At 42.1% G+C, this 219,771-nt stretch overlaps 2 protein-coding genes, 2 long non-coding RNA genes and 2 other non-coding genes across 9 annotated transcripts; 2 read left to right on the top strand and 4 right to left on the bottom strand.

The window, feature by feature from the left end:
* The first annotated feature begins 3,815 nt into the window (after positions 1 to 3,815).
* On the top strand, positions 3,816 to 39,586 carry GALNT3 (polypeptide N-acetylgalactosaminyltransferase 3). The gene is given in 19 exon segments (XM_029072087.1): positions 3,816 to 3,848; positions 18,664 to 18,812; positions 18,815 to 18,857; positions 18,860 to 18,963; positions 18,965 to 19,000; positions 19,002 to 19,106; positions 19,108 to 19,155; positions 19,158 to 19,197; positions 19,200 to 19,286; positions 20,878 to 20,881; positions 25,871 to 26,043; positions 26,970 to 27,119; positions 28,033 to 28,267; positions 28,716 to 28,833; positions 31,501 to 31,701; positions 33,922 to 34,053; positions 34,285 to 34,386; positions 36,951 to 37,103; positions 38,473 to 39,586. Coding segments are annotated over 18 exon segments (1,965 nt in total). The 5' UTR covers positions 3,816 to 3,848; positions 18,664 to 18,701; the 3' UTR covers positions 38,596 to 39,586.
* LOC120638603 lies at positions 38,735 to 48,564 on the bottom strand. The gene is made up of 3 exons (XR_005660337.1): positions 45,411 to 48,564; positions 44,429 to 44,530; positions 38,735 to 41,881 (listed from the first exon to the last, which is right to left on the bottom strand). It is a non-coding gene; the product is annotated as an uncharacterized LOC120638603 (long non-coding RNA).
* Positions 48,565 to 54,577: 6,013 nt separating this feature from the next.
* On the bottom strand, positions 54,578 to 181,007 carry CSRNP3 (cysteine and serine rich nuclear protein 3). Of its 4 annotated transcripts, none has more exons than XM_039913105.1 (7): positions 180,901 to 181,007; positions 168,487 to 168,657; positions 151,678 to 151,767; positions 94,753 to 94,926; positions 66,294 to 66,553; positions 57,437 to 57,733; positions 54,578 to 56,839 (listed from the first exon to the last, which is right to left on the bottom strand). In XM_039913105.1, exons 4-7 carry the CDS (start codon positions 94,901 to 94,903, stop codon positions 55,793 to 55,795), a joined length of 1,755 nt encoding a protein of 584 aa, XP_039769039.1. In that variant the 5' UTR covers positions 94,904 to 94,926; positions 151,678 to 151,767; positions 168,487 to 168,657; positions 180,901 to 181,007; the 3' UTR covers positions 54,578 to 55,792. The 4 variants fall into 4 exon arrangements, with proteins under 4 accessions (XP_039769039.1, XP_039769040.1, XP_039769041.1 ...); XM_039913106.1 differs by lacking the exon at positions 180,901 to 181,007 and adding an exon at positions 178,883 to 178,963; XM_039913107.1 differs by lacking the exon at positions 180,901 to 181,007 and adding an exon at positions 178,348 to 178,555.
* On the bottom strand, positions 60,055 to 60,192 carry LOC114814466. Its single transcript, XR_003762259.1, has one exon. It is a non-coding gene; the product is annotated as a small nucleolar RNA SNORA7 (small nucleolar RNA).
* LOC120638616 lies at positions 134,093 to 134,800 on the top strand. Its single transcript, XR_005660367.1, has 2 exons — positions 134,093 to 134,263; positions 134,426 to 134,800. It is a non-coding gene; the product is annotated as an uncharacterized LOC120638616 (long non-coding RNA).
* An 8,096-nt stretch (positions 181,008 to 189,103) lies between the features above and the next one.
* On the bottom strand, positions 189,104 to 189,241 carry LOC114814398. The gene has a single exon (XR_003762196.1). It is a non-coding gene; the product is annotated as a small nucleolar RNA SNORA7 (small nucleolar RNA).
* Positions 189,242 to 219,771: the final 30,530 nt, after the last annotated feature.

Here is a 219,771-nt window from a genome sequence, read left to right as displayed (position 1 = left end):
CGGGGGGAGATACAGGGTCATCAGGCTGTCCCAGGTGAGGCTCGCAGTCTTCATCTCCATTTTAACGGATGAGGGAACTGAGGCCCAGAGAAGTGAAGTGACTTGCCCACCGTCACCCAGCTAAGTGGCAGAGGCGGATTCGAACCCATGACCTCTGCCTCCCCAGCCTGGGCTCCTTCCACTGAGCCACGCTGGGATGAGAATCAAAGGCAATTGGGTGAGCTCCGCCGGGGCCCGACGGGCCGGATCTTTGCTTAGTGGGAAGCACCCGGGTTTGGGAGTCCGAGGTCGTGGGTGCGAATCCCGCCTCCGCCACCTGTCGGCTGCGGGCGACTTTGGGCAAGCCACTTCGCTTCTCTGGGCCTCAGTTTCCTCATCTGTCAGATGGGGATAAAGACGGTGAGCCCCTACTTGGGGCAACCCGATTACCTTGTATCTATCCCCGCGTTTAGAACAGTGCTTGGCACATAGTAAGCGCTTAACAAACACCAACTTTCTTCTTCTTCTTCTTCTTCTCTGGGCCTCAGTGATCTCATCTGTCAAATGGGGCTGAAGACGGTGAGCCCTACTTGGGACAACCTGATGACCTTGTTATCTCCCCCAGCGCTTAGAACAGTGCTTGGCACATAGCGCTTAACAAATACCAACATTATTATTATTTATTATGATTATTCTCTGGGCCTCAGTGACCTCACCTGTCAAATGCGGATAAAGATGGGGAGCCCTACTTGGGACAACCTGATTCCCTTATTATCTACCCCCGCGCTTAGAACAGTGCTTGGCCCAAAGTAAGCGCTTAACAAATACCAACTTTCTTCTTCTTCTTCTTCTCTGGGCCTCAGTGACCTCACCTGTCAAATGGGGATGAAGAAGTGGAGCCCTACTTGGGACAAGCCGATTCCCTTGTTATCTACCTTCGCGCTTAGAACAGTGCTTGGCGCATAGCGCTTAACAAATACCGAAATTATTATTATTATGATTATTCTCTGGGCCTCAGTGACCTCACCTGTCAAATGGGGCTGAAGACGCTGAGCCCTACTTGGGACAACCTGATTCGCTTGTTATCTACCCTTGCGCTTGGAACAGTGCTTGGCACATAGCGCTTAACAAATACTGACATTACATTCCAAGCGCTTAGTACAGTGCTCTGCACATAGTAAGCGCTCAATAAATACTATTGCATGATTATTATAATTCTTCTTCTTCTTCTTCTCTGGGCCCCGGTGACCTCACCTGTCAAATGGGGATGAAGAAGCGGAGTCCTACTTGGGACAACCTGATTCCCTTGTTATCTACCCTCGCGCTTAGAACAGTGCTTGGCACATAGTGCTTACCAAATACCGACATTATTATTATATTATTATTATTATTATTATGATTAGTCTCTGGGCCTCAGTGACCTCACCTGTCAAATGGGGATGAAGAAGCAGAGTCCTACTTGGGACAACTTCATTCCCTTGTTATCTACTCTCGTGCCTAGAACAGTGCTCGGCACATAGCGCTTAATAAAGACCGACCTTATTATTATTATTATATTATTATTATTATAATGATTATTCTCTGGGCCTCAGTGACCTCACCTGTCAAATGGGGCTGAAGAGAGGTACATCACCCTGATTCTATTTATTTGCCATTGTTTTTATGAGATGTTCTTCCCCTCGACTCTATTTATTGCCATTGTTCTTGTCTGCCCGTCTCCCCCGATTAGACCGTCTCTATCTGTTGCCGATTTGTCCATTCCAAGCGTTTAGTATAGTGTTCTGCACATAGTAAGCGCTCAATAAATACTATCGCATGAATGAATGACGCTGAGCCCCACCTGGGACAACCCTGTGTCAGCTGTGTCAAGGACTGCCTGTATTTAATTGCTGTATTTTTTTCTATCATTTGTAACTATTCCTTCACTTTTGTCAATTGTAAATTTGGTAGTTTTCATCAGCTTGTCTTCCCCATTACACTGTCAGCTTCCTGAGGGTCAGGATGGCACCTTTTACTTCTATTATGTAGTCCATTTTATGTTCACCTAATGTCTAGTAGAGCACTCCAAGCTACCCAGGATGTGCATGGGGAAGAGCAGGAGGTTGGGAGTCAGAGGTCGTGGGTTCTAATCCCGGCTCCGCCACTTATCAGGTGTGTGACTGTGGGCAAGTCACTTCACTTCTCTGGGCCTCAGTGACCTCATCTGTAAAATGGGGATGAAGACTGGGAGCCCCACGTGGGACAACCTGATTCCCCTGTGTCCACCCCGGCGCTTAGCACAGTGCTCTGCACATAGTAAGCGCTTAACAAATCCCAACATTATTATTATTAACCTTGCATCTCCCCCCAGCAGGTGGTGGTGCCCAACTGTCCCTCCCCAGCGCTTAGTGCAGCGCTCCACCCCTAGAAAGCGCTCAGCACATAGCGCTGACCTCCCGAACGGGGGGGAGGCGCGGAATGAAGCAGCGTGGCTCAGTGGCGAGAGCCCGGGTTTGGGAGTCAGAGGTCACGAGTTCGAATCCCACCTCTGCCCCTTGTCAGCTGGGTGACTGGGGGCCAGTCACTTCACTTCTCTGGGCCTCAGTTCCCTCCTCTGGAAAAGGGGGATGAAGACTGGGAGCCCCACGGGGGGGGGGGGGGGGGCCACCTGATTCCCCTGTGTCTAGAGAAGCAGCGTGGCTCAGTGGAAAGAGCCCGGGCTTTGGAGCCCGAGGTCATGGGTTCGAATCCCGGCTCCGCCACTTGTCAGCTGGGTGACTGTGGGCAAGTCACTTCACTTCTCTGGGCCTCAGTGACCTCATCTGTCAAATGGGGATGAAGACTGTGAGCCCCACGGGGGACGACCTGATTCCCCTGTGTCTCCCCCAGCGCTTAGAACAGTGCTCGGCACATAGTAAGCGTTTAACAAATACCAACATTATTATCATTAAGCAGCTCTGGCTCAGTGGAAAGAGCCCGGGCTTTGGAGCCCGAGGTCATGGGTTCGAATCCCGGCTCCGCCACTTGTCAGCTGGGTGACTGTGGGCAAGTCACTTCACTTCTCTGGGCCTCAGTGACCTCATCTGTCAAATGGGGATGAAGACTGGGAGCCCCACGGGGGACGACCTGATTCCCCCGTGTCTCCCCCAGCGCTTAGAACAGTGCTCGGCACATAGTAAGCGTTTAACAAATACCAACATTATTATCATTAAGCAGCTCTGGCTCAGTGGAAAGAGCCCGGGCTTTGGAGCCAGAGGTCAGGGGTTCGAATCCCACTCCGCCCCTGGTCAGCTGGGTGACTGTGGGCAAGTCACTTCACTTCTCTGGGCCTCAGTGACCTCATCTGTCAAATGGGGATGAAGACTGGGAGCCCCACGGGGGACGACCTGATTCCCCCGTGTCTCCCCCAGCGCTTAGAACAGTGCTCGGCACGGAGTAAGCGCTTAACAAATACCAACATTATTATTATTATCCCCATTTTCCAGAGGAGGGAACTGAGGCCCCGAGAAGTGAAGTGACAGTCACCCAGCTGACCAGGGGCAGCGGCGGGATTCGAACCCCTGATCTCCGACTCCCCAGGCCGGGCTCTGGTGGGGTACCGCGAGTGTCCTGAAGGGGGAGCTGTGGGGCGGCGGGGGGGGGGCGGCGGTTTCACCTGGGGCGCCCAGGTGGGGGGGGGGCGGGGGCGGGACCGGGCGCGGCGCGCAGGCGCAGAAGCGGGCGGGCGCCCCTGCCGACGTTGCAGGCGGGGCCCGGCCTCACCTGGGCCGGGGGGAGCAGCCCGGCCCCCGCCCCCCCCCCCCCCCCCCCCCCCGAGGCCGGCAGGGGCCGGGGCAGAAGGAGGAGCCGCCGCCGCCGCCGCCCGGCCCGGCCCGCGGGGAGCTGCCCAGGTAAGCCGCCCGCGCTGGGGCTTCCCAGCTCGGGTCGCCCCGGCTCCTGCCCCCCGACCCTCCGGGCCGGCATCTCGCCCTCCCGGCGGGGAAGAGAGCGTTGCTCCGCCTGCTCCCCCAGCTCTGCGCCTGCCCCCCCCGGCTCTGCACGTGCCCCCTTGCCCTCCGCCTGCCCCTTAGCTCTCGCCCGCCTCCCAGCCCTGCGCCTGCCCCCCACCCCTCCGCCTGTCCCCTTGGCCCTGCGCGTGCCCCCCTTCCTCTGCGCGTGCCCCCCCACTTCTGCACGTGTGCGCCCCCCCTTGGCCCTGCACGCGCTCCCCCAGCCCTGCGCGTGCCCCTCCCACCTCTGCGCATGCCCCCCCAGCCCTGCGCGTGCTCCCCCACCTCTGCGCGTGCTCCCCCACCTCTGCACGTGCCCCCCAGCCCTGCGCGTGCTCCCCCAACTCTGCGCGTGCCCCCCAGCCCTACGCGTGCCCCTCCCACCTCTGCGCGTGCTCCCCCAGCCCTGCGCGTGCTCCCCCACCTCTGCGCGTGCTCCCCCACCTCTGCGCGTGCCCCCCCAGCCCTGCGCGTGCTCCCCCACCTCTGCGCGTGCCCCCCAGCCCTACGCGTGCCCCTCCCACCTCTGCACGTGCTCCCCCAGCCCTGCGCGTGCTCCCCCACCTCTGCGCGTGCTCCCCCACCTCTGCGCGTGCCCCCCCCGCCCTGCGCGTGCTCCCCCACCTCTGCGCGTGCCCCCCAGCCCTACGCGTGCCCCTCCCACCTCTGCGCATGCCCCCCCAGCCCTGCGCGTGCTCCCCCACCTCTGCGCGTGCTCCCCCACCTCTGCACGTGCCCCCCCAGCCCTGCGCGTGCTCCCCCAACTCTGCGCGTGCCCCCCAGCCCTACGCGTGCCCCTCCCACCTCTGCGCGTGCCCCCCAGCCCTGCGCGTGCTCCCCCACCTCTGCGCGTGCTCCCCCACCTCTGCACGTGCCCCCCCAGCCCTGCGCGCGCCCCCCCACTTCTGCGCGTGCCCCCCTTCCTCTGCGCGTGCCCATCCTCCAGGCAGCCCGGAGGACGTGGGTTCGAATCCCCGCGCCGCCCCTGGCAAGTCCCCTCCCCCTCTCCGGGCCCCAGCCGCCCAACGGGACCGACCGGGAGCCCCAGGTGGAGCAACCCCACTCACCCCCTGCCTGGCCCCAGCGCTTAGAGCGGTGCTTGGCACACAGTCAGCGCTGAACAAATACCGTCATTTTTTTTTTTTTTCTTTCTTTCTGACGCTAAGGGACCTCATCTGGAAAATGGGCATCACTCACTTAGTCGTATGTATCGAGCGCTCTCCGTGTGCAGGGCATTTCATGCGATCGTACTTACTGAGCGCTTACCGTGTGCAGAGCACTGTACTAAGCGCTTGGAAAGTGTCAGCGGTGTGACTGGGCAAGGCACTTCACTTCTCGGGGCCTCAGTTCCCTCATCTGTAAAATGGGGATTAACCGTGAGCCTCACATGGGGCGACCTGACGACCCTGTATCTCCCCCAGCGCTTAGCACAGTGCTCTGCACATAGTAAGCGCTTAACAAATCCCAACATTATTATTATTATTATTACTTAACTTCTCTGGGCCTCAGTGACCTCATCTGTAAAATGGGGATTAACCGTGAGCCTCACATGGGATGACCTGACTAACCTGTATCTCCCCCAGTGCTTAGCACAGTGCTCTGCACATAGTAAGCGCTTAACAAATACCAACATTATTATTATTACTTCTCTGGGCCTCAGTGACCTCATCTGTATAATGGAGATTAATCGTGAGCCTCACATGGGACGACCTGACTACCCTGTATCTCCCCCAGCGCTTAGCACAGTGCTCTGCACATAGTAAGCGCTTAACAAATACCAACATGATTATTACAATGCAACGAGAGAGAGTTCCCACCCACTGGGGGATTAAGGTTTAGTAGCAAGAGCCCCGCCTAGGGAGTCAAAGGACGTGGGTTCTAATCTCGGCTCCGCCACTGGGCTGCCGTGTGGTCTCGGGCAAGTCACTTAACTTCTCTGTGCCTCAGTGACCTCATCTGTCAAGTGGGGATTAGGACTGGGAGCCCCATGTGGGACAACCTGTATCTACCCCAGCGCTTAGAACAGTGCTTGACCCATAGTAAGCGCTTAATACATACTGTAAGTATTATTATTACCATTAAGGCTGTGAGCCCCGCGTTGGACAACCTGATTACTTTGTATCTACTTCAGGGCTTAGAACAGTACTTGACACATAAGTGCTTAAATATTATAATATAATATCTTTTTGCGGGAACCCCCTCTGTCTGACCCGGGGCCTTGCCCCAACTGAGCCACCTTGACTGCCTTGGAGAAGCAGCGTGGCTCTGGGGAAAGAGCCCGGGCTTTGGAGTCAGAGGTCATGGGTTCGCATGCCGGTTCTGCCACTTGTCAGCTGTGTGACTGTGGGCAAGTCACTTCACTTCTCTGGGCCTCAGTTGCCCCATCTGTAAAATGGGGATGAAGACTGGCAGCCCCACGTGGGACAACCTGATTCCCCTCTGTCTACCCCAGAGCTTAGAAGAGTGCTCTGCACATAGTAAGCGTTTAACAAATACCAACATTATTATTATTATTGTATCTAACCCAGTGCTTAGGACAGTGTCTGGCACTAGTAAGCGCATAACAAATACTGTCATCATCATCATCATCATTAATTATAATTTGTGGGAACCCCCTCCTTCTGGCCCGGCCCTGCCCTCCTTAAAAAGGACCTGTTGGGGAAGGCAGCGCCCGTGGCGAGCCGGTTGGACTGCAGGTGGCCACTCCGGGACTCTGGCATCCACAGGTCTTCCTCCCTGAAATAGCCCCCAAAGACAGGGTGGCTACCCCTCCGACCTCCCTTTCCACCCAAAGTCTCCGTGGCCAGCACCGAGGACGGGGTGAGTTGCCCACAGGTGTGCAGTTTCATCCCGACAGACAATGCTTTGAATTTTCAAACCGAAGTATAGCCTAGTGTGCGGTGAAAAAGTGCCCCACTCCTTTACCCTTAACGTACTTTTAGAAAGAAAGCTGGTTGTGATTTTGTTACTCTAACAATTTTCCATTCTTGTGTTTTTCTAAACAGCAAGGGTTGTCTTATTTTTAACACTGCATGCAAATTTTTTTTTTGCTTCCGTTCTTAGGTAAACTTTTGGGTTGCTTGAAATAACTCTTTTTGGGGGGGAGGGCTTTTTTGCTTGAATTTCTCATTGTCTTTTAGTTCCTTTTTTATGTCTTATGTTGCCTTTGCAACAGTAAGAAATATTTATTTAAAAATCACCTCCTCCAAGAGGCGTTCCCAGACTGAGCTCCTCTTCCCCCTCTACTCCCTCTGCCATCCCCCCTTTACCTCTCCGCAGCTAAAGCCTCATTTTCCCCTTTTCCCTCTGCTCCTCCACCTCTCCCTTCCCATCCCCACAGCACTGTACTCGTCCGCTCAACTGTATATATTTTCGTTACCCTATTTATTTTGTTAATGAATTGTACATCGCCTCGATTCTATTTAGTTGCCATTGTTTTTACAAGATGTTCTTCCCCTTGACGCTGTTTAGTGCCATTGTTCTTGTCTGTCCGTCTCCCCGATTAGACCGTAAGCCCGTCAAACGGCAGGGACTGTCTCTATCTGTTGCCGACTTGTTCATCCCAAGCGCTTAGTACAGTGCTCTGCACATAGTAAGCGCTCAATAAATACTATTGAATGAATGAATGAATGAATTTATTGTTTTTACTTGAAACGGCACAACTTATGCCTTGGAGGCCCAAGTACAGTTAAAAAAAAAAGTGCAATAAAACAATTCAAAAACTAACCACAACACCATTATGGAAGCATTAAGTGTCATAATTACATTCCCACAGCTTTTCCTTCATTCCCCAAATCTGCCAGTCTTTGTTGTTGTTATTGTATTTAAGCCCTTACTATGTGTCAAGCACTGATGCCCCCTGTGTCTTTTGCCTTTTAGGTCTTTTTTTTTTTGGCCTTAATGAATTTAATTTATTGAGCATATGGAAGGTGAGATTAGAATCAAAATAATACCACCATTATGAAATGGATGTGTAGTAATTTGCTGGGTTAGTCATTAGAAAGAACTATAATGAAAGGCTTTTATTAGTTAGAAAATGGATATAGTAGGAAGCATTAACTTCTGTGTGTCTGTTTCTTCATCTGCATTTACTTCTCCCGAAAGAGTACAATGTGATGCTTCCTGAGGCTTATCAATAAATACCAACAGACTGTTGATAATGGTGCTTTTAAGAAGCTCTCCTCAGTCACCTTTTTTTTTTTTTTGACTTGTAGAGATTATTTCCAAAAGTACCAAAATACGTACAGCAGTTAGAATGTTCTATAATGGTAATGGCATTTATCAAGTTCTTATCACTGGCCTAATGCTGGAATAGATTCTAGATAATACAGTCATAGTCCCAGGTCCACAGAGCCTTCACTAAGAGGGAGGAAGAAAAGGTATCGTATCCCTGTCTTACAGGCTCCGAGAGGTTGAGAGTTGCCCAAGGTAACACAACAGGCAAGTGGCGGAGCCTGGACTAGAACCCAAGTCTCCTTATTTCAGTCCCACGCCCTTTCAACTGTAAAAAAGAAAAAAAAATCACGTTGCAAGATTGCTGTACATGCTGTATAACTAGCTTCCAGATAACGCTGAACTTTAGCTTTGTTCCAGGTCTTTTCCTAGTTAGGCAGAGCGCCCTTTTGATTTTACTAGTCTCGGATTTGTTTATTTGTCCTGTACGCTTTTGCTTTAAGCTCGGCATTCATTCCGAAATATTCTAGTCGTGATTTCACTTACTGCAAGGTGTGTATGTATAATAGCTTTGTCCTCTGAAAAATTAATGGGCCAGTATTGCGCATAATTCAGTAAATCCCTTTTTATCCACCTCTGGTTTAACCTAGTTCTCCCTTGTCCAAACGAAATGCCTGATTCCGGAGAGCCTGGGACACAGTGCTACTCGCCCTCCTATTTGGACCGCACCTTTATTTTAAACGTCTCTTTTTGATAAATGAGATCATGCTTTAGTCCTTCTGAAATTGCCCTGCTTTAGTTCGTTTTGCTGAATCAGCACAATTTAGTCTTCTAATCTTTTCATTACGCTGGCTTAAATACACTCCCTAAAGTCTCCTTTGATTCACCACCCATGTCAAATGTGCATACATTCACTCTCTGCCTTCTCGTCACTCCCATGACAATTACATTCTCTAAGGTTTTTGTCACCTTTCGAGAGGTCCATGTGACGCAAACTGGTGTGGATCTCCGCGTTTCCTCTGTATAAGACTTTGAGGACTTGTGATAGGGTAGTTGCAACTTAACCAGCAGTCAGTCTGCTGGAAATCTCAATGAATTAGCTTCATTTTAAACAGGGTGCCAAGCTTATTCAGTAACTCTGGGACATGTGCCATAGAACCCTTTAAAAACGGAACTGAACTTCTAGTAGAAAACCTAGTAATAGGGGTGTCAGAATCTGAGAACGCAGTGGATGGGGCAGAGTTGGAACCGGGTCCGAACCTCGGTTTCATAGTCTGACCGAGACCCTGCCTGGCCCTCTGGGCTGAACCTTAGAAGTGTGACCCCCTGACCGACCTCAGTCTCACAATAGAAATGAGCACATCCAAGGCTAGAGTAAGATGAATAGAGCCGAGATGAGATAGGGTCTCCAGGGAGCGAAGCTTTGGCGCTGAGAGGCCGGAGAGAGAACGAGTGGTGAGCCGACAAGCGAGTGACTGAGAGAGAGAGGAGTGAGGGTGAGAGAGTAGAGGGGCAGAAACGAGGGTGAAGAGAGGATCTTCAAGAGAAGGGTCTTGCCTTTTCCGCTCCCGAGGCCGTCGTCATCGTCTACCGTCGCTGACCGGCCTCAGCAGCTGGTGTCGGACTACGCTTCCTAGCACTGCCTTCACCTGAGCCAGGCAGTGGCCCCAGGCTGGTGGCAACTGTATCCGCCCAGCTGGCCCTTCTGGGATGTAGATGACAGTTTCTGTCACAGCTGGATGTGTGGTACAGCTCGGGAAACTCCCACAGACGGTCCAGAAGGGCCAGCTTAATTGAAGGGGTGCGGGCAGCTGCTGCCGAAGAAGGACAAGAATAGTAATGGTCTAACAGCATTTATCGATCCCCCACTTGATGTGATACACTGTACTAGGCGCTTGTAGAGGATGAAAGAAGAGACGTGCACTGTCTCTAAGGAGCTTACGCTCCAACAGGTGAGACAGATGTGAAAAATTTACTACAGAAGTCTAAACATTGAGTACATAGTCAATGAGTGTACAAAAATGTTCATAAGTGCTCAAATTGGCTAAAGGGATGAAATATGGCTCAGGGTGCTGGAAAATTAATCGGGGGCCTGGGAAGAGGTGGAATTTTTGGAGGTCTTTTGAAAAGCCGGGAGAGCTATGGTTTGTCTGTGGCCTGTGGTGTGGAGGGAATTCCCAAGCCAGGGGACAGAGTGAGGAGAGTCAACAATAAGGTACAGGTAAAAAATTGACCCGAGAGGAAAGAAAACTGAATTGGGGAATAAGCAGGGGAAGAGTGCAGATGAGTGAGATGGTAAGATGAGAAGCAGTGTGGCCTAATGTACAGGCCTGGGAGTCGGAGGACTGCTGTGTGACCTTTGGCAAGTCATTTAAACTCTGTGCCTCAGGTGGTTCATCTCTAAAATAGGTATTAAATCCTATTCTCTACTACTATGTAGACTGTGAGCCCCACGTGGGACAGAGACTCTGTTCATCCTCATTAACTTGTATCTACCCCATTGCTTGGCACCTAAGTTCCTGACAGGTACCATAATCAATGATTATTATTGTTATGTGTTCAGATCGAGCCTTGAAACCAAGGCGTTTTCCTTTGATGTAGAGAGAGAGAGCCAGGGGAGCGTTTTGAGGGCCGAGCGACGCTTCAGGAAGATGATCCGTGCATCAGGGTGCGACAGAGATTTGAGTGGAGAGGATGGAGGCTGGGAAATCCGTGGAGAGGAGAAGGTAGTTGCCTGACTCTGATAAGACGAAAAGGCCTTGTACCAGAGTAGTAGCAGTTTGGGTGGAGGGGAAGGAGTAGATTGGAATGATGTCCAAGAAAGCCTGGCAGGATTTGGCAGAAGGCCGAATGCAAGCGTTGAACAACGCTAAACTCAAGGATGACACCAAGATTGAGGGTGTGTGGGTCAGAGATGATGGTGTTTTTGACTGAGATAGGAAAGCGAGAGGGAAAGACGAGGTCTTTTTTGGACATCTCAACAGTCATCGTTACAACTCAGTGTTTTCCCCCTTTTCTCCTAATGGAGCCTGCCTTGGGTCACTTGTGACAGAACCCCAAAATAATCCAAACTCTGTCACGTCTGCTATGTGACCTTGGGCAAGTTACTTACCTTCTCTGTGCCTGTTACCTCATCTGTAAAATCGGGACCGAGATCGTGAGCCCCACGAGGGACAAGGACTGTGTCCGGTCTGATTACCTTGCATCTGCCGCAGCGCTTGGGATAATGCTTGGCACATAGTAAGTGCTAACAAATACCACAATTATTATTACTCCCAAGTGCTTAGAACAGTGCTCTGCACAGAGTAAGTGCTCAGTAAACACCAATGATTAATTGATCAACCAAAGAAAATGTACCATTGTTCGGATGTTTGATGTGGTAGCAAACATTTCAGATACACCCATTCCAGGAAACTTTTTTGAAAGTATCCGGCACCACACCTTTGTCATGTTCTGGAGTTTTCAAGGTCAGTAGTAATTACAAAGCTCTTTATCCGGATGACAGATTCCATGAAATATATAATCTTTGCCGGGAAGAAAGAGTTCTCATTTTCATTCTAGATGTAAACCTTTATACTTTCTTGATTTTTTTTTTTGTGGTATTTGTTAAGCTTTTACACTGTGCCAGGCATTGTTCTAACCTGGGGTAGTTGCAAGCTAATTGGGTTGGCCACAGTCCCTATTCCACATAGGTTTGCAGTTTTAATCCCCATTTTACAGATGAGGTAACAGGCAGAGAGAAGTGAAGCGACTTGCCCGAGGTCACACAGCAGATGTGTCAGAGTTCGGATTAGAACCCAGGTCCTTTGACTCCCAGGCCCAAGCTCTCTCCACTAAGCCTCACTGCTTCTTTTGCTTATCCCCCACCCCCCACTTGTAATTTATTTTAGTGTCTCTCTCTCCTGCTATCTTGTAAACTACCTGAGAGCAGGGATTGTGTCTAACTCTTTCGAACTCTCGCAAATGCAGTGTTCTGTATACAATAAGATTTCAGTAAATAACTATTAACTGATTTTGATATTTTTAATGAAATGCACCACATCTAACTTCAGTGATCGTAACTTAATCTGTATCCCGACGATGGCAATAATTAAGTCAGTGTAATGCCAACGTGGCAAGAGTTCAGAAGGTTTAGTAAATAGCAAGGCTGTAACCAGTGGAACCACAGACTGTGTCGTTAATTATTATTGACAAAAGGATCTTACCTCATTACTGAATCAGTCTTTGAGTTTGACCTATGTAGTATGACTTTAGTTTATGCTTCAGAAAACTGAAGGAAGTAATCCCTCTTCCCTCTTACCCTTGCAGTCTCACCTTACAAGTGATGCAACTGATTCTTTCTGGATTTGGGGTTTTATTTTGGTTTTTTTTTCCCGGACAAACTGCATAATTTTTACAGAGAGGTATCCTAGTGAGACCATCATTCTATGTCTGATCTTAATACCATATTTGTTACTTGAGATATTCGACCATTTAAGATTCCCTTTTTACCTTGCCTTTTGTGGTTAAATCACAATCAGCAATTTTCTCTGTCCCCTAATCATTGCTTCATTGTTCAGCTAGAAGAAGTGGCAAGAGGAAGGGATGTTATCACCAAGAACCTCTAGACCATACCCCTGCCTCGAGATAAGACCAAATGGAATAAGTAATATAAAACATAGGAACTCAAAAGAAGGAACTTTAGGAACTTTTTTCCTTATGATCAGGAAATTGTTACCTGGAGGAAATAGTTATTGCTTCTATGAGCTAATCTCTTGGGGCAATATGGTATCCTGAATATAAACAGCTAGCTGTGACACACACACAGTTAAGTAGGAAAAACAAAATCCATTTTCTGAAAATTCAGCCCCAGGAGCACCAAAGAAAATCATGAAATTAGCATAAACAGCACTATTAATGTAACCCAATAATGAAACAAGACACGTTTACATCCGTTCTCAAAGAAACTACAAAACTGCTCCATTGACAATAAACCAAGAGAGTCAATTTCTTTGTTATGGATTTAATTTTATGCTTCTTGACTTCCACTGAACCAAAGTTGCTGCTTTTTACCTTTTAACAATTCTCTGTCAGTATTTTCCTCTGCTCGTTAACTCTTCACACTTAGCGTGGGTCAACTCACCCCCATCGACGGCCATGTTGCTTTTCTTTTGAAATTTGCTTTGGGTATCATCTTTCACAAAAGTATGAACTTGTATTGCAAGTAAGGAATTTTATAATTTCCAAGTGCTAAATAATGATCGTTCTAGTACCCTCAATCTCACTAGTTTCTACCTGTGGAATGTATGGCTTAATGGTATTGTCTCAGTTCTGATAATGCTTAGACCTGGGTGGGCAGCACCCACCAGTTGGTTGGAGCTGTGGAGGAGCGGAGGAATTCTTCCCTGTGAAGAGTGAAGGTTGAGGCATCCACCACTGGGCTTCCATCTGTAATCCCCTCCGTGTCTGCTGTGGAAGTGGCCGGCCTCTGGGTCTGCGGGCTGGGGTCGGGGGCTGCGGACCGCGTTAGGGACCATAGCAGCCAAAGATAGAGCTGCTTCTGCTAATCGGCCGGAGGTCCTGATCCAGCAGGGGGGCCAGAGGGATTCACCTGGTGGGCTGGGTCCAGCCAGTGTGCTAAATTTGATTGCTTACTCCGAGTGCTGGGAAAGATTTTTCTGACTTTCCCACCACTGTAGACAGTAACCCCCATCCTCTCTGTCTCACAACTCTGTAGCTTTGGCATTATCCTCAACTCATCTCTCTCATTTAGTCTGCATGTTTAGTCTGTCACCACATCCTGTTGGTTCTACTTCACAATGCCTCCAAAATCTGCCCTTTCCTCTCCATCCTGACTGCTACCATGTCGATTCAGGCTCTTATCTTATCACATGGCAGTGCTAGGTTCCACCGGAGTCCGTATAGCCAAAATGACTGCTGTTGGACTCTTGCACTACTCCATGAGCAAAGTGGGGCCTCTGGTTCTTGGCTTTAGCTGCGGTTGTAGATCCTGCCAGCCTTTGCATTTCTGTCTCTGCCTCACAGGTTGGCAGTGTGCTTTATGTAGAAAGTACCCCTTCTGCAGCTTGCCGGTTTTTCTGCATTCCTCAGATATGCAGTATTGCTGGATGTGGTGCTTCTCTGTGCCCATACAATAGTTCTTCTATCCATTCTGCCTGAAGTCTCTCTTCTTTTCAGCTCACCATTCTCAAGCTGGTTGGGTGTCCCGCTATTGTCTCTCCTCTGCACAGGTCTTCCCAACTGAAGGTTGTGATCTGATCCGAACACAGATTCAATTGAGATCTAGTGAACTCCGTTGGTGACCCAACCAGAAACTATTCCTCTCCAATTATCACAAACAGAAACCACTTCTTGTACCTCCCAAAAGCCTTTCAGAAGATTAGGAGGATTTTTTAATACTCCCTAACGTTTCTGCCCACTTGGGTGAAGCCGTAAGGGTTTATTAGCAGGGCAAGACTTTTAAGTTCAATTAGGAAATCCTGATGACTACTCCTGTTGAGGCTTGGCAGTGATCCATTGGAGAGTTTTCCACACTAGCCTAATTTTCTTAACGAACATTCCAGTTTTCATCTGTAATTGACAACTACTTGCCTAGTTTGGCAGCCCTTGCTAGGGTTGGCCCCAAAAGTAAGGTGGTTGGTGAGGTAGTTATTGTAAACTAGGATGTCATCTTTGTAACAGGGTTTAAAATGGAGCTTCTCCCTCCAGTCAGTCATATTTATGGCATGCTTACTTTGCGCAGAGCACCGTACAGCGTTGATAGACACGTTCCCTGCCCACAAGGAGCCATCTTCCAGGCTACTGATTGTGAATTTAGATTGAGGCTCAAATGCTCTGAGAAGACATTAGGATTAAAAAATACTCCATTCTTGATGGCCTTCTGTTAAATTGGCAGTGGTACAAGTGAAGATGGAGAGTGCTGTTTTTCAACTATTTTAGAAAATTGCCCGAGGGAGTATCCCTGGGTAACGCTTGGGACTTACACATATCTCTTGGCAGACAAGCCTGCTTCTGCAGTTTGCCTCACTCCTACCGAGGTCTGCTCTGACCATCTCTTCTGTGATTGGAGAAAAATGTCCTATTTATGTTGCCCTGTGAGTCTGGAGTCCCAGACTTCATCTAATTTGGGTTTTCCAAGTTTGGATAGTTCATTTCTCTGGGAAAAGATGCTTTCTTACCTCATGCACTTTCTGATGTTTATGGTAAACTTTGCGAGCCTCATTCTTGCAAGATACTACACAATAATAATTATAACATTTATTAAGTGATTACTCTGTGCCAAACTCTGTAGTAAGCACTGAGGTAGATTCAAAATACAAGGCTGGACGCAGTTCCAGCCCACATGAGGCTCATAGTAAAAATAGGAGGGAGAAGGGTTTAATCCCTATTATACAAATGAGGGCACTGAGGCACTGAGAAGTTAAGTGACTTGCCCAAGATAATAATGATAATGGTGGTATTTTTAAGCACTTACTATGTGCCGGACCCTGTACTAAGCGTGGGGTGGATACAAGTAAATCGGGTTGGACTCGGTCCCTGTCCCACTTGGGGCTTACAGTCTCGATCCCCATTTTATAGATGAGGTAACTGAGACACAGAGAAGTTGATTGGCCAAGATCTCACAGCAGACAAGTGGCAGATCTGGGATCAGAACCCAGGTCTTCTGACGGCCAAATCCCCGCTCTTTCTACTAATCCCCATCTTACAGACAAGGAACCTGAGGCACATCGAAGTTCAGTGACTTGTCCGAGGTCATACAGGAGGCAAGAGGCAGCATTGGAATTGGAACTCAGGCCCTCTGATACCCAGGCCCGTGCTCTTCTTTTCTATAAATTGAGCAGGGCTTGGGATGTCCAATCCTGCTGAATGGAGTGACTCTTACAGGCCCAGCCCCACTGCCTCCTGAGAGCGAATCGAAACTCCTGACCGTGGGCTTCAGAGACCTCCATCATCTTAGTCGATCCTGTCCTTCTGTTCACCGAAGCCAGTGTCTCTACATTCCCACTCGTGTCCCTTGCCTGAGAGGTCCTTCCTTTACACGTGACCAAACCTCGTCATTTCCATCTTCAGAGCTCTGTGACAAATCTCTGCCAAGGAAGTCATAACAGATGATCACAAGCCACTTTTTTAAGTCAGCAGGCCACTATGGACTGACAGTCTGAAAAGGCTGAGCTGGCATGCCAGCCTACCCCGCCAAGGATCTGGAGATCTGGCCCAGAGCTGACCCTCATCACTCAGGGCTGTACGCTCTCCAATGATACCAAGACACTGGGAAAGCAAAACGGTCTCTTCTGTGTCTGCCAACTCTGTTTTATTGTTATATTGTACTTTCCCAAGCGCTCAAAGTATGTGCTTTCTGCCCAAATAAGCGCTCAATAAATATGCTTGATTGATAGTGTGGCGCTAACATGGTACCGAACTGAAGGTTGACAGAGCGGTTGTAGTGTTCTTTATTACTTTACTGCTCTAAAACCTACCCCGTCAGACTAGTTCCATCAGAGCTCCCCAAATGCTAGACTTATCAGATGGTAAAAAGAACAGCAAACAGTGAGATCCTGGACTGTTGTCCAGCTGCTTCGAAACAATCCTTATCATGTCATATCATCACAGAGTGGAGCAATTAAATGAAGGTATTGAGGAAATTAGATAGTTTTTTTTCCCCCCTCCAGTTATTTTCCTCTCATGCACGTATCTGAAATAAAGTTATTTCTGAGGAGGAGAGAAAAGATTTATTTTGCTTCCATGTCAGTCTTCTGAACCTTGGAGGAGAGGAGGAATCAATCTGCTTGATTTTCCTGCCCAGTTGTCAGTGTTACAAGTTGCCATTGACTTTTTTTTAAACTCTGTCCTTTTCTAGTTCCCTCCCTTTGGTGTAGGTTTGACTGCTGCTTACCCTTACTGTTATTTCCGTTAGAACACCCATGTACATATCTTGAAAATCTGTTACTCCAAGCCTTTATTTTAGTATCTGTCATTCCCCCTAGCTTGTAAATTCCATGAAGGCATGGGCCATTTCAGTTTAGTCTATTTTTGAAGAACGTCTACCAAGTCAGTTGTATTTATACACGCACAAGTGCTTAGCACAGTAAGCGCTCAATAAATAGCATTGATTGATACACTCTCTAGTACAGTCCTTGACAGAGAAAGTGCTGAAAAAATACTATTTTTTTAATGTTTTGGTTATAACATTAGGGGATATGACTTAGGGATTGCTCTTCCCACAACACAGTTCTGTTGTGGGTGTAATGCATTCCCCAAGTTTGGCGCAAGTAGTAGGAAAAAAAAATGTTGTGTGCATGTACATTGATGTGAATGCTACCATACTCTTCTTGTCTTACTAACAATACTCTGTGTATCTTTTTTTTTGTGACTTTACAATTTTTAATACAGTAAAATGAGAAATCAGGATACAAAGCACCCTGCTAATGATGTACATAGCAATAATAATAGGCATTAGTGTAGAAAAATGTCAGATATCAACAACTTGTGTCCCCTCAAACCATTAATTCCCAGTGAATCAATAATTTCTATTAAAGTTTCTACAGTAACAAAATTATTGCAGTATAGCAGAAATGACTGTATGGCTAAGCCAATTCAGCTTTATAACTACTGTAATAGTTCACAGTATTCAATAATAGCAGTTATTTTCTGTACAGAAGGATTCTATGAGTGATTCAAATGGTGTTCTCTTTTTTAGAACTTCATCACTGTCTTAGTTGCTGTTAAAATCCAGACTCTGTGTTGGAATATAACCATTGTATTACAAAGACCCACACCCTCTCCACACCTTCCCCCTTATTTTTCTTGTGTCTCCAGATTCTGTCAAGCGTTATAATGGTCAAAAAGGCCATTCTTCATCTTCAGAAGTAGGGTTAGTTTAGCCATTTTATTGTTAAACCAAAAATACATTACATTTAGTCTTTCCTTCTAGAGCAGTTTAACATTAGCATGACAACTGAAAACAAATTTGAGAAGTTAATTTAAAAATATATTTTCCATTATATTTGGAATCAGGAGCTTTGTCACCAAAACACATATCTGTTTTTTCAGTGTATGTTGTATTCTTCCGTAAATCTTCATTGTATCTTTTGAGAAGCAGCGTGGCTCTGTGGAAAGAGCATGGGCTTTGGAGTCAGAGGTCATGAGTTCGAATCCCAGCTCTGCCACTTGTCAGCTGTGTGACTGTGGGCAAGTCACTTCACTTCTCTGTGCCTGTTACCTCATCTGTAAAATGGGGATTAAGACTGTGAGCCCCACGTGGGACATCCTGATTCCCCTGTGTCTACCCCAGCGCTTAGAACGGTGCTCGGCACATAGTAAGCGCTTAACAAATACCAACATTATTATTATTATTAATTTTGGTTTCTTACCAAGTATGCTGTTTAAAATTTAAATGTAAAATTATTAATGTTTATGTAGTTTTAGCATTTCAGAAATGGTTAGTGTATTGAAAAAAAATTAACTTGCAGAGTTTATAAGGTTTTACATAGACTGCCCTGGAGATTGAATATATATTAATAATATCCAATATTTATCTTTCAAGGTGCTACCGTTCCAAGAGATCCTTTGGCAAGCAAATCTATGATAAAGAACAGGAGTAGAAGAGTTCATAGCTGTTGCTTCTCAAGTGACAAACTCTTTAATGTCAGAATGGCTCACATAAGACTAATACTACAGCTACTCTTAAAAAGCTCTTTTACCACAAAAAGCTCTGGAAGCTTAGTGCAGTCATTTTTTTCTTATAGTAGTTTTGATTTTACTACAAAGAGAAGTAAGCATCCAAGATTCCAGAGAAGCATCAGGGATCGAAAGGACCATGAGAAATAAAAATAAGATGTTTGATTCTCATGCTGGAAGCTGTGAACAATATTAAAGAAGCAATTGCCAAAAATGCAGATAAAAGCACCGGACAGGCAAAACGACGTTGCCGGCCACAGGCCCTGTTTGCAAGGACACTATACAGCTGCAGAGCTGAAACCTTTCCTGGGATCGTCCAGCCCAGGACTCCAATGCTCCCGGAGCCTCCGGAAAAAGCCTTACAAGACTGTCGATTTAAGTCCTGACGAGCAAAAGGAAAAGACCGCGGTGAAGCGAAACATGTTTTAATGGCCTTTGCAAGCGACCGAATTTCTTTGCATCGTGACCTCGGGCCTGACACCCGTCCTCGCTGAGTATGTGGTTTTTACTGTTTCACTTTGGGGATTAGCCCCTCTAGTGTGCGGCTCAGGAAGTGGCTGCTACTGCAACTAGGATATTTCAACAAAAAGCCATTAACTAAGTCAGTCAATACTGTTTGCCATTAACTATTGCAGGTGGCCAGGCAGTCTACGAGTATTCATCGAGGCAAGCTAGCCTACAAGGCGACTAGTCCTATATTATGTGCTCGGGAGAAATGTGAAGGTAAAGGTTTAGACTTTGCCATTCAGAAGATTACAGTCTCAAATCCACATAAATATGAGTAGGTAGAAACTATTCCAAGAGTGAGTCGAGTGGGTGGTTTCTGCTGCGAGATGGAGAATGGGTGGGGTTAATTTGGGAAAACTTCCTGGGAGAGGTGGGCTTTGATGAAGTAGCTGGTGTGGACAAGTTGGTAGGAGGTGCAGCATTGACTACGGGAAAATTAGCTGACCTGGAAATCAGGATCTGGATTAGGGCCCTACTTCTACCAAACACACTTGAGGAATTCATTTAAACCTTCTGGAAAAGGAGGAGAGTTACTGGTAGTCAATCAGTGGTGTTTATTGAGGCCTTGCTGTGTGCAGAGTTCTGTCCTAAGCACTTGGAAGAGAACCATGTAATAGTTGGTAGACATTTTCCCAGCACTTAGAACGGCATTTAAAACGTAGCAAATGCTTAGCAAATACCATAATTATTAAGGATCTGAGTCTAGAGGGGGAAACAGACTAACATAAATTCTGAGTGTGTTGTGGGATGAATATCAAGTCTGAAAGGCTACCCTCACAAGTTATTCTCCCCTCCTTTCCTCTCTCTCTGCCTCCCCACCCCGCCACTTGTCAGTAGAGGTGAGGATGCTTGGTCTTTGAAGACTGCACCAATACCAAAATAATAATAATATGAGATAGTATGAGAACCAAACCTATGTTGTTCTTTGAAATGCCCAATGTTCTGAAGTGATTTGCTTCTATTCATTTCCCTCTACCCTGTTCCTTCCTTATAGTAATAACTGTGGTGTTTAAGCGCTTACTATGTGTCAAGCACTGTGCTAAGCACTGGGGCAGGTACAAGATAATCGGGTCAGAGGTGAGGGGAGAAATATTGAATTCCCATTTTACAGTTGAGGGAACTGAGGCACAGAGAAGTCAAGTGACTTGCCTAAGATCACACAGCAGACAAATGGTGGAGCTAGGATTAGAACGCAGGTGCTCCGACTCCCAGGTCCGTGCTCTTTCCACTGGGCCATGCTGCTTTTGGTTGGAGAAGAGAGGATGATGGAATCTCCCTGTCAGAAATGTGATGGGTGAGTCTCAGGACAGCGGAATAGAAAGCCAACTCAATGCGAATACATGTTGAAATACTGTTTGCAAGCATAGCTCTTTTACTGTGGTATGACAGTAAATGAAGCTTCATTTTCCTAGCTTTATAAAAGTACAGGAATCCCCATTTTAAGCCTGCTTAGCAACAGTGCTGTGCAATTTGAATGACAGTATCTCTTTCATGGCAAAGTTTACTTTGGCTTGAGGACCTCGCTTCCTCTTCTTCTGAAGTATTTTGGCTGACTCTAATAGAGTGATTAAAGCCCAGTTCAGTTTGCATTAGACATTGTAAGATGTAGTTGGCATAGAAAAAAGCAGATCTCTAGCATGTTATTAGCCCAGGGTTCTTTTTTGCTGAATAGCATGTGTGAGATAAAAGTGCTGCAGCAGGAACTCATATCTAGGATAGGGAAAGGCTTTGGAATGGCTGTTCTGAGTATGAAGACTGTTGCCTGTTGGCAGTGTCCGTGCCAGTCCCCACCCCTGCTTTCTTTTTCTGGCTAGCAGCTAGAACGGCTTTGTCGGTCACCCGGTATCTGCTACTGCCTCCACCCTGCCTCCCGGGAGCCTTGTTTCCAGGGTGAGAGGCAACGGTGGCTCTCTCACCTTCTCCCTCTCCCCCCACTCTGCCATACCTTCCTCCTTCCTGCCTCCATCCCGGCTTTCCTTGGCAAGCTCGGGGCTGGAGCCAGGGGTCAGCGGGCCGGGTTGTCTGGCACGACCTGAACTGCGGGGCCGAGTTCCCACCGTGGTGGTCGTGGCGAGGCTGAAAAGGATAATCACCCTTTTCTGGGGGTCTCTGTACCCCGCTACTCTACAAGTAGCATCTGGGCGGGGAGAACTGGGGTGTCCAACCAACGACATCATCATGGTATGCTGCGGGCTGGGCATAATTTACGTGACGTCGTGAGCATTCCATTTGGAAATGATTTTTAGTGACAGTTCTCAAGATAATGCTTCGAAAATCAAACCTTTACATAAATGCACAAAAAAGTATCTAATTTGAAGTATTGGTATATATTTGCACTTGATCAAGAATGGTAACTAGATTTTTAGTCCTGTTTTTAATTATATTTATATTGGTTTTTGTTCGGTCTTTTTTTGATCGTGGGACCCTCTGGGAAGATTTGTGCACTCTGAAAATGTTTATTTGTATAGAACTGATTGAGTGCTAGCTAGGGAATAGCTGTCCTTAGTGCCTAAATCTTGGTGTAAAGGGGCAAGAGTAACTCTTTTTTCTGAGCCGAGGAGTTCAGAATTTGTTTGAATATCAGCACTTAAACGTTCGCCATTTTTCTCTGATGTTGACAGCTGTAGCCTAAGCAACAGATCTAGCCTAAATTTAAGCTAAGTCTTGCCAAAATGCCTGTATAAATGAGATTTAATGAAAAGCCCTGTTTAAATCTAATTAAGAATCTTTCTGCTGATTAGTCAGATTAGTAAAGGCTGTCTATAGATTATCTATGCCAATTCTTGGCTGGAACAAAGGGGAAGGTGGCCATTAAAAAAAAAAAAAAGAATAAGGCCCAGAAGGCAGCTTGGCCTAATGGAAAGAGCACAAGGCTAGGAATCAGGAGACCTGGGTTCTAGTCCTGCTCTCCATTTGTCTCCTGGGACCTTGGGCCTTTTGTGCTTCAGTTTCCTACTCTATAAAATGGGAATAGAATATCTATTCTCCCTTTAAACTGTGAGGGATAGAGACAGTTCCCGACTATCTCGTGCCTACTCTAGAGCTTACGACGGTGCTTGGCACATAGTGAGCACTTAGTGAGTACTGTGATTTTTCCAGCAGCAAGAGCCTTCAGTAATCCCAGAGTAGTCTCGTTGGCAGATTCATTCCTGAAACTGCCAACTCCGGGAGATGACCCCAGCCCAGACCTGGAGGGGAGTACTGCCCTGGGTCAGCAGGGAGGTTGGTACTGGTGCTGACCTGGCACCGGACTCGACCCCGTCCAGAGCATTGGGGACACTGCAAGATGAAGCTCCTGGAGGGCAGGGTATGCCTCTACCCACTCTGTTATTTCATACTCTCCCAAGTGCTTAATACAGATCTCTGCACACAGTAACTGCTCAGTAAATACCATTGGTTCGTTGATAATGAAACGTCGTCACTGGCTTTAAGCCCCCAGAGATTCTGCATGGATTTTTATAGATTTTTGCCCTTAACTAGATGCATTTTGAGGCAGAAAGAAATAGCCCTTGAACTGTCCATTCTTGAGCTTGCGTTAATATTTTCTGCTACATTAAATAGGTTCTTTTTTGATTTCAAAAAAAGTGGCAATCAGGGCACACTTGATTATTAGAGTCTACTGACTATTCATAGTTTTGGATAGACTCCTTTTTTTTGGAAAACCATTTAGGTGTAACATACTTGTAATTCGGATTAGGGTATGTTGGTTTCCTTTTTCTGAAAAAAGGAATAAATTGACTCACTTTTGGTGTACTATATGATTTGAAATCCCTTCTATCCCTTTTGGGCCAGCTGAATATTTCCTCAGAGTCCAAGGGGATGCCACTGAGATTTCTTCTCCCATCTGTCACCCCTTCAGCCCCACAGCACTTAGGTACATTCCCATGTGTTATTTATATTAATGCCTGTCTCCCCCTCTAGACTGGCAACTCCTTGGGGATAGAGAAGATGTCTACAATTCTGTTGTTCTTTCCCAGGCATTTAGTACAGTGCTCTGCACACAGTAAGTCCATAAAATGCCACTGATCGAATGATTGATCCCTCCTCCCCATTCTTGCCTCCACGGTGTTGCCTGATCTGTCTGATAGCTCTGGCCAATCTGGGAGGGGAAGGGATGGTGTAGAGCTAGAGGAAGATGTATTCTCCAGGCAGTGAAGGAACATCGGTCTGGGCCTAGGGCCCATCCGAAGATTCATTTGGCTCTGTCTCAAGCAGTTGTGCTCTGAAGCTAATGTGCTCTTCGGGGGCAGGGCGTGCATTTATGCTTTACTATAGTAAATTAGCTCTTCCAGTGTACTAAGTAGCATCTCGATTGCCTGGAAATTAATGCAGTACCAAAAGGGAACCATTTATTTCTTCCTTGGCAGAATGAAGTCCACTCTCTTTTGTTGTTCACATAGTGTACTCATGCTTTTTGTTTTGGTCCTGCAAAGAGATTTTGATCTAAATCCCTGGTAATCAGTCTTTTAATCTGAGATCTAATTTGTCTGGGATTTTAAGTGCCAAAGTATTAGCTACTTGAGGGACTTTAAAACTAAGCTCCGAATTTCCTTTCTTCTGTACTTTTGTCTCTTTTTGCCAGCAACGAGCAAATGTCTTGTTTTACACCGCGATTGAGGGATGACAGATTTTTTTTTTATTAGTAGCAAATGGTTATCTGAAACCTCCCTCTCAATTGGGAGGATTTTGCCATATGGGTTTACTGCACTGGAATTTTGTTAACGCTTTTCCACGGAAGCAGAAAACTGAATAAGGTTTCAGGAAAAAAAACTGGAACGCATGCAATAAAAGCATCTTCTTGATAAAGGAAATATTGACGGTCAGATTGGAGGGGAGCATCTGGTATTTGAGAAGAAAAGTGGAGGCTGTGTTATCCTATTTCAAATGAAAAATGAGTGCTCTGTGCCAGCCTGAGAACCAAAAACCACACAATGAGTATCATGCTTTCCCAGTAGGCTGGGAGTATAAATAGGCAGAAAAGCATGACACAAACAAGGGCCAGGATGAGAGTGCTCTCCAGGGAGAGGTGGGTGATGATTGGGAGGGGAAGCCACTAAAGCTTTAGTCATCCATCATCTGCTGCCACTGGGTGTCTTTAGGGTGTGCTCTGGCGGTTCTGGGACGGCTTTCTTGTGAGTAATGCTTGTGGTGGTAGAGGAAAAATACTAATTGGACCGGAGTAATTTTTTTAAACCCAGTTTTGTCAGAATTTTTTCTTTGACGTGTTTGAAATCTCAGGCATACTAAACTGCTGCTACACTTGAAACACCTAGGTAACTTTTTGTAACTGTGTCATAATAGCAGTGGCAATATTTGAGGGTTCACTGGTTTCAATTCACTCTCCTAAAGTATGGATTACTGGTAAAATCATCCGCCTGGAGGTCCAGGGACCTGGGTTCTAACTTCAGCTGTGCCACTTGTCTGCTTGTGTGACCTTAGGCAAGACACGTAACTTCTTTGTGCTGCAGTTCCCTCATCTGTAAAATGAGGATTAAGACCCTGAGCCCTATTTGGGACATGGACTGTATCCAACCTGATTATTTTGTATCTACCCTGTGCCTCATATGGTGCCTGGCACATTGTAAGCACTTAACAAATACCATTTGAAAAACAAACCAACCATCAAAAAACAGGGAAGTGTCCCATGGCTGGCCCACAAAAATTTTAGGCTCAAGGAGACAAACAGAATACTATTTGCAAAGAAAGATATTGAATGCATAGTTGGAAATATTCACAGAAGTGCTCCAGGTGAAGCATGCCAAAGTGTTGGGGATTGCTGGTGTGTTTCTAAAACTTGGGGTGCCGGAGCCTAATTGGGGAAAGCTTGTTGTAGCAGGCACGAGGGAATCGAATGTGGGGTGGTGGGTTGTGACTGGTCTGTTGGATTTGCAGGGGGGGGGGAGTTCCAGGCTGGGAGAGAATGGGGAAGGGGCAAGAATGAGATACAGTACAGGTTGTTTAAGAGAAATCAAAAATGGAGTTTTGGCTTCCTCGCGACTTAGTACAATAGCCAAGCTGCAGCCACAGTCACAGTCTTTCCAACATGGAAAGCAGTGTGGCCTAACGGAAAGAGCCCAGGCCTAGTAGTTAGTCAGAGGACCTGGATTCTAATCCCAGCTGGGTCTTCTCTGTGACCTTGAACAAGTCACTTAACTTCTCTGTGCCTCAGTTACCTGATCTGTAAAACGGGGATTAAAACTGAGCCCAAGTGGGCCACAGACTGGGTCCACCTGATAAGCTCATGTGTACCCCAGCAAATACCATTTAAAAAAAAAAAAAAGGCACTCCAAAGGTTGAGAAGGTCTCTCGCTGCTGCCACTTCTCTTCCATGCCGAAATGGAACAGAAAAGGCTGATGGGAAGTTCTGGTGACGTTGAGGCAGCTCCACTTCTGTCCCAGGCAATAGCAGTCTTTGTTGCAGCCCTTTCTTCCGTCTGGGGTGGAACAGAGCAGGGCTTCTGGCTGCTGGGTCCTGTTGCCTCTGGGGCAAGCGCATAGAGTAAGCACTCATAGTTGATTGAAAGTGAAATATGGTTATGACTACTGAAACTTTTGTTAATTTCTAGATGTATTGAACAAAAGTTCAAGCGATGTCCCCCCTTGCCTACCACGAGCGTTGTAATTGTTTTCCATAACGAAGCATGGTCTACTCTGCTCAGAACTGTCTACAGTGTGCTATACTCTTCACCAGCCATCCTGCTAAAGGAAATCATTTTAGTCGATGATGCCAGTGTAGATGGTAAGAGAAAGCTGCTTTTATTTATTTTTTTCTTTTTTGAGGTGTGGGACGATTGATTTACTCAAGTGGTTCTCGTCCTTTTCCGTCTGCGCTCTGTGAGAGTCTCAAATTTCTCACCCTCATTACCCTTTCATCCCACCCTCCTCCCCCTAGAGGGGAAAAAACCCCAAACAGTCCACAATTCTGTCCTACTTTGGCAGTGCAGCAAATCTAAAAGATTAGGAGGGAAAGCATGTGGCGAGAGCCTCAGGTGGTAATGTAGGCTGATGCAGACTTCCCGAACTAAGGGAGTCCAAAGTGTCAGCCTCCACCCTCAGCACAACATCTTTTGGAGTTCCGTGGTTTGGCTGTCTAGGGCCCCGTTGGAATTTCTTCTTGACGCCTCAGTGGATTTAGGTCCCAATTACCAGCCCAGTCAATAGAACCCATTTTTATAACATTGATGAATTGAGGGCCCTGCCCTTTTGGGAAAAAAAAATCTTTAACTTCCAACATTTTTGTGATTACAATTTTCTAATATATGTTGTAAAATAGTTCTTAAAAGTCTACTCCTAAGCTTCTAAGTATCTCCTATCGCTGGCTCTGCTATTTCCATCCATTATCCACTTAACGCCCCTCACTGCTTTTATCCAATTCAATCATGTTGCTGTATCTCGACTAAAAGAAAAAACATGGGCTGTTAATGAACTAGTGGTATTGCTCAGCACTTGAGAAGTTTACACTTTCATCTACTGAAAAGAGTGTAAAGTGGAGATAAGACAATGTTACTTAGGATTTTTGCACTTCATATTCTACCGGAAAGGATATAATCATAGCTTCATCTCTGTTCCCACAGATGATTTTTATCCTCACATGCAATGCTGGTTAGCTTATCGACTGTGTGAAAATTAGAAACAGCTAATTCTAAAATGTTTTGTGGTTTTCAGACTACTTACATGATAAACTGGATGAATATGTAAAACAATTTCAAATAGTGAAAGTTGTCCGTCAAAAAGAAAGGAAAGGCCTGATTACCGCCAGGTTGTTAGGTGCTTCGGTGGCAACTGGAGAAACGCTCACGTTTTTAGATGCCCACTGTAAGTATATTCTAACTGCTCCCCGACAGCCCCTATGCTGAAGGATTCTGCTGTTGTATTCTGCCCTACTTGCCAAAAATGATGTTTCATTTTTCTTAATTTGAGGCCCAGTTGCTCTCCATATGTCTTCCTGTGCTTGACCCTTTTCCTTTCTGGTGGCTTTTCATAATAACTCTGCCCGCCTTTATTCAGGGCTCTGCCCTCTGTTCTCCGGTGACTTAATCAATGGAAACTGTGGTCTAGTGAAAAGAGCAAGGGCTGGGAGTCAGAAGTTAATCCTGGCATCACCTGTTGTCTGCTGTGGGACCTGGGGCAAGTTACTTCTCTCAACCTCAGTTTCCTCATCTGTAAAATGGGGAATCAGTGTGCCCAACTTGATTCTTGTTTCTACCCCAACGCTTAGTACAATGCCTGGAATATAATCGGGTAACAAATACCATAAAAAATCATTGTAATTTATTGAGCACTAACTAAGGTATATATACATTTAAAGTTAATATAGAAAAATGTACCTTTTATGTGGATTTCTTTTTCATGAAGTCACTGTTGTTCCCATCACCTTCTCTTGTATCCTTTTCTATCTTTCTAGTTATTTTCCTAAATGATCACTTGGGCTTCTTGCTTTCATGCATAATTGCATTTACTGCTCTTGTTTATCCTGTGGACCCTCTTCTTTCTTGCTCTCTGAAACCTTTTTTCTTAGTTCTCATCACTAACATTTGATGGATATTCCTTTTTTTATTTTTTTTTTACATCTAGCCTTCCCCCACACTCAATTCTTTCTTACTGCAATGTTTTGGGTACTGCAGACTTGAGTTTGAATGGGTTCATAGTATTTTTCTTGTTCCAATTTCACATTTAGAGGACATTTTTCAAAAGTTCGATTAATTAATTAAACTACTTTTTCTAATAGGTGAATGCTTTTATGGTTGGCTAGAGCCTCTGTTGGCAAGAATAGCTGAAAACTACACTGCTGTTGTAAGCCCAGATATTGCATCAATAGATCTTAATACATTTGAATTCAGCAAACCATCTCCTTATGGAAATAATCACAACCGTGGAAACTTTGACTGGAGTTTGTCATTTGGTTGGGAATCTCTTCCGGAACATGAAAAGCAAAGACGAAAAGATGAAACTTATCCAATTCGGTGACTGATTATATTATTTTTCTCTTTAAACCATTTCTTAAATTGCCCTGGCTTGTTTCTGGTATTGAGGTTATGTCATATTTTTTTAAAAGCAATTGAGGATATATCAAATACTGGGAAATCAAAAACTTCTTGCTCTACCTCCTATTTTTCCTTACAATTTATGTCACTGAGTAGGAAGTGGGGTTATTGATTTTTATTCTCCTTGATGGATACTCTGTCTTTCTTTGTTGCTGGAGACCCTAGCTGGATGTTGTTAACTGTGGCTACAGCCAGATACTCGTTCTCTCCAAAAATAAAATTTGTCTATCAATTTGAAGAGCGTGACCGTACATTTTAACGATACGCTTTAAAAACTGACAGTCTATCTCTAATCTTTATTAACTTTGGTTCTTTGGTCCTGTGAAAAGTCAGATTTTGTTTTAACAATCATTTCTGTTTTTTTCAGAACACCCACTTTTGCTGGAGGTCTCTTTTCCATATCAAAAGAATATTTTGAATATATTGGAACCTATGATGAAGAAATGGAAATCTGGGGAGGAGAAAATATAGAAATGTCGTTCAGAGTAAGTTTAGGGTGAAAAGTAGAGCATTTTTAGCATTTGGACATTATTGTACAAAACAGCGAATTGATTTTATTACTGTTATTCTCATGCAGTATTTCATTTGAATACTTTCTGAAATTCTGGAGCTGGAAAATTTGAAACAAAAGAAAATCCTTTCTCTGGTACATAATTTGGTCTATTCACTGCTCTGAGAATGCACAGTTAAAATACCATGGGAGGTAAAACCAATTAATGCAATTCTAGTTTTTGAATGCCAGGGAAAGTAAATATAATCAAATGTTATGCTTCAGGAAATAGGCTGATTGGTAAGAAATCAGGAAGGAACATTTACATATATATTTCAGGTGTGTGGCCTGTATAGTTAACTCTTTAGGCCAACTGAGATATGTTTGTATTATATCTTGGAATTACACCTATTCTGCAGACTTTTTTGCTAAACAACTAAAAAAGTCTTAGTTTGTACAGCTAGCCATATATGCTGCTATCACATGTCTCGACTGTTCTATTTACATATCATGTTAGAAGTTTTAGGGAACATTCTTCCTACCACGTGAATCTGCTCTCAGTATAGCTCGATGCACATATAGACGCTGAAGGAGAAACAGCTGTTCTCATACACAAAGAATGATGCTTTTTGCTTCCCACCCTCTGCCTCATCCTTATTGAATCAGACTATACAGTACTCTGACTCTATTTGGGTTTTTGCAACTTTCCAGCATTCAATCAATCCATCATTTATTGAGTGCTTGTTATATGCAGAGCTAAGTATTAAGGGCCTTGTAGATTATAATGCAGTGCAGTTGGCCAACATGATCCCTGCCCTCAAAGATTTACACTCTAGTAAAATAACAAGTGGCCAGGGTATAAAGCTTTCTGCTTGTAGTGGATACAACTATTACCCCTAGTTTTCCTAAAACATGGGATTTTTGTTCTGGTAAACTCTAACTTAGGGAAAACTCATATTCCAGTACTCACGCTATCCACTGAATGCATGCGAACAAACGGTTTCTAACACCATTGCAGTACCCTGTATCCAAACAGGTTCACGTTGCCTGAAGATCGTTCCCTAATTCCCCAATAACTCTTCAGCCAAAATGCACAGGTTCTGGTGGAACTGAGTATATAGAAAAATGCTTGCCATGGGGCTATCTTCAAATCACACAAATAACTCTCCAGCCAAAATGCAGAGTAAAAGTACATGTTCCGGTGGAACTGAGTGTATAGAAAAATGTTTTTCATGGGGGTATCTTCAAATCACCAGCTCCCTGATCCATTAATCTCCATTGCATCAATGGTTAATAAAATGCTATTTTCATATTTTCCCTATGGCATCTTCTTTAAATACCTTTGCATATTTCCCCATAAAGCAAGGGTCTTCAAAAACACAACTGCTGTGTGGTAGCAGAACTGATGGTAAAGAAAAGTGTAACACTTATTTCTAGATACTAGCCATATTCAATAATTTCTTTGATTTTTGCTTTAACACAAAGGGCCATCTCATTTTTCATTTTCACTGTGGCCCTAAAGGTTTGATCATGTATCCTTTAAGAGAAATCCATGTTTAGTTGGAAAATTAAAGTAAAATTATTCTGAACTACCTTTTATGAAGACTTGTGACTATGAGGAATGCACGTAGGTGCTAAGTACAGTGCTTTGCACACATCAAGTGCTCAATCAATGCAATCAAATGAATGAAAGCCACCTTTGCAGATAGTTTCAAAATATGATCAGAATTAACTTTTTATTAGCCATGGTCACAGTATGGTGACTGGGCTTTTGTAATCTAAGGAAGAGTTAGATCAGGTTGCATATCTTACTACCTTGAACCCTGATTTTCTTTAGAGCTAGCCTAATTGCTCTTAGCCTAATTTCTCCCAGCCTAAGGAGCCAGGTTAATTTGCATAGCTAGATCGAGTGATCTAACGGCAGTAACTCATAACATTTCATAAAAATCATGCACTGTGTTGTGCAATTAACCCTGCTGCAGTTGTATTTTTGATGGCGGGTTTTTTTTAATTAAATGGTATTTGTTACGTGCTTTACTATGTCCTGAGCATTATACCTGTGCTGGGTTAGATAAAAAATAATCAGGAGGCTCGCTATCTTAATCCCCATTTTACAGATGATCCATGGTTCTTCCCACAATTGGTTACAGTTCCGCTTCCCAGCTGGAAGGAACTTTAGTTATAGGGTACCTACTGTTCAGGAGCTTGGTGTGTCATAGGGCCGCACTGGCCGTGTCACATGGTTGGAGCAGTGTGGATTGAATAATGTAGAATTGATCATTTTTCTAAAGTGCTTATTCAATTGTATACAAAAATGAATCCATCATAGAATATCAAGATGTTTCAGAAATTAAATTTCACAAAATCAGCATTGTAAAATAAAGTGTACGTGGATAGCATTAGAAGCTATCCTATTTCTGTATTGTAAATATAACATAATCTGAATCAAGGAACATGTTACTGTTGTAGTCACTAGCTGGTGGTTTTTTAAACCACCAGACTTTATTGGCAAAGTTGAAGCGTTAATGTTTTTCTGAAAGGTGGCTGGTTTCTTAGGGTGCTTAGAGATAAACTTGCAATTGGCACTTTGATTTTTTTTTTTTTTGCCTTTTAAAGTCTTCCAAATGCTGTGAATTTATACAAAAATATCATTAATTATCAGGTTTGGCAATGTGGTGGGCAGTTGGAGATTATGCCTTGCTCTGTTGTTGGACATGTTTTTCGCAGCAAAAGCCCTCATTCCTTTCCAAAAGGCACTCAGGTGATTGCTCGTAATCAAGTCCGCCTTGCAGAGGTCTGGATGGATGAGTTCAAAGAAATATTTTATAGGAGAAACACAGAGGCAGCAAAAATTGTGAAACAGGTAAGTGAGTGACATATCAAATGTGTTAAGTCTTTCTAGGAATGTAAGGAAATGTACTTCAGCATGCTAAATAACTTTTTTTAAATATTCTGTAGTTCATGCCTGAATTGAGTAAATGCCAGTACCTAGTATAACCATTTTCAGTTCTTCTAATTGGACCTGCTGAGCCCAGAAGAAAAATGTTCTTTCAGTATAGAACATTGTTCTTTTTGGGACTCATGGAACGTAGTTCATCTGTCAGAAAATAGAAGTTAATTTATTTTATTTTTGATACTTCAGAGTTTTCTGTGTTTCTAGTTCTAGAATAAGAGAGTCTTATTTTTTATTTTAATGGCATTTAAGTGCTTACTTTGTGCTAGGCACTGTACTAAGCCCTGGGGTAGATACAAGATAATCAGGTTGGAAACAGTCCCTGTCCCATATGGGATAATAGTCTTAATCCCCATTATACACGTCAGTTAACTGAGGCACAGAGAAGGTGAGTGATTTGCCCAAAGTCACACAGCAGACAAGTGACAGGGATTATAATCTGGGATATAATTAATTTATATATATTAAAACCAGAGATAGTTTAAAATGTTTTACTAAAGACTTAGGGGAAATGGTATTTTTTTTTTACAACCACTTTGAGGCAGAAACTTGTTGGGGTTTAAATAGGTTGAAAGTGTCCCTTGAGGTCTTACTTGTGATCCTTTTTTCAATGGACAGGAAGCTGACATGGGGAAGAAAAAATCTGACAACTTTATCTGGTTATTTTCCTTTCCCACCACCTAACTCTTTGGCGACTTAGTCACTGCATGCCTTAAGACAGCATATAATCACCCAGTTATTCAAGTAGAATAGCCAGGACAAGTCTTTACTTGAAGGCACATCTGGTCAATTGCACATAGTACAGGTAGCCACTTGCTCACAGGAAAACTTCAGCATGACACACTTTCTTAAAAACCCAAATAGTTACTAAGACTAATATGCTCTGAAGACAGTACTTTTTCCACAGAATATGTAAAATCCCTTAACCACGGTGCCAGACTTAAGCACTACATTGGAAAAAAAAAAGATTGATTTATGGCAGTTACAAAATATTTCTCAGAAATAGGGGTAGAGAATTCAGTCAGTAGTGTTTAAGTGCTTACTGTGTGCACGGCACTGTACTGAGCTCTCAGGAGACTATAGTAGAGTTGGTAGACATAAATCAGCCCTTGGGGGGCTAATGGTCTAGTGGAAGGGATCGATATCAAAATAGATTAAATATAAGGGAAGCAACACAATATAAGGATATGTTCATAGGTGCTGTGGGAGGATCATAGTGTTTAGGGGCATAGGTGACACAGAAGGGAGGGAGATGAAAAGTTAATCAGGGGAGGCTTCCAGCAGGAGATATGATTTTAGTAGGACTGTGAAGATTGGGAGAGTGACAATCTGTCAGTTATGAAGGGGGAGGAGTTCCAGGGAGGAGGAAGGATGTGAACAAGGAGTTGATGGCAAGAGAGATGAGATCAAGGCACAGGAAGTAGGTTGTTATTAAAGGAGCAAAGTGTGTGGGTTGGGTTGTAATGGGGGAAGGGTGAAGATAGGAGTGAGAGGGCTTTAATAAATTTGGATCTCTCGGGGACAAAACCTTTGTATATAGTTTCTCCCCAATATGTTAAATTCCAAAATATTGGGGTGGGTTGAAGATTTTCTTGGGATTTAGGACATTTAGGGCCTTAAAATGAATAGTAAGGACCATGGTCTGAAGGTTGGGACTGATTGGCTTCTACAGCAGGTGTTTAATTTCATGAGCAGTGATTTTGATATCGTTACTCATTATATTCTCCATATTTACTGGACACTCCAATCATTTGTTGAAAATTATAAGATATAGAAGGATTGATCATATGTTTGTTGAGGAAGTGTGTTGCCACCTTATTGCATTATCTAACTTTATGTTAGGAAGATTTGGATGGCTGTCCTTCCCTAAAAGCGCAAAATAATTTCATAGGAATAGGGATAAATTTGGTAAATACAGCAGTGGATTTATTCAGAATGTGTACAGATTTGCCTTGAAATGAAGAGTCCTTTCATTTGAGAAATTTTGGGGAGTCTTTATGGATTGTAGGATATAGGATAACTGCATCAAGAATATGCAGCACTTTAAGAAATTTGATGTATTATCATGGTAAGTGCTTAATAACATCGTTATTGTTTAAAACATTTTGCGTCATTCTATTTTTCTTTCAGAAAGCATTTGGAGATCTTTCCAAAAGGCTTGAATTAAGGGACCGTCTTCAGTGTAAAAATTTTACTTGGTATCTAAATACTATTTATCCAGAAGTGTATGTGCCTGACCTTAATCCTGTGCTATCTGGATATGTAAGTAATTTATCTTTAAACTGAAACTATAATTTGCTGCTAAATTTCCCACAATTTTAAAATTATTTTAAATGCCAGGGGTAGGTCATTTGTTTGCTTAGCACATAGGATTTATTAATAACTTTTATTAGTCCTTATTTTCAATCGTATTGGAATCACATATGTAAAATCATTTGTTTTGGATCTGCAGTGCCAAAATTGAATGTAATGTTAAATAATTATTTCCTCTAGATAAAAAGCGTAGGCAGACACGTATGTCTGGATGTTGGAGAAAATAATCAGGGAACCAAACCACTAATTATGTATACATGCCATGGACTTGGAGGAAACCAGGTAAATGTTTCAGTAATGTTTCCTTTTAACAGTGCTTGGATTAACATGGTAGCAGTGTGGATGGAGAGGAAAGGATGGATTTTAGCAATGTTGTGAAGGTTGAACCAACAGGATTTAGTGGTAGATTGAATACTTGGGTTGAATGAGAGGAGTCAAGGATAATGCCAAAGTTCTGGGCATGTAAAATAGGAAGGATGGTGGTGCTGTCCACAGTGCTGGGAAAGTAAGGGAGAGGACAGGGCTTGGGTGGGAAGATAAGGAATTCTATTATAGACATATTAAATGTGAGGTGAGGGCAGGACATCCAAGTAGAGATGTCTTGAAGGCAGGAGGAAATGCGAGACTGCATTGAAGCCACAAGAGCAAATGAGTTCTCCAAGGGAGTTGGTGTGGATGGAGAAAGAAGAGAACCCAGAACTGAACCGTGAGGGCCTCCCCACAGTTAAAAAGTGGGATGCAGAGGAGGAACCCACCAAAGAGACTGAGGATGAGTGGTCAGAGAGAGATAGTGTCATTGAAGCTGAGGTTGGATATTTCTAATGATAAAACAGTGGTAAAATAAGCCGTTTCATAGGTTAACTTTATTCCTCCTCGGCTTGCTTTTCTGTAAGCCATGTTGATGTCTAATGTTATCCCCTTGGTTACTACTTTCTCCCTGAAGTTTCTCGCATCAGAGGGCAGCTAGTGGGGCAGAAAGGGCATTGCTTACAGGTGTATGTGTCCCCTGTTCCGGGGGAGAGTAGACTGCACTGTTTTGGTGAAAGCAGCACTGTTTTCCCCTATCTACAAAATCTGGATTATTTAATGTCTCAGAGAAGATCTTTGCTAATTTTTATGGAGTTTCTTCAAGCAGCACATTTATTAGAATGCCTGACACGTTAGAACCTCTTAAGCGTTTAATGATTTGATGACAAGGCACTGACTCTCTCCGAAGTTCTTCATATAATGATTTGACCAGATACCAATCTTTTGAATTTTTTTGCAACTAAAGCCTTATTTTACTGTTAAATAACTATAACTACTGACAGATTAATGCTCTGTGTTCCCAACTAAATTGACCACTGAACTCCTGGCAGGTTTTCCTGTTTTCAAACCCTCCTTTCCCTTGGCACAAAGGAATCTAATCTCGGACAGTTACCGAACCTGACAACTCCCCAAGGTTTCCAAAGCCTTAATCTTCCCGATTGCTCTGGTTGTCCTTTTCTGTGGCCAAGAATTTTAGGAGCAGGATTACAGGATGGGGAGGAAAGGGATTTCAAGAGTGACACCGTGCCTTGTTTCACTGAGGACACCAGTTAAGAATCTCTTCCACTGTTGGCGCGGCTGAACTAGTTCTTCGTTTGAGAACTAAAAGTATGTCTTATTGCAGAGCCAGTTAGGGTAGTGTAAGGCCCGCAGGGACCCTTTGAGTCCTAAGGTAACCCTCTGTTGTGGTGGGAAGCCCAGGGGTCAGTTATTGGAGCAGCATCTAATCTAGAGGAAGAGGATCCACTGTCTTAGGCCCGTGAAGACTGCTCCTTGAAGACTCAAATTGCCCACCGCCTTCATCCCAAGGCAGTGCTTCATCACACTGCTTGCCACCCCGCCAGCCCCAAACTCCCACTGTGGGAACTCCAGGCCCTCTCTGGGCAGGAATGAGGGCAGCACAGGGCCGATGTGATGGCACTTCTCTAGAATACGACCATTCTTTCCTCAGCCACCACAGGGCTCAGGGTGATTGATTCGCCCACAATCTCACAAATTCCAGCTCTGCCAAACTTGGATTTTTCCTCATCTAACCCTCTTAGCACCTTCATGAAACTTCAAACATGTAGACAGAGCTTTAACAATAAAAAAGCATCCAGAGGATGAAGACATAAATTGGCTTCCTGGAAGAGTCGGTCCCTCCTCAGTCTTGGGGCCTGGCCCAGGCCTGACAGAAGACTGCATGCTCAGTGGGCTTCTTGCCAGACATTGCTGCAGGAGCCAGCACTCCCAGAAGTGACCTAGGAGATATTACATCAGAGGCTGTGCATGGTTCCAGGGCTGAAATTGCTCCCCACTGGCCCGTCTCCAAAATCACGTTATCGGGTTGTACTCGCTTTTTTTCTGTGTAGCCTTGAGCAAGTCACTTCACTCGTCTGTGCCTCAGTTACCTTATCTATAAAATGGGGATTGAGACTGAGCCTCATGTGAGACAGTGTCCAACCCAATTTGCTTGTATCCACCCCAGCACTTAGTTAAGTGTCTGGCACATAGTATGCGTTTAAGAGATGCCACAACTATTATTATCATGCTACTGGGGCCTGTGATTAAGAGACTTAGTCCTGCAAACAATGGCAAAACCTTATCCCAGAGTAGCCAAAGTCCCTTGTCATGAAATATGAAGGTAAATTCTGTTTTAGCTTCTAATTGTATATTTATTACACAGTACCCAATTCAAGTGGGAAGAGAGCATTACTCTGTAGGCAGAGCATGAGTTGATAATGAAAACGAATTGCGCATATGCTCATTTCACTGTGTTTCTTCGTTGACAATTGTGCTTGTGCAACCATTTTGTCTGAAATAGAATTCCTTTTTCACAGTATTTTGAGTACTCGGAACAGCATGAAATCCGACATAACATTCAGAAGGAGTTATGTCTTCACGCATCGCATGGCCCCGTTCAACTGAAGGCGTGTACTTACAAAGGTCACAAAACAGTTACTATTGGAGAACAAAAGTGGGAGCTTCGAAAGGTATTAAATTCAGCTAGTTCATGTCTTGGTGGGATTAGTTTTGTTCAATCTAAACAGTAAATGCTTCCAAATTTAGCAAATAGTATACAACTGAATAATTCGCGTACTATAACTAGCAGATGTTCTCTGCCTTAACTGTGCTGAAGTATCTGATTTCACTTGCTGTTTGTGAAAGTTCACTTCCATTACACAAGGTAAATTCAACTTACTGTAATGTACATCAACAGTTTGAGAATTAAGGAAACAAAATAATTCACCACTGAAACTTTTTTTCAAAACATGTTATACAAAAACAGCAAAGCGGTTTGTAGACCCTTGAAAAGATAGCTACTTTTCAGGAATAAAACCTGAAGCATAACTTCAGAGCTAAAATTTCATCGAACTTTTATTAACAATGCACTGATTCTATTACTTCCTATGTTACGTCAATTTAAACGTCCATCTGCATGAAAAAACTTTTTATCTAGATTGCCATTGAATTGTTCTTAAATTATTCTATGGTAGAGAGAGAAGATATCCATTTAATCTTTTCACACTTACTTGAAATGATTCACTGTCGTACTCTTACCTCCACCACTTTGACACTTTCTGGTGAGCTTGGAATTGAGAACTAGTGTCATGTGATTTCTCTCTTTCTACACTGGAATATATTGTATTCTAGAACATAATATAAGCTTGTTTGAGTATTTACAGTCATTTATAAATTAGATTGAGCAAACTACCTACCAAATGTGTGTTTGGAAATAAGGGGCTAAAATTTAGCAAAGGAATTTTTGTGGTTTTTTGCTATTTCACCTTTACCTAAAGCTTTGCCTACACATAGGAACTGTGATCCATGTCTTTGAATGCTACTATCTTTTTTTTCCCAGTTAATTCAATGAAAAACCACTTGAGTAAATTGATCCAGGCCATGTAATAATAATAATAATAATGTTGGTATTTGTTAAGCGCTTACTATGTGCCGAGCACTGTTCTAAGCGCTGGGGTAAACACAGGGGAATCAGGTTGTCCCACGTGGGGCTCACACTTAATCCCCATTTTACAGATGAGGGAACTGAGGCACAGAGAAGTTAAGTGACTTGCCCACAGTCACACAGCTGACAAGTGGCAGAGCTGGGATTCGAACTCATGAGCCCTGACTCCAAAGCCCGTGCTCTTTCCACTGCGCCACGCTGCTCAGACACAATAATCTTTGAACTGAACTCGAGTCATTCAGCACACATGGCAGCATCTCTCTATTGTAATGTTGAAATGATATCAAGTCCCCTTTGGCTTCTGTGCCCCTAAGGCAGCTAGTAATGAAATATCTGCTCAGTATTATGAATGCTTATTAAGCGTGAAACTTACTGCTGCTTTCCCTCTTTTCTAGGATCAACTACTGTATAACCCAGGATTAAACATGTGCCTTTCAGGAAATGGGGAGCATCCAAGCCTGGTGTCTTGCAACCCATCGGATCTCTTCCAACAGTGGATCTTTGGCCAAAATAATTAAGTGTTATTTGAAATTCGGGAATCAGAAAAGGAGATGAGCTGTCTCTTAAAACTGTGACTTCAAGTACACTGTAGCTCTTGAAAAGGATCCAAAAGCAGCTAATTGTAACTTATTCCAAGTGATATTTTTCTTATTTATAGATATGTATGAATGTGCAGACAGCACTGTGACCGACATTCCTTAAGGTTCTGTTTCAAAGCACAATGACTAGTCATACCAAAGAATTTGAGGTGTCCGGGTTTAGGGGAAGAAATGTTTACAGTACGCTGAAAGGTAATTTCCAGAATAAGGCGGTGTTTGCGTAGCCTTAGGCAGCGAGATGTAGATATGCACACATATTCTTACAGATATTATATTTTCCCCTAGTCTGGGGAGGGGTAGAATAGATTTGATACACTGTATTTTTTTAATGATTTAGAAGATTTTTTTGATCAGTGACGGTCAGCTCGTGCTTTATGTATGTGGTGGGCAAACCAGGAAGACTTAAGGTCTAGGATTTCTATTTTTTAATACAAATCCAAGTGGTTCTCTCTGTTGTATTCCGCCAAGTTTTTCTTCAACCTCAAAGGGAGGAGGAAACCATTTAAGGAACATTCTTATTTCAGAATACTGTAAAACTTTAGAATTAAATGGCATTTTTCAGCTCAAATTCCATTCTATTTCAAGCACTTAGGTCTTCCTTAATTTACTTGGTATTCACTTAGTGTTTTCCTTCAGCAACATTTTGTAAATTTTCAAAAACATTTTCCAGACAGGTGGTTTCCAATGGTAAGGGCATCTTTTTTTTTTTTTTTAACTAAAATTCATGAACCTTGTTAAAAGTTAAAGGAGGTTAAAGTCAAATACAAAACATGGAGCTAAATTTCATCCGTCACTGGTTCTTAAATTATGAATGTTCTGAAACTTGTTTGCCCATTGCTGCCCCAAAACTTTATCTTTCTCTACCTGATGGGAGAACTTGGAAAATAAAGAACTCTTATTTGCAAGATTATCCTTTTTTTTCCCTTCAGATTTAAAGCATCTCAGCATTTAACATTTCTGTTTTGATATTGACCTTCTCTTGCAGAATTAATTTCTCCTTTTAGGAATCCAGAATTGTACACTATGGTATATTTACACTTATTGTTCTAACTCACACAGAGTTTGGAGGTGGGAAGAAGTGGATTTTGCTTGGAACTGTAGGAGACCAAGTCTTTTGTACCGAATTTCCTTTAACTGTGAAAATGTCCCCTTCCTCAATTGCAGTGATCTATTTTTTTTCCTCTTTGACCATTTCATTAGAAAAAGGGACAATCTAGAGGTGCGTACGTTTTAGACAGTCATATTTCATTGGAATTGTACTCGGCGATGGATGGTAGATTACGGTCTAATGGTGGAGGAGGCTAAGGGACAGCCACTTGGATAATGTGGCAGTTGATTTGTCACTGAGCCTTACTTTAAGGAAGACTTATGCTGGAGGGTCTCTTTGGGTCTGCTGACAGTCTCATGCAAAGCTACCCACCCCCCCCCCCAACAAGCCTAGCCAAATTAAGGGTCCCGCCTCTCTGTTTTAATAGGCACGTAACCATCTTAGCAGTGAGGAATTACCTTGAAAATTATTGATCGGTAAAGGACTTGGTAGTTTGGTGTTCTTAAATTGTATATAATTTTTCAAATCGAGGACCTATGGGCAATATAGAGACCACCCAGTGCAATTCAGTAACTGCTAATTTTATGGTGTTTGAAGGAGGGAATTTTCTACAGTAGTTCTGCTCTGAATCTTTGCCCTTAAGAAGTAAAAACTGGGTTTTTCAAAAGATACTTCTTTAAAATGGTGTAGTTCTTTTTTCCCCTCATATCTATTCTTTGTGAGATTTCTACTATTGTAGTCTACATCAATTAGTGAGGACAGACTTTGTGCAGTTAGGTGTCTGTTGCACCCCCAGTGCACTCCTAAGCTGAGGGTGGACATTCTAAAAAACAGAAAAGGAAAACATGGGCTTGGATGAGGGGTAGAGGAAGATTATGACTAGCGAGCAGAGCAAGATGATACATTTCACTGGGTCTTTTGGGGGATGAGCAAACCATGTGTCTGGAGGTTCCCTGGGAGCTTCTGTTGGTCAGGGAATCCCACTGAAGCAGCTACCTAAACATTTTAACATTAATTTCCAAAAGCATTTTCATATCGACTGTGGTTTTGGGCCTCAAAATATCCTATTTAGCATTTTCTTTAATTTACAGTTGGAGAAACTGAGGCAGAGAACTGGTAAGTACCTTGCGGTGAATCACTTAGCGGGCTAGAAGTCCCCATCTCCTGTAACCCGTGCTGTCTCCCAGTTTGGGAACAGGAGTGCTATTTGCTGTCAACTACATTTAGCTGTGTTAAAGCTTGACCAAGAAAACATGCAAACGAATGCTAATCTACTTAATTCTGTAGAATCGTCTCTATTTTAGGACAAGCACTGTTACCTAGAGAAGATTCCTATTCCAGTATTTTAGCTAGGGTAAACTTGGTCTAATTTGCATAGCAAAACTGCAGCCTAGAGTATTGATGTGAACATTTCATTTCTCTGCCCCAGTCATCTCCTGTAGCTGTGCAAAGGGTCCAGGGGGAAGGGGTTTCAGTCCTCTTTGTTGAGCGCTTACGATGTGCAAAGCACGGTTACTAAGCAGCCAGACACATTCCCTGCTCACATGGAGCTTGACAGCATTCCTTCCCCACTTAAGAGCCCAACTAACCAGTTATGGGACTGTACCCCATACACCCAGCAGGTCTCTGAAACAAGAGAGCTACCGGGTGATTTCTCACATTTCGCTGGCACACTCACTCAAGCAGTTTGGGCGTAACGAGCCACAGTGTGCTTTGGATTAATTAGAAACCAGCCCACTGGGCCCTGATCTTATGTACCTTTTTAACACCATGCTTGGTACAGACCATGTACCATAAATATTTCATAGGGGATTTTTGATTAAATTAGTTCAGCAGCTAAAATTGGGGAAGACCAGTACTGCTGGGTTGTGGAGAGGAAGTGGAAGACGGTGGTGAAGGCACATGGAGGGTAGAGGCCAGCAACTGTGGTCGGAGCAGGATTAGGTACATCCTCAAGAGAAGACCTTCCCCTCAGCTGAGCAAAACCCACAGGAGCTTCTGAAAGGGAGTCCAATTTTCATCCAAGGGCCTGTGGATAAGGGAGGTATTTGGACTTCATATACATACTCAGATATAACTGCAGTTGAGCAAACCCTGAGCGCTGTTTTGTGACTGCAATTCTGCTCATCACAGGAAAGTCGTCTGCAGGATTTGAGCCTGAAAGGGAAAAAGTTGGGGTGCGTTATGTAGGCTTTGTCAGTCTACTTAAGTGTTTTACTACTTTTCTGCTCAGGCAGCTGCTTCCGTATAATATGCGACAGCCCGCCACCTTGCCTGCCAGCCAGAAAGTCATTTGGAACTTCCCGAGGTAAAACTGGAAAGTCAGCCTGCTGCATCACCCGCCCACAAGGCCAAGAGCCTGGAACTTTCCATAAGCCAGTCGGCCAATCTTTGATTCCTCTATCAGGGAGAATGGAAACTGGTGAGTAAGCTAAGCTGTGGGAGCAGCGGCTTGCTGGTCGAACTGCCCCCACCCTCCAAACCAATACGAGGGAACTGTTAAACCTCAAGGCAGAGGGAGCTTCCCTGAGTGAAGGCTGACTCGATCCACTAAACACCTTGAGGCAGCTTGGGTGCCTTCTCGACCTTGGAGAAATGCTCTCCGCTTCTGATTTCCTCTTTCGAAAAGTGGTATCGGGGGCCCCAAACAGAGCAGGGGCCTGGGAGTTGGAGGGACCGGGGTTCTAATTCCGGCTCCACTACTTGTCTGCTGCGTGACCTTGCGGTTCCCTTCTCTGAGCCTCAGTTCCCTCATCTGTAAAGTGAGGGTTAAGAGTGTGACAGGGACTGTGTCCAACCAGATGACTCTGTATCTACCCCGGCACTTAGAACAGTGAATACGTATATTATTATTGTCATCATTATTCTAGACTGAACAGAAGGGCCAAACCTTTGCACTCTGCAGCTAAGTGGGTAGTCCCTGGCATTCCTGAGAGGCTTCAGGCTACGTCAGTCCAAGGTCTCTGTCTGTATGCCCAGTCAAGGGATCGGGAATGCCGGAAGCCTCAAGTCCTGCTCGTCTTCCCCTGCCCCTTCCCTGTCCCTGGGTTCACCTACCTACACCAAGAGTAAAAGAGGCACTGGTTTTGGGCCTCAGGTCTTGGATCATGCCCGCTAAAGATGTCCCGATTTGGACAAGGCCGACTCCAAAGTCTGAGCTCTGCCCCACCTTCTACTTTAGGTGCCCTAGGATGCATTCACATCCCAGGAAACTTAATAGAAATGGTCAGTTGAGATATATGTGCCCACATTGGCCCAGCAGGAGGCAGACTGTCTGCCATTGTTAAATCATACTCTCTCAAGTGCTTAATACAGTGTTGTGCACATAGCGCTCAGTACATACAACTGAATGAAGTTGTATGTACTGAATAGAATTTTCTATAATAGTTGTATTGAATGAAGTTGTATGTAGTGAATAGAATTTTCTGCCAGCCATGTAAGCAACCTAGTTAATGCCACAGGATATCTGGAACTTGGGTAGGATACAGGAGGTTTTTTCCCTTCATTGGTTTGCCGAAATCAAATCAAAATCCTTTGCCAGCCTTATCATTTCTATATCTGTTCCTGCTTCCAGGGGAACCATTATTTGGAATGTGGCTCGTCAAGACCCTGTTTTCCTCTTGCTCATGCACAGTTTCAGCTGTCCCGCTTTACTTTGAAATAGGAGGATCACTTTAATACAGGCCAGGTAATCATAGATGCTAGCTTAGATTTTACAGGGATACACACGCACACTCGCGTGCTCTCCTTCCTCTCTCAAATGGAGGGATGTACGAAATATAAGCCCTCGTGGCCATCTGAGGCTCTGTCAAGGTGGTACACTTGCTGGATCCTGGTGTGGAGGAAGGGCATCACCGTCAGAGGAGATAAAGGGGAAAGAGCATGGCCCAGAGGAAAGAAGATGAGCCTGGAAGCCAGAGGACCAGGGTTCTAATTCCAGCTCTAACACTTGCCTGCTTTGACTTTAGGTAAATCACTTTTTTTTTTAAATGGCATTTATGTAGCACTTACCATTTGCCAGACACTGTGCTAAATGCTGGGGTTGATACAAGATCAGCACATTATTCACAGTCTTAATCCCCATTTTACAGATGAGGTAACTGAGGCACAGAAGTGAAATGACTTGCCCAAGGTCACACAGACAAATGGCAGAATGAGGATTTGAACCCAGGTGCTTCTGACTCCCAGGCCTGGCTCTAGGCCACACTAGTTCTCTGTGCCTTAGTCTCCTCCACTGTAAAATGGGTATTAGATACCCGTTCATCCTTCCCCTTAATAATAATAAAAATAATGATGGTATTTGTGAAGTGCTTACTGTGTGCTAAGCGCTAGAGTAGACACAGTGTTATCAGGTTGTTCCACCTGGGGTTCACAGTCTTAATCCCCATTTTACAGATGAGGTAACTGAGGCACGGAGAAGTTAAGTGACTTGTCCAAAGTCACACAGCTGACAAGTGGCAGAGTTTGGGATTTGAACCCATGACCTCTGACTCCCAAGCCCATGCTTTTTCCACTAAGCCACAGGGACTGTGTCCAATGTGATTATTTTATATCCACCCAGTGCCTGGCCCATAATAAGCACTTAACAAATCCCACAGATAGTTGTTGTGCTACTAGGAATGGGCAACTAAGGGTCAGTGGGTGAAATGATTAGTGCTGATAGTATCACAGCCGGACCCAGGATCTTTAGGTTGCCATTCTTACCAAGCGTGTTTGATGTCCTTTCTCACCTCTTCCGTCCTGTCCCAGTGAGGGCTCTGCTTCTTTTCCCCAACTGAAAGGGCCGGGGGGTTCCTCCGTTTGGAGCTGGAGAACAGTTAAAGTGCAAACAAATCTTGACTTCTGTTCCAGTGGTATTTTAGACTCAAGAATCAGACTTGAATCTCATCAGGATGAATTGTTTCGTATTACTGTTTGATGTAGCATGTCCTAGAAGGCCTGTTTATTGATGGCCCTGCCGGGAACTCTAATCTGGTTCTAGGTGATAAACGGGTTTCTTGCACAAGATATTTTATAAGGAAATTGTACTGGACCGTAGAAAGCTTCTCCAAACTCAGACCCAATATTAAATGTTAAAACCAAAAAGCTTGCAAGTGAATAATACCAAACCATATAACCAGGGCGGATCCCCTATTCTATTGAGAATAAACAGGAAAAGAATCATTATTCTCAAACGGTTCAGAGTGCTGCTCTAGGTCTGAATGAGCTTAAAAAAAGAACCCTGTCACTGTTAGATGCTTGTAATTTATGGTCTTGAAAATCAGCACCTTCGTTATCGTGACAGATTAAAATATTTTGTAACTGACCAGCAGATGGAGGCATTGCAGAGTTGGTGCCGCTAAAATTCTCTTTAGCATGTGGACAAATCCTGTCAAAATCGTTATATATTCCATGAAGCTGAACCCAAACTGCAAGATTTCCAACACTCCCGGTGACACAGATCTGTCACTTCGATCTGTGACATCAAATCTCTTTCAATTCTTGGGCAGAGTGCACTAATCTCGGAGCCTGACTCTAGCTATTTCACATTTCCTCCCTGACGTCTCTCTGGGCCTTTTGTAGCCTTCTTCCCTCTATTCAAGACCCTCCTTTTCTAAGGGTGGGGAGACATCTCATGGATGATCTTGGGCTGCCCCAGAGAACTTGCCTGACTCACTTTCCACAAGCAATAAACATACTACGTTACCTTGTGCCAGAGGTGAGCCGTCGAGGCATCCTTGATGTCCTTCAGGTCTCCATCTACTTTCAGCTTGGCCATCACAGGTACCGAAAACCATTTTTAACTGTCTGGATTGTCAGGTCTTCTCAGGCAAGTGAAACCTAGAAGCTGAGCAAAGATCTGGATCGCCCGGAGTAAAAGACCCATTTGGGTTACAATTCTCTAAGTGATTCGCGTGGAGGAAAATGTTTTTTCACGTGAGTGGAAAATCTTTGATCAGTGCCTGGCTTCTCTGCTTCACTCGGCCAGTGGAGGCCTGAGCCCAAAACAAACATTCAGCGTCTGCCAGGGGCAGGTAGCGAGCCTGGCACGAGTGGGGTACAGTGGTGCTCTCAGGGCCAAATAAGACCCAGACCATCAAGAGGAACAGTCTTTGTGGGAAAGCCAAAGGGGTTGAGCACATAAGGCAGCCTTTACAATACAGGGGGAAAGCATTACAAGGATGGGTGCTGTGAACAGAACCACAGTCTTCCGCCCTGAACAAATCAGAGTACTTTTAAAAGGGAGAAAGATCCCCTTCTACCCAGAAATCGAGCGCCACCTGAAACACCAGCCAGTATAAACCATCAGAGAAGAGTTTAAACACTAAGTATTATAAACTGGTCCAAAGGATGCACAGTGCAAAATGCCATAGCTGTTATAACGTAGAAACCTGTTTTACTTGGCTGCAAACAAATGGACAATCGTGTACAATATAGAATAAAAAGTACAGCATAATACGAGTGCCACTAACAAAAGAAACATAAAATTAAGACTTAAAAATGCTCATTTATAGTATATACACTGCAATAATAAAGCCACAATAGATACATCAATTTCCATTTCATTCATAATAAATACTGAAAATATAAATACAGAAGACTACGGCTAATATGAATAAATTATTACAACATAAGGTCCAGGTTAAGTTCTGTTGAATATCATTGTAGCTTATTTTATTTACCCTTTGGCATCTTTGATGTCACAATTTATACACAAGAGAAATCAATCTAGGAAATGAGTAACGTAATGAGGTCTAGTATAAAATACCTGTCCTGTAGATGATTTTTCATTTTAGGATCAATGATCTTCCCTTTCACCTATTGTAAGCAAGCAGCTTTTGGGCACAGCATTCATCAAACTGCCCCAAGACTGTGCAAACTACAGAAGTAAGAAAATCAAGTGAAGACTGTACCCAATTATATTGGGAAACACTTTTTTTTTTCAAGTACACAGTATTTTTCCCCAAGAAATGGCATCATGTACTAATCATGGTTGTCGTCATCTGCATATAGCTGAGAAGACAAAACATCCCCAGTGGGAGATCATGGCTAAAACACGAATGGTTTAGATTAGGCTGAAGGACAACTTTACAAGAGTTTAGGATTTTTTTTGAGAACATTACATTTAGCTCAAAAAATTCCATCAACACTTGCAAATGAACCAAATTGCAACAGCTCAACCACAACCATCATCTTGATTCTTAACAGAAAAGTATTACTTGGGAGGATAATTTAAGGGATTTTTGACTAAGCACTATATGTTTTTCTATTGAGGAAATCTATACTTTTGATCTGTTGATTTTTTGTTTTTTTTTAATCTTTCCTACCAAATTGATATACCCTGTGATGTTGAGTGGAACACACCGAAATAACAAAGTGCCATGTTCTGAATTAACAGGTATTAACCAGCACATATGTATTAATAATTTTATCTCGAGGCTATTTCACCAGAAATGTCAAATAAAAAAAAACAGATCAACTTTACTAAGACACAAAGGCTGAGGCTCTTAGGAACAGAGTTGTAATCTACAGCTTTTTGACTATTCTGCACTGTAAATGGCTAGAGCTTATTTTACATCAAACACTTTTGGAACATGTTTCACAAACTACACTTCAGACATTTCCAAAGAAGTGCCTACAGTCAATTAAAACAAGGGCCAAATTATTCAGCATTCTTTACGTGAGCATTTTCTGGTTTTCTGTTTAGAGCAAGTATGGTGGTGTTCATTCATTTCATCGCATTGACATCCTAAAACCCTGCACGGGGGTTCTGCTCTTCACACAAGAGGATCAGGGTGCTTGGGAGAAAAGAAGCTGAACTCACATTTTCCCCCAAACAGGCAGAGAGACCAAATGTCAGGTTAGTTTTCTCTTTCTTGTAGCCTGACTTAGAGCTAGCTCCTGGTTGGAGCTCTTCTGCTAGACTCGAAACTTCTTGAGGGTAGGGATGGTGTTTACCACCACTACTGTATACTCTGAAGCATTTAGGACAGTGCTTTGCACACAGTAAGTGCTCAAAAACCACTGATGGATTGATTGATTTCAGCTGTCCCATCACTCTCCATAGGGTTCTGGCTTTCTTTGCCTCTTTCCCTTTCGAGACCTTATCTTGACACATTTCCCTTCTACAAAGACAGGCCCTTGTTATTTCCAAACACATGGTCAGAGGGAATCAAATGAAACCATTTTTGAGTGATAACATGAGTGCCTCTATCCCAAAACACTGAAGATAAACTTTCCCACAGAGAGACAACAGCCACAACAACCAAAATACATGGTCAATAATCTTTTAAGTAGGAAGTTAGGGAAGCTTCCAATCTATCAATCAATGGTGTTTACCGAGTGCCTACAGTGGGCAAAGCATTTTACTAAACACTTGGGAGAGAATTAGTCGACGTGAACCCTGCCCTCGGGGACCTAAAGACTACAGGAGCTAGCCAGACCCACAGAGCATTTACTTGGTTGGTTGAGTACAGCATGAAAAGTTGTAGAGCCTGGAATATTCAGAAGGTTCTTTTCTCGCTTAGGAAAATATAGATCTGGGTCATTCTCGGTTTTTCCAAATATATTTAACCAGAAAAAAAGGGCTGGAATGGAAGCTGTTGGCAGATACTTTACCTGATAAGCAGGATATAGCTGAGGCCTGGAAAAGGGATGGGAGGTAAGAGGCTGAGGAGAGGCCTTCAGCTGGAATGGAGGGAAAAAAAAGACACAACAACAAACCACCCCCCCTCACCAAATCCCAAACCCAAACAGGTGAATGGAGGCAGTATGGCAGAAATTGCAGAAAAGCAGCGTGGCCAAGTAGATAAAGGCACGGTCCTGGGAGTCAGAAGGACCGGGGTTCTAATCCAGCTCTGTACTTGTCTGCTATGTGACACTGGGCAAGTCACTTAACTTGTCTGAACCTCAGTTACATCATCTGTAAATTAGGGATTGAGACTGTGAACCCCATGATTTGCCTGTATCCATTCCAGCACTTAGTACAGTGTCTGCCACACGATAAGCGCTAAACAGATGCCACAGTTATTATTATTATTGGTTGCCTCTAGCGAGACCTGGCCCCTGCCCAGCACCAACAAAATCACTTTCTAGAGATAGAGACATCAGCCACATCCTAATCATGCCATTAGCTCTCTCTGACGCATGGTGTAAAGGCCTACCACCCTTAAAATAATGAGGCTCTAGAGGAACTAAGCAGTAGGCTGTAAGCTTGCTGTGGACAGAGACTGTCTCTGTTTATTGTTGTACTGTACTCTCCAAAGTGTTTAGTGCAGCGCTCTGCAGACAGTAAGCACTCAAAAATTACAACTGAATGAATAATGATCATAAACTGCATAACAGAAGGCCAATTTCTGGGCACACGGTCAAGGCTAAATAATTCTCCTGCATTCCTTAGGGGAGGTGTGAAAAGCAAAGAAAGTAAAAACAAGTCCCAAAAGACTAATTAAACCAGTCACAGGCAAGGCTAAGTTCCAAGTTACCAGGAACCCATTTTCCTGGGTTTCATTTTGCCACTCCCACCGTTTAAATATTTAAAGGTCTCACATGACTCCTTAAAAGTTTGAAAAGTCTTACTGAAGCGGCACATCACCCCAGTCTCGGAAATGACTTACGGAGTTAATGGTTCCAGGGCCAGTATCCATTTAATCACTCTCCATTTGAGAATTCACTTTGGTCAATGTTAGGCACTGCTTTACCTGACACGGGATTAATAAAAATGACCCTGTAAATAAGCAGGAAGGAATGAAGGCAAGAACAAGGATCAAATAAAAAACCATTATGCTATAATAGTGACAAAATTCCAGGAGAGACAGTTTCCCAATTGAGCATTCCTTTAAAGGTGGTAAGAGACTGTGTAAAGCAGTAGCCTGGGTGTTTTCCTGAATCTTAAAATATGCCTAAGAAGGAAGACACAACTGGCCTGCACTTCAGGCCATACATGAACCCTGCCATTAATCTCCTCCTAGGTGAAAGCTGCTGACCCAAAAGGAAAAGGCAGATTGGCAGAAGGAACCTAGGCCCATCCTATGGATATTGCACTTGGGAAACACAATCGGTACTGGGCAGAAATGGCCGCTATATGCACCCTAGGATTTCCTGAATCTCTGTTGTGCGAGACCAGGGCGATCTCCAAATGATCCTGATTCTCCCAGGCTCCTAAACTTGACTAACTGGGTCCTCTGGGAATGCGGTAGCTATTTGGAGCCATAAACACACTGGTTCCTTGCAGAACGAGTGCCCAGTACTGATGATAAGGAACAAAGTCGCCCTCTGGTGATTCCAAAAGAGCCCCCGCTCCTCCCATACTGCTTAACTTACTATTCGAGAATAACTTGGGTCCTCGAAGAAATGGGATCAATCCCCTTACACAGTCTTGGCCTTTTTCTGAAAGAAGACACCGCTTCAGATATACTTCGGATATACTTGGAAACTACCAGTGAGAATAGTCAAATCGGAATCGGGATGGCATTTTAAGGGACAGAGTTTCCCAGGGGCTCAGGAGATAGTAAGAAAAAAGGCTAATAATTACAGTGGTATTGGTTAAGCACTTACTATGTATCAAGCACTGGGTAGACACAAGGTAATCAGGTCAGCCACAGTCACAGTGTCCTCCATCTCCTCCACCTTGCGTTCCTAGCAGGAGTCATCCATTGTAATTTCTTAAAAGTTAGAGGTTTTTCTTTAAAATTAACCTACCTGAATTACTTTAACACGAAAAGGCTATAAACAAGAGATAAAGGTTCAGAAGCAAATGTATTTGAGCGTTGAACTCTGGCTTCTAGACAGAGCTCACAGGTCTTCAGGATTGTAACATCCTTAAGGTGCAAGTCCTAGAGGTTCTAATCCTGGCTCTGCCACCTGTCTGCTGTGTGATTTTGGACAAATCACTCAACTTCTCTGGGCCTCAGTTCCCTCATCTGCAAAATGGGGATCCAATACCTCTTCTCCCTCCTACTCAGACTCTAAGCCCCATGTGGGACCTAATGATCTTATTCTACTCCCAGCACTTAGTACAGTGCTTGGCACTTTGTAACCATTTAAACACCACAAATATTACTGTATCTACCCCACTGCTTAATAGAGGACTTGGCACATAAGCATTTAACAAATACATTATTGCTATTATTAGCATTAGCATTATGACAAACTAAAAATTGAATTGGGACTTCCAGAAAGCATCTGACCAGGAGGTTGAATCTTTTTTGAACTTTGCTTTGAAGCGCTACTACAATCAAAGAATTTTCTCCTCCTGTTTCCTTTTCACTAAAGACCACTAGAGATTTGTCTACAAAAATGAATTTTCTCTTGCTCATTGGTCAAGGAAATGACAGCCTGCTCAACAAGCTGACAGTAACTGCAGTGGAAGCAGCACAGCCTGGTGGAAAGAACACAGGCCTGAAAGTCAGAGGACCCGGTTCTAATTCCGGCTGTCTGCTGTGATCTTGGGCAAGTTGCTTAACTTCTCTGTGCCTGTTACCTCATCTGTAAAATGGGGATTAAGACTGTGAGCCCCACGTGGAACCTGGACTTTGTTCAACCTGATTATAACTTGTATCTACCCCAGTCAACGCTTAGCAAATACCGTTTAAAAAGAATAAAATAAAAAAGTACTAGAGTCAAATCCCAGGGTCAAATTGAACCCTGCACGGGTGTAGAAGCATATGCCCTGATCGGGGCTTGTATTTTTCTGAATTGGACTGCGACACTAGATTCCAATCTCTGCTGATTAGATAGTTTTGCCTGAGTGTGCTTCCTGAGACAAGTAAAGACGCGCCAGCCCTGTAAGATTAAAGTTCTGTTCAGTGTCTACAAACATTTCAGCGGTTAAGTAAAACAGGAGTATTTTAGATTAGCAGTGGCACGATGCCATCTTTTGAGAGGCACGGACAACTGTCTTTCCTAGAATTAGCTCTGAAAGGTAAAATTCTGCTGGCACAGATTAAATTACAGTATCTGCGGCTGGGGCTTGTGCCATCTTGTACTGTCTCGTTCGGTGGGTTTTGTGACAAGACAAAAGTGGGGAGATGGATTCCGCTTTTACCCACTGGTGGAATCCATGCAGAGAAGCCCTTGGGACTGGAGCCTTGGAATCAAATCTGTATTTTAGAAGCAGCTACTTGATCAACAGTGGGCTTTACATCAGAGCAATGGGACTCAAGCTACTCTTTCAGACTGCTGCTGGAAAGCTGCTGAAGGTTTCCAGCAAGAGTCAGAGCTCCTCAGACCTTGGAAGAGGTGTGCCTAAGTTTATATAGTGGTACTTTGGGTTTCAAGATGACTCTGATGATGCAGAGGTCCTCCCCATGCCAGCCAAGTTGCTGGAAGAAAAACTTTTGATCAGATGACACTGTTCTATATCAAGAAAGAGCCTCATGTCAAGCAGATGTATTTCCCTCCCCCAGTGCTTATAGCTGATTTTTAATCTGCCTCAGTCTCCCCCTCTAATTCTGGTCTCACACATGCAGAACTTTTTAAAAGCAATTCCACATAAAGCATCTGATCTTTTAGGATGTCGTTCTAACCCTATGCTCCCACCCAAACCAGATTAGAATGATCAGAGAAGCAATAGCGAGCTTCAGTACATCTGCATCCTTGCACTGCCTTTTGTTCGATGAGCCTTGGATTGGCCTCTGTGCAAAAAGAAGTGAAATGGATTCCAAAGAGAATGGTTCTATCTGACTCTAATTAGCATTCATTTCTATACGACGATGTACACTTTTAATGGGAAAACAGATTTTGCTTACTGTTCTTCCCGATTCTGACAAAGTCCAACTAAATTGCAATTTTATCCTTTCGCTAATCAGTGTGAAATCTAGACCACCATGACGATAAACTCAGTATGTCCTCTTAGCCCTCCTGACCAATATGATCATCATCATATGACAATCAAATATGCGTCAGCCTACTTTCCAATAAACTTGAATTTCTCCAAAGAGTCATAAATGACTGAGGGGAGGATTTAATAAAACAAGCCACGATCCCTTCAGCGCCTGGAAATACTATTAACGAGGGCTTACTTGGTCAGTGAAAGGCAGCGGAGCCTCAGCCAAGGGGGAAGATGGGCTATTTTAGGCCATCTAAAGATACTTGATCTTCCAAACTTTCTAAGGCTGAAATTCTCAGAGACTACGTTTGCCTTCTAAGCATAGCCGAGCTCGTCTTCTCCTTGAGACTATCGACTCTTGTGCTGGTCAGCTGATCAGGATGAGGGTGTGTTTTTTTTCCTTCAATCTTCCTATTAGGTGGTCAAGAGATGAAAAAATTCCCACGAGCTTTGGCCACTGACCTTTTTCTCCCAAAGAAACTCAAAGGAGGAAGAAGCAGCTTCTGCTGTTCCCTGTGAATGAAACTGTCCCTCATTTGGCTGAGAAGCAGGCAGCTATGAAGACTAGAGTTGTTCGAGACACAAAATGGTCTAGAACAAGCCACTTGCCTTGACAATGAGCAGCCAAATCTCATGGTGTTCTTGTGGCATCTAAAATTTGGTCAGGTCCCAGAGCAGGTCAATGTTGGCAAGAAGAATGTGTCAGATTGTCATATTTCTACATTAAGGGCACATGCCACTCTTTCTACAGCTGCTTCCAGTTGGCCCCATTTTGCAAGTAGGACTAACTTCCCTTGTTGGAGAGCTGTAGGATGTACCTAATGGGCTCTCGCTGTTGATTAGGAGGGTTACTCATGAAAGCAAATTAAGTTAGTAAACTGTGAGCCCCACGTGGGACAACCTGATTACCTTATATCTACCCCAGCTCTTACAACAGTGCTCGGCATATAGTAAGCGCTTAACAAATACCAAAATTATTATTAAGTTAGTGGATGTTTTGAGTTCCTCCAACCCTTCTGGAAAGGAAGTGAAGTGAGAAAACTCCTCACAACAGTAACCCATATGCCTTTTGTTATCTTCTCTTCAAGCTTGTTCCCGTCCAAAGAAAGAGAGGTGATTGATCGCTAAGGGGAACAGTCAGGATATGATACAGATACTCATACAGAGGTGCAAAGAGGGGGGCCCTTGATGGGCTAGAGTCACTGTGACAACTGTAAACCACAGAACGCATCTGTAGCCTTGCATTTGGAAAAATTAAAACCCTAATCTGACTCAACTATAGTGAAAAAAATCTTCATTTTGATCCAGTGGCTTTAAAATATTATAATTAACAAATCAGGTTAAGCTTGGAAGCAATGTCAAGTTAATTCTGCCCCTACCCCAACATGCGCCCTTTTTAGGATGGGGCTTCTACTGGCATCCGGGACATCATTCAAGTATACTCAAGAGCTAGTGAATGAAAGAATCGCTTTTCAGAATTGAAATCTACAAAATGCTTACTTCAGAACCTTAAACGCCCAACCAAGTCTGACAGACATAAAAATTAAGAAGCAATGCGGTATATGAACAGCAACAAGAATCTACATCTCATACGGACACGGAATATGTGATTCTTCACCTACCTAGAAGGTCAAAATACTGAAACAGATTAAGAAGTGTCATATTGCATTTAAAGAAAAGTAGCACACACTATTTCATCGATCAATTTAGGCAAAGTTGGGATTCCAGAAGTCCTTCTCCAGCAAACAAACGGCAACCCCCCAGAAGTAGGAGTGTGTGGTCTATTTCTATGAGCCCTTCGAATAAAGTTAAGGAGACACGAGGTAATGGGATATGCATAGAATGCATTCTGGATTTTCCTGCAAATTGTCACAGGCAAGAGATATTAAAATGCTTCAGGAATGTAAGGCCCTAGCTTAATATTTGGGCAATGGCCCCCAGTCAGTCTGATTACAAAACTGAAGTTATTTGTTCATTTATTTCTCACCCCATCTAGACTGCAAGCTCCTTGTGGGCAGGGATCATATTTACCAACTCTACTGTACCGTAGTCCACCAAGCATTTAGTACCACGCTCCGCTGACAGTAAGCATTCAGTAAATAACCACTGATGGACTGATTACTTCAAAAAGGTCGGTAAGTTCCAGGATAAATTTGGTTGTGGAGTGTACATTGGTTTCACACTTCCTCTGAACAGTGTGGCTTGGTTCCTACTGAGCACTGATACAAGTCCCCACCTGGATGAGCAAAGGCTTGACTGCCCCTTCACAGTTTTTTTTTAAGACTCCTGTGACACAATATGAACACCACCACAGTTCCAGCTCTCCTTCCTCTCCCTCAACAGTTCAATCACTCCACCTCGTAAGGCTCTGCAAAGGGGCACTAAAGTGCATGTGGACGCCAGGCATGGGGCCAAAGGTGCTGAACGGGCTAAGAGTCCAGATGCTGTTTTAAAAAGTGGCAATTCCTTCTACTTTCTGGGGCACTAACCAGGGGAAGGCACAGCTCCGACCCTTCGAGCCCGTCGTCCTTCCTCCCTCCCTTAGACAAAAAGCGTATGGGTCGGCACATAGAGATTCCTTTACTTGTACAAAGTGGTAAAATCGGGCCTAGTTCAACCAAGGGAAGTGTCTGAAGGTCAGGTTAAGAGAAAGAGAGAGCCAAAAAGGCATATGGAGGTCCAGGTGTGATTAGCGTGGACATGCTCTATGGCTCGAACGATAGATCCGCAGCATCAATGAACATGCTGTCCATTTTCACCAAAACATGATTCCTAAACTACCATAAATAAAATACATACGGAACAATTAAACCTTTTTCTTACAATAATTACTTTTACATTTAAAAAGTTACCATAATCTTCAAATATGTTGAAAATTATGATTCAAAAACCATAGCATTTCCAAGTATCAGGTAACAATGTTGCACGAGCCCGACAATCAAAGACTTGGAACTCCGATCTACACCGCGTGGCAGTTTTCACATGGTTTGACAGGTAGGCGGCTGTGAAAGATGTTTTTTTTTTTAAATTTAGCGCTTTTTTTATCAAAACAGTTCGATTTGTTTTAAAATCGTAACATGGACTGTCTTTGTGCAATGCCACATTTGTGTAGCTAGAAAGGAAAACCAAAATTGTCTTGAACTTTGCCCGCAGTCTACGTTTTCTCAGTTCCCGGCTTAAACGATGATGAGTCTACGATCTGACGGAGGAGATATGGAGCACTGGAGTTGGGGAGCTTGCTTCTACGATAACTCGGCCCGCTACACGGGGACCGTCTCCACCACTGGAGATTTGATGCACTCCTCGTGCAGTCTGCTCTTTTCGGGAAGGCTTAAAGGACCCTCGTCAGGGCGGTCAGGAACGTGGCTGTCACCATTCAGGGTGGAGACGAATCCCTCCTGGGACGAGCCTTTCAAGTAAGAGTGGAATTCCACGTGGGGGTGACTTGCCCGGGGGTCGGTATAGAGGCTAGTACACGGAACGCCGTTATCACTTTCTGACGAGGAGCAGCAAACGATCACCGAGGGGTTGGCTGCCGGGTAATGGGAGCCCCCGTAACTTTCTTCCGTTGGCCGCGAGTAGTCGACAAACTGCTCTGATGTCATGTTATAAGGCACCAGAGACAGGGCACCATTTTTCACCGTGTCCCTTTCAGGATAGCTCTCAGGAATCTGGTTTGGAGTGCCGGGGGTATGGTTGTCTATTTGGTAATAGAGAGTCGAAGAGTTAGTGTAAAATGGGGTGTTTTTAGAGTGGTTTTCATGCACCGCGGTGCCGTCAGAGTAGCAAAGGACCGAAGAAAGGGGCACAACCTCAGCGTGGGGGTCCAGCGTCTCCACAAAATCGTCGCTTTTTTCGTCCTCCTCGTCTTCCTCGTCCTCCTCTTCCTCTTCCTCGTCGTCATCCGACTCGCTGGGGGCCAAACTCTGGGTGCTGGAATCCGTCACGCCGCTACAGAAGCTGCTCCCGTCTTCCTCCTCGTCTTCTTCCTCGCCTGGACAATCCAGTTCCTCAGCAGATGGCAAACGTATCACCGCAGCCTGCGGCTCTGTTTCGATCTCAAAGTTCTCGGCGATAGAATACTCTACGGGGTGTGCGGCTGGAATCATGGCATTGCTGGGAGCGCTCAGCTCACTGTGACAGCCATTTAGGGCCGGAACCTGCTGCTCTCGGTTCTTTTCCAGTTCAAGCTTCATTATCGTGTGCAAAAAGTGAGTCCGGACCCGGATGGGATTGAATTCAATTCTACCTGCTGTATTACTACACCCTTCTTTAGTGCAACCACAGGGAAAGGACATACGATCCACCTTAAAAAGAAGAACATGTATTAGTCACAGGTTTATATGTACTGGAGAGAAAATAAAACAAACTCAGTAGCCTGTCCCCTTTCAACTCCTCAGCGGGTCTTAATTTACTAGGTATGAATGACGCTAATTTCAATCGGCACTCGATTTTATTAAAAGGGTTACAGGGAAAAAAAATCCATGAAGTTCTCTGAAAATTAAAAAGAAAAAAGCAACTGCATTTCACATCCAAACCTAAACTTTTAGGGACATACTCAACCTTCTACTCTCTAATGACTCCTCGGAGTTGACTACTACATATCTATGTAAAGAGAAATAGCAAAAGGAGATGCCATAAATGGAATCTTGTCCATTAGATTTTACATGTATATATACGCACTACATATTAATACCCACTCTGTGTACTACGAGTGGGAATTTTATTTGTCGGTGTGCATTTAGATTTTTTTTCCCCGAGGGCCAAATATTTGCCCTCTAGTAAATTAACAACCAGCTATTTTGGCCTCGGCCCCATGAGTTTTGCTCCACACGGGCAAGTCATTCTAAGCAAAGAGCAGCTTCCAACCTCTGGGGAGTTCCCAAAACCAACCAGCTCTTTACCTGGCACTTGATGCCCGCAAGACTGCAAGTGCAGGCTTCTGGATCACAGAACACCCGGCAATCACAGCCGCAATCCTCCCTCGAGAGGCGGATGGCCCGCAGCTCGTGTTTCTCTTCCACGTCAATCTTCTTCACGCCAGAGGCTCGCAGCAGGGCCCTCCGTTTCTTGGTTGGCAGAGGCTGGAGGAAAAAGTACTCATCCACCTCCGTATTGTCTAAATCAATATCATCATCAGAAATGTCATCCAGCGTGAGAGTGTTGGCTTCTTCAGATTCCACCGTGCCGTTTTTCGTCATCTGTGCACAGAGCCGTTAACGACAGGGTTAGGTCACTCCCACCTGCTATAGATCCCCACTTTCTCAATACACGAAGGATAACCGTTAAGTATATTTTCTTTACAAATGGAGAAAGCATTTCACACCATTTAGGCTGGATGACCAACAGGAATTCTATAAAACACCCCACCCCCACCACTTCCCGTACCCCCAGTTTATTTCAGCAGCTGTTACCTGTAGATACCAGAAAAATATTGGAAATCAAATGACTGGTTTTAGAAGTCATGATAATATTCGGAAGGAATTAATTCTCGTATTTGTGACGAGGGCAATAGGTTGGAAAGGAACACCGGTGAACCTCGTTTCTGGGATCTAGTGGGTCGCCAAGGCTATGTCCTTGTTACAGTGGAAATCACCTCTGCTAAATCGGAAAACATACCACCCTTAAAACTGATGGTGACTCCCAGGCAAGGGAAGATATTGTTGCTGTTGTTTATGGTAACTGTAAGTGCCAGGCACTGTGCTAAGCATTTGGGTAGACACAAGCTAATCAGGTTGGACTCAGTCCATGGCCCACATGGGGCTCACATTCTCAATCCCCATTTTACAGGTGAGGTAACTGAGGCCCAGAGAAGTTAAGTCACTTGCCCCACACAGTAGACAGGTGGTGGAGCCGGGATTAGAACCCTGGTCCTTCTGACTCCCAAGCCCGTGCTCTACCCACTAAGCCACATAATACCCCAGCAGACACTGTGATTTTATATGATGCGTTTGGATTTCAAACCCTACTGTTCTTCCAGAATAATTCACTCTTGTATGTACTTGAACAGGAAGCAATCAGAGTCCAAAGAGGATCAGAGTGCAAGGGCATGGGGTGGCAGCAGAACATTTAACCCAAGGTGAACTTCAGAAAAATCACACGTGCTCTGGGGAAGATGTTCTCCAAATTTAAACAAATCTAATTTAGGGTTGATCTGAAGATATTTTTCCTGGTTAGAAGAGCCACTGAGGAGAGGATCTTACTCTCCATTTGGGCAAAGAGGCATTTAACATCAATATTATAAAGAGGTCGCCACAGGATTGAATCTTATTGTTTTATAGCATGGCATTTCACACCCGGAAAACTGCTACTCTTTGAAACTAATAAGGTGCTTCTTAACAAAGAAGCACTAATCAATCAATGGTATTGATTGAGCAATTACTATCTGCAGATCACTATGCTAAGCGCTTGGGAAAGTACAATACAAGAGAGTTGGAAGAAATTGCTCCCTGCCCACATTGAGCTTACAGCGTAGAGATGCCCACAACGTACCTCTGAGATAAGAAAAGTCATGCCATTTCACTGCCTTTCCAAACTTTTCGAGCATTTTGGATTTACTGTTGCATCCGGAATTCATCTGCACTTTCATGCTTTTAAATTTGCTTTGAACACCTCAAATGTTCCCTCTATATACCTCCACCCCCAACTACTTAATCCCCGGGGGCTTGATAACACTTAACTCTTCCTTTAGAAATTCTTACTACTGCAATTTAGCAACCCCATTTTATAATAATAGGGCTTGATTTTATAATAGTAGCTAGCATACAAAATGGAATTAAAAAAAAAAGACTCAATAGCGTTCAGGCCTTAAATGACACAAAAAAATGATCAAAAGTATAATTGAACCATTCTGAACATACAGAATATTTCTTTTTACTTTTTTTATACTTGTAAAGGTGCCGTGGGAAATAAAATAGTTATGTACTGATTTCCATGCCCAAACACTTAAATTACGCTTTGCCCTTCAAAAAACATTTAAGAGCTGAAAAGCATTTCACAATGACATAACTCCTCATTAATTGAGAATTATGATTTATACTTTCTTTTTTTTTACATTCTAGGCAACAGAGAGGTTATGTGGCTTGCCCCAAACTCTAATGGATTTGGATGAGTCTGGATAAGGCTTGACTTCTCACCCCAGGTCACAAGCTTTTCTTGCTCTTAATGAGACATTAAATGATTCTATTTGCTTATATTGGATGGACTGCTTTTTCTATTAGCTGGGAATAGAATCCAGTTGTAGTTACACAAGCTGGGGTTAAAAAAAAAAAAGCACCAAGGTGAGCTCTTGTCTTACGCTGTCGAGTTGTCTCCGACCCATAGCGACACCATGGACACATCTCTCTCAGAACCCCCCCCCCCCGCCCCACCTCCATATGCCATCGTTCTGGTAGTGGATTCATAGAGTTTCCTTGGTGAAAATAGAGAAGTGGTTTGCCACGGCCTCCTCCCGCGCAGTAAACCTTAGTCTCTGCCTTCGACTCTCTCCCGTGCCACTGCTGCCCAGCACAAGGGAGTCTTGATTTGTAGCAGATTGCTTTCCACTCGCTAGCCACTGGCCAAGCTAGTAATGGAATGGGTATGCCTCTGCGTGACTCTCCCTCCCATAGTCAAGACTGGTAGAATACTGGAAACTCTCCAGGTGTGGCCCTGAGAGGGTAAGGTGAGCTCAGGCCTGGATATTTTTCTTATAAAGTAAGAGACTACGGGATTAGCCAGAGTTAATTTTAAGGTTCTTTTATTATACCGAGATGCAAATTCAAATGTCTGCATGCCATTGTAATTACCATCCTGGCACAGCTACTCCCAAGCTCCTTCTGTAATCTTGTCCTATTTTCATCTGAACGGCTCTGCTTCAGTAAAGCCCACAACACAGAAAGCTAGCACTGAATGTCCTGCTCTGGTTTTCTTTTTATGTACTTTCTAATTACAGTATCTAGAGCTGAAGCACCCCTCTCCTTTTTACAGATCCTTGTCATAGCTGTTGCCCTTCGTCCTTTTCTCTCGTACATAATAACAAATCAATCAAATACTAGTACATATTGAGCACCTATTGTTTGAACTTGGACGGGAAGGAGAGCAACTCGGCCTAGTGATGAGCCCAAGAGTCGGAGGGCCTGGGTTCTAACTCTGACTTCGCCAATTGCCTGCTGGGTGTCCTTGGGCTTCAGTTACCTCATCTGTAAACTGAAGCTCAAATACCTGTTCTCCCTCCCTCTTAGCTGCTGAACCCCATGTGGGACAGGGACCTTATCCTAGCTGCTCTGTAACAACCCCAGTGCTTAGTATAATGCTTGACACATAGTTAGGGCTTAAAAGTTACTATTATTATTATTAGCTATTTACCGATCCACGTCTACAAAATATTGCCACTACAAAGGTATTTCCACCATTTTCTCTTAACACTGTTTCAATGTCATTTTACTGTGAATAAATGGTTTGCACTTTGTAAACAGTAATATCATAAAATGAGTAAAACGTTATAAATAAATCCAATTTTTATTTCGGCTGCCACACTGTTCTCCTGGGGGTATGTATAGTCAATGCCTAGGCAGACCCTATTATTTTTCCTGAAATCCAGGACTTGGAGACACTATTGCAAGTTTGCATGCTTTTCCCCTTTTTCTTGGCAGGGAAGACTTGAGAGAGAGGGAAGTGTGACGCTCAAGTCCCCTGTCATCCATAGATCTCTTAATCGGAGCATTAACTGAGCATGGTCCAGCCCCAACATTGAAGCTTAACTATTTAAAGTGAACAAAAGAAACCTGGAATTGGCTCAAAGTTTGGCGGTCCGATTTAGCCAGAATAATCTCAAATTTTCAAATCAAACTCAAGCCTCTACCTGAAACAGCTATCAGCAACATGCTTTCACAAGGCATGCTTTCTCCCGAAGAGGATGTGCAATTCCCAATCACTGAATGAAAGAATAATAATTGTGGCATTTGCTCAGTGCTTAATGTGTGATAGGCACCGTACTGAGCATTGGGGTAGATACAAGATAATTGGTTGCTCTTTCAACTTTCTTCTCTGCATGGGAGGCAGCACAGAAAGCAAACTTTCTGTAGGCCTACACACCGAAGTATACCTGCTCACACTCTTGGCAAGACCAACAGAGCAGTGAAACTACAGTTCTTTTTTGAAACTCCCTCACCACAAAAGCTTAAGCAACTTGTTCGAGGAACAGTTGGCTCAGCTCAGCATATGACCACTCCCCACCCCGTGTCATTTTATTTTAATTCCTACACATTTCGTAAATGTGAGATCCTGTTAAGAGCCAGATGAATTCAGATTTCCTTCTAAGTTTTAACAACATCATCCATCACCCAACCCAATCAAAATCCGGAATTTAATACATTCATCCCAAACAATCACTTTTAAATACAGAATGACCCAGCTGAGCTGGCTGTTCAATTCCTTGATAAATTTCATTATTATTATTATTATTATTAAATAATGATGGTATTTGTTAAGCACTTACTATGTGCCAGGCATGAAAATGAAATCTATGACTTCCGGTGTCACTGAAACTGACCTAAACCTAGTGTCTTAAAAAATCAATTTCATGGACATTTAAAATACCTAATTAAATATTGAATTTCTATCATTTTTAAAAAAGAAATTCCCATCGAGTCAACCGATATGGGTAATTGCTAATAAAACTTCTTGATCATCAAGAATTACTAATACATTCTGTTCATCAATGGCATTTATTGAATGCTCACTGTGGGCACAGCAGTGTACTAAGCATTTGGGAGAGTACAATAAAACAGCATTGGTAGACATTATCCCTGCCCACAAGAACCTTACAGTCTAGTGGCGGGGGGGATGGAATTAAAATAAATTAGACAGAGGAGTAGACAAAGGGAAATACTTTATAAAATAAAATAATAATGAGGGTATTACTAAGTGCTTACAATGTGCTATATTAAACAATGGTATATACTAGATAATAGGATAGGACACATTTCCCTGTCCCAAATGAGGCTCTTGGGCTAGACAAAAGAGAACGTGGAAGTTGCTTCCTGAGCCTCCAGGAGGTTCCAAATTCAAGAGTCCCAACCTGGTGGCAGTAAAAACTACTGGGGCAATCAAGAGTTTCACTGGCACACACCCCAGAGAAAGTCCCTGCCTCGACTATAAATAGCTGAGAGCAGTAGGACACTGACACCGCCCCCAGCAAAAGAGGGTATCACATGATACAGATGGTCCAATTTAGAAGATGTTACGAACGAAGAAAAGCCAACATCTTACCACGGTAGGGATTTAAGGGCGGTGAGGGCAGGAAAGAGTAAGAAAGGAAAGATATGGTAAACAGCAGGACTGCAGAGTTGAGGAGGTTTAATGACAGTGTGGTCCCTAATAAAGAAGAACCCCCAGAAGCCAATCCATCCCGGGGAACACACAACCTCAACTCAACAAATACTTTTTTATCCACACTCATACCCCTGGAAAAATTATGACGATCAGCGGAGCTTTTGAATTGGAGGGATAGCTATCTCCACTCTTATCTTTCTATGCATCCTTCCACTCTGTGTTTTGACTAGAACACTGTTGGGAAACCAGGAAACTCTTTTACAGAACGCACATCAAAGAAAGGGCTTTGCTAGTGCGGCAGAACAGATGACGACTATGCATAAACAGATGATGAAAACAAATGTTTTCCTCACCATGAGATTTCACAAGAATGCAACGCTTACATGATAGGAAAACAGGAGATATGCCTATATGTAGTGTGTATGTTTGTGCATATATATTATATGTATAATATATACCCACACATATATAAATATATGTGTGTATGTGTTTGTACTCACCCATAAAAAACAACCAAAAAAAAAGGAAAATATACAAAAAGGGAAATTCTGCAAGGAGCCTACAGGCAGAGTGTGTTAATGCTACTGTAATACAAAGGGTTCTGCCTTAATCTGGTGTTCCGCCATTTTTCATCAATGCCTAATGTCAAGACAAATGTAACAGTAGTAACATGAATTCACTGATTACTGTGATTGCAAGACAGGTTTGAACGTGTTCAATTGATTAAAAAAGCTTGCTTACTATAATTTGGAAACAATAAAGCAAAAGATTTTTCCAGGAATATACAGAGAAAATGCACTTCATTCAAACCATTGTTTCCTCCTTTGTTAATTGACTATATGAGTGGTTTACCAAAAACAATCAATGAAATGGGTTCTCCAGCCCCTCCGTAATGATGCTCCATAATGCTGATCAGATACACAATATCGCACCTCAATGGATACCACCCTCTCAAAAAGAAGTCTTTAAGACTCAAATCCCCTGAAACGAGAATCATGTTTGCCAAAGAAAACCTGAGATTTTCCCCTGTTGTTTTAAAGAGTCTCATAAAGAAAACCAGCTGAAATTCTCTTCTTTTGAATTCAATGATTGTATCTATACTCAAGCAAAAAGGCCCCAATTTAGAAATAATGCTTAATGACCATGTTACTATTTGAGGATTTGTTTCAGAAGAGTCCCTATTGACAAATATCGTGTGCATTTTAATTTTAACAGAGGAGGAGCACAAAGAGGGATGTGTGGGAGGTACAAAAAAGGAGGCCTCCTCGCAGCTCTTCCCCTTCTGCCTACGTTCCCCGCCAGAGCTGGAGAATGGCTCAGCTGCATGGTAATTGTGCTCCCGGATCCTAACCATTTGACCCATAGGATTTTTGTTCGAGAAAAACTCAGATTGAGACATAGGTATGCTCTCCTTGACAGGGTACTGGGGGAAACATTTTACCCACTCAGGGGGGTTTCTGGGCTGGTACCGTTCGGGAGCAGCGAATCAAGGTCATTCATTTTCTCCAGGTTTTAAATTCCTCAAATCAAAGCTCCCTGAGTAGTCCTCACAAAAATCAAATATCCATGAATTTGATCTTCACTGTTAGAATCCCTACAGCAAATCTTGGTAAAAAAAATCCGAGGCAATACCGTTTTACAAACACCTATGGCTCAGGAAGTAGTAAAATCAACTTTAATTACACATACTTCTGTTCTAGAAAGAGACTATGCACTATGCAAAAGTGAGCTGTTGTTGGCAATGATAAAGAGTACATTCTTGGGGTGAATGTCAGTCCTATATCACAGACCATTCTGTAAAATCAATTTTAATAACCCCTAAGAAGAACTGTGGCAAAAAAAGACCCCACTATTGGCCACTAATGTTGTTTGGTTCATTTTTTTTAAAATCGGTTCGGAGAATATTTAGAAATGACTTGTGAGGTTCCAGTTTAAGAGTGACCCTCTGCTTCTGATCGGCCCAGGTCAAATGAGGAGTGGAAGTTTCATCACCTCAGAACTTGGCTGCCTGTCCTCCCACTGAGTTCATCTGGAGCTGGCAAAAGTGGACAAACAGCTTATCCTTCCAGCTTCATCAAAGAGAAAACAGCAAGCTTTCACTGTCAGAAACAAACCAGACCATGTTCCCCACTTGAGCTGATTGCTTCAATACTAGACAATAAGTGCTCCCTCAGACTTTCAACACTACACACAATTCCAAAGGAATCAGTTATGATGTGCTATTTTTGTTCCTCTTTTCTCTTCTAGCTAATCTCTCTTTTTTAAAAGAGGTAGATACAAATGAATAATAAAAGTAAATGTTCAGTCTTGGGCCAGGGAGTACAGCTTTGTGGCTCCCACCAACATTAATGATTCACACACCAGGCCTCAAAATTCACCACAGTGAATCCATTTAGCATCAGACAGTTACTGTCACACCAGTTATTCAGAACTAGTGAACACAATACCTGGTTCTCAAACAAGGGTCCCTTGCGGGCAGTGTCTTTCCACAGACCAACAGGAAATAATCCATCAGTTCAAGATTAGGAAATAACAGATGAGAATTTCTGTCCACCTTTCTACTCTTCTTCCAACGTTGTTGCCCAAGAGGAAAATCTCAGCCAGAGATTATTATTGAATTAAAAAAAAAATTCCCGGGGCGGAAAATTCAGTAGGTGAAAAGTAATTACAAAAAACAAACCCAACTTGATGCTACATGAACTTCTTACGGAAGCTGGCAGGTGACCTAGGGGGAAAAAGCCACGGGAAATAGGAGTCACACTATCGGAGTGAGACCATACCAGTTTGTTTTGGGTTGTTGCCTTATAAATGATATCTGAAACAGAGAGATAAGCTGGGGATAAACCTGGAAGGCAGAGTAGATAACAAAAATCAGGTATCTGAAGACATCAAACCTCAGCAGATTACCTTAAAAATAAATTCACTTAAAAATTTTGGAATAAATGAGCTAAGAAGCAGAAAGAAATGCATTTATGACCCTAAAATATTTAATAAGTGAAAAAATAACGCTTTTTAAAAAATTCTTACAATGTATCTACCGGGGCATTTTTCTAGTGGGTATATTTGTAAGTTGGTTCAATTCAAGTCTTAAATGCAACTACAGCTGCTGGAGGACATTTTACGAAAGGGTATTGGGGGGGGGGGGCAGGGGGTGTTTTACCAGCCCTCTGCCTTATCTCCAAAGTGCAGTACTTCTGAAAGCTGCACTTTTGAAGTCCGGACAATTCCCTACCCTATTTTCAAAGCTGGGACCCTGCTGCTCAGTTAAAAGGGAAAAGTACATGGTCATTGCTGCGGAACATGGTGAATTTGAACACGGTAAATTCCACTTTAACTACACACACAAACTCTCCCCACCAACCCCCCGACATAGATGAATCAACCTAAGGGTAGGTAGCTTCACTGTGGGAGCTGGGGAAGGGAGGAGAACACCATGACGCATCTTACCTTCAATTTTAAAGAGTTCAGTTTTTCTTCCCTAAGGTGCTCTCTCAACATCTCTCTGTGGAGCCTCTCCTGTTCCGTGGCGAATTCACCGAGGGTGTACTGGCGCACACTGTTATGGCGGCTGGACATGCCCAGAGTGCTTCCTCCTTGGCTGGGCACACTGGTGAAGCCTTGCCTCCTGGTGAAGTAATACACTGTAACACAGCTGAAGCGAACATTCTTCGTCCTCAGCCGCTTCTCCCTTTTCAAGATTGACGACGCTGGAATAGAAGGAGACCACTCACTGAAAATTTACCAAAGGCAAAGGATATGGGGAAGGGAAGAGACGGGAACTGTTCATTCAAGTCAACGCCTAAAACTTCCAGTAGAGTTCTGACCATTTAGGGAAACATAGACACCATTAGACTAAACACAGGTTTTTTTCTGCCTGGGAGATGTCTCACATTCCTTTCCAAAACATCTTAACTTACACTTGGCATTAATTCCTCAAACCCACCCAATTCTGCGTAGTCCTAAAAGAGACATGTGTGAGGTGTTTTTCTCACTGCTGTGAAACCCCTGTCACAGTGATATTAGTTTATTCCAAATTTGAAAGTGGAGGCTACTTTCCCGCAAACTAGATGTCCTGTTGATCTTCACTATCAATTCTGGGCAACCCGATTCCATCTGTTTCTACTGCTCCCTTGCGCTGCAGCCTGACCAAATTTGATTACATATGCGTCTCTCTGACTCCTTTTACAGTGCCCTCAATTCTATCCCTTTGCTCCACAGAGAGTAGGGGCCCAAACAATCCAACATGCGTTTCATAAAGGGGAAGAGGTAGTCCCCTTCTTACTTACTCATATTCACTTGCACCCACCCAAACTTGTACACGTTGCACAAACCGCAGAGGATTGGCCTTTCTTGCGTTCGATCCTCTCTCGCATCTCCAATCCCATATTTCAAACCAGCCAGCCCCAGCCGGGAAATGACCTCCGGGTTTCTGTCTGCTAAGCCAGCTCCTTTCCCTTAGCTCTCTTTGTCATTTTCATTTAAAAGTGTCATTTGAGCTGCGTCATTTGAGAAGGAGTGTGGCTTACTGGAAAAGGCATGGGCTTGGGAGTCAGAGGTCGTGGGTTCTAATCCCATCTCCGCCACTTTTCAGCTGTGTGACCTTGAGCAGGTCGCTTAACTTCTCTGTGCCTCAGTTACCTCATCTCTAAAATGGGGATGAAGACTGTGAGCCCTATGTGGGACAACCTGATTACCTTGTATCTACCTCAACGCTTAGAACAGTGCTTGGCACATAGTAAGCGCTTAACAAATACCAACCTTATTACTATTATTTCAGACTCGTCTTGCTAATCTTGGTGCTAGATCTTCCAGGAACTCTTTCTTGCTTCTTTGGGTGTTTTGGGGGATGGGGGGGGGAGTGGAGAGCAGGGAGGGAGATGGGGAGGGAGAGAGGACTAGGATGGGACCTCCTATCCTAATACCTAGCTATTCCTGGGACCGAGCTATTACAGGAGGCCTTTTTCTCCAACTGGCTGAACATGTGACTCTTAAAGCCGCACAAGAAACCTAGAGTTTCAGTGATGGCCAAGGCGATTGGCACTGTGGAAATGACCCTTTCCCTTATCAAGACCTGAATAAACCCAGTTTGAGTGGAGAATTCACGACAGGGGCAAGGGAAGGGATATTAATTTGCAAGCATACTTCAGGGACAAAGAGGCTAATAATCTTATTCCTTTTCGAGAAATGATATAGGAGTCTAAGAATGGATCTTATGAAAGGGTAGCCACGTAAGTTCAAGAAAGCAACCACACTTTAGTCAGTATTCAATCAAGACCTTTTAAATCTCTCAGCGCCATTTTCAAAACTCTCGGAAAAGTGATCTAGCTTATCTCTCGGGTTTCGTGGTGCCTGCAGTGAATTTTGTATTGAACTCTCCTAAGCGCGTAGCAACTTGTTCTACACGCAGTAAGAACTCAACAGATACCGGTGATTGACTGCCCAATTAAAATGTAGATTCTAAGATGTTTCAATAATACTTAAAGAAAGTGTGGGGCTACAATCACTCTTTACTCTCTCCTCTTAAGCAGCATCTAGGGTGTGGCTTCTGGCTGGGAGTCAGGATTGGCTGTCACAAAGTCTGCACTTCTAGAGAATTTCAGGAGTGTGGAAGGCAGCCAGTTATTCATCCCTCCATTATAGACTGGGCTGCTGCTAGAGGCAAATCCAGTCATTTTAGCAAAGAATTCTTCTCGACGCTTCCCTCCCACACTCCTGTCTGAAATGCTTTTGCTATACCACTTGAATCCCTGAAAATTCTAAAACCCGACGCTGCCCGGAACCCAAACGCGCTGGATGGTGGAGGCTCCATCGTACAGCCCTAAAAAGTGCCGGTCTTTGATTTTGTGCCACAGTACGATACTGTGCAAGCAGCAGGAGGGCCAGGCGGGCTCCTGGCACGGAGAGGAAACTGCAAGGGTGCCAGACTTCTGGCCATGAGTGGAAAATGCCTTCAGGGTAAGAGCTGAACAAAGCCATATGGTCGGTGGAGTGGAAGTTGTTTTGCTCCAGCTGCCCCAACAGATAACGTGTGCACCAAGCTTAGGCTTCGGCGGGCACCCCGAAGTTTGAACTCCACAATGGAGTCTGGGAGCCGTCCTTTGGAACCAGATCGCAATGGTCAAAACTAGATTATAAATGGCAACGTTTCGCTAACTCCAGCCTACTTCAAACCAGCGCAGGAAGCAAATTATTTGTCATAGAAGCCTATGTGACCCACGACAAACACGAGCTCCTGAAATAGTCAAAGCTTCTCCAGGTTTGTGCCTTTAATCCACTGATCTTACCTCCGAGATAAGGGGGCCGATACAAAAAAAAAAAATACTTGAAAGCAAACTAAGCAGAGAGAAACAAAAACTGGTCAAACAAAGGGCTTTAAATGCTCTGCCAGCTTTGGACTCGGCTGGAAGCCAAGCTCCAGAGACGAGTAGTTTTTCAGAGAGAATGCCAGGAGCCTGAGCGGAAAAGATCAATCCCGGAAAGTGCCAGCACCAACATCACAGCCAATCGCGTCTCCTGCTGTGGAGTACGGTGCAGGGGGGCCTACACCAGCCAGGACATAAAGCTCCCCAGGTGCCTTGCAGATAATGGATAAGTTCCTTGAGGCTCTTTCACAGTGGAGACAAAGATGAGTTGTCTGGGGATGGCCAAGCGGGATCAGGAAAGATCTCTAAATTCAGAAATCACAGTGTTTCCGGGCCCCATCTTAAAGATGATATAAAAAGGTATCTAAGGTAGAGACTCACTTTGTAGTGCAGATACGTTTTATAGCGAGAGACAGTAAAGCTGGGGCCACAGTATTGTACTAGAATCAGATGGAGATCATTCGGGGTCCTTTTCCTCTATCATACCTCATTTCTGTACCCTGAGTTCCTCTCAACTTCAAATAATATACATTAAATATGGAGTGGGAATGCGTGCCAATAGATGAAAGCTTTTGTCTTTTGGAGCTTAGAAAAATATGCCTGGAAAAGATCTCCCAAAGTCTCTTGTCCATCCCCGGTCTCCATGCCGACTGCACCGGAATCATTCCAAAGGGACCAGTGTCTCCTCTGCTTTTTAAAATCTGGGGAGAAGGAAAATTTGATACCCCCCACTCTTTTATAATGCCGGGAGAGTGTTCTAGCAAAACTATGAGGTAAGGAAAACTCGTGCTGGTAGCACTTACCCATTCCAACACCACATGAATGCACACAATCAGTTCCTTCTGAAAACCAGCACTCTGAGCCCAAACAGCCTCACACTGGCAGAAGAATGTTTGCCAATTCCCTATCAGTGTTTTTCTTTGGGTTTTTTTTAATGGTATTTGTTAAGTGCTATGTGCCAGGCACTGTACTAAGCACTGGGGTAGATACAAGCTAATCAGCTTGGACACAGTCCACGTCCCACATGGGGCTCACAATCTTAATCCCCAATTTTACAGATGAGGTAACTGAAGCACAGAGAAGTTAAGTGACTTGCCCGAGGTCACACAGAAGACAAGCAGGGCATTCTGACTCCCAGGTGGCTTCTCTATCCACAAGGCCACGCTGCTTCTCAGTTCCAGTCACAACGTGGACTGAAAACATGCAATACAGCAAGACCAGGGGACTTCCTCCTAGTAGCCCACTACACGGCTGAACAACACCATAAATCCTGTAAATTCAGATGTAAAATAGGAATGGAGACTGTGAGCCCCAGGTGGGAAGGGACGGTCTCCAACCTGAGTAGCTTGTATCTAGCCCAGTACTTAGTACAGTGCTTGGCACAGAGTAAGTGCTTAAAAAATACCATTAAAAAAACCAAAAAAAAAACCCCCAAAAAAACAAAAGTCAAGAATTTGGGTCTAAAGACCCAGGAGCCCTTTGTTTTGCAAACATACAATACAAACACACACACACACACACACACACACACACTCTTGTGCCTCAGTTACCTCATTTGTAAAATGGGGATTAAGACTGTGAGCCCTATGTGGCACAGGGGGTGTGTCCAACCTGATTATGCTGTTAAATGATCCCAGCACTTTGTACAGCCCTTGGCATATAGTAAGGGCTTATCACAGACAATTTAAATAAAAACAAAAAGCAATTTTAAAGGACTTTCACAATGTTTCCTACTACTTTGACTAATTCCTTTATCCCTTCTGGATTCTTTTTGGGAAAGATGTGTGTATTGTTAAAGCGCATAGTGTAAGCACTGACCACTAGAAATGGCAGCTAGGTTGAACAGAGAGGTAGCCTGGGAAGTAGTCGGGGGGCCCGGGGCATTTCCTACTACTATGTTGAGGCTTTTGAGACCTGTGCCAACATCTTGGGTTGTCCACAGTGCCTGGTCCTCCCAGAGAGCAATGGAGAGGCCTACCTGAGAACTACCTGAGTAATTCTCAAGCGCTCAGTACAGTGCTCTGCACACATTAAGCACTCAATAAATACGATCGAATGAATAGTTCTTCAATATGATTGCTCTAAAGCCAAAGGGAAAAGGCGGGGAGGGACCCAGACGTGAAATCACTCTATCACTCCAGAAGGGGACATCATGCCATCAACCTGGTCATCCCACTGGCACACACAAGAACTTAATATTAGGGAAATGCCTTCACTAGAACAGTGCTTGGCACCTAGTAAGCACTTAACAAATACCATCATCATCACTATTATTATTATTGTTTTATTGTGTACTGATATCTCCTGCTAGCACAAAGGACCAGTCACGTTCATAATTCACACACATATCATTGAGGAGGAAAATTTATCTTTCATCATCAAACAAGTTTCCCAAACTGCATGATTCTTTATCATGTTAAATACCCTTAACAGGTTAGAGAGGAAAGAGACATTTGTTTCATCTTTTTATCTCCAGGCAAATTGGGTGTAACGCACTGTGGAGGAGGACTTTAAAGCTGGAATCGATTTGTCCCCCATAAAAACTTTAGCACATTTTGTAGTCCTTTCTTCTCGTTTCTGCTTTTGAAAAAAATGAACTGGATCAAAAGCCACCCTATCTTTATCTACTCCCTAGTCCCAAACATGACTAGCTTTATTATTTGTTAACCAAATTTGAAAGTCTGTTTAGCCAATAACACCTCTACCCTGAAATTATCCTGGAAGCTGTATCTTTTTGTGCATTTCAGCCATAAGAAAATAACTATTTTCTCCTCACACAATTGTTAGCACACACCTTTATCAACCTCAAGCATTAAAAAAATCCTAAATTTGGGGTATTATATTTTTGACAAAGATGTACGACAAGAATGGATGCAAGCAAACATATTCGATCTAAAGAGGCAAGAATTGGAAATCGATAAATGACTCGAGGGCAGATAGCTGAGGAGCTTTGTTTTGGATCATGAACATGCATATCACGTTGGCTTCTATTCAGTCTGTCTGCTCCATTCTCACAAGCCAACAGGACAGTTACATATACAAGAATCGAGCTCTTCAGAAAATCTGCTCACAGGAACAAACCAGATAGAGCACAGAAGAGCAACAGTGAATTTGATTTAATGGGATTGTCCTGGAGAGTAATTACAGATTAAAGGCTTAACTCTTTAGTTTTAAAAACAGACTTAGGGCATCAAGGTAATGGTATGGAACACATTCAATTTTTTAAAAATAAAATAGTTTGCTTTAGGTTTCTCAGTTGGGAGAAATCACAATATCAGAAAAGAACAAAAAATTAACTCCTGAGTGGTGACTACCTTTCACAAGCAGTTTATCTCTTTACTCTCTTTCCCCCTTATCAATAATGTTTCCTTCTTTTGAAGATTGTCATATCTTCTTGGAAGCTCCTTTTTCCTACTGCAATCATAGAATTCATAGGCTAATAATAATTCTAAGTTTCTGTCGGCCCCTGGCTGTTTAAAAAATCAAGTTGCCCCTTTGCCAAGTGAAATTGTGCTTTTTCAGTCCCTTCCCTTCTAATAAAAAAAAAGTGCCAAATATCACATTTTATAGGATTCCTCTCTTTAAGCAATGGTAATCGTGACATTAGACGTTGCTTCATTAAATGGAGAGTCAGCCCAGCTCCTTTTCTAAATAGTACCCGATTTCTCAATGCTAAAGGGGCAGATAACCTAATATTTTGAAAGGACCCCAAATTTCAACATTCCCATTACAGAAGTCAGCCCAAAAGTAATGTATACCCAATTTCAAGTAGAGAAAAAAAGGATCTAAATTGTATTGGGATGTCATCTATGTGAAATGAAAACTACATAAAATGGGAACCTTCAAGTTTATTTTGACCTCAGCTCAAAATTTCAAACTGCTTTCCATAGCTCCTTGCTGGGGGTAGCTTAAGGGAGGAGAGCCTGAGTAGCCGGGGGTAGGATCTCTCATTCATTCATTCATTCATTCATTCAATTAAATTAATTGAGCGCTTACTGTATGCGCAACACTTATATAACATATATAACAATAAACAGACATATTCCCTGACCGCTCCCCCCCACCCCCCGACAAATCCTGCCATCCCTCCCCCTAGTTTCCTTGGGATGAATCTCACTCCATAGCATTAGGAAGATGGATATTGGCTGTCTGGTCATAAACTCCAAGTGAATACACAGGACTTTGTGATAACCAGGCAAACACACTTTATTAATATAATGAATAAATGCTAGAGAAGCAGCATGGCCTAGTGGACAGAGCATGGGCCTGGGAGTCAGAAGGACCTGAGTTCTAATCCTGACTCTGCCACTTGTCTGCTGAGCGACCTTGGGCAAATCACTTAAATTTTCTGTGCCCCAGTTTCCTCATCCGTAAAATGGGGATTAAGACCCTAAGCCCCATGTGGGAATAAACTGTTTTCAAACTGACCCAGGTCCTGGCACCTAGTAAGCGTTTACCAAATACCATTTTTAAAAAAATATATACAAAACTGGATGCCTTTCCATAGGACATTTTGTCATGGTTTCTGCTCTTGCCACCAGGTGAGAGAATCAATCAGAATCAGGTTTTTTAACTCTTTTTTTTAGGCTTCCCTGTCTAGTTTAGGCGCTGCTTGCCCTCCCTCACACATTCTTGCTGGCAGCTCCAAGCCCCATCTCCCACCCTGCCAGTTGACAAGTCTCTCAGAGCACATATGCTTTCATGATCCTTTCCCCTGACTTCTTTCCCTCCTCCCTCCCTACAACACCTCATCCCATGTCACGGAGCACATATTCTGGAAGCTTTGTGAGAGATATGGGGAGATGAGGAGTGTTGGGGAGCTACGCACTGCTGCCTGTCACTTAGGGCAGCCCTCTAGGCCTATGACTTCTCACTCTTTAAGATACAGAGCAGAATGTGCTCCAGGTCTCTGTTGATTTGTGTGTGTGGATGGGAAGGCTGTTCTTCAGGTTCAAAGAAGATGCTAATGATGGTGAATTTCATCCTCATGCGAAGAAAAAAAAAAGCACATGTGACCAGAAGTTCCTTCTGCACTGTGACAAGACAAATGCCCCTCAGTGTTTTGCTGCATTTACTCTAAGGGTTGTTTTGGATTTTGCTCTTAGTAATTTGATCTTGGCAGAACTTCTGCTTGATGAGAGCCACTTCAGCCATGAATGCTCAGTGTCAAGCTAGTTTACATCTCATCAGTGTATTCCTATTGCCAGATCATTTTAGTTCACTGTATCTTTAAAATATATTTTTCCACCCTCCTGCTTCCATTATTCCCACTTCAGCTCACCACATATCGGCTGCCTACTTGAGTATACTGCTTCCATCCATTCTCATCTATCCCACCAGAAAGGGTATCATGACCATTTCTTCTGCTGCTGTGAAACCAAGAAAACTGCATAATTTAGTTGTTTGTGAACTTTCCTTGACACTTGATATTCAATCAATCGATATTTATCGAGTACTGTGTGCAGAGCCCTGTACTAAGCACTTGGGAGAGTAGAGTACACAGAGTTGGTGGCATGTTTTCTGCCAACATGACATTTGGTGTTCTGAGATTTAATAGGACCTCCATACCTGTCCTCTCTCCACTTAGACTTTGAGCCCCACGTGGGACATGGACTGTGTTCAATGTAATTAAACTTGTATCTACTCCACAGCTTAGGACAGTGATTGACCCTCAGTAAGTACCAAACAAATATTGTTATTATTATTATTAATATAGAAGAAGAACTTGGCCAAGAAGAAAGGATGTGGCAATTATATCCCAACAGTCTTATAGAAAGGTGGATGGATATTTCAACCCTGAAAACCTTCCGGTTGCCTGAAGCTTGATGCCGTATTTAGGCATCATATGCCAATACGGGCCTAAATATTTCCAAAAGGCAGTGTTTGGTCTAGAAAGAGTTCTGTCATGACATTCAGTTTGCTAACCCCAATGAAAATATTTGGTTATTATATTTAAGAGCTTACTATATGTCAAGCACTGTTCTAAGCGCTGAGAGATACAAATTAATCAGGTCAGAAACAGTTCCTGTCACACATGGGGCTCACAGTCTAAGTAGGAGGGAGCTCGGGTATTTAATCCCCATTTTACAGTTGAGAAAACGGAGACACAAAGAAGTTAAGTGACTTGGCCAAGGTTTCACAGCAGATATGTGGCGGAGCTGGGATTAGAAGCCAGTTCCTCTGACTCATAGGCCCATGCTCTTTCCAATAGGCCACTTAGTTGGTAGATAACCTTGTGTTCAGATGCTCTGTCTGTAGTTATTAACTCTGCAGAGCCGTTTTTAATCATCTGTACGTTTTCCTGAATCCGTGTTTCCAAAGTATAATCAGCAGCACATAAGAGCTCTGGATGACCGAGACCAGGCCTATCCATTATGCTGGTCGCCTGTTGAATTGACAGAGTTTGCTGTGGAAGCAGAAGTGTTTTCTAAGAGTAGATTCCAAGTCCTCTATTGCAAGCTCAAACATGGCTGTGAAGAATAGGTTGAGTAGTCTGGCTCTATTCTACAACCCTCAGGTCAGGCAGGACTACTTCATCTCTGAGACAATCAATCATTCTCTTGGAGTAGTCTTAGGGTCTTAGTGAACTTCCCAAAGCTGTCGAAGTCATTTAGTGTCAGAACCCAGATATGGTGTCAAACACATTTTTTAAGGGCTACAAATGTCTTATCCAGGTCTTCAATTGTCTTCAATTTGTTTCCTCAACTTCTCCTGCATCTAATGTGCCCCAGAGATCTTGTCCATTGGTGTTACATTCTGTGTTTTCAGAAGTTCACTGTTAATCTGTTCTTTGGGAGCTGGATGGAGCAGGGATTTGCCATCCATCTTCCAGGCAAAGGGAGCAATGAGGTGGCATGAAAGTGACTGCATTTAACTTCTTAACTACCTTTTTTTTTTGGAAAAACAATACTAGTTATAGCTATAATTAAAAAAGGTGTTGAAAAGCCACTTGCTTCTTCTCCTTTTGCATTATTCTGCCCAAGTACTTAGTAAAGTGTTCTGTACATAGTGAGCACTCAATAAATACCACTGATTGACTGATTCATTTGGCTTTCCATATTTTTTGAATGGTATTTGCTATGTGTTTACTATGAGTCAAACACTATTCTAAGCTCTGGGGGAGAAAGAAATGAATCAGGATGGATACAGCCCCCGTCCATGTTCTGCACACAATAAGCGCTCAATAAATATAATTGGTTGATTGACTGATTGTCCCACAGTTGAGTAGAGGGGACCACAGAATCCAAAGGGCTCACAAAATCTCCATTTTGCCTTTGAGGAAACTGAGGCACAGAGACATTAAGTAACTAGCCCAAGGTCACACAGCAGGCAAGTAGCAGAGTCAGGTTTAAAACTCAGGTCTTCTGTCTCCCAGGCCTGTGCTTTATCCACTAGGCCGTGTTGCTTCCCCAGATGAAAATAAAGCTTCACAACGGAAAATTTCAGGGATGGAATTAAACAACACTTTATCATTTAGATATGAACTTTTCCAGAGATTTGGGGAAAAAAGAACCCAATAAAACCTGATTTTAAACAAGATAAGCAAAAGATGATTTTCAGCCTCCATTTATCTGCCTTAGGTCATTCCATTAGCATTAAGTAACCTTCAGTTTCTTTTGATATTTTGACAATTATTACTTCAGTAATATTTTGATATTATTACTTCAGTAATAGTGACAGAATTAATTAACTTTCAAGAGCCTTCTGATCCTTAGATCGCAAATAATACATACGCCAAGTGTTATGTCGAAGATGCTACTAAAAATGTAAAAAGCTTTCTTCCATGATAATCAGTGTGAAAATGTTTCCTTTTCATGTTGTTTTGTTATTCCTTTTGTTCTTCCTTTCTACCAGCAGTTTACAAAAGAGAATCTAAAACTGCACGAGAAGCAAAATTCCCCTCAAATTAAAGTCCTCAAGATAAAGTTACACTTCTTTCAGGGGTCTGAAGCAGAATCCTCAGTTTTATTAAAATCCCAACGCGAATGACGTCTTTAGCCTATAATGTTTGTCAAACATTTTCTACTGAGAATAAAAAGGAGTAGATACTAAACATAAATAATCAGAGTTGGCCGAAATCCAAAATGTAAGCACTTTCCTCTGCTGTCTCAGCTATTCTCCCGATGTCAAAGACACATTAAAATAACCGTGGACCATATGGCACCTCGGTAGAATACCTGTCTCACTCTTCTAAACCAGGAAGGCACTACAGTTCAGTACCACCACCAGAGGAATATTTCAGGGACACAGAAAATCTCAGAGCAAGATCAAGTTGTGTGCAGTGGGCCATTTGATTGAAATTCGTATACAGTGACAGAAGGAGACATTGCTATTCCTACACTCTACTACCCTATTTTCCTGCCTTTTATATAGTCTCAATGCCACCATGAACCACTCCCGTTGGAAGGATTAACAGCGTTCTCCACCTGCTCTATGACTTTCCCACACCCTATTTCATCTAGTCTAACAATATAGACCTGCCAAGCCTAATATATCAGGATAATCCAGGTCAGAACATCACTTACAAAAACCCCGCCAAGGCCGCTCTGCAATCATACTAGAGAGCAATACTGGGTGAGAGTTCATGCTCTTGAACTTTGCCAGAGTAGAGGAAAAATTGGCATTTGACTACTTTGTACTGTGAGAATCTCTGAAACACACAAATGAAGTGGGGGGAATCACTTGATGAATCAATAGTTCATCACGGGTTCAAAATGCTTGAAAATTTACATTTCAAAAAGCTCTTCATGTTGTGTTCGATTAAGAGGTTTTCTAGACTTGTTCAACAGATAGGTTTCTGTCTGAGGTCTCTGGAACGTTTGGCTTTGTTTCATCCAGTCATAGCTTTAGAATGAAAAAGGAAAACTATTTGCATCATATTTTTGGTAAAATATCAATAATTTTTAATATTTAAATAATTTTGTTTAACTGCTTCCTTCCACATTTCCCACTGGTATGGCTTTTGTTATTTCACTAGATGTTCTCTGGTTATTTTAATAACTTCCCTTGCTTTCAGGAGAAGAAGACCACCACAGGTTCTTTGGCACACTGGTGTCCATGCTCAACATTTCTTTTTCACTCACTGTCAGCACTGTTTGGCTTATGGCTAACTGCATCGTTTTTTCTGCTGTATATTCACATTGCCAATTCATTTATTACGCTATCCAGAGAATACACAACTCCTTTGGCCTCTGGGTACAACTGCCTTGAAAATACGTCTACTGAGATATTTTTTACCTATCACAACTGTACAATAAGTCAGCAATTGAACGCTATTATCAATCTTCTCATACCAATCTAGCTACGCTTTAATAATACACTTAGACACCCCATCACAACAAACCAGCATTTGAAAGCATATTTGTTGATTACTTAAGGCAAAAATGCTGTATGTTTAAAAAAACAAACATGATGAATACAAAGAAACTTTTTAAATCAATCATATTTACTAAGCACTTACTAAGTACTAAGCACTTGGGAGAATACAATATAACCGAGTTGGTAGTCATGTTCCCTGCCCACAACGAGGTTACATTATCTACTATCAACTGTTACAAATCTCCAATAAATCAGAGGCCAGATATCCAGACTCCGGAGGATCATTTGGTATTTATAATATCCACCCACTTGTTTCTGCATAGGATTATTTTCTCTGATTAACAAGAATGGTATAAACTCTTCAAAAGTTTAAAAGGTCAAATTCAGAATTTTGCACAATGTACAAATAAGAGTACACCTATTTGTCAGTACAAATCTTGTTGGAAGAAATGTAGTTTAAGAGTGCTGTTCTCTACATGGCTCAATTCAAACCATTGAATTCAGAACTCTGAATAAGTATATATTTTAGGAGAATAAGACTGTATGGGGTGAAATAAAAATGCTGGCATTTACTGTTGACTATGAGAAATTTTACTAATTGAGTTAGCCAAATTGTTACTAATATATACTAAATGGTCAAATTAAGATCAGCTTCTTCTCTGTAACCAAACTTTATAAACTAAATCCAGAGAACTTTGCCGGTTTCTATAACCTTACACGACAGCAGTCAAAAAAAAAACCCAACAACATTCAGTTAAATGTGCAAATTAATGCCGTGCTATCAGCAAAAAAGTAGAGTTAGTTTTAAAACACATAACTAAGTAGATAATGAATTCCCAAAACACTGAAGAGTGATAATTTTGGTGGAACTCAGTTTTAACAAATATATTTTTCCAAAGTACCACAGTTTCTTCTGTTAAATGGCATCAAAATTCAACTTTTCAAATGAAGTACTACAATTACATCCCCAAAAGCCTCTTTCAAAAGGAAATCTGTTTTTCATAGAATTTTTGTCTATTTCTAATAATAATAATTATTATTATATGTTAAGCACTTACTATGTGCCAGGCACCATACTAAGCGCTGGGGTGGATGAAGGAAAACTGGGATGGATACAGTCCCTGTCCCACATGGGCCTCGCAGTCTCAATCCCCGTTTACAGATGAGGTAACAGACATGGAGAAGTGAAGTGACCTCCCTAGGGTCACACAGCAGACAAGTGGCAGAGCAGAAGTAGAACCCATGACCTTCTGACTCCCACGCCCTTGCTCTCTTCACTACACCTTGCTGCTTCTGTGACCATTAAGATAGGTGTTATGCAGAGAAACTATTTATCCTGTCACTCCTACCCACAGAATCCTGGGATGCACGGAACACTGGCCTAGCAGTAATTTGCTACTCCACAGTTAGCTCCCATCAGCACACCTCCCAAACCACCATTCAACAGTACCATTGGTCTACGTAGGTCAGCTCAGGGTCTTGAACAACCTAGACAAGTTCTCAGTACGTTCTTATACTGCCCAAACTCTTAGAAAATATGCTCTTTTCCACCCAGGGCTAACCATACTGTTACCATAGCCTAAACTCACAAATTAAATATACAGAAATGAGTCAGTGGACTTGGAAGGGGATGGGGGGGGGGGGGGGGGGATGTGCAGAGTTAAATCTTTCACAGTACAGCCTATTTTCATTCTGAGGTCTGGGTTTTTTTCCACAAAGACTAGATATTCTGAAGAACTAGGGATTCAATAAACACTGGTTTTAACTCAGAAGGGAGTATACTGGATACTAGTCGCTCAACCAGGAGGGCTTTGTACATTCTCAACAAAGGATGCAAATACACATGTAGCATTTCTTGAATTATGTTGTGAAACGTTCAGATCACTCTTTAAAATGAGGATTATAATAAAATGTCATATTTATAAGGCATTTGCATTGCACTTCTACAACTACCACCTCCTTTAACCTCACAACATCAGAAATAGAGAGAGACACAAAGACTTGGTTCACCATTTTGCAGGTGGGCAAACAGGAGGCCCTTTAAATTGAGTATATTCATTCATAAATTAAGGACTAAGCACTTAAGTACCGCACTGAGCATATGCATCCCTTGGGCTTGTATGGGAAGGATCAAGACTTCCTTTATGGAATTTCCCATTTTAGTCCAGCCCCATAACAACTTTCTTACCATTTTCCTCCTTGTCGAGGAAAGCACCTGTAGAACTAAAGAAATCACTGACCCATACAAATTAACTATTTCAGTAATGGAAAAGTCACGAGAACGAGACTACCAAATTAATGGATATGTGAAAATTTCAGATTTTAAATGACTCAGGAATCGTCTCAGGACTTTTAAATAGATTCCATTTGAAGTGAATTTTGCCATGATTTTAACCACCTCTTAGGATCCGGGAACATCTCACACGATTTTAGATAATGATCTCTGCTTTTTGGTTTTAAGCCAGTCACACTCAGCATTTTTCCTTTCCACTTGAATGGATCTTGAAGTCACCACAACTTGAAAGCTATAACTCTGACTGACAAAGGAGAGTCTCATGTGACCAGGTTTCTGCAGTTCTAACATGATGGGTGCTTGGTGTGCTTTGAATTTCAATGGCTCTGTGTTCTCTCTCCAGTTTTTGGTATTTGCAGAAATGATTGGACTTGGCATATTTAAAACACAGCGGATTCCGGCTAGCAGACAAAACCACGAAAACCTCCACAAGGACCCCAGTTACAATCAAGTGAAATACAAGTGAAAAATAATGGCATTCATTAATTTTGTGCTTCGATTCTGCCTCCTCGCTCATTCTTTCATGGCAAGATGTGCCATTCTGTCATCTTTTACTCTGTGTCTGGGTCACTGAGTTGGGCACTTCAGACTGTATTTTTTTTCCAGTTCATAAGATCGTTCTCTAATATTGGTAGCTTTATATTCCCCAGTTTTTTTTCAAGAATAGGAATGTTCCCCCAATTTAAATGGGCAAATCATTCTGCCTCCAAATCATGAAATACTGTTGATAAGGGCAAAAAAACACCTGCATTTATCTGATTTATGTCAGGGTGTTAGTCACTGTTCATTTTATCCGCCAATCTACGGGTGCCATGCTTATCCATATTATAAGTGAACACACAGATGTTTAATGCTTCCACAATTCAGCCAGTACAAAGGACAGGATCAATCAGAAGCTTCATGCAGTATGCATCACAGCCAGTTCTCAACAGTGATCACTGCTGTGTGCTTCTTTTGGGCATTCACAATTCATAATCTGGCATATTCTTGGTTTTTTAACTGTCCAGATTCAATCACCTCTGATAGAACTGCAAGCAAACAGGGGCAACCCCCGTTTATTCATAGTCACTGGGAAAATGACAATATCACACTGGAATGAGAAGAATATTCTAGGTGTCTACAAAATTCAGATTTGGATAAAGATTAAGCAAACCCTACCTTTGAGGCTTTGTGATTTCTTCCCCCACCCCTCGTATCCCAACTTTTGACAGTGAAGTTTAACCGCGGATTAGCAAATACCCAGTGGTTTTGAGTTCAGGTAAATTGAAATTTCGTAAATGGAAAGGTAATGACAAGACGTCATTGTCAGAGACTTATGCAAATGAACTCAACACTAATACTAATTATAGTTGAAATTTTTACTCTGATTTTCATCCAGAGAGCTCAAAGCACTTCCAGATTTATTTTCTCCTCATCTCCAGAGACTCCCCGTAAATACAGCAAGGACTGTTCAAAGCTTCCGACTGTCAGTAAATTAACAAATGAAATGAAGCAAACACAATTTATAAAAATATTCCCAGGCCCCTAAAGACTCTGATCAGCTCAGTGGATAGCGCATGAGCCTAGGAGTCAGAAGGTTATGGGTTCTAATCCCAGCTCTGCCACTTGTCTGCTGTATGACCTTGGGCAAGTCACTTCACTTCTCTGTGCCTCAGTTACCATATCTGCAAAATGGGGATTGAGACTGAAAGGCCCACGTAGGACAGGGACTGTGTCCAATCTGATTTGCTTGTATCCACCCCAGAGCTTAGTACAGTGCCCAGCACACAGTAAGAGCTAAACAAATAACATTATTACTATTATTATACCACATCTGCAAAACGGGGATTGAGACTGAAAGGCCCACGTAGGACAGGGACTGTGTCCAACCCAATTTGCTTGTATCCACCCCAGAGCTAAGTGGAGTACCCGGCACACAGTAAGAGCTAAACAAATATTATTATTATTATTATATTATTATTGTTCTCCCTTGACTCCAAGTAGGCATTTCATGTCGCTAGCCGACACAGACGGTACCCAGTCGGAATGCAGTTCCACAACCTCCACCCTACACACTCATAAAATTGACAAAGGAACACACACGTGCCTACGTGTTAGATATAAGACAAGATGCAGTATGGCCTAACGGAAAGAGCACAGGCATCGTAGACTCTAATCTCAGCTCTGCCACTTGCCTGCTCTGTGACCTTGGTCAAGTCACTTAGCTTCTCTGGGACTCAATTTCCTAACCTGTGAAATGGGGATTCGATAGACACAGAGAGACCGGGACTTTATCCAACCTGACTACTTTGAATCTATCTCAGAACTCAGTACTGAACTTAGCATATAGAAAGTCCTTAACATATGCTCGATAAATACCATTGACTGATGGATAGACTGAAGTCAGCTCTCTCACACCGACAACTTTATGGGTCCAAAGAAGTGAGGGGCAGCCCTGCTGCCAGCCTGCCAGGGACTCCAGGGCAGACCCTCTGATCTGGCAACACCAGGCTCCCCTCCTGCCATAGCCCACCTGAAGGGAGAAGCCATGGCAGAGGGTGGATCGGCGCTCTGAAAATAAAAAAATTAATTTGTCCACTTCCAAATAACTCATGTTGGAATACTATACCATCACGCACCGTTTCACCTGTACAACGAGCCAGGCCGTTCTGGCTTAGCTCAGCCCTGTTTGTGAAAGCTATTACTGCAAAGGTTATTAGACGAGAAGGAATGATATAGAAATGCAAAGAGGGGTGCTGATGAAGCTAGAAAACACTGCTTTCCTCCAGCAATAGAACGGTAAACATTTTAACTGCTGTCCCCTAAGAAATTCTGAAATGGCAGATGAGATGAAAAACTGGGCAAGAGAGAGGAACAATTTGCGATTTCATGATGCGTTAATACAATTGGCACCAAAGCTAAGAACAGGCACTCCAGACCCCCTGGCTCCAAGAGCTTAATGATCAATATCCCAACATGCTTACAGGTACTTTACATGATTGAAAGAAGCCATAAAAATATATGTCATCATTGCTTCGCTTTTTAGCATTACCCAGTACACTTTTGCATCCCCTAATGTACGACACCACCAGGTTTAAATCATTTCAATTGGTATCATTAGCCAAAAATTGGGATACATGTTTAAACGGTATTAAACAACCCTAACTGCGGAATCAATAATCTGTAGTCACTCGATGAAGATCTTTTTAACCAAGTCAACAATTTGGGCAACTTTTACATCCGCGCTTAGACAGTGCTTGGATCATAGTAAGTGTTTAAATACCACCATCATCATCATCACCATTAATTTTGGTAAAAGGAAAATCTCAAGTACTCCCAAGTAGACCAAAGAATAATACGTTCTAGGCTTTCTTCTTGTGTGCATGAAAAATTCTCCTGGTGGTAAAGATAGTTGCAACAAAGGCGGGAGCACAGAATTAAATCCTGGAACAATTGTACATTTTTATGCATAATTTGATAATAATAATGATGATGGTGCTTGTTAAGCACTTACTCTGTGCCAGGCACTGTACTAACTGCTGGGGTGGATACAAGCAAATGGGGTTGGGCACAGTCCCTGTCCCACATGGGGCTCAGTCTCAATCCCCATTTTACAGATAAGGTACTGAGGCAGAGAACTGAAGTGACTTGCCCAAAGTCACGCAACAGACAAGTGGCGAACCTGGATCAGAACCCATGACCTTCTGACTCCCAGGCCCGTGCTCTACCCACTACACCATGATACACCACGTTCTAGTGGAAAGAGAATGGGACAGGAGTCAGGACAACCAGGTTAGAGTGCCCCTTAGCTACTTGCCTGATGTATGACCTTTGCATTTCTCTGTGCCTCAATTTCCTCATTTGTGAAACTGGGATAAAATTCTCCTCCCTCCTTCCTAGACTACAAACATTTGTGGGACAGGGAGTGATCTAATTATCTGATCTATCAGATTATCTTACATCTATCCCATCATTGAGCACAGATATAGGAAGCACTTAATACATTACCGTTTTCATTATTATAAAGAGATCATTTTCATTAACATCATTTTCACATTGTTTAATGAATAAAATTTGGTATTCTGAACTTGGTCAGTAATGTTACACTTCATGATATAAAAATTAGTGGGGGCTACTATTAATGAGGCTATCCATATGCTCCTTGGCAAAAGTTAGAATTGCAGTGGGATAAGATTTAGTTAGTACTAACTTCGACGGTACATAGGATTTGGAGGGTGGGTGGGGCTTATATTACTTTATAAAATTCAAATTAGTTATGCCCTTGCTCAAAGGGCAAGAATGTGATATTTTCTTAGTCATTATGTAAAATGCTACAGAAACATATGCAGACTAATTTCAGGGGTTAATTGCATCTCTACAAAGCCCAGCCTCAGGTGATGAGGGGCCCTGATTGCTTAAGCCTGACCTTTTAGTTCCCTGTTTGGTAAAACAAAATGCCATCTGGGAAAAAGAACATTAATCCAGTATCAAAAAGAGCCAGGATTTTACACCCAGGGGTTATACAGTGATGACCACAACTATGCACAAACTAGGAAATATTCAGATGGAAAACTGATTTTAAAAGGTCACTTAAATTAGTCACCCTAGGATGCTAAGTGTTTTAAGAGCTGGGCCTGTGCTTGTTTTGTAATTTCATTCGATTTTGTTTTAAAAAAAATAGTTTTCAGAGGTCATACTTAGCCACACAAATTATAAGCAGAGAATTGTAGTCAGAGTAGAGTTAAATAGATAAAAATCTATAGGTTGCCTTTCTTCTTCTGGCCTTCACTAAAATTTAACTAACTCCGACTTACAAGAGAAAATCCTGTTTGAATGGGTGAAATGTGAGAATTAAGTTTAGACTTGGCTTCTGGGAGCTTCAAATTTCTCTGTCTCGAATTCTACTGCGACATTTAGCTGCAGAGTCGGATCTTTTCCTTCCTCCGACCCTACTTCCCCTTCAACCTCTTCCCCTGGCTACTGATGGAGTCTCAGAGGCCTTCACACATTCCCTACCTTTAATCTAAGCCTGTAGATTTAAAAAAAAAAACAATAAACCACAACCTACATTCCCTAGGTGGCAGGGAAGAGGGCAAATAAATGATTACAATTCCAGACTGGAAGAATCCAAATCAATCAATGGTATTTATTTAGCGTTTACTGTGTCCTTGCCAAATCTGCGAGGTTTCACTATGTGGAACTTGTTAACTCCCTTTTTTCAAAAGGAAGAGGTCCGAGATCCCAACTCAATTACACCCACCACACAAAGAAACTCAATTACACACACAAGACAGGGAAGGGTGTCATGAAACGGAGTAGTCGGCAGTGGGGTAGTGGGAGAAAGAGGAGAGAGAAGACGGTTTACGCTGCTCTCCCTTTTCCCGCCTTGGCCTGCTGCTGCCTGGAGTGGCCGAAACATCTAGAAGAAAAACCTGAGACTGCGGTAGAATTGACAATGCAACAACGGTGACAATGGTGGCCTGAGAAATGGTGGTCAGCATTCCCCACACGCATTTGCTCCTGCCCTTGCTGTTTGTCACATGCTCATCTTTCAGCTCCCAAAATGGACCTATCAGTAGATCATTTTTCACGGCTGCCAGGACAGGTCACCAGCACGTGATGGGGGACGCTGGAGATACACTGTAGCTGAGTCTTCTATTTCTATAGCATTTTTTCCAAATACTCTGCATCCCAGAGGAGCTCAATGAATACCCATGATGATTTCAGAATACAATTCAGAAGAATCTAACAGTAAAATACTCAAAAATAGTTCATGCAGTGGGAAAAAAACTTCCTCTAAAATACTATCTGATAGAAAATGTCAATTTTGGGGGTACCAAAGTCATCCTGGGCTGGTAGGATTATAGATACAACAAAGAAAAAGGAAGAAAGATACTTTAAGTATTGGGTCTGAAATGTAGACAATTAAACCTGAACTACGAGCAGAATCCACTTCTCTGGGCTCTGTGGAATGTCCATCTGGCTCTGGAAGATGCTGTTCTGAGGTTGAGGGCACACAGTAGTAAGAACAAGGTCAAGTTGATCCCCAATAACTAGCATAACGATAATATACAGAAATCAGGAAAATGCCCAACAAGAGAACTAAATATCGTGGCCAATATAAGGGGGGCTTAGAGGGATGGTCATCAATGCTATATTGACTTCCTGCAACCTGGCAGCTGCTGACTTTGGAGGCAGAAGCATTCAGAGATAACCCTGAGGCTCAAACTACAGAGAGCTCTACCTTCTAACTTGCACCCACAAATCCTTATTGGGTCCTAGAACAATCTAGCACAGGACGAGTTCAGGGGGTCCTCTACAATTTCAGGATGGCCCCACTCCCCCCTTTTAACCTCACCTCTTTTATGGCCCCTTTTAGGCCTTAAAGCCTCTCAAAGTCCAGTTATGTCATCTCCAAATAGCTTTTTGGCAGTCCCCGGCATGGCGTTGGGGTCTTTTGGCCTGGCCGTGAAGGCAGAAACAGTACTGACCTCAGAGACAGGCCTCCCTCTATCATTTTACCTGAGAAGTACTAGCCAATATGCAGCCACTCTCAATTAATCAATCAATAGTACTTACTGAGAGTCTGTTTGCAGAGAGAGTACTGTACTAAGCACTTGGGAGAGTACCACAAAAATCAATGAGGTGGTTACAGCACTGCCCAAGAAATATTAGAACATTACAAATAAAACCTATGATCCCTGTCCTCAAGGAACCTACGATCTAATACGGAAGCCAGGCGGGAACAAAATTATTTTCAAATAGCAGGGATATATAGATCAAACCTTCTTCCTTCCCAGGGTTTACTCAGACCAATGGCCATGTCTGAAAAACTTTGTCCCAGTCATTTTGCTTTCAACAGGACAAGCAAAAAAAAAACTGATAACGATAACTGGGGTATTTGGTTATGCGATTACGATATGCCAGGCTGTGCATAAACTGTAAGCTCTGTGTGGGCCGGGAACGTGTCTATCAACCTTGTTGTACTGCACTCTCCCAAGCACTTAGGACAATGTTCTGCCCACCGTAAGCACTCAGTAATTATGACGCGACTGATTGATATGCTATGCACTGGGTATATACAAGATTATCAGAACAGATATGGAGCTCACAGTTGAAGGTGGAGGGAGAACAGACATTTTATTCCTATTTTACAGATAAGGAATCTGAGGATCCTGTTCTCCCTCCTACTTAAGACTGTGAGCCCCGTGCGGAACAGGGACAGTGTCCGAACTAATTACCTTGTATCTACCCCAGCTCTTAGAACAGTGTTTGACACACAGTAAATGCTTAACGAATATCATAGAATGAACAAATGGAAAAGACAAAGGTAAGCAATGCAAATTACAGAACATAAATAGTAGCTGGCAGGGAATGGATAAGAAGCCAATAAGTGAATAAAACCCAAACAGACAACATACTTTACTGAATTACTACAAGGAGTAGAATAAAGGGAAATTCTACATGAAAAATGCCTCTCCACTTGTACTTTACCCTCTAGTAACTTTAATGAGACACCAGTATTTAATAAGACCAACAAATAAAATAATGTTCATCAATTAGAAATAATGAAAATTTGGTAAACATAACTATTCTACAAATACTCTACAACACTTGGGAATTTGAACAACTAAGGGAACAGATGAGCCTGGGCAACACATATAAGAGGAAACTGATAATTAGCTAATAAATTTCTCTTAACAACTTTCATTATCTTAATAACAACTTTCACTGAAAAGTCATGGCTTAACTGGAGACACATGGAAGGAGAAATAAAATACATGTGATTCCTTTTCAACTGCACATCCTTTGGGGTTACTGAGCTTATTGCAACTGATGTTTGAAAGTCATTTTTTTTAATGGCAATGACAGTTGAATTTTCCAAAAGATTGCAAAATCTGAGCAGTATGTACTACTGAAGTGATAGTAAGGTCATCCCAAGTTCATTCAGTCAATGAAGACAGCTCAAGTGTAAAATTTAGTCTGTTTTGGTAACGGAATGTGATGCGCGGAATAATAAAGCTGGGAGGGACTGCCAACGAAGAGAAGGGCGGGTAAGCCACATGCTATATTAAAGTCCAATGTCACATTACACTGAAAGTGGCTGTATAGGATCATCCTGGACAAAGAAATACAAACAAAAAGACACAGCCACGCTACACCTGAACTGAAGCTTCATATAACTTCGGGGAGTCAGTGGCTGCGGCAGCTGTTGGTGGGCCACAGAATCTGAATCACGAGGAGCCTGATATTCAGCTTCTCCAGCCACAGCTTCCTACTAGCTTTTGTTTCTATTTTGTGTACTGTACATCTGACCTTGTCTCTTATCCTGTTTTATTGTTTTTTTGCTCCTGATATGCCTGTCGAGACCTCTCTCCCACATTTATTCACAGACTGTGAGCCCTTCAGGGAAAAGGTCTGTGTTAAATAATTATTTGTATACCTTTTCCCCGCACTTAGTACACTGCTCTGCACACTGGAAACACTTAATACACGTTACTACTACTATTGTTGTTCTGACTCCAGCTTCTCCCGTCTTGAGCCTAGTCTTCCATAAAGTCCATGGATCGACAACCATCTCCTTAAAAAGCTGTTCAGTGTTCACCACCCCCCTTCAAAAATCTTCTCATCTACCATTTTGCTCTGCTTTAAACAAAAATACTTAATCACTGAAAGTACAGCTTTCTAATAATAGTAATAATCATGGTATTTGTTATGTGCTTACCATGTGCCAAGCACTGTTTTAAGCTCTGGGGTAGATACAAGGTTATCAGGTTGTCCCTTGTGGGGCTCACACTTTTAATCCCCATTTTACAGATGAGGTAACAGGCACAGAGAAGTGAAGTGAGTTGCCCAAGGTCACACAGCAGACAGGTGGTGGAGCCGGAATTAGAACGCACGTCCTCTGACTCCCAAGCCCGTGCTCTTTCCACTAAGCCACACTGCTTCTCTACCAATTCCTTACCATCCACACACTTCACACGATATTCTGGGTTTGCTCTTTGCTCCTCCCACTACAACCAATTGAACCACTGTCACGACTATTTCATGTCTGACTCGCTACTCCATTTATGTAACTTCCTGCCTCAAAATGTCTAGGTCACAGTCCTGTTCTCCTAAAATGCCACCTACTTTTAAGCAGATTCCCAATTCATCTTCCTCTTCTTAGTCGTGTCATACCAGTTTCTGCTCTGATCACTCACGTGTGTTTATTTGTTTGATTGTTTTTGTTATCATTAGTACCTATGCTCTTCTATTGTGCCTACTATTTGCCATTGATGTTTGTTTGCCTCCCCCCATTAGACTATGAGCTCTCGAGGACGTGGGCCAAGTATCTTACTTCTACTGTACATTTCTAAGTGCCTAGTACAGTGATCCATAGACGTGAGCTCGTTGCGGGAAGGAATGTGTCTGTTGTTATATTTTACTCTCCCAAGTGCCTAGTGCAGTGCTTATCACACAGTAAGCACTCAATAAATACTACTGAATGAATGACCAATAAATGCTGCTGCTGATGGGGATTAGAAATGTGTCCAGTAAATACTGTACACTTAAACAACAACAACAACAAAAAAATTGAGAAATACATGGGGGACAACCCTGCAAAACAGCAAAAAGACTTAGAAATTTAGGTCAGTTTATGACGGGAAATGGAGAGGCAAACAACAACCACATACTCTAGTTTTCTCTCCTGTAGGCGGAGGAAAGACTGTTGTAAATTCCCAGGCATAAACGTGTGAAAGGAGGCGGTGGAAAGGAAGTTCAGAGATACTTCATTGCCCTGAGCAGAATGTGGGATTGCTTCGATGTCCATTTACATCTTTTATGGGCAGGACAAAGTAAAACAGAACATCCACCTTCACTCCTTTTTGGACAGCTCCCCAATATATCTGAGAGAGGGGTTTTAACGGAGATGGTAAATGGAGACACTCTATACAGAAACCACGTGTTGGCCTGTGTCTGTCCATCAGTCAGTGGTATTTACTGAGTGCTTAATGTGTGCAGAGCAAAGAAAAGGGAGGGAAAAGGCTAAGGGAAGTTCTTTCCCCTTCTGAGCTCCTGAAGATGCAATGTAAAGCAGGTGGGACAGTTGAGTCTTGTATGATTTGAGTTCATATAACAAGGCAAAAACATAGTACTCCAGGCTTCCTTACTGCTCAACACTCTAGAGAAATGTGAAACTTTCTGCCTGGAACCCTGGCCCAACTCAATACTAGCAGGATATTAAGGAACAACAGGAGGGAATGGGAAGATTGATTTATAACATTATATTAGAAAATTAAAGAATGTGCAGCATGCTGAAGGGTAGACTAAGATAAGGAACATAATAACCATTTACATAAAGTTCAAGTTCCAAGGGAAAGGCCCTATTAGGCATGGCACATGGGGGGATATGGAGGAGTAATGGGATGAAATTAAGGAAAGGAAAATTGACTGAATATCAGCCAACACTTCCTCACAATGAAAACTAATAGGCTGTAGAACAGTCCTCTAGAGGAAGCAGAGAAAGCTTCATCCCTTAAGACATTTAAACGAGACCGGACAAAGCATTACATTGCGGGCGGTAGTTAATAATGCTGCACTGGCGAGGGAATGGGCTAGATGAACAGACCATCTTTCATCTCTAATATCTATTATTCTATGACTCCCTGCCCACAGGCTGGGAGACTGAAGTGCATATAATTCAGTACGGTGTTGGTGCCATTTCTAGTTAATATAATTCTGCTGTTCAAATCATCCTAAGTGAGGTTTCAAAGTGAGGACTGCATAACCATCATTTGCCTCTGAAGGAGGAGCTGGAGATGGGTCACCTCACCTCCCTTCTATCCGTGCTGAGATGTGATGGAGGATTTTCTTTCTACTGCCCCAAACTGGAGTAGCTGCTTTTACATTTCTGCCCATGAGAACCAGTCATAAACTCTTCTAAATCATCTTTCTCCAACCCTGAACATTTATTCTCTGCACTGAACTGAGAAGTAGCGTGGACTAGTGGAAAGAGCGTGGGTATGGGATTCGGTGGACCTGAGTTCTAATCATGGCACTGCAGAACTCGGGGCTAAAGTTGCTTGATTTAGAAAGAAAGAGAGAGAGAAAGAGAGAGAGAGAGAGAGAGAAAGAGAGAGACAGAGAGAGAGAGAGAGAGAGAGGGAAAGAGGGAAAGAGGGAAAGAGGGAAGAGGGAAAGAGGGAAAGAGGGAAAGAGGGAAAAGAGGGAAAGAGGGAAAGAGGGAAAGAGGGAAAGAGGGAAAGAGGGAAAGAGAGAAAGAGAGAAAGAGAGAAAGAGAGAAAGAGAGAGAGAAAGAGAGAAAGAGAGAAAGAGAGAAAGAGGAGAAAAGAGAGAAGAGAGAAAGAGAGAAAGAGAGAAAGAAAGAAAGAAAGAAAAAGAAAGAAAGAAAGAAAGAAAGAAAGAAAGAAAGAAAGAAAGAAAGAAAGAAAGAAAGAAAGAAAAGAAAAAGAAAAAGAAAGAAAGGAAAAGAAAGATGTGTCTGTTAGAAGATAATGCTTAACCTGGGCCTTGCTGGGAAGTTCCTGAAAGCCGAGTGAAGCATCGGGAGTCTGTCTCACCGAGCTCTGCCTGGAAGACTCTGGCTATGATGAAGGCTGCAGATCCCAATAGAAGCTCTTTGTGGACAGGGAACGTATCTACCCACCTCTTGTACTGTACTTTCCCAAGTGCTTACTACAGTGCTTGCACACCACAAGCACCTAATAAATACCACTGACTAGAACTCTGAAGGTCTCTCCGAAGGCTGAAGTGCTTAGTACAGTGATCGGCACACAGTAAGCTCTCAACAAATACGAGTGAATACATAAATGAAAGGACCACATCTGCTGTCTAGGTGCGGCAGCGTCTTTGTAGATGCCTTTCTATCGTCGGGCAACAACCCAATTAGCCTTCCTGCTATAAGGACGAATCTATATATTGACCCTTTTCTGTACGCTTATGTTCACAAGCACTTATATTTATATATCTAAATTGAATTATTTTGGTCCATCTGGGCTCTCCGCTAATATACATATCTAGGAGGCATGCGGCCTTGACTCAATTGGAATGTTCTTCAAACCTCTCTGGTGTAGTTTTGTTCACCAAATAGGCATTTCATAATTTTTTAAATCATTATTTTAGTAATTTATTAACTAAAGGCCGCAGGGCCGCATTCTGACAGGTGGCAGAAGTTGGGGTGGTGAAGATGAGGAAGGAGTGGGAGAAGCAGGTCAAATATGGGGGCTAGTGAGAACATTAGCTGGGGGTGGAAAGTTCAGAGAGAGAAGTTACTATGCTACTTCTCTTGGCTTGCAAAAATACTGGGAAGCTGGAGTCCCCATCTTGTCTTTACTCATTGACCAGGATTAAAATGCTTTGAATGACTCATCTACAGGTGCTGATCGTATTTTGGGGAGGATGTTACTAGGAGTTGGCTGCAATTAAACAACTAAACACAGTAGGCCATAAACAAGCACTGGAGCAACCGACAAAAAGTGTCATGACGGGGAAGCTGAGGGATCGATTGATCAGAGGACACCTCCTGGGAGAGGTGACCTTTAGGCGCTCGGGCACAATATAGGGAGTTGGATGCAAGCTACTGTTTTCTTGAATAACCTACTGGTTAAGGAGTCCTATGGTGACACTCTGCCATATGACTTTATTGATTTGAAGGCTTTATTATAATGAGAGGAGCTGGAATTCTAACATTTTAGCAGAAACCTTAGAATGTAGCACAGATGTCTGCATTTACCTGTGACTAGTATACTGCCAAAGATGCTGGCACTTCCTCAAGCAGCTTAGAAATAAACTTTTAACACCTTTTCCCTTTGCGCAAAACAGGAAGCGACTTCAAATTAAGCTAATATGTCCTTTTTTTAAATAGAGTACTGTGTGTCTGGCAGTTTGCAGCCCTAAATCTAATCCATGTTACAGTGGAAGAAGACGGATGAACTATATTTTGAGCAACTTCAAGATGTTGTATTAAATTTGGGTCCCAATTACTCAAAGTTAGTTGGAGCAGATTCCTTTATAGTATCCAAACTTGACCTTAAGCTCAAGACAAACCATAGCTTGCAAGCTTCTTGAGGGCAGAGATTGAGTCTACCAACTCTATTGTATTGTACCCTCCCCAGCGCTCAGTACAGTGCAATGCACTCTTTGATTGACTGATAAGATTCTGTGGGCCACGGTGGCTTTTTGGGTCATAGAAAAGATAGATCCAAAATAGGATGAATAACTTTACGTAACCAGAACGACTAGAGCTCAAGATAAACCAGTCAAAGACCCAATTAACTGAAGCATCAGTAAGATCAGAATGGTTCCTAACTGGAGGAAACTGAGGGAGGATTTTTTTTTTAAGTGTATACACTGCTGTAGATTAGGACATTCCTGAAAAATTGTCCCAAGGTTTAGAAAGTCTTTTTGGTCGAGAAGTTATCAAGAATGTGCAGCCCTCAGTCTTTTGGGACACACACTTACAAGAGGCGTACATATCGTTACCAAAAAACATGCCAGCCCTTTGAGTAATAAAAAAAAAATATACAACAGGATTGTTTTGGTCTGCGATGGCTAATGTCTCTGGACTATCTAAACAGTACACTAAATTCTTTACAAGTTACGATATTTCCATTTTATTTAAAGGAAATATGAACGGTCCTTTGCAAAACCCATACGAGAACTCCTTGACCGGAACCAGATACGTTGCATAATTCATCCGATCGCGTTACTATTCTCACGGTTTATCTCAACCCGTGGCTCTGCTTGCATTAAACACTTCTAACTACAACCCAGACCACTTCAATACAACTGTTGGACTGAAAACACATCACCTTTGGTCAATAGTTCTCTTCAGGCAGATGGAAGACATTTTCTCAGGCATTACCAATCTTCCTTTAAAAACACGCTAGTCCCAACATGGGTAATACTGCAGTCCCAAACAGTGGACGTCGCAGACATTTTGAGTACTTACGGGTGAAATGACTGGAAGTGGATGGGTTGACACTATCGCCGCTGTCAGCGCTTTCACTGCTGGAAACTTCATACGTCTGATTCCCGCACGGAGGGAAGAGGGTGAGGTGCCCGTCAACTTCTTCAAACTTCCTCTTTAAAATTCCACTCATAGCTGCAACGCTGTCGCATGCACCTGCACCAGAATCAGAAGCAACGAAGTATTGTAACATCTGACCGCTGACTGAGCAGCCGAGGTGTCTGAAGTCATTTTTTAGGGGGCTTTGTATATGTGAGCTGGGCTATAGCTTTCCTAATGGAATGATTTCTGAGAGGGACTTTTCTACTGCTGAATTTCAGTTTTTTGAAACTCCACTTCGATGTAGCATTGAATCATTTTAGTTCAAAGATTACCGAACATAATTAAATTACTCATTCCAGTCAGGGCCGTAGGACTCTCTCAGTGAACTGGTTGCAGCAACAGGTTGTGCAGAGGCAGCACTAAACGGGTCACTGGTTTGAACAGGAATTCCCTCCGGTGATCGGCCGCACAGTGGCGGGGGCGGGATTACAAAATCTTGGGGGTGCATCAGCAAATCAGTCCATGACCTATTTCTGGATTGGGGTGTGGAACCCAGAGTGTGCCCGAAGGTGGGTCTGATGCTGTTATATCTGCCAAGTACAAGATTATGGTAGTCACCAAAATCTTCATAATTTGCTTCCTGGTGAAATTCAAGAACTGTAAACAACACACTAATTTCTAAATGAGGCTTAAACTAAGCTAAACCTACTTGCATGGCTTTAATGTGTCTTATTAAAGCTGTAAAACAGAAGGATAATGAAACCCACTAGATCAAAATACACATTTGAATAAATCAAGGTATCTCTGATGACGTCCATTGGTTTGCAAATCTCTGTTTCTCATAAATTTCTCTATTAAGGCCACCCGAGATACTTTGATTTTTATGTTAAAGGACAAATACTGGCCCAGGATAAATGTTTCCTTCTCTTTAGCCAGGTAAATGGCCTTTTTTGGTCTCACTTTAGACACCACAATAATAATAAGAATGATAATAATGATGGTATTTGTTAAGCACTTACTATGCGCCAGGCACCGTACTAAGCACTGGGGTGGATGCAAGCAAATAGAGTTGGACACAGTCCCTGTCCCATGTGGGACTCACAATCTCAATCCCCATTTTACAGGTGAGGTAACTGAGGCACAGAGAAGTAAAATAACTCGCCCAAGGTCACACAACAGACAAATGGGAGAACCAGGATTAGAACCTATGCCCTTACGATTCCCAGGCCTGGGCTCTATCCACTTGGCCATGCTGCTTCTCTTTTTGTTTCTATGTGGTGCTTTTATTACGAAAGTGCCTTACAGTTGATTACTCCATCTACTGGAAAATTGTTTACGTGCCTATCTCCCCTACTGGACCCTAAACTCCTGGAGTGCAGGGATCGTATCTTCCAATTATTTTGTACCTTCCCGAGTGTTTAGTATGGTGCTCCGCACACAGTACGTGCTCCATAAATCCTATTGATGATGATGGTGTTGATCAAAATAAGAATTTCTCAATTGGGTTCCGTAAAGAGCTGTGCAATACGGAGCGCAACAAAATGGGAGGGCTTGTCTCAGATATTTATTCAGCCATAGTGAAAGGAACAGCAGTGGTTTTGAGAAGGCAAAATAATCTTCTTTCTTTTAAACAATAGCACTTATAGCCCTTAAATTTACCCCTTGGCCACCTGTTCATCCTTTTCTCTGAACCTCAGCACACCCTAATCAAGTTCTAATTAGTTTTAAGCCTTATTAAATATCTAGAAAATCTAATATATTTCTGACTCACACAAAAACTATTTATTATTTTAATTCTACATGTCCATTATTCAGTCCTGGGGCACAGTTAACAGAGCAGCAATAGAAAAAGATAAATGCTTACATCCTTCACAATATTGATCTGAAAAATAACTAGGCTAGAAATAGTACTGTTAAAATTGAAATTCATATGGGCGATTTTCTGCCCTCAACGGAGACAAAAAGGCAAACTGGAATGGTGGACCAGAGGAGAAATAATACAGAGTCGGAGAAGATGTGGAGTAAACTGTGGATGAAAAGCCAGGGTTTGCATGAGAAATAATGATGGTGGGCTAAGAATGCCCAATCTAGGAAAGGAGGAAGAGGACACAGTCATTTGCTGGGATGACTGGCGTGGGTAACCCATACTTGCTATCTGGGGGTCCCCTAAAAACTTGGTCAGAAATACTTCTGCCCTTTGGGACCCTGGCCCCCACTCTTCTATTTCACTTACTTTCTTCCTAGCCCCAGTTTCATATTAAATACAATTAAGGATCCTTCTCTCCCTGCGGCTGGCTTCTTTACCGTTGCTTCTTGACTGACCCACCGCCGCCCCCACACATACGTACATACACTCTATCTTGAAGCAAATCCTGGAACCCAGTCAATTTATGATCATTACTGAACACCTGCTGTGTACCCAGTACACAGCGTACGGTGGATTGATACAGAGCACACCACTTGGGAACATGCAACAGAAGTAATGGGTACAATCTTGGTCCCCCCAGTAGTTATCAACCTATCTGGCAAGACAGACACTAAAATAAATTAAAGATGGGAGGGAGAAGGAAAGAGGTTCTGCAAATGAGTTAGTGCTTAAGTAATATATATGTGAGATATGTATAATAATGCTGGGGGAAGTTGTGAGTATTTTTGTGTGCAGAAATGCTGAATGGGCATTAGCGGAAATGAAAGCAAGGGATGATTAGAAATTGATCAGGGATGGCGTCCTGGAGAGAAGGTGAATTCAGAAGCAGTTTGAACATGGAGGGAGCAGGGGTTGGTTCAATTTGACTGAGGAGCATTGCGGGCAAGGTGAAGAGCGTGAGCAAGAGGTGAGCACCGGAATGAAACTGGGCCATAGGGATTAGGTTAGCTTGAGAATGATGTAGAGGGAGAATAATGGATAGAAGACCCCTTTGCACATCTGTGGTTTTAGGAAGACTTTATCACAGAAGCCCCTCACACAAAGAACTAGGAATCCAACCAAAATAACCTTAGTTCCCTTATCTAATGGACCTACAACTGGGGAGAGTGAAAGAGAGAGCAAGAAATGTGTAATAGGGGTCTTGTTGCTACTTAGTAACTCATCCGAGTCCTCACTAGACTGCATCGCATTGCTCGCTTGACCTGCTTTCATACATATCCAGTGCTCAATAAAACCATCGCTACTCTCCCTCGACTGTAGGCTCGTTGTGGCGAGGGAATGTGTCTGTCTGTTGGGATGGCGTATTCTCCCAGGCGCTTAGGACAGTGCTCTGCACACAGAAAGCGCTAAATAAATACGATACTAATGAATACTCTTGCTAGGGCCTCCGAGTAACAGAATCAGGACCAGGATGGGGCCAAACAAGGTGAGGTGTGTGCCTTGACCAGAGAGTGGCTACCTTGAAAAAAAGAGGAGAAACGAGTTGAAAACTTTGTGATTAGAGAAAAAGGATTTGAACTGGCCCGGCTATCATCATCGCCGACATCAATTTTATTTATTAAGCACTTAGAGAGAACTGAACTAAGCACCTGGGAGAGTATACACAAAAACACAGTTTGCAGGCACGCTCCCTGGTCTAGAGGGGGGAGAGGGACATTAGGACACACTAGGAGAAGGGACCAGAAAATTGAAGACGTTCTGACTAAAAATGCTGTATCATTGATGGGGAGGAGCCCTAGGTGTTGGCTACAAAAGCTGACTAAAAAGTTTCTCTTGAGTCAGTCTGTTGTGGTCAGGGAACATACCTACCTCATTCTTCTCTACATCTTCTCCAAGAAGCCTTCCTGGACTAAAGGCCTCGTTTCCTCTTCTCCCACTTCTCCCACTGCGTCGCCCTTGTACTTGGATCTGCAGCCTCTTTTCACCCCTCAGCACTTATGTGCGTATCCATAATTTATTTATATGTCTGTCCCCCCCCCCCCAAACTATATGCTCTAAACACATCTGCCAACACATCTGAGAAACAGCATGGCTTAGTGGCAAGAGCGCGGGCTGGAAGACAGAGGTCGAAGGTTCTAATCCCACCTCCGCGGCTTGTCAGCTGTGTGGCTTTGGGCAAGTCACTTAACTTCTCTGGAACTCAGTTACCTCATCTGTAAAATGGAGATTAAGACTGTGATCCCCACGTGGGATAATCTGACTACCCTGTATCTACCTCACCACTTAGAACAGTGCTCGGTACCTAGTAAGCGCTTAACAAATACCACAATTATTATTATTATTATCTTCCAACCTCATTATCCTCTCCCAAGTGCTTAGTATAGTGATCTGCACACAAACATTCACTAAATCCAACTGATTGATTACCAACTCTACTATATTCCACTTTGCCAAGAACCCAGTAGAATGCTCTGCACCCAGTAAACGCTCAGTGAATATCACTGATTGACTGAAGTAGGAAAACCCTGAGGTCTTGCTTGGTACCCAGGACAACAGCAACTGGTGAAGAGTTGCAGCATCTGCAAGCACTGAATCTACACCATCTTTGGAGAGTTCCCTCCTATATCATCTCAAATCAACACCAGCACATTTCTACAAAAATGCTGTAGCCAAAATCCTGAACCAGAGTTGCCTTTTGGGAGTCCCAGCAGAGAGTGGCTACAGGATCAGGACCTATACCACTGGGATAAGTGTCACGGGTACTTCCAGACCCTCAACCAATAGCGTGCTGGGCCAGAGACATTTGGAGAATTACCAAGCTGGGGGCCTTAAGAAAAATAATAACAACTGTGGTATTTGTTAAGCACTTACTCTGTGCCAGGCACTGTAGTAAGCACTGGAATGGATACAAGCAAATCCGGTGGGACACAGTCCCCGTCCCACATGGGGTTCCCGGTCTTAATCTCCATTTTACAGAGAAGGTAACCGAGGCACGGAGAAGTGAAGTGACTTGCCTAAGGTCACACAGCAGATAAGCGGCAGATCTGGGATTAGAACCCAGGTCCTTCGGCCCTCCTGGCACATGCTCTATCCACTAGGCAATACTGCTTCTCAGTGATCCTTAGTGATCCTTCTAAAATCAAATGATTCTCATTTCACGTTTGTGAGACGACCTACCTATTATGGTTCTACTGTACTCTCCCAAATGCTTAGTACAGTACTTCGCACACAATAATGAACTATTAAAGAGTCGCTTAACTAATCTGTGGTCCAGTTTCTGGTCCTCTAGCACTATAAACTGCTTGTGGGCAGGGAACAAACATACCTACCAACTCTGTTATACTGTACTCTAAGTGCTTAGAACAGTGCTCTGCATCCAGGAAACCCTCAATAAATACGCTGGATCAACTGGAAGCCGGAGCGACTGTCAGGACAATGCCTTAGGGTAGTGTCCCTGGCCTGTCGTACCAAAGAAGGTGACGGCACTAGGGTTGAATAGAAAAGGACAGAAAGGGATTGAGACAAGCATAAGGTAAGACTGACAGGCACTGGGAAAAAGCCAGACAGGGGAGGAGACTGCAATGAAAGAAAAAAAAAACAGGAGAGAAGCACAGACGAACAAAAGATTGCAGCATCATGGAAGAGAAAAATCTAGTGGCGGACAAAAAGATGAGAAGATGGGCTGATGAGAGTTATCAAGAGAAAGGAAAAATGGACAGAGAAAGAGCGAAGAAGTAAAAGGGCAGGGATAGGGATATTTAAGCAGAGAGATTGGAAATTAGAGAAAGAAAGAATGACAGACAGGAGGAGAGGAGGGCAGCAGCAAGGGGAGGCCAGAAGATTGACAAGGAGATAATTACAAGACAGAAAAGAAAAAGGGTCACAGAAAGGGGGAGGGAGAGAACTGCATCTATCTAAGTTGGGGGCACAGACTACATGCTTAGCCCTGTTTACTTACAGAGCAATGTCCCTATGGACCCCTCTCGCAGTTAATGTATAAGATCATTTGGAATTTTAATCCCATCCCTTCAATGGTTGGTCACTGAGTTCAATGTCACTGACGATTTTAAGTAGCGGGTTATCTATTTCATCATTCAGGTTAGAGATGAAAAGGTCAAACGGTTCCAGAAGTCCACCTGTCAAACATCCCCCAAGGAGCGTGATCTTACAGAGATGCAGTCGGCAGGTTTCCCAATGCTTTGGAAATTTAAACTGATATTTTAAGGTACATCACAATTGCCAGTAGCCCTTGAAATACCACTCCTCTGCAAATCACAACTGAGTAGCTGCACGGACTGAGTAGCTGCACGGTAATGCTTCACAAGAGTTTAACCTATGAGAAAGAAAAGAAAAGAAAACCTTTTCCAATGAAATGACCAGTAAAAGAGAGGTAAGCAGAGGATAGACTTTCAGGATTAATGACCTTTTGATCACCAAAGACTGACTCAGACATTTGGTGCTGGGAGCATTCATTTTGCATCTCACTTGAAAAAATGGCATCTAAGGCAGCCCCGGGGTTATTTCAGGACTAGTTAATGTGGGAGGCGTATCACGGTTCTTCTGCCAGGTCCCGGATGATGTTCGCAAAAACTTCCCAGCAAAAAAGGAATCTCACTGGGATTTCATAATGCCAAAATCCAGTATTTCCCCTCTGAATCATCCTTGCATTTGAATTCGCTCCCTTTATTCATCCCTTCCTCAGTCCACAGCACTTAGGTACAGATCCCTAATTTATTTATTTACATTAATGTCTGTTTCCCCCTCTACACTGTAAACTTGCTTGGGGAGGGAATATACCTACCAATCCTTGTATATCGTACCCTCCCAAGTGCTTAGTACGGTGCTCTATACGTGGTAAGCACTCAGTAAATACAACTGATTATTTCCAAGGGCACATCATCATGAAAAATCCTGTAGGCCACTCTTCAGAGCAGATATCTCACTGGGTTGGCTAACTCCCCTTGGCCAGAGTTTTGAATAGGCAAGGTACCTCGGGAGAATCCCTGCCCATTGTTTTCCTGGAAGAGGAGTAGCAATTTTCAGGGAATCATCTTTCCATGCAGAATTCTCTGGTTCCACAGACCCTCCTGCTCTGGCTGGGAAGCGGCTGAGAGTGGGGCAGAGGCGTGATGCTGATTTACAAGCCGTGGAGCAACTGTCAAAAAGCTCGTTGAGAAAAAGCAGAGACTCAGCCAGCCACTCAAGAAGTATCTGCTGTACGCCCATCAGGTTTACAGCATTATTATACTGCTTGTTTCACTTATGGGGGTGGGGAACCAGTTCATTCACAAACAGTAAGGAAAAAATCTGGGGTAAGATAAAGATAGTGAAATAACCATTGAACTGAAAACTCTGTGGGTGATCATAGGACTCTGGCTAGCCACCATGGTGAGCTAAGGCTGACAGGCCAAGGATAAGGAATATGGAGTAGGGCCGGGGTGTGGGAAGACCTAATATCCATTCATCTCAAGGACCTTATCAACACAGAGAAAAACCCATTCTGCCCAATTTCATTTGCAGCTGAAGTTTAGAACAGAATGTCATCTCCAGACTCAAATGACCATTTTTTGAAGAATCTCATTTTTTCATGTCAGATATTGCTTATGTTTTGGTCCATTTTTTTGTGTGTGTGTGTGTGTGTCTTCCTCAACTCTCTGAACTGGAAAGACAGGGAAAGAAAAAGGAGGAGAGGCTGGACTTGGGGCTTTCTTCCAAGTGAAATAAATGTTGTTAATCTCTAGCAAATGAATGATTCCAAAGATCCCTTTTAGCAAGATCCATCTGAGTACTTTTCATACTTCCCGAGGCAAAAGGGACTGTCACATCTAAGTCTGCTTTCGATTCTTTTTAATATTAATGCTGCCCATTTCTGCTTAGTTAATGAGATCAGACTTCTCTGATCAGAGAACAAGAGAGTATGGTTGCTGATTATTTATGATTTAAGATATTGTGGGCTTTTTTCCTAGATCATTTTTTTCTATTCAAAAACAAAACTGAAAAAATATCAGGAAAATTGGAGCCCATACTTTTCAAATTAATGTAAGAGCAGTTTAAATTGTGTTTTCTGGATGTGCTATTAGAAAATACACTTAGTTTGGTTTATTAATGGACTTAGCAGACTAATGTGTTTTTAAAAATATTAATAGATGGTGAGCTCCATCCTGTAACTCTACCCCAGCACTTAGCAAACTGCTGTAGCTCGTGGTAAGCTCTTAACACCACAATTAGCAAAAACTAGACATGAACCATTATCTTCATATCTGAGGGACTTTTTTTCTCTTCAGTGCCTTAGAATTTACACTAAACTCTAAGCTGAAAATATGTACTGACTATTGAAAAATGATGGAAATGAAAGGGTGTTGAACCATGATATTCCTTCCTTTTAGAAGAATCATTACAAATGTGGAAAATGCTGGAAACCTTTTAAAAAAACTTCAGGAGAAGCTAGTATGAAGAGGACATTAGAAAGCATTAAGGGGGAGAATGGGTTGTTTCACCAACTCTGGTGCTGTACAGAATATCGCATAAGGAAAATGACAGGATTTTCTAAAATTACAAATTTAAAATTTCTCCCAACACAAATCACAAAAAAGCCACAAACTTTCCCAAGGATTTAAAGAATGAAGAGGCCACCATATATGGGGACTTTGCTGATCAAAATCCACACATCACAGGTTGACAATATTTCCCTTGGTGGTTTCACTAAAGCACTGACCCAATTTATCTAAAACAAACAAAAATCATCAAAGCAGCTGTTGCAATAATTAAAATGAAAAGAAAGTCACACCAAATACAAGCTCACCTAAGAGTTGTAGTTCCAAAACACAAAGAAGGGAAACTTTTCAGACTAAAAATGTTTTCAAAAATTATCATGCTACACTACTAAATTAAGAGTGACAGCAGATGATGGGGAATTACTTGTTCCAACATCATTGAAGAGCTGACTGCCTTCTAGACTGTAAGCTCATTGTGGGCAGGGAACACGTCTACCAACTCTGTTATGGTGTACACTCCCAAGCGCTTAGTTCAGTGTTCTGCCCAGTAAGCACTCAAATACAATTGACTGTTTCGAGCTGGAGAGCACAGATGGGACTCGGGACATTGAGCTACATCTCCCTCATTCTGGAGCAGGAGAACCTGCTTTCCAGAGAACCTGCTTTCCAGAGACCAGTCAGCAGCTTTTAAAATCCTTCAGGCTCAATTCAGGGTGACCACGGATGGCCCTAGTGGACTTCTCCTAAGCATCCTCTTTCTTCCATCGCCTATATACTTGGGTCTTTATCCCTTAAACACTTGATATTTACCCCACAGCACTTTTGTACATAATCTTATGTTCTGCCATTTCCCCCCCCATAATTTATTTTAATGTCTGTTACCCCCTTTAAACTGTAAGCTCCTTGTGGGCAGAGATCACGTCTACCAACTCTATTGTACTCGCCAGAGCGTTAGCACAGAGACCCGCACACAGTACGAGCTCAATAATTGGTACCAGACACATGTAACAGCACTGTATTTGCCATTTTGTGGGGTCCACCAAACCCTCCCAGGGCCCTGTAAACACAGGCACCATTTTCGAGTCACAGAACCCAGTGGCGGAAACCAAAGCGTAGGACTTCTGGGTGTTTAAGAAAAAAAATCAATGCTATTTATTAAGTGTTCTCTGTGTGCAGTCCTTGGGAGAGTACAAAAGAATTGGTAGACACATTACCTGCTCACAACGAGCTTACAGTCTAGATTTACTGGACATATACTGGACAGGGGACAGCCCAGCTGTAAACCAAACTGCCCAGTAGCAGGAATAATAATAGAAGCAGCACTTACTGAGCACAGTTTTCTATGTAGTTTTCTGCAGTAGGTGTTAGAATAGCCTAGTGGAAAGAACATGTATCTGGGAGTCAGAAAGACCTGAGTTCTAAACCCGGCTCTGCCACTTATCATTATTAGCAGTAGTAAAAATGGTATTGTTAAGTGTTTACTTTGTGCCAGGGACCGTATTAAGCACCGGGGTGGATAGAAGCAACTCTGGTTGGACACGGTCCCTGTCCCACAAGGGGCTCACAGTCTCAATCTCCATTTTAAAGATGAGGTAACTTGAGACACAGAGAAGTGAGGTGACTTGCCCAACGTCACACAGCAGAAAAGTGACAGAGCTGGGATGAGAACCCATGACCTTCTGACTCCCAGGTCCATGCTGTATCCACTATGCCATGCTGCTTCTATCCACTATACTCAGCCTGCTTCCACGTCTGCTGTGTGACTTTGGGCAAGTCACTTAAATTCTCTGTGTCTCAGTTACGTCATCTGTCAATTGGGAAGGAAGACTGTAAGCCCCACGTGGGGCATGGACTGTGTCCACCCTGATCACCCTATATCTACCCCAGCGCATAATACAAATACGCTTAACAGATACAACAATTATCATTAGTATTTTGTAGCGACAAGTTCCCCGCCCACTCGGGGTTTACAGTCTAACAGAGGAGGGCGAGGAGGGAAACACAAAACTATTCACAATTAGAGCAGTCAACATAAGTAATTGAGCCCAAAGATATATGCGAGTATTGGGTAAGTGGCTACCCACCCAGGTCTAGACTTCCTGCCGGAAACCAGAACTGCCAAGACCGGTGAGGAGGGCAGGAATAGTGGAAGCAGTAGCTGGGGCCAGGAGACTCCCTGAGGCTGCGTGGGTATGGACTTGGGGCATCCGGTGCCCAAAGGGACTTTTGCCTCTGCTGTTCCCAGGGAGGAATCCAGATCAGGTTGAAGTTTACTCCACTGCTGCCTATCTCCTTTTCCCTTGGGCAACACCGCCTCCAGAGAGTCAGCCCAGGCCACGACAGGGACCTAGCTGTGGATGCAGAGAATGGCTTATGACAGGGCTATTCTGGGCCCCAGAAGCCTGGGAAACCTGGGAATTCTCTTCCCGGGTGAGGCCTAAGGCAGTTGACCTGTTCATTGAGCCCTGCCTCGACTAGGATCAGGCTGTGCGATCCCAACGATCACATACCAAAATGCCTCAGGCCCAGTCAAACCGGAGAAATCACAGCAAAGGAGCCGCGAGATAGGACTGATAATAAAAAAATAATTATGGCATTTGTTAAGCACTTATTTTGTGCCAAGCACTAGGGTAGATATAAGATAATAAGGGCGGACAAAGCCCTGTCCCACCTGGGGCTCACAGTCAAAGGAATTTAAAGAATTAAGGTATTATTGGGAGGCCCCTGATCGCACCATGAGCAGATATGCCTGTGCGGACTTGGAAATAATAGACGTACTTAATGTCATAAGTATGATGCAGGTATCGTGATGCACTGCAGTGACAAGAAGCCTACTGCAGAAATCCCCAGATCCTTCGACTAGGACATTGGAGGGCCCCGGCCACCTCCCCTCCTCACTCCACAGTCGCTATGTTCCCCTCCCAGCTCCCCTTGAATGTGGATGGGTGCTGCTTCCGAGCTGGACCTAGCAGTCAGAGTTAAGATGGAGGGAAACTGGCCCCTTTAAATAAAAAGACCCCAGTCCTGCAGTAGCACGGAACAGGTGAGTCGACAATACAGCTGCCTGGTACAAAACCAAATGGCCGGCTTGAGGAGGTAAGATGATGCATAAAAACTCAAGTCCTGCCCACATATCTGTGGGTCTCAGGTTAGAGATTCCCGATAGAAGCCCCAAATAGCAGTCTCGGTTACCATGGTGAACCTTTCTGCATCCTGTCAAAGCCTGAGCCTGCCCTTCACAAGCCCAAAAGATCCAGTTTCACAGGTTCAGAAGAACCACCACTCACTTGACTGACTATGGGGAGGGGGTGGCGTGCTGATTCCTGGTGGTGGGGCTTTAATGAACAGTGCTGTTATGCTACCTTCTTAGTTTTATATTACAACTTGCAGTCATAATAATAACAATAATAATAATGGTATTTGTTAAGCACATACTGTGTACCAGGCACTCTACTACACACTGGGATGAAAACAAGCAAATTGGGTTGCTCACAATCTCAATCCCCATTTTCCAGATGAGGTAATTGAGGCACAGAGAAGTTAAATGACTTACTCAAGATCACACAGCAGACAAGCAGCAGAACCGGAATTATAGCACACTTATAGAACACAGGTATGTGGCTATACACAGCCATATACATGAAATCCAAAGAGACTTTTAACTATAAACCAGCACAACCCCACAAAGTTTCATCAATGTCCCTGCCTTCCTTCAAAGCCTTCCTCAAAAGTCACCCTCTCCAGGAAGCCTACTTAGTTCATTAATTGATCATGCATCCCCAGTCACCCCAACACCTGCCTTTTTTTTGTTTTATTTGTTTTGCTATTTTATCACTCCTAAATAGACTATATTCGACAATTTACATATTGTCAATTAGACAGTGAGCTCCTTCAGGGCAGTGATCCTCTGTAGCTTGTTTCTGAGATTCCCCTAGCCCCAGCAAAGCGTTTGATGTGCAGCAGGCCCACAGTAAATACTATTAACATTGTGGAGTTACCCTTTTCCATATCTGTTGATGGGTTTGAAGGTTAATGCTGATTTGAACTCTCTCTGCAAAGCAATATACTGTCAGTCATAAGTGGTTGGAAAATAAAATCTCAGCTACGAAGTGTGACTTACACCAATCCACATTTTTTAGACCTGAAAATATCCAAAAATAAAATTGCACAAAATACCAATAAGTGGCTACCCTGCTTCTTGCTTGTACCGAGTGACCTGAATTTTAACACAGCTAGGGCAATCACTGGCCAAAAATTACAGGAGAAAATGGTTCAATCCCTTCAAAAAAAGTTTTCTATTAAGTGATTGATCTCAATCATTCCAGGGTATCTTTTGAGAACTCATTGGGTCAGAGCATGTACTATATGCTTGGGAGGGTATGATATAACAGAGTCAGTAGACAAGTTTCCTGACCACAAAGAGCTTACAGTCTAGATAGCTCCTCAAACTTAGCTCAAAGGATTAAATGCTCGGAAGTAATTTACAAGTAGCCTGGCCATCTAACCTATTTTATACCAAGAAGTCTGGTTTTCTGCTGGGGTGCCTCTTGTCTAGCACTGACAGGACCAGTTGCCTTTTGGCTGCCGTTTTTATTTTTCAATAAACATCCTATGAGCACCACTAGAAGGCACAAATTCACCACCGATTAATAGTACATCTCTCACCGGGGAGTCGAGCACAGTTGTAGCAGCGTGGCATCCTCCCCCGCACCCCATAGCCAGTTGTTAGTGAGATCTCCGTGGGGGATATGTGGGTTGTCCCCCTTCTACTGGTGGGGTAAGGTCTCTCCCGAGGAAGGGAACACTCTGTCTTGGGGTCTTCTTGGTGTGAGGGAGGGGGTCCTCAAGACACCACTGCCAGGGGATGCCCAGGGAGCCCAGACCAATGAGGAAACCGAAGGCCAGAGAAGTTAAATGACTTGTCCAAGGTCACCCAGCAGGCAAGAAGCAGAGCTGGGAACAGAACCCAGGTCCCCTTTCTCTCCGGCCCAAGCCCTCTCCACTCGGCCACAACGCTCCTCTGACTATCGAGTTTCCACACCGAGTTTCCAACAGTAAGCCATCTTCCTTCACGTTCCCTAAACCCTTCGATTGGGTATGGATGTACTAAAACTAACGTATGGCCGCCCTTCCTTTTAGAAGAACATTACGGTGGCGGCATCTAATCCATGCCTGCTAAATGTGAGTGAAGAGATTCCATTGTTCACCATCAGCAAATCGAGTTAGTTTCTGTTCCGGTGTTGAGGCTGCCAGGGGTGTCTCCCTAGAGCTGGGTTCGCTTAATGTCTAAAGAGGCTCGGTGGTGCATTCATGATTTTTATATACAATTCAATGTTTCAACCAAAAAGGACACACCATTAGTTGAGCTTCAGTTTTTTTGGATGGAGGCACGAATAATAAAATCATACACTGCAAAGACAATTCCAAAACGTACAATAATAAACGTTCGCAGCTAATGCGCGTTCACCTTATCTAAATGTACATAAACACATGCTGATTGCAAAATCTAAACATGTTTTTCAATAATACCCCATATAGGATGGGAAATTATGTTTAGGGTATTCTTCCCTGAAAACGTACGCTGACCTACATTTCTTCACCTCTTCAGTTTGCGCCAATCCCCTGTGTATCCTTGATATAAAGTGATGAAAAACGGAAAAGCAGGGGCAAGAATAGATAGCTTTGGGGATGGGGAAAAAAATTACTTTTTACAAAGTAGGGGCTCAGATTATTTTTCAGAATTTTCACTGATATGGTTTAATAGTGAAAACTCTTTGTGGGGGGAATTAAAGAAATTTGGGGCTGTGGATGGCTGGATTCAGAAGGCTGGATCATTACTTCGGGTCTTTCCCCACTCCTAAAACGCTTGATCTCCCTCTGACTTACTCTGTGAGCCCCCCAGGAGACAGATTTGGTTATCATGTATCTACCCCAGCGCTTAGAACAGTGCTTGGTGCATAATAAGCACTTAATGCTACAGTTCTTACTGAAAACTGGAAATCTCCATTGTCTTCTCCTTTCTTGGCAATCACCAGGTGTTCAGACTAAGCACAATCAATGAAAAGTACAAAGTTTCTAAATTGATATTTGAGACTTTTCTTAGAGAATATGCATTTGCAGATTTTAGGTACACTCTGACTTTCAACTGACTGTGAGCCCATCACTGGGCAGGGATTGTCTCTATCTGTTGCCAAATTGTACATTCCAAGCGCTTAGTACAGTGCTCTGCACATAGTAAGTGCTCAATAAATACTATTGAATGAATGAACTGCACTAATGCCATATTTACTGTGCAGTTTTATTTCAAAACTTCAGTATGGTAACAGATCCCAGGTGATGACAAAGACAGACAGGTAGTCAGACAGCAAGACAATTCATCTTTCAAAAAGCCTTAAAGAGCTCTGAATAGAAAACACCTGTCTCCCGTCAATAGGATCTGCCATCTGTTCCTTCAAGTGGATAACTGCTTAAACTTCAAGGTTTTGATATTAGAAGAATCTTTTCTATTTAAGCTGCTAAAGATTCTAAACACAACATCTCTAAATTCATTCCCTAAAAAACATATTTCACCACATTAGGAGATGAGTTCTTAAATAGATCACCATTCGAAATATGTAAAATGAGAGATTTAAGAAGCTGGAATAAAAACTATAATTATCCAAGTGTGGTCAGTTATTTCACGATGCCTGCTTTCACTATGTGTTTTGGCTAGAATGCTGACGGCTGGATAGGGAACATTCTTCCAACAAGGTGTGTCTTTCTGGACACAACATGAGGCAGGGTCTTACAAAATGGTTGAGCACATGGCTACGGACACACAGCGAGTCCTACAAGACCAGTTTTCCTTAGCTCAGGGTTCTGCATGAATGCAACTATGAACCTAGCTTAAACAATGAAGTATTCAAATGATCTTCATGCTACACAAAACATAAACTTTGCACAGGATGCAGACTTTGAGTCAAGGTCAATACTCCTCTTTGCTCCCTGTCCCAAACATTACCCTAGTCACAGTGCAACACTGGCTGGTTCCCACTGCCTGTTACTAATAATAATAATAATGATGATGATGGTATTTGTTAAGCACTTACTATGTGCCAATCACTGTTTTAAGGATCAGGGTCTCTCTTTCCCCCTTCTCTTTCCCCTTTCTCTCTCTCCCTCCTTCCTTCTTTCTCTCTCTCTCCCTCCTTACTTCTTTCTCTCTCTAAGCTATTTTTAGCCCACCTTCCTTCTTACTCATTGCTGTCAAACCTGAGAAGGAAGGTTAAGGAGCAAGTCTACTATTCTTCCTTGATGGTATCCTTCCCCAGCACTTAGTGCATCACTGTGCGTACAATAGGCCCTGAAATACCCCTGAGTCAATGAACGGCTAGTTCTGGGGGCTACCCTTTGAACCCTTGTCAGGGTTAGAAACTGAACCCAGGGATCCCCTCCACAGGAATTAGAAAATGCTAAAAAGAACCAGAAGCAAACACATCTATAGAGCGTCGACCGGCAGCGGGACATTCTCCAAGGCTGCAATCCCTGCTCTTGAGTAGTTTCCGGTTTAATGCGGGGAGGAGAGAAGGTGGATGCAGTGATATGCCACAGTAAGGCGACAGAGCAGATATGATCCACAAGTGAATGCAAAAGTCAGCAAATAAAAATGTGACTGCTGAGTTGAGCAGAGAAATGGAGGGGAGAATAATCAAGGAATACTACTTAGATGAAGTGTAAATGAAAGAGGATGTGGACAAATTGTTTCGGGTTAGGGCGGGGAGGGCTTGAGGAAAGTGTCAGAAGCAGAAGTATCTCCAGCCAGAGAATATTTAGCTATGCAATAATAATAGTAATGATTTAATAATAATTGTGGTTCTTGTTAAGTGCTTACTTTGCACCAGGCCCTGTACTAAGCGCTGGGGTGGATGGGGTTGGGGTTGGACACAGTCCCTGTCCCACATGGGGCTCACAGCCTCGATGCCTATTTTCCAGATGAGGGAACTGAGGCCCAGAGAAGTGAAGTAACTTGCCCAAGGTCACACAGCAGACAGGTTTCAGAGCTGGGATTAGAACCCATGACCTTCTGACTCCCAGACCGTGCTCTACGGCTAAGTCATGAGTCAAGGGTCAAGAGCTGGGTGCTATGGGAGAAGAGAGTGGATAGGTAACAGGAATTAACAGATAAAGAGCTTTGAAACCAGCTGCTAGAAGTCTTCGTTTCATACAGAAGGTGACAGGGAGTCCCTTTTGTCCACTGGAGTGATATATTCCATGGCAAGTCCTCTCCTCATCCTGGAACTCCCTCATAACAGAGCACCACCTTTCCCTCCATCAAAACCTTATTAAAAATTACATCTCCAAGAGGGCTTCCCCAGTTAAGCTGTCATTTCTCCTACATGCCCTTCCTTCTGGATCTGTTTCTTTTAAGCATTTGATATTCACCTTTGAGCTCATGTACCTATCTAAAATGTATTTTAATGTCTGTCTTCTCCTCTAGACCGTAAGCTTCTTGTGGGCAGGGGTCATGTCTACCAACTCTATTGTACTGACTCTTCTCAGTGCTCAGTACAATAAGCTCACGCTTAGTACACAGCTCTGCACCCAGTAAATATTCAACGAATACCTTTGACTGAAGGCATTCTAGGAAAAAAAAATTGTGGAACTGTACATAAGACAGTATTGGAAAAGCAGTATCGCTTAGTGGATTGTTTTGATGTCTGTCCCCCCACTTCTAGACTGTGAGCCCGTTGTGGGCAGGGATTGTCTCTATTTGTTGCTGAACTGTACTTCCCAAGCACTTAGTACAATGATCTGAACACAGTAAGCGCTCAATAAATATGACTGAATAAAAGCACGGGCCTGGGAGTCAGAAGAACCTGAATTCTAATCCCAGCTCCACCACGTATCTGCTGTATGACCTTGAGCAAGTCACTTCACTTTTCTGGGGCTCAGTTACCTCATTTGTAAAATGTGGATATGACTGTGAGCCCATGTGGGACAGGAACTGTGTCTGCCTGATTAACTTGTACCTACCCTGATGCTTAGAACAAGTGCTTGGCACATAGTAAGCACTTAACAAGTACCATTATTATTATTTAATGGGGGCAGGCTAAAGGCAGGGGGACCAATAAGGAGCTGATTTTCAGTAGTCCAGCCTGAAGGAGTTGAGAGCATATTATAGGAAAGGAGATAAAAGGATGGAAGTGGACTTTGCAATTTCGTGGAAAAATAGCCCTCCCAACTCACTGCAGTGAGTGGAAAGGACTGTTAGATCCTATTTCTGGCCCTGGAGGATACAGAGGGCCTCCTCGACTCTTTCCGATTTCAACAAACAAGGATTATGGGTTTCCCCCGCGGTATTATTCCTACTTGTTCTACAGTTGAGGGCGGTATAAATGAAGTTTCACTGTATTTCAGCAAGTATTCAAATAATACGATCAAGTCCTGGCTACTAAGGTGCAGAATTAGGTGACAAGTGGCTTGATTTTCAACTCTGCTTCCTAAGCAATAAAGATCCTGAGAGTTCACACAAATCTGCACCATTTGCATATTACCTGGGATTCCCAGATTAGGTAGGCCCAACCAAAGGATTTGCATTTAGATAGGCAGATCTACTGTTCCCCCAATTCATTCATTCATTCATGCAATCGCATTTATTGGAACAATGCTTGGCACATAGTAAGCACTTAAATACCATCATTATTATTATTATTGAGCGCTTACTGAGCGGAGGAGAGCACTGTATTAAGCACTTGGAAAGTACAATTTGTCAACAAATAGAGACAATCCCTACACTACTTATGTTTTTGGAACTAATGACAAAGAGCCCTTGAGGGACTTTTCCTCACTGGAGGAAAAAACAATTAGATCAATAAGTGCCACTACTCCAGCCACTTACAATTCTTTTGCATACCTAATGCGTAGTGTGACTTCATTTACATCTACGACTCCCATTTTGATTAGTAGTGAAAAGAACAGCTAAAACATACACCTCAAGTTATAGGCGATGTTCATCAAAGTGAAATTTTTTAAAAAGTTATTCCCAATATCCAGATTTTATCTGATCTTCTCCCCAGCTCTAGGCTGTGAACTCATTGTGGGGAGGGAATGTCACTGTTTATTGTTGAACTGTACTTTCCCAAGTGCTCAATACAGTGCCCTGCATACAGTAAGTGCTCAATAAATATGACTGAAAAATGAATAATTATGTTTCAGCGACAGTAGAACTAATGGAATGGCTTCCTTTTAAAAAAAAAATACAGTTTAGAATCGCAGCAATATTTTGTACTGATAAAAAGACAAGCCATTTTCTACATAACTCTTTCAATTGCAATAAATAATCAAGATAATATCAGAAGCTTCTGAGGAAATGGCTTAAGGGAAAACGGCAGCTGACTGCATTTTTTTAAAGGCTCTCAAAATATAAAATGAATTCTCTTGATTTAAGCTACTACTAGCAAAACGGAATAACGCGGCACAACAAGTGCTCTACTGGAGTGATAAAAGATGTGCAAACCTGACTCTGAATGATCAACACATTGAGCTTCATAAACATCTGACATAATTGCCCCCATTGCTTGAAGTCCTTCTGAGTCTATTACCACAACCCACTCCCCCCACCAAAAAACCCTCACAAAAACCCAAACCCCAAACACAAAGAATATGCAGTCTAAACTATTAGGATTCTAACATACAAATTAAATGATCCAAACCCCTCCCCACCATCTTTCAATTGTAATGTGGCAATTAAATTTGCATAAATGGCCATTTACGGCCAGGGAACAGACTTTAAAAAGCTTATCTCCAAATGCATTTGCCTAATACAAAAAAGAAGCTTAAGACAGTGAATTCATGACTAAGCACAAAGGTTGTCATTTTGCAATTAATTCCATGCTGAATAATTAATTTGGTGGAAGTGTAAAGATGCACGCCGCAGCCACATTTATATTTGTTTATCAATATCCTATTCCATGGTCTATGTGGTTTCAATTCATACTCAAACAGTTAACTGCTCTTGGAATATGCTGTCTCATTCTGTTCAGCTCCTAGCCCTCTATGTCCTAAAATCTCTTCCTTTTCACAAGGTATTTATTTAATGAAAGACAGAGTGTATCATTCATGCCTTTACTCTCTCCAAGGGGGAAAACCAAGCCTATTTTATAAGATTACGATCATCAATGTGCTGCTTGGAATCCGGAGCTGTAAACGCATTTTCAAGAATTGTGATGTCATAATTAGAGCAAAGATAAAAAGCCACAGGAAGTTTAACAGCTGAGTTCCAAACACCACTCCTTATAAAGTACTTAAGAAAACAAACAGCAACAACCAGGAAACAGAATCCCTTGAAGAGAATACTAAAGGCAAAAATAAACAAGGAGAATAGAAAATTATTTTCCCCAAACTAAGAATTAGGAATAAAACATGAAATAAAAACCCCTTTCAAAATGGAAATTCGCCCCAAATTTCAAACATTTCTTATTTAGTCTAAGGACAATAAAACCACCCTGAGGATTTGAAGATTAAAAAAAAAAGGTCTCCTCAATTAATCCTGGCATTCTCAACAAATATCTTAAGAAAAGAACTAATCTTATTAAAAACAAATTGGAAACTATCCTCTATGAGCCGTAACAATAAGGAGGTTTCGCTCCCCCTGAATGTTCTAATTAAGAAGGCGGCTTGCAATTACAGAGCTTCAAAAAGTGGTATTATGCACACCCACCGGAAAAAAAAAAGAAATTTTGATTCAAAATGACTACATCTGAACAGAATACCCTTTTTATTGAAGAGTCACATACATTTGGATTTCTAATTAGTCAAAAGTGACAGGAATTTGAGCACTGAACCTTTAAGCTGGAGTAGAACGCGGCTGATCAAAAACTCTATCCACGCTCACGCCCCAGCCAGTTCCTTGCAAAGAAACAAGATTAGGCACACCAGGAAATCTTGCACCATACCTGTATGCTTTTCACTCACTCCTGCACCTAGGCTGGAAAATCTTCTCCCTTGAAAACAAGTCTATTTCATCTTAATTCTGCAAGAGACTGCTGCAAAGCAGGGCCATGGTTTTTTGAGTCAACTGCTCCGGCCTTTCACCAGCCCTCTGACCTTTGAACTCATTCCTGTCCCCCTCCTCTCCCCTCTGCAGTCAAAGCTCCCCGTGCTGGTCTCCTTTGCATAAGGTTGGGAAGGTCTGCCAGCAGCTGAAATGGAATGCCGGGTAAGGAATTGTAGGCCTGCAGCTCAGCCAGAATACCTGAATCACTGGACAGCTTAAAGAAAGTGCTTTCTGGCAGTGTGCACTGATTTTAGTGGGTTGTCCAAATCATGATTCCCCCGTGCTTATTAAAGATTAGGTATTTTAAATTCTCATATTTCTGGGCTTCTTCCCTGCTCCTCTCCAACTCCCTCCTCCCCCACCAAAATAAACAACAACAGAAAACCCAAATATAAACCCCCCAATTTTTCTTCCGCAGCTGTGGTTTCCAAGGAGACCAACAGTGTCAAATATTTCATTTGAACGCATGCGGAAGGTCAACATCCAGTTCTCGACAACTCTTTCCTGATCTTGGAAAGACAGTCAGTCAGGTTTAATGGTTAAAAATGTAACAGACGTTATAAAGGAGAGATTTGGTCATGACAGTGTGAAGACACCCCGTTGAGGTGCTCCTCGGGCATTTACCGAGCAAATTCAGATAAGATATATGTCAAGCAAAAATATTCACTAACAAAACGATTTCATGTTTATCATCTCACAGTAAACTGAAATGTCCATTAATTAGCTCCTAAAAAAGGAAAAACCAAAAATGAAAAATCAAACACTTGGGTGCCTGGGTAACTTGTTAAAAATACTAACATTTGTTCAAAAATTAATGAGATATGGTCAAACTACACCCTAAGTCTCAAAATTAAAGTGATGGAAATGAAGATGCCTGTCTGACTCTAGAAAGCTTGCTCAGTGTGAGCTTATTTGCTACAGTTCTTCTTGCTTCCTACAGAAAGCAATCTCCCTTTACAACATTCAAAATTAGGAAATGAGCAATATGAGTATTTTCTCCACATATATGAAACAGCCAGATAGCTGCACACACGATATTAATATAAACATACATTTTGCTCCTAGTTAAACGTAGGCTCAGTGGAAAAATACCTTCATCCTAGAGTCACCAATTTTTGTTTTAACTTATGCTAATTTATTTTAGCCGAGATGTTATGCAGAAACTTATCAGCATTTTATACATATTTTTCTCTTGTAAAAGATAGACAATCTGATTAATATAAAATTAACTGAATTTGCTAAAAAATGAAGAATAGATATATTATTCTGATAATAAAAAGTGCTATTAAATCAATTTTCCAAATAAGTAGCATTATAGGAAAAATATTATTGTGCTTGTGATTAATTTTTTAACTGCATCTCCCCAGATTTTTGTGGAAAACACCATAAAGAAAATTAATAGCTCTGCCATAAACACCCATTTCTTTGAAAAGGCAAACCCCTCTCTTCTAGTGCATATTTTTCATTCTTCCTGAGTTTGAAACCTTTAATTTTATGTTAACAGTTGCGATTGCTTCATAAAAGCACTGCTGCATTATTTTTACTCACTCTTCACAATTTTAATGGATTAATGAACTTTTAGGTAGAGCATCATAAGTGTCAACATTTGTCTAGCAAACCCGATTACATCAACGATTTATCTAATCATGTTGAATCAATTCGGGTACATCATTCAACACACACTACGTTCTGCAAATGTCTTTCCAGAAGCAAAGTTTAAACCATCCCCCCATATGCGCCGATGTGCTCACACACACTCCACCGCCCCCCCCCCCATCTCATACTGATTAAATGGAAGTAAACATGAAACTCTATTTGCATATAAAATAACTGACCTGTTCAAATGGTTGTATTCCTACTCCATTCACTCTTTATTAAGCATGATCCCAAATACAGAGATGATCATTTTTTGATCTGTGGTCCAGGCACTGTGTCTTCCTGGCTCCAGCGGAATCTTCTGAAATTTCCCAGCACTGTGTTTTATTGCTGGTACCATATGCTTTATTGTTCAGCCACAAGAGCTTCTCTCTGCACAAAGACTCATTACCTACTGCTTGCTGAACAGCTTCAGTCTCACTGAGCCTGCCTATACGTGATCACATGGGAGTTTTGTCTGGAGAGCCAGGCATGCCACTGATTTCACTGTGTCTATGGATATTTTTATCAGCTGAGGTCTACTATGAGGAGGGAATAACAAATTCCGAAGCCGCTTTAAGTCATTAATGCAGCACAAATTATGGAAATCCCTTCACAACATTTTTTTTAATTACAGAGAATGTTTCGGCTAGAATTCAGCAGTTATCGAGATTTTACTTTAATAAGAGGTGGAATAATAATTTAAGTAAAGGAGATTGTCAGTGTGCTGTATTATTTTCTGCCCTTTTCTAAAAGCACATTTACATTAATGCTATGAAGAAGTGTTATTTCTGTTACGTGCAATGACAATACACATTTAACCTTTCGACTGCTGGTATTTATCTTTGCATGAGGCCAAGTTTTTAAAATGGTCTTGATCTTTTTCTACCACCAATAGCTCCTTAATTAAAACTTTAATTGTAAAGAGACTGCATTTGTCATTATAAAGATACTCAGGCCTAATTTTTGTCTTTACCAAAGCAGGTGCTATTTTCAGAAGCTTTTTATTGACTAATTCAAACTGTGCCACAGGATTAACTTTAGTAGCTCTAAAATACAAAAGAAAAGAAAAAGGGTTTTTACCTGTAGAGCAGTTGGTTAAAAAACTCATCTAAAGATCTGAAGCAGGGTTCATGGTTAATATCAATTCTTACAAGTTGAGTGATTTATTCCCTAAAGGCCACTTCCTACTTCAAAAGGCATATGGTATTCCTTAACTACTTTCAAATTTTAAGAAACAATTCCAGGGATGTTTGCTCCATATTTACAAAAATGTAGTACTTCATAAATTCTGTATTAGGCTTCCTACAGACATAAGTTCTGTCTTTACAGAACTGGTAATGACATAGAATATTTCTTGAATTTTTTAAGACAAAGAAGACACTTATTTATCCCTTAAAATTCCACAAATGGAAGAATATCCATTCAATATCCTCTCCACTATTTCTGTAATTTGAATAGGTAACTGACAGTTTATTGTATGTTAAGATAAATCATGTGACAAACACATACAAACTGAAACAAAGGGACATAGGCTCTATTCTGAATAATGAAAACTCAGCCATAATCATGATCAGATACAAGAAAATCAATTAAGTGCCCAGCTAAAAATATCTGTGAACATATTAACTATGTTTATGAAACAATGCTGAAAATAAGTAATCTCAACTTGAATAAACCTCACCAATTAGTCTCATTAATATGTCATAATTTATAGAGGAAATTATACACGCTCATTTTTTTTTCATATCTTAAAAAGTATATACCATTTTGGTGCGCTCATCCCCAAATCCTTGATTTCCTGCTTGGTTTGCCCTAGGGCTACAAAATCATGCAGCATAATGTGAAAATGAAAAACATTTTGCTTCTGGTTTGGTAATGTAAGTCTGGATTCTTAGAGATACGTACAATCTAGCTAATATCACTGATGATGTCATCATGCTAATGTACAGGGAAATAAACAAAAGGCAGCCATTTTTTTTTCTACTGCAGCACTACAAAACAGAGAAAAGAAATGCTTGCTAAATGGAAGGCAGAATCAGCAAAAAAAAAAAAAGAAAGTTATTTCCAAGTTCCTGGTGCAACCTTGGAAGATTTTTCTATGTATATAAAAATAAAATGGAGTGAATGCATAGTTAAAGCAAGAGAGACAATAAAATGCTTGTTTCATTCAACAAAATACCATGCAACTTCAGCTTTCACAAACAATAGACTTGGACCAATAATCTTATCAAATCAAATATGAACAGTCAGACTGACAAACTCACTGATGATGAAAAAAGGTATTTAAAGATAGGGAACAGTACATGAACGGGTACAAGAGCAAGTACTGAGAGTCATGAAATGTGAATTCTCTTCCCAGCTTTACCATTACTTGTGCAACCTCGAGCGAGCTATTTCACCCTCTTTGAATCTTAGAATCCTTGATTCGAATCCAGATGTAGTGAAAGTACAACTTAAAGTATTTAATCCTTCCGTACCATGAAATGATATTTTTTTAAAAATTGCCACCTGTCACTACTAGCGTTAAGAAAAATTATTCTTTAAAATTCAAAATGAACAGAAACCCTATAAAATTAATAGTTTTTTTAACATGCCGCCAATAAACCCTTATGAGAAATGTGTAGGGAGTGGGCAGGTGAAGTAGTGAGGTGGAGTAGAGGGTGGTTTACTTTCTATATGTGTTCCTGAAAAGTTTGAAAATTATTTCAGAAAATAATTTTAAATGCCCTCCCAAAGAGTCTAAAATACGCCAAATAAAATATCCATTACTCCAATCCAAATTCTGTTACAGTGTATTAATTACTTTTCAATAGGATAGTAGCTGCATTTCTGATTCTCGCATTACATAATGAACAACTGTTCTTTCTCTCATATATCATTTCCTCAGCCAATGCGTCATAACAGACAAATACAAGGTACTGCTTTGGAAATAAAAAAGGATTCCGTTAGAGATTAAAAGGACACTTTGAATTTAGCTAGACCTATTTTTTTCAGAGTCCACTGAAAGCTTAAGTAGTAAGGCTCTTTCTCCTCCCTTTGCCCTTCCTTCCCTTCTGTCACAAGCATATTTCAAAGGGCAGAGAACCATCATGCTTTCTTTTGGTTTAATGCTTTGTTTGTGTCACCACAGAAATGACAGGACCAGTGTCGGTTGTTTAAATTGCCATTCCCTTGCCAGTATGAGACTATGTGAATCTTATTAGTTCTCAGGTAGCTCACAAAAGCAGCTGATTATGAACACGGAATTGGAGTGCAAGATCTGCATGATCAATACAATGCCCACCTGCTCTCTCGAGCTCTTAGGATGCTGGAACGCTAAATGAGATTCATGTGCTGTTCTTTGAGCTCCTCAGAAGAAAGGCACTCTATAAATTCAAGGTATTATTATAAGCACTTACAACTGGGAAGTACCCTAAAGCAACTTAAAATGTTCTTCCCTTTAATTTGATTCCCGAGCAATACAAAGAGATAAATGGAGAAGGAAAGAATTGGATCCTCCTCAAAAGCAGAAAAAAGAGCTGCATTGGGGGAACGGAGTTTAGTTGAGAAATGTTCTTCCAAAACAAATCTACTCATTCTAAACTTCTTTTGATACTTCATCACTTCTGGTACCAACCTAGCAGATGCCAGCTAACCAGTGTTCTGATCCTGCTTTATATGTAGCATGTACAGCACAGGAAAAGTAGAACAACTCAAAATTATGAGGCCTCCACACTGTGTTTGTGTGTGTGTGCGCATGTGTGCCTGTGCAAGAACACATTTCTTAGGTGCTTACTACACCAAGCAGAGTGATTCACAGAGGAAAGTGGTATTTTTCCTGATTCTTTGGTGAAACTTTAACATCACAAAGGCATCCCAAAACAGCACCCATCTTAAGAACAGATCGGGAAAAAATTCTCTCCTCCTTGAAGTAAATAAAAGATACATTTGTTTCTCCATGAATAGATCAGAGAAGATTACAAGATTTTTTCCTTTGTGGAATTAGATGATGGATCAAACATGGAGCAGAATGAAGAATGGAAGGCAAGGTTCAATGAAAATCACAACTGATACCAAATCTGTCATGATCTGAATAGGAGGAAATTAGACTGTAATTTAGTGGGAAAATGCTTGGGAATACAAGAAACTCTTTGAAGGAATTTAACCACGAGAATATGTGCAGATATAAAGTGGTATTTTTTTCTACAGGAATTCACTTGCACTGCATTCCAAATACTCTACTACTGAAAGAGGTGATAAGCACTCAGTAAGATGCTCATTACATGACAACAGTCAAGCAAAGGGTTCCCTGCCTCTGTCACCACCAAAGAGCTTTTAAAAAAACAAACAAAAAACCCTGATATCCTCAAGACTCAGAAGTTTTTGCTTCCTGGGATTGCGGGCCAGAATAATGGACAAAGTCAAGAAATAATCAATATTACAAACTGGAAATAATACCAATAGAGATACTCAGAGACAGGTTTAACAGAATTATAATGAAATCACTTCAGGTTAAAGCTGCAAATGCAGAACTTAATTGCCTGCTTACAGAAGCAACTCCCTGTGTACTAGACCACTCTGAGTTTAATATCTTTGCTTGAGAAAGGGGAAGGAAACCGTACACACTGAAATAACCCCAAATTAGCTCACGCAAACCTACTCTGTCCCATACTCTGTATGGATTTAGGATTAGTGTGGCCTAGTAGAGAGAGCACAAGATGTGGGTGGGAAGGAGAGGAGGGGAATCAGAAGACTTGAGTTCTAACCTGACTCCACCCCTTGTCTGCTGTAAGACTTTGGACATGTCACTTCTCTGTGCTCATTTTCCTTGGGCACTACCTATGCTCCCGTCCCATTAGACTATGAATGTCAAGTAGAACAGTGTGTCTCATCTGATTTTACTGTATCCACTTCAGTATTAGCACAGTGCTTGGCATATACAGAGTATATATGGTGCTAACCTTCTCACTGTGCCTCGATCTTACCTGTCCCACCGTCGGCTCCTGGCCCAAGTCCTACCTCTGGCCTGGAACACTCTCCCTCCTCAAATAATACTAATAATAATGCTAATAATAATAATATTGGTATTTAAGTGCTTACTATGTGGAGACCACTGTTCTAAGCGCTAGGGGAGATACAGGGTCATCAGGTTGCCCCACGTGAGGCCCACAGTCTTAATCCCCTTTTACGGATGAGGTCACTGAGGCACCGAGAAGTGAAGTGACTTGCCCACAGTCACACAGCTGACAAGTGGCAGAGCCAGGATTCGAACCCATGACCTCTGACTCCCAAGCCCGTGCTCTTTCGGCTGAGCACGCTGCTTCTCTGCCAATCACTCCTCCACCCTTCAAAGCCTTACTGAAGGCTCACCTCCTCCAAGAGGCCTTCCCAGACTAAGCCCCCTTTCCCCTCAGCTCCCCCTCCCTTCCATGTAAATCACCCTGACTCGCTCCCTTTTGCTCTTCCCCTCTCCACAGCACTTTATGTAATTATGTATAAGCCTATAATTTTAGTTATTTATATTGATGCCTGTTTACTTGTTTTGATGTGTATATATCCATAATTCTATTTATTTAAATTGGTGCCTGGTTACTTGTTTTGATGTCTGTCTTCTCCCTTCTAGACTGTAAGCCCAGTGTGAGCAGGGATCGTCTCTATTGCTGAATTGTTCTTTCCAAGTGCTTAGTACAGTGCTCTACACACATAAGCGCCCAGTAAATACAACAATGCATGAATGAATAGTAAGGACTTAAATATCACAGCTATTATTAAGAGAGAAAACAATAGCAAGTCATGGAAGACTTCATTCGGCAGTAATCTGAAAATCAAGTAGGAATAAAGGAAAACAACCAGCCGGGTTCAACACACCAGAGCAAATTCAGGTTCTTCCCTAAGTAATTCTCTGCTCTGCCCAGAGAGGAAGTGAAGGTCTTCTACTAAGGTCTTCCCTAATAGCCTTTCGCAGATGTAGGCAAAATAGTCCATTTTGTACCCTAGGTTATGCCATTTTTTTCCCCCTTTTCTTCCCTGTAATTCTCTGGGTAGCTTTTAACCAGACCTATCTTAAGGGCATTAACGGCACACTACCTTGGCAATGATTTGACCACCAAATGAAAACCAATCCCAATCTTTCCCTAAATCCGGTATTCGGGTCTCCTATCACTAACAGATCCTCCCTTCCTTTTGCTTCCCTTTCCCTTCCCACCTTGTTCTCACAGTCAGAGTAGTCCTGGGGTCTCTTGGGATGGAAAAAAAATGCTTTGAGGAAAGTAACTAAAAAAGCCATGTTCTTCATAATAAGAATGAAACAAAAAACGTTGAAAGGCAATACCAATAGAAAATAAGCCTGCAATCTTGAATGATCACGCAGATATAGCCAACTTTGGGCCTAAGGGGATGTTCTGTGACATAAAGAATAAAAGACTCGGCTTATTTCGAAGACACAAGTCTCTATCTATTGAGCTGAACGAGCAGCTCTATTAACATTTAGCGGAGAGAAGACTCCCCCGTGACAACTTTTATGCCATTTCTCACATTTCTCACATAAACAAAGCAGTTTTTGTTTATGACTTTACAAATCCATTTATTACAAAATAGCTTCTTAGATTAGAAAATAGTCCAGTATACAGAAAAGAGTTCGAGGAAAACAAAATGGAAGCTATGCATTTCATCACTAGACGCCAGGAGGGACGTTATCCTTCTACTGAACCTAAATCTATTGTTCATGTTCTCCATGTAGATTTAAACCATTCTACTTACCAAGAAACACCCCTTCATGCTTATATTAGGTTCATAATTGGAAGAGAAAAACTAATAGTAATACTCGTATTTGTCAAGCTTTTACTAAATTAAATTCCTTTTTCAGGAAAGCTCTTTCGGAAAGGAGCTTAATTGAGAAACTTTCTGCCGACAGATAAATTTCTATAATAGAAGATACATCTGAATATGTTATTTTCTTTTTTGATCATAAGAGTCAGATTAAATGGCCATTGTTTTTTTACACTGCTGCTTAAAAAAATTGCCCTTGCATTTTGGGCTTCAGTTTTTATTTGTCAAGGGAAAATGTCACGAGTTGGCTCCTGTTTCATTGTTAAGAAGTAATGGATAAACTATTGGTCTTTATACGTGAGGTACTGTTGAAAGTACAGCCATCTGTGCTGAGTCAAAACAAATTAACCTGAGACTTTACTACAAGTTCTTTCCTGTTCTTCCTCCTACAGACTGTGAAACCCATGTGGGACAGGATCTGCATTCGACGTAATTATCTTGTAGCTATGCCAGAGTCTAGTACAGTGCTTGGCACACAGTAAGCACTTAAACCACGATTATTATTTTCAACCTGAGGATATATTATTATTACTTTTAAGATTTATGCCCCACACGCCCCATTCATTAGGAAACTTGCGTTGTCACCGATGGCTTTAAAATTGCCTCTGTGGTGGAAAGACGCCCTCAGTGTATAGAGGCACTGAGATTAGAAGAGAAATAAATGCGGAATTTGTAACCCCACACACCAGCCTTCATTATCCCTTCACATCCTTCAAAGAAATGTTTGGAGTGCTCATGGCATTAGGGATTGCCAAGAAAACCAAACAAAACAAGAATCATCAGCAGCAGAGTGACTAGTAGAAAGAGCACAGGGCTGGGAGTCAGAAAACTTGGGCTCTAATCCCAAGTCTGCCACTTTAATCAATCAATGGTATTTAGTGAGCACTTACTGTGGGACAAGCACTGTGTTAGGCAAGAGAGAAAAATGCAGTCACTTTGATAGATGTGACTCTTGACCAAAAGGGGCTTAAAGTCTAGAGCGGGAGAGAGATACTAAATTACAGAAAGGGGAAATAGTATCACGTAAGGGTATGCGCCTAAGTGCTGTGCGGCTTGAGAGTGGGGTGAATAGCAACTAATAATAATAATAACGTTGGTATTTGTTAAGCGCTTACTATGTGCCGAGCACTGTTCTAAGCGCTGGGGTAGACATAGGGGAATCAGGTTGTCCCACGTGGGGCTCACAGTCTTAATCCCCATTTTACAGATGAGGGAACTGAGGCACAGAGAAGTTAAGTTAAGTTAACTTGCATTGGGGGAACGGAGTTTAGTTGAGAAATGTTCTTCCAAAACAAATCTACTCATTCTAAACTTCTTTTGATACTTCATCACTTCTGGTACCAACCTAGCAGATGCCAGCTAACCAGTGTTCTGATCCTGCTTTATATGTAGCATGTACAGCACAGGAAAAGTAGAACAACTCAAAATTAAGTTAACTTGCCCACAGTCACACAGCCGACAAGTGGCAGAGCTGGGATTCTAACTCATGAGCCCTGACTCCAAAGCCCGTGCTCTTTCCATTGAGTCACGCTGCTTCTCCGTGCTAAGGGGTACAGATCTGAGCGCCCAGGCGATGCAGTGGGTAGAAGAAATGAGAGCTTAGTCAGAGAAGGCCTCTTGGAGAAGATAATAATGTAATAATAATGTTGGTATTTGTTAAGCGCTTACTATGTGCTGAGCACCGTTCTAAGCACTGGGGGAGATACGGGGTCATCAGGTTGTCCCACGTGAGGCTCATAGTCTTAAATCTCCCTTTTACAGATGAGGTAACTGAGGCACAGAGAACTTAAGTGACTGGCCCACAGTCACACAGCTAAGTGGCAGAGTTGGAATTCGAACCCATGACCTCTGACTCCCAAGCCCATGCCCTTTCCACTGAGCCACGCTGCTTCTAGGAGATGTGATCGATCATATTTATTGAAGCCTACTGTGCACAGAACACTATACTAAGTACTTGGAAGAGTCCAATATAACAGACACATCCCCTGCCCACAACAAGGTGATTTCACCAGGGTTTTCTTTGGGCAAGTCGCTTAACTTTTCTGTGCCTCAGTTTCCTCATCTGCAAGTGAGGATAAAGCACCTATTCTCCCTCCTTCTTACACTGTGAGACCCATGTGGGACAGGAGCAGAGTCCTTCCTATCTGCTTAGACTGTATCAACCCACAAGTTCAGCACTTAGTAAGCACTTAACAAATACTACAATTAGACCCATCCTTGCAAGGCCTCAAATTATTCTGGCATGAGGTTAGGTTCTCTGGGAAGACCAACAACACTTCTTGACCACCAGAGGATTCTACTGAGCTACTGCCTTTACTGCTGTTTAATAATATCGGTATTTTTTAAGCACTTACTATGTGCCAAGCACTGTTCTAAGCACTGGGATAGAGAGAAGGTAATCAGGTTGTCCCTGGGAGGGCTCGCAGTCTTCACCCCCATTTTACAGATGAGGTAACTGAAGCACAGAGAAGTTAAATGACTTGCCCAAGGTCACACAGCTGACAAGTGGAGGAGCTGGGATAGTGCCTCGTTGAACACATATATTGCAGCAATATGCTAAGAATCAATAGCATTTATTGAGCATCTGCTGCAGAGCCTATGGGCACATTAGATAGTTGCTTAATGGCAGGAAAAAGTTCATTTTTTACCTTGTTTTTAAAGGCATTTGTTAGATGCTTACTATGTGCCAGGTACTGTATTAAGCACTGGGAAAGATAAAAATTAATCAGGTTGGACACAGTCCCTCTCCCACACAGGACTCACAGTCTTAATCCCCATTTTATAGAGGAGTTAACTGAGGCACAGAGAAGTTAAGTGACTTGCTCAAGGTCAAACAGCAGACAAGTGGCAGAGCTGGAATTGGAACTTAGGTCTTTCTGACTCCCGGGCCCGTGCTCTATCCACTAGGGCCCGCTGCTTCTCACGCTACTTGTTCTTTACTTTCATAAGTACATGGAGAATTGGGTTCAAAGGTCTTTAGGTGCAGCCTGAATTCCTTTAAGCATTTTAATATTAACGGTTTTGAGCGATACTGGTTCACTTGTCCGATCACTCTTGGGTGACAGCTGAAGTGGTTGAGGTCCGACAGGAGTCTCTTCCTAAGGCCATGTCATTAACACAACCAAAGCTGTTGCCTCATTGTACCCAGTGTTTCAACCACTGCTTCAAATTTCTCCCAAATTATGAGTAATCCAACCAGTTCACTGAAGGATGTGATGGGTGGATGTGGCTACAAACTCCACGTTTATTTCTCTGCTCATCTCAGTGCCTCTCCATACTGATGGCATCTTCCTACCATAAATGCAATTTTAAAACCAATTGTGTCACGGCAAGTTTCTTAATGTATGGTGTGCGTGTGAATATATCTATATATATGTAGATAAAACTACTTCAGGTGGAATAAAATGTTTAAGTGCCTTATGGGGGGCACTTTCATTCGTATAGGTTACTTTTTATCTTTGCAAAGATTCAGCTCCTAACTGAATTTTAATGTAAGGGAAAACAAAATCTGAAGATAACTGAAGAGGAAAAAAATAATGTCTCTCACTACTACCTACTTTTTTTTCCTCTAAAAGTGAAGAACATATAATTGGGAACACAGTAAGGATATCGATTTAGTTGAGAAGCAGCATGGTCTAATGGATAGAGCACGGGTCAGAGAGTCAGAAGGACCTGGGTGCTAATCCCAGCTCCTCCACTTGTCTGTTGGGTGATCTTGGGCAAGTCACTTAAATTCTCTGTGCCTCAGAGAAGTAAAATGGGGATTAAGAGCCCAATGTGGGACACTGTGTCTAATCTAATTACCTTGCATCTACCCAGCATTTGGTCCAGTGCCTCGTACAAAGTAAGCACTTAAATACCACAATTATTATTATTATGAGTCACGGTGACTTTTCCACTGATGGAAAGAAATTAAAGTGTGACTCCTCTGGCCCTATTTTTTTAAGAGCAGTGACAATGAATTCATGGAGGGTAGAAAAATGATTTTTTTTGTAGATGTAACGAAAAAAACAAAGAACATTCTATTTTAGCAACTCAGCGGGTATTTTCAAAGTGAAAATACCTACTGCAGAAATGAAAGACTCTATTGAGACAAATGAAAGAACTGCCTCTGGTGGCAGAGAGAAAAGAATGTTCTGGGCGTAGTAGGCAAGACCCCATCGGGATGCAAAAGGTCTTCCTCTTGAAAGTGTATATAGAGAAAATAGGTTCTGGTTCAGTGAGTGTTCATTAAGGCAAAAGAGGGAGAAACTCTTGTTTCTAATCTGCACCTGGATGAACGGATTCTCCTGTCAAGAACTCCAGATGAGCCACAGCCCTGGCACAAAGACTTCAGAATGGAATACCAGCGCTAAGGGATTCGCTGAAGAGCTAGCTAGTCGCTTTTTGCACGTGGTGCCGCTCCTGCCCACTTGATCCTGCCAGTTGTATTCCCGCTGGGCAGAAGGTGAACAACAAGCACGTCCACACCTTCAGAGAGGGAGGTTCTGTGAATTACAGTAGAATCGGTGAGAAGTGGGAACTTAGCGTGAAGAAACAATATGGCCTGAGGAACGGGAGCTAGAGAACATAGCTTCATGGGATTCTTGAGGACATGGTTTCTGGCTCCCACAAACATTTGGGGACTGCCTCACCAATATGGCATAATTACAGAGCACTGAAGCAGGTGTTTTTCCCCCCACACAAAATGAACGGAGAGTATTTTCTGGCCCATAGTGCAATTTGTGACTGGAACGATCTATAACTATAAATACAACAACAGTACAATATTTTTTCCCCCACTACCTCATCTTTGCTTCAGTGAGAAAAATACTGTAAGATCAAGGGTACAAGTGAGACAAACTGTATGGATGACAAACGAAACTACTGTAATAGGTGGATCTAATAGTAAGAATAATGAGGTGTACATCCCCTTGCTTCTATTTATTGCTATTGTTTTTGTCTGTCTCCCCCAATTAGACTGTAAGCCCGTGAATGGGTAGGAATTGTCTCTATCTGTTACCGAATTGTACATTGCAAGCGCTTAGTACAGTGCTCTGCACACAGTCAGCGCTCAATAAATACTAATGAATGAATAACAATAATACTAATGGCATTTTTCAGGGCTTAATGTGTGCCAACCACTGTATTAAGCAGTGGGGTAGGTATAAGATGAACAGGGAGGGCAGAGTCCCTGGCTCACTTGGGGCCCACAGTCTAAAGGAGAGGAAGAACAGGTATTTAATTCCCATTCTAGAGATGAGGAAACCGAGACTCAGAGAAGTTGAGTGATTTGCCCAAGGACCTGCAAGTGCAAAAGCTGATCAAGTCTGGTAGTCTATAGACTTGCATTTCATCTCTGAACAACAGGTTAATTGGATGACAAAGATTATCCCAAATTTCACCTTTCGGATTGTTTATATTGTTTTTCTAGACATCCAACACAACTATTTCTTCAGGAATAGTGTGATTTAAAATGGATTGCATATGTAGCCCATCTGCTTATGGTAACTCAGCTTACGGAGTGAAAGGTAAGCAGGAGATATACATCTGTGGCAAGAGAAAATACGCAGTACAGGGAGGGAGAGAGGAGGAGGAGGAGGTCATGTATTGGGTCAGGGTGATCCATTAAAAATCAGAGAAATTTGTTAGTTTTCCTTTTCAAAAGAAATCAGAATGTTAAAGGGAGCACTGGAAATGGAGAAAGTTCATACATCCTGCCACTCAAGTTTCATTTATCCATTGCTTACTTGTCCTTTTATATCTTTTAATGTATTTAAAGTTAAATTGCCTTAGCCTTCTAATGGGTATTCTTGCTGAGCAGTGACAATGTAAGCTAATTTTCCCCATTAGAAAAACTATTATTTCTTTCTCTTGTTCCTCACCTTTGTTTGGAATGACTCTGGGATTTCTTCTGGATTGCTGGAAAATTAACCTTATAAAAACTTTTAAAGCATATCAGTTTTATATTTATTCTGAGCAAATGTATTTTTGTTGAGTATATTTGAAGACAAAAGAATCAATAAACCTTCTTTAAAATAATTTATCAGGAAATGCTGAAAGAATCAATCGTATTTATTGAGCTCTTACTGTGTTCACAGCACTGCACTATGCTTGGGAGAGTACAATATAACAAAGTTGGTAGACATATTCCCTGCCCAAAAGAATCTTACAGTCTTGAGTCAGATCTCCAATTTCCATCGGAGAGATTAACAGACGACCGGTTATTTTTAACCACTGGAGGTTGGCTTTTGGCATGGGGGAAAACTATAGTGCCAGCAGTAGAGACTCTGTATCTCGAGGACACTCAGTGTTTCTCAGGACACATCCCCACCCCCTCTAGTTTGGGGCAGCCTGGGCTTCAGTCCCACAAACCCTTCATTAATCTGACTCTGTTGAGTTAAAAATTTGCAGCTTGGCACAGAGTAAGCGCTTAACAAATACCATCATCACCATTATTATTATTAGGGTACTTTGGGGACATGACACCTCATATAGCACATTGATTTTTAAAGTCTCTACATAATCTTGTCAAGTCTGGGGGGATCATCACCTCTGGCTCCATCCAGACTGGAAGCTAAAGGATTTTCTCACTATAAGTCCATGTGTTATGCAAAGAATCTTCCTGGGGTTACAGACAAAGGACATTTGGGGAGAGGGAGGAACTCTGGAAATTTCCTGGCTTTAGATGACTGTGAGCAAACTAAGTGGCAGTGCATGATCTCAGGAACATAGGCCTCCAAACTGGGCAACCCTCTCTCTCTCCCTCCTAGCTCTTTTCCAACCACTTTACCCCGAGTGGCTCCCACTTCCTGGGAATCCCCCCCTCCCGCCCCACCTGCCTCTCTCTCCCTCAGTGGACAACGGGGAGACGTCCATAGCCAGGTCAGTGTAGATCCACTGCTCTGAACATGCACCAGTCTTTCTCCATACCCCTTTCCAAATGACCCTGCTGCTCAGAGAGGCAGCAAAGAGCAAGGGAGAATAGTGAGGGCTGAGATTTTTTTCATTATAAGGCACTTACATTATAACATGTGTCTTCCAAAACGCACCTAAGGGTAGGGGGTTGCTTCTTAAAAATTACCCTGGCCTTGCTTACACCAGGAAGCCTGTATCACGGTGGCTTTACATATCAACCACACCATTGTCATCATTCATCTGATTGTCATCAGTCATTTGAGAATGCGTTAGGAGGTGTTATGCATTTTGTTAGAAGATAAATGATAGGAATGATCTTTCTGAGATGAATATCATCACGGGTCATCATACGGGAGACTTTCTTCAAAAGGAAAGAGTGATGCAAAGATTTATTGTCAGACTAAACTGAACTGTGTTGTGTAACTGAGGGCTTGAAAAAATCATGTCAGATTTTGAGTTGCAAAATCTAAGCTAGACTAAGATTTAGTATTACTGACACAGATGCACACACATGCCATTACACTTTCTCAGCTAATGGCACTAGAACTGGTGTCTGTTTGAAAAAAAGAGATGGGAAAAAATACTTAGGTGGGAATTAGACACGGACACTGTCCCTTGAAAGATTTAGAATCTTTGGACTAGTCAGTTGACCACAAGCTGGTAAGTCCTAGTTTTGCTGGCTGTCCTGAGCAACTTTTTAAAAAATAGACAAGCATTCCAGCTCTAACAAAATGACAGTACTTGGGGGAAAATGAGCTAATTAATCAATGTTTTTACTCTGCTTTAGAATGTTTAATCTTCTCAAGATGCAGCTAGCCAGAACAACTTTACTTTCAAATGGAATCCAGAAGCTATTGAGAAAGCTCGGCTCCAGGCTCAAGCCACCTCTGATTTTAGATGCACAAATTCCTCTTCTCTGATCATAACTGGAGGGCATGCAAAGAGACAGGTTGCAGAAAGCAAAGAGGAAAACAAAAAACCACAAAAACAATCACCAGGCTTTGCCTCAACAAAGGATATGGCTTTAAAATGGCCTTGAAAGTCTGGGAGCTCTGGGAATAGATACTTTACTCGATCTTCTTAGGGTGCTCCACATCTAACAAAAGAAAAATGAATGAACTTTTCTCTTAGGAAATGAACCAGTTGTTTAAGTTCAGAGAGCCAAAATTCTTAGTCTTTAAGACAAACTCTCTGCATTCCCAAACAACTCACTGGACTTTCTACTGATTACTGCAATAAACCAAAGTAAACACCAATTCGAATACAGAAGTACACAGTAACCCAGGCACTGACAGATAGCTATAAAGTGTTAATGAACCCTCAAGTTCTACTAAGCAAGGCTATACTTCTCTCGAAGTATTCTTTAAGCAGAAAGCGTAATGCAAATACATTTTTGTTTCACCTCTATGTGCGATTTATAATGAATTAATGAATTTGATGGCAAATTATTTATTCCTATGACCCTTAGCTAGTTCTAAAATGTTGGAATATACTTGACTTGTTAAAACCCTCCCAACTACATGTGAAATGGGCTGGAGATTCTATTGTTTTTTTCCTGTCTTCTACACTAACACATAAAACCTCAACGTTTCAAAAGACACACTGAGATAGTCTTCAAAAGCTGTTCATTCGTAATACCCTATTACAAGCTGGAAGAAACGTTCTGTCTACTTTTATTTGGCCAGTATTGATTTTTTTTTCTTCCATGAATCTCCACCGGCACGTGGAATTAAGGTGCGTTTTTTTATTAACCTCCTTGTTTGTGCCCCACAATCATTAATAATGTCAGTGTAGCTTGGAAAAGTGTTTATCACTTGCCTTTGAATTTATGTTGTTACTATTGGAGTGTTTTTTAAGATATCTGCAGTCCTGCAAAGTGTTTTTCTTTATCTGTACAATTGTTTACTAATCTTTTTAAGATTATTTACTCAAGCAATTAATGGTATTTATTGAACATTTATTGGAATACTAAGTATTAGACGCTTAGAAGAGTACACTAGAGAAGTGCTCTCAAAGAGTTTACAATAATAATGTTGGTATTTGTGCAGTGCTTATTATATGCAGAGCACTGTTCTAAGCGCTGGGGTATACAGAGGGTAATCAGGTTGTCCCACACGAGGCTCAGTCTTAATCCCCATTTTACAGATGAGGTAACAGGCACAGAGAAGTTAAGTGACTTGCCCACAGTCACACAGCTGACAAGTGGCAGAGCTGGGATTCAAACCCATGACTTCTGACTCCCAAGCCCGGGCTCTTTCCACTGAGCCACACTGCTTCTGATAATATACTCAAATAATAATAATAATGATCTCAATCAGATAGCATTAGTTGGGTTTCATTTTGGATAAAAATCCATCTTCCAATTCCCTGAACAGGATATAGCCTCCGAGAAGACCAAGTAACAGTGAGTGCTGTGGGATTAGAAATGAAGACTGACTTCTTTTGACTACCAGTGTATCTCCATGAGGAAAAGAGGACTGGTAATAAATGGTGTTAGCTACTAAATTTGGGTCCTTGCAGGAATCCTGATAGTGCTTTTCTTTTATAGCTCTTTCTCAATAGTGCCATTGGAAATTTAATGCCATTTCTTACAGTGGTCTCACTCTTTGATTTGCCATTTATACAAACACCTCCACTCTCACTTCTCCCTTCCCTCCCTTCTCCCTACTATCTTTGAAGTAGTTTCAAACTACTCAGAGTGATTAAAGCCTATTTCCATTGCTTTTTGTTCTCTATTTGGCATTGCATAATGACCTGTAAGCCGAAGGTGCCTTTTTGCTAAGTAGGTCGTGAAGGATAACATTTTTTTAAAAGTATGTGCCTATGCATCTATAAAATGCATTTCATAATATTTTATTGTTGGTACCTATTTACTCTGCTATTTTATCCTATAACTACGCCGTGTTTTTCATCACTGTTTAATATATTCATATTGTTTGGATCAAGTTGTTGGATCTTGGGACCATAGTAATGGACTTTACATTATTTCCTATGGGAAACTATGCTTTGTTAGCCTCTTTTGCTTTACACTCTATTTTTATGGAACCAATTATGAGCGCTAACTGGGGAGTCCCTGTATTTACAAGGCCATTTCAATTTCTGTGGGCATTCAAATTTATGTGGAGCACAGGCTGTAATAACTGCAGCAGGAGTTCAAGCTTTCTTACACTATTCCAACAGTGTCAGCCACGTTCCACAATCATGAAGGTCTTGTTCAAAAATGGAATGGTTTATACAAAATGGACACGACAAAGGATGAGCAGAATTCTTTGGGAATATAGTCCAAAAGAAGATGATGGACAAGTCCTAGATTGCAGTCAAAGACAAAAGTCCCGCAATCCATAGCAAGGCACATAAAGTCACCCTTTCTCCTTTATCTGTCCCTTTCATTCTGCCTTCTTTTTTTCCTCCAATCCACAGTTTCTCACACTTGCCGTGGGAGGGGAGGGGGTTGAAGGCACTGCAGGATATCATGATGTCACAATGCTTCAGAACTGCAGGGCAGTGAGCCTGGTTTGAAGAAATTGATTTTTGGTGGCTTTGTAGTCTAATAAATATATCTATCCAGCTTTCAGGGAATTTAAGCAGGTTAAGGAAATGGAATCTCACCTCCTTCACAGAATACATATAAATGTTAGATACTGTAAAGAAGCCACGCCTGAGGATACTGTGGTCTCTTAGGATACGTCTTTGGGCCAAGCAGTATGCCAGACGGTTAGTAACACTGTCTATATTGTGAGGTTGATTTCTCCATTGAATGTGAGAATTTTTCACTGTGACCTACTTCACTTTATTAAGTTAACTGCAAAACAGGCAACCAGAATTTTGTTTTCAATTTAGGGTATTGACTAATTGCCTTAACTTTTCTGCCAACAGGATTATACTTTTTTGAGTGGAAGACTCCAGAATGGAGGTGATTCATACCACTGATTGTTGGATCAAAAATGATGAATACTGACCACTGTCAATTTTGGCTACCTACTCACAGTGTGAACTCCTAACACCCAATCTCCTTTATTAGTTCATATTCCCAAATCTAAAATTTTTCAAGATGGCAAAAAATCAAGAAATAATTGAAGAGTTCCTGTGCAGAAAATGTGCAGTATCCAGGTAAACATTAAATTTGAGGGATCAGAAGCAACAGGAACTTTTAAAAATATGTGCAAGGACCAAAACAAAAACTTCGTCTATGTATTATTATGCTAAACCTCTAGTAAAAGAAAATGGCAACCATACAAGATTATCACAAGACTTGATTCAAACATAATGTTTCAATCTATTTAGGAATGAGGACAAAAGGAACTTCCAACAAGAAAGATTCTGTAGTTTATATCTCAAAACTTTCCCACCTTTCAAAGAAAAAACACACACAATGTACATCATGACTACTGGACCGAAAGAAAACCAAAAGAATTCAAGAGGGGGAAGAGAATAGTCAGCGGAAAACCATAACAAACACAATTACAACTTTATTTTGCCTGTGCATTCACACATTTTTTGTTCCCTCCATTTTAGAACAGAAATTCAGTCTAAAACAGTGATTGTAACACTGCTGTGAACAGTAGCAGCTTTACTTTTCAAGCACTTCAGCTCAAGCCTTTTATCTAAAGGATATTTTAGTCTGAGACTTGAAATCCTATTTGCAAAAAATGTTGAGTGATAGCCATGAATACAAGTGGCCAGAAAAGAGATGCCTTATCACTGGATATAAAAATTCCCTTTCTCAACTAATGAACGACCTTCCTAATCATAGGATTCAGTCAGGCACATGCACACACTCACACAGACATACATACACATGCACACGTGCGCGCACACACACACAAATTCATCATGACACAGTGATTTTTAATGCAGCCAGTGAACCACTGGCTCTGAAGTGAATATGGTAAAAATTTAAATTTATTCACTGCAACAAACCAATTCAAAAGGCCTTTTTTTAAAACCCTGAAAGAAGTAGAAAGAATATTTGTACTTGGGAAACCTCCTGAATGATATCAGAGTTAAGTACTGTAATTGATTGCTTCCAGAATTCATGACTGAAGAGAAATTCTCCTCACTGCCTTAAAAGGAAACCACATTAATGACCCTATTTCTAGTCTTAAATCCAACCCTGCTATAAGGCTTTTGTGCAGCAGTCTCAGTAAGGAAAATTTTTCTTGAAAAGATTAGCCTTCTAATTGACTCCTTCTGTCCAGTGTACTTGAAACATGCGATTAGGGTATCCGTTTGGGCACTTGAATACAAAGGTCTTAAAAAACCTTGTACACAACAGAAAGAATGCAACTCTGTGTGTATCCCTGATGCAGTCCTGACTTGCATCTTTCCATGGGAGACACTGTAGTTCAGCTTATGAAATGTTTTCAAGATGAAGATTCAACAGCACTATCCACCATTATCCTTTCCCAGGATCCCAGAAAAGTAGAGGCAATCTTATAATCAAAAAATCCAGGGAGCTTCAAGAGGACTCTCAAAATCCTCTCTGAAAATGATCCTCATTCTCTTTGGGGGCATTCATTAAGGTCTAGTACTCATTGTGCTAAGAGTAGCCTTCAGATGAGGTGACTTCCCATGAACAAGAGAGCACCTTAAAAGGAACATGTACTGAGAAACCAATGAACATTCCTCTGGACAAAATACACTTTGTGGAGTACCATAACCCCACAATCAAAAGTCCTTCTGAGGTCAGAATTGGTCAGGACTTTGGAAAGCAGCTTTGCTGACTGACACAAATTCTGCTCTGCCTGAGAGAGTAATCATAAAATTATAGTTTAGGTGAGCCCACTACAATTTTACTTCCTGCATCCTAAACCAATTCACACTGATGGATCTCTCCAGTTCTCCTATTAGATGGGGACTGCGTTCTTGCAAAACCCTCCAATTACTGGAAAACTCACCTGCTAGCTCTCACCCATTCCCATGTCGTATATAGGCACACAAGCCGTTCCTTCCAACCCCAACATGCGCCACGGAGGACGCGTGCTTGCATCAGTGATCAATAGCTTGCTAATTCCCTAACAACGTTCTAATAAAATGCATACAAAAGACAAGGGATGACAGAACTGGTGGTGCTTACTATCGAAACAGCCCTTGAAAAGATCATTCAACCTCCCTCAGAGTTCAGTGGCGAACACTTTCTCTTCATCCGAACACCAAGCCCTGTTCAGAAGACTGTCTAATTTCCAGGATGTATTTTGTGAGTGGAAAGCAACCACTGAGGTATCTAAGGGCAAGTTAGGTAAGATTTTTCTAAACTTACCAAGAGTCTTCACTTTCGTAAACAATCGATGATTCTCCGTATACTCTGTGCCCCTACCCAAGTATAAGAGTTTGGAAACAGCAGGCTTCCCAGTAGGAGTTCAACATTCATTGAACCATATTTAATTTGAGCACCTGGGCTTTTCTTTCCCTTCACAAGTCTATCCAATCTATTTTGCTTAACTACATTAGGTCCGTACCCTACCTGCCCAGCTCTGTTTTTGTCGCCGTGGTCTCCCAGCATTCGTTCCACCTTTCGAAATGGATCCTGTAACCCCATAACTCATTTGAAATCAATTGATGTTTCAAATTTAATGGGAGCGGATAGCTAGCCTTAGAAAAAAGTTAAAATCTAACTTAAAAATCGAGACACTATTATGCTCACATATCTGTCATTAATAGAAACAATCTAGAATTCAAATGGCTGATCTGATTTACATGACAGCTCATTTTTCTCTTCTAGAGTCTATTTTAATTAAAGCTTAATTAATCATTGTAATGTTATGAAGAACCTATCATTACTGTGAGGCTCTATCTTCAATGCTTGTTGAATCTTTACAAGTCAACTTTTTTAGTTGAAATATTTGCTCCACCGGCTACCAATTTCAAACTTTTTCAAACTCTGTGTCTGACCAAACGTGCTCACGACTTATTGTGATAAGGATGAGGACTCTGATATCCCCATCCTCTCCAGATGGTGAAGGTGTGAAGACAGACTCCTCCTTTTTCAGGGTCAGGTTGGACAAAGCAATGACTTTTCTGGCATCCCTCCCTTCCTACCCCCCAACCTTGACCATTCCCAGATCCCTCCTTACAGTGCACCAATTTCAGGAAGCTGGAGAATCCACTCAGACCTTGCCCACTGCCCAGGCCAACATTCTGCTCCTTGCTATACTCTTGGTAACTATTTTACTGCTCAGACAACTGGAAAGAACATTTGCAATTACAAGGGGAATTGTACTGCTTTACACAATCCCTCATCTCTATTAATAAAATAAGGCCTGGAAGATAGAAAACACTTGGGGCTGTTAAGCAAAAGCAAACATCTCCAAAATATTTTCTTCAGAAAAATATAGGTTGGCAAATCTCCTTTATATGTTTCTGTGGTAATAATTTAAGGGGGGGAGGTAGTAGGGAAATATCAAGGCAACTAATAAGAAAAAGGAGTTTAATGTGAGAAGAACTCTCAATAATGAAATGGTAAATTCCACCCCTTCCTAGGCACTTTCCCCAATTAATTTTCTTCTCCTCTGATCATAACCTCCCAACTACCATCTCAACATTTATGTATTCCTAGCTACCCAGAGCAGTTAGGTATGTATTGATTTGTATATGCTGCTATTCACTTATCTATCTTTCTATTCATTCACTATCTTCCCTCCCAAGTAACTTTCCCATCTCAACACCATCTTCTGTACCTTGCTTCTCCTATCTTTCAACTTTTACATTGTCTACTGCTAAATCTTACCACATCTTTCTGGTTTCTCTATGTTCTCGCTATTCAATGGCCACCGTACTGGTCCAAGCACTTGCCATCTCCTGGTTAGACTATTGCCTAATGGATAAGGCACAACCCTGGGAATCAGAAACACCTGGGTTCTAATCCTTGCTCTGCCCCTTGTCTGCTATGTGACCTTGGGCAAGTCACTTAACTTCTCTGTGCCTCAGCTACCTCATCTGTAAAATGGGGATCTGGATTAAAATTGTGAACCCCATGTGGGACAGGGACTATATCCAACCTTGTATCTTCCCCAGCCCATAGTATAGTGCCTGGCACACAGTAAGCGCTTAACAAAACACCACAGTTATTATTAGAATTATTATTGTTATCTTTATTTCCTTTCCCTGTTTCCATTCACTTTCCTTCTCGGGTGATGTTTCTAAATGAATTTTCTGTACCTGTTTTTCCACTTTTGTGGGCAGGGAATGTGTCTTCCCACTCTGTTATACTGTACTCTCCCAAGCACTTAATACAGTGCTCTACATATACTATGCGCTCAATAAATAGGATTGATGGATCGGCTCTAAGGCAATCAGTTCCCACCCTCTTATCAGTTCTCTTCTTTCACCAAAATCCAATTTGCCTCCTTCATTCCTCCCAGCCGACCACCTCACCTTGCTTCATTCTCCAGTTTCCTGCCTCCAAATCTTTTCTCATACTCTTCAGCCTACCTGGAACTCCCTCGCCCTTCAAATCTATTAGACCATAGCTTTCCCCATCTGCTCGGCCCTCCTGAAAACCTACCTTTTCTAGGAAACATTTTGTGATTAAGCTCACCTTCCTGAAATTTAATCTACCCAACAGTTACCTTAAACTTATGCTTCACAAATTAGCACATAAGCATATTCTTGACTTAGATGAATTTATTGATTCATCCTTCCACTCTTTGCTATCAACAGTCATATATTTTGTGAACGGCTTGTGTATGTCAGTAGCTGGTTCTGGATGGTAGGGTCCGTGTCTCTTTCTCCACCACTATAACCTGCACAGGGACTACTGATCGACTGTCAAGGTCCAAATCTTGTAAGAGCCGATTCTAGAGTGATTTATTAGAATACATGTTACTCTGCTTTTACTAAGATTTAATATCTAATGGTCAAGCACTGTCAAATCAGCTCAAATAATCACCAGTCCAACCACTGCTCAGACTAATCCCTGACATCTATTGTGCCTGGCTGTTTATGGAACCCCTATATTAATAACAGAGCTGCTGTATAGCCTCGGGCACCTCAGACACCATCAGTCCTTAGATAAGGACTTTGATATTCAAGGACTCTCTCACCTCCTCTGAATTTGCCCCAGGAAACTGGATGTCGACATTCCCTAACATCAAGCAAAATACCTAATTGTGAACAAACATTTTGGATTTTGGCACCTCCAAATTTTATACTCCCACACCCAACTGCCACTCTGAAAGGCTGGGAACCATCTCCAGGGTCCCAGCTAAAGGGTAAAGTGTAATGGAGGGAAACAAGGTGGCCAAACTTCACAGGCAGCAATTGGGTGGACTTCTGTCCATTCCGAGACACACCCACGAGTGCAAGTAGAAGGGACAAGTACTCCACAAATTGTTTCCACTTGCCCTTAGGTTTGCTCCATACCAATACTAGCCACACCAATATTGCAGATTTTTAAAATCTCATGGGGAAAAAAGGGCTTCTTTCACGTTGTTTTAGTAAGAAAAGTATTTCACGTAACTATGTACAATTCTTCCTAATTGAAAGGTTTTTTTTCTTTGTTTTTTTTTCTTACAGGCTGTGTCTCAGGGAGGATATTAGCTCGTCCAATACTGTCTACATTAGTGGAAAGGCTAAATTCTATGCTTCAGCCTAAAATTAAAACAGTATACCGAATTTAACAATAAAGGCAAGGAGTAATTTGCTGGGTCAAGCCACTAAAGCAAATAATATAAACAAGTTCAGCAGCAAATTCAATATATTTCAGAGCAAAGAGAATGAAGGAGGAAAGTGGGCTGGAATCTGCCAGTATCGTGGCTCAACGATATGATCAGCTGTCACCCACAAGAATATTAATAAGTCACAGGTCAAGCTGGAGGGCATTGTAACTTCTATGTTGCTTTATAAAGGCCTTGTTTCAGGTCAATTGCTTTTGGCTCCTTTTCCTTTATTTTAGTTTTCTGTTTCATTAACAGAAGCCACAAAATGTATACAGTTCAGTGACTTAGCCTCCTACAGATTTTTTTTCACCATCCAGGTTGTCAGGACAGCAAAGTTCTTTATCATTTGTTTTAGCACAATATTAGACAGTTCCATTTAACCAGTTAATCAGCCTTGCAGAAAGATGACAAAGTATCTATTCCCAAACGTTTTTCAGCATCCCATCTGATAAACAATGTCATCTCCAACCTCCCCTCCTCATCTCTGCCCCCCACATCACTTGCCAGCAGAAACAATTTCCACAAGAAAACAAAACAGAAGGGAATAGAATGTGGCTTAGGAAAAAGATTAAAAATAAAATCATCCAAAGAATGCTGCTAGCAGGTAGGCTGCATTTCACTGGGGTGGGAAGGGATAAGATAGGGAGAGTAAAAGAATGAGAAAGAAAAAAGGAAGAGGAGGAGGAAAGAAAGAAGGGTGGGAGAGGGAGAGAGAGAGAAAGCATCCACCTTGGCTGAAACAATGCGGCATCAAGCCAAGCTAAAAGGAGCCGGAAGGGACACCCAGAACAGAATTTATAAAAACTGAGCTGGCCCAGTTTAATTTCTTACAAACCCTGGGTATTTCTCATAACTGCTAATTTTTATGAAAATAATTATTTTTCAGTACTCTTATAACTCACACAAAGTTGAGAGTGACATTGTATCATTATTTACAAAAATCAAAACACTGCAAAACAAATATGAATACCATACATTGTAACATATCGTGTTCTGATATTTTTCACTTTTGGAAACACACCAAGCATTTGCTAAGGGCATCTGCTCATCTGAGGGGTTTTTTGTGTGTTTGTTGTTTTTTATCGTATTTGTTAAGCACTTACTATGTGCTAGGCACCATCCTAAACGCTGGGGTAGATACAAGACAATCAAGTTGGAAACAGTCCATGTCCCCCATGGGCCTCACAGTCCTAACCCCCAAGTTAGGATGAGATAACTGAGGCACAGAGAAGTTAACTGACTTGCCTAAGGTCACACAGCAGATAAATGGCAAGCACTGTCCTGTGAATATTCTTCCCTTGCTCTCCAAAAACCTTTCTTCCAAAGCTCTGAATCTAAATCCCCCCCCAAATTATCCTAACCCTTTCCCCAGAGAAATGGAAAAAAAATATCTCTGGATATAAGCAAGAGCCTGCTTTGTCGTTTTTTCTTCCTTTCTTCTGTCATTTATCAAACTACAGCTATCTTCTGAAATAGGGAGTGTTCTCAAGAATGACTAGTAAATAATCTATCAGACTGTAATTCCTCATCTAAACTATCCATTCACTTTCCAGAACACCCAATTTAAACAATACATTTCTTTGATGTACTCAAAAGCCTTTCACATTTGCAGTACTATGCAATGCTTTTCTTCCCAGGATCTCTGAAAGCTAGTAAAGGACAAATAGCATTATTGTTGTGAATTCAGATGGGAAACTGAGGTACAGAAAGATGAAGTGACTGGCCCAGAAATGGATGGCTCAATCAGTGGAAAATCTAGGACTAGAATTTTGGTCTCTATATACAGCATGGTGCGTTTTGGGTGATCCCTCTAGTTAACGCTACCCACTCATTGCGTACTCAATAAGTATTTGTTAAGGAAGATATGGCGATCTAAAATACCTACAAAACATCTAAATTTATTTTCTAGCTCATCTTCAAAGCAGGAAGATTTTTACTTTTTTCCATCACAGCACTAAACATGTCATCAAGATCAACTCAGACATAAAATTCTCCAAGGTTGGGGCACAAATTTCTATTTTTTAGCACATGCAATCTTAACACATTCACCATCTTATTGTTGATGACAGCCACCTCATCCTATATATCATCTGTCCTCTCATATACAAAATTTGAGCTTTCAGAGACAGGGCATCTAAATTCCAAAACTCATTTCCCAAGTCACTGTCATAATAATGGGGATTGAAACAGCTTAAGCAAGGATTCTCTCAAGAATTAGAGGGTCATACCCTTTCCATGCGAAAAGAAGTAAAGTGGGTAGCTAGAATGAAAGTAAAATACAAAAGTGGAAGCTTGAAGATAAAAATAATACAAGGGTCACTACCCCATATCATCTTTAAGTTAACAAACACAAGCTTTATGTTTTCATATTTAAGATATATTATCTCTTCACGTGAATATGTTCACATGTATTCTCATTATAAATCTCTACCGATAATCCTTTAAACTATTTAAGCGCTTAATACAGTGTTCTGCATACAGTAAGCTCTCAATAAATACAACTGAATCAATTTTAGTTTACTTAACCAAGAAAGACAGATGTAAAAAACTTGTTTGGAAATTACCATGTATTATTCTCTCGAGCTATAGATGTCAAATACAGAGTCCTCACAAGGCAAGAAGTCTACCTACCATTGAATCTTACCTGCTTCTTAAGAGCGGGAGGCAGCTTTTTTGTCTCAGTATTAATCTTTTAATACTTGGCTTGATCACTCATATTTTTCTTTGCAATATGTCTGCTTTCCTCCACTAGATTGTAAACTCCTAAGGAGCAGGGATTAGGAGATAGCAGCGTGGCTCAGTGGAAAGAGCATGGGCTTGGCATGGGCTTTACAGTCAGAGGTCATGGGTTCGAATCCCAGCTCTGCCACTTGTCAGCTGTGTGACTGTGGACGAGTCACTTAACTTCTCTGTGCCTCCGTGACCTCATCTGTAAAATGGGGATGAAGACTGTGAGCCCCACGTGGGACAACCTGATTCCCCTGTGTCTACCCCCAGCGCTTAGAACAGTGCTCTGCACATAGTAAGCGCTTAACAAATACCAACATTATTATTATTATGTTTACTAATTCTACTGAATTCTCCCCAAGCAATAATTGCTTTGCATTCAATGGGGGCTAGGTAAATGATACTGATCGATTCAGTCACTCAAAGTCCTTCCTTAATTGCTTTAACTCTGCCCTCTCTTCTGCTGTGCACTTTGGTCACTGACTCACATGTTCATTTTCCCCTACCACTATTCCACACCTTTGACTCCCACCTGAAGCTTCCAGTTTCCCCACCCCCTTTCCTGCCTCTGATTACCTGCTAACTACTTGGTAGACTGAATCACAACCACCAAGTGCCAGCCCCCCTGTCTCCTTCTAACCTCCCTATCGACTCCACTTCCACTCTCTCATCTTGCTCAGCCATTTCTTAAGAGGCGATCTCCTGTCTGCTTCCAAATTCAAGCCCTTCTGCCTGAGGCTCTGACACCATCCTTTCTACTCTTCTAAAACAATTGCACCAACTCTTCTTTCCTCCTTGGTGGTCGTTTTCAACCACTTACTCTATGATGGGTCCTTTCCCCTGCCTTCAAGCAGGCTCAAATTTTCCCTATCCTAAAAATAATAAAAAAAAACCTTCTTAGAAATCCCAAAGCACCATTTAGATCTTGCTCATCTCCCTCTTTCCATTTCTATCCAAACTCCTGGAATGAACTGCGTATTTTCCTTCCCCCACTCCCTGTCTTGACCCTATATCTAGCTTCCACCTTCTTCAATCCTCTTAGACATCTTCAAGATCAACAGAAACTCCATTCCTTGCCAAGTCTAATCGACCGACTGCTAAGCCTCCACGACCTCTCGGCTACCTTTTCCTGGCTACACTACCTACCCCTTGGTTTTCTCCTGGTTCTCTTCTTACCTCTCTGACTGCTCCTACTCACGCTTCGATCAGCTCTTCTTCTTCCCACCCAGTAACTATGGACCTGAGAAGGGTGAGACTGGAGGCAGGGGCCTCAGTGATGCGACTGAGGCTAGTCATCAAGCCAGGATATGATAAGTGTCTGGACCAGAGTGATAGATATTTAGATGGAGAGGAAGGGGTGAATCCTGGAGATGTTAGGGAGGAAAAACTCACAGGACTTGGTGAGAGACTGAATATGGGGGTTGAAAGAGAGAGAGGGCGGGGTAGGAGATACTACCAAGGTTGTGGCTTCGGGGATAGGGAAACGGGAGATTGCGAATTGTTTTGAAAAAGGTGGAGGAGAGGATTTGGGAGAGAAGGTTGAGATCAGTTTTTGACACAGTAATCTGAAAATGGCAGTTTGACATCCATGAGTTTTTCCTCCAAAGCTCACCCTTTCTTCTCCATCCAATGGCTACTACTCTGGTTCAGGCACTTGCAATACGCTGGCTTGGAGACTGCATTAGTCTCATCACTGAGCTTCCTGTCTCCGGTCTCACTTTTTCCGGTTTGTACTTCACTCTGATGTCTGAATCATTTTCCTCCAAAACATTGTGCTCCAAAAATTACCCATTCCTCTTGCAACATGCAAAAACTTCTATCCATTGGTTTTAAGGCACTTAACCCACTTCTTCCACTCTCTTCCCCCAGCACATGCTGGTTCACACTTTTTGTTCCTCCCAAGCTAACTTCCTCACTGTATTTTTCATCTCTCCCACCGCTGACCCTTGTCCAGACTCATCCTGCTGTTGATGATGATGATGACGACGGCATTCGTTAAGTACTTACTATGTGTCAAGCTCTGTTCTAAGTGTTGGGGTAGATACAAGCTAATCGGGTTGGACACAGTCCCTGTCCCACATGGCGCTCACGGTCTTAATCGCCATTTTACAGATGAGGTAACCGAGGCACAGAGAAGTTAAGTGACTTGCCCAATGTCACAGCAGACAAGTGGCAGGGCCAGGATTAGAACCCAGGCTCTTCCGACTTCCAGGACCGTGCTCTATCCACTAGACCACGCTGCTACTCTCTCCTGCTTCAAATCCAACAGAGCTCTGCTCTCCTTCAAGCCCCCTAATACCACATCTCCTCCACGAGACCTTCTCAAATAAATTCATGCTCTAGTTTCAATGGAGAAAACAAGTGCCCTTGATAACACAAATATTAAAAACAAAAAACAAACGTGAGGTCCTCATTTCACCGTTTTTTCCTCCTTTCAGTTTTTTAATAATAATCAAAAGCAGGGTCCGTCTCCCAAACGTACAACTTCTCATCGGCAACATTTCTCTGTGTTGGGAATGTTTAAGCCTTGCTTTTAGAAACCATATAGTAAATGATTCCAAATAGGTATCGTGAAGCAGTCAAAAATATTTTCATATACTTCAGGTTCTCTTTCATAAATGATATATGACTCAGGCTAAAGCCTTCACATTTAAGCTTAAGAGTAATTTAATACTTTTGTATTTCATGTGTGTCTAAATCACAGGAGGGAGTGAAATGGAAATCCATTATTGCCTTGACTACAAGTAGCAGCCCGCTAAGATAAAAACATCTGGTAAAACATCCCTGAAAGCAGGAAAAAAACCCATTATTTTAGCTAACAAAAACAGTGAAAACGCGGCCCTCCATTTTCAAAGAGAGTGCTCGCTAATGGCAGCGGTGGTATCCTGCGGTTGGAGAGAAAGGGAGAAGGCCACCTGCAAGATTGCTTACGCCCTCCTTCTTCACTGTATCAGTAACTTGCTCCAAGTAGCAACATGCCCCAAACAATGTTCCTATTAAGGCATCTTGGCCCCTTCCATCCGTTTGCTAAGCTCTTTCTGACCTCATTAGATTTCCAGGTATGGAAGGCTAAAGAAAGGAATTAAATTGCTGCTGGCTGGGTACATTTGACAATGGATTGTACAGCAGAACAATGCTGCCTTGTATGCCTCACAGAGTCTGTACTGGAGAAGACTTGGTAAAGCTAAATAAAAATAAAATCATAGATAAAAGGGGAGCTAATGGAAATACATGACTGACTTGTAATTGAGGGGGTTTGTGGATGCTGGGCAAACTATATATCCTCTCAAGTCAGTTTAAGATAATTAGCAGTTAGATGGTTAAATATAGAAGTATGCAATGTCCCCTAGATCAATAATTTTAACTTCTTCTTCTCATGCAGCCTAATGCATGAGAGGTTTAATCACACGGAAATGAAACCCTCAAAAATAAAATCCAGACCAAAGATTATTCTTCAAAATAGAGGTTAGAAGAACACTTACAACCTTGGACTTATTAGGAGACCGGGTTCTTGGAGGGCAAGCTTTACATTTCCATGATGAAATGCTGTGTAAAATTAAGATGGAGTCCCCTCCCCCCCACCCCCCCCACCCCCCCACCGCTTTTAAATGCCTATTTTAAAGGGGGTTTAGTTCTTGGTTAGGGTTTTTGGATTTTTTTTTTTAAATCTCCAAGCTGTGAAGGGATCTAAAACAATCATCTATTTTCTCTTCAGAAATGAAGTAGAATACAGTAACAGTTGTTTCACTTCCACAGGCCTAATTTGTACCAATGTAACATAATAAAACCTGTTAAATTGACGTTTTATCATGTCAGAAGCTATGAACCTAATCATATCTTAAACACTAACCTAACTTTAATTAGCTACAAAGAAATGAATGAAAAATTAGTGGGGCTTGAATGACATCAAATTTTCTGGAGTCAAAAGACCAAAAGAGGTGCTTCTGAAAGCCTACCTTTTCCATGAAGCCTTCCGTGACTATCTGGGAGATGGTCAGCTTTCTCCACCTACCCAACACACACACTGTTATGAACCTTTTACTCAATATCATCAAACACTGGTAATTTAATGACTTAGTTATGTACCTATTTGTTCTCTGTACAATTGTCTGACTGGCAGTTTTGAAGGATTTATCATCAAACGATATTTACTGAGTGCTTACTACGTGCACAGCACTGTATTAGTGTACAGTACATGGGACAGGTACAATCCAACAGAGTTGGCAGGGCCGTTCCCTGCCCAAAATGAGTTTGCAGTCTAGAGGGGAAGACATTAATATAAATAATTTATAATACATAATACCTGAGTGCTGTAGGGTGGAGGGTGAGGCTAATATCAAATGCCCAGAGGTCACAGATCCAAGCATTACAGATGATGCAGAAAGGAGAAGGAGCTAGGGGAAAAAAAGGGCTTAAATGGAGAATAATAATAATAATCTTGGTATTTGTTAAGTGCTTACTATGTGCAGAGCACTGTTCTAAGCGCTGGGGTAGATACAGGGTAATCAGGTTGTCCCACGTGAGGCTCACAGTTAATCCCCATTTTACAGATGAGGTCACTGAGGCACAGAGAAGTTAAGTGACTTGCCCACAGTCACACAGCTGCCAAGTGGCAGAGCCGGGGGTCGAACCCATGACCGCTGACTCCGAAGCCCAGGCTCTTTCCACTGAGCCACGCTGCTTCTCTGAGAAGCAGTGTAGCCTAGTAGAAAGAGCACGGGCTTGAGAGTCAGAAGGACCTGGGTTCTAATCCCAGCTCTGCCTATTGCTTGCTGTGTGTCCTTGGGCAAGTCACAACTGTCCTGTGCCATGGATTCCTCAACTGTAAAATGGGGATATCTGTTCTCCTTCCCTCTTAGACTGTGAGCCCCATGCAGGACAGGGACTATGTCCGACCTAATTAACTTGTAACTTCAATCCTCTGTATCAAAATGTCATATGCATGTCTGTTGACAAACATAGTTTTAGGGCTTGACCTAGAGATTTGACCCCCAAAACCACCAGCATGATACAGTCAGCCTAATAAACTTGGAATAGAGAAATCACAAGAAGCCATCGTTTCTGGGAAAAGACCATGGTCCAAATCACTGGATGAACTAATAGATTTCCCTATACCAAATGTAAATTACTATGTGTGGTAGATTAAGAAGAATTAATTTCTCTATCAAGAAATGTTCCCCAAATCTCTCTTCTAATTCATGAATAACTTATTTGTGATAGGCGTAGGTGTTGTCTCTGAAGAAGAGATGACACAAATTGCAGCTCCCTCTCAGGTACCACAAGAACTGTTAGAAAGCTTCGAAAAAAGACAGATCATTCTAAAGGTTTGTAGCATTCCTGTTAAATATTCCAATAATGCATTATGTGTATATTCTAAATTATACTATCTTTTGGATTACTATACAAAATGTCTTGTTTTTTTTGTAGACACTATTTTATGTATCATTATTAAAGTTAATTATTAAGGCAATCACCCTCATCTCTTTTCTGCTTAGTTTCATTTAATTTGTTCCACAGACACCAGAAAACCAACTCCTCTACTCACTGTAAATTACTAAATACTTCGAGCCATTAAGTATTCAAAGGCCGTTTTGGACATTTTAGAGAGGTGGGAGGCTTTGGGGATGGGGTGAGGAGGAGGAGTGAGATTATATGGCTAAGTATTATACCTGCCTTATTAGTGTAATGTCTGTTTATATATTACACGGACTTCCCACATTATTTCACCCAGAGACTGATTTCCATGTAGTAACATTCTTAAAATCTTTTATATGAGGAGCATTTGGGGCATATTTCGGAAGATTCTCACCAGCTACAGGGCAACTGAGTACAGTCAGTTCTGCTATAACGAATGTTTTGACTATGCACTGTGGCTAAGACACTGTTGAAGAATTAAGGCACCTTCTCCCAACAACTTGTGTCTGATGGGTAAAAAGCAATGAGGTGTCGGACGGAAAGGGTTGTTCCCACACCAATTGTCAAGGCCTAAATTCTACAATGCCACCATTTCTGGTGATGTGAGGTTCTTCAGGTCACAACTAGCACATTAAAGAAGAGATCGATGTTGGACTCCAAACAGCATCTCTTTCAAGCTTTAGGAAATGTACTTCTTTACTCTTACCTGAGGTGTCTTGCCCTCTCCCTCCCGAGCCTCCCATCTCACATACAAAAGAATCATCGGGGCCTGAGTTGTTTGCAAAGACAAGCCAGATGGGAAGCAAACAGAAATTGGCCCCAACCACTGCTTCCCCCTCCCTCCAATTGTGGAACTTGTCTCGTTGTGGGCATGGAACGTGTCTGTTGATTGTGGTAATGTACTCTCCCAAGCACCTAGCGCAGTGCTCTACACACAGTAAACGCTCAATAAATATGATTGACTGACTGCTGAAGCATAATCTCTGGGGACCCAGTGGCAGAGAGCACAGCCGCTTCGCTTGATTTTTCCAGCCGCTGCAGTTCCACTTCTCGCTGGGCTCCCTAGACTTCTCCCCTTGTCAGGGAACAGCTCAGCAGTTATTCCGGATGATGCTCCCAAATCCCCTACAGTTCTACTCGTACAGACTAGCCAAAATACCCCACCCCCTAGTTGTTGTATAGTTGTCACTTTTTTCAAAAGGGGGTATCAGATTCCCCAGCTTTGCACTTAGCTGGACAAAAAATTTACCCATATAGGCACAAAGGGAAAATTTGATATAGAAATAGATGATCTTTCCATTTAGCGCACATTCTGTTTGGGGAAAAAAAATTCCCTCAATCTCTCTGCCAACCTCTTCATCATCCAGCAATTATTTGCATATGGTTTCCTTAGGGTTTTAAACTTTTCATTCTTTTTTCCCCCCACCCCCCAAGAATTTGCTTTCCAGGTCAGCGGGGGAATCATCAAATACCTGCTATGGTGAAGACAGAATCTCCTCCCCGCCCCCACCGTGAACATCCCAGAAGAACAAAAACATCTTTTAAAATTTTTTGCTTTTACTATTAAGTCCTTGAATAGAAGAATGAAGCCCTCTGATAATATCCACCTTCAGCCTTTAGTCAGAGCTTCCTGCACAACTCCCAGTTGAAGTCAAAATTATCTATTATGGCACAGGAGGTTTTTTCCTAAAGGAACTAAAAGCTGGTTCAAATATCACGCTCTCAGAAAAGCAGCTACCTATCAAAATGATCAAAATTGAAATGGAGACACCTTGCATGGAATACTGACAGTTTAATAAGGGAATTTTAAATGGAAAAATAGGCAATGTAATGATCATTCATTCAATCGTATTTATTGAGTGCTGACTATGTGCTAAGCGCTTGGGAGAGTACTTTACAACAGCAAACATATTCTCTGCCTGTTTATTGTTGGATCAATCTAACAGTTACTTTCACTAGTAAATCCTTTCTAACTTGCACTTCTATCCATTTTTAACTGAAACTTCAGAAGCAAGCATGTATAGCCTTCCATGTGAAACTCTTTTTTAAAGCAAGAAGTAATTGTTCTTGTACATAACAGGGAGCAGTAATTTTTCTCTGCTCTTTCCAACTCTCGAGTTACAAGGGCTTCTTGGAAAACACCTATTTGTTGTCGAAGCCAAGAACCTTTCTGTTCTGAGACATATCAGATACACAAATAGCTCCCTACGCCCTATCCCCAAGGCTTATGACCAAGGTGGGGTTGGCGGGAGAGCGGGGCGAGGAAGTCTGCCAACAGTCGATGACTCTTCTTGTGGCTTAGAACCAGAAAAGTGGAAATCTTGAGCATAGCATAAAGTGGAAAGTAGAGTTCAAAGATGTAATCGGAGGTATGAAAGAATCAAACGAAACGGTGATGTGATGGGGGATAAGAAACTGAACAATTCAATTTACAGACCGTAAGACAAAAAAGATAGCCCAGTAAGAAAAACCTAATAAAGCCGCAGCAAATGTAGTTTTAAGTTACGGTGCAAGCATTCTTTCAGAAAAGGAGGTATATTTTAATATTCAGCTGAATTCCATAAAGAGAATAAATTGTCACCTTAAACACTATCACTCTGTAAAATAACACCGTTCTGGATGAATGAAAACTAATTAAAAAGAAAGATAATAAATGTATCGCCTTCATGATTCCTCCCACATGCAGAGAAAGAGGCCGCGGACCAGGCTTGCACCTATAACCCTCAACAACTTCCTTGCATGTCGGTCCACCCTGCCAAGGAAATGGGTCATTTTTCAGCAGCTTGGCAGGTCCTGTAACCATGGCCATTCAGCCTTGGCCTGGCCGTCTATACTGAATACTGTAGGCTCACTGTGGATTAGGAATGTGTCTGTTTATTGTTTTATTTTTATACTGTACTCTCCCAAATGCTTAGTAGGGCGCTCTGCACAAAGTAAGCGCTTAATAAGTATGACTGAATGAATGAATGGATGAAAAGGCGTCTACTGGCCTTGAAGTCGGGTGGCTTCTCCGGTTCAGGCCTTGCTCCCAGCTACACGGCATCTGTGTAAGGGGCTTTTCCTACACTAACCCAGGAGGCGACGAGCCAGACATCACTTTTGGGAGCCAGAACGTGGCTTCAGGTCACATCCAGCTCATCCTCCTCTCTGCCCATCTCTAAGAGGATGAGGAACTTGCACCTCTCTAGAGAGTAAGGAAGAGTCAAGCTGAACGATATGGAGAATGGAAGGATTCTTCATGATCATCTGAGTTACGCATCTGCAAAACACCATTTGTGGCGTTTTCAGCCCACCAGGGAAGCTGCAGGAGATGATTTCCGAAATACTGACCTTATACTTTTCACAAACTCCAGTTTTTCCCAGCAGATTTCAAGCTGCTAAAACCATGTTTTCAATCTGTGGATATTTCCTTAATTTTTCCTAAAAAAAAAAGAGTTTAGATTTTGTGCAGTAATAGTGACACCAAAAAACTGAGTTAATGCTATTATTGTAGTTATGGTATTACTATTTGTAAAGTATTGTGCTAAGCATTAGGGTAAATTCAAGATAAATGATTAAGACATGGGCATAATTTAAAATAGAATAATCCATTAGAAAATGTATTCTGCATTATACAATAATAATAATGGTACTTGTCAAGCACTTACTATGTGCCAAGCACTGTTTTAAACACTGAGGTAGATACAAGTTAATCAGGTTGGACACAGAGGTTCACACTTTTAATCCCCATTTTACAGATGAGGTAACTGAGGTCCTGAGCGGTTAAGTGACTTATCCAAGGTTCCACAGCAGATACGTGGCAGAGCCAGGATTAGAACCCATGTCCTTCTGACTCCCAGGTCCATGCTCTATCCATTAGGTCACACTGCTTTTCTACATATATTATAACCATTGCTTAGTTCAGCTAGTCAGTCTAACCACGATGGGCAGAAGTGGCAAACAAGGAACTCCCTACTTAAAATGCATCCCCTTCTCCCCTCCCCAGCAGCTCCAGGCATACGTTGCCAAGGTTCATTAACGGTGTTACAGCAAGAGTTTATGATGAACCTAGATATGGTCCCTGTTTCCATATTTCCAATTATCCAAACCAGCACTTAACCTGATTTGGGGTAAGAATCCGCATACATATGCGTACACACACACACCTCTCTCCCACCCAATCAATCAGCATTTGAGCACCTGATTATGAGGAACACTGTATTAAGTGCATGGGAGAGTACAGTAAAGTACAGTGATCCCTACAGAAGGTGGGAGAGGAAACAGGGTTTGTTTTATATCACGCAAGAGGAAGTACATTGATAGTCCAACCCCAGCCCTACAGCACTTAGGTACCAATCCATATACTCCGCTATTTTTTGTAATTTATTTTAATTCTGCTTCCCCACTAGGTCGTAAGTTCCTTAAGGGCAGGGATCATTATCCATCAACTCTACTGCACCGGACTCTCCCCAGAACTTCGTAAAGTGCTCTGTACACAGTAAGCATTCGATGGATACCTCTGACTGACTGACTGAAATGGGCTGAATACATCTTTTCTGAGGCTCTCAGAGAAGCAAAATGTGGTCCAGGCATGGGTAATTGTTCTCTGCAGCCAGACTGGCCTTAGCATTCAGGCCAGATGACAGACCATACTGTCTGAGGAACCCCACCCTACCATCAGCCTAGTACTTGGCTTCAAGATTTTTTCTCATGTATTAGCAGGGCCTTGGAAGCTGCCCTTATCCTCTCTCTGCTCCCGTGAAACTTTGAGGAAGGCCTTGGGTATGAATCAGGAGGGGGCAGGTCACAGATTGAGGTAGAAAGACATCTGCAGCACACTTTCCATCCCTTTTTCCAAAGTGCCCAGGGTGGCCTTCCTCCTCGGCTGTGTCCCCTCGGTAGCCCCGTAGAAGCCTGCCTTAAACTATAAACCCAGATTCTTCAAAGCAGACCATATCCTTATTTGCTTAAGAGGAAAAAAAGCACTGTCCCCAGTGGGTGATCAAATTATTTGAGAAAGCCTGGAAAAATGTATATAGTCTATTTCTAAAGTCGTAAAGTAGCTATTGTAATTTCTGTACAATAATTTAATTGAATTTTCATTTCAGTGGACTATTGAAAAGCAACACTGCATAATTAAAATGCCTGCAACCAACGGAAGCAACATTTGCTTTGGAGGACAATGGAAAAAGCCAAGAATTCAAGGAAATGAGAGAGCGAGTACAAGAGACTGACCCTGTTTTCAGAGTGAGAAAGCAGTCACTGATTATTACATTGTTACATCTCGAATAATTTTAAAAAATAAAAATTCCCCATAGATTGAACTTCCTACATTTGCATTTAAGAGCACTTATTACAAATGCTAGCTGCCCATAACTACATCTCCAGCAAAGATGTTAAGAACTCAAAAGCATCACTGTAATTAATAATGATATTTGTTATGTATCTACTGTATGAAAACCTGAGGCAAGATAACCAGGTTGGACACAGTCTCTGTCCCAAGTGGTACTCACAGTCTAAGTAGGAAGAAGACTAGGTATGTGATGCTTATTCATTCAATCGTATTTATTGAGTGGCTTACTGTGTGCAGAGCACTGTTCTAAGCACTTGGAATGTACAATTCAGCAACAGATAGAGACAATCCCTGCCCAACAACGGGCTCATTTTACAGATGATGAAACTGAGGCACAGAGATGTTAAGGGACTTGCCCAAGTTCACAGAGCAGGTGACTAGCAGAGGACCTGAGTTTTAATCCCAGTTCTGTTTCCCAGGCCCATACTCTTTATTCTAGGCTAAAAAAAAAATACCACAAGCTACACAATAAGTTGTAGTGGTAAAACTGTAAACAGTTATGTGCAAGAAAGGTTTTCTTCAGCAAAGGAGAAAGAGGCCGAGGGATCATGGTTTTGATGCAATTAGCACTGACCATAATTTTCCTATCTCCCTTCATCCATTTTCAGCTTCTTCCAAAAGAGAAGAAAGCCCAGTTGTCTTTGAAAATAGTTAAAATTCACCTCCGCTGAATAAATGTGCGGCTGAAAGACGGCACCAAACATAACCGGGCCTTCTACACATCAGCCTCTTACCAGGTGGTGACTCCAAGAGCTTGGCAGCCTATTGATTCTGGAGTGGTTGGAGATGCTGCTTAAAGTGCTTTTTCAAATATTAAGTGAAGCTGTTAGAGATTCTAAGTAAGTTCTGGGGATCCTCCACTTTCAGGGAAAATACAGAGTCACTGCCAGGATTCATGCAGGTGATCCTGGGAAAGCACCCATTTCCTCAGACTACGGCAGACAACATACTCTTACTGAAGGCTCCTCAGAGAACTGAAAAGAGACTTAAGGATGATCCAAATTGCTGTCCTTGAAAGGCGTTTCAGGGAGAAAATCTCCTCTTCCTAGGTACATATGTTCAAACATCTTTCACTAAAGCAGCTCAGGGCTTCTTCGTACATTAATTGTTATGATAGACAGTTTTGCCAGATGCCACATTAAAACCACACAATCACTGACCCGCAGGGTGGGAATGACTGAATAAAGCCTCGACTGAGTTTCTAGTGCTTTCCTGACAGCTCCCATTTTCTTGAAGAATTGGTAACTAATTGACTTACCGTTGAGAGTGCTTTCTCCTCTGTGATGTGATTTGTTAAATTTATGGCTTCTCACCCATTACCAGCCAAATTTTGGTTTCATGCCGACAACTGTGCCCGATCTACAATAATCAGTTAAAGCTAAACATAAAAAGTTCAGCCTATCTTATTAGGCAGCAAACAACTTGGATTCAGGAAAAAAAATTCTACATTGAGATTCTGCATACCCAGAAATCTCAAGATGACCAATTCTGACAGTCATCAAGACTGCAGAAATGCTAAATAAAGCAGCCCGGTTTTCTGACTCTGTGGCAGCAGAAACCTTGAGATCTTTTGGATTGGGGCTCGCCAATTACTATACCAAGTGTGAGTAACTGCACAGATAATCCATGCTAATCTGTGGGTCCCAACTCTGGAGAATCAAAGGCCCTAACCTTATGTGTCTCCGCTGGTCAAATGTTGATGGGTTAAAAGTGAACTTTGTTTTCTGGAATCTCTCCTTTCATCCCAAACTGTTCCAGATAACCTGAAATTTCACTCCACTATCAATTCAAACACTGTTGGGTAAAACTGGATACATTGTTATCATTGTTTTTGGACAGAGGTGTTATGTAACCTATTTTACCCAACACTGTTTTAATAGTAATGACAATTATACTTTCCGAACTCTAGAAAACCTTTATGCTCAACTCCGGAGAAAGAACTTAGAATAAAATGTTAACTACAATCTGAGGTAGCGGTGAATTCTTCTTAGAATCTCCCAAGACGCTCCTGGAGTTGGGAAACAATGAGGAGTGGACATTACTATCGATCATGTTAAACTGCATTGTGTATTTTAGAGCAATGAATAAAATGAGAACTAAATCTCTTTTGAAATGATTTTTTAAAAGACAAGCAGCTTTGATGGGTTAAAGGCACCTGGCCATGGTCCTTAGTTTTGAACATTCTAAAAATGTGCCAGAGAAGCACCAGAAAATTCTGTTACCCAGAAATGGGAAACTAAATAGATGTAGTGGTTTTGAAATGTGCAAAGTACACTACACTACTGAAGGAAACCTATTTATAGCTCAGTCAGGAATAGCACCGGCGCCGGTAATGGTCTTACATTATTACACCCAAGTGTCTCGGCTCTTCCTCCGAGCGGTAAGAAGGCAATTTTGTGTTCCTTTGATTCCTGACATCTGTAAATCAGACTGCAAACCAGGGTGCAAATCAATGCACCTGCCTACCACCGGCTTTTGTGATGTGTTTACCCACCAGGAGCCGAGTGAATCGGTTACCCCCACCCCAAGCTACCGGAATGTGCATTTATGCATTTTGGCACACTTCATAGAATTAGAAAACCGAACACCATGGGTATGCCAGTCCTTGAGGTCACCAGCTTTGGGAATTATTTCAACATTTATCTGAAACATTCGCTAGCTAGGTTTGTTCTAATCTCCTCTCCACCTCAGCAAAGTCGGGCCCAGGTGAAACACTACCTACTGAAGGGGAGAGAGGAAAAAGAGGGAGCAGCGCATTAGAGCAAGAAGGTAGAAGATTCTGGATACCTCTGCTTTCCTTTTGCTTTAACTGCAAGCATCACAACTTCTACTTGCCTTGGTTTCCTCATCTATAAACTGGAGATTAAATATTTGTTCTCTTTCCTCTCTCGGACTGAGAGCCCCATGTGGAACCGGGACTGTGTCTGAACCGATTATCTCGTACAGTTAGTACGGTGTTGGTACCTAATAAGTTTTCTTAATGCCACAAATCATTATTCGGAAGACAGCACGTTTACTTAGACCTAACACTGCAGTCTTTTGCTTCTGAGGAAGCATAGTAGCAATAGGCAGGTTTGGTGAGATTTGACACTGGACATGGAAGTCAGGAGATTCTGTAAAAAGTACAGTGGTTTACCTGATTGAGTCAAACCCTGGAGATGCCACTGAAATCCCACTGGCTTTGTTTAAAATATAAAGAGGGGACAATGATGGTTCATGTTTTAGGAATGGGCAAGTTCACCGGTCAACTGGAAGAGACAGAGAGATAGTTGATGGAACAGTAGTTTTCCAATCAGGGGTACTTATTGAGTACTTACTGTCTGGAGAGCACTGTATTATGTGCTTGTGAGAGTACAGTAGAGTTGGTAGACACAATCCTTGCCCTCATGGAACGATCAACACTTCAGCGAACAAGTGAGAGGCAACGTGGCCCAGTAGAAAGAGCACGGGCCTGGGAGTCAGAGGACCTGGGTTCTAATTCCTGAGCCACCACTTGTCTGCTGTGTCAACTTCAGCAAGTCATTTCTCAGTGCCTCACTTACCTCATCAGTAAAATGGGGATTAAGACTGTGAGCCCCACATGGGACAGGGACTGTGTCCAACCCAATTATCCATTCATTCAACTGTATTTATTGAATGCTTACTGTGTGCAGAGCACTGTACTAAGCACTTGGAATGTACAATTCACTTCAATTATCTTGTATATAGTCCAGCGCTTAGTACAGTGCTTGGCACAAAGTAAGCACTTTACAAATACCAAAAAGAAAGTGACACTCTGTATAAAACATTAAATTGTGGAAATAACTCATCGAGACTCTTTAACTTCAGTACTCATTTGCACAGGGTGAAGAATTTTACAATGAAGGAAAGTCAAGAATCCCTTGTTAATGAGTCAGATTCTCTTCAGGGCTAAAGTTACTTCCAAGTACAGATATAAGAGGGGCACACTGGAACACTAGCTCGTTTAGACCATCAGGGGACTAAACCATTTACTGCACTGCTGCATCCAGTGCTTAGTACAGTGCCTGGCACATAGTAAGCGCTTAGCAAATACCATAATTATTATATACTGTAACGACGCAGACCATTCCCTAGCAAGCTCTGAAAGGTTTAATGCTCCTTCCGTGCTCCCTGGGTGTAATGAAGCACTGATAGAATCAGGCTCAATATTTTCTTGCATGAACTATAACTATCTGCATACCCCTTCCAGGGGGTCGAGGAACAAAATGCAAACTCATTGTGGGCAGGGAAGGTGCTTGTTTATTATTTTATTGTACTCTCCCACGCGCTTAATACAGTGCTTTAAACATGGCAAGTGCTCAATAAATATGATTAAATTGAACTGAAAATGTAAACCAGTGTGCTGAGAGTCAAGTGCTGCAATTTCCCTGTTACGACACACATCCCTCCAGATTGTAGGCTCACTGTGATCAGGGAACGTGCCTAACCAACTTCGTTATATTGAATTCTCCCAAGCGCTCAGTACAGTGCGCTATACAAAGCATGCACTCAATCAATGCAATTAAATCAAATGATTGACATGCTATCAAAATGGGCTCTGAAAAGAGAATCAAATCCATGCCTACTAAAAGCTACCATTAAAAGATAATAATAATAATAATAATTGTGATGTTTGTTAGGCGCTTACTGTATGCCAGGCAATGTACTAAGCACTGGGGTGGATACCAGCAAATCGGGTTGGACACAGTCGCTGTCAATCTCTATTTTACAGATAGGGTAACTGAGGCACAGTGAAGTGACTTGCCCAGGGTCTCAGAGAAGACTCGTGACAGAGCCAGCATTTGAACCCATGACCTTCTGACTCCCGGGGCCGTGATCTACTATGCCCTGGGGACTGGGAAAGGGACTAGATGATGTCTCCTAAGGGTGAGTTTAACTTCCCTCCAAGGATCGGAGGCAAACAAAGAGAAGTCTCCATTTTGTAGATTTACTTCTGTACTGCTCTGATCCACGAGGGAGAGAGATGGCTGTATTCTTGTCCAAAATCTGGTGGCCCTGATCACAATTTGGAAACAGAAAAATTGCATTTGGAACAAGAGGGAGGCTATGTCCTTAATGCAGAATCAAACCTTCAGGAAGCAATAGGCTTACTTTTTACGCACAGTTTACTTACACAGAGTTTCTATGAGCAGTTTTCCTTTTTAAATAATATTTGTTAAGTGTTACTTACCAATCAGTGTACGGAGCACTGGGATAATTGTTAGAGAATCATGTCAGGCATAGCCCATGTCCCACATGGGGCTCACAGTCTATGTAGGATGAAAACCATTTTACAGATGAGAAAACTGAGGCACAGAGAAGTTAAGTGACTTGCCTAAGGTCACCAAGCAGGGATTAGAACACAGGTTCTTATTCTATCCACTAAACCATGCCGGTGCAACCTCGATGTCTATCGAGTTTAGAATTATTTATATTTTGATCTAAATTTAATTCATGAACTTTGCCTAATAAGAATGCCTCCAAACTGTAGAGAGAACTCAATTTGCCGGTTTACAAATGATTTCTGAATAAGAGAAACTCTAATGATGTGGCATTCCTATGTACTTCCATAGAAGAGCTAGACTCTTATTTTTTTCCTATTACCATTAGAGGAATATTAATCATCACTGAAAAGTGTTCATTGTATTTAACTCCAAAAACTAAGTCTGGCTTTTCTGATGATCCACTTACAAAAACTCAAAGAAAATTTACTGTGCCTAAGTGATCTCTCCCATTACAAGCAGATATTTACACATAGCTAAGGACCTCATTCACCACTGAGATCTAGATACACTTCATCTCATGGGAAGCCATTTTTAGCTCAGGTTAGAACAAATACATTTAAAACAAGGAAACATTCTCAAGGCTTCTCTATAGTCCCCCACAGACTTCCCAAACCAATGGGCTCCACTACGACCTGAAGCCACCCAAACCATCTGAGAAACAGAGAGTCAGGAACTGGGTAGGACAAGGAGATGGAGGAGACGATACGTAGAGTGGAATACAGACACACTCTCTCTCACACAGACTCATGTGCTATCAACTGGGAACCCTGGTGTCTGAAGGTGTCTGAAGGTTTTGGAGAAGCAGCATGGCTCAGTGGAAAGAGCATGGGCTTTGGAGTCAGAGGTCATGGGTTCGAATCCCGGCTCTGCCACTTGTCAGCTGTGTGACTGTGGGCAAGTCACTTAACTTCTCTGTGCCTCAGTGACCTCATCTGTAAAGTGGGGATTAAGACTGTGAGCCCCACCTGGGACAACCTGATTCCCCTGTGTCTACCCCAGCGCTTAGAACAGTGCTCTGCACACAGTAAGCACTTAACAAATACCAACATTATTATTATTAAGGTGGGGCTAGTGGCTTGTGACTCCACAACAACTTGCCCAATCACACAGCAGAGCCACAGTTAGTATTTTGTTGGGCCTCCGCTGGGCCAATGGAGAATTTTGGCCAAAACCCTGAACTAGTCAAAAATTAATTTCTCCCCAAAACACATTAATAATAGTACAGACTCAGACTAACAAGGATCTCCTCTAACTCCCTATCAAAATATTTGTATCAAACAAATGGGTTCTATTGTTTTGCTTTGTTGTCTCTCTCCCTTCCAGACTGTGAGCCTGTCGTTGGGTAGGGATTGTCTCCATCTGTTGCCGAATTGTACTTTCCAAGCTTTTAGTACAGTGCTCTGCACACAGTAAGTGCTCAATAAATACAACTGAATGAATGAATACCGCAATCAATGGTATTTACTGTGCCCTTGCTATGTGCAGAGCACTGTACTAAGCACTTGCGAGAGTACAAGAGAGTTAGCAGACACATTCCCTGACCGTAATGAGCTTAACTCGTTAACTCTACTAACTGGCACTACCCAATCAGGTTGCCACCCTGCCTTGACTTTGCCATCTTTCTCTGGTTCTTAGTAAACAAACAATACCGAGGGAGGAAAAAAATGAAACAAACTCTACAGTTTGTATGCAACATTTGCTTCGCAGGCTCACTGCTTTAGGCTAAAAGAAGAAATTCAGTATCCAAATCTTGTGGGTCACTGAAATTCCCCACCATTTCCTCATTCTAGCTGCAGAACTGATGAACGGGGGCAGCTCCCTGATGAGATCAAAAGTATGTACTCAGAGGGACCCCGCTAACTATGAGTCCTGATTAATGAGAATGCAATGGTCAACCTAATCAATTCCATTGACAGGCAAGCCTTTCTCTTTACCAACAAATGGACGTACTACCACTTTCTCCAGTCCCAAATTATGGTTGCCATGGAAACAGATAAAAGTGGAAAGTCAGTCATGACAGAGCAAAGCATAAGAGAAAACATCTTTTAGGAAATCACCCATTTTTACAGGATCTTCTAAAGAAAAAAACTGGGGAGAATGCCACTATTTTGTATTTTTCTAGAGCTAAATCCCCTGACTATTAAATTAAGCACTCCTCAAATCCCACGTATTTTCAACATCATTTTGAAGTATATAAATGCATTAGTCACAAAATTAAAAGTTATTTATAATTTCAAGGGCAGAAGTAATACACTTAGAATATCACAATGCCATTTTTTAAAGATTCCTTTTGGAATAATGATACTACTACTATTTGTTAAGCACTTACTACGTGCCAGGCACTGTACTAAGCACTGGGGTGGGTACAAGCAAATCACTTTGGACCCAGTGCCTTGCCTCCCATGGCGTTCAGAGTTTTAATTCCGGTATTACAGATGAGGTAACTGAGGCACAGAGAAGTTATGTGACTTGCCCAGGGTCACACAGAGGCAGAGTCTGCATTAGAACCCAGGTCCTTCTGACTCTCAGGCCCGTGCTCTAACCATTAGACCATGCCACTTCTCTTTGCAACTCTTTGGAAACAAGTTCAATTTCCTCAGTAAGATGCAAAAAGTAAGCACTTGTGTGTTTTTTACACAGGGCCAGCCCAGCCCATTGGCATACCTGGAAAATTCTAGGGCAGCTGTTCTGGGTCACGCCTGGTGCCAAGACTTTCACTGGGCTCAGATCTTGGAGAAAGCAGCAAGCCAACTGGAGCCAGTTAGGAGAGCATCAGAGAGAAGTAGAGTTCACTTCTCAAATGCCCCCTGCAGTTAAGCATTCATTGCCACGACTCCCCCGTAATGATTTCGGTCCTGATTTTTTTTTTTTACTGTGATTATGGTATCTCATCTCACCAGCATTTGAAGCTTTGAATCTCATTATTTTCTAATTATGATATAATTAGATCTAACATGGTATCCACATCAGGACCCCAATGTGTCATGGTTATTAATGCCTTCCATTTGAGCACCACCGAAAAGCCTAGCTTTCTTAGTAGTCTTACTAAAAATGTTCCAAAGAATTTAACTTCAGATTTTTTAAATGCTTCACGAAGTTTGTGAAAATTCTGCCTTACGAATTAGACTTCATTGTAAAAATTCACTCAAGATCTTGAAACGGCCTAAAAGCCTATTACGTACACTAAGCTACATAAATTTTCCATTGAACTCCCAAGAAATGCAAATCAGATGAATCCACGAGCAGAGAAAAATAAACTTGGGCCAGGCATCTGCATTAGCCATTAATGCTCTGTCATCAAGATAGATCAGAAAAACAAATACGAGCACTCTGAGATGGAGTTAAAATTTTGGCTCACCGAACATTCTTAACTACTCTAGAAATTAAATGATAACTGAAAGGAAAAGGAGGATTAACCACTTGAAGGATTGAATTCTTAAAAAGGATTCTGAGACTTATTAGCTATTCTAATTTATGCAGCCAAATAAACATATGACATAAACTCACAACCCTCTATAAGTGAAGTGTGCGTGATTTGTCCAGTAAAGATGCATTAGTCCAGCAATCAAAGGGTTACCTTTCACAGTACATTTAGAAAAAATTACCAACTGGCTCTCTTAGCTGGACCAGCTTGAATTCTTTCTTGCACGCATACACAGACACACACACACACACTTTACATCAAGCTGTCAGAAAGCATCAGATTGCTGGATTTGTGCAATGAATTTAAACATCTATTGAGAAATACCAGGGCATTTCCTTGAGGCACTGAGGGTTTGGGGTTTTTTTTGGGTTTTTTGTAAATCACAGTCAACAACATGGATAAAGCTAGTCAATATCCTGGATAACTTCCACTCTTCTCCAACTCAAAGGAATTCAAACCTTGGTATGAAGATCATAGCACTTTTCAGAGGTTAGTTGTATTTTAATCACATACTTTTTGAAATACCGTTCCTTTTCACACTTAAGAGGTTTCACAGACGGTTTTGGCATTTATTGCCTTTGGTCACCACTACACAAAGACAAAATGGCATTTTTATTCCTCACATGGGAACTTGCAAGATGGGAAAGCTCTAAGATTTTTTTTTAAATAAATTAAGCTGTCAAAAGAAAATACTCTTTGAATCACTAACTAAAAATTTAAACATTAATATTTAATAGGCCTCTGCAGTTTATGAAGTACACCTGAAATTTCAAGTTTCACCTGCACTAGAACAGACTAAATACTATATAGGGGAAACTGGAGTTTTGATAACGATGTGTTTATGGTACTGTGCTAATAGACGAAAGAGAACACAGTGCCAAGTATGCCAACATCGAGTGGCCGGAACCACAGATCCCCCATATTGGTCTTTACAGCCACACACGCACTCATCAGTGAACTTCGACGTCATTAGTGTCTTCTTCGAATATGAAGGACAACTATATATAATAGTAAGTCATTCACACATATTGACTGAGAGTTTATGGTGTGCTGAGCACTGTATTAAGCGCTTGGCACAGTGCAAACAATACAACACATTTCCCCGCCCACAACAAGCTTACAGGCTAGACGGGGTCAGTAGCAGTCTGAGTAGCATTTATCGAGCACCCACTGGATGAGCTGAACTGTAGTAGGCAGTTAGGAAGTACAAGAAAACAAAGTGACACATTCCCCACCCACAAGGACTAAGCCCCAAACTGCTGAAATTCTTGGGAAAAGGCTCTATTTTGAACAATCACATTCTGCCTTTTTATTGACTCAGCTTCTTGTGGTAGGTTCTGAAAATGCTACTGAACATCCTGCTGATCGGTGTAATTATCACATTTTGTGGGATGTGGATCTGCCCTCAGTTTTACTCACCATCCTGGCACATGCTAATTTTAATTTCAAAATGAATTTAAAGTCTCACTTTTGTGGCGCTCAAAAAGTCCAATCAAAAATGGACTTCCAAAAAAAGGATTATCTAAATGGCAAAGCGCAACAAAGCCACTGTTTTCTATCAGTCAGCAGCAAGAGCCCCAAGATAGAAAAGCCACTCACCAGTGGTGACTAGGTGGGGAGAATTTTCAAAGCCAGGAACATTTGGCTTTTATCTCTACACTGGAATATGAACGATGGATAAGAAGATGAAAAGACAGCCTGTTTACATTGCTTGGCATTTTCTCTTCTTGTTTAAGTGGAAATTACAAGTGCTTCAATGTAAAGTGAGTGAAGTGAAACCTTAAGTGTTCCTTGCTGCACAGAATCACAGCTCAAGGCCAACCCAATTTCGCTTGTTTTCTCAGGAACATCATGCTCTCTCAAACGGATGTACACCACCAAAGCAAACCAACTTTCTTGTAATATGTGTAAAACAATTCTTATTGTTAGAAGATGCTTCGATGGTGGTGACAAAGCAGGGAATCTACCGTTTTCTGAAACGCGCCGACCATGTGTTTGCAAAGGTAAATTCTTTTTTGTTTATGGTATCGGTAAAGCGTTTACTAGGCGTCAAATGCTGTACTATGCGCTGGTCTAGATATGGCCTCTTTCCCACATGGGGCTCACAGTCAAAGGAGGAGGAAGAACCAGTACTGAATCCACATTTTACAGTTGAGGAAACTGAGGTCCAGAGAAGTTAAGAGACATGCCCAGTAACACACAGTAGGCAAGTGATGGAGCCAGGATTAGAATACAGGCTCATACTTTATCCACAAGGCTATGCTGCTTCCCCACCACCCCCAGGTTTATTTGGCCCATTGATCTTTTATTGTAATGTGGTTACAATAAACCAATGAGAGTTAAGATTGGCACTTTCCTCAAATAGGTTACATAACATCACGCAGAGAAATCCATCATTTCTTAATGTCTGATTGATTGAAGCCACAATTTTGACTTTAGTATTCATGTCTTCTTTGATTAGCGGCCAATGATATGAATGCCTTCTACGGAACAGTCATACAAATCAGAAACAATACCTTGCATTAACCAATACTGCCTAGTTATTCCAGTTCACTTTAGAGCCTCTCGGAAAAAAAATACAATGGGTTTTAGCCCTCTCCTAGATCCCATTCCAACTGGACCAAAGCGGTAACATTATATCAATGTTTACCCTCTGAAGATGACCCTTTCGTGGTACCACATCAGGTTTGAAAACGGTTTTTAAAAATAACTCACCCACACTATTTTCATTAGACTACAATTTACCAGCTCTTTCCATTTTCATTCCAGCTCATTTGGTGGACCGCCCTAGTCTTCTCTCAATGAGATGGAACACGCTAACGGTTGGCAATATTCCTTTTTATGTCAATTTAGGCAAACGGTACCGGAAAATACCCCAAATTTCACAGAGTAGCATTGCTAAAAAGCCTATTCAAAATTGACTGCTCTGTATCAGGGCCTTAAATCTCCCAATCTCTGGTTGCTGCTTCCCTGAAAGCTGGTAAAGGTGAAAAAGCAAGTGGGTCTATTCCAACCAGACACCAGGACGGCTATTTACAGTTTGTGTGCGTATTCATCTCCCCTCCACCTACTTCTTTACCCTTTGGGAAAATTTCCTCATTACTTGTCGTGATCGGGAGCTCATTACTTCCACGGCTGCATTAACCCACCTCCAGCAGACCCCTTTAGAAAACAATTTTAGCCCTAACTGTACATGTCTCAGGGAAGGAAACATTAGAGTCACTCTGTGAATTCAAATCCTATTGAAATGAATGGAAATTTTGCATAGGGAAAATTGCAACTGATTTTTAAAGGAAGAGGTCAATTTCAAAATAACTGGCATCTTTAAAATTTCTAATGGAGAAATTAATTGAACAACTGACTAGATCCAGGAAAAGCTACTGACATTCGGTTGCTAAAAACTGTGATCTAGTGGATAAAGTAGGGGCTTGGGAGTCAGAAGGACCTGAGTTCAAATTCCTCTCTGCCACTTTTCTATGTGACCTTGGGCAAGTCTCTTCACTTCTCTGTGCTTCAGTTCCATCCTCTGTAAAATGGGGATTAATACTGTGAGTCCCATGTGAGACATGGACTGTGTCCCACCTGATTAGCTTGTATCGACCCCCAGCGCTTAGTACAGTGCTTGGCACATAGTAAGTACTTAATGAATACTATTAAAAAATTTTGAGAGAAAAAAAAGCTTTAAAGAGATGGGAGAAGGCCTTGATTTCACTATTTCTGGAACCAGGGCTTATACGGTAGGCTCTCAAGCAGGCAGGTTCTCAAAACAAATGTCTTTTGGGGCGGTAAAGGACGAATACATGCAAGAAAGAAATTCATTCATTCAATTGTATTTATTGAGCGCTTACTGTGTGCAGAGCACTGTACTAAGTGCTTGATTAAACATTCCTATTCAGGTTTTTTGCCATTGAAGGGCCATCTGGAGCCTTACATGTATCAGTGCAGACAAGATCCTTACATCAACATAGCTCTCCCATCCACCAACTAGTGTTGGTGATGTGTGTGGGATGAATGGGATGTGAATTCAAGACACCGCAGGTGCTCAGCCTGAAGACTACCATCCCCTTCGCCCACACAAAATGAAAAATTGACTCTGTTATCTGAAAGACAGGGACACTGGAGAGGCTTAAACAACTAACAAGCACCACATCAACCTTTTCTTTTTTTAAGGTTTGAATTTTTAAAAAAAATACAGAGAAAGTATAGATACAAAACAATACATGTCTAGCCTTTGTTGTTGGGAAAGGTGAGGGAGGAAAAAAAAGTAAATGGAATTGCCATGACATAAACATCCTCAATGTATCTTTAATGTAATTCTAGATATTAACAGTGAGTACCACGCCAAGAAAAAAATAATAATCCCATACTATTCCCCAGATAAACGGTGCTCAAAGGAACTATGGTTATGTGGAAAAAAAAACAAAACACCCTCTTCCTACATTTAACATCCTTTTACAGATGACCTTTGAAATATTACTCAGATGCCAAAGGAATAATGTGCTTTGGGGCACCTAAAAAGATTTACATATTGCGCTGGAGATTTAATGGTCTTTCATTCTTTTTGAATCAAAACAAATCACAAAAGCAAGAAGAAAACAAAGGGGGAAGAGTGGGGATAGTGGGAAGAGCGGAGATAGCAAGAAGGGGAAAAGAGAGAAGTGGGGAGAGACTGGGGCGTGGAATGAAAGAAAGAGACAAGGCCCAGAGACAGGGCGAGATAGGCAGAAAAAGCACAAAGAGGGCCTGAGAAGAGAAATATTGACTGCAAGTAACCCCCCTCCCAACTAATAATAAATAGTACCTAGAGCATGCCAACTTATGTAGAGCACTGAACCAAGCTAAGTTTTTGGGACAGGATAGAAGCTGATGACATGCTCTTTTTGACCATAAGGAACTCACAATCTAATAGCCGAGAATACCTGATATAAATAATTTACAAATATTCTCAGTTCTCTGGTAATGGAGTGGTTACATTCTTAATGAACCCGGCATTAATTTTTACATTATAATGCGTACGCCCTGATGCAGCCTACCAGGCACACAGTCGGTTTTGTACAGCATCGCATCGCGTTGCTGGAAGAACGGTCCCTAATTCTCCAATAGTGTTTTATTCCAAACACGCATTATGAGAGAAGTGACTCTACTGGGAGCAGGAGGAATGTAACTGGTAGTAAGAGGAATATATAAGGATGAAATGGATGGGGAAATAATACATGAGTAGACCTATATAAATAAGTTCTGTGGATGGGCTTAAATGCAAAATCGCTTAGGATGGGTGTTAGGTTGATGAGACTTGCTGTTGATTAGAGGATTAAGCCAATATCCTTGCCCTCCATGGTATTTTATCTAAAGGGGTCAGTACCTCCTTCCTTCTACCTCTTGCGGTGCTGGGGTTTGTGAACAGGTTCCTGGGACCACAGGAAGGGAAACAGTGAGCAAATGGTTTAATCATTTATCGGGAAGTCAAGGGCAACTACAGATGCACTGCAAATAGCAAACCACACTTATTGGACTGACATTATTTTAGCACACCTTTGAGGCGCATACAACTTCCTCTCTCGAAAGAGCAGGGTTGTTCCCTCAAACGTGTCATGAATTAAAAAATATACCACCTTTGGCTTTAACTCTTTTACAGAAAGGCAGCACAGCTTAGAGGGTAAAGGGTGGGGCTGGGAGTCAGAAGGACCTGGGTTCTTATCCCGGCTCCGCCACAAGTCTGCCGTGTGACCTTGAGCAAGTCACTTAACTTCTCTGGGCCTCAGTTCCCTCATCTGTAACCTGGGGATTAGGAAGCGCTTAGTACAGTGCTCTGCACACAGTAAGCGTTCAATAAATATGATCGAGTGAATAAGTATGAGCCCCATGTGGGACAGGAACTGTATCCATCCTGATTAACTTGTATCTATCCCAGCACTCAGAAGAGGGTTTGGTACACAGTAAGCGCTTGAACACCATGATTATTATTATCATTAACTCCTATTCCATGAAAGTGCAGATATTAGTAAGTGACCAAAACAAAATACCGAGATTTCTCCCCACTAAATAATTTAGAGGATACACCGAAAATCTGGAGTTTTACGAGCAGTTTAAATACTTACGGGTAAAATGCTTAAAAGTGGGTGGACGTACGATTTCGCCGCTGCCTGTCCCGTCACCGCTAGAAACCTCATCGTCTAATTCCCACACCGAGGAGCAGGATAAGGCGCCGACAACTTCTTCAAACTTCCTCTTTAAAATTCCACTCATAGCTGCAACGCTGTCACATGTACCTGCATCAGGATCAGAAGCAACGAAGCATTGAAACATCTGACCGCTGACTGGGCAGCCAAGGTCTCTGAAGTCATTTATATGGGCTTTAAACATTTTGGTTTTTTTAAAATCGCATAAGCCAGGCTTCTATATCCACTCTAAATGGATTCTTATTTTTGATATTTCTATAATTGACTCAGATAGGAAATTCAGGAAGCAGTTTGCCTTATTTACCTCGAGCTATAAAAACAAAAGCTTTCTGGAAAGAATGGAAATTGGGCTATAGGATTAGAGCTGTACATAAGGAAAGAGAGACAGGTATTTTGAAATGCCAAAGCAGGAATCAAAGGTGTTGATTTGATTTGTTCTGTTCAAGTATGTGTTGTTGCTGACACGGGGCTCAATTCAGAGCAAAACAGATCATTCAGTTACTTGCAGTCATACTTACAGCGCATACAGATTAGAGCCCTTCGGGGAGATTGGGTTTTAGAGGTGCACAGGCACACTCTTTCCTAGGACTCTGTCCCCTAGAAATAAAGCATATCGCAGGGAATAACTGTGCCTTCAGAATTTCAATTCTTCATTGTGCTCTCAACAAAGGCCAAGAAGGCCACAGGGAACACCTATTTCTACCCATACTGGAGGGGGTCGTCTGCCAAGGAATGGATCTGTGCACCTCTTCAGCTTTGGCATTGAAATCCTAAAGGCTTCCGTTTGAAAAGAAATTCAAAACTGATACATTAAAAAGGAATAAAGTCCCCCAAAACTCGAAATCCTACCCCCTTATGAGGTGGTTGTTTTTTTTTTTTTTTTAATGAGGAGTACTATCTGATTTGGGAGGCAGGGGAATAGGAAGGAGAAAGTCTAATTTACCATTTTCTCCTTCTCCAAGACGTAGGCTTAATATCATAGATAGCACCAAAAGAGAGTCATTCATTTTAGAGAACAGGAGCATCAGCGGCATATTTTATTTGCCTCTGTCTCTGGTGTGTAGGAATGGAAAACAGTGAAAGAGGGGTTCCTCTGTAGGATTCCGCCAAGAATTTTGGTGTAGAGTCCAACGGCTCAAAAAATACATGCTGATGGAAATTCAAGCATCGGAATGCTTGGCTGTAGAACTGGAGCACATATCCAGTTTTATGCACTACTTCGGGCAATCAGTCAATCAATCGATATTTACTGGGTGCTTACTGTGTGCTTGGGAGAGTGCAATATAACAGAGTTGGAAGACACTTTCCCCGCCCACAAGGAACTCACAGTCTAGAGGGAAGAGGTTCTTAATAATTTCCTAGTTAATGAAGGAGGATCTGTGTACCTATGACAGGTGTGGTGGGAGTGCTGGACTGAAATCTGCCAGAAAGTCAGTGGCAGAGGAAAGAAAACATGAGTCGCTTACAACCAGTCTGACACCGCTATCAAAGAAAGCCGTGCTGACTCCCACACCCAAGGTCACGCATGTAAGTTGGCCTCGGTGACAAAGGTCTTTGAAGAGAAAAAGAATGTTGGGGTGAAAAGAGGCAGAAGGGGAATATTCACCCATTTTGTCTGTCTCCAAAAAAATAAACAAAACTCCTGTAGTAAGAGAAATAGATTCCCGTCTCCCTTACAGCCATTTTTTTTCTGCTGAAATTCAGCAGGGTTATAACACCGAATTTGCGATATTGCAATTATTTCCATGGCAACCGACTGCAATATCATAAACAAAGGATTGTGACTCGAGTGCAGGAGCAGCTGGATTGTGAAGGAGATTAAAGATTCTAGTCCCATTCAGATATCGCCAATAATAGGCGGGAAGGGAAAACAGTGACAGTCTAGGGGAAAAACACTTTTAGTATGATTGTCTTCCATTAAGCTTGCCCTTTCCACAAAAGCCCTCTTTAAAATGATGAAAATAACTCTGATCACTCTCAAAAATTCATTAAATATGGTCTTTGAAAGAATTCAACTGAAATAAAATATTTAAAAAATGGGGAAGTGTATACCACGCTCACAATCTTGGGATTCAGGAGAGGAAAGTGAGAACCCAGGCAAGACGACTGCTTTTTTTGGCAGATCAGTTTCCTCATCTGTAAAATGGAAATATCACTAGTGACCCTACTTCACTGCCTCTTGAGAAGTGACAAAATAATAAAACTTTCACAAGGTAGGTTCAAAGAGCAAGCCGCTAAAGGACAGCACTTAGGTTAAGGTTCTAAGCAATGCATACATATATGCCAAACTGAATAATCAACTATCAAATGCAAAAACCACAATTTGTAACCTATTTTCACCCAACTGCTGCTCAATTAGCAAGGGAGGTAAAAAAAGGTGAGAAATGGACCTGAGAGTCCAAAGGACCTGGGTTCTAACCCCTGCTCCGCCACTTGTCTGCTGTGTGACCTTGGGCCTGTCACTTAACTTCTCTGGGCCTCCGTTACCTCCCCTGTAAAATGGGGATTAAGATTGAGTCCCAACCTGATTTTGAACAGCGTGTAGCACATAGTAAGCATTTAACAAATACCATAAAAACGAAGTTATGCTGAAGCACAGAAATGGGAAATTACTGGTTCTGAAATGTCTTTAATTTTGTTATATCGTGTTGGGAAATGATTGCAACAAGATAAAATAATGGAAAACCTAGGAGCAGTTAAGAGGTCATACAGAGAAGGGGATTAATTGCTCATCCAGAGAAGCTCGGTGGTTTAATAATAATAATAATGTTGGTATTTGTTAAGTGCTTACTATGTGCAGAGCACTGTTCTAAGCGCTGGGGTAAACAGAGGGGAATCAGGTTGTCCCACGTGGGGCTCACAATCTTAATCCCCATTTTACAGATGAGGGAATTTAGGCACAGAGAAGTTAAGTGACTTGCCCACAGTCACACAGCTGACAAGTGGCAGAGCTGGGATTCGAACTCATGAGCCCTGACTCCAAAGCCCGTGCTCTTTCCACTGCGCCACACTGCTTCTCGTGGCCTGTTATCCAAGGTCTGTTGGGAAAAAATTCTAACTAGAACTAAAAGTCTCTCTCTTAACCCTGAACCTTCTTCCTCTGTGAAAAATGGGGATAAAATACCCACCCATTCCTCTCCTCCCCTTACACCTGAGTCCTTTGTGGGTCAGGGACTGTGTCTGATCTGTTTATAGGTTATCTATATCTCAGTGCGTAGCACAGTACTTGACACACAGTAAGCACTTAAATATCACTATTATTTCAACCATATCTCTTCCACCTTTACAGAGCATACCTGCAGTTTAACCTCACATGCTTTATTTCCAATCTCAAGGTCTGTTCCCCTGGTAACTTTAAAAGAATCTACAGATCTACAATTTAAATGGCTTCACAGTGCAGTTTAACATGAAGACCTCAGATACAAAATAAAAAAGCATTTACACTCTTAAAAAGAAAACAGTAATTCAACAGGAGGGAGGGCACAGCAGGCTCGTGTTTCTGTAATTTGGGTTCTGACACTTTTCACATATCTGACCTGGAAATCCTTCTCTGGCTCCTCCATAATAGTCTAGGGCCTCTTCAAAGAGAGACACTAAATGTGGGTTATTTTTGTCTAAAGATTCCCTTGCATTTCAACAAGGCTGTAAGCTTGTCAGCCAAACTCAACTGCATCCCTGAAAGACCCCCTATGGAACTGGGAAGGTACTTACAGATGGTTTAACCAAGAATATACATCATCCTATACGATGCCTTTCAAAGTTCATACATTGCCGAGTCGGGTGAAAATTAAACTAACGCTCTTTAAAACCTAGTCACACTCTGCAAGTGACACTGGTTAGGGTCTGCAGGAAAGACCAGAAGTAAGCAGAATTCTTACCTGTTTTCTCACCCACCAATAAGTGGTTCATTCAGTGAGAGCCACTCCTAGTGAAAAGGAAGAAACGTAGCCTGACTCTACCCCAGTGGATATAGAACCATATGTACCGGACGATTGGTTGCTGCTGTTTAAATCCTTTTATACCACCGAGCGCTTTAAATGGCTGAGGTTACCTAATCCTGTCTCCGCCTCTAGACTATAAACTCCCTGTGGGCAGGGCTGCCTGCTGCTGTTCAAATCCTTCTCATACCACTGAGCATCTTAAAATGGCTACCTAGTCCTGTCTCCCCTTCTAGACTCTGAGCTCATTGTGGGCAGGAATGTTATATTGCATTATATTATATTGTATTCTCCCAAGCGCTCAGTACCTGATGTACAGTGTTCTGCACACAGTCAGCTCTTAATAAAAACATTTGAAGGGATCATGTAAACTAACTCCATTGTACGGGAAGCAGCGTGGCTCAGTGGAAAGAGTCCGGGCTTGGGAGTCAGAGGTTACGGGTTCGAATCCCAGCTCTGCCGCTTGTCAGCTGTGTGACTGTGGGCAAGTCACTTCCCTTCTCTGTGCCTCAGTTACCTCAACTGTAAAATGGGGATTAAGACTGTGAGCCTCATGAGGGATGATCTGATTACCCTGTATCTACCCCAGCTGCTAGAACAGTGCTCTGCACATAGTAAGTGCTTAACAAATACCAACATTATTATTACTACTTTCTCTCATCAATGCCTAGTAAAGTGCTCTGCATACAGGAAAATTCATAAATGCAAGGTGCCATAAATACCACTGATTGATTGATTTGACTCCATATAGCCCAGTCCTTGTCTTACATTATCTCCCTTACAAGAATGAAGTCGTGACTGAAAATATCAAAGAAGCAGTCAATGACAATGCAGGTAGCATTAAGAGGGCTTAGTTGGGTTCTAATTTTAGAATCATAGAAGTGGGACTATTTTGATGATAAAAGATCGTTTAGTTCTTCCCCACAAAGGAAAATCAACACAGAAAGATACAGTAGCTGCCACTTCTTAAAGATCTCTATAGAAGACTATACCATCTGCCTTGATAATCACTGTCTACCTCTAGTGACTCAGTTTTATTTTAATGTCTAAACGAATCTCTCACTAACATTTAAATGCCTTCTCTTGTCCTTTTCCTAGCAGAAGTAAAAACCAGCTGCTCATCACTCTTCTCTAAAGACTCAAGTCCTCCCTCAGCTTCTCCTTTCCAAGTGAAATAAAACCAATTCCCTTAGACTGAATAGGTGAAGGCTTTTCCCAGTCAAAAATATAGTAATAAAATAATGGTGGTATTTGTTAAGCGCTTACTATCTATGAAACTCTGTTCTTAGCAGTGGGGCAGATACCAGGTTAACAGGTTGTCCCCACATGGGGCTCACAGTCTTAATCCCCATTTTACAGATGAGGTAAGAGGCACAGAGAAGTCAAGTGATTTGCCCAAAGTCACACAGCTGACATGTGGTGGAGCTGGGATTAGAACACATCATCTCTGACTCCTAAGCCCATGATCTTTCCACCATAAGAGGAATGAACTCTGCTCTTCTAGGTGCCTCAGGTTAAGGATTCGATCCCTCAAGTGCAGCTAAATCTAGCTCGACTCCAACGTCATGCAGACGGACTGCACACCCTCGTCACAAGGAAGAGGGAGAGCACCCCTTTCTGCAAGCCTCTGTTGCTCTTCCTTGAGTCTTTGCACTCATCTCTCTACCACTTCCAGTCTTGGACCTTCTCCTTTCTGGCTCGCTGCCCTTTCAGTGGAATGATGAGGTGAGAGTGCCCGCTCTTCAATGGTAGTCCTGGACCTTCTTGAGTCCCTCATTCATTCATCCAATCATTTATTGAGCTCTCACTGTGTGCAGAGCACTATACTAAACGCTTGGAAAGTATAATTCGGCAACAGATAGAGACAATCCCCACCAAACGTCGGGCTCACTGTCTTCCCTCACCAGCACAGTTGCAAATGATGCCATTCTCCCAACCAGAAATCTCTAATAGAGGGCTGGATGGCCCAGTGCCGCAATCACATTTATGATGTTCTTGGTACGGTACTCTAATAAAGCCCTCCACATTATTGAGCCCGAGAAGTGACCTCAGAAGACCCCATGCTGCATTTCAATGAATTACGACCTAGTTTATGTCTTTGAAACTACAATAGTCTTATCTCTTCCTGTCCCACTCAGGTAAAATTCACCCTTCCTCAGTATGATCTGTTGGAAAGAGCATGGATCTTGGGAATCAGAACATCTAATTCCAGTTCTGCTACTGGCCTACTGTGTTTGACCTTGGGCAATTAATAGTAACCGTGGCATTTAAGCGCTGATTACATGCCAGGCAGAATTCTAAGATACAAGATAATTGGGTTGGACACAGTTCCTGTCTCACACAGAGCTCACAGTCTCGTTCCCCATTTTACAGAATGAGGGAACTGAGGCACAGAAGTGACTTACCTAAGGTCACACAGCAGACAAACGGCAGAACCAGGATTACAAACCAGGTCCTCTCGACCCCCAGGCGCGTGCACTCTCTGCTAGGCCATGCTCACTTAACCTCACTGTGACTTCATTCCTTAATTTATAAAATGTGGATTTGAGCCTCTTAAGGGGCAGAGACCATTTGATCTATCTCTTAACTACCCCATTACTTAGCACAAAGTCAGTCCTTAATAAATATCATTATTATTGTTCTTCGGGTAATTTACCCTAGACTTTTCCCTATTAAAATTTACCCTGCTTTCATCATTCTACTTCGACTTGTCAAGGTGATTTGAGTTTTAAATCTAGCAACAGAGAACCAGACATCCTAAACAACGTGGTGTCACCAGCAAATTTAATGAGCACACTCTCCATTTCATTATCATAATCGCTAATGAAACGACCTGGAACCATTCCCGAAGGAACTCCCCTTGATGGGCCCCTTCCAAGGATGACACTGAAACCCAGACACCTGGAGTACAATCTGTCCACTCACCATACCATTTACACTAACGGTATTTCCAGGATTTCTTTAGAACTAGGTCATGAGGGGTCCCAGAAAGACCACCTCTATTTCTCCAGCTCCGTTCTTCAGGCATCACTGGTACCATGGACACAGACTTTTTGAGACATAATCGGAATAAGATCATTGACAAAAAACAGGCAGTAATAGTGTAATTACTTCACCAGGCTGGGTCAGAAATAACTAACAAAAATGACCATATAGCACTCTGTAAATAAATGATAATGCTGATGAAATTACAAAACTGTTTCACTGACAACTTTCTAAAGTTAGGAAACAAGCATGTTTCCCATATTAAAGAAATATTTAGTAACTATATCATATACTTTAGTAGTCAGTAAGTAACAATAAATGTGGCATTGTTATTGGCTAAAATTGAAAAATTGGGCCACCGGAAAATATTTTTCTGGTTTGGAAGTCATCTCTTACTAAAGAGCTCATTCATTATCAGTCATCAGTTTGACTATAACAGTAAATTCAGTGTGACAAAATAATGGTGTTTTCCCAATGACACTGTCAGCTCTTTAAAGTTTCTAAGATTGTAAAATAAATTAGAATATTTGTTAAGCACTTACTATGTAAGGTCATTGGGGGGCAGGGAACATGCCTAATTCTGTTGTATTGTACTTTCCCAAGTGCTTAGTACAGTGCTCTGCACATAGTAAGCACTCAAATACCATTAATTGGTTGACAGGTGTAAAGCACTGTATAAGCACTGAAGTCAATAGAAGAGAGTCAGGTCAGCCACACTCCCTGTCCCACATGGGCCTGACCATTTAGGAGTAAGGGAGAAAATATCATTTATCCCTATTTTACCAATGAAAAAAATGAAGCACCAAGAAGTTAGGTGACTTGTCCAAGGGCATTCGGCTGGCAGAAAGTGAAGCCAGTATTAAAATCCAGGTCCTGTGACTCTCAGGCCTGTGCTTTTCCCATTAACCCACGCTGCTTCCACAGATTGACCGACTGATTGAATGGTAGATTGAGAAGAATGGAAGGGCATTCCTTTGTTCTCCTTTTATTGATGGTGTTTCCTCACCACCATGCTCTCACCTTGCAAACTGCACATTTAATTGTTTGCGCCAATCATAATTCTACAGCCCCTTTAGAAAGGAAACTCTGCTGAATATCAACTCTTTTCAGCTCTGACCATGTGACTTGAGAGGATATTAACTAGATCTCACAAAAAACAGCGTTGGGGTTTCTAGTAATGTTAGAGCCCTTCCCAAGTATTACAAGCCAGGATCAATAAGATCATCAGGACCTTGAACACCACTGGCTCATAAGTCTCACTAGGGCTGACCATCTTTCCCTGACTTGAAATATGTATTTAACTCCCCTGTTACTCCCTAATTCCATTGAGAGTTACTCAAGCAGTTACACATGGAGAAGTCTGACAAAACCGCCCTTCGGTCACATAACTAGCCATTCCCAATGTCACGTCCAAGGCATTTCCCCAAGAAACACAAAAGTCACCTATCATTCTAGAACTCATCACTTCCCACCATTTCCAACAAAGGACAGGTAGCATGACAAACGGGCACAGAAGTAGTGACCTCATGATGCTATACAGAACAGAATTAAATCTTTCATTTTTCCTACATGCATCTTGTGACAGTGAACAGGGCCACCTAAAGCTCACCTACAAACCTGATAAGCTAGTATTAACAAAGAAGCATAAAGCAGTAATTACACAGTGGTGAAAGACTACTTTTAAGTTGTCTGCCTTTTAGAGCTATTACTCTTCAAATAATTACTTCCAGGAATTTGAAAATGCCCAAGACAGGTAGCACACTGCCAGTAGACCTCATATTAAACCTATCTGGATTATGGACATAATCCATTCACTTCACTGTGTGTCTCCCCTTTAATATTCTCTTAAGGTATAAGTTACCAAACTATTTGCCCACGTTCATTACATTAAAACTGAGATTTCATAACTTCAAAAATTTTAAAGATGCTATATTGATAAACAAAATGAATATATTGAACTCCTATTTGTAATTTAATGTCTGTCTTCCCCCATAGACTCTCAACTCCTTGTGGGCAGGGATTGAGTCTACCAACTCTATTATATCCTATGTTCCCAAGCATTTAGTATGGCACTCTGCACAAATTGAGTGCTCCATAAATATCATTGATTATTTGACAAAATCTCTAAGTTACATATGTAATTCATGTAATTATTTAGTGGTAGTATCGCTAATAAGCCGTGATACTATGAAAATAAAGGATTCGTTTTTGTGTATCAAATCACCAAACTGAAAGAGTTTATGGATTGTATTTTCAAGAAGTGGGAAAAGATATTTAGGATGCTAGTTGTCAGAGTAAGGTCAAGTTCAATGGAAAAACTGTCACTTTCTTCATCACCTAGTTTAGGGGAAGACAGCTTTTTTGGACAACAGTTCTCAAAAATAATGAAAATATGATGAAATGTAGTTTAATAGTATCGACTAAAATAATCATAACTTGTGATTTTTACAAAATAAAAACACAATTTTTCAATGCATTTGAAAATATATTCCTTCTTATATTTGTGATTCCAACTTAATCTCAGTACAATGATGAAATTCAATGATATCCTATGGCAGAACACACACACAATATTTGATTTGATATCAAGGAGCTTGCAAAAGCAAAGAAATGCTTTTCTATTAATGAAAATTAATTAGCAATGACCGGATTCAGACAAAATTTCAACTACTTTGGAACAGGATCAGGGTTGAAAAATACATCTTCCCAAACATTTGCCCAAAGGTAATTTTAAACTGAAAATAAATGGTAGGCTCCCATTAAAAAGCTTCCCTTAATATCTTCCAAGCATTTAATCCCTCCCCCCCCCCCAAAAAATGGAAGATGGTAGTTTACTCTTCAAAGAGATGTCACGTACCTCTTCCACTCATCCACATTTCAGCCTTCTTCTGGCCAGGAACCTAATCGAGGATGATCCTCCCTCCAACCTTTTCCCCAGTGCATATGAATACATTCTCTATTTCTTCTCCCAATAGGCTACCATAAGAGCTATCACACATTTCACATTTCCACCAGGTTTGCACTGATCAACCAGAAACGGAGTATGCTGCAAGAAAATGGGCAGATCTGCAGTCCACCCTGAAATATATAAACCATTAAGGAAATAATAAAAACTAATAATATAGCCTACTTTTATTCACTATCTTTCCCATAGCAATTATTAAAAGGAAGATATTTTTAGGCGAAGAATGCAAGATGCAACTGCAGCGGTCCGTTTCCAAGGATACGGAATAATTTAAAAACATGTGGAACTCCGCTCTCTAATTTTCATCAACTCCCCTTCATCCCTGGAGGTAGCCGTTGTCAGGACTTAATTCTAAAAGCTGTAACTATATGGATAAAGAATATTTTAAGAATCGATCTTTATAAGTAGTCAAGCTGTACTTACGTACCACTGAACTGTGACCCGGGCACTAGTATTTTTATGATTTCAAGAAGCATATTTCATATTCAATCTCCAGGAAACCGTAATTGGAAGAGCTGCAAAAATCGAGGTATTTAAATGATTTGGAAACAAGATTAAGATATTTTATCCTACCAGATCAATAGGTATCACTTTATACAAGTTTTAATTTAGTGTGTAAAAATTACTTTTAAGAATGCCTAATAAATTAAGAACTGTCTCCCACTTAGTACTTTTTTCCCTATTTTGCCTTAGCCTCTCTTTCATTGGTTTAATTAATGAATGCAAAAAAAAAGTTGATGTAATTGAAATTTGGTTTAAGTTTACTTCCACCTTATTACCGTCTGTAACTTAGATTTAATGACAGGGATTTTTAATCAGTCCCGAAAGGAATTCATTTTAAAATATAAAAAGCGGACAAATGAAGCTACTAAGCCCTTTCAAAGGGAAAAAAAAATGGGTTTTCCTAAGAGATGTATGTGGGCTGTATTAACGTGTATTTGGTACTCTTCAGTAAAAATCAAAGAAGGCCCATTTAGCAGGTTTACATTTTGAAACCAGTCTTTTTCATGCAACTACCTCTATGGATTATCAGCTGCATCTAGAACGATATAAATATTGAGAGAGCGCATCCTAGCCTGTTCTCATTCAATTAACTATGGTAAACCTTGAATCTGATTTTTAGGGCGGTATTAGCTTGCAGACATCACCCGCAAAGGATGGGTATACACACACAAACCCACATATATATATATATATATATGTATATATATATATATATATACACACACACACACACACAAACATATAATAATGTTGGTATTTGCTAAGCGTTTACTATGTGCCAAGCACTGTTCTAAGCGCTGGGGTAGATACGAGGTAATCACGTTGTCCCATGTAGGGCTCTCAATCTTCATCCCTATTTTACAGATGAGGTAATTGAGGCACAGAGAAGTTAAGTGACTTTCCCAAGGTCACACAGCTGACATGTACATATGTGTGTGTGTGTGTGTGTATATCTCTCTACTTTGTAGCACTGGCTAATTTCCCCTTTATTGATGAGAAGCAGCATGGCTCACTGGAAAGAGCACGGGCTTTGGAGTCAGAGGTCATGGGTTCGAACCCCGGCTCTACCACTTGTCAGCTGTGTGACTTTGGGCAAGTCACTTAACTTCTCGGTGCCTCAGTTCCCTCATCTGTAAAATGGGGATTAAGACTGTGAGCCCCACGTGGGACAACCTGATTCCCCTGTGTCTACCCCAGCGCTTAGAACAGTGCTCGGCACATAGCAAGCGCTTAACAAATACCAACATTATTATTATTATGATGATGATGATAGCCGACGAAGTAGATCAGTTAAAACGGGGTTTAAAAGAAAAACACAATACTGGATCCTCAAAAGACTTGGGAAGCATTTGAGAGGCGAACGCACCTGCCTGTTGCCCAGCACGAGAGACAATTAGGAAGCGGCTGCAGCTGTTCGATGCCACCGACCCCCAAAACACAAAACACACAGACACACACACACACACAGAGTCAAAACAGTCGCACACAGTAAACGGCTCCCCAGAAACATCATTCCCCCAATTCCCACCCCTCCAACCGGCGAAAACCACCTCCCCCGCCCCAATTCATGGGCCCATCCCACCACGAGTCCCTTACAATGGGCTCAGTCCATTCTCTCCAAACCCTTGGCAGGGATGGGGATTTCCCCCTGTGGGCCGGCTACCTCTGGGCCTCGGGCTTCCTCTGGAGGGATCCCCAAGCAATCCCCACCACCCCCCCAAAATGGGTTGTGGGCGGGGGTCATCGGCTTAAAAAGTTGGCCCCTCGCAGCGGCCGGGCGGCTGCACCCATCGGCTTCGCTCGGAGCCGAGGTCCCTAACGCAGGGCGGATTTCGCAAAGGTCGGCGGGGTGGCTTTCGCCTTTGGAAATGGGGCTCGATTGCGAAGCGGAAAGCCTGTCCAGAGAAGGATTTTTTTTTTTTAATGTTTTCCCCGTTTTACCTGCGAAAATCGGGCTGCTCTAGTTGAGCCTGGTCAGCGCCGACAGGAGCGTTTACTCCTCCCTAGGCCCTCCTCCTCCTCCTCGTGCTCCTCCTCCTGTTGCTCCTCCTAATAATCCTCCTCCTCTCGTTCCTCCTCCTGCTGCTGCTTCTAATAATCCTCCTCCTTCTCCTGCCCCTTCTAATAATCCTCCTCCTCTTGCTCCTCCTCCTGCTGCTGCTTCTAATAATGCTTCTCCTCTTGCTCCTCCTCCTTCTCCTGCTCCTCCTTCTAATAATCTTCCCTCCTCCTCCTGCTGTTGCTCCTCCTAATAATCCTCCTCCTCTTGCTTCTCCTCCTTCTAATAATCCTCCTCCTCTTGCTTCTCCTCCTTCTAATAATCCTTCTCCTCTTGCTCCTCCTCCTAATAATGCTCCTCCTCCTCCTCCTCCTCCTAATAATCCTCCTCCTCTTGCTAATCCTCCTCCTCCTAATAATCCCCCTCCTCCTGCTGCTCGGGTACCTTCCTCCCTCCCGGCCGGCCAATAACAAAGGGGGCCACTCGCCATCCTCGTGCTCCCCTCCCACCTCCGCTTCAGTTCCCGGACAAATCCGTGCGCCTCTGGCACAGGGAGAAAAAAACCCAAACAAACAGGGGGGATAAAAACAAAGAATGAGACGAAAGCAGAGGAGAAACCGAAAACCAGGGAAAAAATCCCATTTCCCACAGGCCCCAGACTAATTAGAGAGATCTGCATCCATTCAATCGGATTCACTGAGCGCTTACTGTGTGCAAAGCACTGTATTAAGCGCTTGGGAGATGACCCTGGAGCAACAAATCCCCTGCCCAAAACGAGTTTATAATCCCAGCTCTGCCGTTCGTCAGCTGTGTGACTGTGGGCAAGTCACTTCACTTCTCTGTGCCTCGGTTACCTCATCTGTAAAATGGGGATTAACTGTGAGCCTCACGTGGGACAACCTGAATACCCTGTTATCTACCCCAGCGCTTAGAACAGTGCTCTGCACATAGTAAGCGCTTAACGAAAATACCGACCTTATTATTATAACCCAGAGGGGGAGAGAGACGTTAACCCCGTCTCCACCACTTGTCTGCTGGGTGACCTTGGGCAAGTCACTTTACTTCTCTGTGCCTCAGTGACCTCATCTGTAAAATGGGGATTTTACATGGGCGAGGGACTGGGTTCAATTCGATCCCCTTGTATCTTCCCCCAGCGCTTAGTACAGTGCCTGCCACACAGTAAGCATTTAACACAATAATTATTAAAAATAGAAACAAATAAATTACAAATATGTACATGAGTTCTGTGAGGCTGGGGTGGGGTGGTGGATAAAGGGAGCACCCCTGACCATTCAGAATTAAAAGGACCCACTGGTGAAGTTAATCAAATGTGGCAATTTTACTGTATGTAATAAGAATAATAATAATAATGATATTTGTTAAGCGCTTACTTTGTGCCAGACACTGTTCTAAGCGCTGGGGTAAACTGAAGGAAATCAAGTTGGACACAGTCCTGTCCCACATGGAGCTCACATCCTTCAGCTCCCCCTCACCTCAAATGAAACAAAGCCAGAGCACACCCAGAACTGAAAATAAGTAAAACACTCAATTTGTTCTGTTTTTCTCAGCATGAATTCTGGGGACTTATTGTATACTTGGATTAAGCTGATCATAAGACCAAATGCTTTGCAAAACCGAATGTATTCTTTCTGCATAGAAATAGAAGTGATGTGAAATGATTTCAAAGTTTCAAAATAGACGGTTCTTACCATTTGCATTATGCAGTCCCACTTGGCAAAGTTCCATTTTAGATACATGTTAGAACCAAACTAAGCTCCATCGTATTTTTTAATGTGATCAGAACATTCAGATTGAGCAGTGCAAAGATGGAATGACATTTTTCGTGTCGTTGCCTTTAGACATTAGTATTAGCATATTTTTGGAATGTAGGCTTGATTCCATGTTCATAAATAATGAAATCGACCAATTAAAGATAAACACAAATAGCTAATTTGTTGCCTCGGGTCATGTGACTGCCACACTTGTTTAAAAAACACCAACATTTAGTCAAATAAATACCAAGCTAAACCCAAAACCATTCGAACATTTAAAAATACAGAAAATGAACTCTGACCGAGAGAGGCGCATCTTGTTAGGTCACAGGAAGACAGCCAGGTAAATTAGATCTGCCTGAAAGAATTCAGGCTGAGCAACTTAAATAGTTTTAATAAGAATATGGTCTAAAGCCCTAGTATTTTGTTTCTTTAGACTGCTGATGCTCACATGTAGCATAACTGCAACACTGGTAAAATGCTGAAGTAAATAAGAAATTGTGGGTTGGATAAAAAAAATTCTGTTGGCCCTGAAGAGAAGGGGAGATAAGAGGTGGAAGGAGAAAGGATTGGTGTTGGGAAAGAGAGATGTCAGAAAGAGAGGGGAGTGGCGCTGAAGAGGAATAAACAAAAAGAGAAAAGGAGACTAGGGAAGGAGAAAATGAGAACATGATGATACTAGGTTAGGTTGTCCCACCCAGTGACTTCTAGCGCTCCTCACTGATTTCATTCCCCTGGTTGAGAAAACCTAAGCAGCAGGATGTAGTATAATAGAGCACCGGCCTGGGAGTCAGAAGGTCTTGGATTCTAATTGCGCTTCCACCACGTGTCTGCTGTGTGTCCTTGGGCAAGTCATTTCACTTCTCTGAACTCAGTTCCCACATCAGTAAAATGGGGATTGTGACTGAGCACCCCATGTAGGACAGGGACTGTGTACAACCCAATTTGCTTGTAACCACTCCAGTGCTTAGTAAAGTGACTGGCACATAATAAGCACTGAACACATACCACAATTATTATTATTATTATTAAAACAACTGTCCGAATATTCCACAAATATTTAACTCTAAAACTTGACAAGACTTTCTGCTGTTGAAGCAAACTTGATGAGTAACATTTTAGAGGTACAAAAATGTAACTCTAAATTGAAAAATGGAAAATGTTCTTGGTCTCCCTTAGATTAATCGAATATATCAATCTAGGATATTAAAAACCAAGAACACAAGCTTCACACAAAGCTCAGAATACATCCCTAAAGGAAAGAACAGAAATGTCCTCAAGTGTATGATTCTGAAATATCACCTTGTTCTATGTGGCCTGACAAGATCTGAGTCAAGAATACTCTGAGGTGACAATAAGCAATATTGAAATAATAACGGCCAACTCTTTAGTGGAAATCTTTTTTTTTTTTGTACTGACAGTGGCTGAGAGAGACCAACGAACACTAAGATGTGCAAAACTACCCTAGCATCGCTGCGGTTGTCTTGGTCCGACATTAGCGCCAGGAAGTTGAAAGGACTGATGTTTTTACTGAGTGGTAAAGATTACAGAGGCAGACTCTACTAAGAGTGGAATCTGGCTCACCCCCAAACATCGCATTACCCTTGAATAGAAAATTGATCAGATGACATATGGTGATAACATCTGCCACCCATAGATAAGCCTCAGCACCGTGTGGTTGGTAATGGAAGTGATAATGAGGGTAGAGAATGTAATGACCTTACATTGAGGAAAGTTACAGAAACCTAAATAAAAGGAATCATTTAATGGCTGCCATCAGAAATACACATTCTCGGTTTTAGTAGCGGTCCAATGGATGATGACAAAAATGAAGCGTGCTTTGTCACTTAATTATACTCAATGGCATTCCAAGGGAATTACCTTCTCCACAGATAGTACAAAGACAATACCACAATAGCAGCAGCCTGGCATTTTTTAAAATTATTATTTGGGAAATCCCAGGAAGAAATCAGTCCTACCCCTTTATTCATCAATGAATATTTTCAATCAAAAGTATTGAGCATTTTACAGTGTGTCAAGCCCTCTACACCAGTTTTCCTTAGACTAAGGTTTGCATTCTTACAAAATCTTGCATTAAGGAAAACTCAAGCGGTTGTATCCACCCATTCCATTCCTATGCCTTTAATCATACAACGAGCAGTAGCCAACATTTATTAATTACCTAAAAATATTCTATCTATCCAAAGCAGAGTGGAAACATGCATTGACAACCAATCATTAATATTGACTGAGCCCTAATAGGTGCAGAGCACTGTACTAAGTGCTTGGAAGGGCATGGTGGAATTAGTAGACATGATTCATAGACAGAACTGAAAATGCTAAATTCAAAGCAGTGTAGCGAAGTGGAAAGAATATAGGAGTAGAAGTTAATAGACCAGGATTCTAATCCTGCCTCTATTACTTGCCTGCAGTGTGAACTTGAGTAAATCACTTAATCTCTCAATGCCTGTTTTCTCATCTGCAAAAAGGAGATGAAATTCCCAAGTGGGACAGGTCCCAGTCCCATCTGTAAATATCATGTCCACATCAGTGCTTAGTACAGTGCTTAATACCACAATTATTAGTAGTATTATTTTGAAAAGTACACCAGAAACAAAAAACATGTTTGTTGCCCTAAGGGGTAGGGGAAACTGGCAAACATAAACTATTAACAAATAATAATGATGATGGTATTTGTTAAGCACTTTTTATGTGCCAAGCACCGAACTGTGTGCTGAGGCAGATACGAGACAATCGGGCCCCACATGGGGCTCACAGTCTAAGTAGGAGGGAGAACAGGTATTGAATGCCCACTTTGCAGATGAGGAAAATGAGGCCCAGAGAAGTGAAGTGGCCTGCCCAAGATAACCTTGCAGAAAAGTGGCAGAGCCGGGATTAGAACTCTACCTTCTGATTCCCAGGCCCATGCTCTTTCCACTAGCCCACACTGCTTCCAGTGGGAGCAGCAGAAAGAACAAACACGGTGTAGTGGATAGAGTAGGAGCCCGGGAGTCAGAAGATCATGAGTTCTAATCCCGGTTCTTCCACTCGTCTGCTTATTATTATCATTAAGGATATAACAGGAAGGATATTATGTGAGCAAAAAATGACTGAATAAGTAATTGACTATCAAATGTGCATAAAAGATTAATGCAAATGCTAAGGGTATTTCTTGGATACTGGGAATTGATCGGAGGAGCTGCTTGAAAAGAGATGGGATTTTAGAAGGGTTTTGAAGATAGGGAGAGATGTGGTCTGGCAGAATTGAAGGACAGAGTTGCAGAGATGGAATAGTGTGAGAAGGATGATTGAGGCAGGAAATTTGCAAGCAAAGTATAGAGAGAAACTGAGTTTGGGAGAAGAGTAAATTCTAAACTGGTGAGTAGTGGGTGAGCTGATATGTAAAACAGAGAAAGCTGATGGAGAGTCTTAAAGCCAGTGGTAAGGTGGTTCTGCTTGATATTGAAAACTGTAGTTCATACGGTTAGATGACCAAACTACATCCTGGTCAATCAGCAGTATGTCTTTTTATGTGTTCGTTATGAAATTACTATGTGCCAGGCACTGTACTTATCACTGGGGTAGATACAAGCTAATCGGGTTGGACATAGTCCCTGTCCCACATGGGACTCCCAGTCTTAATCCCCGTTTTGAAGATGAGGTAACTGAGGCCCAGAGAAGTTAAGAGACTTGCCTAAGGTCACACAGCATAAAAGTGGCAGAGCGGAATTAGAACCCAGGTTCTTCTGACTCCCAGGCTTGTGCTCTACCCACTAGGCTATGCTGTTTCTCCATCTCGGTGGTAGCATAGTCTTTTCAAAACCTCACCCATGTCTAATGACTGAACACTGAGCTGATGACCCCTGTCCACCACTATGCCAAATCATTTGATCTGTAAACAAGTGCTCTGCGGTGAGTAGAAATGGAGTAGCTTTAACTGAGTAATATTGTAATCCCAGCTCCACCACTGACCTGATCTGTATAACTCTGGGCAGGTCATTTAATCTTTCTGTGTCTCAGTTCTCTCATCTGCATAATGGGAACTCAATACTCTTCTCCCTCCTATATAGACCGTGAACTCTATGTGGGACCTGATTATCTTGTATCTACCTCAGCTCTTGGTGTAGTGTGGACACAAAGTAAGTGTTAAACAAATGCCACAAATAGTGTGATAACATTCTTCCTATCATTTAAGGTAAATGAACAAAGGTTGCAAATGAAAAACAAAAACAAAGACCTATTTATAAAAACAGCCAAATGAAGGTTCACAGGTTATCTATCACTCTTCACACAACTAATAAATGCACTTAAATGTTAAACATCAACTGAAATAGAAATCTCTGGGCTTATTTTTGCATTGTTCCTGGAGAGAATAAAATAAATCTCTGAAACAATACAGGAAGAGCACAATATGCTGGATTTCTGTACCAAGATAAAACAAGTGCATCCTATGGAATATCGTGAGTTTTTGCTAAATACATCAGTTCTACACAGAAATTAAATTGCATAGAGCCCGGGCTTGGGAGTCGGAGGTCATGAGTTTGAATCCCGGCTCTGCCACCTGTCAGCTGTGTGACTGTGGGCAAGTCACTTCACTTCTCTGTGCCTCAGTTACCTCATCTGTAAAATGGGGATTAACTGTGAGCCTCACGTGGGACAACCTGATTACCCTGTATCTACCCCGGCGCTTAGAACAGTGCTCTGCACATAGTAAGCGCTTAACAAATACCAACATTATTATTATTATTATAGAAAGCACCAAAGTGAAGAGTCCTATGAAACTTTGAGCAGCTGAAGTTCATGATGTTCCAGGTGCATTTCTCCTTGTAAAACTACCAAAAAGAACAGGCTTTACAGCGTTGTTCTTGTAAATGTTTAAAAAGTTGCGCTAACCCCAAGATAATGCTCTCTTTGGAGGAGTTTCAACAAGAGCAAGGTTACCACCTGCCTAAGTGAAAGTTTTTCTTAAAAAAACAAAACAAAACAAACCCCTTTTCACCGTGGTCTCTCGAAGAGCAGGTTCAAGGACAAGCCCCAAAGCTCTGGAGATCCCTTAATTGACTGCTAACAGCCCTCCACAGGTGGGTAATTGAAAGACTGATTGAAGTTTTATCCATTCTTGCCATTTAGGCTGTAGTACTCTCCTTAGCCTTCCCTTCCCCCTCCCCTCTCTCTTTAGAACACTAACTGCATTAAACTTTTAAGTTTTTTGACCTTGGGTCACGACCAATGTGTCTAAGGAGGCAGTCAAATGGGGTGGGGGGCGGATCTGTGCCTGGGAAAAAAGTCTCTGCAGGGATATCACATTTCCCAGGAGAGGTTCATTCACTATAATACGTTTAGTTAACTAACACAAGGGATTAAAAGTACTCTCAGACATCCGTTTAAAATACTAGGATCTGTAGTCCAGGGATCTTCATATGCAGATCTTTAACTCAAAAAGAATTTGATTTACAAGGGACAATATTTAAAGCTGTCTGAACCCCCAACAATATATTGTGGATTTCAGCCATTGTTCTTCACCTACAAGAAGTCTATTTCCCCATACTAAAACAAATTTAGAGTCCCGTAAAATCCATCGTTACATCTACTTTGGCCAATTCAGGACTCCCCTATTTCGTACAGCAGCAGTTTTAGACAGATCTATTTATCGTTTTACATTCTGAATAAGACCACTGGCAATGGGATTAAAGATTTTTTTAAAAAATGAAAACACTCAGACACATTTACTAGAGCTTCAGAAAAGTAAAACCACTAAGCAAAAATGCCTTGTAAAATTAATGATAGCATTAAATACAAAAAAAGAATTAACTAGGAATGTTACTTAAAGCTACACAAAATCAAATTTTAATTATTTCAATGTTAAGAAAATTATAGGATACATTTAATTTAATTTATATTGTATACAAAGCAGGGAAGAAGCACATAGGATTAACAAATAATATTCACTAACAAGTCATCCCTTAGAGAAATGAGAAAGTATTTTAAAATAAGTCTTAAAGACTTGCATTTCATATTTGTTCCTCTTTATTTCAGGACAGTTCCTTGGTTTTTGCTAAGATATTCTAGAAACAACATGTAACTTGATTATATAACAGAACAAAAAGCAAGGAATGGACTTTTCATTTACTTTTAGCCCTGTCTCCACATCTCCGGTCATTTACATTTTTGTCTTGTCTTATGTCATAGCGGCTCCATGGACACATCTCTCCCAGAATGCCCCATCTTCATCTGCAATCGTTCAGGTAGTGTATCCATAGAGTTTTCTCGGGAAAAATACGGAAGAGGTTTACCACTGCCTCCTTCAGCGCAGTAAACTTGAGGCCCTGCCCTGGACTCCCATGTCCCTGCTACCTGGCAGAGAGGAGTTTTGACTTGTAGCGGATTAACTTCCACTAGCTAGCCACTGCCCAAGCTAGGAATGGAATGGATTTGCCTCTGATTGACTCTCCCACCCATAGTCAAGACTGGTAGAGTCCTGGAAACTCTCCAGGTGTGACCCTGAGAGGGGCTTTCCATTTTTAGAAACCTAGAAATGTAGTACAGTAGCAATAGTATCTATTAAGTGCTTACTGTGTACAAAGCACTGTTCTAAGAGTTGGCAAAAACCACATAGGTGAGCATTAGACAGTCCCTGTCCCTTGGGGGTGTGGGGTATGTATGCATGCTCTTTAATAAGCATAATCATTTATTTTTTATTAAGCCCAAAAGATCATGAGGTGAAAAATTGACGAGCTCTATGTGGCGATTTGGTTTCCTTGGATCGCTTTTCCTAAATGGTTTCAAGAAGCTCTCGCTTGGTTTGTGGTATCTTTCCTCAGGTTACCATTGGGTTTCTGTTCTTTTTCTTAAAATACTTCACATATTGAGGAGCAGCGTGACTTAGTGGATAGAGCATGGGCCTGGGAGTCAGAAGGATCTACGTTCTAATCCCTGTGCCTTGGGTAAATCACTTGACTTTTCTGTGTCTCAGTTACCTAATCTGTAAAGGATTTTGAGCTCTATGTGGGACGGGGACTATGTCCAACATGATTAGCTTGTGCTTACTTCAGCACTTAGTACGATGTCTTGCCCATTATAGGTGCTTAACAAATACCATTAAAAAAACACATATGTTTGTTTTTAAAAGCGGCAACTAATTTCAGAGTGTAAATTCTTCTCGTCTTTCTCTTCGCGGCTCCTGATTTTGAGGACCTGACTCCTTAGATGGCTTTTGACTGTTAAGGCAGATTTTGTCCTTCACCTCAGAGGATTTCCATCCAGTCTAAAAGAAATGTAATCAGAGCATTTTAAAAGTTGAATTTACTTCATCCATCCTGGAAAGGCCTGTTTACCATAAAATACATATGTTTTTATTAAAGGTGAAGCTGAGGTCCAGGGTAGAAAAAGGAGGAAGTCTCCTAGATTCTGTGGGATAGCCTGGCTCTCTCTCACTCTCTTGGTCTTGGCACTATAGACTGCTGATCTATAGTGTTGTGGTGTGGAAGAGTAAGCCAAGCTTGAGTGGTAGTACTAGTATTTATTAAGCCTATACACTGTGCAAAATATTGTTAGTGCTGAGGAAAAATACATAGATGATAATAGACAACAATAATATTAATAAATATAATCTTTGTTAAGCACTTACTATTTGCCAAGCACTGTTCTAAGCACTGGAGTAGTTACAAGGTAATCAGGTTGTCCCACATGGGGCTCACAGTCTTAATCCCCATTTTACAGATGAGGTAACTGAGGCACAGAGAGGTAAGTGACTTGCCCAAGGTCATACAGCAGACAAGTTGTTTTTGGTCCTCAAGGGTCTCAGAGTTTAAGAATGAGGGGTGTGAGGGGTGTGGCAGTCACATAAGTAACAATGAAACTATGAAAACACAAAAACAAAAAACAACATGAAGGATAAGGCTCAGAGTTCAGGTCTGGGGCAGCACTGTTTAGTACTGCGCCGTGTATCCTCAAGGAATAATTGTGGATAAGGTGACAGGAAACACTCTGTGGGGCACATTTGCATGGCAATTTGATCTATTTCACTCTGCCTGCTCCTTTCATTTCCCTAAATGAAATTTCCCTCCTCAGCCGAGAGCTTATGGGGACAAGGACTTTCGAGCTTAGCCAACTGAGGATTTTTGAACTGATTCAGAGGAAATTGAATTCTAATTCCCCACTCCCCCCAAAATATTATTTCAATCATCCATCTTTTGGGAAAGAGTCAGAAGCCAGGCTTTACTAGTTCCCCTCCCCTCAATTTCCAGGATTCTTCTGCTTCCCATGCACATAGCAGGCTCAGGTTTCGGTGTTGCCGGAGTTGTGTTTCGCCACACGGCCTACTGGAGTTTCTGACTGCTAAAGTGTTTCCTTCTGCCCCTCTCTCTGCTCACCACCACCAGTGAAATGAGCCATCTTGCAGAAGCGGACAAGGCAGAAACCCCAAGTGTTAGAGGGCTACTAGAATGGCAGGAAGGTTTGACTAGGTCTAGGATGGGCCTGTCAGTAGTGGTGAGACACCTGAGATCTATTTGTTCCTATTAGTCACGTGATACTAGTTTAAGTATTATTGTCACACATTAGACTGTAAGCTCGCTCCTTGAAGGCAAAGATCATGTTGTTATTATTATTATTATCACTTCATTTGATAAGAGCATACTGTGTGTTAAGCCCTAAGTGCTGGGGTAGACTCATTCATTCAATCGTACTTTCAGGCAGAACACTGTACTAAGCGCTTGGAATGTACAGTTCGGCAACAGACTCCAGTTAAGCAGGTTGGACAGAGTCCCTGTCGCACATGGAGCTCGCAGTATGTAGGAGGGAGAATAGGTATTGAATCCCTCAGTGCATCAGTGCTTAGTATAGTTCCTGGGACATAGTAAGTGCTTAATAAATGTCATAATAAAAAATACCATAATATTCTACAGAGGAGGAAACTGAAGCACAGAAAACTCAAGTGACTTGTCCAAGGTCACACAACAGGCAAGTGGGGAAGCCAGGGCTAGAATCTAGGATGTCTGACTCCCAGGCCTGTGCTTTTTCCACTAGACCATGCTGCTCGCTTCTGCCAACTCTACTGCTTTGTACTCTCCCAAGTGCTCAATATAGTGCTCTGCATGTAGAAAGTGCTCAATAAATATCATTGCTAGATTGATCTGTTGCTTGCTGCAGAGAGTTATTTCTTTTCCGTGTCCCCACCTTCCACACATTACAGATTGTTAGCTCAGAGATCTGTCTGACACCATACCCTTGTCACTTTGTCTCAGTCCTTAATACGGTGTATTATGCCAAAGAACAAACGTAATTACTAGTAATAACAATAATAATAATTGCCTGAAACGATTCTGCTTTTCACTTAGCCTATGCCGATCCAGGCAGTGACCCAAATCAATACCTGTTTTCCGTTTTATTGCCACTATTGGGTAGCTCTCCTATATGAGAATACAGGAACACATTTCTTTTCTCTGACTTCTATTTTTAACTTTGTGGAAACAAATTCCTCTAGGGATGGTGGAAAATCAACAAATCGCATTTTCCCAAAGGTAGCACTGTACATTTCCTTTTCTGATTTAATTCACGGATGTGAAATGAACATACGTAGTCAGATAACTCTCTAGTTACTACCCAGGTGCAGCTGCTGAATAGAATGATGTCGCAGGTAAAGCAACATTCTTGTTTGGAAAGAGTTTAATTAGTCTGCTTTTTTCAGGTGGTTAAACAGGCTTCTTTAGTGGTGACTTTTCTGTAGATCATTCCTTTTAAGATCCTCTTTCAACACAAATGTTAATGGTTTGTAGGTCTGCCCTTTCATAAGGCGACATTATACCAACAAAATTTAAGTTTCCTGTGAGATTGCAATGAATAATAAGTGAATCTTGCCAAAATATATGCTGTGAGTTGATTTGACATTTATGGGCAATTATTAGGAGCCAACACTGCGTACACTCTTATTTCTCATCTTTTCTCTACTGGTATTTTTAGTACCCATTTTCATAAAAATAGGAATGCTGAGCAGTCTAGTGAAGATTTTTTTCTTGATTTCTTATTACGAAAATAATCCTTTCAAAACAGTCCAAAGAACATCAAAATTACATTAAAATATCTTTATATACAATTTTACCTTAACCCTGATGTATTCTTTCATATTCTTCCATTACTGTTTCCTTTTTCTTTCTTCTAATGGTATTTCTTAAGTGCTTACTATGGACCAAGCACTGTTCTAAGCACTGGGGTAGATACCAGTTGATCAGGTTGGACAAAGTCCCTGTCCCACAGGGAGTTCACAATCTAAGTAGGAGGGATAAAAGGTATTGGATCCCCATTTTACAGATGAGGAAACTGAGAAACGGAGAAGTTAAGTGACTTGGTCAAGGTCACAGAGCAGACAAGAAACCAGTATTAGAACCCAAGTCCTCTAACACCCAGACCCATGGACAGAGCCATGCTGCTTCAACAGAATCATCTATTAACCGGGCTCAGATATATGCCTAAACAATTCCACATTTCCTCTCTTCCAAAAACTACTCATCTCAAGAACAAGTTTTAACTGAAATTCGGAGTTCTGATTCTAAAAGTATCATATCGTCTCTCTTTATACATTAAAGACTCTGCCTTTGAGTCACCCAATTCCTTGACTCATAACTTCCAAAAGTGTTTGGTTACTTGGCAGTTGAAAATCAGATTCTCTTATGTGTCTATTTTATATTATCACAATCTTTTCTCACTCATAGTTTATCGGCACTTCACCAGACCTTCATATTTACTTTTACCCTTAATTTTTCATTCTTTGCCAACCATAACACATCCTCTCTTTCCTGCCCAGATTTAAGTTATTCAAACTATAATGGTTTCTTTGGTTTACTCTACAGAAAACTGTTCCCACTGTAACCAGTAGTGTTGTATTGTTCTCTTCAAAGCGCTTAGTTCAGTGCTCTGAACACAGTAAGCACTCAATAAATAAACACGTTCCCTTCCCACAATTATCTTACAGTCTAGCTTACTGTATGCCAAGTACGGTACTAGGTCTTGGGGCAGATAAAAGATAATCAGGTCAGACATAGTCCCTGTCCCACATGGGACTCACCATCGAAAGGAAAGGGAGGACAGATATTGAACTCCCATTTTACAGTTGAAGGACTGAAGCGGGGGAGAAGTTAAGTGACTTGCTCAAGGTCATACAGTAGACAGGTGGCACAGGAGTATTAGAACCCAGGTCCCCTGACTCCCAGGCCTATGCTCTTTCCACTAGGCCAGTCTGCTTCCCATGGTAGCCACATTAGTGGCTACTGAAGGCCTCTCACCCTCGATAGCAATTTTCAGGATTCCCACTAAGACTGCCATTCAATCAATCAGTCGATCAATCGTATTTATTGAGAGTTTCCACCCTAAGTGGTTTCTCAGTAGAAATCTTCGCCACTGATGGCACTGCCGTGATGATCTTAGATCTATCCCAGTGGTCAGATAGTGTTTGGCTCATAGTAAGTGCTTAACAAATACCACAATAATTATTATTTTTATTATTACTATTATTAACCAATCATATTTATTGAGCACTTATTGTGTAGCAGGGCATTGTACTAAGCACTTGGGAGAATATAACACAACAATGTAACAAATGCATTCCCTGCTCACGACAAGCTTACAGTCCAGAGAGAGCTTGTAGTCTACCAATCAATCATATTTATTGAGTGTTTACTGTGTGCAGGGCACTGTAATAAGCGATTGGGAGAGTACAACACAACAATATAGCAGACACATTCCATGCTCTCAACAAGCTTACAGTCTACAGTCTATTATTATTATCAGGTATTTCCTACTGCTCACATTTTATCTCTTCCATACAGGGAGGTGTGCGAGGAACTTGGAGAGGAGTATGGAACAAATACAGAAAAAGTAAAAGACCGTCCTCAAGGAGCCTATTTTAAAAATACCTTGTCCGACTCTTTCTGCTCTTGTTCAAACAATTTCTAGGTCACCGTCACACTCGAATATCCTTTGAGGGCTACTGAAGTTGGATTCAGGAAACTCACAACTGTGTGTATCGCGATGTTATTGTGCTAGTCATGCAGGAATTACTGTAGCTGTTGACTCTGCTCTTGAGATACATATCTGAGTAGACCTGCAAATGATCATGGACCATTTCTCAGAGATGGGATATTGCTGTAGACAGATAATGATTCTGAAGAAAACCGAGTTTATCCACCATTCAACTGGGAAGCCCTGGACCAACTAAAAATTTCCTTCAATAACAATATAGATTAAACTAAAATTAGGACCTGGAACACAGGGTGTTTCTGAGTGCAGATGTGTATATAGATATATGCACACATGCCACCATATTGTGCAATACAGTTTCCATTTTTCTATTATGTATTATTTTCTGCTTTCCCTGAAGAAGATATAGAAAACTCCAGTGGGATTCCCCTATTGGTTGCAGCTCCTATTTAAACCCTGAAAGGCAAAGCAGTAGGGATGCCTTTAATCTCTTTGCAAGAGCTAAGACAGTCTGCTGATTTTGTGTAACGAGACAGGAACATCGAAGTTGAGAATATTTCTCATAAGATTATTTGCTCTGGATTCTATAGTAATATTGTGTAAAACCATTTAACATCAGAAATTGAAGAACAAATATAATCTGGTGCAGACTTTGAGCAGAGGCACCAGTAAATTTGTAGAACTAGAAATTCTTTTGATGGCAATTTTGGGTTGAAAAGATACTGAGTTTAGATGGGGTACATCTTTTCAATTCCAGGAGAGAAGGTAAATAGGAATTTCCATGGGAAGAATTCAATGTAGTAATGAGAATCAGCACCCACGTGGCGATACAGATGGAAAGTGTTTGGATTTTGACCTCCTCTTTCTGCTTTTTTAGTCATAGTTTTGTAGCAGTTGCAAGAGCAAAACAGCGTGATACTACAGATTTAGTTAACATGGAATACAGAATCAGGGAAGCCACCTGGTAACCTTCTTTGAAAACATCCATACAAACTGACCTAGATAATAGAGAATACCTGCTAATAAAAGAGAGAATGGATGGGACAAACCCATTTTAGGTAGGCATTTCTAAGATCTCATTTCTTTACATGATCTTTTTGATGGAATTCTAGACATAAAGCAATGACGTTCCCATAGTAAAACACACACATACACACACACACTTTAGGGCTGTACGTTTGATTCTTTGGTAAGGGAGGATTTAATTAAACAGGTCTCTCCAGTAGGGTGTGTGAGCGGATATGGGCAGACAGAAAGTCTTTCTTCATAAAAGCAAAAAAGAAACTTGAATATAGCATCCCTTCTATGTAGTATACACCCGGGGGGTCTATCAAAGGGGGAATGGAGGTGGGGAGGGAGAAGAGTCTTTTCCTTTTTTGTTTCCCCTGCTGGTTATTTGGAATAAAGCTGCCAGGATAGTCCAGGATATGCGAGACAATGAGAAGCTTTGTCAATGAAAAACAAGCTCTCACTTACTGCTACTGCTGCTATTGTGGAAAGGGTGATGAAGGCAAGTTGTCAGAATGATCATCTCATTATTTTCTTACCCGATCCAAGCAAGGCATTCTGTGGCCACATGTTGAGTATCAACAGAAATGAAATGAGATTTTGAGGCATAGGGACCTCTCTTATTGGCTATTACTGACCTCAGAGAAAACAGCCAGGTGCTACAAATATGAAGTACAACACAACAAGGGACAACCTTTTTGTGTATCCAACATGGCCGGTACTGTGGATTGCCAGTTGACCTTATCGGCAACACCCTCATTTATAGGTGAACTGCATCATCGGTGGTGACTTCTTTGAATACAGAGGGACAACTACTATATCACTGACCCTGATGCCTATCTACATTAGGCTTCCAGGCAAAGAAAGGTTGAAAAGAAAATTGGTAAGGAACAATGAGAAAGGACAGGCAGGGTTAAGGTGAAGCCATATGGTGGAAGAAACTGCCTGTAGGTGAAATGAAAGCTGCCAACCCAACAGCCTATGTTTCTGACAGTATTTTCTTATTGGTTTTTCCTATCTTCTTCTATACCTTTCCTGCTTAGATTTAACTTGATCCAAAGTTTGCACCATTTCCTAGCAACTGCAATTTTTCTCATCTGTACTACTACTGTCATTATTATGCCTTCTCTGCCTCCCCATTCCTTTCTGTTTGGTTTTCGAATATCAATATTAGCATTCCTCTAATCCAGGCCCTTTTTCTATTCACTACACAGTCTAGTGCATTAGTCTAGTGCCCGAGCGGCTATAGAAACCCATTTCACAGCATTGTGTAGTGAATAGAAAAAGGGCCTGGAATTCAGAAGATCATAGGTTCTTATCCAGGTCCACCACTTGTATCCTGTGTGAATGACCTTGAACAAGTCACTTCCCTTCTCTGTGCCTCAGTTACCTCATCTGTAAAATGGGGATTGAGACTGTGAGCCCCACATGGGAGAGGGGCTGTGTCCAATCTGATTTACTTGTATCCACCCCAATGCTAAGTACAGTGTCTGGCACATAATAAGAGCTTAAAAAACCCCACAGTTGTTATTATCATTAATGCCCTTGACTGGCTTGTCATGTTGTTGACTTTTAAGATGCCTTGAATCCAGGTTCCATTACATCCACGTGACAGTTGTGAACACAGGTCTGTCAGAGGTAGTGGATGAACCGGAGAAAAATTCATTTACCATAGACATTTTGAAACACTTAAGAACTCAGACACAGGAGACAACGGGTGAGACACAGCATCTGCAAAATCAGACCCAAATGCTAATATTCCACTCATTATACAAGCTTCAATGCAGAAACAGACTACTACCATAAACACAAAACAAATTTTCCTACTTACACAGAGTTCCAAAGCTTCTCAGCTTCTGTAGCTGGAATATGGGTTCTTAAATTCACCATGGGGGTTTGAGGCACCTAGCTGCTAGAGCATAACTCCAAGGACAGCAGGAGGAAAAAGGAAAATGCCCGAGAGTCCTCTCTTTCTGAATTTAAAAGCTCTGCCTACCGTGTTGACTGGGTCTCATTCCCGAGGGATTCAGGGAAATGTAGGTCTCTGACCTCTGGGAAATGTAGTTGCCAGACAACAGCTGCTGTAGGAATACGTTTTCTGCTTCCTCTGAAATCTCTTTGATCAGTTCCACCACCAGGCTTTGTCAGCACATTTATTACTGCAAAATGCTCGGTGTCAGATTCCTGGAGAACGTAAATTCCTGCAAAATACTTGTGGTAATATCACAGTAATTCTATTGAAACCAGATACCCAACTATAAGAGAAGCAGGGTGGTATAGTGGATAGAACACAGACCTGGAAGTCAGAAGGGCCTGACTTCTAATGCAGGCTCCCCCATTTGTCTTTATGACTTTGGGCAAGTCACTTCACTTCTCTGTACCTCAGTTACCTCACCTAGGAGATAGTGAGCACTTAACAAATACACTTAAAAAAAAACTACAAGTACAGTATCAACGTGAGCAAGTCTAGGTACTGAAACACTGCCTGTCAGGATGCTATCAAGACTGTAGGTGTGATGAGGAGACACCATCAACCTGGTCTAACAAAAACAAATCAGAGATAAAAAATCTTTCATCAAAGCAAAATATGTATTCCTGATATCTTGCAATATCTTGCAGCCTTTTAAAAATGGTATTAGTTAAGCATCTACTATGCACTAGACACTGTACACTGGGATAGATATAAGATGCAGCGTGGCTCAGTGGAAAGAGCCTGGGCTTGGGAGTCAGAGGTCATGGGTTCAAATGCTAGCTCTGCCACTTGTCAGCTGTGTGACTGTGGGCAAGTCACTTCACTTCTCTGTGCCTCAGTTCCCTCATCTGTAAAATGGGGATTAAGCCTGTGAGCCTCACGTGGAACAACCTGATTACCCTATATCTACCCCAGCGCTTAGAACAGTGCTCTGCACATAGTAAGCGCTTAACAAATATCAACATTATTATAATCAAGTAATACACAGTCTTTGTCCCACATGGAGCTCACAGTCTTTATCTCATTTTGCAGATGAGGGAACTGAGACATGGAGAAGTTAAGTGACTTGCCCAAGTTCAGAGAGCAGATAAGTGGTGGAGCCAGGATTATAAACCAGGACCTCTGATTCCTAGATCCGTGTTTTTTCCACTAGGTGATGTTGCTTCCCCTGATGTTCTCGTTATGCAAATGAAAATTAAGGCTATGAAACCTGCAATGTGACTTGAGATCATTAGCTATATAATAATGATAATAACAATGAAAATAATGATAGAGGTATTTGTCAAGTACTTACTATGTGCTGAGCACAGTGATAGATAAAATACTATCATACTATGTGACACAGTCCCTATCCTATGTGGAGCTCAAGATTGTAAGGTCATTGAGGGTAAGGATCTTATCTACCAATTTAATTGTTTGTTTTCTTTTTAATGCTATTTGTTAAGTGCTTGCTATGTATCAGGCACTGTTTTATGTGCTGGTGTAGATACAAGTTAATCACGTCAGATACGGTCCCTGTCCCACATGGAGTTCATGGTCTACATAGGAGGGAGAACAGGTATTGAATCCCCATTTTGCAGTTGAGGAATCTGAGGCTCAGAGAAGTGAAGTCACTTGCCAGGATTAGAACCCAGGTCCTCTGGCTTTCAGTTCTTGGCCTTATCCACTAGGTATGTGCTTGAATTGCATTCATTCATTCAGTCAGTCAGTCAATTGTATTTATTGAGCGCTACTGTGTGCAGAGGACTGTACTCTCCCAAGTGTTTAGTACACACTAAGCACTCAATAAACACTACTGACTGGGAAAATAGGTATTTTACCCCAGTTTTACTGGTGAGGAAACTTTGGCACAGAGCAGCTAAGTGACTTGTTCAGGATTACACACATTATGTGAAATGAATAAAAATACAGGCAAGTGGCAGACCCTGGATTAGAACTCAGTTCTCCTATATTTTGTAATCCTTTAAAATTATTTTGAAGAGATTGTCAGATATGAAGAGAGAGTGTGTTCTGGAAAGGGAAACTCAGTAGCAAGAGTATCAACCCTGACATGCTCTCAGAGTGACATCTAGTGAACAGTTCCAAACACAGACTCACTGCCAGTTGTCAACCTAATCCCTATCTGTGAGGCTTGCTATTCATCAGAAAACAATTGCGGATCCTGTATTTCTATTCATTTCACATAACGATCATGATTCTTCTGTATTGCAATGTCATAAATAGTTCAGAACTATTCAAAAACGAATACAGCTAATGTCTAATTCTACATACTTATCGGTGAGCAATTTGTGCAGGATATTTTGTAAATGATGTTCACTACAACTCCCCTGGAATTTTAATATTGATGGCCCGCTTCTTTGAAATCCTTTCTCTAATCAGGAACAAGTGACCAGGATTTGGTGCACATTACAACTTTTCTGTTTGTAGTTTTCTTCGCAAGTAATCATTCATTCGATCATATCTATTGAGCCCTTACTGTGTACCGAGCTCTGTACTAAGCGCTTGGAAAGTACAATTCGGCAACAGATAGAAACAATCCCGACCCAACAACGGGTATTGGTTAAGCACTTACTATGTGTCAAACACTGTACTAAGCACTGGGGTAGATACGAGATAATCAGGCCCCACATGGGACTCCTAGTTTAAGTAGTAGACTGACATTTACAGAAATAAATAAATTATGAATATGTACATAAGTGCTGTAGAGCTGAGGGAGGAGTGAATAAATGGAGTAAATCCAAGTGAAAGGTTAATTCACAAGGTAATGGGAGATGAGGAGATGAGAGTTTAGTGACGGAAGACCTCTTGGAGGAGATGTGCCTCCTTTAAGACTCTGAAGCTGGGGAAAGGGATTGCCTGCTGGATATGAAGAGGGAAGACATCCCAGGCCAGAGGCAGGACATGGGCAAGAAGGTGACAGAGAAATAGAAGAGATTGAGGTACAGTGAGTACCTTAGCTTTAGAAAAGCATAAGGCAATTGTCGGTTTACTTATCCTTTACCCAAGCCATACTTCACTCCGCTGCCCAGATTATTCTTAAATGTCCTTGTAAATGTGTCTCCTCACTTCCCACAAACTTCCAGTAGCTATGCAATCCTTGCTGCATCAAGAAGAAATTCCTAATCATTGCTTAAAGGCACACCATCAGCTCTCTCCCTCTTATTTGTACATGACCACTTGACCCCAGATTACACTCTTTGTCCCCTTTTGCCTAGTTCTTGACTTTCTCACTCCCAACCCCTTGCTTCACACCCTTTCTATTGCCTAGAATTCCCTCCCTCTTCAAATCCATCAGACCACTATTCTCCCACACTTCAAAGCTCTTCTGAAATCTTCTCCAGCAGGCTTTCACCCATTACTTGTTCTTCTCCCCAAGTCAAACACAACCAACAACCACTTCAATACCTTCACAATTGCCTTTAGAATTTACTTCCATACCTTCCATACCTTATTTTTTTAGCACTAGCTTACGTATACATCCACATCTCTTTCTTTCTATCTGTAAATTATTTCAGGATTTGTCCATCCTGCAACACTACAGGGATTCCTTCAAGGCAGGGATTGGGTCTTGTCAGTGTATTTTACTCTCCCTCAGGTTTAATGCAGTGTTCTGCACAGCAGGTGCCCAATAAATATTTGTTGCTGATACTATTAGCATGAAATGGTTATGTGGGCAAAAAAAAATCTTACAGAGTACATGCTGAATATGTAGAATGTTTCCCTTTGGCTGTATTAATCAATTAATCGGTGACGATTATTGTGCACTTACGGTTTGCAGAACACTTAAAAAGCCCTGTTTTTCAGGATTGCCAAGAAACATTGCATATTTTCCAGACTCCTTATTTTATCTGGAAAGTTCATGCAGGAGACCAGATTCCTAGTGAAAATAAAAATTTATTATGAGAGTGATCTTTCAATTAAAACAATGCTGGTTGATGAAGTCCACGGTCTAATCAATTCCTTTGATAGATCGGCATTTCTGTTATAAGAAATATTTACACTCCTGAGGAGTATATTATTCTGCAGACCAAAGATTACAGTTGTCATGGAAACTACAGAAAGTGGGAAATCAGTCATGACCTAGCAGCAGTGTAATAGAAAACATCTACTGGAAAATTGCTCACAGACTTGGGGTCATCAAATCAAATCCAGAATCTCCCAATGCAAATGTTTAAAGTGCCACTATTCTTGTGAATACCTGCTGAATGGAAAGCAGAAAAAGAAGGGGAGGGAAGGAGAATGTCATTTGCTTCATACAAACTAAAATTTTGCTTATTGATTGTCTATAAAATAATATAGTTTCATGAAATGATTGTTCATCAATGCCCGGCTATAATGCTGATGAATGGGACACTTGGAACTGTTTGTTCTAGAGCTCCAGAAGGCCTTAGTTTTCTCACCTGCCAAATGGGTAAATACAGTGGCAAATCTTGGCACAAAAATATGGAAATGTTTGCACATCTGCACCACCCTACCCATCTTCCTTCCCTGCAGATAAAATTTCTCACTCATCTTCCCGCACTCTTCTACTCCTCTCCCTCTCAGGATTCTTTCAGGGAAGTTTCCTGCTCTGGAAGTTTAGTCTTCTTCCCATGGCAACAGAACAGGAATTGCATCTGATTGGCCCCTCTTTCCCCCAGCTCTTCCCAACCCTCCCACCCTATCTATTTTATAAATAGTGAAACATATTCTCCTGACCGGAATGTGGCAACTAATAATGATTATGACATTTAGCCACACTAGAGGATGTAATCAGATGCAGCCTTTAACCTGTGTTGGAATTTTTTCAGTCATGTATGGTTGAGTTCAGTGATGATGATGATGATAATGATGATTAAGATGATGATAATATTTAAGTGCTTACAATGTGCCAAGCACTACGTTAAACCGCAGGGTAGACACAAGCCAATCGTATCAGACACAGTTCCTTTCTCACCGGGGACTCTGCAGCAACTACAGTTTGTTGGAAACTGAAATGAATAGAAAGCGAATAGCACCATAGAATTAGATTAATTGGGATATTTCGGCAGGGATGTAGGGTACTGGAAGAAAAGTCAGATGGTCTGAAGGAAATAGTTTCCCATCTGTTGTTCGGTGAGTCATTGTGCTTCTGCTGCCCTCTGTGGTCAAATCTCCTTAATAATTCCCCCATTTTATTAGATTCACTGTTAATGGCAAATGGAGAAAAAAGTTCCATATTAAAAATATGTAGATTTTGTAGTTGGTCCTCATCTCTTCAGAGGTAACTTTATCACTAGGAGAAACCCAAACGGGAAACTCTACCCTCACGTACCTACCCACTGCATTTCTTTATATATGCTTATTCAATTATGTAATTAATTATTCCAATTCCACTATTTGTAATTATTTTTACATCTGTGTACCCTATTAGAGTTTGAGCTCTTTGAAGTCAGGGAAAATGCCTTCCCCAACTAAGTCTTCCCTCATTTCCCCTACTCCCTCTCCCTTCTGCTGTCACCCAAGCACTTGGATCGGTACCTTTTAAGCACTTATATCCATAATTTAATTTTATGTCTGTCTCCCCTACTAGACTGCAAGCTCCCTGTGGGCTGGGGATGTGTCTACCAATTCTGTTGTCCTTTCCCACGTGCTTAATACAGCGCTCTGCACACAATAAGCGTGGAATAAATACCGCTGATGGATTAATGTCATACACTCTAATTGTACTTTTCCAAATGCCTAGTACAGAGCCCTACAATCAGTAGCTACTCAAGATAAAATGGCACTAATCTTGAAATTAGGGAGGAAAATTCAGTGTAATGTCTGCGCAATTTTGTCGCTGTATTTTTTGAATTTTTGTCTGATTTTTGAAGGATTTTTTTGATGTTCCAGGAGGGGCTCTCTGACTCCTTCTCCACTCTTTCCTAGGTGTCCTTCTGGAGATTCCCATAACTCTTTCAGCTAAGGTTTCTTTTTACAAGTGGAGAGTAAACAAGACTTTATAATAGAGGGAGAGATGGCCAAAGTAGAGACTGTAGCTGGTGCTAGTTTCTATCATGCCCTGCTGTTCAGACAATATATAGAACAGCGGCTGTTTTACTTTCCGTTACAAATATAGAAATAGCACCGGCAGTTAAGAAATTTATCACAGCCAGCAGAGCGGTACCTTGTTGGTTATTCTATCAGTTATCATTTCTCCACTGGGAAATACAGTATCCATCTGTTCGTAGGTCTTTTCATTTCCTTATTTCTCTTTTGAATGAGTGTTTGTGTTGTATTCAATCACAGGATATTTTGGTAGGTAGTCAACATCTCTCTCTAAAATGGCCTTGGCCTTCAGTGATCAGCTGGCTAGGTTTTAAGCACTGGATTCTTTTAAACCTAATAGATAATGGTAAAATGTGTCTCTAGGGTAGATAAAGCACCAAACTTCAGGCAGCAGAAGAAATTGCTTCCCTTTCTGCCTCCCACTCTCTACCCCAATGCCCCTTTCATTCCTTTAGCTCACTGTGGGCAGGAGGCATGTCTACCAACTCTGTTACTCTCCCAAGCGCTCCGTACAGTGCTCTACACACAGTAAGCACTCAATAAATATAAGTGATTGGTTGATTTGTACACATCTTTAAACTCTGCTGCCTCCCCCTACTTCTAATTTATTTGAGTGTCTCACCTCCACCACTGGCTTGCAAACTTCTTGAGGATAGAGATTGCATTTACTAACTATATTGCATTCTTCCAAGGTCTTAGTACGGTGCTCAAATCAGTGTAAGCACTCAGTAAATAATAGTAATTGGTTGAAACCTAGAATGTCAAAGGGAAATTATGGCGGGTGTTGGTTGTCCAAAGTGAGATATGATGGTAAAGTGCAGAGCAAAATTTAAGGGTGGCCACCCACCTAAACTGGAGGAGCAAGGTCTTCTGAAAGGCAACTGCTCTGAGAAGGGAAGAGAGACGATGTTGTTATCGGTATCGAGGTCCAGCTGTCCAAACATGCAGCCCCTGAGCCAAAAGCAGTCTGCTTGACCAAGGTGAGTGGTCAACTGCTTTATTCATTCAGTCATATTTATTGAGTGCTTACTGTGTGCAAAGCATTGTACTAAGCACTTCAGACATGAGCGTTCTCTCTGACCGTATCAAAATGGATCCGTGGATAGCACGAGGCTTGTTATATTCCACTTTTATACTAACAAACTTGATTAAACTGTTTTTCAAATATTTCACTACTACTAAAAAAATCCATATTTTTGAATAGCTTAAAAGACTATACTGCCCTGCAGTTATCAATAAAATGAATGGAGCCTCCACATATATGGATTTCTGGTCATGTGGCTCACTACTGAATAAACTTGGATGTCCTTTCTCTTGTGAAGCATGTGTGGGATCTATGTTTTACATCTATCTCATATGTTTCATTTTACCCCGTGTTTTCTGTTGGATTGACAACACATAACACACACCTACCCCCTCTACAGTGATGAGTGGGAGAGGAACAGGAGTTGACAGTGTAGTGTTAGGTGTGCAGAAGCCTTAGAGATGGAGGAAAAGAGCTGCAGCTTTGGTTTTGGGGAACTCCATCTTTTCTCCCCATCTCCCTTATAGAGATCATCATTGTCATTCATTTTTTCTACTCATCATTTTATCTATTTACCTTTTTCAGTCAATCAGTGGTATTTATTGAAAGCATACTGTGTGAGGAGTACTGTACTAAATGCTTGGGAGACTACAATACAACAGAGAGGATACACACCTTCTCTGTCCCAGACAAATTTACCCTATAACCAGCACCTGAGATTTCCATGTGATCACGTGAAATTTTTCCTGGCGCAAGACGGCTGAGAATCCAGGTGCCTCATATTGTCTGTTTTGTCATGTATAATTTGCCTGCTGGAAAGCAGCATGGCTGAGCAGAAAAAGGATAGGATTGGAAGTCAGAGTATTCTGCCACTTGTATACTAGGTGATTTTAGGCATCAGTGAATTTCTCTGTGCCTCAGTTTCCTCATCTGTAAAATGTGCATAAAACTCTGTTCACTCTTCTTTTTAGGCTGCCAGTCCCTTGTGAGATAGGGCCTGTGTTTGAACTGATCATCTTGTATAAATCCCAGCATTTGGCTCATAGTAAGTACTTGATAAATAACATCATTTTTGATGGGTATAGACTTGATGCAGAAAATGCTGACGATAGGCACAGGGGAGACCATACTACCCTGATCTTTTCCTTTCCTAGCACCAAAATGTTGCACGGTCATAGGAGTAGTGGTAGTACTGTAGAAGTAACAGTAGTATCCTAGTAGTTGGAGAAGAAGAAGTGCAGTCCACTACATTGGTAGCAAAGGTATTTATAGAGCACCCCATGGGTGTAATGCCTTAACTAAATGCTGGGGAAAGCAAAATGTCCCATTACCTACACAGTTACCAAATCCCACTGTGCAGAGTGAGTTACACTGGTATTCTCCACCTGAAAAAAAGCATTGCACAACACTAAGATAGATCAAATGAGAAGCAGCGCGGCTTCATGGAAAGAACCTGGGCTTGGGAGTTAGAGGTCATGGGTTCTAATCCCCGCTCCACCGCTTGTCAGCTGTGTGACCTTGGGCAAGTCACTTCACTTCTCCGGGCCTCAGTTCCCTCATCTGGAAAAATGGGACTGAAGACTGTGAGCCCTACGTGGGATCACCTGATTACTTTGTATCTACCCCAGCGCTTAGAACAGTGCCCGGCATATAGTAAGTGTTTAACAAATGACAATATTATTATAAAATTTGACTCATCCTGAATAAATATATGCACCGAACATTTCCAGTTTTTAGGTAGCTGGAGAATCAGTCTTAATATTAAACAAAGAAAATATGAATTAGATCTCATTAATGCTTTAAGGAGTAGATTATATCTAGTTGAGTCTGATAACAGACATGCACAGAGGGAAAAAAGATAGTAATGGATTTCTCCATTTCCCTTATGCCAGCTCAAAGCCAGCCTATCCATTCACAAGAAAGTACTCTGCTTAAAAGATACCAGGTGCCGAGACCATTCTCAAAGGAAGCCACCATTTAACAGGATTGTCTTCTCTTGGCTTTAAAGGATGAATTTCTCTCTCTCAGCTATCTAATCAACCACATCCAATTACTTTTACACTATCATCCTTGTCCCTTATGACATGCACAAATCTTTGGTGATTACAAGCTATTTCACGTTAAATAGTCAATGAATCTATTTGTGAAAAAGATTCCCCAAATGAATGAATGACTAATGCTATTTTAGGCATATTTGTAAGGGATTAGTCCACGCCTTCTAAGATGGGAAGTTTAGAATAGAATCTTACACATTCCAGTTAGACTAAAATATATGAAAATATGGCAGTGCATGAAATTCTATTTTTACTTCCCATTACTTGTAATAAAATTATGGGTTCAAAACTATCTCAGGAGGCAATCTAGAGGTACGATTCCCTTCCTCGAGGCATGACTAAACTAAAATGACCCCAGCTAGATGGTTCCCTATCCTAGTCTTTGACAGGTCAATATTCCTATTTCCCACAAGAGAAGGTAATGAAAATATAACCTAGATATTCAGTGAGAAAAGATGATTGTCCCAGAATGAGATGTTGACTCAGAATATTGACCTCAGAGCATTGTTCTAATCAACCCTGGCATTTAAATCCACAGATCTTCCAGATTACCCATTACGATATTCAGAAAAAACCCCACCGTAAACTTGAGAAAAATTACATGATTGGGGTTGACACTGGCAGAGGGAAATCATTTCAAGTTATACTGATTTTTTCCTCCAACTTTTATAAGGACAGTCATACACTGATACAGTGAGGTAAGAGAAAAGTAAGTAGAATATCCTGGCACGTTGGTGGTTTATCCATTTCCTTTCTGGACTGGCTGTCAGTGCAATACTTAATCAGATTGAACATTAACAACACACATTTTTCCCTCTAAAAGTTCTCTGAATAGTTTATTCAAGAAGTAGAGAAGATCAGTCAACTTTAGAGAGCTAGTATTTCCTGAAAAAGTAGATCATTTTGGGGTTTCTAAGTAACACCAGCTTGACTTCAAGCATCCTCTTCCTCAGTTCTTCTGGTTATCAGTCATATGGGCTCTAAATAGATTGTCCATTGGTGTTCGGGGAGATTGGAGGAGGGGATCTAAACAAAGTTTAAAGACTTTGGTAATGAAATAACTATGGAGGAGCTCTAAAGGTGACATTAAGCTTGTCGTGGGCAGGGAATGTCACTGTTTTTTGTCGTATTGTACTTTCCCAAGCTCTTAATACCATGTTCTGCACACAGTAAGCACTTAATAAATAGGACTGAATGAATTAATTCCTCAGATATCAGGGTGCTTAAGCAAAGAAGAGATAATTGGGAGCAAATTAAAATATTCCTATACAGAGATGAGATGCAGTGTGACCTATGAAATACAGCACGGACCTGGGAGTCAGAAGGTCTTGGGTTCTAATTCTGCTCCTTCAGTTGTCTGCTGTGTGACCTTGGGCAAGTCACTTTACCTCTCTTTGCCTCAGTTACCTCATCTATAAAATGGGGATTAAGACTATGAGCCCCATGTGAGACAGGAACTGTGTCCAACACAATTTGCTTGTATCTACCCCAGTACTTAGTATATTTCCTGACAAATACTAAGCACTCAACAAATGCTATAAAAAAGATGAAGCTTTATGAAGGAATCAATAGCATTTACTGAGCATTTACTCTGTGCTGTGCAGATCACTGTACGCAGAGTACAATAGAGTAAAAAGACATAATCCCTACCACTCTAGGATTTTACAGTGTAGTGGAGGGGACACATAGATGATTTATTAATAAGAGGAAGAAGGAAAAGGGTTTATGAATTAGTACTTAAGTAAAAGTATATGTAAATAAGTAATAATTACTTAGTATATGTATATAAGTGATAATTATGGTATTTGTTAAGCACTTACTATGTGCTGGGCACTGTACTGAGTGCTGAGGTCAATACAAGCCAATTAGGTTGGACACAGTCCCTGTCTCACATAGTCCTCACAGTCTCAATCCCCATTTTCCAGATGAAGTAACTGAGGCCCAGAGAAGTGGAGTGACTTGCCCAAGGTCACACAGCAGGCAAGTGGCCGAGCTGGGAGTAGAACCCATGACCTTCTTACTCCCAGGCCCGCACTCTATCCACTATGCCATGCTGCTTCTCTGAGTGTTTTTAATGATTGGGGCTTTACCAGTGCTAAGGTGGTGCAGAGATTTTGAAGTGGCAGCTGGGGTGGGTATAGCCTAAGGAGATGAGATATTAACTGGGGAAAACTTTTGAAGAAACTCTGATTCCAGAAAGGCTCTGAATGTGGGGAGAGCTGTGATCTGTAGGAGTTAAAGTGAGAGGGAGTTCCTGACGGAGGGGGACATGAGCAAGAGCAGGGTGGTGGGAGAGATGAAAATGGGGCCCAGTGAGTCTGTTAGTTTGAGAGAAGTAAGTATGTGGGCTGGGAAAATGTGATTTGTATCTACCTTCATTTTTCAAGGAGCTATGAAGAGCCATCTGAGGTTCTTTAAGGTACATTGAGCCTCTGAAAGACTGGGAATAGGTGTCCTCCCAAGAAGAGAATCCATCAATCTCTACCACCCTGGGGCAGGCTTTAAGGTAGTCAGCATTCCCCAGCTCTGTGAGTCAGTCACAGGAATCCAGTGAGGAATGAGCATATCAAAGCCAGTTTATTCAGGGAGCAGGGAGCTCAGGAAGGAACAATAGGAAGGGTGTGAAAAAAGTTAAGATCTTTTTGTTTACTGAAAAATAACAAGGGGTGGGAAAGGGGAAAAATGACAAAAACTATTAGGTGGGTGAATATGGTCTGTATGCAATTACTGTGGAAAGCCTTAGCTCACCCAGGTAGTCAAAGGTTCATCTACAATGTGATCTTGAGGCAGGTTTTAAGGTTTCTGATGAATTGCAGCCAATGGAAAATCTGGCAGTGGAGAGGCTAAATTACCAGTGAAGGAGAATCCTGCTTTAATGGAGGGGAGGCAGCTGGCAAGTTTTCTAACATTTTCCAGGAGGTGACTGAGGAGGTGATTGAAGAGGGATAAGCAGCTTCGTGTTCCAGGGGAACGGCAGTGAATTGCGGAATGCTGCCCAGCAGTCAAGTTCCGGTGATTGATATGAACATGAAAAGGAGCGCAGAACGAAAGGGTGACTTACTGCACGGCACCCACAATTCCCTGAGCAATCACACACTTCAGGCATCATGTACCGGTAAAGGTCAAAGTGCACGGTGTTTCAATCCCATTAATACGAAATCACTGCCAGTCCCCTACAGACATAATTCAAATGCAGGGATGACTAGTGAGGGATTTTAAATCAAGACCCACTCGAATATACCAAAAGATGCATGGAAAAGTTTAAGGACCGGGGCATACGCTCAGCCGAGGTGCTGAAAGGGGATGATTTGTCTATGCGGGGGTCATCCGAGACAGAATTCAACTTAGTTACCCATTGACAGATGCACCTTGATTATATTTTGTGGTTGCTCTTTTTCCCGGCCTTGCTATTAGATCAGGCAGAACTCAGGTTTACACAGCAAGTGTAATACTGTCTAGCTGTAGGGTTGTCAAGAAGCCTGGAGTTGCAATAGGACCTGAATTCTAATGCTGGCTCTGCCACTTGCCTGCTGTGTGGCCTTGGGCAAGTCACCTAACTTCTCTATGCTTCAGTTACCTCTTCTGTAAAATGGGGATTAAGACTGCCAGCCTCATGTGGGACAGGGGCTGTGTCCAACTTGATGATCTTGTATCTATCCCAGAGCTTAGTAGAGTGCCCGGCGCATTGTAAGCGCTTAACAAAAAATGTAAAAAAATAGGGGTCCTTGTACCTGCCTCACCAACCCCCTCGTCTCACAAACAAGGGAGCGGGACCTGAGGCAAGTTACTTCTGCTTTTCTACCTCAGTTCCTTCATCTGTTCAAATCAGAAAAGCATGTAAATTCATAGATAGCGTGAGAATCCCAAGACCAAATCTCGATTCTCCGTTGCTCTGAGATTGTGGGGGGGAAAGAGCAGTGGCCCCCCCGGAATGTTAACTGAGATCATTGAGGTGAATTTCAGAACCTCTAATAAACCACTTCCCATGCACTGGAGAGGCAGAAGCAAAATCCCAACACAGTGGCCTGATAATCATCTTGAAGAAGACCAACTGCAGGCAGAATAGTTTACCCCCCAAGAGATCTTCATCAGAGATTCAGAGCTGAAAATTGTATTTTGCTATGTCAGGAGAGCACTCACAAACAATGGGCTGATAGACAAAGAAGTAGAAAACCACGTCAAAGTCACGATGTCCTTGGGGAAATTAGGTGACAGTGTCAATCTGTCAGTGTGACATAAAGCTCCATCTCGAGCAAAGGTGCGTACCAGGGTTTGTATCCGGATTCCCGTCAGACTGAGAGGCTTGGAGTTGACACAGATATCACATTCAGCTTCCGGAAAGACTTTATCAAGACCGCCTAGGCACCATCCTTATTGCTCAATGGCAAGATAACAATAATGAGGTCCCGGAGCTCAGTTAGTCCATTAGCATCAGAGTATATTTATCGCAATCCGCTTCCTGGAGCTTGGAGTTTGTGAAGGCTGGATTACAGGAGAATATGCGCTTCAACGAAAGGGAAAGACCCTGTGAAAAAATCCTGAAAAGACAACCGAAGAACTTCAAACCTCACAGCTTAGTGGACTACTGCTGGGAAGCAAAAGCATTAGCCAGCTCAAATGTGCACACATTTCAAAGGTGGTTGATTCATTCTAAGCATGAGGCAAAGAGCCAGAGCCTCAGAAGGAAAACGATCCAGTAAAGAATGGATTTGTATGCTAGCCAGCAGCCACCTACCCACACATCCAGAGGCGCGAAGGACCGTGAATCATACACAGTCAGTCAATCATATTTACAGAGCACTTACTGTGTGCAGAGCACTGTATTAAGCTCTTGGGAAAGTTCACAGCCAGCTCATAGACCTGGATGATCACAGTGGCAGGAGTGCCGTGGTCGAATCCGAAGGACGATCAAGAAAAGCAGTGGCTGAATGGGTGAATTTAGCACCTCAGGCAGGATGTTGATTCTTTATCAAGGGTTGATTCTTTATCAGCCTGTCCTCCCTGGTTTGGCCTTGCCAAGAGTTGCTACCGGAAAGAGGTGGCATGAACTGGCGTCGGGCCCCAACTTGGAGCACACTCACTGAGCGGTGGAGCTAGGGCTGCTCTGGCTTCTGGGTTCCAGATTTGCCCCTAGTGAAAACCAGGGGAAAAAACTGTAAATCTGGCTGTCCCTTACTCCTCTAAACTCCAGTCCCACTTTCTCCCCTTCCATGGGGGGACGTAGGACACAGAGTGCGGCAACCACAGAGTTTTATGAGAAAAAGGGAAGCAGCATGGCCTAATGATTAGAACAAGGACCTGGGAGTCAGAAGGACCTGGGTTCTAATCCCAGCTCCGCCACTCGTCTGCAGTGTGGCTTTGGGTAAAGTCACTTGACTTCTCTGTGATTCAGCTGCCTCATCAGTAAAATGGAGATTATGACTGAGCCCCAGGTGATAAAGGGATTGTGTCTAACCTGATGTTGTATCTACCCCAGCTCTTAGTATAGTGCCTGGCACAGAGTATGTGCTTAACAAATTCAAAAAAAAACAAAACCCTGTTCTAAATGCTGGGGTAGATACAAATTCATCAGTCCCTGTCCCACATGGGGCTCACAGTCAAGAAGGAGGGAGAACAGACAATGAATCCTCATTTTACAGTTGAGGAAACTCAGGCATAGAAAAGTTAAATGTCTTACCCAATGTCACCCAGCAGACAAGTGGCAGAGCTGGGATTAGAATCCAGGTCCTTTGGATTCTGTGTTCTATCCACTAGGCCGTGCTGCTTCTCTTTATCAGAAAACTTCGCAGTTGCTCCACTCTGTGTCCTCTGACTTCCAGGCACTTGCTCGTTCCACTAGGCCACACTGCTTCCCCCAGGCCAGGCGGTTTTAGAGTGGGTAGGTATTATATTTGTGTATAATTATAGGCACTCTACATTTAGGATAATTTCATTCCAAATGGAGTCATTTAAATAAAAAAATTCCTTATTCTCAGTGGTTGTCAAGACCTAAAATCATTCTAAAGAATAAATATTGGATTCCAGTCTCAGATGTCTAGTCGCCAGAGAACTAAAGCAGAATTGTCAGAGAATATGAGGTCATATTCATGATATTAGACCAGACACTTAGCTACTATTAATGTATTCATTCTTCTTTCTTGTCTCAGTGCCTGATGGTTTCTTTTATGGTGTTCACACTGTCCACAAAGAAATCACTTCAAACACAGCACTTTGTTAAACATATCCTTATGCCTGTTGCTTTAACAGTGTTCTGCCTAATTCAAGGTCCCTCTTTGTTCCCTTAAGTTAGGGCAACTGTTTGTATGATTTTAAGTCATCCACATTTACTGATACTCGTGGATGACAATAGCACACCAAAATTGCTGCTCTATGGTCAAAAGAAGTGGAATAACCGTAAGTAGATGAACAGAGTAAATACTTTGAAGACATTATGTGGCAATACTTTGAAACACCGACCCACTGGGGGGCATGGGAGCGGAGGCCTTGGTGAATTACTTGGAGGAGAGGTTTTTGAGAAGATTGTGACACCTTGAGGAAGAACGGAAAGAGTGCTAGGCACTGTGGGTGACAGATTTCAAGGGATTTATTTGCACTTGATTTGGTAGGGATGGTCCATAATACACTGGTTTTATCAGCCATATCTGCATTGGCTATCTCACTAACAGAAATGTTATCCTCAATCTGAAGACAACTGCATATTGGCTGACCAAAGATAGAGTAAATAAAAAGAAAAAAAACAAACACATGTTAAAGATACAATTCCACAGGTTAATCTATATCTTTGCCTCACCTGTTCTAGTCTGGGATTATACCCTTATTCTGATTCTGGAGTGCCAAGGGAATAAAGGGCACCTATCTTTAAAGGGCTGTGGTCCTGCCTCTTCTCCTGAATCGACTGACAGGATCATATTGAACACTTCTTATGCCTCTGAAGTATTTCCTTTTTCATTCACCCAAAGTCCCCTCTCCCTTATCTGTGACAGCGGTAAGTGCCGAATAATTCCCCTTCTGCAGCTCAAGCAATGAACCCTCTTGAGTATCTGGTCTTGGAGAGCTGGAAAAAACTGTCCTCCTAACCTTGACTATTTCCCTTTTTTCATTTGAAGACTACTATTGAATTTCATTTTATTTCTTCTTTGTTCGAAACTAAAGTAGCTTTATCCTTTCTGCTGGAGGTGATTTTATAAACCTTCAATCGTTTTTGTTTTTATCTTGGACCGTCTTCAAGTTCTCATATCAATTCAGGCAGGTGTAGTGCAACAGTGCCAAGTTCTTAGTACAGTGCTCTGCACACAGTAAGCACTCAATAAATATCATTTATTGATTTATTTTAAATGATCCACTTTAATTCAACTAGGCAATGATTTAATTTACTGAGCTCTAACTATGTGGACCAATATTTTTAGGTTGTGTTTAGCAAATTTATGTTCCCAGATGGTGAAGGAAAAAAGTGTCTTTCTAAAAACATAAATCAGAGAGATTCAGACAGAGCTCCAACTGGAAAATAAGAAATGAAACAGTATAAATGACAAAATTAGCATAATGAGAACTTTTCCCGTATCCAAAATCCTTTCCAACATTTTTAGCAATGAGAGTTTCTTTCTCTGTAACTTTATATTTATGCAATGCCTATATAAATGCATACAAAGAAAATAAGAGGGCATTATTTAGCCTTCATTTACTTTATATCAGTTCCTGGAATATAGTATCACCCCAAATGTAGGTCATTTTTTTTGTTTCACTTAGTTGCATAGCATTTTCATGTTGGTATAAGCTTTTCCCAGTTATCTCTTGTCTGGTCTATCAAGTGTTAATTATATTAAAAAAATTACTAAGTATTTTATTTAAGAACAGCTTATTAATAGTCCAAATGTTTGTTTAAAATAAAAAAAACCCATCATTTTGGCCACTGATATTTCCAAAAAGAACACATTTCCATTGTAATTGCTGCAAGAAGCATTTCTTTTATCGATGATAAAAAGCACACGAAATTGCTAAGCAGCATGGCTTAGTGGGAAGAGCACATGGTTTAGTGGAAAGGGAGTCAGAGAACCTGGGTTCTAATTCAGACTCTGCCAGTTACCTGCTGTGTGACCTTGGGCTTAACTTTTCTGTGCTTTAGTTCCTTCAAGGGCAAAATGGGAATTCAAAACCTGTTCTCCCTCCTACTCTGTCTGTGAGCCCCATGTGGGACCTGATTATCTTGCATCTACCCCAGTGCTTAGTACAATGCTTGAAACATAGTAAGTGCTTAACAAATACCATAATTGTGATTATTATTAACTTTTGTTCATTTTCACATCATTTTCAATGGGTAGAGATCCCCCTGGTGGAAACCTTTACAAATATGCTAACACTCGAAGGCAGTTTCCACACTACTGCAAATGGGGTTAAGGGTCCCATCCTTCATAAAAAAAAATAATAATAATAGCATTTGTTAAACACTTACTATGGGCTAAGCACTGTTCATTAGACTTTCATACCCACTTCTGAGGGGAATTAAAAAAAATAGTCTCTGGTTGTCTGTCGTTTATCAGGTTAACATTAGGTAATCATATTTTTCTAGAGCTAATTCCATTTTTGCCAAGCCAACTAAATCAACAGCATTTGCTGAGCATTTACTCTGTGCAGAGTAATACTACTAAGCATTTGGGAGAGTATAATAGAGTAGACAGGATCCCTGCCCTCAATATTCAATGCCTAACTAAGTTTGGGAGTGGGTACTGGTCATGTAGGTGAAATTTTGACCATCCCTATCTAACAATAATAACCCTTGCATTCGTTAAGTGCTTACTATATGCCAAGCACTGGACTAAACACTCCGGCAGGTACACGATAACCAGGTTGGACACAGTCCCTGTCACACATGGATTGAAAGTCTAAGTAAGAGGATTGTGAGCCCCATGTGGGATAAGGACTGGATCCAGCCTGATTATTATTAACTTGTATCTACCCAGAACTTAGAAAGGTGCTTGACACATAGTGAGCACTTAACAAGTACCATAAAAAACATTTACAGATGAGGAAACTGAGGCAAGCAGAAGTTGAGTGACTTGCCAAGTTCAAGCAGCAGGCGAGTGGCAGAGCCAGGATGAGAATCCAGGTCCTCTGACTCCCAGGCCCACGCTCCTTCCACTGGGCAGTGAGGTTTCCCTTCTATTCGCTCCATTAATCAGCACCAGGTTGGTATCCCACTGGAAGAACCAGGATGAGAGGGTTACAAAAGCCGGACATGCTCTAGCTAATCATGGTGGTAGGCTTACAGTAGTGGTCCTCCTCTTCCTAAACATATTTACATGAATCGTCCCCTTGTAGTAACACCTTTCTGTGCATCATGAACTTCGACTACACAGCCTGGGGTTAATGTTACCTGCTACATATCGACCTTGATAGGTAATGTGCAAAATCAGGTCAGAGTTCCCATCTCTATAGTGGCTGCCTGCTTCTTCGGAACAGCAGCATCTGTTCCCGTGGGATAGCGGTTCTATAGGACAAAATCCCGAGAATTCATTTTGAACACAGAAATTCCCAACTGCTCCACTCTCCCTTGAGATGACTTCCACTTTTTCCAGGTACATATCTGGAAATGAAGCCCAAAGGCTCCTTATTTGACAAATGAGTACTTCAAAGTTTTTAGAAAAAAGTTGTGACCTAAGGACAATATTCCACTTCTCCTAAAGACATACCTTCTACATACATCCCAACATTGATCCTTGGGGACTTCAATATCCTCATATTCCCTCCCTAACCACCATCTTTAACTGTTCGCTCTCCAACTGCTTCTTCCTCACTGCTTTCAAACATGCCCATGTCTCCCCTATCATAAAAACCTCTCCCTTGACCCCACAGTCCCCTCTAGTTATCATCCCAACTCCCTCCTACCATTCCTGTCCAAACTCCTTGAGCTAGTTGTCTCCTGTCTCAAGTTCCTCACCTCCAGTTCTCTCCTTGACCTCCTCCAATCTGGCTTCCATACTCTTCACAGAAATTACTCTCTCAAAGGTCCCAAATGATCTCCTTCTTGCCAAATCCAATGTTTCATATTCCATCCTAATCCTTCATGATCTTTCAGCTGCCTTTGACACTGTGGATCACTCCCCTCTCCTGGAAACATTCCCCAACCTTGGCTTCACTGACACCATTCTCTCCTGGTTTTCCTCCTTTCTCTCTGGCTGTTCATTCTCAGTCTCTTTCATGGGCTCCTTCTCTGCCTCCTACCTGCTAACTATGGGGGTCCCTCAAGGTTCAGTTCTTGGCCCACTTCTTTTCTCCATCTACACTCATTCCCTTGGAAACTCATTCACTCACATGGCTTCAACTACCACCTCTATGTGGATAATTTCCAAATCTACATCTCCAGCCCCAATCTCTCTCCCTCTCTGTAGACTCGCATTTCACAGTGTGGCGGATAGAGTACAGGCTTGGGAGTCAGAAAGTCATGGGTTCTAATCCCAGCTCTGCCACTTGTCTGCTATGTGGCCCTGGGTGAGTCACTTCACTTCTTTGTGCCCCAGTTCCCTCATCTGTAAAATGGGGATGAAGACTGTAAACCCTATGCGGGACAGAGACTGTCCCCAACATATTTGCTTGTATCCACCTCGGTGTTTAGTACAGTGCCTGGCACATAGTAAGCACTTAACAAATAACATTATAATTATTAATATTCATTCATTCAATAGTCTTTATTGAGCGCTTACTATGTGCAGAGCACTGTACTAAGCGCTTGGAATGAACAAGTCGGCAACAGATAGAGACAGTCCCTGCCGTTTGACGGGCTTACAGTCTAATCGGGGAAGACGGACAGAGGAGAACGATGGCGATAAATAGAGTCAAGGGGTAGAACATCTCGTAAAAACAATGGCAACTAAATAGAATCAAGGCGATGTACATTTCATTAACAAAATAAATAGGGTAATGAAAATGTATACAGTTGAGCGGACGAGTACGGTGCTGAGGGGATGGGAAGGTAGAGGGGGAGGAGCAGAGGGAAATGGGGGGAAAAGAGGGTTAAGCTGTGGAGAGGTGAAGGGGGGCGGTAGAGGGAGTAGAGGGAGAAGGGGAGCTCAGTCTGGGAAGGCCTCTTGGAGGAGGTGAGTTTTAAGTAGGGTTTTGAAGAGGGGAAGAGAATCAGTTTGGCGGAGGTGAGGAGGGAGGGCGTTCCAGGACCGCGGGAGGACGTGGCCCGGGGGTCGACGGTGGGATGGGCGAGACCGAGGGACGGTGAGGAGGTGGGCGGTGGAGGAGCGGAGCGTGGGGGGTGGGCGGTAGAAAGAGAGAAGAGAGGAGAGGTAGGAAGGGGCAAGGTGATAGAGAGCCTCGAAGCCTAGAGTGAGGAGTTTTTGTTTGGAGCGGAGGTCGATAGGCAACCACTGGAGGTGTTTCAGAAGGGGAGTGACATGCCCAGATCGTTTCTGCAGGAAGATGAGCCGGGCAGCGGAGTGAAGAATAGACCGGAGCGGGACGAGAGAGGAGGAAGGGAGATCAGAGAGAAGGCTGACACAGTAGTCTAGCCGGGATATAACGAGAGCCCGTAGCAGTAAGGTAGCCGTTTGGGTGGAGAGGAAAGGGCGGATCTTGGCGATTTTGTAAAGGTGAAACCGGCAGGTCTTGGTAACAGATAGGATAGTATTATATTATTTGGGTGTCCTGCAGTCACCTCAAACTTAACATGTCCAAAACAGAATCTTCCCAACCAAACCCTGTCCTTCCCCTGACTTTCCCATCACTATAGAGAGCACCACCATCCTTCATGTCTCACCATCCCCTAACCTTGGCATTATCCTTGACTTTTCTCTCTCTCTCATTCAACTCACATATTCAATCCATTACTAAATCCTGTTGAGTCATCTCCACAACATTGCTAAAATTCATCCTCCCCCAAATCCATCCTTCCTCTCTGCCCAAACTGCCACCACGGTTAATCCAAGCACTTAACCTCACCTGCCTGTGTCAGCCTCCTTGCTGACCTCCCTGCCTCCTGTCTCTCCCCACTCCAGTCCATACTTCACTCTGCTGCCTGGATCATTTTCCCACAGAAATGTTCAGTCCATGTTTCCCATCTCCTCAAAAACCTCTAGTGGTTGCCCATCCAACTCTGCATCAAACAGAAACTCCCTACCATCGGCTTTAAAGCACACAATCACCTTGCCCCGTCCTACCTCGCCTTGCTTCTCTCCTACTACAATTTACCCAGCACACTTTACTCCCCTAATGCCAGACTACTACCGTACCTTGATCTCACTGTCAACCTCTTGCCCACATCCTGCCTCTGACCTGGAATTCCCTCCCTCTTCAGAGACTGTAAGCCCATCAATGGGCAGGGATTGTCTCTATCTGTTGCCGAAATGTACATTCCAAGTGCTTAGTACAGTGCTCTGCACATAGTAAGTGCTCAATAAATACTACTGAATGAATGAATATGACAGATTGTTAACTCTCCCGCCCTTCAAAGCCTTATTGTAGGCACACTTCCTCTAAGAGGATTTCCCTCACTAAGCCCTCTTTTTTTTTCTTCCACTCCCTTCTCCATCACCCACCTTTCAATAGTATTTATTGAGCACTTACTATGTGCAGAGCACTGTACTAAGCGCTTGGGATGAACAAGTCGGCAACAGATAGAGACAGTCCCTGCCATTTGACGGGCTTACGGTCTAATCGGGGGATTAGACTGTAAAATGTACACCACCTTGCTCCCTCTATTCACCACCACCTTCCCCTAGCCCCCTTGCACTTATGTACGTATCCGTAGTTCATTTATCATAATGTCTGTCTCCCCCTCTGTACCTTGTTGTGGGCTGGAGATGTATCTGTTATATTGCACTCTCCTACGCGGTTAGTACAGTGCTCTCCATACAATAGGCACTCAATAAATATGATTGATTCTTACATCTTGCTGACATCAATTTTTATTTAATTGGTGATACATTTAGTCCCTCCTGGTGTTATTGTTTCTGTATTCTAAAACTTCTAACTTCGGTATTGTAAAGCTCAAGACGCAAGCC

Source organism: Ornithorhynchus anatinus, chromosome 9 (assembly GCF_004115215.2).
Source record: "Ornithorhynchus anatinus isolate Pmale09 chromosome 9, mOrnAna1.pri.v4, whole genome shotgun sequence".
In the NCBI taxonomy this organism is placed as follows: domain Eukaryota; kingdom Metazoa; phylum Chordata; class Mammalia; order Monotremata; family Ornithorhynchidae; genus Ornithorhynchus; species Ornithorhynchus anatinus.
The sequence above is the reverse complement of the archived record's forward strand: the minus strand, read 5'-3'. Positions and strand labels throughout refer to the sequence as shown.

Excerpts from the sequence above, each read along its gene's own strand:
- CSRNP3 (XM_039913105.1), bottom strand. The coding sequence starts at position 94,903 with ATGAGTGGAATTTTAAAGAGGAAGTTTGAAGAAGTTGACGGGCACCTC. Across the intron at positions 57,734-66,293 it reads TGAACTCTTTAAAATTGAAG|ATGACGAAAAACGGCACGGT; the intron begins GTAAGATGCGTC and ends CTCTGTGCACAG. Across the intron at positions 56,840-57,436 it reads TTGCGGGCATCAAGTGCCAG|GTGGATCGTATGTCCTTTCC; the intron begins GTAAAGAGCTGG and ends CTTCTTTTTAAG.